The following is a 238979-nucleotide window of genomic DNA, read 5'->3' on the forward strand; positions in this document are numbered from 1 at the left end:
AGAGCATTTCTCATTTTGAATGCTGGCAACATTCCTCCCACCTTCAACAAGGAACTAACATCACCAGAATCAGCTGGCATGCAGGCTGTGGGAATAGAGGCAAGTAGGGGATCAGAGTGGTGCAGGGGAGGAGATGGAAGTGTGAAGAAGGTTAAAATGTCCATAATTACACTGGGTCAAAAACAGGAAATGAGAGAGAAGGGCTCAAAACAGAGAGAAAGAAGGCAAAGAGGGATGATCTGTAAAGATTAAAACAAGTTAATCTGTAAAGGGATAAAAGTCTCTCTTTATCACCCTCTGAAAGAGAGAGAGAAACCCGAAAACGATTAAAACATTCACACAAAGGTTTGATATTCAGCGTTTGTCCCAGTTTTTGAGTATCTCTGCTCACTTTGTGTCTGGACTCTGGGGTGCTTGTTGGTCTGTCATTTAACACGCCATTTCCCCTGCCACGTTGTCATTGCAGCATTGTGATTAGACCCAAAGATACAATGTTGTATAGCAGCGTTTCCCAAACATTTTCCCTGCATGACCCCATTTTCAGATGTGGTGTTTCCCACTACCCCAGACAGCATGGAAGTTGTCATTTAAAATTGGTGTCTTCCATGCAGTGTGACCTCACACGCATTGTACATGCAACGTCATGCAGCAAGGAGGCAGCCATTTTGCTTTACAAAATGGTGTCCTCTGGACTGCACGACCTCACACCCATACAGTGCGTGTGACATCATGCTGCCCGGAGGGTGCCTTTTTGTAGAGCAAAATAGCATCCTCCGTGCAACGTGACCTCATGCATACGGTGCATGTGAGGTCACGCTGTGTGGAGGAGGCCATTTTGTAAAATGGCATCCCACACACTCGGGACTGCTGTGACCCCATCTGCTGATGAAGTGACCCCACTTAGGGTCACAACCCACAGTTTGGGAACTGCTGTTGTGTAACCAGGAGCCACAAGTGGCTCAAAAGCTATGGATTGAGTCTGATCATGCTAGGTAAATATAGATTACACTAGTATGATCATTATAAATGTAGGGTTGATTTTACCCCAAGTTTTGCTAGTATTTTTTAAAAATGGATTTAATCCTGTCAGTCAGTAGGCTCAAGAGGAAAGGCTTTGGATTTAGTGCTGTGAAGATGCTTGATCAAGCCTTAAACCTTCATTGATTTTGACACAATGTTGAAACAAAGACTTTGATACGGGACTCCTTTAACTGTGCTTAAAAATCAATTACGTTTCTGTACAGCAAGGGTTCATTCTGACATTGATCATCTTGTACATTTAAATTCCTTCATATTAAATTAATCCTCTATGTTCAGCAGACTTTTTAGTGATGTTGATGTCCTGTGTAACTTGGAATTCTTAGGAATTGACAGCTTGTGGTAAAAGTAGTGAAGGGGTATACGCCATAAAGAAATGAGACGAGAGGCTTTCATTGATTTTTATTAGCTCTAATAGCCCAGTTTGCGGATTGAGGATCTCTGGCCCTGAGGAAGACAGACAAAGAGAAAGAGAGATGATTACAGAGGAAGCCTGAAAAAAGAGTTCATTCATCTCTTGGGAAGGGGAAAGGATGATTTGGAGCCTTAGGTAAGGAAGAGACAGGTGTGAGAAGGAGAAGGGGAACAGACTGAATTTGGGATGGGAATCTGAGGAAAGCAGCTGTGGGGAGGTCAGATGTTTGCTGGCTTTTTAGAGAAAGAGATGGGTGCTGTTGTGGATCCAGCAGAAGGATAACAAGCCTCAGTCTGCCACCTGAACACATGGCAGTAAAATACAATACTGCATATTTCTGTAGGCTGCGAGTATGAACCTAGGCCAACATGTTCCTAAGCTTTACATTGGCCTTCACTAGGGTAGTCTGAGCCCTGGTCTACACTTACCTGGAGATTCGGCGGCAGTCGACGGGAGTTACTCAAACTACGCAGAGTAGCCTGCATAACTCACTGCTTCCCTTCTGCGCGCTGTTTACAGTGCACTGTGCCGTCGACCCAGCGCTACGCCACTTGAGGGGGTGGTTTACCAGTGTCGACTTCCTGATCGATTGAGCAGGTCTACACTGTCCATTCAATTGATCCAGAAAGATCGATCTGGCAGTGGCGAATTTGCCGCCGTCAGTATAGACATGACCTGAGAGTGCCCCGTGAAGCAAACTGTATTTCAGTATTTGCAAAAGGGATTCCATGCCTAACGCCTTCTAGCATAGAATTATTTTCACACACACACACAGTGCGTGTGCGTGTGGATGTGTGTGCATGTGTTTAAGAGAGTACAATAAAATGGTAATGCCAACTTGTTTTTGATGGATGCAGTCAGGTCACTTGTGGGAATAGGATTCCAGATCCTAGCCCACTGTCCATTTCTGAGCTGCTTCTGTCCAAAAACTAAACCCAACTCTTTCCTCCTCACCTGCCTCCCTTGCCTAGCTTTGTAGATGACCCACAAGTATTTGGAAATATAGTGAAGCTTTTGTATTATGTCAAAATGTGGTGGATGTCCATCAGCAGCCTAAAGCAAGTAGAAAGTTGCCTTCTCTTTCCTGTAGCAAGTTACTGTTTTTTTCGATTGGCATCCCTGATTCCACCTACATTTTCTTGGACCTCACCCCTGTTTGTGGGTGTTTGTAATTTTGTGGATTTTCTTCAAGAAGATCTTTTTAGTGTTGTAATTAGGAATGACTGAATACCAGGTAAGAGACTTTGGCTTGCATGTGCTCCTTTTAGGCTTTTGTTAAGGGCATGCCAGAGAATGGGAATCATATGGCCTTACATTAATTCCTGTGGTTTATATTTAACGAGGAAATGTTATCTTATGGTTAGATCAGCATACCAGGAATCTCAATTCCTGGGTTGTAGTCCCAGCTTCCTATTGACTCTCTGGTAACCAAAAGTTACTTCCCCTCTGTAAAATGGATATAATAATTCTTACCTACTGCACAGGTGTATTACGATTTAGTTCTTAGGTTTCGTCTGTACTACAGAACGATGTTGGTATAACTATGTTGAACAAGGGTGTGGAAAATCCATACCTCTGAGCGATGCAGTTATACCAACCAAACTCCTGATATAGACAGCACTATATTAACAAGAGGGCATCTCCTGTGGACATAGTTACCGCCTCTTGGGAGGTGGAAGAAGCTCTCCCGTTGGCCTAGCTAGTGTCTTCACTAAGTGCTGCAGTGGTACAGCTGTGCTGCTGCAGTGCTGTAGGTGTAGACAAGTCCTTAATGTTTGCAAATTACTTTTAGGTCTCTGAATAAAATAAGACACTCTAGAAATGCAAAATGTTTCTTTGTAGTTAATTCTTAGGGAATAACAGACAATACAGATGGTCGTTGTTATACAAAAACCTTCTAGACATCTTCCAAACACAGAAGAACTAGTCTCCTATCAGAAGACCTTTCAGTCTAAAACTACCAAGACAGAAAAAGGGTGAGAAAAGGGGATACAATACACAACCAAGTAATGAGAGGTTTTAGGCAATAGTTTTTTTTAAAAAAGCATTTTATAATAGGGCAACTCCATAGTATATGAAGCAGATCCACAGAATTGCAGTTATATCTCTACCATAGAGCCTTAAATAATCTCTTTGCTGTCCGGTCGTGTGGCAAATCTACTGCCCTCAGTTTTATCCTGAAGGAACGAAAGGGAGGAATTGTATGATCCATGTAAATCCTTCTTTTCTTCTCTTGAGCTAACAGTTTCATGATATCATTTTCCCTTTGAAATCTCAGCCAAAGCATATAGTTTTGATAAAAGCAATTAATAATAGCTAACTTTTTGGTAGATATCACTGTTAGATATAACTGTTTGCTGCTTCTAAGCTTAATACTAATATTGACCCTCATCTGTAACTCATCATGGATTGCTGGTCCCTGCCTGAATGGCAGGTGATGAACTCTGTGAAATAGCTGTCAATGTGTTGTACAAAGCAAAAATAGACCTCAGAAGAAGAGAGGAGGAAATTGTCAAGTTACTGACTGGATTGATGCCATTTGTATTTCTGATGCAAGGAAAAAATGCTGAAGTCTGATGCACAGGAAAGTAAAATATGATTCTAATTCAGTAATAAACATTTGCTTGTCTCTTACTGTTTTATCTGATGTTGGCTGTAATCTTCTCATCATGTTCATCATTTATGTTCTTAGTTACTAATCACTTGCTCAGGCGAATTTGTTGTGGTCTCGTGGACAAAGCACTGGATTGGGATTCAGGAGACCTGTATTCTCTTCCTGGCTCTGTCAGTGGCTTTCTAGGTGACCTTGGACAAGAACATAAGAACAGCTGTACTGGGTCAGATCAATGGTCTATCTATCCCAGTATCCTGTCTTCTGACAGTGGTCAGTGTCAGATACCTCAAAGGGATTGAAGAAAACAGGGCAATTTCAAGTGATCTGTCCCCTGTTTTCCAGTCCCAGCTTTTGATAGCTGGAAGTTTAGGGACAGCTGGAGTATGGAGTTGCATCCCATATCGTCTTGGCTAATAGCCCATGATGGACCTATCCTCCATGAAGTTATCTAATTCTTTTTGGAACCCACTTATACTTTTGACCTTCACTTCATCTCCTGGCAATGAATTCCATAGGTTGATTGTGTGTTGTATGAAGAAGTACTTGCAATATATACTTCTTCATACAACACACAATGCAATATATATATATATATATATTTTGCAATGGGGCAACCAGAACAGCATGCAATATTCAAGCTATGGGTGCACCATGGATTTATATATTAGCATATTTGCCAGGCCCTTCACATCACAGTGGCTTTGTTTCCCCATCTGTAAAATGGGGATAATTATAATTATCTCCTTTGTAAAGCACTACAGAAAAGCTAGGTATTCTTCACACCAAGTTCTCTCATTTAAGTCATGTCAATTGGACTAATGAAGTCAGTCAAACTGTTTGGGTAAGCAAAGGCAAGCTGGGTTTGGTCCTAATGCTATAAGATCTAGCTATGACTTTTTAAATTGTATCTGTTCATGGCATAACCAGTGGTAATGTAAAAACTATTGCCCACAATAGCTCTGTCTGAAAGAGGTGTTTTTCAAAGATGTAGGCTGCAAATTTGACCCTCTCGGCCTTAAAACGGCCATGTTTTGACAGAGAAAGTGTTACCAATAGTAGCATGTTATACATTGTTCTAAACTTAAACATAATATAGTAGAAGATGCTAAAATGTTTCATGCTATCTGTGGCAGATTCATTTAATTAACAAACTGAATTCCCAAAGCTGAGCTATCATCTTTGCTGTTGCAGGCGCGTGGTAAAAGATGAATAAGAAACCCCTATGAAACTTTTAGTTGTTATTGTATACAAAAACAGCTGTGGCAATTTCATCTACAGTGCCTTCAAAATCCCCAGGGGAAAAAAAATCAGTGTTTGACAGACCGTAAAAATACAAAATTGATCATGAAAGAGAGACTATTTTCCCGACTTGAAGAAGGAGTTATAAATAATGAAAAGTAAAAAAATAAAGTTACCAAAAAAAAAAAAAATAATTGACAGGTGAGTTATTTATTAGAACAATCTGACACAATCTTTTACTTTGCAATTCCTGGGGATGAAAAAGCAATTTTAATTTCCTAAGGAAGTCTCACAATTGCTGAGAATGTTTGTTTGCTGCTGTTCTTTTCTGGTAAATAATGTGTAAAGAATAAATGTTTGTTCCAAAGGCCTGTTGTTTTTGGAGTATCTTTAGATCCTTTTATATACCCCAGGAAAGTATCTGTAGATTATGATTTGTGTTAGTTTAGAATAGTGAAATTTAGAATCCTGGCACTGGTCAGATTTATCAATGTAGGCACCTGTTAGTGACTACAATAGTTAAGGGTGAAAACAGGTTTTTGGTTTTTTTTTATCTTTTGTTATATAGGTGGGTGGAAAACGGAGTTGTAGAGGTAGCACCCCACAGACAAGGGGTAGATCTGTGGGAGTTGTGGGGACAAACGTGATATATTAATAAAGAACAACTTTACAGCAACATTTTAGCATATGCTGCTCCTTATATTGCACATAAACTAAGATAGATCAGGTTCAGGAATGAGTAGGAATTAAGCTGTGTGTTTGGGGCAACAAAGGGGGAAATTAATCTGGTGTGGCTTTTGTGGATGCTCGCTATATCTGATAGTCAGCCCAAAGGCATTAAAAATTATACAACACCCAGGTTCAGCCAATCATATCATTTGATTGTCATATTTCGTGGTTCAAGAAAGTCAGTTGTCTGATGCAGTGGAAAATAAAATGGCAGTTCCATTTCTGACAGCAGGGGAAGTTGTCTGTTTCTTTTCCGTTTCTTGGCTTTTGTGGTACAGCAAATGCATTTCAAACTGATTTGCTACTTCTGTTTTTATTCCAAGCCTTTATACCTTTATTGACCACCTGTGATCTAACCTGGTTTCACACATACTTACAATATTTAAAATAACTTCTGTTAAATTTGCCCACTGATTCTAGGAACACTCTCTCCATTCTGCTTTCCTGACTGCTTAGTTCAGGCAAAAACATGATCATTTGAGAGGGAGGAGACATCTTTATGATTTTATACCTTTCTTTATTTAAAAAGATAAGTGCAGTTTGTGTTACCCTTTTGGTAGATATTGGGAACAATTATATTTTATTATCTTTTAATAAAGCATTTATTAGTTTATTTTAATTGTATTAATAACTGCTCCAAACAATATTTCTTTTCACACAAAAGCAACTTTGCATTCTCAGTGTTGGCAGGATGAGAACCTGGGGCTCTCAGTTCATTCTTCTCAGCCTAACTGCTTACATGGCTTCTTTCTAATATAAAATGAGATGTGTTCTACTGTGCTGATGCATATAGACAAGTAAGCGAAGCAAAATTAAAATGTTGTAAATGTGATGAGCCTAATTCGTCATCTATGACTAATGATTTTCAGCATCTCAGTTTCTCGGTGTTGAACTTAAGATCCATTAAAAGTGCCTGATGTTCAGAGGATAAGTTCACATCATCTCTAAAAATCAGGCCCCACCATTATGACTCACATTAGATATTTAAAAACTGAGACACACAAAATCCCTTGTCACACTGGAAAATTTATTCCAATGTTATTTTGGATTCCTGAAATCATGGAACGTTCCAAATGTAGAAGGAGGGAAAGTTTTTGTTTCCACATGTTGGAGATTGCAAGTGTAGTATTGTTGAATACTTTCTGATTTCATCAGAGCAAATGGTGAACACTGACTTTTCAATAAAAGAAATTATGAAGTACTAGCATTCAGAATGGTGTATTTTCCCCTCCACTGGACGAAAAGAATCTTCAGATTTTTCTTTTTGATTTTGAATCGTCTGAACGCTGTTTCTTGGATTGTTGAAAGAACACAAGACAGAATATTAACAATGGTTTATCTTAGGCTCACATTTCTTGAGGAAATGCCTTTTTATTACCATTTTTATCCCCAACTGTCAAAGTAAATGACATATATCTTGGCATTTGGCCTCTGATATTTTGTTTAAAAGGTAATGTTTATAAAAGAAACCAACCAGTTAAGCTTATTCTTTTCTGTCTTTGGAGGAAAAAGTCAGATTCTTAGATATTCAATTTTTAATAGCTTCTTGCTGTAGATAAAAGTTCCTTGTGTGACATTAACTCAGACCTGGACAGCTTCTGCTGATAGTCCCTTTCTACGCTGGGTGGTAATGAGGCAGGAAAAGCCCTTTAAAGGGATTGTTTGCCCCATTATTAATAAGGAAACTTGATTTTTTTTCTGGCTTCCAAAGCAACCTCTTATTAGGACTGTTTGTGCAAAATTAATTGAAGCATGAATACTGTAATTTCTCATTCAGTTAGTCATGTTGGAAGACTCCTACTACAAAGTTATTGTATTCATTTTCCAATCATAAATGTGAGAACTCTTTTTTTTTCTAAAGACGGTGTTAGCAACTTTTTCTGAGAACTACTAATAACTTCTTGGATAATTCACACACATGGGGGCTGAGTGGGAAAGCTTATCAAGCCCCTCAGAAAGTAACTCTTGGAATATTTGACATACATTCTACTTTTCCTAAGATTTTTCAAGCATGTGTGTGTTTTGGTTTTTTTTAACTGGCTTCAGCTACTAACTGCCACCAGTCCTGCCAGTTCTGTACTCTGCTCAATCAGACTTTCCAAACATCAGACTTCTCATCAGTGACTGACATGCTGCTGCTGCTTCCTGTAGTGGTATTTCAGCTTAGTGGGGGAACAGGCAAACTAGCAACAGCAGCAATATCAAGACCTCTTAAAGTATTTTGCAGAAGACACTAAATATATCTTTTACATTATGGTGTTAAAAGAATTAATATGCATGAGGGTACTTGGTAAGCAAAAAGATCAGACAGTGGCAATGGCTTGATTTCATACTTGAATGTTGCCACTAGAGCGGGGGTTCTCAAACTGGGGATCCAGAGGTTATTATGTGGGGGTTGTGAGTACATGCATGAAACAGAGAACAAAGCTATAAAATATATAATTTAAATCTAGAGTTTAAGATAATTACACACAATTCCCTCGCAAAGTAGTGTATTTACTTCAAAAAGTATTGTAAACATAATGCGGCAATCATTGTTCCTAAACAAAATATATATTTGTATTATCACCAGTTTAAGGAAATCGGATTCTGGAGATTGTAGTATCATGCACGCAGGTTTGTCGTCTTGAGGTTAAAAAGGTAGGACTGAGACATTAGAGTCTTGATTGTTCAGCAGCTGAAGAGCTGGATTAAACCGCAGACCAGTCAGAGCACTGAGATCGGCCAAAAAAAAAAGAGTATACATATATGTATAAAATACTCTTTTTTTGGCCGATCTCAGTGCTCTAATTGGTGTGTATATATATTTATACACAGGCAGGGGCGGTGCTGGGGGAAGGGGGCTTGTGGGGGCTATAGGCACCCCAAAATTTGCCTTAGCCCACCGATAGCCACCCCTCACAGTGCAAGGTCCAACATTACACAGAAGTAAGGGTGACATAGTATTGCATTGCCACACTTACTTCTGCAGTTCTGCACTGCTGGCGGCGCTGCCTTCAGAGCTGGGTGTCTGGTCAGCAGCCACCACTCTCCTACTGCCCAGCTCTGAAGGCAGCAGTAGTGCAGAAGTAAGGGTGGCAATAGAGTGCTAAGTCTGCTGTGAACAGTGATATTGACCAAGTTTCTTCACACTCCCCCCATCCCCAGTATTAAACAGTAACTATTTAAAAAAAATCTTTTCTGCTTATTAACAATAATTCGATAAAAATGTGCTTTAGTCTTAATTTAAAAGCAGTGAGAAAAGGTCAATTCATTTTAAAGAATAGGGTTATACATTTAGCACTTAAAATAGTGTTAAGTATAAAAAATATGTTTTTAATTTATCGGGCAGGGGTCATATTCAGAGGCTTGCTGTCTGAAAGGGGTCGCCAAGACAAAAACATTTGAGAACCACTGCACTGGAGTTTGCTCCTATTTAATAATAGCCACTTTAAAAGGATCTGCCTTTCTAACCACTCTCTTCTTTTTTTTTTTAACATTTTTAAAAATTCAATTTTGAATTAGTTTGTGTTAAGATTTTATAATTGCTCAGATATTTTGAATCTTTAAGATTTGGACATAAAAGATACAACTTGATTGCCTATCCCTACTTTAAATGGTATGGGCCAAATTTTGCTTACTTTTACACATGTGTAACCTCATTGTCTTGAATGTGTTGTGTAATTAAAACCTAGGATAGATTTTTGGATCAGTGTATTCCACCTGATTATCTCCTATTAATCAAAGCTACTAAGACTAGTGCAGTTCACCTTTATTTTTTGCCGATGGCAGGCACTCAACGTGAAATATACACTGAGTTGTTTGTGTTCTGTTTTAGCACACAATTGTTGTTCTCTCTCACTCGGTTAAATTCAGAGTCCTACTTTTCTCTTGATTCATTTGTGGAATGTCCATTGATGTCCATGCAGGTTTTGCATGGGAAAAGAGGGAGCAAAATACTCCTGATTTGTAACTGAGAAATACAGTTACCTTAAAAGCTTGAAACAATGGATGCATCATTGACAAAAACAAACAAAAAGCAACAAGCTGAAACTTTCAAAGTTGACTAGAGGATTTAAAAGCTGAACTCCCATTGATTCCAATGGGAAGTGTGCATCAAATCTTTGATCTCATCCATGGTGTTTTATGATAAGAACACCAAACACTCCAGTATCACCACTGTAAAAGAAAGTGCTTTGGACCGTTACTATAGAACACTAACTCACTATTCATTAAGGGATGGCTAAACAGAATTATAGAATATAAAACAATGAAAAAACGAACTTTTACTCTTGTAACCAGATTAATTTAAGAAAACAAATTAAATAAATCCCCCAAGATACTGCTTCTTTGAGGGTGCCAGGAATTGTGTTGCCTGTATATTCATTCTATTCCTTCCTTCCCCCCCCCCCCCCATCCATCCATCCACTGTGTTTTTTTGATACACCTCCAAAATGATTTCGGTGGGGAGTTGTTTAGAACTTGAAATACTTTTTGCTTAGGTTCTTTTGTACTGGGGGTAGGAGGGGAGGAGGAAATGTTTTCTTTTTTTCCCCTTCTGTACTGTTTCTATTTCAGGTACAACTTCAGTTTACAGATGCACAGCCCAGCATTCAACAAATATTTTCCTTGGAAAGTTTACTGTTTGAAGAAATGTTAGAAGTAGATTTTCTCCCACACACATTGATTGATTCTTTCATAGAGACTTCACATAGTTTGTGAAAGTTAACCTTCAGTGCATGCTATTGTTGGGATTTGGCTCTTAGAACTGAACAGTTGCAAGTCTTAAAAAATAACAGATTGAGATAAGATTTCACTATTGCGGTTACTAGGTGTGTTTTCTGTGTCGTACTAGAGTGCCCTCCTGAGGTGTCAAACCAAATTTAGGCTTGCTGAAAGAAATTTTTGTTGTGTGTGTGGAGGGGGGAGAGTGAATCTCGGTTTGCTTAAAGTAATGCTATAGAATTGCCTCCAGCGTGAGTTGTTCCAGACATTAAGCACATTTTGTCTGTGAGATTCTTACCTATTCCTTTGTATAAACCTGGTTTGCATTAGCTCTAGCTATTAGAATATCTGGAAAAACTAATGGCTGGATCCTCAACTAGGGTACATTGGAAAAGCTCCTTTAAAGTCAGGTGCACTAAATCAATTTACACCAGCTTAAGATCTGCCCTAAGTGTTTGAGAAAGTATTAATGGACTTAATACTACCTGTCTACTGAAAGTCTTCGCATATCTGCTTCATCCATGAGTTAATTTCTCTCTTACAGAAATACAAGCCAGGACTCAAATTGACTCTTTGCAGAGTCCTATGGAAAAGTTTGTCCCTCTGGTGCTTTTCCGTTGGCATGCCCAACAACTGAAATGACACAAAACCTCATGAGTAGGCAGTGCTCATTTTCCCGCAGATCAGATCAATGTACAGTACATTCAGTTTAAACCAGACGCTGACTGTGTATATAATCCTAAACCCAACTGGATTCGCAGACTAAATCCATTTTCTACATACACTGTGCTATTGGCATATAGAAAATAAAATTGTTCTGAATGTTTTCTAGACCCTGGTCCTTTCACTTGCCTTTGGCCACTTCCTCTTTTTTGAAATCTTATTCCTTCTCTGATCCCATTTTTCTCTCCTCTGTAAAGATGATAACCCTCTTTTTCCATTTAATTTCTATTCCTTTTATTCTTGGTTCCTACAGTAAGATTCTTCATCCTCCAGCATCCACCCCTCCCACTTGCCAGCTGCTTCCATCAATGAGTTTTTCAGGCATTCTTGAATATCATATCAACTTTAACAGCACTATGAAATTCAAAATGTGATTCAATCAACACATCTGCTGCCTCCTCAAAGGCCATTTGCCAGCTCTCTCCCTCCTGAGTTTACATTCGTTCGAGACATAAATTGCCATCAGTCACAAAAAATGGCCTAGATCCAACTAGCCCGCTTCAAGCAGTTCATACATTTAAACAATCTATCCTGAATTTCTGACAGTCTGTTGATGGATACCGTTAAGTGCTCAGGTAAACTTCAGACAATAGCATTTCTCACTGTGTGTCAGTGCTCATACAAAAGAAGGATGTACAGCAAATACATGAATTCTTTTAAAAAAGAAATGCACTTCCAAAAGCAGGAGCACGGGGAGAATCCCCAGTGTCGACATTGGGAGAAGGAAACTCGAAAGATCAAGAAAAGAGTCGAATTCTGGAATGATCCAAGATTCTGCAGTCTCTTTGCAAAGGAGTTTAAAGAATCCTATCCTCTCCATCTATCTTCCAGTTACTGTAAGATATACAGTAGTGCTAACACCAATCTTTCAAAAAGCATATTGGTCCACCAACATCATGAGGTTCTTAACAGAAACAATAAGGTGGGATTTCTTACTTATTTGCTTTTTGGTTTCTTACATTTCAGGGTGCACTCATGCTTTTATCTGCAACCATAAGGGCTAGAAACTTGCTTGTTTATGTGCAAACTTCAGTTTCTTTAACTAATTATATAGTTAAGCAAAACACCACATGTTGCAAGACTTGTCAAATCGCACAATTTTATCGCAACAGTGGATGCATCTTTTTGCCTGTGTTTCACAGTTGTAGGCCAGTGACCCTAAAAAACAAAACAGGAAAAAATTCGATAGCACACTCAAAAAGTAGCAACTAGATTAGAAACTAGAACGGAACAGAGAACTGACATTGCACTCACGACAGGGCTCCATATCAGATCTACAGAAGGATGGGGAACAGACTGTGCAGGCTGATCTTACTGAGGTTTTTAATCCTTGCACTGTCCCTAGATGCTGAGGTGATAAGTGCTATATATGAAAATGCCCTGAGATAGAACATAGAGATCGAACATTTCCTTATTTGGACTTTGTATTGGTATTTCTTAATTTTGACCTATTTGGAGGGGCAAGGAGACCCTTGTTTAAAGCCTGCTCTTTAACCTATTCCAACTGCAATGACAACCTGCCAACACTTCATCATTCTGTATCATCCACATTGTGCCCATAGCATGTAAGTCCTTCAGGGACCGGAACATGTTTGTTTAGCACAGCTCTCTGCCGTACAATGCAAGTGTATCTAGGCCCTGATTCAATAACACATTTAAGCATGTGCTTAGCTTTAAGTATTTGAGTAGTCCGATTTATTTCATTGGGACTACTCATATTTTTAATCACATGCTTAAGTGCTTTGATAAACTGGGGCCTTAGAGCACTAAGCTAGTAATAAATAATAATTAGTACTTCCTGATTTACATCTATCATTGTTCTCTAAGTGCTGTTATTAATAAATTGTACATTTAAATGCTGAGAGGGATAAATAAGCAATGGATTGTTCTTTAGTAGGACCACTTGCATTAGCCAGGAGACTAGGATTTGGTTGAGGGAGTTTACCTGAGTAGGTTAAATTTCCCTTGTGGTTTGGAAAAAGGTGGAGGAATGACAGCACAATACTGTATATTCAGGGTCTGATAGGACAGGTTTGAGGAATTCTGAAGTTAGTGAGCAAATTAGCAGCAGTTATGGAGACAAATGGCTCATTTATTATTTTTAGTACTAAACCCCATCTCTCAGGGCAAAATGCTCTTCTCCTTACTTGCATGACCAGTCCCAGTGACATCAATAGGGTTGTTCATGTGGGGATGAAGGTGAGTGGGATTTGGCTCCTATTTTTCAAAACCCCAAAGTCAATTACCTTGAGCCTGGAAAATATTTTACTTTGGTTAAAACTTTTTAAAAGTTCAAAATAAGAATAGCTGAAATTGTAATAAAACATCTGTCTGTGAAATAGGAAAGGTGCCATTGTGACTTTACAATATTACCCGTGGGCCCATTGAGAGAAATGTGAGCCCTGGTGCATCAGGTTTGCTAGAACCCCACCCTCTCCTGTTTCATCCCCATTTCACCCCCAGTTGCAGACATTTTGGGGAGCTCCTGGGCTCAGGGCCCTGGTAAGATTGTCCTCTTTCCTCCTCACTCTCATCAGCGCCGATTATCCTCTAAATCCTTTGTGCTGAACTCATTGGGAGTTCTTGGTGCAGAGAATGCCGGATTGGGCCCTTCTAATTTAATAAGACGGCTACTCCCATTAAAAGACCAATGATAAAAATATTAATAAATAATAATTAGAGTGATAAAATGGAGCACATCATGCAATGTGGTCTTAAGTTCACAGTTATTATGGGCCACAGTTTGATGCTCTTTTTTTTTTTTTTTTTTTATTATATTGAGTAGTCACACAAGGGAATCAGAATCTAGTCCAGTATTTACCACCTGGAGCGACAAGTGTCAGATCTCTGCAGAAGGACAGATAGGCTATTTCTAATTTGTCCATTAATCATCCTGTTCTAAAATGTTATTTATGATCAGTTAGATAAATGTATCGTGATTCAAGTTAACATATTTCTCTCTTTCTTTACTGTTTATAACTGGAATCCCTCTGAAAGCCCATTGGGCATCTATAGTAAATATTATATTAAAGTTTTTTTAATGACATCTGCTTTCATTATTAAAATAATTACTAGATGTCCTATGGAACTGGAAAATCAGAGCTGTTAGGAAACAGATAAAAAACTGAATACTTTGTATGGCAGAGGGCAGTTTCTAGGACTATAGAGAGCTGCAGAGCTCTTCTTCTGAGTCACCTTGGCTACAAGGCCAGGTAGGGCCATATTAGCTCCATCCCAGGGTCATAAAAGGGGTTGAAAGTCCATCTGATGATGAGGGAACTAGGGGCAAGGACAGAGAGGACCTTCAGGAAAGCCCTCTAGGAACAACGAAGTTCAAGGGTAGACCTGGTTGGAAAATTTCTGTCAACATTTTCAACAACTAGTCAGAAAAATTAGTTGAAAAATTTCTTTCCCAGTTTTTTCTCACCTTTGTTCCAGTCTGTCTGTCTGTGGCTAAGTTTACAATGGTGAGAAACCTCAGAATGGGGTAGGGTTGGGCCATATGCAGCGTGAGCATATTGATCAGAGCAGAGTGAGAGCTCTAAGTGCTTACAGTGTGAAGCTTGAAGATACATCATACTTACCATTCAAAATTAACACGTTTAACATAGGACTGAGCTGCATTGGAAACAAGGGGATTTCAAAGGGCTTCCCCACAAAGGACCTGTATGCCCTGTATGAAATATGTGTGCCAAGAATGTTTGTTCCTTAACTTGTCAAGGGCGTATATTAAATATTAAGGCACTGACTTTTGGTTTTTGTATAGAAGTTTCAGTCCAATTGGAAATTCTGTATATGCATCCTTAAGAGGCACCCAGTTCAACGGAGGAGAATCGTTGATATTGGAAAAGTGACTGTTTTGACCTGGAAATGGAGGGTGAGATTCTGTGCCACACCTCGTAGGGTATGTCTACAGATGGGCGCGAGCCTCCCAGCCTGGGTAGAAGGGATTGAGCTAGTGTGCTAGTAATAGCAGTGTGGATGTTGCAGGTCAGGCTGCAGCTTGAGCTCAAGTATAAGTGGTTGGGTGGGCTTGTGAGCTCACACTGCAGCCTCCACGCTACTATTTTTTTTTTTATGTTAGCTCGAGCTTACTCTTGCAACTCCGTCTACCCGAGCCTTAGGGTGGGACCACCTTTTCAAAATGCAAAAACAGGATACATGCAGGAACCCTGCCCCCTCTGTAGCCCTGCCCCCTGCTCCTCCTCTGCCTCCTGAGACCCCACCTCTGGACAGGCTGGAAGCCGAAGTCGGGCAGTGGTAAGAACTGCCCAGAAAGCCCAGGCCACTGTGGGGTGCCCTGGACCGCCCATCTGCACTGGGTGGGTGCTAGGGTGCCTAAGAGCAACCCCATGGCCCATGTCCCTGTCCCTTGGGGCACGCTGCCCAGGGCAGGTGGAGGATCTGGGGCTCCCTACAGCGGCCTGAGCTCCCTGGGCAGCTTTTACTACTTCCTGGCTCCAACGTTTGGCCTGGACAGGGGGCAGGGCCTCAGGAGGGAGAGGAGGAGCAAGGGGAAGGTCTCGAGGTGATTGGAAGCTAAGGCCCACACCAGCCCATCCCACCGGGAAGAGGCTGACCCCACCTCTGAGCCTCGGGGTGTCATGAAGTGGCACTGCAGGGAATCTGGGACAAATCCTGTCCCGGAGTCATTCAGCCTGGGACCGGGACTTGAACTCTGCGTTTCAGGACTGTCACACCCATTTAAGGATCAGGTGGTCACCCTATCGGGTGCAATTTAGACATACCCAGACAGAAAATTCGTAGTCTATGAGGGAAGAGAGTCTTGGTAATTTTAAGTCAGTCACAGTTCTGGGCTGTTCTATGTCTCCTCCTGGCGTAACATAGATGACCCTGGGAGCCTGTCTGAGTTATAGAAGCCTGTCCTTAGCTTCCTATGGTCTACAGTGCTTCCTGTAATCTCCACAGTGCTCTGTGTCTCCCTGACGTGTGCCTCCCAGCCTTCATGCAGTCCCTGGAACACCCCTTATGCCCAGTCTTGCTCAGGGGTCCTTGGAAGGCTGCTCTAAGGCTGTCTTCTGTGCTGGGGCAATCCTCCCTCGGCAAGAACTTGGACTTTTCAGGGCTCCTTTTTGCAGTCCCCATACCCACTATAAAGGGGCCAGAGCAGCGGTGAGGATCTCACCTGAAGAGCATACTTCATGTGCAATTCCTAGGAAACTGTATGCTGTATGTAAGAGGAAATAAAAATTTGTCAAACAAAATCCATATCAGAGTACAAGGATTCCATCCATGCAAGGCTTCCATCAGCAATGCTATGTGCAGCACTGGCATCAATCTGCAAACTATACCTGAGCTTTCCTTATCCAGCAACAGCTTGCACTTAAAACAGCACTCTCAGGTATCTGGTTTAGTTGTCATTCAGAGGAAACCATGCCTCCTTCTGAATCACTGACACCACTTTCCACACCTCCTGTTGGAAAAGGGTCAGTGTTTCCCTTCCAAGTACTGACAGCCTTGCTCTGCTTACTCTCTGATCCTGGAATACGATGTTCAGAGAAAGACATGCATATGCTTTCAGCACAATTGAAGTCAATGGGACTCTGCACTGGTTTCAGGTATCCACCTGCAGGCATCTCTTTGTAGGGTTGGGGCTTTAGTTTGTTAGACCTGATGTGGACCCAGCTCTGTGTAGTATGGTTACAGATATGAAGAACTGCATTTTTCCACTATGCTGCCTAAAGCTTTACATTACTTTTCCTCCCTTGGAAACCTGTTGGGCCAAAATGTGACACACTTACATACACATGCTATTCCTTTAGCAGACTCATTCAGTTCAGTAGAGTTAAGGTGCCACTCATCATGAGTCAGAGTATTAGAATCTTGCTCATTGCATGGTCTGTATGAAGCACATACAAATACCATGCAAGCTTTTCTCTGACTTCAAGTGCACATTTAGTGATACAAAGACCTGTTGTCTGCAGTGATTTATTTGATGTCACTGAGCCTTTAGTGATAATACAGAGAGTTTGAAATGATCACAGTATATTATTGACTTTTCTTCTCCCCCCTGTTTCTGTGAAATTGACTCTTTTCATACTGAAAATACCTATTCTAAATTTCTGTCTTGAGGGAAAAGGTCTTGAAAGCTGAAATATTATCTAAAAGCCCTGAGATGTGAAATGGATTTTTCAGAAAGCCTGTTATTTAAGTATAAATTTCCTATAGCATTTCTAGCAACATTAGAACATTGCAACATAGCAACAGTAGAATCTTTGTGATCATTCTATGACAAAGTCTTTATTAAAGAGACATCATTAACTTAAAAATCACACTTCTGCCTGGAAATGTTTTAACTGCTATTGCTATAAGTAATGCTTACAATTATTAATTATACTATTAATAATCTTGCACAAGTCATTCCACCTGTCGCCTCATTTTTTCCCTCATCTGTAAAGGATGATAGCAATATGTGCCTACGTAAGCAAGGTGTTATAAGGTTCATTTAATTAATGTTTCAAAGTGCTTTGATATCCTGAAACTCAGGGTGCTTCCTTAGTGCAAATTATTATTATTAGATTAATATGTGTATATTGGTCAAAATCTGCAGTATTTAAATAGAGCTGTAACTGAAGCCCTGAATTTTACACTTCAATGACATAAAATCCTGAAGTTCTCTTGCTCTTAGGTTTAATAATTTAATGTTCATTGAGATTATGCTCTGTTCATCGGTTTTTGGGATTGGCTTTGTAGCAACTGGTTGTTCCAGATTGCTGGTTGTAGTTGTAGATGACTATTAATACTAGGACACTGAACAGCTACACAAAATTAAATACCCTGAGGGACTATGATGTTACACATGTGCTGGGGAAATGATAACAAATCGTCATAGCAGCCACTTTAATATTATCCTGCTGTTCCATTGCTTTCACTTAAAATGGTATTACAATTTCTTTCCCAGTTCCAAAAGCAGATAGGAGTAGTATTGGATACAGTATGTATTCCCGTTACCACAAGCAATAAACCAAATTCAATAAAGTCTATGCCACTCTTATCAGATTTTATAGTTAATTTTTTTGAGATGGTTGGTGCAAGATCAGAACTCAAACCAAAAAATTGCAATTTTAATACCTTTTATAGTTCACTTTGAAATAGATCACCTATCTTAATTTTGTCAATTGATGATTTATAGTATGATTATTTCATAAAGTGTTTTGTGTCATTTAGTAAATCAGTTTTTGTTTAAAGAGAGTGAAATGGTTATAAAAGACTGGAAGCCTGGAGAAACTGGTAAAAGGAATGTGCCTGCATGATGTATTTATTTCTGTATACAGGATATGTGCTGTGCGATGTTCAGGCAGGAGTGAGTGTGGTCCAGTTCAGCTACTTTTACTGTGTGTATTTTTAGACTAGTGGTTTTCAACCTGTGGTAGATACTATGTCCAAGATTTTCAAAGGGGTCTGCACCTCCATTTGAAATTTTTTAAGGTTGAAAAAGGCTGTTTTAGCCTAGGCATCTTTGCCTTACTCACATGAATAGTCCCTTCATGATGTCATTGGGACTATTTGCGTAAGGAAGAATAATTTGTTGGAGTAAGTGCTGCAGGTTCTATCCCTGGGCCTCTAAACTGTATCATTAAAATAGAACTTACATAAGAATGGCCATACTATGTCAGACCAATGGTCCATCTAGCCCAGTATCCTGTCTTCTGCAGTGGCCAGTGCCAGATGCTTCAAAAGGAATGGACAAAAATTAGCAATTTCAAGTGATCTATCTCCTGTCACCCAGTCCCAACTTCTAGTAGTTGGAGTTTTAGAGACACCTGAAGCACGGGGTGGCATCCCTGACCATCTTGGCTAATAGCCATTGATGGATCTATCCCCCATGGACTTATTTAGTTCTTTTTTGAACACAGTTATATTTTTGTCCTTCACAGTATCCCATGGCAACAATTTGCTTGTTTTCTGAGGCTGGAAGAATGTCTCACTATGATAAAATGCAATGGTCACCCTTTCTATTAAGGTGCCAGTTATAAAAAGTCTAAAAAGGGTTAATAAATAATTAATAGGTATTTTAATTAAATGCTTATTCAATTGTTAGAGTACAGGAGATCAATAGTTTGCTTACTGCCATAACCTATATCCATATATCCATCAGCAGATATGTGTGTATAACTAACTATATCACATACTGTTCATGTTTGTATTATATTTAAAACATATTTTTATAAACCCTTTCTAAATGAACCCTTAATATAAAGTGTGACCAATGTAACACAATGGGGATCTGTGTAGTTTTTGCTTTAATGGTGTAGTTACAGTTTAAGGAAACTTGTGTATGAACTTTTTGCAGGTCCCAGTCACCAGCAGTATTCTATGTAACCGAACCTCTGGGTGCGGGGAGGAAATCAGTGGGCTCTCTTTGAGAACTCTGCATTTGAATATATTTCATTATAATTGAGACGTAACATGTTTTAATTTTTGTAATTTAGCGAGCAGGGGGGGGGGGTAGCTGGAGCACGTGTCTTGTTTTACTTAAACTGAAGAGGGAATTTTGTGTTCATGGAAATGAGGGACACACAAATCTGGGCACGAGCCAGCATGTGCCCCAGGTGCCTTCCAAACATCGCTCTGTCAACAAACCTGCTTGTCCAGTCCTGAGCCAGTTAATAAAGCTACTACAAGCCCAAAACATCATATTACAATAGTAACACAGCAGAGTTGTGGGTGAGTACTGTAGAATACTAGAGTTTTGGTAGTGGCTTGTTATTATTTTAATAGGGTTCTTTTGAGAAGTGGCTATCAGTCCAGTGATATGACCTGGTGAGTGTAAGGGTGGACAACTGTTCACTAGTGACTAGGATGTGACTGACTAACTACTGAATTCAGTTTTCACTTGTGAGTTGATCAGAACTGTAATCTTGGCCTGTGGTAACAAAATGCTAGTATCTAATCTGTTGCATGACAAAGCGAATGTTACCAGAAAACCTCCCAAAAAATCCACACAATCTAATGCTACCATTGCTAAAGTATGTGCTCTGTTTTACAAGAAAAACAGTTTTGTTATTTTTTATTGTTTTTGACCATCCTGTGGCTATCATAAGTGAAACATGTGATTCTAGTCGACTCTTTTTGTAAGAGGCCTGAAAGTTGTAATTTGTTAGACTACAGTTTTAACAGTTTTTTACTTGGAAATATTTTCCTCGTCTTTCTGTTAGTGACCAAAATATAAAAACTGCAGGTGACATTAAACCTTGTAAAGTGATTGTGGCCTTAACAACAAGAAGATATTAAGTTGAAGACATCAAGGGGCAGGGAAGGCAACACTGTACTATAGATCAAATGCCATATTGTGAATGTACTACCAGAGTATCTAGTTTCTTACTTGCAAGTAGATAATTTTTTGTGAAACATTGAAATGTTAATGCTGTTGTAAAATTACCTTGCCTTCTCCCAGTCCTCAGAGCAGGTTAGTGTGCAGGTATGACCAAGGAACCAATGGCAGCATGACTCTTGAAGAGTACAACTGCATTACATATGGCAATGTTTGATATTCAAAAAGTTTGTTTCCAGCCATTTTGCCAAGGCAGTGAGTAGTACAGAGGGACTGTTGCACAAATTGCCCGAATCCTGGAATTTCTGAGTGATTGATCCAACCCCTTTTCCTCCACATAAAGGGTGCTAATTAGCCGAGACTGAAGGGGTGGTTTTGGGGAAGGAGATTGCTTGTCTGTTGGGAACAGGAAGAGACCACTAAAATAATTTCGTATAGGCCAGCCAACAGATGTATGTGTCTCGTTAAAGTGAATTCTCCTTTCTGAACATGAAATGTTTGCAGGATGTTAGTATGTAATCAAGAGAAGGCTTCTTTGGTATTTAAAACACAATTAAAATTGCTGTATTATGGATGTATCTTTTAGCAAGTCCTGTAACCAGATGGATAGTCTGTAGCCTTTAAAAAGTACCTTTATGGGAACTAATTAATGCCTCCCCACCCACACACACACATACTGGAACTACTCAGTGCTACACACACTCTCTCTTTTATTTGTTTTCAAGTTTCTAAACCTCTTTTTTTTTTTTTTTTTTTCAAAAACAAACTGATAAAGGGCTAGTAATGTGTGAAAACAGTTTCATAGTGACTCCTAAGTAAGGAGTTTTCATGTTTACAGCTTTCAGTAGTAATGATGAATTCTGAGCATTTGTTTAAAAGTTTAAGATTAAAACAGACCTGGTTTGTTCTGATTTTTTTCCCCATTCCTTTTATATAGTTGTTTTCATAACATACCCTGGAGCAGAACCCATGTCAGACAAAAAGTTGACAGAGATATATGTGCTCAGGCTCCCTATACAATGACTAGGGAGAGTAGGGTATGCCTAGATTCACGGTGGCACGGTCGGCACTGCCGATTCGATTCAGTGGGATTGATTGAGCAGCAGCGGAGACCCACTCAATTGATAAGGAAGTCATCCGCGTTAATCCACCCCCATAAAAAGAGTAATGCTCCGTTGACTGGAGGGCATTTCCATTTGGTGCAGTGTAGTGGGGACGGTGCAGTATTCCGAAGTTAGGAAGTCAACGAGAGATACAAAAGCTACTCTACGGAGCTTGCATATCTTCCGTCCACTGCCGCTGAATTTCGCCAGCAGTGTGGACCAAGCCTCAGGCACTTAAGAATGGGATTCATAGAAGCCAGCAAGCGGAGGGGGGCAGGGTGAGCTGCCTAAGCTGTGAGGAGTGAAATGCAGAAGAGGGGCCCCACTCCTAAAAGCAATTTAGGCACTTGACTCTGGGCTGGAGAGAGGCATCTATCTCTACTTGGGATTCACAGTGATGAACCATCTCCTGGAGTCAGGGACCTAAATCAGGTCATCCCTTTATCATGAACGAGACCCACATACACCTCATTATAGCCAGTGGCTCAGGGCACTCACTGGGCTGTGGGAGACCGGTGGTTTTCAAAGCCTTGCTCTGTCTGACTTGGAGCAGAGACTTGAAGTTGGGTCTTCCATATCCCAGGTGAGTACTCTGACCATCAAATGATTGGGAGACTGCCCAACCCATCATACCCCATCTCACCTGTTGATGCTGTTCCACTCCACTATTCATTGGAGCAGGGATTTGAACCTGACTCTTCCCTGTCCTGGGTGAGTGTCCTGACCACTGGGCTGTAGAGTCTATTTTGCTCTGGCCCAATGAATATTTAATTATTTATGCAGAGTGGAAAATTTTCAACGAGAGAGACTGAGAGAGTCCCTCCTCAGGATACTCAATAGCTTACAGGTTCAGGCACTCTCCTCAGAGGTGGGAGTCCAGGGTTGAAGTCCCTGCTCCAAATCAGGCATGGTGAGGGTCCCAAACCTGGCTCTTGTACATGCCAGGTGAGTGCCTTAACCACTGGGCTATTGGATAATCAGAATGCACCTGCCAGCCACAAAAATTCTCAGCCTGCTCATCCTGGACACCACTTTTGTGTGGGTTGGGAGTGCTCAGAGCATGCCTACTGGATCAGGCCCCACAGGCAAGATAGGTAAGGGAATGCCTAGTTCGAGAATCCAGCAGTGAATTAGGTATGAACTAGGACACTGAGCGACTTTAGATGGTTTTGTGCATGCCCAGTGGTGGAAGTTTAGGTGCCTAGGGAATTTAGGCACCTTCAGGATTAGACAGCAACTCAGCAAGGGTTGAGGATAAAGTGGCAGTAAGGCACCTAAATCCTTTTTTTCATATACCTTCTTCTGTCTGTCTGGGCATCTGAAAGAGCTTAGTGGTAACCAGTTTTGTAGAATGTGGAAGTGCCATTGGTTACATTTAGCTAAAGGCTTTTTAGATCTCAGTCCAGTAAAGAAGTCCCTCTTGAGAATTCATCACCACTGAAAGAAGAAATAAAAATGGTTTATGTTGTGTGTTGAAACAAAGGTATTGTCTTGCAGATACCAAGGTGAAGAGTGCTTTACAAGTGCCATAGTTCAAGTCAATGAGCATAGATAGAAAGAGATTGCTAGTCCTTGGGTTCTCTGCTGAGTGTGTCAATAAAGATGCTAATTAGCATGGATTGAGGGAGTAGTTTGAGGGGACATGGATATTTATCTAGTGGAAAATGAAATAGTTTTTTCTACTGTTACTGGAAGTTTCTCTCTGCTGAGTCCTCTGCCTGCAACAGAAATGATAGAGGGTGGATCAAGTAATGGTCAGAAACCCTGTGAATTCCACAGCAAAGTGTCGCTTGGCAGATGCACCTCTGAATGTTGGGCTTGTTTGTTGCAGGGGAAGGTATAAATGGGCACATATCCATTTAGACTAATGTGATATGATTTATATAAGTCATCTACTGTATCCTAATTTTTACAATAAACAATGAGACACCACGACACTGGTATTCTTTGCTACTAATTCATCCAGAACAATTGGCTGACAGATATGGAATGCTCTGGAGGAGACACCAGGCTACGTTTTCTAAACAGTGGATAGAAGGATTATTTATTTGTTCATGGGATTTGTGCATAAACCTGCAACCCAACCCTCTGAAAAACAGCCCTTTGTGTCCTGGAGGGTCTTTCCAAAGGTTTTGATTCTGAAGCCATAGCTTAAACTTTCATATACGCCTTTTTCAGAAGCTCCCATTTGCTCACAATTGTACCAACATCAGTTAATGAGACTACCTCCCTTTCTTCAAGCACATATATAATTAATAAGAAGGGGGTTTTTAGGAGAGAGCAAGAGCCACAAAGTTCAGGTCCTAATCAGAACTACCCCAAAGTTCTGGGTGTTTGATGTGGAGTTTTTGTCCTGCCCGTTTCATTGATAAAGACCAGCTGGGACAATTTTGTTCTGCATTTAAGCTCTCCCAAAGTTTAGGGTATTCAGCAGCGCTCTCTATTCTTACTGAAGGCAGTGGGAGTTCAGAGCTCTGAGGACTTTGGAGAATTACATTGTTTATTATTTAAGTACTGGCAGTGTGCTTGAAGCTGTACAAAATTCAGAAGAAGACTTCATCCCAGTTTACAATAAAATGGTCAGATTATCAGAGATGCTTAGAACCTGCACCTCCCACTGACTTCAATAAAAGGAGTGTTTCATTAATGTTAGGCCGTAAATGAGAAAAATGAACATAACTCCCTGCTTTGCTTGTTTTAGAGTCTGGATCAAGTTTTGTGGAAGCGAGTTTCCTTGCACTGCTAGATACAGAGGGTTTTTTAAGACTTTGATTTTGATTTTTCCCTTTCATTTTTGGTTCTCGGAATTTATGTCTGGGATGATTCTGTACTTACCATTTTTTCCCCTGTGCTTTTTCTTTTCAGCACCCAAAGACAATGAAGAACGTGTATTCAGAGAGCGGATGCGTCCCAGAAAGCGACAGGGTGCTGTGCGACGCAGAGTTCATCAAGTCAACGGACACAAATTTATGGCCACCTACCTTAGACAACCAACGTATTGTTCACACTGCCGAGACTTTATATGGTATAATCAACGTTTGGCTTTTTTTGATTGCAAATGTCATGCTATTTTAGATTGAACTGTTGAGGTTCCATTGTGTCTTGCAGGAGTCCGAGAGGAGTAAAGCATGTCACAGGTCAGGACAACTGAGCCAGTCTGACTCTTCCATGGTCCAGAAAGGGCATCCACTCTAGGCTTCTGGCTCCTTAGCTGTCACCTCTCTTTTGTGGAGACCCGTGTCTCTTTCCCTTTACCAGGGTTTTTCCAGGTTGCATAGTTCCCTGCCTACACTGTGTTATTCACAGCAAGCCAGACTGCTGAACCAGGCCAACATTTGCAGTTTGCTTGCTCTTTGAAAGACATAAATGTTGCGATTGCCCATAGTTATAAGTTACCACACAGTTCTCTCTAAGCAAACACATCTATTCTTAAGGTGAAAGCCTTACAGAGAAAATGTATTAAAAACAATAAAAGAACCTACGCACATGCTAAAAAGCTTACCAGAGGTCATCTTAACTCCAGAATCTTCCAACCCTCCTCTTGGAAGATTCTCTCCATTTGCTGGATCAGAAAGCAGGCCCTCAATCAGTTTAAACTCAAGCTGTTTATCCCAAAGTCCTTTCTTTGTCTGCTGGTTTCTGGAGAATCCAGTTTGAACCAGTATATGTGAGCCTCCCCAGGTGGTGATACTTCCCTGGTAGTATTACAACCTGAGTGAATTTGCCTAATAACCCTGCTACCCTCCCCCCTCCACACAAACACAGTCACCCTCCCCCATGGAATTACATACAATTCCTGCCCGACAGTGACACATGGACTTATTGTAGTAAGATCGCCCAAAGGTATTGCAGGATATTGCCATCTCTGTCACAGAAAGGCACAGCAGTTTAGTTATTTTCCTTTTTAATATTCATTCATCATCAGTTTTTGCAAACAATAACAGAAAGCTGTCAAAAAGCTTCCATTATGAATAACAAAATTTGGGTTTTTTTCTAGGCCACAGAGTTCAATCCTGTCTGGCCTAACATATACATCCATATAAAATTGATCCCATTCCTGTAACTCAATACTGCGCTGGCTAGCCTAAAAACTCGTATTACAACTATAAGTGTCACTGCAGAGCTAGGCTTCACAAGAGCAAAGAGAGCATAAAGCTGTGGTATGACTTGTTTAAAAATTAAAAAAAAGAAAATGTTCAGTTAATAATCATCGTTGAAGGCAGGGTGAGCTAGATTCTGATCTTAATTACATGGGCAGAAATCCAGAGTAATTTCAGTAAAGTCAATGGAATCATTGTGAAACTGAATTTGGCTCTGTGACTTCCTAACCCCTCACTCTTTTGGTGGCCATCCTGAATGACTTCCGTATAAGGAGGGAAGTACTCATGGCCTTTTTTTTTTTTTTTTTCTGAAGCTTTCAAAAGCTTCAGTTTTGATGAAGAAAACTCTTTTAAAATAAAAAAATATTTTGGGTGTGAGCACTGGGTGTTTCAGGAACTATAATGTCAGCTGGCATGCAGAAACCATTTAGAATCAGGCGTCTAGAAAGGGGGATTTTATTACCTCCTCCAAGAGCAAAATCCTACCTCCATTTAAGTCATTGGGAGTTTTGTCATTAACTTCAGTGCTGCCAGAATTTCACCCAAGATATCCTATCAGACCAGCAAAGGTCTTTACTCTTCTTCTTTATTTTGAACTACTTCCTTCCAGCAGTGAATATAAAAAACAACCTTTGAGAGGAAAAACCTAGGCACTTTCACCAGCTTTGTCTGAGCATATTGTGAGTATCCTTTAGTAGATCAGCAAGGATTTTCCCAACTCCATTAGAGTGAAGAAGTTGGCCAAAATTGTCAAACCTGGGCCTAACTTTGTTTTAAAATGAGTGCCTAATATTAGGCTCCTAAATACATATTTAGACACCTAAATCAAAGGGGCTTGATATTCAAAGATGCTGAGCAATGTAGCTCCCATTGACTTCAATTACATTTGTTAGGGGCTCGGCACCTTTTGAAAATCAGACCACTTCTATGTAGGTGCCCGAAAGTAGACTTATGAGCATGGGCGTAGTTTGGGGAGGTGTGTGTGGGAGGTATTGCCTCTGCAAACAGGCAAGGCATTGGGCGGGGGTCATCTGCTACTTTCCTCCTCTCCCCCCTGCCCGATTTCTGCGAGCGCCAAGCTACCCTGTAGGTCTTGCTCTATTTGGCCTGCCCAGGGGGAGGAGGGCTCTGTCCTTCCCATGGTACACCTTCCCGCACGTTTGACTTGCGGGTAGCGGAGGGATGAAGCAGGATGAAGCAGCTGTTCTCCTGTCCTCTGGGTCACTGCCTTGGCAGCTGAACATTGCCTCCTGGGTCTTACAGGCAAGGGGGATGGAGTGGGATAGGGCAGGGGGGAGAGGAGGAGGAGGGGGATAGGGCAGGGGACAATGGAGAGAGGAAGAGGGATGGGATGGGGAAGTGAAGGGGATACAGGAAAGGGTGGGAGGACGTGGGAGCCCGACACATGGTGTCCCCTCAGTAGCAGCCCCAGCAGGAAAGTGACTGCAGCAGCCAGTTACGGAGTAGCCACTTGTAATAGGCTGAGCCATTAAGCGGGCCCGTACCTCCTCCCCTCAGGTAACCCAGGTAACACTCCAGATGGGTGGGGAGAGAGCCAGTGAGCCAAGAGAAATGGCTTCAGTGTGTACATGTGTGTTCTTATGTGGGCACGTGCTTTACACCCCCCCCCCCCCCCCCCCCCCCCCCCGATATAGCAATCAAACTACACCTATGCTTATGAGCCTAATATTAGACATATAAATTTTGGCTAGGATATCTGAAGTTAAGCTCCTAAATTCATATTTAAGCAAAAATGGCCCTATTTTCAGAAGCACTGAATGCCCACACATCCCAGTGAAGTTGGTGCCGGTGCACAGCACGTTTGGCAGTCATTTTTACTTAGGTTATTTTAGGCGTCCATATTTGTAAATGTCCTTTTCAGTCTAAAATGCACGGCTGAATTAACAAAGATCATAACATAACAGTAAGTCAAGAGCTCCACTTCAAAAATGATTTATTTTATGAGTTTCAGGTATGCACAGGTGTGTGTTACTTTACAAAGTAAAGGCATGGGGACAGATTTGGCTTTCAGCTACCGCAGTGTAAATTTTGAGTAACTCCATTGACTTTGGTAGAGCTATGCCAGTTTTATTTTAGTAATCCCTAGAAGCAGAATCTGGTTCAAAATCCCTATTCTCTGATGTAGAGGCCAGATCCTGCAGTGCAATGCAGTGCAGTCAACATACATTCAAATTATCTGGACTCATGTAAGAAAGGACAGCAGGGATGAGTGCTGGGCTAGAGAATATTTGACATGGTTCGGGGAGAAATTACAAAAGGCAAAAGGTGCACAAAGGGCCTTGCACATTCTGACATCGTGAGGTTTCTTGTTTTCACACTGTGCAAATCCTGGGTTTAGGTTTAATTAAGTCTAGTTATGCCAAAAATATGTAGCTTCACAAATCATGCTAAACACCAAAGATGGTGGCTTGGCTCATGGTATACTTGCTTACAGTATATCTGTCTTGTATACTACTTGTACTTGTAAACAAATAATTGCAGGATAAATACAACATTATAAAAGAGGCTCCAGGGACAACATATACATTGTGTATACACTGTCGATTTTGGGCATGGAAAGAGAAATTCTAATTGAGGAACATTTCAGAAACTTAAGAGAAATAGCAGCAAAAGCAAGTGTCAGCTTATTAGGACTCCATCTGTTTAGTAGACAGATAACTGTCCATGAGTAAGTAGAATGCACAAAGTACATGATCCAAATGGTGCATTCACCCCAGTCGTATGACATATCTTTCTCCCATATTAAGAGGATGATCTGGAAATGAGTCCAATGATGCAGCATGCAGGCTGTGGGTTGGAGGAAAATGTTTGACTGAATCATGAACCTGGCCAATAGAAGAAGAAGAGTATAGTGTGATATTTTTTTTAATCTATGTATTTTTACATTTTCTAAAATACTTTATGTATGTTCTTATCTACAGGGGTGTAATAGGAAAACAGGGATACCAATGTCAAGGTAAGAAAGAATCTACATAGAGAAAGTAGAATAGATACAAATATATTATTGCGGTTGTTATGTATAAATAAGAAGGGTTATGCACTTCTCATCAGACATAGAGTATATAAAAGAGCAAGGGTGGAGCACAAGACTATGAATCAGAATATGTGGGTTTTAGCACAGAATCAGTTACTGACTTGTGACTAAGAGCAAGTCATATAGTCAGAGTTTCAAAAGTGTCCATTAACTAGGGGTGGTTCAGTTGAAGTGAGTAGGAGCAGTGCACACTTAGCATCTCTGAAAATCAGACCTCTCAGGCTGGGGATCCAAAATTAGTGGCTGTCACAGCCCTGGTAAAGCTCCCCTTGCTGGACACTGACCAGGATGTATTTGGGTCCCACACGCTGGGCCTATGTGTTTTTAAGCTGCCCTGATTCTGGGTAGGCTTTAGCCACCATCTCTTTCTTTGGCCTCCTTGGCACACTTCCTTGATATTGACCAAGTGGAACCTCGTGGCCCAGCTGTCCTAGGCTCTGAGGACCAGTGCTGACCAGTCTTTAAGCATACTCTTTCCCAGAGCTCCAACCTTTTGAGCACTCTGATTTGCCATTTACCCCTCCAGGGATACACGATAGTTGAAATACATAAAACACAGGCTTTTTAAAAGGTTTTTAATATAATTACTCTGGACTTTACATAGCACAAGAAATATACAGTTAGACCAAACAATAAAACACCTGTACACATTTCCCTGCCTCTGTTTCCTCACCACTCTTGAGCATTCTATGGGCTTAGGTAAGAATCTTTTAAGGAGTCTAGGATCCTTCCTCTTCCCTTGCATGTGTCTTTTCCTCTGGAATATGGAGTTTCTCTGTCTCTAAAATAGCTCGTGAGAGACCCTTTCTTTTATAACTTCCAGTCCATTTTGTCATGTGATCCCCGATCAGCCTTATTAGGTAATCCATTCCTTAACTACCTCGTCCTTGGAGTTCAGACTTAAAAAATTGGTTTGCCCTCTCTTTCTCCAGAGGTGCTTCATTTGAATGGACGATCATCAAGGTTTTAATGACCTTCCATTACTAGCTCTGTGCCAGGTGCATGAATTTCTCCTGTCACCTCCCCGTGGGTTTTAGCTCAGTGTGGAGGCAAAGACATTAGAAAAGAAAAACCACCCCAAATTCAAAATGGAGATTGCGGTCTGACACAGATACGCAGAGAGAGTTCCCAATAGCAAGCAGAATTCAAAATCTGTACATGAACAGATTTCCCATATTGTGGACACTTCTGAAAATGTCCTCTGAAAATGAAAATGTTGGCCTCTCTGTTTTTCACTTTTCTGATCTTGAAAAATTGGAAGCTTTATTTTACTAAGCATTTTGTGAACCTTGGATGAGATGTGCTAATGACAAAATACTGTAATTAATTAGATTAGATAATTATAGAGGTCACCAGTAGCAAATGTTGTAGTTAAGATTGAATAAGTGTTTCTATTTTTACCTCTAATTTCCCATGCTTATAACTTTTCAAAACAGTCACTTTGGGGGATGAAATTTTTCCTCTTTTGTCTCTTTGTCAAGATTATATTTTTGGAAAGTTTGAGCAAGATGCATTGTTATTTTTCAGTTATGAAAGAGTTGAAAAAATTAGTTTTTCTCATAACGAAAGTTTTAACCACACTTTTACATAAGAAAATAAAAATTGCTATAATGGAATATACCAGTAGTCCATCTAGTTCAATGTCTTGTTTCCAAAGGTAGCCAGTGCCAGAGTAGCCACTCTTTCATCACAGAAGGCAATTTTTTCATTTCCTTGAATCCAATGGATTGATAGCCTTGTAATGGTTATCCCATCCTTATATCTGCAGATATCTGTATGCTGTGTCTATTTCTTTTTTTTCAAATGTAACTTACACCTGATACTGACAAAGCACTTTGTCTGCTGAAAGAGTGGGAAATCTTCACTACTATTATTATTATCATCAGTAATAATAATAATAATTAATAAATAACTTCACTTATTCCTTTCTCTGATTTTACAGTGAATCCCATGTGCCTTTGTGTTTGTTAGCCTGCAAGCTCTTCAGGCACGGGCTGACTTTATCGTCATGCCTTGATCAGTGTCGATCCCATTGATTGTGCTAAACAAATAACAAGTGTTATATAAGCTGCTCTCCAGTGACAGAAATAAGCTATGGCTGAGAGTTTTAAAGATGGTTTGTAATTTTGGGTGCCTTAGATTTTGGTTGCCCATCTTGAGGTCCCTTAAAGGGGTCTGATCGTCACAAAGTGCTGAGAGTATGTCTTCTAAAAGTGAGGACCCTTTGAGGTGTTTTAAATTGTACACCCAAAATCACAAGTCATTTTGGCCCAGATCCTCAAAGATATATTGGCTCCTAACTTACACTGATGGAAGTCTGAATATCTTTCAGTATCTGGAGAGACAAGGCCAGTGAGGTAATATCTTTTATTGGACCAACTGCTGTTGATGAAAGAGACAAGCTTTCAACCTATGTAGAGCACTTTTTCAGGTCAGCCCAAATCTAGAGAAGAGCTCTGTGTAGCTCAAAAGCTTGTCTCTTTCACAAGTTGGTCCAGTTACCTCATCCACCTTGTGTCTCTCAAATACTGGGACCAGCATGGCTACAACAGTGCAGCCAACAACAATCTGAGGATCTGGGCCTTTTGGCATATGTCTTTCTTACACCAGGGAAAGGGATCCACTGTTTTAGCCTTTTGACTTCAAGCTTTTACTTTAAAAACTGTCTTCATGAAAACTCATCCTTTCATCCCCTTTTTTGTTTACAGTTTGCACTTGTGTAGTCCACAAGAGATGCCATGAGCTTATAATAACTAAGTGTGCTGGTTTAAAGAAACAGGAAACTCATGACGAGGTAAATATTTATAAAATAAATGTTCTAGATAAAAAAGAAATCTTTTTATCTATTCATGTCACTACCTGCCTCCTCAATTTCATCAACAAAACGTTAAGGAGTTTGTTTGCACTCTTCCGGTTTCCATGTAGTAGAACATTTACTCTTGAATGACAAATCACCAGAGCAGCTCCATTTACTTAGGAGTTCGTAGTAAAGCAGTCTCTTCCTGGCTAGCAAATGTTAGTCAAAATCAAAATGCCCTGTTGACATCTCAAAGCTCCCTTTTGTTTCCATCCTGCTCCCACTGCAGTTAATGGAAGTTTTGCCATTGAATGCAGTGGGAGCAGGTTCAGACCCTTTTCCCTCTCAAATGCATTTAAAGCGGGTGATTCGTTAGCTACCGGTAGTATGAAGACTCTGCTTGTGTATCATATGTTAACATAAAAGACTGGCCAGAGGTGACATAAATTGTTTCCAGGGGCCTTGCTCTAACAAAGACTGCTTGCACAACTTCCAAGTGTGGAACAAAAGCAAAACGTGTAATATTATGCATTGAATGAATTTATAGTTATAAAACAACTCAGTAGAGCTTATACCAGTTACTGTGTAGTTAACAGCTTTTCTAACAGTTACTTCACAGCTGTGGAGAAATGTTGGACATTATATAAAAGGGGCTATCTATATATCTTGTATATGTTACCGGAGGTCTAAGCAAATGATGTCTGCCGATAACGAAATAAACTGTTTTGCTAAGCTTGGAGATGTTTATATTATTATTTATATCTACCGACAGTACTCACCACTGCTCTAAATATAAAAGAACACAAGACTCCCATCTCAAAGGATGTACATTTTTAAAGAAGACAAAAAGAGCACTCCAAACATGGACCCTGATCCTCAGCTATGGCCAATAAATGCACAGTATGATTTTGTCTGCCCTGACACACAGGTGTGTGTGTACAGTGAAAGAACTGACCTGTGCTAGTTCTCTTGCTGTACAAACCTCAGTGGAGCCAAGGACCCTGTAACGTTAACGTGAGGTAGTTAGGTGAGATCAGCGCTGTAAAACCTGCCTAAGGTTGACCTTGCCTGGCTTATCTCACAGTAAAACTGCAGAGCCTTGTCTCCGTTCTGTTTTTAATGAGGACAGCTAATGTGCATGGGTTATTCCATGGTAAGGCAAACCATTTTTGTCAATGAAGACATAGCCTGTAATTTGGGGAACAGAAAGGGTGTGTAGAGGTGGTTTTAAGCCACCTTTGTGCTTCTGCAATTATGGGCCAGCCCAGACAGATTTGCCCCCTCCCTGCACATAAATTGGAGCAGCATAAAAGATGCTTTAAAGTACAATGTCTGCCAATGGCTGATTTTGCAGGCCTGGCACTTAGGGGTGGGGAAAATGCCCCTTCCTCCCAGCCTATTTTATTTTTTACTTGTACACTAAGTGAATTGGGTATGGATGTCACTGAGACACTAACATTGGCATTCCCCTGTGCCATTTTTACTGTGATGTTTCAGATTAGAACTGCACTTTAACCTTTGTAGTGCATCTTGGCCCCTTGATCTGGGGAGCAGATGTGCTTTCACTCCAAAACATGATCTCTCTCATGGGATTATGATGCAGCCTTGCTGCACCAGTGTTTTGGCTAACAATGGTTTTGAGCAGTACCACAAGGAGATATGAATTCCTGCATAGATTTACATTCCCAGGCTCCAGACTAGTGGAAGCTTTGATGCACTGCTGATGTAATGCCCTCCTTGTTTAGAGGGGTGCTAAACCACTGGAGAGACACCAGCAGTAATAGGAAGGGGAGGAAGAAAGCATAGAAATAAATCTTTCGTTATGCAGTGGGCACCCTTAACTTTTCAGTGATGTTCTTCAATCAGTAGCTAATGGTACTGTGGTTTCCCTCTTCACAGTACCTTGTTTTCTCTTTTTACCAATCTAAAGACCAGTGGGGATATAAAAAAGCAAAAGGATTGTGACTTCTTTCGTTTTCTCCGGCATTAGCACCTCCCCCTCCTGCTCTCAAAACAATTGGGAGTGACTTCCTTGCCTTCCACACTGAGAGATCTCTGCTGATAGCTGTGTAGTTGTTATTTCCAGGAATGCTAGGGAGCAGACTGCAGTCTTTGCACCATCAATTATCTGTGATCTTTTGAACAACAAGAACAAAAAAAGAGGCGGAACACTCTGGGAGGAAATAAACTCATTTAAAAGGATGATTACACCAACATGTAGCTACTTCATCTTGTTTCACCTCCATACTTTTCACATCATAGCAGGGCCCTAATTCACATTAACTATAGAAGTGAATAATTAGAAACAAAGAGGATTTCAATATGCTGTGCTTTGCTTTTTTCAGCAAGTGGGCTCCCAGCGCTTCAGTGTCAACATGCCTCACAAGTTCAGCATTCATAATTACAAAGTGCCCACCTTCTGTGACCACTGTGGTTCATTACTCTGGGGTCTTTTGAGACAAGGTTTACAATGCAAAGGTAAGGAGCACCACCCACTTCGGAGACTTTCTATGTTTCTCAGCCGCTGCAGTGGTTTGGGAATTGCTAGCCTGTCATAACAGCAAAATATGTTACATTTGCCGTCATTCTGTTTTTTCCAGAAGGTACAGTGAATAGTAAAAAGTAAGGGGCAGGATAGGATAATAGGAATTGCCATCATGGATCAGAATCTAGTCCTTTGTCTTGCCTCTGACAGCAACTGGCACCAGATGTTTCAGAGGAAGGTGCAAGAAACCCCAGCAGTAGATAGCTATGGAATATACTTCCCCCAGGGAATGTTTCTTCTTAATCCCACTAGTTGGAGTTTGACATATGCCCAGAAGCATGAAGGTTTGTATCCCTTCCACTTTTCTTGGGTATGTTTATTCCTGTAGGCTGGAAATTGTGCACTAATGTTTTTTTGCTTTTATATCTTCATGAAGGGTGAGTCTTTCTCATCCTTGTAAATTCCATGCAGGACCAAACTTGAGTCTCAAGCCAAGAAAAAAGAAAGAAAAATGGTTTTGTATGTCTGGCGGCACCATGTTATGTGGAGGCCTGCCTGCTTTCTCCCATGGTAACTCTGAAAGGATGGATGAGATTGATTGTGTCCATATCCAACACTTGGACCACAGGCACTGGACTGCACATCAACTTCTCATCCCAAATCCAAGCCAGATCATGCACCTGAAATTAATTGGCTGCTCATCCTTAATCTCCTTGACACAGGCTGTTTTTGATTTAGCAGACCATCAGGGAAGAGGTGGCCTCAAATCTCCTTGTGATTGCTAGATTGGATAACAAGGGGCTTCTCTTTTCTGCTGAAGGGTGTACATTTCCAGTTAGTAATGAGGCAGCCTTAAGGACTAGACTTCTCTGAGGCAGATGGCTTTTCTGAAAGGGGAAGTAAAGTTCATCCAAATACTTCTGGGGTAATAACATTTTTGGATCAATAGAGCGTCAGACACCATCTGTACTGGGTTTTTAATGGACCGTGGCTTGAAGCTCATACCAAACTCGTAGGAATTCATATCTAATGAAATGCAAAACTTTTTTTTCACATTCTATCGTTCCCATAATCGCATTGGTCATTGGGGCACCATCACTGATGAACGATCAACCAATTGTCTCCACCCCTGACGATTGTGTGTCAATGCCTGAGTCTCCACGAAGTCCATTGCTGTCCACTCTTTTATGCTGTCAATCCATCTCTTCTTCTGCCTGCCTCGTCTTCTCTTCCCCGGTACTGTCCCTTGGAGGATGATTTTGGATAGGCCAGATGATCTTGTTACATGGCCATAACACTTCAGCTTGTGCTTCTCCACAGTCTCCAGGAGCACATTTCAGAGACCTTATCTTTCATAAGTTCATGTACTCAGTTTAGTGAATTTAAAAACAGGATTAAGTTTACTGTCTGATTTTCCAAAGAGAAGCAGCTAGAAAACACATATAGAAGGCAGTGTAATCTATGAATAACAATACCTTCTGCAGTTACACTGTGTAAAAATGAAATTATTAGGGAGCTGCCAATCCTTATGCTTCAAGGCATGAAGTGATCACCAGCTGCAGTCATGAAGAAATTTCTCCCGTGGCAGAGTGTTTCACTATAAAGGTCACTGTGAGGCTGTGAGCAATGGGTAGTGACAGGATACCAGACTAAGATCATTATTTTTCCATTATTGCCATCCCTATGTGTCTATGTCACCTTAATTCCAGTGGCAGGACATTCAAACCATCCTTTTCAGTTCATCTGGGTCTTGTTGGTATTTGCCATTTCCTACAAGAACTATAGATTCAATCCACCATCTTCTTTCCATTCTGTAACAAGCTTCAATTCCTTAGATTCTTGGTTCTTCTTCATCATCATAATCACTCCCCTGACATATTGTGGCTTTGTTTTTCTTTCTTATGTAATGAACAGTAAATATGCACATGTATCTGTTGCTTATGTACAAATAATTGTTCAGCATACAGCATCTTCGTTCCTCTCTTCATGCTTTTCTTATAAAACTGTTTCCTTGTAGAAATTCACCATGAGCTGCATGAAATCCAAAATTCACAAATAACCAGAAACGGTTGCTTTTCAGCAGGAGTATAGTGCTTCCTGTTTTTCTTTTAACTAGTGCCCATCAGTGCTCACCTTTCCAGAAACTTGCCTGCTTAAACATGCTACACTGGCCTTCTACATGGAAAAACTTATTCCTAAGAATTGCTCTTCTTATATCTTGGTTTGTGCTGCTTATTACCCTTTCTCTCTCTATTTAAATAACCTTGCATATTGAGAACACATGGAATTTTCTGCTTTGTTTTATTTCGGCTAGTTTGGCTCTTAAAGGCACATTGTTAGGTCAAACATTTGGCCTAAGAGCCTTATCAGCTGTATTTTGTGTCACAGGCATACAAGTACTTAAGGATTTCTTCCTAGACCTTTCTGCCCCATTATTGTGAGCAAGCAGTTTTACTGGAACTTCAAAGCTACCCTCTTTTTGACTAATTGCTAACTACACAAGGCACATAACTGTTTGTAACTGCAGAGAGAACCTGAATTTGTTTCTGCAGGATTGCTGTGTGATGTAATTTGTATTTCATTAGATGTTGGTTAAAATCTTAATAGGAAAATAGTGTGGGAAACTGCGCTTAATTCGTAACTTGTATAATTCTGTTGACCCAGGGAGGAATTTGACTGACTGAATTTTAAAGTGAGAGAACATTTTCCATCAACACTTGTAATTTTGCATGCTCTGTATCTTGTTCCACTAGAGGGTGCTGAAGGCTAAATTATTCAGTCATGTTAGGGGGCTCCCAACAAATCTGGTCCATCTTACTTTTAATTAAATCCACATACTTTACTTTTTATTTTTCTTTCTGAGTAACAAAGAAACTACATGACTTCCCTGGTTACAGAGACAGTACTGGGGGGTGAGGAGGTGGGGAATCAGGGCATCTTGTTTAGAGGATAATTAAGCAGAGGCAGAGATAATTTTATTATGTGGCTGGCCTCATATAAAAATTAAAGCGAGGTACATTTAAACATGGCTTGTTAGTGTGATGCTGGATTACAGCAGTCTTGAGTAAAGCATATGAAGAGACAGTTCTGTAAGCAGTTTATTAGAAAAAAAACTAGATTAAGGCCAAATCCTGCTCTCACTGAAATCAATGGGAACAGGATTAGGCTGAGTTCAAATTGCTAAATGGTTTTCTAGTTGGAAGATGAGTCTAAGATTTTCAAGGTTATTCGTTTTCTCTGTTGTTGTTGTTGTAAAGGCTGCCTTGTCACTCTCCTGGGGCCTGACGCAGCTCCCGTTGACTTCAATGGGAGCAGGAGAAGTGCCCTGTGGAGTAGCACTGCTCATGGACCCATGATGAGTTCAGCATATTCCATAAGGTTTTTATCACAGTCTTTATAATAATAATATAACGTTCATTATTTGTATTACTGTAATGCTTAGGAGCCCTAGTCCTAGGACCCCATTGTGCCTAGAACCTCATTGTGCTAGGCACTGAGACAGTGCGTAACATGTTCAAAAGCACCTCTCAGGCTGAGATGATGGTAAAAACCCTGTTGGATATGCTGAAGTGATAATAGGCAGTGAATAAAACTCCATCTATAACTAGGAGAGATAAATGGGCCAAACTACTTTGTCACACCAGTGTAAATCCAGAGTAACTCTACTGAAAGTAAAAGGAATTACTCTGAGTTAACATGCATGTAACTGAAAGTAGAGATTAGCCCAGGAACTTCAACACTGGTCCCATATCTATCTGCATGCTCAAGCCTATGCATGCCACTACCAGAGTAATTGACTGGTGTGTGTCCAAATGTGTGGACCTTGAGGTTGCCTGTCTAAAACCTATTATCAATTTTCTGTTAAATTTCATATTTTTATTGTTATATTCTTAAGAATAATACTCATAATTTTATGTTAGTGTGTTAAGTGCCATTGCAAATTCAGATGTAATCTTTTCTGCTTAAATAGAACTATATTTGAAAAGAAATGTTAGATCCTGGAAGATCTGATTGAAATAAAATAAATTAGATATTTATTAATAAATGTTTATTTAATTTACTGCAAAACTTTTTTTTCCACCATACATTTCATTTCAGTTTGCAAGATGAATGTACATAGACGCTGTGAAACAAACGTGGCACCAAATTGTGGAGTGGATGCTAGAGGAATAGCTAAAGTACTTGCAGATCTTGGAGTCACTCCAGATAAGATCACTAATAGTGGGCAACGAAGGAAAAAGGTAACCAAAGATATATTCTCACATAAAAGTAGCAATAAATTAATGAATGTGCATCAGTATTAACAGCTGGGGCTGAATCCTACTCACCTGACTCACTCAAGAAACCATTGGAGTCAACATGCCTATTCATGTGAGTAAGGCTAAAAGGATTTGGCTCTGGATTTTCAGTCTATATTATTCCTAGTAAAATTCTTTTGAGAATGTGTTCTGATACGGTACAATTTTGCAAACCTGAAGACAACTTAAAAAGTCAAGATGGATTTTATTTTTGATTGGCACAAAGAACTGGACTTGTCAGAAGCGAGGTGACTACTTTGAAGTTCCCTTGCTGAAACACATGACTATATAAATATGCTTATCTGGTTGAAAACTAGCATGAGATCATTTGATTGCCAGAGGCTAGACTCTACCCTATGATATTGTTGTAATGATGATAAATGAACTAAAACAACAACATTCTCTTATAAAAAGAAATTGGCTGCGAGCAGATATTTCCAAAACAATTTGGCGGAAACTAATCTGCTTCTCCTTGAGACAAAAATAATGGGTCATCTAATGAGCACCCTGAAGTCAATTGAATTCATTTGGATTTACACATGTGGCCCTAATCAGAATGTGGTCCCATATCTATCTGTATTTGCATGGTGGTGGTGGTGGTGGCAGTCTCTCACCTGTTGAAATTAATGACTTTTATAATCAGTTCTTATGACATATGTTAATCCCTTGGCTTTAGACATAATTTTGTTTTCTTGGCTGACTACACACTTGTCCTAAAATATTAAGAAAACTGTTTAAAAGCAAAACAAACAAAAAGTTATGGGAACATTGGAAGGTAATTAATTGAACTATAAATCTTAGAAAAATAAAGAAAAATTGCTGTACTGTAATTGCACAAAATTAATGTGCAATGCTTGCTAATATTTGATAGCATTGCCATTGATAAAACTATACAGCAGCTCTGTGCTTGATTTACAAAATTGGTATTGAAAGAGTCTTAGGGTATGATTTTCAAAAGTGCGTAGCATTTTCAGTGGGACTTCTGCTTCTGAGTCTCCTTAGGCTCTTTTGAAAATTCCATCCTTAATGGTCATTTTGTTGAAATAACTTAAAGAACTTTACAAAGGTACTTAGTTACTACATGCAGCATTTCAGTGAATGCCATGATTTATTTACACTTTGACATTGCTCCCCTATAGAGTATAGTATCAGTTTCCTAAATGCTGGCATTCAAGTAGCAGCACAGCTTTACCTAAAAAGATAGTTATTCACACCATATATGTTTAAGGAGGTTTCCACTGATTGCGATGGCACTCAGAATCTTGCAAGATTGGGTCTCTTGTGAACTCTGCTAGCAACAGTGAGAGTGTGTGTTATGCCCTGTGATTGTCCCTCTGACTTGATGCATTTTGGAAGTGGTGGTGTGTGCCATGCAACTTCAGTGCTCTCTGCAATGAGCACGTGTAATGTTCCACTGAGGAGATAGCTCACCATTTGAAAAATTGCCCTACTCTTGGCCCCAGTCGTGCAACCCATCCTCACATAAGCACTCTTTATGAGTAGCCCCATTAAGGTCAACGTATCCCCTGATGCACTTCAGAGGGTCTATTACATTAGTAATTGCTTCTTGTGAGAGCAAGATTTTCAGGAGCAGGCCCTTCCTGCTTGTAAAAGGGGAACAGTTCAGTTTCTAACAAGATGTGGTCTGTGTACTCAAGGTGCACCTCAATGGAAACTCTGTCTTGTATCTCACTGCAGGGTCCAATAGTAAACTGCAACTTTTTGAGCACCTGAGGAAAAAATTGAAATGGGGACTGAAGAGATCATATCCTTGTGCATATCAGATTTTACCCAGGTCATTTGTTTTAGTACTTACAGTAACACTAACACTACTGTTTGAAAAGAAAACCTTCTGCCCATCAAGTGGCTCTTTTTTTCAATAATAAAGCAGCTTTTCAGAGAAAACACCTAATTGTGTCAGTAGTAACTTGTAAATAAGACAGTCCAGCAACAAACATACCAGTGAGAGGACAAAGGCTTTAAAGATTTACTTCTGTGCTTTTGTAAGAAATAAATTTTAAAGCTGGTTGAGATTCCCACATCATGAACAGAAAACTCAGGCTTATAAAAGCTACAAATTATTATGTTTTAATGGTGAACTGGAAGACCTTTTATGGGCCAAATCCAGTATTAAGAATGACAAATATTTGAGGGCATCACTAAGATAACAGAGCAGATCTCTGGAATCTAATTGCTATTCAGGGGGCATGCACAGGAATAAAAATTAGGCCGCTCTTGGACGGGCACTTTGGGTGCCCCCTGCCGCGGAAGGAGCTAGCTCTCCCCCCTCCCGCCCCGCTCCACTCCCACACGGCCTTGGGGCTGTTGGAGCTTGCTCTCTCCCAACGGCCAGAGGAGCTGGCTCTCCCCCTGTGGCCCTGGAGCAGTTCTGTGCCCCTGCCAATTGGATGGTTCCATGCTTCTGCTTGGCCCCCATCCTTCCCCCAGTGCATGCCCCTATTGCTATTACAGGGAAAAGGCAGCACCGAGAACTCTGGTCTTGGGGTAAGTAAAGACCTGATCATGTAAAATACTGAGCAGCCTAAACTCCTATTGACATTAATGACATCTGCCTCTGAAGACACTTAGCATCTGCAGGATTGGATCCTAATGGAAGCACTAATCTTTGTTGACTAATTTGTTTAAAAATATATTTGCTTGCATTTGTTACGTTCGTGTTACTGAACTGGAATCTTACATAGGCTTCTTTCTGTGCATTTGATGAGCTTTGCAGTTCACTTTAACCTGAAAGCCTGTACTGAATGTGTTGGGATCTAGCTTTTGACACAGCCAGTGAGAAGATAATTTAGCGAGGATGCAGTGTGCTCAGTTCCCTTTGTTTCTTCCCTTTGTGAAGTTACTTTGTTCTTGAACTTGCTTCTTTTGCTCTCTTTGTGTTAGAGGAGCTCACCACTGAATATCCCTTTGTGGGAATGTTCTTAGCTAATTGCAGGTGCAGAATCTCAGCAGCCAGTTCCTGGAACCACACCATCGGAAGAAGATAGGTCAAAGTCAGCACCAACCTCTCCATGTGATCAGGGTTAGATACCTATTTTGCTTCCATACCCATAAATATTGCTTGAATGTCAGTCTCTGTGAGGAATAATAGTACAGTTACAATGGACATAGGCATTGATAGACATCTGATTCAAATTAAACAAGGAATGTGAGCCACAAAATGTCACCTTCGGGGATCTGGGAATCGGATTTGTGAATTGTAGTTTTTCACACTCAAAAAAACCTTTGAAAGGACCTGATTCTCTTGTCCTTTACACCAGTATATTCCATTGACTTCAAAGTGAGACTCAGGAAACTGTGAAGCCACAAGAGAAAGTTCACATGAACTCTGAAACTTCAGGGGAGTTGGTGTGCATTCTTTATTAAGCAGAATGGGGACTGTAGCACTTGTAAGTGGATGTGTCAGCATTATCTATTTATTTAGATTGTATGCCCTCCATCATATTATTTCTGTGGTACTAAAATATAGTGGTCACCCTTAAAAACTTGTGAATTTCATTAGCTAAGCCATTAGATAACTAAATAACTTTACCTGAGAGATTCAGCAGCATGGGACTGGGCTGGGTTTATAGAGAAGTCAGTCTACTGTTCCCACCTTTTCACAGAAATCAAAGAGCTTGAAAACAACATTAGGAAAGCTTTGTCATTTGACAATCGAGGAGAAGAACACAGGGCGGCAGCAACAACGTCAACAGACAACCAGCTTAATAAACCTGGGGAGAACGGTGAAAACGGGGAAGTCAAACAAGTCCAGACCAAGCGAATGGGCCTTGAAGAGTTCAACTTCATTAAAGTATTAGGGAAAGGCAGCTTTGGCAAGGTAGGTGGCTTTCTCTGATTTGATGGATTATTTTTGACTCTGCTGTTTGAACGTACCCAGTACTAATGTTAATATTGCCTAAAGTGCTCCCACTGCAGGGGTTTCTTTCTTGTCTCACTTTGTTGGGATAGTCAGCTTTCAAAATAGTCATTTTCATGAATATGTATCCTGCTGATTAGCTAGAGTTACTCTATTATTTAAATCATTATAAAAACAAGGGTAAAGAGCTTTGAACTAGATTTCAATATTTCACTATTGAAATCGCATTAATTAAATGTAGAATATATACTGCTTGACTGGGCAAATAACTTCAGTGGGTGTATTCTGGTAGGAAACAGGAGAATAGAAATGAGGTTCCATATTTGTTCTCTCTCCAGATGAGTTCCACTTTAAATTTGCTCATTTTGCAAGTCAAATGATGGGTGGTTGTCTTTATCCAACTGCCAGTCCTGCAAATTCCACATGCCATGTGAAAATTAAGTTGTGTTTGGTCCGCATCCCTCCTCTAGTTCAGCAGCAGCAGTCTGATGGTTTTACTGATGATGAAGGAGACCAAGCCCTGGTCTACACTTACCTGGAGATTCGGCGGCAGTCGACAGGAGTTACGCAAGCTACACAGAATAGCTGTGCGCTGTCTTTACTGCACTGAACAGATGGGAACTGCACTGCGTTCCCGTCGATGCAGCGCTACGCTACTTGAGGGGGTGGTTTACTAACGTTGACTCCCTGATCGATTGAGCGGGTCTACACTGACTGCTCAATTGATCCAGAAAGATAGATCTGATGGCGGCGACTTAGCCGCCGTCAGGATAGACATACCCCAAGATATAATCCAGTTCACTCTGCGATAGTTGCATTATAGTCCCTTAACACCAGCAATAGTAAAATCATGCTTTTCTCAATGAAGGAAGCAGAAACTGTTTGAAGGCTGGAATTGTGCTAAGATTATATAACAACCACCCAAAGCCAGGCAAATCTTACATGATTTTGGGTTTCATTATTGATCTTAAACCCAGACAAGATTCACTCAGTGTTTTGAATCTTTCAGTGAGCCTGGACTATATTTTGAGCAAACGAACCAGTTAATGGCTTGATGAAAACCTTGCAAAGCTCTGTGGTTTTGACTGAGTTTGGCTGTGATTTGTCCAAATGAGTTTGGCATGTGTGATTAGCTTGTATAAATTCCATCACATGCCTACACAGGTGTTAGTGCTTTAAAAATGAGAATGCAGGTATTTGTCCATGCAGATTTGCATGCACGCTAATTAAGCCCTTTATATTTTAGCATACTTTTTGGGAGGGAGAAAAGGGAAAATAATTAATGGAATAAAAATAATGATGATTAATAATGTACTAGCTGTATGGTCTGATCTTCCTCACGGTGAATATCTTGCAAGAATTTATCTGGAAATCAGAGGTAGCACAAAGAAGATAATGATGGTATGTGAGAACAAGAAGTAATTATTTCCAGATTGGCAAATCTTTTTCCTTAGGCAGCAGAACCGGTGCAGTTCCACTCTGAGGCAGTATGTGGAGGAAGCAGGGAGCCTGTGGAAGGACTGAAAACACCATGCATGCTTCAGAGCTGTAATTCTCAGGGGGGTTTACCCTGTACCACTGCAGAGGGTATGCCTACACTGTGATAAAAACCCACAGCACCAAGTCTCAGAGCCCAGGTCAGCTGACTCAGGCTCTCCTCAGACCGCAGGGCTATAGGGGCTAGAGCCCAGGCTTTGAGATCCTGTGAGGGGGAATTTTGTAGCCTCGCAATCTGAACTCTGCAAGCCCAAGTGAGCTGACTCAGGCTAGCTGCAACTGTGCTGCGAGTCTTTTGTCACAGTGTAGACATCCTATTGACAGTGAGCGAGGGTGGGAGGGGAATGTGTGGGGTTGGAGCTATGCAGATCTACAGTAATTTTCTTTCCACTGTGCTATGCTCTATGGTGATTAAGAGGTAGAAAGTGGAACATGGTAATCTGCTGCTACACAGATCCGCTCTTGATTCCTCCATAATAAAGGGGTCTCTGCATATACAGAGGTCCCCGCAATACCAGTTCTGGAGCATCTGTTTATCTCTTTATTCCTCAGTTCCCCAGTCAGTCTCCATAGAGTACCTCTGTACCAAACCCACAAGCCAAACTCAGGCTTGCATGAGACAGGACTTTTCCCTCAAATAATAAGAGTAGCCAAAATCAACACCTTTCAGGCTGTCGCAGTGTTGTGCATCATTATATATAATGACAAAATTGTTGCAGGGATTTCCAAAAAGGGAACTAAACCCCTGCTGTTCTCCAGCTTTGCCCCCCTTCCCTGGTTTTGAGATCTCAGCAGTAGGGCATAGAAGGCAAGTGGTAAGGTGCTGGATAACAACAGTTTAACTGCCTGCATTCTTAATTAAACTGAATGATATTCAAAGCTCTACTAAAAATGTCCTTTTAAAATTTTTTAAATTTCTTCTTCGCTATGTAAAACAGACAACTTGAGAGTGATATGAGTATAGTTATCCATTCAATTGTTGTATAATTTTCAAATCTGCACACGTTTTCTACTGTATTTTAACTTTCCATGTATAATAGATTTGTGTAATTATATGCACTGTACATAAGTAAAGATTTCTATTTGTTCTAGGTCATGCTAGCTGAACTAAAAGGTAAAGATGAAGTATATGCAGTGAAAGTCTTAAAGAAAGATGTTATCCTTCAAGATGATGATGTGGACTGTACAATGACAGAAAAGAGAATTCTGGCATTAGCCCGGAAACACCCCTACTTAACACAACTTTACTGCTGCTTCCAGACCAAGGTATGCTAAATAAGCCAGTTGGTTAACTTACATCAAGAGAGCTGTACAACAATATTGTTAAGTATTTGCAGTTCAAAATAAAGCTGCATAAAAGGTGCCGATACACAGTGTTTCTGAAATATTTCTTAGAGGATTTCATTGACACTTCAGTAGCATGAAATTTGAATGGGCTCTGTTTTTAACTTGCATGTTGTCAAGAAATCAAAGGAAAATGGTATTTAGCTCATTGCTTGCCCAAACAGAATCTTCATGGCAATTGCAGTGCCATTATTGAACAGCATAAATTCTGTGTTGTCTTGTACATGCCAGAAGATGGCAGTAGAGGAGCAAAAATAGGTTACTGAGTTATTCTTTCCTAGGTTTTCTGTATACAGTAATGGGTTATGTATCAGCCGCATACATAACTGAGATAAAAATGTTGTTAGTGTCTAGCATGCAGAGAAAAAAATGCCCAAATTGTTCATTAAACCTCTGTTTTTGTTAACTATGACAGAAATAAGATTACAGGCGAACCCTCCTGCTGCTCATATTTTCAGTTTCTTATGCTGTAAAATAAAGCTGAAGTTCTTAAAGTTCAAAAAGAAGAGGAGGCAGTTATGTTGCCTTTCAAATCAACTCCTATAAAACTAATGCTGTCCATGAGGTAGGAGGACAGCAAGAGCTGATAATGGAATCTTTACTCCCCAAACTATTCCCTTCTCCATTGCATGTTCACTGTTAGGGATTTCTGTTACGGAATCCCTCTGAAGACCGGGGATTGCTACCAAAATGTAAAGACTGTAATCTTAGGCATTCTGTTTGGATGGTGAGGCTGAATTGTCTATAGTATACTCTCTGAAACTGTTAATCAGGATGTTTGAGACTCATTTCCATACTTCATCCCTATAGGTCTTTATTTCTCTCTGTCATCCAGCAGAGCAGACAATGATGTCTGTTTTTCACCTGGTAGATACAGGTTCTCTCTCTTATTTTGTGTCACCTAGTTGATTTCAGTGGGAGTTTTGCCTAAGGATAAAGCCTAGTTTGTGAATAAGCAGTTTTGTTGATAGAATATTAATTATTGTATCTGGTTAAATCCTTAAAAATATCCGTGACTTTAAAAAGTGCTATTACAATATTTAATAATCCAAATCATTAGCCCTATTGAAGTCTACATAAATTGTGCTGCTAACTTTAATGGGACCAGGATTTGGTCCTTAGAGAATACACAATATTTAGACTTAAATGTGTAAATAAATAAATGTATATATTTAAAATAAAATACTTGAAAATCAGTTATATTACTTACCAGCCAAGTCCTGAGTTCAAGGTTCTGTTTCTTTTTCAGCAAAGGATGACATTCGAATTGTTGGGGCAGAATCATCTTTGGTGTAACTCTGTTAAAATAGGTGGAGTTATACCAGAGAGAAATTAGCCCATTGTACCTAATTCAAAGTCATTAAACCAACAGTGGGCATAACGAAAGTCTTATTTCCAGTTGCACAGTAGAATCAATAATGTACATGCACAAATGAGTAATTAGATGTTTACATGACTTATGTGTGAATTTGCTATGGCTGTATATGCGATTGCAGTAATTAGATGCATGCATTTATGGAATATCTGTGCCTAAGAGGTTTTTGAACGAAATTGTCAGGAAAAATCATTTAGCTAAACAATTTATTCAGAAGACAGGAAATGTGGTTAGTGTGTTGTAGGAAAATTGTCAGTAGTATCTAGAACACAGTTTCCAAATTTTCCATTAGCAGATTGTTGGTATAAATTCATCGTATTTAAAGAAGTGGGTTTTTCACATCTTCTGACACTAACACAAAGACTGTGTTAGGAATATATATAAAAAATCCAAATAAAGTTTATTTTTGTCAGTGATACTTCAAAGAATCTGAGGACCATTCTAATTCGAATTTCAGTTGAGTGTCAGAATGTTTGAACATACGACTCTTAAAATAATAGATGAGGTATTTGGAGGAAATATATTTCATCAACAGAGAGGGATTTTCAAGACTAAGGGAGACCAGACCTCCTGAAATGTAAATAAATATACCATCCTGTTGATACAAGTCATGTGACTGGGGAACATTAACATCAGTAAAGGCCAGCTTTGCATAAGGTGAATTATGCCACCAGGATCTGTAGTTCCCTCCCTGCTTGTACTGGTAATTTCCCTTCCTTTGCATTCCTCGCCCATACCATCTTTCCTGAGACACTTCTGAATCATATCCTTCCCGTTTTCCAAGCCATCTCCCACTTTAAGAGATTCACAAATTTGTCTATAGCTCCCCACTGACATCCTCTCTGTCCTCTGCTCTCCTCCCTCTTTGCTTCTGCTCAGGGCACCTCTCCACCAAAGAGACTATTCAAGCCTTCCCCTTTCTCAAGAAGAATAACTAGACTAGAGGTCTGTAGTACTATTTTTAACTCGAGTGAACTGATCACTACGTAACTTGAGTTAACTAACTGGATTGTAAATACTAGTTTAGACACCTAACGAGTGTTTGTTTCAAGAGACAGTGAGGTGTATTTGACTGTGATACAGTCTCCTGTGGGAAATGGTGGGACCCTTACCATTGGTTTATGTTGAACTTCAGTCATGCATATACCTTATGCTGGCATTCTGTACAGGGGTTGATTTCACTCAACTGTTATATTAGCAGAGAGCAAAATTTGATCTTGTAATTCTCACAGGAAACCTGAGTCTTTAAGAATTAAGCTCATCCTGTCAAGCAACAGAAAAAGAATACCATGGGACTTGGTACCAAGCAACACAGCTCAATAATGAAATATTTTCAAAGACCTGCTTGTGAACAATATACAAAGGACTCTTTGTAGAAATTGTATATAAACATAATTAATACATCTGCAAAAATTGTAAACTGTTTGTGCATTGGGATGCGCAGCCAAATACGTTATTCACTGAATTATTTGCTCAGTTCCAATTTATTTAAAAAAAAAAAAAAAACAGATAGGAAAATAGTTCTTAAACAAGCACAACAGTGTACAGTAAAAATAGCTGTGCTGAGACAAAGGATATGGCAAAGTAGAGCCAAAAATGTTTTAAATGTATGTGTCAGATTAGTTATTTAGACTAAAATTGTGTGCAGTGGGAGATCGTGGTACTGAGCATCTCAGAGAATGGGGCCCTACAATGATCCTGAAGGAATTAAATTTTATAGTTTAGCTATATCTTATTGCTCATACTGGGGAAGACTGGCACTGTATTTATTGCCAAAGTACTTGATGTTTTTTTCTGTGTATAACTTCATTTTATCTTTTATTCCCTTCTCCTTCCCCCAAAATTAATACTTCAAAAATGTTTTCCTTTACATGCTGTAAAGTGTGATTAAAACGGTGAGGACAGTGCAGAGACATTGCTCAGAACAGATTACATGGCAAGATGCACTGTAGTGCTATTTGCCTTCATAATATAGTGCTGTAGCCACGTTGGTCCCATGATAGTAGAGAGACAAGGTGGGTTTGGTAATATCTTTGATTACACCATCTTTGATTGGCGAAAGAGACAAGCTTTTGGGTTTACACAAAGCAGACCTGAAGAAGAGCTCTGTGTAAACTCAAAAGCTTGCTTTCACCAATAAAAGTTGATCCAATCAAAGATATTACCAAATCCACCTTGTCTCTTCATAAGGTGGACATTTCATTCTTTTCAGATATCCTTTTCCTTAAGATGGTTTTCTAAATTATCTTATAGTCATCAATGATACATTATGGAAAATATTTTGAATTATTTTGGAAAGCTATGGGCCCAATTCAGGAACTATGTCAAGTGGATGTTAATATGAGTATACACTTACATGTTAATATTGCTTTAACAATGCTTCTCGGTTTTGAGCGGCAGCAGTGTCGTACAACCTCCCCACACAGATTAGAAGCCAGCCCGGAGCAAACATAGAGTCCATAGCCTGCAGACATTTACACACATTTACACATGCTTAACTTTAATCACATGAATGGTCCCATTGACTTCAGGATTGGAGCCATAATCTTGTACAAGGGTCTCAACTGAGCAAATCATGTAAGCATATGTTTTGCCAATGCTTAAATCCCATTGACATCAAAGCCAAGCATGTGTTGAAGTGCTTGCTGAATGGGGATAGATTTAAGCATGTATTTTGCTGAACTGTGAGATGAGCAGAAAATTAAAATATTTTATTTGAAAACTTTTGTGAAACTCCCATCTGTTGTTCACCCAGCTTTATAAACTGAACAAATAACGCAGGGGGAGATGCTGAATAATTTAATTCAAAGAATATCATGAAAGGAATTGCTCCTAACTTCCTAAAACAAATCCTTTTGGTGCTGAGTTTTTTCATGTTTTGTCTCAAACCAAAGGTAAACTTTTATGAAAGATTGATCAAAACCAGCTCAGTGTTTTTAAGTCACTTGAACATGGAATATGCTTCCAATGTATTTTAATTAGAGAAGTTGTAATTGAATAATTTGAAAAATGAAGGATGGTAGATGCTTCCAATGTGGTTTGTTTTATAGACAGGTGGTCAGAGTAGATGGTCCCTCTTGGCCTTATAATCTATGAATTGTACTGAATGTTAACATCCAGACAATTCTGAAGAGAATTAACTTTAACAAATGGAGTTATGAATCTTTAAAGTCAGCTTTCTGATGCATTTGTATTGGAAATTTTTCTTTCTCATGAATACGTGTATTTATTCTCCCAACCCCCAATGAGGTTAGTAAACATTGTCCCAATTTTATAAATGGGGAACTGAGGCACAGAGAGATGTTATTCAGGAAGTCTGTGGCACAGCTAAGAACTGAGCACAGGTCTCCTGAGTCCCAGTTCAATGCCTTAACCACAAAATCATCTTTCCTCTCTTCTATGCTGCGGTACTTTTCCAAGGAGAGAGTGTGTGTGTTGTTGCGAAAGAAAAATTCAGCCATTTAATACAATTCTGACACTTTTAGAAAATAGTCACAAATTTTAATATGAATATGTAATGTGTGTGTCTTCATGCATGTGTGTACATGTGTATCATGTTTGTGGTTAAGGAAATCTAGATTTGATAGATTTTATTTTAAAAGTAATTAGCTTGTACTTTGGTCATATAGCAGTAATAAAAAGGAATAAAGAGCTGCTAGAAAGCCAGGGGAGCATAGAATACTGTGTACTTATTACAGATGGCATTAACTATCATAAAAATTTCATTAAAATGATGTAGGATGTTAAGTGGAAAGATAAATAAACTGGCCAGTTTGAACTTTCATGATATCTGCTATTTAAAACCATTTGTAGATCATGATGTGACTCACTTACTACAGATTTATCCTATTCATTGGTCTTCTGTATTTATTTTTATAAACCAGATTTCGGGAAGAGAAATTTTAGTAATTTAAACAATGTATTTATTTAATCTTCTAAGTGCTTAATGAACATACTTTAATCTCCAGAACAGCCCTGCCATGGAGTTATAACAAGTAGGCATTGTTTTCCCCATTGTATAATGGCAAAGGTTAAGGTCAAAAGTAACTGCTAATTTTGGCTTTCTCAAGTATTAAATACCCAACTTGGTACTTTGAGTCTGGTTTTCAGAGGTGGCTGAAGTTGGGCACTCAAAATGAATGGCCACTTTGGGAGCTTTTGGCCTCAGTGACTTCACCTAATGTGAAAAAAATGAGTCACTACCAGAATGAGTCTGAATAAGAACTCAGAAGTTTCTGGCTTCCAGTCCTTTCTTCAGACTATTAGACTATGCCTCTCCAGCTAATGGAGTGTGGAGAGAAAAACTTACTGGTTAATATAGTTTTGCCCATGTTTAGTGGTATGATTGGCAGGAAAGATCCAAGATTGTACAATTGAAACATGAGTCACCAGATGGCGCATTTATACAGTCTTACAAGTGTTTATTTTTTCTTAGCATGCAAGTAAGATTTTAGTCTTTGAAGAAGTGCTATCTTGTCGGTAGTTTTGTTATGCAGTTGTGCTTTGAAAGACTTTCTGGCAGATAGCAGGGAGATCATTTTCTGCTTTATTCTCTATGCTCTGAAGACAGTTCTTGGGGCAGAGTAGCTTCCTGGGTCCCATGTAGAGGTGTGTGGGGTGAGATTTCTAGAAAAGGAGATTTCCTGCATGCTGTTTTTGACTGCCTCTGTTCCAGGACAAGTGTGTCTATATGTGTAAATGAGACAAGCTAAACTTAGAGTATTCTCAGACTCTGCATCACTGATTTCTCCTCCACTGGGAAGCCAGCCTGCAAGACCCCAGAATTCTGCTACCATTTGATGGGGAAAAACTGATGTCAGAAGCAAGACATTGGTGTCAGAAGAAAGGGAAGCTCTGTTACCAGAAGAAGGGCATTAGTGTCAGAAGAAAGGTAATTAATTAAATATAAAAAAATAAAAACAAAACCCTGACCCTAGCAGAGCTTTTACCCTGAAAAAGGGAGAAGAGCCCGAGACAACATGAACTAGGAACTTTGCTATCGCTGTCAATTGTTATGTGGCAGGTATTCAGATCCTGGGATGAAGGGCAACAGTATAAAACACTTAAGACAAACAGGTAATATCATTTAACGCTCAAATATTGTAGAAGCAATTCCATTTTTCACCCTATCAGAGTATGCTCAATAGGAATGTCAACTCATGCTGTGCAGAAGGCCAAATTCTATTTTTAGCTATTGTGGGGGGGGGGGGGGGGCCGTTTACAAAATTGAGGACAACATACTACCTTCCATGTACAGCTATAGGCAATAGGAAGCTCACACAAAGATCTAGGATAGGGTACAGCCTTTATGAAGTAACTAACCTTTTTGTTGATGACATCATTATGATCTGTTCAGTATCTTCTTGTTGCATTCAGTATCCCTCAGTGGGAACACAAGTTTTTTTGGGGGACCATTGCTATTTCTCACCTTTGTTTCTTTTTTCTATTTGTGGATTTTGTTTTTCTATTTTCTATTTCTATTTTCTATTTTCTTTTTTCTATTTGTGGGTTTTGTTTTTCTATTTGTGGGTTCCCTCTGTCCTTTCATCAGCATTTCTTACCCTGCAACTGCTCTTGTGTCTCACTCATGCTATCTGATAAAATGATCAGCACTGTAATAGTTAATGCTTACATTAATGTGTCATCATTTGGCATTAGCGTTAATACCATAATGAGGTTAATGGTGAGATAGGGGTGTTTGTTCCTCTCACATCTATGGTTTCAGTCATTCTGCAGACTCAGGAAGTCAACACTACATTAGTTATCTTGGTTCACAATTGGAAGCTTAGGAACCAAGAGAGTAGGAGAGTTAGAAGCTCTTTTTTTTTTTTAAATGAAAGCTTAGATTTTGTAGGCTGTGACTATACCATGCAGGCATATAAATACATCTAGAGGGCTAGATCTATCAGAAACTCTGGTTCAAAAATTAACTCAGGGGGCTTAAACTTGAAATACAGAGTAAACATGTTTTAAAATAATTTTCTCACACAACAGTCTATTTAGATAGCTTATTATCAGATTTTGAAAAAAGAACTTCCTTATTTGCTCTTTGATCAACTTTGTGCTCGTTGTTAAATCTTGCAGGCTGTTACTGTAATGTAGCTTTCAAAATATCAACAGCCTTATCACAGAAATATTTCCCTTTGATCAAATTGCATTATACATAGAGACCCCCCAGTTGGCATTTTTAAGACATTCTTTTTAGCAGAACAATCTCCCTATTGATTAATACTCAGAATTCCTCCACAATTCACATCTTATGGAAGAGTCATAATCAGCACTACAGTAATTTCTCTTAGGACTGGTTCACACTTACCGCGCGATTTGGCGGCAGTCGACGGGAGTTACACAATCTACGCAAAGTAGTTTGTGTAACTCACGTCGATTGCTCTGCTTCCCTTCTGCGTGCTGTTTACATTGCGCTGAGTCCGGCTCAGCGCTACGCTACTTGAGGGGGTGGACTTTCTCAGTCAGCTTCCTGATCGATTGAGCGGGTCTGACTGACCGCTCAATCGATCCAGAAAGATCGATATGGCAGCAGCGAATTTGCCACCGTCAGTATAAACGTAGCCTTAGAATAGTAATTAAATGCATAAACAAATTAAGATCAGAGAAAACCAGGAAGGTTATTAAGATGGACACTAAAAATTTTCCATCCCAAAATGAGAATATGCTTTCTATAGTGGTTAAGTGCTAAAAGTAATCTATCCTATGCATGATTCACAGTTCGTGAGCTAGTCTGTAAAGGCTTTCATCTTTCACATTCAAATCCCTCTCGAAGACCCACTCTGCTGTGCCACGTACTACAAATTAGCCAACCAGTAGGGGGTGAATATGATAGACTGCAGCTTTGCTTTTTTTTTTTAAATGACTTCACCTACACCATGTTACCAAGATTACCTTGACCAGTTCACTTGCATGTTATACCATTCCCATACTTCTTTGTCTGAGGTCTGGTCTACACCTAAAATTTAGGTTGACTTAGCTATGTTGCTCGGGACTATGAAAAATATTATGACCTGTGCAACATAGTTAGGTCACCTAATCCCCATTGTAGGTGCAGCTAGGTAGATGGAAGAATTCTTCCGTCAACATCTTGGAGAGGTGAATTATGTACATTGATGCAAGAACCCCTTCCGTTGATGTAGGGTGTGTCTACATTACAGCGCTTCAATGGTACAGTTGTAGCACCACAGCCTTGCCATTGAAGCATAGACATACCCTTAGATTGTGAGTTCTTTGGTAATGGAACCATTCCTTCTCTTGTGTTGGTACAGGTCCTAGCAAGTTGTTGTTGCTGGAAGGAAGTTCTTGTATTTAACGCACTGAATGCAATTTAGGAGATTCAGTTTCAATTCCCAGCTCTGTCACAAATTTCCTGTGACCTGGGCAAGCCACCTAATCCTCTGCCTCAGTTCCCCATCTGTAAAATAGGAATGATAATGTTCTTTGTGACAGGGGTGGTCTCTTACTACACGTATGTACACCTAGAACAATGAAGCCCTGTTACCAGAAACAAATCAGTAATTAGAATCTATGCCTTAGTTCCCTGACTACTGACTAAAAACATGTCAATATTATCAGTAAATTTGCATCCAAAAATTAGGTTTTGCTCAAAATAAATGTACAGAACCTAATATTAATGGAAATTGTATGTATGGTTTTTTAAATGAAAACAGGTTTTTGTTTGTTTTTCAATATACACATGCAGTTTTCACAACTCACACATTGCAGCATAAAGATAGCATGAGAACCAGGAAGTAAATTGAATTAGTCTATTTATATTCTCAAAAATGAAGTACTCGAAGCTGAACAAACAATGTAAATGGTGAAAAATAAATGAGATTTCAAAAGCTCTTTTTTTAGTGTAAGGTGGTAAAAGTAACAAAGATAAGGGTGTCATATTTTTTGTTTTAATATATGATTTTTTAGCCTGATAGTGTTCCTTTAAGAAGTAAGATGTTTGTAAGTGAAAAAAAATTGGTTCTTGATCATGTTAAAGCAGGTTTTTCCCCCCAATGTTTATTTAGCAGGCTAGTAAATATCTTTGTGTTAATAGTTCAGGGTGATGTCATTTGAGATCTACAGTGCAAATTAACCTCAGTGGCTGGTCAGTTACATTTATCTGGGACAAATCAGAGGTTTCTAATCCATTTTACCTGGTATTCTTGTGCTTTGGTTGCTAAGCAGCTAAACTTATTATGCAGTTGTTGCTATATGGATGTAATCTGTTTAGGACAAGTTTTCACTGCCCTATATTACTGGTTAGTGTCAGATTAGAAATTTTTTATAGTTCAATTCTGTTATGCCTGTGGCTTCAGTGGGATTGTGCATGTGTAACAGAGCACTGGATTAGCCCCAGTAATTTTTAGATTAGTCAGAACTAAAATATTTTAACACAAGGTATGTTAATACATTTGACCAGAGGTAACTTTTCCAATAGTAAGTGTTAACTGTGTGAAAGGGTTGAATATAATAATAAACATACAATATACAACAGATGTTACTAATACTTGTATTGTTTTATTATTAATTGGTTCCAGCAGACATATTCAAATCGCAAGATGTGCAAACAAAATCAGATTCAGCTGTTCTGCAGAATATTTCATGAAGCACAAAGATTGATGTCTAGTGATGACTCAGTAGAGAAAAGCCTTGTCAATCTGATGTAATAATGTTGTGCTGAGTACAACACTTCAGGAATTGCTTTGGGCTGTGTGTTTAATTTAGATATCCCAGAGACTGTAACACATTATGATGGTTTAGTAATCAGTGCATTGTTTAAAAGTAGATATTGTGGTTGATAATAGTTGGGATGGTAAGGTGATGAGTAAATACTGTAATTATTGTCTCTCATGCACACCAGCTCCTGTGTCCAGCTTTGTGACCTGATTTTGGGAAACTTGCTTTTTATTCTGCTTAGTCGTTGCTAGCTGTTTTTGAAAGATTATTAAAGCCTGGTGAGCTCACTGAAGATCCATTGTTCCCATTAGCCTTGTTAGTTTTACACTTCAAGTCCAGGATATCAGAGCAGTCAAACTCACCCACAGCCCATATCAGTACTTACTCTTGTAACTTAGACAAGGCATCAGTCAAAAGTATATAAAAGCTTCTCTTTTTGAGACAGTAAAGATTTTTATTTTGTGAGTTTTGATGCAGCAGCCAAACTGAACGGGACTATTTCAAATCTAAATACATGGCTCGCTTCTAGTGTGCGTATGTAAAAGTGAGTTTTGCAGCTGCAGCTCCTCAGATTGCTCTAGTGTAACCTATTGGGGGCTTGTCTACACTCAGGAATAGCCCTGATTCAGCAAATGATGGCCACCTTTCACTGTAGCTGCACTGGTATAGAAAAGGGGAGTCTAGGCTCTATATTTGATTTGTGCTAATTAGGGTTCACCCTGAATCCTGGTTTACCCTTGTCTACATTTAGGAGTCAGCACTGGTGTAACCATACCAATTGACGATACAGGCCTAAGATTCACCATCCTGCTTCTCTAATAGATTTTGTACCAAAAATAGATTGAGTGCAGACAGCAGCTTATTTGCATAACAGGAGGAGCTAAAGTGTGAGCACCTACCTCCTTTCACTATGCAGATTGTAGAACTTTACACACTTTCCCTGTTGAGAAACATTACCAATACTGTTGAGGCATGTCTGAGTAGAGATGCAGTTTCAGAATACCAACCACAAGCTTTCCCAACATTTTTCCTGGCAAAGTGTCTGTCTTGTACACCCTGCTTTGGCAGGGCTCAAAGGAGACACGGGTGCTATCTTCCAAAAATGGGCAACTGTGGTAGTGAGGTTTGTAGAGAGAGCAGAACTTGAATATACATGTCTGTTGCCGAATCCATATCCCATTACAAACTCTGTGGTGTGTTGCCTTCACCTCAGCAGTGTAACAGTTTTAATAGTCGTTTTTGTTTATTCCTCACGAGGTGTTTTTCAATTGACTTGTTTGTATGAGTGGTGCATTGGTTCTTAAGCGGGAGGAATAATTGAACAATGCCGGTTTAAATAAATCCAGTGCTCAGGGCCAGATTGTGGCTTTTAAGCTATTTGATACATTTTGAGGTGGGGCTCAGAAGGATGAAGATGGTTCATGTTGTAGCAGGAGCCTCTGCAAGAGTTCTGGTTGACTGTGTTTTGTCCCAAGTCTGGATGGCCGGGGTGTGGAGTTACTGGGGACAAAGAAACTCTCAACTAATACATCCATAGTGGGAGGTCATAGGAGCAGGGAGTATTGCTGCCAAAACAGCAGCCAAGGACTCTGATATTCCACTCCCTCCCCCCCGCCTCTCACGTGTAGAGACACCTTAGCTTCCAAGCTCCATTCCGTGGGAGGGCTCCTGGAAGCACGATGGGAAGCGTGAGGATGCCCCTCCTCTCTGACCCCAACCTCTCTCACTTTTAACAGTGAGTTTTCTCATCACAAAAGTATGTTTTGGGCATGGTGGAGACTTTGCAAGGCACGCTCAGGGCTACAGGATACTGTTGCCTATTGTACTAGTGCCCGTCATTGCATGCCTTCTGCCAGGAAAGCATATAATTAAGTAAAAGGCCCCTGTGGGTGCTGTGGGAATTTGCACAGAAGCAAATATTTCCAGCAGCTGGTGATGGGACACTAGATGGGGAGGGCTTTGAATTACTGCAGAGAATTCTTTCCCAGGTGTCTGACTGGTGGGTCTTGCCAAAGTGCTCAGGGTCTAACTGAGTGCCATATTGGGGTTTGAGAAGGAATTTTCTCCTGGCTCAGATTGGCAGAGACTCTGGTGGCTTTTTGCCTTCCTTTGCAGAATGGGGCATGGGTCACTTGCAGGTTTAAACTAGTGTAAATGGTGGATTCTCTGTAACTTGAAGTCCTTAAATGATTATTTGAGGATTTCAGTAACTCAGCCAGAGATTAGGGGTCCATCACAGGAATGGGTGGGTGAGCTTCTGCGCCCTGTAATGTGCAGGAGTTCAGACTAGATGATCATGATGGTCCCTTTTGCTCTTAAAGTCTGAGTGTATGAGATGTAGCATGCACTTCCCCACCATGGAAGATGTGCGGCACTCCTATGGGCTAGCATCATCTAGCACCACTAGCAGCAGTAACACTCCCTCAATCCTCCCACTCAGCACGTGCAAAATCCAGCTTGTGGCTGGAGGTCTCCTTGTGCCCTTTGCTTGCCCGTGTGTACCCACATAGGACCATTCCCTATTTGGCTCTAATGTTGGCTGAATGAAATCTGTCTGTAACAGCAAAGTCCATTAAAATATCTGATGCACAGAAAGCTGATGCTGACCTAGGTATCTGTCAGGCTACCATTTACGCCTTACTAATTGTTTTAACACAGCTGAAAGAGCCACTGTTTTCCTCAAGTGATTGCAGGAGAATGTTTTACACCATATTTGTTAGCTGCTGCTCTTACAAGTAAACAACTACATCCCCCTGAAGGAAATCTCAGGAAAAAGGAAACAACATAAAGATCTGAGTCTTCTGCAGCTTCTTTCCGAATGCAGGAAATGATACTCTTTGGGATTAGTTTGGGCACTTTGTTACTTTTTTTTTTTTTAGCAGCAGCAAGCTCAGTAAATGATTAATTATACACCAGAGTATTTCATCATGGGAAAAAGAGTTGAATCTTCTAAACATTCATTTTCACATTTTCATCAAAACCTTCAGGGCACTGGTTTCTTTTTTTTTTTAGATCTCTCACCAACTGATAATTCCAGTTTTAGGTTTATCACACACTTCACATGTTTCCATGGGTCAGAATGAATAATTTTGGTTTGAGACTGAGAGTTTTCTGTACTCTGCATGCTACATACTATGGCCAAATTCAGTTGGGGATACTTAACCACACTCTTTCTTTCTGTTCCTCAACATGTAATTTACGCCAGCATAGACTCATTTATACATCAGTGGAGTGGGTGTTAGCTGGTGGAAGGGAGTCCAATTGATATCGCTTTCTATGTCACTTCTGAATTTGGCTTGTGTATTGTTCCCATCATATGAGATGCAGTGACTGGGGCAGAATGACTGACTTTTAAATGTGCTACCTGTGCATGTTCTGTATTCTTGATGGATGCAGGGTTGGTTCTTACCAAATATTTTATTCCAATATATCAAGAGTCAAATTGTGCATCACCTCTGTGCTGGAGGCTGTGTGTGGTGGGGTTAAAAGGGTGTAAGATATACCTTTGTACATCCTTGGTGTAGCGAGGCACAGGCACAGTCTTTAAACCCAGAGCAATGGTTACTTCCTCAAAGGTATGGCAAGGGAGCAGATCCATAACCCCACCTCACCAACCAAGAGTGGAAGGAAAAGAGATGCTTCTATTCTATTCTATTCTATTCTATTCAGGTTCTTATACTATGCTTATCATCGTGCTAGCTGAGCGCCTTCCAGTACTGCAGTAAGCACTTTGACTACATGCCTGTCACACGTTTCTTCTCTCATCCTCTTCCCAGGAGGAGAAGGATTTATAATGGAGTGTCTTGCTACACTATGAAAGGCAGATATGCCAGTTGTGTTGTCTTTTTGTTCCCTGGAACTCCAGGAGCCTTCACGCTGCCTCTAATGGGCTGGGCCTTAGAGGCACAATCAGTCCCTTAGGCTACACCTACATTGCAACCAAAGGTGTAATCTGCAGCTCGTGTACATGTACGTGTGCTAGCTTTAATCTAGTTAGCTTGTTAAAAATATCAGTGAGGATGTAGTGGCACAGGCTTCAGCATGGGCTATACAGCCTGCCTGGCCCCTCTGGTAATGTACTCGCATTACTAGCCCATCGTCACTACTAATGAGTTAACTAGATTACAGTTAGCTTGGGTACATCTACTCAAGATGCAAATCACACTCCCTGCTGCAGTGTGGATATAGCCTTAGAATGCAACCCTAAGATGACAGAGATGCTGTATGTACAGTCAATATAGTTTCTACTAATAGTGTGACAGGGTAAATGTTAATGTTCACAGGGTTGCAGGGATACCACATCTTCCTCCTATAAAATATGGGAACACGTTGTCATTCACATTTCCTGGGCTGTACTCCTGGAAAACTGCAAAATAAGTAAATAAAAAAGAATCATTAGGAGCTGAATAAACCAGTTCCATAATGTGATGCCTCCCTTATGAGCTCCTTCCACAGCCTGATCCTGGACCCCACTGGGCTGTTCTTATGAACACGAGGAGTGTTGTGTCATGGCTAGAGCTCAAGGTTGAGAGTCAGGGGTTCTGGATTCTATTCTTGGATCCTGAACTCACTCGCTGTGTGACCTTGGTTGAGCCATTTAACTTCTCAAAATGGTGAATTATAACATCTCATTGGGGCGGGGCTGGAAAAGGGAAGCTTGTAAGGCTTAATTAACATTCTGTGGGGTCCTAAGAAGCACACAATGTTGTTATTTAAACATGGAGAGAACTTTATTATTGCCTCAGAAAATATCCCAGGAGTTTTGCTAGTCCGTTATAGTTTACAAAACTAATTATTTCCCAGAGAAAGAGAAATTCTCTATTTAATTTGCTTGCCGTCTTTCTCCTCCTACACACAGTAGTATAAATATTTCATTTCTCCTGCGTCATGTGTACTAATCCATTTCTTCCTGCATCACACAGTGTATTCAGTACTCGTGTCCTTTTTCCCAGGCACAGTAAACTTACTTTCTTGTGTGTAATGTTTAACTTTACAATTTATCAGGTCAGTAGAGTCCTTTGGGGTATGTGATTATTGAGCAAAATCCTACCACACTGTTTTATATTACTGCAATAATAACATCAGCAATTGTAAGAAAATGACTCCACATTTTTAAAAGATATATTTAAGTGAACTCCGTGCTTGTGGAAGGCACTGCTATGATAACCCTGCAAACTTAAGCCCTCTTTTATACACAGAACAGGTACAGCCCAAGCAGTGGCTGTGCAAATTTTCCTACACTAATTTTTCAGCATATCCAAACTTGACCTGGAGAATGAGAAAATATATCATGCTCCATACTCATTTTGTCCTTTAATCCTTCTGAGACCAAAAAACAAGAGTACCTAGAGTAGTGTTGATTTTTGGGGATGTAGACACCTTTCTATTAGGAACCAGACTAACACGTCCTAGTATCTTCACACAGGCATCCAGATAGATATCATATAACTACCAACAGGTAAAAAAGGCTGAAGAGGTCCAGGCTGTAAGTTTCCATGAAACAGTTCTGCTGATGAAATTTCTTCAAAGTGATGCAAACTGTTGAATTCAAATATTTCAATAGATCAGTATTTTGATCGAAGATCTTGAAGCACTTTTGTCTTGTTTTCTTTCCTCAGTAATAACTAAATTAAATTAGCTACAGACAAAATTCTCCCCTTTAATTATGCCCTGCAATACTGAGTACAAAAAAGGACCAGCTTATTCCCTCAGTTGTACCCATGTTACTTAGCTGATTTAAGTGGGTTTGCATGGTTCTCACTAATGGCAGGATTTTACCCAGTGTCTCCTGTTGTCTGACTAATTCACAGTAGTCCATTGCCAGTATTTTCAGCTGTGAGACCCATATGCTTTGCCAAGAATTAATCATGTACTGGAAACAGGAAAGTATGGAAAATAAAGTAGATATAATTAATGCTTTTAAAGGTCACAGTTGCATTTTATAGAACTAGAAATATCCAGTTGGTAAAGAGAGGGATGGATAATCTCTTTGAATAGGCATAGAAAAAACATGGCTCAGTGTAACTCATGTTTACTGTATGAGTAAAATAAATCAGCATATGGTATTTACCAGTTTACTGGATATTCACGAATATCTGCACTTATGGGAAGGATTATGAAAAAGTACTGAACTGGAAACATTATTTGTGGACTATGGTTTTCACATTCATTTATCAGTTTTCATTAATTCTTTACGTCTGTGTCATTTCTTTGTTGTGCGTACATTTATTAAACCTTTTGCTTGACTTCATTTTGCCAAAAGAGGTTGGTGCAAAATACAGGAGAAAAGGTAATACCAGGTTGATTACATGAAAGAGAGAATGAGATGTATTCTACAGGGGAAATGTATAGGGTAGAATCTGAATAGAAGCAAAAATGTGTAGAAGTCCTGATCATAGTGGGTTTGGACACTCCATAGCTTGAAGGGAAGAAAACCTCTTAAAATCACATCTGCAAACAAAAAATCCCGTAGTACAGTATATATACTAATGCACTGTTCCTAGTTGATTCCTTGCACATTATTTCTTCAGATGTTCCAGAATCTTCCAATGACTGTGCCTGCATTCCCTCTTTTCCCACACTCTAAAGAGTTAATGTAGAATATATCTGAGCAACTGGAAAAAACATTATCTAAAGTACAGTCATGCTCTGCAAAAAGGCCAGGATTCCCAATGGATAATTTGACATACAATTCCATGATGGATCATCAAAGAAAACATGTACCAAAAATTTTACATATTGTAATAAGGGCAAATGACACTTACCTTCTGTGCTAGAACATCCCTCAGATTATGGTTAGTGTCACTCAGAGATTAGGTTCCAAAAGAAAGATGTCAGACTTGCAGCATTTTGTGCTTTTCCCATCAGGGATGTAAATAGTGAGCCACAGCTGGCAATGTCATGCCACAGCCAAAAGGGCATCATGCATAATGCATTAGACTGCATTGAGAAGCATGCCACAAAGCGATGTCAGTCCCCTTTCAGATTTTGTCTAAGCAATTTTCAATCTGCAGCGTTCTCCTATTGAAATTCTGAAGCAGAGATAAATTAGAGAATATTTTAAAATGTATTTCAGCAACTTCTTTTTTAATTATACTGGGATTACTTATTAAATGAATTGTCTGCATCTTCTCCTTTGTGGTTGAAAATAAGTACCTGCAACATATGAGGAGTGTAATCCATTTATTGGTTTATGACCCACAATCCTTCAGTAAGGAGCACAAGTCCTGAAAGATCAATAAAATGACATTGCCTAGGTATGTGAAGAGACCCAAATATGCTGTTTTTCAAAGGGGTATAAAGTAAAAAGGGGAAGGATGCGGACAGAAATTGTGCATTTCTGAGGAAATATAGGCTTCAGAGTGATTCTTATGATGCATTTAGCTCCAGTACCTCTCTTAGGCCTCACTCAGGCATGAGTAACTTGGAGGTTCAGAGGGGTAGCCATGTTAGTCTGTTTCCAGCAAAACAATGAGAGTTCTGTGGCACCTTACAGACTAACCAATTTATTTGGGCATAAGCTTTCATGGGCAGAAACCCACTTCGTCAGATGCATGAAGTGGAAACTACAGTTAGGTAGGTATATATACACATGCAATGATAGGCGAGTTACATCACAGTGAGGAGGGCAAGTGTTAACGAGGTAATTCAATCAGGGTGGATGAGTCCCAAAGCGCTTTCATTAATGCAGGATGGGGTTTCCTCTCTGCTCCATCATAGAAATGTAGGGCTGGAAGAGACTGGATAGGTCACCAATTCTAGCCCCCTGACCTCTGGCAGGACCATGTAAACCTAGATCATCCCTGACAGGTGTTTGTCCATCCTGTTTTTAAAAACCTCCAATGACAGGGATTCCACAACCTCCTTTGGAAGCCTATTCCAGATTTTAACAAGCCTTACAGCTAGAAAGTTTTTTCTCATATCTAACAGAAATCTCCCTTGCTGCAGATTAAACCCAGATTAAACTTCTTATCCTACCTTCTGTGGAAGTGGAGAACATTTGGTCTCCAACCTCTTTATAACAGCCCTTAACATAGCCACTGTTTACTCCATGCCTGTGCAGTGCAAGAACAAGTCCTTTAATTGCGACTGCTGTACTCCAAGACCATAGGAAAGGCATCTTGTGCAGTATTTCTGACATAACCAGAGACAGGGAGATGATGATATGGTAAAAATTCTGGATCAAAAAGGTAGAAGAGGGATTTAAATTAGAATCTGAACTTTGAGGAGCTTCTGAACTTTTGGAGGTTTGCCTACCATGAATTATCGATCTGTAGGAAAAGTTAAGAAAGCATTGTTGCTGGATGACATGCCCATATAGATTATCTGCTTTCCACAGTTGAGTTTAATGTTGTATTTTTACATAAAACATTCTGGTTAGTTCAGGTATCCCTTAGGTTAATGTGAACTCAGCCACATGTGTAACACGATATCTGAGTATTGTTTTACTCTCCTTTTAAACTTCATTTAGGCTGGTAATTCAGGTTTAAGATGCAGAGAAGAGCTCCAAATCATAACATGTCCTTGTTACTTCTGTAAGATGCTGTTCCAGAAGGGGCATGCACTGAATATACAATGCAGACGTTGCTGAGACTCAGTCCCTTTTTCACCAACCTTTGTAAAGTGTGGAGAATTTCAATCATTGCATGATTACGCAGTTGACAGCAGCCTGCAAAACAAAATTGAGAGCAATTAGGTGTAGTTACTGATCTGGTCCATGGAAAGCTGATGTTTTATCCATTAGTAGTATGCTGTTTTTAAAGTTGTTTACATTCTTTTGGCAAATGTGGACGCGATTGCTTGAAGAGGCAGAAGGATACATAAGTTTACCGTTTTGTTTTTTTTAAATAGTCTTGAAGTGAATGGTACATCGTATTAGTCAAGCTGTTTCCCAGACAGAAGAGAGAACATTGTGTCTTGGCAGACTGGCTGGATTATTTTCTCTATGTTATATTAGAATAAAGAAATCTAAACTATGAAGGGAAAAAAAATTTCCCCAGATCTTATCATGGTACAATGAAGGGCTGTATAAAAACTATTTGTCCCAGCCACATGTTTGCTTACAAATGGGTCCCATATCTCCTATGCTAAAAGTTCAACTACTGTTGGTTACAGGGAGATGTATGAACTATAAATGAACTGAAGTTTGAGGATTTAAGTAGAGTATTTAGTGGGACAGCAAGATGATGTAAATGATCTATGAGAATTTAAACTCTTTTCCTGTGAGTGTAGATATTTGTTCTTCTTTACCAGGAGCAGTTGTTGGGTTTGGGGCAGAGACTTATAATCCTGTGCAAAACTTTGCTCACAAACTTGAAACTGGACCAAGATCATGAACCTCCTGGGTGAATTTTGGATGAATTTCAAGTAAAACCTCTCTCTCTCCTCATCCCCCCGCCTTCCTGGAATCTAACCCATGGGAAACTCGGGAGTTTCAGCTAAGTTTTGCTCTGGGATTCTCAGTTCATTTGCACATACAGCTCCAAGTGGGAAACTCCAAGTCAGTTGGTAGAAACATCTCACCTTCCTCATAGACTCATAGACTATAAGGTTAGAAGAGACCACTTTGATCATCTAGTCTGACCTCCTGCACAATGCAGGTTCCAGAACTTCACCCACCCAACTCCTGTAATATACCTCCATACTAAGACTGAGTTACTGAAGTCCTCAAATAATTATTTAAAGACTTCAAGGTACAGAGAATCCACCAGCAAGTGATCCATGCCCAATGCTACAGAGGAAGGTGAACCCCCCCTCCCCCATGCCCCGGGGCCTATGCCAATCTGCCCTCGGGGAAAATTCCTTCCCGACCTCAAATATGACGATCAGTTAAACTCTGAACATGCGGGCAAGACACACCAGCCAGACACCCAGAAAGAATTCTCTGTAGTAACTCAGAACCCACCCATCTAACATCTGTTCACAGGCCATTGAGCATATTTACCGCTATTAGTCAATTGCCAAATTAGGCTATCCCAGCATACCATTCCCTCCAGAAACTCATCAAACTCATTCTTGAAGCCAACTAGGTTTCTTACCCCAACTGCTCCCTTTGGAAAGCTGTTCCAAAACTTCACTCCTCTGATGGTTAGAAACCTTTGTCTAATTTCAAGTCTAAACTTCCTGATGGCCAGTTTATATCCATTGGTTCTTGTGTCCACATTGGTGCTGAACGTAAATAACTCCTCTCCCTCCGTGGTATTTATCCCTCTGATGTATTTCTATAGCGCAATCATATCTCCCCTCAGCCTTCTTTTGGTTAGGCTAAACAAGCCAAGCTCTTTGAGTCTCCTCTCATAAGGCAGGTTTTCCATTCCACGGATCATCCTAGTAGCCCTTCTCTGCCCCTGTTCTAATTTGAATTCATCTTTCTTAAACATGGGAGACCAGAACTGCACACATTATTCCAGATGCGGTCTGACCAACGCCTTGTATAATGGTACTTACACCTCCCTATCTCTACTGGAAATACCTCGCCTGATGATTCCTAGGACTGCATTAGCTTTTTTCACACACATCACACTAGCGGCTCATAGTCATCCTGTGATCAACCAATATGCCCAGGCCCTTCTCTTCCTCTGTCACTTCCAACGGATGCATCCCCAACTTACAGCAAATGTTCTTGTTATTAGTCCCTAGATTCATGACCTTGCACTTTCCACTATTAAATTTCATCCTGTTTCTATTACTCCAGTTTACAAGGTCATCCAGATCTTGTTGTATGACATCCCGGTCTTTCTCTGTATTAGCAATACCTCCCAACTTTGTGTCATTCGCAAACTTTTTTAGCACATTCCCACTTTTTGTGCCAAGGTCAGTAATAAAAAGGTTAAATAAGAAGCATTTTTCCTCCATAAGAAGCAAATTTAAATACACCTCGCAGCTTGAGAAAAGAGATGGATCTTGTAGCATGCTGCATGGCAGTCAATTCTGTGTATTTTAAACCAGATAGAGGACGGCATTACGAGTCAAGGGTCTGCTGGCAACTCCCACTCATTTAAACAAACTCGATCGCCACCATTTGTCTCAGATACAACTCGTCACCAAAAAACTGAAATTCAACAAAATATTTTGTCTATTTGTTTTGGTCTTCAACCAGTGTGGTTACAGCCACAACCTAAGAGAGTCATTTTAAACATATTTCTATGAGAAAATGTCTTATCTTTTCAAAATATACTAAAAATATGCAGAGTTAGGCAATTTTTAAAGGAACTTAATGCATCCTCCAGTACTGTTGTAATTTTCTGTATCACAATGCCCTTGCCAAATATCTCTGGCACATTCTCATCTGTTATTTGTGCCGTCATCAAAGTTAGGGACTGATTGTTCCTGTTTGTTCACCTAATCAATAGTAGGTTAGTTTAAATTGAAATTACATTGAAAATCTGGTTTAATTATTCTATGGGATTTTTGATCTGTAAGAAATAGCCCTAAAAGTGTCTAAACATATTTCATTTCACTTATTGCTAATCAACATCTGTTGCTAACAATGTATATTTTTAACCATTTAGATGACAGTCTTTTTAGTCAAGTCTGATAACCATATTGAAGAAGAAAAAAAGGTAATGGAAGATCTGGCTTGAAATCTGTATCTGATAACATAAGCTTCATGTTCTTACCCTTGCTATTTGTGTGGCATAATTAATTAAACATGGATAAATAGTTACGAAATTTGGGGCTTAATCCAAAACCCATTGAGGTCAGTAAGGATCAAATCATAATGATCAAAACAAGACTTCATGTGCTAGTATTGTACATTTACACATTTTTAGCAATGATACATAATATTTTACTGTAATAATCTGTCATCAAAAGAGATAGTAACAGAAAGAGTACGAAAAATATTTGCAACTCATCTTTGATAGTCCAGTGAAACAAATAAAAATATAATAAAGCATTATTCAAAAATACTGCATAATCTGTAGGCTTTCTGAGTGAATGTAGTGAGTGAGAATATATTTAATTTGAAATTAACTCTTCTGGAGAAGAAAGTTGCAAAATAAATAATAATAGGGTCTGTTTGAGCAGTTTGTTCTTTCAGACAGTGGGAACATTTACCAAATAACTCTGATTCCCTAGCCAATACTTCTTCTCAAAAACAAACAAAAAGCTACCACAGAAACAAAAACCGACCACACAAACAAGCATGTGTGCACGCATGGGCACGCACACACCCACACCCCACTTGTGCTGCCAGGGCCCCCACATGGGGGGGGAAAGGGTACATTTTACCAGGGCCCAGAGGCCCTGGGGGGGCCGGCCCAGGCTGCAACCCCATTGCCATGAGGAAAACATTTTTCATGGCTCATGAGATTGTATGTCTGGGACAAAGGATTGTGATATGTGTGTGGGAGGGGGCCTGTGTTACAAGTTTGTACTGGGTGCGAAAAAATTATTCTTGGGTCCTGTGTGCTGCAGACTTTCATTTGACTATGAGCCTAATGGCTGTGATTTTTGCCTGCTTTGGCCTGATCCTATATCCTTACATGAGTAACTTTATTTACCTCCAGTGGGCCTTCTCATGAGTAAGTGAAGTAGGATTCCTGGGCCAGTCCTGATCCCATTGAAGATGATGGCAAAACTTCCATTGGTTTCGGAAGGAGCTGTACCAGTCCCTTAGCATTTAGTCTTTTACTATCACTACTGCATAAATACATATTTTATAAAACATACTGAGATGTCTATTCTGTAAACTGACCCTTTTGGTAAACAAACTTACAAACAAAATATTGCAGTCAATATTTTTTGTAAATGTTGCAAATTACAAAGGTTTATTTTTTAATTCCTGTATTATAAACAATGAAACCGCAATTATAAGAATTACAGATACACTAATTACATTTGTTTAAGTATATAAGTTCTACAGCATGGCAGTTTTTCATAGTGTGGATAAGAACTTCATTATATTTAACTGGGATCCCAACTAGAGTTTGAAATTTCCTATGGTAAAAGCCAGACGATTTCACACCTTTGCTACTGTTCTATAGCAAGATGTGAGTTAATTGGGCTGCAGTGCATTGATTTACATGTTGGTTAATGACTATGCAGAGCATCTTTGCAGTTTTGCAGACCAGTGTTAGCTCCCAGTTGAACTTTCAGAGATAGGCACGAAAAACATTGGGGCCTATTACATAGCATTCCATGCTTCCCTTTTTGTGGTGGTTTCTTTCTGGCTATGCTGTTCAGAAACATCATGAAACATCCCACTCAAAGGGTATTGCTTTCGACATTCTTCACTCAGGCCAAACTGAAAATTCTCTGGACATGATGAGACTGCGCCCCCAAAGACTGCTCTGTTTAATGTCGCTAAGTGCATTGCTGTTTGTTTGAGGACTGAAATCTTGACATTCTGCATTCAAACAAGACATGGATCAGTTAGTCAGATACAGCGAGTTTTGACCTGCTGCCTACATGTATTTAAGTGTTACTCACGGTGACATATCAGTTTATGATCTGGAATGGGAAAAATGTAAAAGCTATGGGAGAAATGAGATAAAAGGGGTGCACAGATGATTTTTCCATTTCTGTTTATATTGGGTTTGGTGGCCCACTTAGTGGGGATGATTCTATAGTGGACTCTCTGTTAAAGTCACTATGCTTGCTTAAAGTATTCCTTGAGGGTTTGCCTGTTTGCCAAGTTCTGTACTAGTACTCTGAGGAAGACTTTTTCTTCCTGTCCTTTGTCAGAGAAGAGAGAGACGGTAACTTATTTCAGGGAATAGCAAAAGTTAACCCCCCGTATTTCTCTGACCAGTGCATCCATGCTTGCGCATGCGCACATACATATATATGTATATGTACATGTATATGTATGTATGTGCGCTTTTCTTATGCCACATTACTGTTCATTCAGTTTTTGTCCTGTTTCTTTTGAACATAAACTACTTATTTTCATAACCTTTTCTTTAGTACCAATCTGCTACACTTACAAACATTAGTAGTGTTACAAAATTTTGCCTTTTTAATTTAGTATTCATTCTCCAGAAAGTTTTGGCTTCTTTCTTTGTGTGACATGAGTTTTCCATTACATGATCTTTATATAAGGTCCCATCCACATGGGAGATCAAAACCATGTTTGCCAAAGTGATTTTAAACATGGGTTCTGCCTAAATTGATGTATTTGAACTAAAAACAATTTTTTATTGTTTGGGAAGTCTCTAAAGGACCAAATACTGAAAGATGGTTCAGAGCCCAAATAAAAGGATTTTGCTCTGTGGGAAATACTTCATCTTAGTCCCTTTGGATGTCAGTGTATCCTTAGCTCCCAGGTATCAGAGGGCCCCCTAGCATGCATGGGGGGAGGGTCACAGATGGCTACTGGGAAAATAGCCTGCTGCTCCCCCTTTATTAAAGGGTTTGGCACTGAACATAAACCAATGGATTGGCCCCCAACCATCAGATTGTTCAGATGCTCTGCTTTCCATAAGAGCCACATCTCTAACACAGGGAAGCTGTCGATGGAGAGAGAACACATTAATGTGTTAAACTGGTGAACTAGTCACATCTTGCTTTCCAGAGTAAGAGTGGAAAGACTATCACTAGGTTTTGTTCTAAAACAATCCTATCCGTACTGCAGGTACCATACTGTGGTAAATGTATGGTTCATTTCAATTCACAAGCACAAATTTTTAGCTTTTTGTTTTCTAACACTTCAAGATGCTCCTCCACCTCCAGCTGCAGGCATACCCTCTGCCCTATGAAAACCATTTGCCTTCATTCAATGCAATGGATTATTTCAGAGTCATGAGATGTGATTATTTTAAAGTTAATGTTCTTACGTAATTGCACATGAGAGCTATGATCTGATTCCAGTAGGCTATTGACCCTTCTGTCCATCCAAATTACTTCTGTCCGCCAGCAGTCTTTTGATACATCTTGTCCTACATGCGTAAGGAAAAGTATCCCTTTATTTAACTGCTGTCAGTCCAGATGCAGCACACACTTTTTGAGCACGGCTTGGGAGTAGCAAATTGTCTTGTTTTGTGTTTTTTAACTTACACACCAGTACTCTTAACAAGTTTCATTAAAGGTGAATGTTAATATAAGATTTTATTGTCCTGGGTGTTTAACTGTGTGTTCTTTTTAAAAAACAAACAAACAAACAAAAAAAAAAAAACCCCAACGTTTTAGGTCTGCACTTCTAATGACCCAAACTTTCATTCATCATAGAATTCTATCCTTAATCTGTTCTAGGATCTCTGCCATAATCTTATAGCTCTAATTATAGTCCCCAAAAATGCAAAAAATGTTATATAACTCTTTCTGAACTTGTTTGGGCTTCTTATAGTCCTGCTTATGTGGCAAGAAAAACATCTTGCAATCTAACAGTAGCACAGGGGTAAAGTCATAATGCAATCATTAGGCTCTGTTTTGAAAAAGAAATTTCTAGAGATGCACAGCTGATAAAAATACAGTTTGAATTTTTTAACCCTAAAGGACTGTTCCGTACTACAACCCTGAGAAACATAGGCTGAAGAATTCAGGGCCTAGATTTGTTTAAATTTGGCTAAATAACAAGATTTGCAATCTTTCTGTTCTCCCTCTATAAAAACTAAATTCTGTAAGAGCAACAGCAACAAAATAAAACCATATTCTATGTATAATTTAGAAGAATGAAGGCTGTTATTTCTATATGCAAACAAAATCAGTTAGGAAATAAGCATAGGCTGTACGAAAATAAGTTGTCTGTGTGAAGTGCAGAACTAAAATCCTGACAGTCTTCTGCTTACTGCTATGGTGAGGTTTGTCTACATTTCCCTGTGAAAAGTCTGTTTAAAATATTTCCTTGTTTGTCATTTTTGCTAAAAGAAGAAAGGAATTATATCATCATCCACATCATTGCTTGTTTTAGGGTTGCAGGTACACGTTGTTATAAGATTTACTGTCACTATTGTAATGTCAAAGGCAAAAGAACAAGCAGCAAAATGTGGTGGGTGGGTGTAATGATGGCTGTTGTCCGTTTATAAAGCACTTTGGGTTCTTTGCGTATGAAATGTGCTTATGAGCATGGTCCTAAGAGTTGCAGAGCACCCACCATTCTTATTGATGACCATTCTCCACATCAGTTGCTCACAATTTTCTTTAATTACTTTTGGGCTCAAAGTTTCCATGCTCAGTCTCTGTTGAAAGGATTTTTTAAAAAAAATCATTCAGCCATGTTTGATTTATTAGCGTTTTAAAAACAAAATCCCCTGAAAATATCCAATATGCTACTACTACTCTTGTGCTTGCAAACAAAACCACTGCATGTATCATTCTAGATGCAGACTTCCTTACACAATGGAGCATGCATGAGAATCTGCCTGATCCTACATTACTTGAGAACCCAAAACATTCATTAAGTTCAGTGGGAGCATAGTGTATGCTGTGGCTGCAGGATCCTGCCCTGTTTGTGTAATGTACTATGGGGTGTTAGAATTCATATCACAATCACTTTAGCACACTGAGGCTATACAAATAATAAATATTATATATATATGTTTATTTAAAAATATGTCCTCATTTTATTATTATGTATCCCAAGACATAAGCACAAAGGGATAGAGTCAAGCTGAACATTCTGTTTTAACTTTTAAAATGTCCTGGGGGTTTTTTAGGGTTTGATTTTTTTTTCTCCTTCTTAATACTGAATTGATGCAAACGCTTATGATTTAATAAATATGTGATCACCATTAACTTACAGTCAATCTTTCATTATTTGGAAACCTCATTTATCAAAACTGAGGTCATCTCCCCCAAGTGTATTGGAACCAAAATTGCTCTGATCATACGACCCTTGGTATATCCAAACAAATCCTTGCTTACAGACAGCCTCCAAACCTGAAGCAAATACTCACCAGCAACCGTACACCATACAAGAAGAACACTAACCCAGGAACCTATCCCTGCAACAAACCCTGTTGCCAGCTCTGCCCGCACATCGACTCTAGTGACACCATCACAGGTCCTAAACACATCAGCCACACCATAAGGAGCTTTACTGCACATCTACTAACGTAATATATATCATCATGTGCCAACAATGCCCCTCTGCCATGTACATTGGCCAAACCGGACTGTCACTACGCAAAAGAATAAATGGACACAAATCAGACATAAAAATTAGAAACATCCATAAACCAGTCGGAGAGCACTTCAATGTCCCAGGACACTCTGTAGCGGACTTGAAAGTTGCCATACTTCTACAAAAAAACTTCAAAAACAGACTTCAAAGAGAAACAGCTGAGCTTGAACTGATCTGCAAACTTGACACAATCAAACTGGGTCTGAATAGGGACCTGAAATGGTTATCTCATTACAAGAAGTAATCGTCACTGCTCACACATTCTCACCTTCTAATCAATGGTTGTGAATAGGCCTCAACTACTTCCCCATTGTTGTTCCTTAAACTTGGATATGTATATATATACCTGCTATCTGATTTCTATTCCTTACATCTGATGAAGTGGGTTACACCCCACGAAAGCTTATGCCTGAAGAAACTAAATTTGTTAGTCTTTAAAGTGCTATAGGACTCTCGTTATTACCCCCACATGCCTTTAACTAAACATGTGTTGACACCATGCCTTTGTTTTACTTGAAAAAGTGATGTTCACACTGGTTTCTTGTCAAGCTTATTCAGGGGCATGCACAAGGGGGGTGGGGCACTCCCCCTCCTCCAATATTTGGGCAGGGGCACAGAACTCCTCCAGGGCTGGGGCGGGGAGAGCAAATTCCTCCAGCCCTGGGGTAGAAGCTGACAGCTCCTCCAGCTGCCAAGGGCCATAGTGGGGAGAGCAAACTCCGAGGGGGGCGGAAGAGTCAGCCACCTCCTCTGGCCCCTGCAGGGTCAGAGCCAGCTTCTCCAGTGCCGTGGGGGGCACATAATGTGCCCCTCCAAAAGCGGCCACATTTTTATTCCTCTGCACACCCCTGAGCTTATTTCTTCCCCCACCCTCCTCTCAATAAGGCTGCCCTATCCCTTCCAATTTTTTCTTCCCTATAAATATTGGTCTCAGTCCTGAAGTCCTTACTTGGGCAGAAATACTGACATCGACAGAAGCGTTGCCTGGGTAAGGGTTACAGGACTGGTACCAACATGTAATTAACAAACTTTGTATTGTTGCCTAGTAATATGCACTGGTGCTTACTGGACAGTAGTTCAAAGTAAATATCCCAATATTTAGCCAGAGCCCTTAAAAGTATCTTGTTCTATTTAAAAGCTGTACGTTTTGTTTTGCGCTTGTACCAAATTTTCTAAGAAACTCAGCTCATTTTCTTACACTTGTGTCAGTAGGGTGGCTGATTTTCAGTGTAATTGCCAAGTACTTGATCTTCCTTTTTATTAATCTCCTACTGTTGTCTCTCCACCCTTCTGTAAATGCTGTGTTTCCTGAGCTGAGGGTCTGGATACAATTTGGTGGAATATAGGTTAGGACGTTATGAGTAACCTGCCTTTCTTGATCTCCCTTATTTAAATGGTCTTACATTGTTGGAAAAAACTAGAAGCTTTTCATACAAGATAACACAATTTCCCTCCAAGTATGTATTTATTTATTTGTTTATTTAAGTGCTGACATTGTCCTCACCACTGTATAAGACATTAAAAAGGATACATCTGGCTGAAGCAGTGTAAGGATAGATAAGAAAGCACGGCAATCTCCAGATGATAATAACAATTTACAAGGTTTTTGTTTGCTTGTTTAAAAAAATGGGAATGGATATAGCTGTGTATTCTCTTGGATGTGAGTGTGAAGGCTTCAAGAGTGAACTGGGTTTTTCAGAATTCTTTAAAGGAAGGGAAAGTGGAAGCCTGCTGCCCTGGGGTAGAGAGAGAGTTGTTGGCCTTGAAGAAGGCAAGAAGACAGGAGGGAAGAAGGAAATGAAAGGAATGATGAAGCTGACATCACTGGCAGAAAAAAGAGGGGAGGTGGGGCATAATAAGAAGCAAGAGGTATAGACAAGGGTGGAAATCATGGACTCCAACTGTTCAGAAAGTATAGGGAAAGGAAAAGGAAATGGAAGGCAGCGTTTTTTGTGAACTAACCCCTGCACAGGCGCTTACCAAAATCTGGCCCTTCGATTCCCCCCACTTCCCCCCCACCTCCCCATTTAAGGCCTCCTTGAGACCTACTGTATCATGCCCATCATGGAACAGAAGCTAAGCAGTAGGCATTTATGTTCAATTTTTGCCTTTAGGAAAGCTCAGAATCCGATGGAGGCAGCCTATAGTCTTTCTCCTTACAGAAAACAGAAAGAGAAAACACAGAATAGTAGCCCAATATGAAAAAGAGATTTTTGCTCCAAGCATTTTGATTGGTGTCTGGGGTGTCAGCGTGGTTTGAAGATGTGGCAAATATGTCAGAGGAGAACTGTGAGCCAGACCTTAAGAATAATATAAACTGTTTAAACAACGAGAGTCCTGTAGCACTTTAAAGACTAACAAATTTAATTTCTGCAGGCATAAGCTTTCTTGGGCTGCAACCCACTTCATCATATGCAAGAAATAGAAATCCGATAGGGGGTATATATATATACATCCAAGGATAAGGAACAACAATGGGACGGGTAGGTGTTAGCAAAGTCTATTCAGTTAGAGTACATGAGGCCTATTCACAACCATTGGTTAGAAGGTGAGAATGTGTGAACAGTGACAATTACTTCTTGTAATGACATAACCATTCCAAGTTCCTATTCAGACCCAGTTTGATTGTGTCAAGTTTGCAGATGAGTTCCAGCTCTGCAGTTTCTGAAGTTTTTTTGTAGAAGTATGGCAACTTTCAAGTCAGCTACAGAGCGTCCTGGGAGATTGAAGTGCTCTCCGACTGGTTTATGGATGTTACTATTTTTTATGTCTGATTTGTGTCCATTTATTCTTTTGCGTAGTGAGAGTCCGGTTTGGCCAATGACTTGAAAGTTGCCATAATTCTACAAAAAAAACTTCAAAAACAGACCTCAGCGAGAAACTGCAGAGCTGGAACTCGTCTGCAAACTTGACACAATAAAACCTTGGCTCCTAGCACTTTTGAATCCCATTTATATGAATTCCGCATCTATTACATACTCCACAGAAAACTCTAGGACATATAAGAACAGCTTGACAGAAAAGGTACATTGGTTTTTTGGTTTTGGTTTTGGGCTTTTTTTTTTTTTTTACCAGATATCCTGACTTCCAGTTGTTGTTTGTTTTTGTCTTTGAAGTTGCTGAATTATAGACAAGAGTATTCTGGGCATGTTAAGGGGTACTGTGCATTTTCATCTTGATATGTGGGAACCTGCTTGTGTAACTCCTTGGCTTTGGTGGTTTCCACGTCAGAGTTTATTTGAAGATCAGAGTGGTACAGCAGCTCATTGTTTTATTTCCCCTTTCTTAGAGCTATAAAAATGTGAATGGTGATTGTGGGCTTCTGTAGCACTAGTTACACCCCTATAACATGGCTCTTCTGACAAGAATAGGGGTTTATCCTAGGCCTCGTTGGCCAAAAATGTCTCCTCTTTTCTGTTGTGCAGCATGCTGTACACCTTTTCCTCTGGCAGCCGCCATCTACCCGCACAGTGGCTGAATTCCAAGAGTAAAACCTGTGTGTACAGTCTGTGAACTCCTTTGGGATGGATTTGTAAAGATTTCACTGAGTACTTGGGCTCGGACACAGTTGGGAACCTGGCTACTAGTTCCATGATCCACCCAGATTGTCTTTATTAGATGTTACAAATTGAGGGAATGATACCTGCTGAGGCTGGTTTTGTTCCCTTTCATCAGAGCTTTCTCTGAGTGGTCCAGGGCAATCTCTAACCTGATGGGTTTTCACTTGTATCACACTGGAGCAGGCACGAGTGACACTTGAAATTGCAAAATTTGGGGGAGCTGATTCAGGAGAGCTTGAGTCTCCTGTTAGGACCCCAGCTTTGAAACCTCATCTGCAACAATCTCTAAGATTGTTCAATCCCTACACTTCTCCTTATGTTCAGCTGAGCAGAGAAGATTTCAGCCCCCCAAGTCTTTGGGCCCAGTTAACTACACTGGCTTACAAAGTTTCTTATTTTAGAAGATGTCAGTCTTCTCCTCCTCCCCTTCTTGCCCAACCTCTCTTCTATACTCGGCCGAGCCTTTGTTATAGCTGTTGCCCAGCTGGATGTTACTTCCTCTGCTTAAGTGAAGTTCAAGAAGCCAGCTGCTTTCAAAAAGAAAAACGCTTATTGTTAAGCTCCTCTCCTTCCCTCCTGCCAAGGTTAAACATGTCTCTCCTCCGTCAGCACCCCCCCGTAATGTTTCCCTAGATACTGTGGGCCATGCCTTTGAGGATATAAGCTCAGAGTCATACCACAGATATACAAGTCACTTGCTGACAAGGCAAAAAAATATAGAAAACTGCTTCTAAAGTTGACTTAATGTTACTCAGCAGCTCTGACAAATTTTCCCTTTCTTTCCAGTATCTTCTCTATTCACAAGTGTATTCATAGGGTGAAATCCTGGCCCCACTGAAGTCAATGGGAGCCTTGCCATTGACTTCACTAGAGCCAAGATTTTATCCACAGATTTTTTAAAGAGGATCAGTTCCGTTTTCTTACACTCACCTGACTCTTTTCAGCCACTTAGTCTTACTCTCTTTTGCTATAACCTTAAGGAAATGAACGTTTGAACTCTCACTCTCCTCCCCTCCCCCCACCTCTTCTTAAGGTTCCCTGAAGAATTTCTTACTTTGTTGGACATGGCATGTAAGAATTTACATGATACCTACCCAAATTCCATTCACCACACAGTGCACACTGGTTTAGGTCTCATGGGAATTTGTCTGTAAAGTTTAATTGTCCTCTCTCTGGTAAACCTTTAAATTACTTAGCTAAAAATAAGAACTCTGGGCCTTCTATATAAAATTACATCACAAAAAAGTTAAAAGAACATTAAGGTTGAAAAGCCACGCAATCAAAATTTAGGAAATGTCAGACTTATGGTTGCCCAGGCAACCTTGCTGTCATCCCCATGTGTGCACATCATGATACATTCTTTAGTTACATAAGCACACGCTGTTTTTCCCTAGGGGACCTCACACTCATTCAGCATGTAGCCTCAGATCTTATTTAACACACACCATTCAAATTCTGCCTGAATACAAAGTTATTAATTTCCTCATGGGTATTTTTGTGGCATTTCGTAACTTTTGAGTGCTTGACTTTGCAACCATCACATTTTTTTAATGTGATTTTTTTTTTAAATGTGTGTATACACCCTCCCCTTTGCCCAATGATTTAGGACAATGTGTCTGATTCTGATCTCACTTCAGTTTATGTAACTCCACTAAGGTCAATGGAAGTACATTAATATAAAACTGAGATCATACTCTGGTCCCATGTGCCTAATCTCAGTTTTGTCCTTCATGTTGCTGGTAAACATTCCATGTTCTTTAGGGAGAGTTATCCTTTCCCTTAAATTGACTACATTTGCTAGACCAGTTTACACATCATTGCATCAATTCAGACTCAAGAGAACCTTAAGGATAAAATTAAGGGATTTCTCCTGACTTGCTTTTTCCAGCCTTCTGGCTTTTTCCTCAGTGTGGGAATGGATACATTAGGTGTATTTTGTTAGTGTGCATATCTCAATGAGCTCTAGTGTAAATGCCATTTTTGAGATCAGCTAATTTTACCATCGAGCGTGGGAAACTTGTTTTGAGAAATGATTGCTATAATCATCCTGCACCTATCTTTGAGAGCATTGCTTTACAGCCCTGATCTTACTTTTGCAGCTTATCTGCATCTGATGACATAATTTCTGCAGTAGAATCTCTTTTAAGGACCACTTTTTCCCCATCGGTAGTATCTCAAGGTTTTATCCAAGATCTTAGAACAGCTTGCATCCTTAACAAGCAGGCAAGGGGAAGGTGATTACATTGCAGTGGCACTCTTTGTACTCTCTGATATTGCCTCTGGCTCTTTCCATGGAAACACTGAAGATACCATGTGCTTCTGCTAGGCTTCTATTTAATTTTGTTTGTCCCCATGCTTGGATGCCATGGCTGTCAGTTACACTGTGTAGCGTACTTCACCGACCCTTCCAGCCCTAATCTTCTATGATTCTATGACACATCCACAGAAGTGAAGGCGATTGAAGATGGCTTTATAAATATCTCTGGCTTTTCTCATGAAGTAGGAACCAGAGTTGAACTGCATGGGGATTAGGCATCACATGACTCATAATGATCCTAAGCAGACAAGGAGCAGCAGAGGGAGGAGTACTAGGAACATGAGGAAATGGAATTGTTACCATACTTCTTTTCGAATAGTTAGAGATTTTACTGCTAATTTGTAGTTATTGGTTTTAGAATAGAGTTCTAGCATAATTACACTGTAGTTGCAGTGTAACTACATTGTAATTAGTCACTGTACTGTGAAGCGTAATTCACTATTCATTTTAATTTCTTCTCCTTTAGAACCTATTTTTCAGTATTGATATTTCATGAACAGCAAGTTACTTCAGGGCATCCATGGAATGGTAGGTTTTGTTTTCAGTGTTCAGTTCATTTCAAGGTCTAAAATCCAGAAATTTGATGTAAACTTTGACCTAGATGTTCAAAAACGAATGCCGAAAGTTAGGCTCTTATGAAGTATCTAATAAATGGTCTGATTTTCAAAAGATCTGAGTGCCCCAGCCATATCCGTTGAAGTCATTGTGTCTCAGAAACAGGGTTGCATGCTGGTTCTCACAGTTTTAAAATAACTAGGAGCTCCTTTTCTTTATCTGTGGAAGAATGTCTTAGCAGACTAACGTTGTAAAGTAGCCTTGTGTGTTCCACATAGGGACTGCACATTCTGAGCAATAGTAGTATGCTTCCTCTTGCAGATCCAACAACACTGACTAGTACTTACAGGCTCACTGTTATGCCAAATTATGAAAACTATCAGTACTGTGAGAGGTTGATAGACAGAGTTTTCCTACTGTTTCCCACAGAGCGTTCCAGTAGAAAAGAAAAGGGATGCATTCAGGAAATCCAAAGTCACCGTGTTAACCAGTGAAAGTACTTGTTTTTTGTTTTTTAAAGGCTGAATAAAAATAACATCACTGTCCGTTGTAAACTCTTATGCTAAATATGCAATACACAAGCTTTCCTTTTGAACTCACATCAAAACCGAGCAACATGTAATGTAACCCCAGAAACCTGTGTAATCAAAACCTTCCAGGGAAGGAAGAGAGATGGCACTATAAGTAAATCTTTAAGAAAACTCAGATTTCATATCTGCATACATGGAATTCCGCAGTTCATCACTGAGCAATAAACATGGGAGCTTCTTTAATAGATGAAACAGTGCATTGACTATGCTTAGGGACCAGAATTTTGCAAATTCCTTGTGGCTTAGTAGTCACATATAAAAAAAAATATATATATATATATATATATATATATATATATATATATATATATATATATGCCCAGATAAATTGTATTTAGTGTGTTGTTATTATAAAAACAGACAATCATAGGAAGGAAATGGAGAAATCAAAAATGCATCCTTTTCCCCAACCTACATCCAAAACAACCCATGGAAAATATTGTAAATGCCACAAAGTGATTGATGGCTCTTTGTAAATACAAAAGTATGATTACTTTAATATTGTTTGGCTGCTGAAGAAAACTACCAATTTCAGTATGAACCAGAAATGCCAGAACATAGGACCAGATATTCCTCTTTACTTCCATGAATGAAGGGGAACTTTAAACCCTGTGGAAACCAGCTGAGAAGCACCTCTATCTTGAGTCAGTGTGGTTTGGGATCTTCAAATTTGAATACGGGACGGGGACAAAGTAGGTAGCCTCTAATCATGGTATCCTCTATCCCCTGTCTGACACTCATACAGACATACACCTTGGGTGACATTCCCTGCAGACAATAATACTGACTCATCTCCTCAAGGCAGTCTAGAGCAACTGATGGCTCAGAGAGAGGTGGATGGGTGTGTGTGGAGGGTAGAACTGCATCTACAGCTACTAACCTGCTGCAGTGAGAGTCTGCTTAAAAACAGAGTTCATGACAAGACATGAATTATTGCACTCAGTCATATGACCCTTTGTGCATTTGCTATTGGCATTCATGGGGATTGCGCAGTCAGATCAAGTAAGGAGAGTGTTTGTATTCAGGTTAGTTGTTATCGTCCTTCTGCTGAACAGCAGTAGCTGTCCAGGCATTGTGGATTATTTTCATAGGCTACCAAAAGTACTTATTTTCAGTTTGCTGCTTTTTGGTCTCCTTAGATTCTAAATCTTCTGATTAATTTGAGGATTTTTAATCATGCATGTGTGTACGTGTAGCGTAAGTTTTCTTACTCCGTTGAATTCAGTGGGAGGTGAGGGCTCTCAGAGCCTTGCAAGGTTTTAAATGGGGAATATTTTGTTGTTTAAACTTATACTAAAAAACTCTTTGCTCTGCAATACTGAGCTGTGAATCTTGTCAAAATCAGTACCTCCCATCCCTAGCGGGGCTAGAAAAGAAGTACAAGAATAACTTCTCATATGTTATCGAGTGAATCTCTTTCTAATCCCAGTCAGAACTAATAAGGGCAGATGTTCATAAAAACAGAAAAACCAAATAGGTAATGGAACCTTCTTGAGCTTCAGAAGAGGGTTGATTTATGGAATTGGTAAAGATCTGGTTTTGGTTCTTATTTTTTCCTATCAATTTGTGAGCTCCAGAGGGAATGCATTGTTCTTAAGTGGCTCATGTACACAAAGTACCACCAAGTAGTAATACTGCAATGATTCATTTGGGTGTTGCCAAAGTAAATTAAACAATATGGGCCAAATTAATAGCTGGCATAAACAGGCACAACTCCACTGACGTCAAATAGGTTGTGCCCTGCTTACACCATTGGTGAATTAGGCCCCATTTCAAAAATTAACTTATCATTAAAAGCTTCACAAGGTTTTTGATACTGTGTGGAAATTATATGTTTATAGTGGTTTAATGGGCCAGACAGTCTCATATTATTTAAACATATGTCTTCTATACCAATATGATATAAATATACCAATATTAAACATAGCACAGGCCACAAAAAGGATACAGTGCAACTAAGGACACTCCAGTGGCCCGTCTTCTGGAGGATAAGCATCTTGTCCCTTCATAAACTGGGATAAGCCTGGCAGAGATCCATTGATTCATTGTGTCAGGATGGAAAGAAACATTTGGAAGGAACAAGTTCACTGTCCAGGATGTTAAATATTTATTCATTCAAAGAAAACTACATTTAAATAATGTCAAAGGTCTAACTTTTAAACCACACACCAAAAAAAAAAAAAATTAGTCAGAGGTAAGGCTCCAAATTTGGACTGATACACCAGTCAGTGAATATATCGTCCACAGATTGCAAAAGGCGCAGAATGCTGCAGCCGGAATTTTAACTAGATCCAAACTACCTTATTACATGCAGGGTTGTAGCTGTGTTGGTCCCAGGACATTAGAGCGACAAGGTGGGTGAGGTAATATCTTTTATTGGACCTACTTCTGTTGGTCAGAGAGAGAAACTTTTGAGCTTACACAGAGATCTTCTTAAGGTAGTCTTCAGGTCAGACCTGAAGAAGAGTTCTGTGTAAACTTGAAAGTTTCTCTCTCTCACCAGCAAAAATTGGTTTAATAAAAGATATGACCTTACTCACCTTGTGTCTCTGACACTATTACAGTGATTTTAAAATCTCTTCCTTAATGCCCAGTATAATTTTAAATTGATCATAAGGTGGCATTTAGAGCTGATGTTTAATAACATTGGGTCTGAATAGTACCTTTTTAAAATTGTTTTATTTTTACAGTATATTGGAATTCCTCCTAAAAATCACAGGGGCAGATTTAATCCTCAGTTGGCTCCCTTTGTGCCATTCGGGGAGCACACAGACAGTTGAGACTCCGTAACTCCTCTGGTGCGGGATTCCCCCAATGCTGAGCAATCCCCTGCTGGCCCTTCCTGCTGGCCCTCCATGTGGAAGTGTCTCAGGGGTAGGGAGGAATGGCTGGAATGTAATGCATTCCTGCCATCGCCAACTGGTGGTTGGGCCCTTTGTGATTATTGCCAGATTGCCTTCAGGGCACATTGGAAAACCAATGTATTTTACCTAGGCTTTTTTTCTGAGGGGGGTGGATTTAACTAAAGCTGAGGGGGAAGGGCACCTATTTTTTTCTTGGCTGTGGAGCATTATAGTATTAACACTGGGTGAACCGGAATTATTTTGCAAAAAGTGTTTTTACAGAATTAACTGTTGATGTGGAACTTAAATATTTGCACCTTAAATAAATCAAAATAAATTAATTAAACACAAGTCGTGCTTTGGGACACCGTTATCCTTTCCCATGGTACAAGTGCCTAGGTATGGTCATGGTGCAGTAGGAATGTGAGGTGACCAAAGGAATGTGGTGATTATGCTGCCAACGTCCCTCCGGAACTTGTGCTAAAGTGGGTGTTGGAGCACATCCAAGTACTACATGGGTTTCAGCTGGTTCTCCGAACATCAAAACCAAAAAGATATCACAGGTATGGTGAGCTTCAGGGGAGGGAGAGAGGATTGAAATAATCCCATAGAAATAACGTTTTGCTTGTGGTGGCAGAAAATTAGCTTGGCTTTAAATAGAAAATGTACTCTAAATAAGACACAGTAGCCCAATTGACTCCTGGCATGTGTGGAGCCAACTCCTTTGATCTGAAGGCGACCCCTGGTGCAGAATACCACTGTGTGTACACCCAAGAGCAGAATTTGACTTGGCGTTTTTCCCTGCTACTGTGCTCTTAAGTACTCTGAGACCTTATTTGTATTCTGCAAGATCTCAGCAACAGGATTTCAACTTGCAGCCACTGCACGTACCCTCAGTAAATGCACAATACCATACGCTGTCTGTGTGCTTTTTCACAGGTTGACTTCCCACCGTTACTACAAAATATTTCACTTTGGCTTTTTTGCTGTTACTTTTTCCCAAGGAGGCGATCAAAAAGCACTTTGTGGGATTTAAAAAACATCATCCAAAAACAAACCTCTGTATTAAAACGGTGGTGAAGCTTTCTTTCCAGTGGAGCTACTTATTTTAGCAGCAGGACAATAAGGGTAGAGAGAGAACAAGGAGACTGAAAGCCAGGAATTTTTTTTCTTCCTTGCTCCTACTTAGTGTTTTTGTTTTACTTCCTGAACTGCAGCAGCTGAAATAATTTTTATTGTTTTATTCCCGTTCAGTATAGACATAGAAACATGTTTTCATTGGCTTCACTGTAAAAAGTCCACCTGATGGGGGAATGGGAGGCATGCTTGAGGTTGTGTGAATCAGTTCAAGTTTATTTTTTTCCTGTGTGTGACAATTGAAACAAAATATGCTCCCATGACACAAATATGAACTACATTTATTTTGAAAGCGATTTCGGACACAGGAGAATTGTAGGTATTTTGAAGCTACTTTTGATTGTTTTTCTTGTTTTAACTGGGTTTTCAAGTGCTCTCTTAACAGTGCTGTCTCAGTCCAACTGAAATGCTCAAGGAATTGCATTATCTTATATGGGATCTAAATAAAATAAATTGCCTGATTGTAACCAATACTTAGGTTTATATACTGACCTGAGTCTGCATAGAATTCTCATTGATGCCGGTGTCAGTTCTATACAAAGACTGGGGGCAAAATATGGCACTTAATCTTTATATTGATTGAAATCAGTTACTTTAAATCAGTCTGAATTCTTGGCTTTATTTCTGATACTCTAAACTGATTGGAACATACCAACATGTGAAAGATCCAGTAACAAATTAGGTTCCGATCCTGCCATCAGATCTGCTCCGATGGACCGTTCCCTCTAGACAAAATAGCTAATGAACTACAGGGCCACTGCAAGGTTCTGCATGTGTAGATCTGATGGTAGAATCGGGGCCCTATGAGCATCATTTAGTTTACTGAATGTGATTTCATATTCTTAGCTGCATTGTAGAAAGTTCAGGGTTTTAATGAATCTTTACTGTGGTTGGTGAATGGAACTTGGACTAGAGTTCCAGAGGGGTAGTAGTGTTAGTCTGTATACAGCAAAAATAACGAGAATTCTGTAGCACTTTAAAGACTAACAAATTTAATTTCAGCAGGCATAAGCTTTCGTGAGCTTCAGCTCACTTCCTCAGATGCAGTTGGTAGAAATGATACAGCAAATAGGTAGTAGATACAGCAAATAGTAGGCAACATTTACATATTCAAGGGGATAGACAACAATCGAGTAGGTGGATAAAAGCTGGGTACTTGAGTCCTAATGACAACCATTGAGTAGGAGGTGAGAATGGGTGATCAGAGCAAATTACTTCTTGTAGTGAGATGGCCATTCCAAATCCCTGTTTAAACCCAGTTTGAATGTGTCAAGTTTGCAGATAATTTCTAACTCAGCAGTTTCTCTTTCAAGTCTGTTTTTGAAGTTTTTTTGGAGAAGTACAGCAACTTTCAGGTCAGCGACAGAGTGCCCTGGGAGATTGAAGTGTTCTCCGACTGGTTTATGGATATTATTTTTTATGTCTGATTTGCGTCCATTTATCCTTTTGCATAGTGATAGTCCAGTTTGGCCAATGTACATGGCAGAGGGGCATTGCTGGCACAGGATGGCATATATAACATTTTTTTAAGATTTCATCTGCACTACTGCATTGTATGCAGATGTCACAATTCATTGACATATGCAGTGGAAAAAAACTTTGAAATGCTCCTTCAGAGTTGAAGGTCTTTAAACACCCAAGTTATTTGACCCCTGTGCATTCTTGTTCTTTCCTAACAAGTTTATTTTAAATACTTTCACTCCCTAATGTTGGTTCATGAATTTTAAGTGAATTATTCTCATAGTGTTAAGTATGATTCATCTTTTATGCACTTGAAATAAAATGAATCAAAATCTCTTCTCCAAAATAGCATGGAAATAAACAAGAGTATTATATTTTGTACTTCCACCCTCCATTAATATTAAGACAACCGTGATTTCATTCCTTAACCTAGCACCACTACACACCCCGTAGTTTTTCAAAGAACTACTATACCAGTGCCAGTCTTCAAAATATATTTCCTCCTGGATTAGTTCTCCTGCTCCTTAGGACAAAAATACCTCTCCTCCTCCTCTGCAATTATGCTCACCCTGCACCACCTCCTTCCCTCTCCCCCTCCCACTCCCCTTCCCCAGGTCTCTTTTTGATATGTTGTTAGACAGTTCTCCCAGACTTCCCTCTCCACCAATGGTTCCCCCAACGTCTTCTTGCAGTGGTACTCGGAATATATTGCTTGGATGCCCATGGCCACAGACATCAAATTAAAGCTCCAAATGCTCCTACAGTTTGTACATCCCAGAGACTGGCCCTTTCTCATACAGAAATTTCACTGAGTTGATTTGGTTTTCTGCAGTGTTCATCAGACTGTCATCTGAGCCACCTCCCAAACGCACCCCATGGAGGATTATTATCCCTATTTTACAGATGGGGAAATGAGGCTGAGAAAAATGAAGTGATTTGCCTACGGTCACCCCCCTTAACCTCTCTGCACCACTAGGGGGCCCCTGCTTCCCAGTGGGAATTCAGCCCTGGGTTAGGACAGTCGACCCTTCATGATTCACTGCTCATTCCTCTCAGGGGTTCTCCTGCATGGGGAGTAGCTTTAAGTTATTGTTGGGGCACAAAGAGGAGCTTCACCAGCAGAAACTTCTCAGGAGTCGTGCTGAATCAGTCCATCCACCAGCCATGCCCCTTTGATAGCACATATTGCCCAGTTTTAGGCCTCCACTGGTTAACTATAGGCACCCATTCTGCAGCAAGGAGGCCCAGGTGCCTTACACCACCACAGTCCTTTTCTGAGTGGATTTCCCATTGCAGGAGCCCTATGGCCCAAGCCTGAAATTAGCCTGATATTTCTTTAAGGTTAAAAAAAAAGAATGAAAATTAGTTCTTTTCTTTTTAATGCAAGCTTTTATGGAAATTATGATGTAAGGCCCATTTACCAAAACTCCCAGCCACAGACTTCACTTCTGAAGTTAATTTGCCCATCTGTTTGGTAGCTCTATCTTGTTGTGATGTCATCAAATGGCTGAAAATTTCATTGTAAAAGCAATACCAAAATCCTATGCTAACCTGACTATTTCCACCTTCCAAATTGTCTTTTGAGCTTTGAGTCATATTGCGCTTTCTAGAACAATATTCACAATACCTTTGAATTTTTCTGAACTGGCTCATTCTATTGTCTCCTAAATATTTATGAAAACATCTCCCTTCCTAGGGTTTGAAAACACTACACCATTTAAGCGATGTCTATATGTGTCAAAATCTTACCGTATCCATGCACGAGTGCATTCCTTTTTCAGTTTATCTTAAAGTGAACACATTCTGCAAATTCCTGTTGCATACAACTTTCTTTTTTATGGGCATTCGCCAGTGGATAAGTAAACTACCAGACTATTCTGTAGTCATCTTTGATGTTGCAATAGATGCTGTGTGTTGTAAAGTTTTATCCTTTAACTAGCAACAGTACAAATCAAAGAGGCAAACTTTGTGAAGGCTTTGAAGAGAATATGGACTGCTATAGATAAGTTGAAGCTGGCGTTTGCTGCTTATTAAAGCCCTCTTTCCTTGTCCAGAATGATGGAATGTTACTGACAGACTGGTGGCCAAACTAAACTGCTGCTGAGACTCTACAGTATAGGCACATTCTGGCTATGAAGAAAACATGTCTATTCAAAGCATTTGCACATCTACACGTGCATACACAAGACCAGCGTTTCAAAATTGTGCACAGTTTTGGGGTATGATTGAGGTTCCAACCTGAAGAAGTGCTCGAAAGCTTGTCTCTCTCTCACCAACAGAAGTTGGTCCTCACCAACGTGGTCGCTTTGCAGTTCCAATGTGTATGTTCAAGAAGAGGATCTGGGCACGCCAAACTTCAGCCAGTGTATACCATTCTGGCATTAGACTCGTACCAAGTCAGGGGTGCCAAAAGTGTGCATTCCTTCTGCTTGTGCACTTTTGCACTTTTGGGCCTAATTGTTCTGTTCATCAAGTGGAAATGAGAAATGAGCCATGTGCCCCTACCCAATGACAAGCTACTGCTAACGTTAGGGTAATGGGTAAACTTTATCTTAGTAGTCAAGGATAAAGTATTCATTACAGTACACTTATCTAGCATGTTTCATCTTTGAAGCCAATTACAGATACTGGGTTTGATTCACCCAGCGTGAGTGCATCCCAACTCAATCCAGGGCTGAGGTGCAACACTGGTGGATAGTCCACAAAGCACTTGCCACCTCCGTTGTACTGGGAGGTGGGCACTGCTGTCTGGGGAAAGGGCATGGCTGTGGGTACACATTAGCACGTCCCCAGGGCAGCCTCTAGTGCCTTCCCGACCCAAAGCTCCTGGGGACAGCATCAGTGCAGCCACTGATCACCTTCTTCTGAGGGGGAAATTTACATCAGCAGTCATGGATGAAACCCGTTGATTTATTCTGTGTGTGGTAGATAAGTATTATTATTATGATTATTTCAGTCCCAATTTTGCAAAACCAGATAAGTTAAGTGACTAGGCCATGGCTGCAGAGGAAGTCTGTGTCCAAGGTGGGATTAGAATTCCAGTCCTGTGAGACCCTTAGGGACAACACCTCCCTCTCTCAGTATCACTATACATTGGGTAAATGCGTTGGCCTAGCATATACTGAATGTGAGGTTTCATGCCAATTTCACGTGGTTTAAAATGAGTGTGGGATTTATTGAAAGTGAACTTTTAATAATTGCGGGCTTTAATAAAAGTGGAGTTTTAGTAATTCATTTAAAATGTATTGATTTTTTTGTAATGCTGTTTAGCTCTTCGTAGCTTGGGCTGCTTTCTTAATCATGTCTGTTGTTTTGTTACATGGGCATTTGTGAAAGCTGGAAATAATATTTTATGGGTAAATTAGCGCTGGGTGCTAGCAACAGGGCATGTCAAAAACAGCCCCCATTGGCTACTGCTCAGGTAAGACAACAAAACAGAAACTTCTGGTAGGTTACAGACAAAAGCTCTGAGCAAATCCAGTAGCAGCCTTGAGAGGAGGGTTGGCATGCTGTCAAAACCCCACCCACAAACTGCTGGTCATATTAACCTTCATTTCACTGTGATGAGACATTGTGATGTTGTCAGACTCCCACTGAGACTGCCAGTAAAAAGCAGCAGCGTTCTTGGGAAATCTTCTGGTTTTAATTATCATCTCTGTCCTATTAAATGGCTTACCTTGAACGTGGGTTGTCTCAGAGTAAGAAAAGGCAGTGTAAAGCGTATTATGAGACTAGCTGCTGTTTCGCATTGCCTGGGGCCTCAGGGAGATGGGTTTGTAAAGAGCTATTCCTGATCCCCCTCCCCAGAAAACCTGGCACAGTTGTGTCCTTCGCCGTCTCTTCCCTGAACACAAGGAATGCACAAGGCTGTTGGCCATGCTGGTGCAAGGGCCCATTCCCCTCTCCTTGCCATGTACTGATCAGCTAAGCTGGCTCCCCTTGGAGGGGAACTGACTGTATGCTTTGAAAAGGAGGCACAGTAGCTGTTAGGGGAGGCATATGTTTCCTGAAGTAGGCTCCTCCACCTTCACACCAACCCTTGTGAAAGGCTGTGGCTTCAATTGACGATGACTGGGCAGCTGACATGCAGTGAACACTACTTTACCTGCTGACCAGTATCTTGTCACCATTTCCTGGTACTTCCCCAACTGTTCGTTGTATCCATCTGTTGTCTCTTGTATTAGTCTTAGGTTGTAAGCTTCTCAGGGCACAGACTGTCTATTTCTGTGTTTTGTACAGTGCCTAGTGAAGTGGGGTCCCAGGCAATGATTGGGGGGTATGTGTCTCTGTGCTACCACAAGATAACTAATAAGTAACTGATAAAATCCAGTGTTGTTTGCAGTGTTGGAGAAGAACTCTGTGGACCCAAAGCTTGTCTCTTTCACCAGCAAAAGTTGGTCCAATAATAGATATTACTTCACCCATTTTGTCTCTCTAATGATAAAATCCACACTTGAAACCTAAACACATTTCTTTTCATTCAGTTGTTGTATTTTATGGGGGGCTGAACTTGCATTTGTGGAAATTAAATTCAGTGGACATTCAAGAAAAAGATGTTTCTTCATTGGTGTGCCTATCATTGTTAACTTTGCTGCTTCCCCTGAGAGCTGCTGTGAATCAATATCCTACATTAGGGGAAGCAAACAATAATTGTGTGAGGGTTTGGGTGGATGTGGAAGGATGAGATATTCCCAAACAATATAGGATGGGATGGGGGAGGAGAGACTTTCTAAACTTCCTCTGTAGCAATGTCGTATCTTTTTTCTTTGCTGTCATATTTATTTTGTTTTGTTTCAGCTGCGATCCCACAGAAGAGAGCTTGGTCAGTAAAGACTGTAAAGTAATCCTTTTATTCTAACGTTGGAGAGAGGGTGTTTGTTTGTATGTTAACTAAAACACAGAGAGATTCAGTTACCTAAAAATTGACTGCATGTTAATTTCCCATCTCAAGGGAATTCATCTGGTCTAGTACAGAATTCGGATTGTACAGAAATGTAATAATTTTATATTACTCCGAACATTGAGTTCAAATAAATGGTTGAATATAAGTTATTTCTGGCACCCAGGGCATAGTTTGTGAACTGATAGGACAGTATCTTTTGTAAATTTTCCATTCTGATGATCACAGTGCAGTACAAAGTGTCTTGCTGTATTGTCAAGCTAGAACCAACTGTTGTTACTGACTGACCTTTGTCTATAAGTACGTGGGAACATTATTGAAACACTTCACATAGTAGAGAAGAGCTATTTCTCTGCTAGTGAATATCTTTACTTTGGCAAAGAGCTCATTCAGTTAGCTCTTTTGAATGCAGCATAGGATTTCCCTTCTACCCCCAAAATCTCTTAAAGTACAAATGAAGAGCCAGCTCCTTTGCCACTTAGTCATGCAAGTAGATCTCACTCACGTGAGTGGTCCTGTTGGAATCAGTGATCTACACTAGAGAATAAGATCTGAAGAATCAGATCCTAAATTAAGAGCAGAGATTGAATGTACTACTTCTCTGTCCGCTCCACCCCCATCCCCTGTTATACAAAATTGCCGAAATGCCATACATTATGTGCCATTATGATGGCATGGTCAGATGATAATCCTACAGTCTCCTGTTTGGTGAAGAGTGATGTTGGAATTTCCCTTATCAAGGCATTAAGAATCAGATAGCCCAGATTAGGGCTTCTGGGTTCTACAGTAGTACAAATAATAATAATAGAAAGTAGGAAAGAGCAAATAACATATGCATAGGTATTGTACCCTGGAGTAGAGGGCTATACATGCATGGTTGATTAATGGATGGGGAGATAATTCCCCCATAAAAGATTGATAGCTTCAAAGAATAGCAGCCCCGTAATGATGAGTTGGTGAACGCCTGAATGCTTCATTGAATGTTCACCAAGCTTCCTTTCATGACTACTCTTGAGAAGGAAGGTAGGTGAAGGGAACAACTGCCCTGATTCCCTCTCTCCTTCCGAGGCACAGAGAACATAAAAAGCAACAAAGAATATGTGGTGAAAAGTGTTTCTGGAGCAGACCGCACAAGAACTTAAGTTTACACAGTATGTGCGCACACTGGTGCTAATGGGATTAATTCGCCCATGTACATATACAGCCTGTATGTGTGGGTTTTTTTATATTTTTAAGCACAGTTTAAAAAGTTTTTGTGAGTTGTTAATCATTGTTTTCTTGGCAGTAAACTAGCATTAGTGTCAGTCTCATGTTAATCAGGTGAATAACTTATTTACAAAACATTAAATTAACTGTATGAACCAATTTTGAAATGTTGGTTTATGCACACTTTTTCTCCTTCACATCGCCTCTGTGATTTATAGAATCATAGAAGATTAGGGTTGGAAGGGACCTCATCATCTAGTCCAACCCCTTGCTCAAAGCAGGACCAACCCCAACTAAAGCATCCCAGCCAGGGTTTGTCAAGCTGGGCCCTCAAAACCTCTAAGGATGGAGATTCCACCGCCTCTCTAGGTAACCCATTCCAGTGCTTCACCACCTTCCTAGTGAAAAAGATTTTCCTAATATCCAACCGAGACTTCCCCCACTGCAGCTTGAGACCATTGCTCCTTGTTCTGTTATCTGCCACCACTGAGAATAGCCTAGTTCCATCCTCCCTGGAACCCCCTTCAGGTAGTTGAAGGCTGCTCTCAAATCCATCCTCACTCTTCTCTTCCGCAGACTATACAAGCCCAGTTCCCTCAATCTCTTCTCATAAGTCATGTGCTCAAGCGCCCTAATCATTTTTGTTGCCCTCCGCTGGACTCTCTGTAATTTGTCCACATCCTTCTTGTAATGGGGGGCCCAAAACTGGACATAATACTCCAAATGTAGCCTCACCAGTGCCGAATAGAGGGGAATCATCACCTCCCACAATCTGTTGTCAATGCTCCTGCTAATGCAGCCCCATATGCCATTAGCCTTCTTGGCAATAAGGGCACACTGTTGATTCATATCCAGCTTCTTGTCCATTGTAACCCCCAGGTCCTTTTCTGCAGAACTGCTGCCTATGCAGTCAGTCCCTAGTCTGTAGCAGTGCTTGGGATTCTTCTGTCCTAAGTGCAGGACTCTCTACTTGTCCTTGTTGAATCTCATCAGAGTTCTTTTGGCCCAATCCTCCAATTTGTCTAGGTCACTCTGTATCCTATCCCTATCCTCCAGCATATCTACCACTCTCCCCAGCTTAGTGTCATCTGCAAACTTGCTAAGGGCACAATCCACTCCATCCTCCAGATCATTAATGAAGATGTTGAACACAACTGGCCCCAGGACCAACCCCTGGGGAACTCCGCTTGTTACCATCTGCCAATTAGACATCGAGCCATTGATCACTACCTGTTGAGCCCAATGATCTAGCTAGCTTTCTATCTATCTTATAGTCCATTCATCCAACCCATACTTCTGTAACTTGCTGGCAAGAATACTGTGGGAGACCATAATAAAAGCTTTGCTGAAGTCAAGATGTATCCTGTCCACCACTTTCCCCACATCCACAAAGCCAGTCATCTCATCACAGAAAGCAATCAGGTTGGTCAGGCATGACTTGCCCTTGGTGAATCCAGGCTGATTATTCCTGATCACTTTCCTCTTTTCCAAGTGCTTCAAAATGTCGCATCAGAAGCTGCTTGTCCTTCCACCTAAGGCACGAACCCTTTCCAAGAAGTGAGTTGGTGGAAAAGGAACAAACAGAATAGATATTAGTGATTCCGCCCTCTTCATTATCTTCTCTAAATGGTTCTGTTTTAGCTTCTTTCCCTTCTTCCCCCAGTAACACCAGGATCTTTCAGAATCTGATGGACAGAATGACTATGTATCTTTGAACAGACCCTTAGCATAAATTATTCAAAATGCTGAAATTATGGGTAGGGAGAAGATTGCAATACCTGACAACGGAAGGCTTCTAGATCCAGTTCAGGAGCTGTGGAACCCTCTGGAATCTGTTCCATGTGTGTCTAGAAAAGCTAGAATCCCTGTGAGATGGCCTAGTCTAGTGGAGCAGGGCACTGGACAGGGAGCCAGATAGGAGTTCTCTTCCAGTTCTGCCACTGACCTGCTGGGTGACTTTAGACAGGTCACTTCCTCCCTCTGTGCAGTTTCCCAAGTGTACAATCAATATAATGTTACTTGACCTCCTTTCTGTAAAGCATTTTGAGACCCATGGGGAAAAGGGCTCTATATATAAGCTAAGTGTTACTCTTTTTATAAAGACCCCAAGGCAGGTGCAGCATTAAATATGTGTGAATATATAGTGGACTAAGTCAAATGTTCAAAAGCTGGTGAGTTACTTGTACTTGCAGAAAATATCTGCACATGAAAAATGTCCGCATATCTGCATATAATTGTATGCTGAAAAGGCTGATTGCATGGGCCCATAGCCATGGTGCTATATCAGACTTCCACACGCAAAGTAGCTTTTTCACATATAAATGCAGATACACGTTTGTGAGTGTTTAGACTGGGTTTACCTTATAAAAATTATGTTTATATGCATAAATACTATATATGCAGTGGTGTTGTAGCCATGTTACTCCCATGATATTAGACAAGGTGGGTGATGTAATATCTTTTACTGGACCAACTCGAAAGTTTGTCTCTCTCACCAACATAAGTTGTTCCAATAAAAGATATTACTTCACCCACCATATCTTTCTAAATACTATATAGTCAGGTACAGTAATTTAATTATGGTAAAAAGTCGAGTAGCTTTATTTGGAAGCTTGGCTTTCCTTTGGGAACCTTGCAGATCACAGTGCAAGAGGAACAATGTTGTCTTCATGTCTGAAAGCTGACACATTTCAAGGGATCTGACCCTGCATGTAATTTGCACGTGAAAAGCCCAAGTGGTCATCTTTCCAGGTAGCTAACAACAAAGGGCTTTAGGTGAACAGATTAAATGTTGTTAGTTTTGTTCTGTCTTTGTTTGATTGTAAGATGCTTTAGAAACAGTTATGCTGTTCTAACTGGGGCTCAGTGTTCATATTTTCCCTATAGAAATCAAAATAAATAAATATTAGTTGCTGCCAAAACACCATAACATTGTCTTCATGATGACACTGTATTGGCTTGGTATAAGGAGAGCTTGGGGGTTGGTGTATTTTTCTGCCATGTTCATCAGGCCACTGAACAAGAGGCCTTTAAATTTATCTCACCAGAACTATTCTGCTTTCCAAATAGCTCTGAAAGAAAATAAGATCAAAGAATTTCATAAAAAGCCCTTCTAACGGCTTATCTGTCTTGACATGAAGTATTAGAGAGATGGCCTGAAAAGCTTATCCTACTTGCCTTGCCTTCCGAAGTGACTGGAAATATAACATGGGATATTTCTGCACAGCATCCAAGTTGTGACTGGCCCTGGTATAAATGGGAAGAAGGGCACAAAGAGATCTGACAGAAACCTGCCCCTGTGGGACTCACATTACTTTAGGGGGGGCAAGCAGGAGGTGCTGTCTGAGAGACCGTCCTTCTGTGAGCTACCCTAGGCCATGCGGCTCTGCACCATGGGCCTAAAAAGATTTAAAACATTGGGCAGAATGTTCAACTGCCACAGATGGTATTTATCGGCAGGTTAGTGTATTATTTTGTAGTGGTGGATTTTCCGAAGCTTTTTATTTCCATTTGCTGCAAAAGTTAAAAAGAGAACGTGCAGAGGGAGTTAAACTGATGAACATGGCAATTAGCTTGCTGCTGTTCTGAACCTGCATTACATGTCCAGACCTAACTAATTCAGTTTGTTGCAGTATTAAGCACTTAATCCTTATCTAAAACCTAATAATTCTGTGGGATGGGAGCCTCTCTATTAAACTCCATGGTCTTTTTGGGCCTAAGGTAGGTAGATAGTCTAATCCCCAACAATGATCAGGAAGAACTGTAACAATATATTTATTAAAAATCAGAATAACTATCTTACAATCAAAATGATGGCCACAATATTTTGCACACTTGTGAAATCCTGGCCCTTCTGAAGTCAACATGAGTTTTGCCATGGACTGCAACGGGGTTAGGATGTTACCTTCTGTCTTTATTAACTAATGTAAAAAAATAAATACCTGGAAAATTTCTCCATCCAGGCTGACACAGGGGTGTGTATTTATAATTCCCTGTGCTACCTTGAATTACTCCAAACCAGCATCACTGACTATAAATTCTTTAAATATACTAATTTATTGTGAAACACATTTCCTTTTTACTTGCCATATTACAAACCTGATGTGCCCTCTAATCCAATGTATGCAGTTAAGTACAAAGTAGTCATTTTACTTACAGTCCTTACATGCAAAAGCACTTTGAAGGCAGTATACAAATGCAAAAGTATCTGTAACTTACACAGGCTGCAGGAAAAGCTCTGGGAAAGAGCTGTTTTAATTTATTATACAGATGTTAATTCCAGATTCATGGTGCACAGCAATTTAAAATGCATATTTCATGAGGGCCCAATCCTAGAGACAGCAGGATTGGAATCAGTGAGTGTTTCATCAGTCAAAGAACTACAGGTGTTATCACTCTTGTCCATGCTTTGTAAGGGGCTCATGCCCAGCCCTGGCAGGTGACCTAGGAGGTGTTACATTATTATTGGTGTCATCTTCGGTGGAATAATTAAATGAAGTTACCTTCTTGCTGCCTTAGGTAGCTGTCCAGGTAGAACTTAACCTTCCATAACACTCCTGAGTTATGATAGGCTGTAATTTTGAAAAGTCTGTGACCTAGTGCTGAGCATATAACGGGTCCTCCATTAGCTTACAGAGTCACTTATACACCAGCAGCATCTGGCTCATTGGAAAACACTTTGGGTTACTTTAGGGACATGAAAGGCTACATAAAACAAATTCTGTTGTAATTCTAAAAACAACATGATATATAACAGGAAGTCAATGGTAAAACCCCCAGGGCAAAAATAATATAGGGAGCCTGCTTTGTGCACATTAAAATTGGAGCACAGGCATCCTGCTCAAGTTAGAACCCTAGTCAGAGGCTTCATTTGTTATTTAAGTCTAGGCCACAAACACAAGACATTAGGCTAATCTAATGTAGAAGTTATAAGATGCTCTGTACAGGCTCCAAAAGCATGAATTTGAAAACCTAAAACTTGCATCCATGATACAGCCTTCCTTGACCAGATCAGAGCTTGTTGTTTCCCGTTACTTGGGTCGAGTGGGAATGTGAAGTTAGGTAACTGCTTTGGCAACACCCTTAGCCCTCAACACTCCACAATCCACCTAAGCGCATAGTGGGATCCTACAGGTATCACACAGCACTACCAGTTGCTATTCCTGCCACAACCTTCCTGGACCATTGCCGACTGAGTTCATAGTATGGGCTGAATATGGGACAGGGCCAGTAATATAAAGTGGGTGGATTGTGGGGGAGGCGAGGCCCAGCCTTAATGCTGCTTTTTCCCTTCTGTTCCTAGGTAAAAGTTTGTATCCAATCAGACTGGCCCACCACAAGCTATTTTTATTTCTGGGTTTTTTTTTTCCAGCCAGTGAATTTTAATAGTGGTTTTCCTGGAACAGCCTGGAAACTAACATGCTCTATTTAGACATACACCAAGTACAGCATGAACAATGTCAGTTCTGCCTATTCCCCTCAGACATCCTTCAATACACTTTGGAGGGGTCATCGCTAGGAATGAGGGGCCATCTTGGTCTCCATGTCTGTTGAATCCTTGAATTTATTATTGAGGCTGTCAGCAAAGATGATGCTTATCCACTAGGCCTTGAGACCTTTCAATAATAAGTAGATCACCAAGCTGCTTTCAAATTGTGATAATCATTGTAGTAATAATTTATTAATAACACCCTGCACTAATATATGGTAATAATTTTCACCTCAGGCTCCCAAATGTTTTCACAAACTATAGAATCCTTTATTATAAACAGGAATCACTACATCCTCCGCTGAAATGCAGCCAATTCTGGGAAGGAAAGTGGCAGCTGGTTAACAGCACACATTGATATTATACAGCAGTTTATGATAGTAAGTGAAGAAAAATACTCTATCTTCTTCAAATGTCAGCTACAGCTGACCTGTTTGGGTTTCATATTTGGAAAGTCTCTCGCTACCAACTGGGTCAGCCAGCCCCCAAACCATTTGTAAAGTGTTAGATAAAAATGCAATTGAGCTGTATTTTTATTTAGGTTCTCATGTGGCCTCAATCATTATAGTGTCTGACTACCTCAGAAATATAATGGATATTTCCTTGCAATAGCCCTGTGATGTCAGGAAGGATTATTATCCCCACTTTACAAATGGGGAATTGAGGCACAGAGAGATTAAGTGACTCTCCCAAAGTCACAGAAAGAGCTTGTCATCTCCTGACCTTCAGGCCAATGTCTAGCTACAAGACCAACCTTCCTCTAAAGGGCAAAGGCTGAAGGCTCTTAAAAACTGATCAGCAGGGAGAGAGGAATGAAACTGAGTATAAGGTGCATGACAATGGTAGTTCCAACCAACCTGAAGGAAATTAAAGCAGCTGGATTGTCAGAAATATTTTTGTTATATTTGTTACCTCTTGTTTATATAGATTTCCAGTTGTATATTATAACTGAGTCAGAGGTGTTTTATCAGTAAACACTGTGAGAAGAGATTTTATAAAATACACACTGAAAATACCCCAGACTTACAGTTCTTGAAATGTTTAAAATTGGTTGTAAGCTCTAGCCATCTCCTATCATTTCTGGAAGTTCATCCCAATGAACAGGAGGCTACAATGGAAGCCATTTCTTCTAATCATTCACAGAAGCAATTTTTTAAGCACCATGGAAAAATTATTCTTATGCCTTAATTTTTTTTTAAAAGCCATAATTGGCCTGAAAATAGACATTGAAAAATATAAAACAATAATCAGTATAAACATAACCCCCCTTTTACATATCATAACCTTTTCTCAAAGGATTTGTGTTTGAGTAAACTTCAAAAGGAATAAAAGTTTTATAAAGTATATGAAGTTTTATTTCTCTGTATTTCTCTATATCTCTTGTCTTACATATACTTGTACATTTTGCAGATGGCCCTTCCCAAGATTGGGGTTGGGAGAGATGTTTGAATGTAGGATTCTGGTTCATTCCCATCTCTGGTTCTTTAAGACTCTCATTTAGTTTTGTGTACTAAGTACAGTGTATCTGTGCAATTTCAATCAGAAGCAGGAAATGTTTATTCAAGTTCTAATGGGTGGGACAGTTGCTGCAGTTTTAGGTAATTTTAAACAAACCGTTTGAGCATCCTGTTTAAATAGAGTTAAGTAATCACAGTTTTGTGCTAGTTGGGAAAGAATTTCATATACTCATGATTTGAATAAAATATCATCTTACACAGCATACCAAAGGCATGATATATTTATCTGGCTTCTTGTGAAACAAAGATTTATGTTGACTTTTGTATTGATAACAGGTTTAGTATTTTTATAGTAAAACACACTCCATCATTTAACAGAAGATTTAACTCATGTATAAGCTATATTTATGTTTTAAATTTAATCTTAGTCAGCACACATTCTTAATTTTTCTAGTGTGATTTTATTTCCTTAATTTAAATATTTTTCGGTAGTCTCTGCAAAAATCTGATTCAGATACAACTTTCTGATACTGTTTCTTAGAAAAGTCTACTGAGACAGTGAACTTAGTGTAAGGGCTTAGTGAAAATCAGGAAGAATTTATTCACACCCATTTGCATGAGAAACATAAAAGAAGGAAAAAATGGTACTTGGAGTATGCTGATAAGTCTTATCAACTTTGAATTCTAGTTCAGAAGTATATCTTTGGTGCCTTTCCTGATTTCTGTGCTTTGAACAGTTGCACGGATAGATCCTAGAGTCTAGGCCTGGTAATGAAAAGATTGCTTGCCTGGCATATAGCACGGATACACGTCTTGGGTATGAAACTGGGAAACAGATTGGATGATTTACTTCTGCTTTGTAATATTTCACTTAATAGGGCTGGGTTCAACTCCATGTCGGGTCACATGAGGTTCATTTGGGGAAAGGTTTGTCCTCTTGAAGTTGCCAGCAATAATTGCACTTATTTTTCTCTACCAGTACATTTTTTTAAAAATTGCGATCTAATGAACCATTAAGTGAAAAACAAACAAAGAATAGGGTGGATTAAGGGATGATATAATAATAATAAATTCTTAAAAGGGGTAGGCAGTGATCATTTCTCAGGGGTAAACAATACTTCAAAAGCTATCGTTCCCAGTCTCAATTCTTATTTGGGATTTACCTGGAAGTTTGTTCCCCAGTGATGGTATCTTTTCACATATAAACAACTAAAAGGTTGTAGAAAGTCATGTATCAACGCAAAATTGATTGGCAAGAATATCTAACTCTGCTAGGAGGAGGTTCTTGGTCATCAGTCACACCTCCACAAAGATGAACTGGGATGGGCTGATTAGGTCCTCAAAGATTATTACTATTGTTTATTTCTGGAGGCATCCCCACTTTTCCCAACAGAAAAGAAGCAATGGTCTGTGCCCCCAAAGAATTTACAATCTAAAGACAGACAGACAGACAGTGAGGACAGGAACAATGAGCATTGCATATATACTGCTAGGTTAACAAAAATGTTAAAATCTAACTTGTGTGTTTATAAAATCTGTAGAGAGGAGGAGGTGATGGTAATCAGGACAGGAGATAATGAAGACTTGGATGCGAGCTTTTGCTGTGGAGATAGAAAATAAAGGATGGATCTTAGAAATGTTGAGGAGGGTGAAGAGGCAGGATTTGGGCACAGCTTGAATGAGTGGAATAAGAGAGAGGATGAATCAAATACAGCTTCAGTGTATAAATAAATAAATAAGTAAATAAATGAAGCGCAGGCTTTCGTGGCTGGGAGGAAGGTTGTGGTGCTGAGGGTTACAAAGAAAGAGGGTAATTGAGAGGGAAGTTAAGGAGTTTGGTTTTGCCCACATTAAGTTTAAGGGGACAGTGAAGCAGCCAGGAGGCTATATTAGTGAGGCAGGCCAAGATGAAAACTTGAAGACAAGTCAGGACAGGCAGATTTGCAAGTTATCAGAAGAGATGTAGTTGAAACCAGAGACAGGAAAGGTACCATGGAAATGCAGATTAAAGTTGAAAGCTTTTTTGTTGTTGTTTTCCAGACTGTTTAACCCAAATCCTTTTTGCCCTGAGACACTCTTACCCCCAGTCTCTGTTTAGATTGTTTTAATTTATTATTTTAAGTGTTTTCATTCAACCATAAAGTCTTAGAATTCAAGGAAGAGAGGGTTAGACTAAGGGAGAAAACAAAAACCTTTAAAAAAATATTTAATTACTTCAGAATACATACTTGCTTATTTTATGGTCCTTTGCTTGTTTTTGTTTTGCATAACACATGCCAAGAGGGGATTAACCTATAATGGCTTTGTTTGTAATCTTTCCTTTTATTTCAGTTTATGTCATTAAGGAGTTCCCAGGACTGCTTCACGTTTATTTTGTTTATCAAAACATACTTCTCAAATGTTATAGATAGGGAATCTAAGAAATAATCCAAACCAGTTTTGGAACAAAATTAATTAATAAGACCTTATATAATATTTAACTGCTCGAGGCACTTGTTTGTCAGTACTGTACAATATTGTGTTCTGTCCACTTTGTACCTTCCCCATGTTAATGTTTTTAATAAATCTAAACAAATCTAGATAAATAAATAAATAAATATAGACACACATCTAATGAATGATATGTTGTTCTCTGATGTGCCTCAGTTTCTGTACAATGATGGTGAAATCCTGGTCGTATTGAAGTCAATGGGAATTTTTCCATTGACTTCAATAGGTCCAGGATCGCCTCATGAATTTGTGTGTGTATAATGCATATAATGAGAGAAGAAATAGGAGATAAGAAAAGAATACATATGTTCTTAGCATTAGGAACCCAAATTCTGAGTGCTAAAGAGTTAGTGGAAGAATATAGCAATACATTTTTTTCTCAGCTGATACAGTAGTGATGGAAGCCAGAAAAATACCTACGGAAATAGATTTCTCAAACACAGTTTGATATAGATGCCTACACATGTGCTCCTATTTTAGTATAGATTTATGCCCGTTTCAAATTGGGCAGATCCTTTCTCTACAGCAGTGGTTTTCAACTTATTTACCATTGTGGACCTCATCTGCAGCTCTCTATGTGTTATGTGGGGCACATACACACAATATGTACTACCTGTCTGTCCCGAGGATGTCACGTGGGCCACAACTGTGTGCTGATTGTGCTGTAAGTGGGCTGTGGGTTGAGTAACACTGCTCTAGAGTGTAGGTAACAAAAAGCCAAACAATGAGCTTAGAAAAGCAGGGGGTCATAAAAATACAAGAGTCCTGTTTTCTCCAGAGAGATGCTGTCTGTGCCAGTGTTGCAGTATTGACACGATCCATCTTATTACAGTTGATTATACAAATTGACATTATACTAAAAAAAACCCAGCATCCCCTCACTTGAACCCTTGACATAAGGAAACCATGGTTTTCAAAGACATTTCTGGCTGCCAATTCTAATAAAACTGGCTGTAATACACACCTGGGAAAACTAGGAAGGCTGTTTGAAGTGTATGTAGTTGGAGAGTGTAACCTAAAGGCATGTTTTGTAGGCACTTAATGCCTTGTCGAACAAATGCCACAGTAGGATAAATTTATCCATAGTACTGTTAAACCAGCTAAACCAAGACCCAATTTGTACACTTGCCTAGAGAGATGAGCAATTGGTTTGTAGAGCATAACCTTGATTGGTCAATAGGTGCCTTCTATTTGAAAGTATGAAGGGAGATGTGTGTCGGTACCTTGCCATTGCTGGGACAAGAAGTTATGTTGCTGAATCCCCTGTGCTGCTGTAGCTGCTGTAGTGTAGACATATCCTCAGAAACAGGATGCTGGATTGGATGGCTCTCGGGTCTGATCTATTCCAATAGGGGAAGAGCTTGCTTGCATTTTCTTCTTCTGCATCCTCCAACTGCGATTTTTACAGGGCTAGCCATATGTTTCAAGCCCCCTTCAGGAAAGCATTCCCATTCAGGACAGCACGTAAGCACATACTTAATTTAAGTCGGTGGTATTTACGTACATGTTTAAGTGCTTTACTAATCTGGGCCTCAGTTAGGGCAAATCATTAAAGACGTCAGTTAACATGAGTTTTGATACCAACTACATTAGATAATATCAGTCCATTAAAAAGTACTAATCTATAAAATGTGTGATATGTTTTTAGATCTTGTGCATAGGAAGACCTATTTTAATAATAACAAAGAATCTGAAAATAGGCATGGGTTACAAGCAAAAGGTGAAAGTGCAAGAGGTGGGAGATTTAGGGCTAATGATATAGAGAGAGGCAAAATTCTAAGGATGAGCAAAAAACCTTGAGAGAAAATCGGACATAGATGATAAAAATGAATGTGTGTACCATATTCTTTGCCTATGCTTGATCTGCATGTCTGTTTACGTTTTAAGCTCTTCGAGACAGGGACCTTTAAAATGCCTCATGCACATAGTGTTGCCAACTCTTGCTATTTTATTAAGGCTCTTACAATATTTGGTGTGTTTCTGAAAGTCCCAGCTCCCAGAGTCAGGTGATGGTGTGAAAATGGCAGCTGCCATTGAAAAATGAAGCAGGTTTCTATCTCTTATTGCTATGGAGAAAAGTATGAAAAAATGAGCCCTGAAGATTCAAAAGCCAGCAGACAACTAAAAAGAACCCCAAATAGATTATTTAAAAAAATCTGATTATATTTAAGCCAATCGTATGATTTTTGAGAAGGCCTGATTTATGATTTTTGAATGCTTGCTATTGGCAAAACTGGTTTCTATATAAGTAATTATTAATAATAATATGTATTGTGAAGTTATAATTTGGAAGAAAAGGTATTTTATAGAGTAAATGATAATATGTAGGGATAGGGAGCCAGGTGGGCAGGCAACCTTCAAAATTGTCCTGCCCTTCAGCAGCTGACAGAATCAACAGTGTCTTGTTGTATTTATTTTTAAATGTTTTTAACAGTATGTAAATATTTCCTTAAAATTACAAAGCTGACTGTAGTATTTTAAAAGCCTTATTGCTTTTTAATAGCATTTTAATTCTCTTCCCTTTCACTTTCATTCACTCTTTCTTGAATGAGTCTTCACTGTGGTTTTTTGCTTTTATAATTTTTGGCTGGCGGCTTTCCCTAGTTCAGAATTGTAGCATTTGTTTCTTTGGTTTCTTGACGCAAATCCTGCTGTCGCCTAATGTGTAGTTTAAAGCAGCCTTTTGTGTGGCTGAAAGAAATTAGCTAAATAGCACTGTTTTAATTAATTTCAGGACCGCCTCTTTTTCGTCATGGAATATGTAAATGGAGGAGATCTAATGTTTCAAATTCAGCGCTCACGTAAATTTGACGAGCCTCGATCCCGCTTCTATGCTGCAGAGGTCACATCAGCACTCATGTTTCTTCACCAACATGGCGTCATCTACAGGTACTTTTTTGATTAAGAATGAAGTATTCTTGAGGCTTAGGGCTGATTTTGGCTGAAATCCTCTGTCTCTTAGCAACCAGATTTAGATTAGTTGTTTGTTCCAATTTGCTTACATAGAACTTTTTTTGGCTGTTTATCATTCAGAATGTTAACATTTGAATAGTCTCTGCAGCAATCGCCAGCTGTGTGTGCCAGTTTTGTATTATAGTACAAATAAAGCTTTTTTTGAAAAGCTTGGCACATTCTGACCTGGAGGTGACCTTTTTGCAGATCAGCGCAATCTCTTCACTTTCCTCTCTGTGCCATAGATTTCCTCTCGTTTTCGAACTCCCTGCCACTTCCTGAGTTTGTTTGTCCTAGTTGTCTCCAGTCTGATAGAATTGGGATAGTAGTTTGCAATGCTTCACTTTATGCCCTTTCTTCTTAACTGTTAGAGTGAAGTCTCAATCCTTAACAGGAAGTGGCTCTTTGCAGACAATTTGGATTTGCTTGTTACTGCCCCAAGTCCCCATCTGAACAAAAACAACTAAATCACTAATCTTCCAGTTTAAAAAAACAAAACAAAACAATTTATGAATATTTTTGTTGTGCTGTGAAGAATGCAGATAGGAATAAATATTTATTATTAGAAACGAGCAACCACTTGAGAAATTTTCACCCTACTATCCATATGTTTATTAAGTCCTTTATCTTGTCGTTTCACCCTTCCTCTCTTTTTGAATTATTTTTGGCAGCCTGTCACCACTTGCGATAAATCTTGCCTGCCTGTAGCAAGCAGAATAGCTGTAGGTTTTGAGATTGGGTCTTTTGTGTCTTACTGTTTCTGGTGTTCTTACTCCTCCTCTCAAATTTTCAATCTGACTTATTTTAGGGGAGTGATGGGGGAAAACCGAGTTGTCTAATGTGAAAACAGTCTAGCTGAGGACATGGAATTTAAAAAATTGATGGACTCATTTTAAAAGGTGCTGCGTTAGAGCTGCTTAGAAAATGGAGTCAGTGAGAGCTAGAGATGGCCAACCCTAGTGCCGAGAAGCAGTTTTCTGTCCAAAATCTGTTTTTCGATGGAAAAATGGGCTTTTGACTTAATGAAAATTTTTCACAGAAAGTTTTCCATGGATAATTTCAACTTTTCATTAAAAAATGGAATGGTTTCATTTTTTTTAATGAAAATAAAAAGTTTTCAGTGGAAAGCAGACACTTAATTAAAATTTTCATTGCGGCAAAACCCCATTTTTCCATCGAAAAACAGTTTTCTGACAGAAAAATGTTGACCAGTGCCTAGGGTTGGCCATCTCTAGCTGCTGCTGGCTGCAGTTGGATGTCTTGCTGATCCACAACACTAACAATCAGGTTGTAAATCTCATAAAAGTAAAATCAGTTCAACAGATCCAATTTGGACTCTTTCTGAACCCTCTTATTCTAGGGTTTAAATGGTTCCATGTGCTCAAACCCCAAATACATACCTTATCTTTGCTGCCTGTGAAAGGACTCTTCCCCCGTCCTTTTTGTTCATTTCCAAAACAAGCACATCAGTAGGATTTAGGTAACTACTCTCTGAATGTTTTAGAATTTCATAAATTGCCTTTGTGGAGAGGAAGGGAGAAGGAGTTTGATGGCTTAATATGTGAAGGATTTTGAGGATTAATTCTTCTAAAGAGGCTAATGTTCATTTCCCAGCACTGGTAGCTGGAATTTACACCCTGAGTAATTAGCAGTTAATTTACTGATTTCATTGAACCAACAAAAAGGTTACTTCTCAGACAAATTATCCCTACTGTGAAGAAAATCCAAATTGATAAAATTACATTCCACCTTCCTTATATGGGTATGTGTTATAATTTCCCCCCTCCTCCTCCTCTCTCTCTCTCTCTCTCTCTCTCTCATATGCAGAGCTATTGTGCTTTGGCTTTGCACTACACTGGATCACTGTGTACACATTCATTCTAACTATGCCTTTTTATCATACTCTAAATGCATGCCTCCCAAGAATGTTGTGATGAGGGAGCAATGCTCTGTGATTTAAAGCTTGCTGAGATAGTCTCAGCTGCTGACTCAGTAACCTATATTGACATAGCTCTGGCATATTGTAGTAAAACATAGTATGGTATTAAAAGAATTGGTGGTGTATTTGTACTAGGGCTAGTTTTTGAGAAGAGACAAGTCAGAAGAAAAAACATGAGTTGTGATATGAAAGCAAGGAAAGTCCACTAAGAATACATCTCTTCCTGTTGCTCTATTTTATTACAATTTTTCTGACCTGGACATAGTTTTATTCACAGTAAATATTAATTTCTCAGCTGAAGGTCACTAAGAACCTTAACAACATATCAAATGTAAATCTCAGTTACTTTAAATAAACAATTGAAGGTATCTCATCCATAATCATAGATTTATAGAAATGTAAGGCTGGAAGGGACCTCCAGAGGTCATCTTGCCCACTCCCCACCAACAATTCCCTGCACTGAGACAGGACCAAGTATGCATAGACCATTCCTGACAGGTGTTTGTCTAATCTGTTCCCCAAAACCTCCCATGACTGGGATTCCACAACCTCCCTAGGTAACAGTGCTTAACTGTCCTTACAATTAGAAAGATTTTCCTAAAATCCAACCTAGATCTCCCTTGTAGCAAACTGAGCCAGACATCTTGTCCTACCCTTGCTAGGCATGGAGCACAATTGATCACCATCCTTTTTATAACAATCTTTTACATATTTGAAGACTGTTATCATGTCCCTTGCAGCCGTCTCTTCTCTAAACTAAACATGCAAAATTCTTTCAGCCTTTCCTAATAGGTAAGGGTATGATTCTGTCATGGAGATCACAGATTCCATGGCTTTCCAGGACCTCTGGGACTTTTTCTGGGGCACGGCTGGAGCAGCTGTCAGCCCTGGAGCTGCAGAGTACTGTCTACTGAAACAGCTGGTTGGCCATCAGTCCCAGGCCCGCTGGAGCAGCCGTCGGGATTGGGTCAGCTCCCCTGAGACTGGAGCAGCAGAGAAGCGGGAGCATCCGGAAGCCCCAGCAGCTCTCTGTTTGTCCTCCCGCCAGGATATTTTTAGTAAAAGTCAGGGACAGGTTGTGGGTTTCTGTGAATTTTTGTTTACTGCCTGTGACCTGTCCCTGACAGGTAGAGTAATAAAATACAGAAGAGTGATGAAAATTATAACAGGTTTAGAAAGCAAGACCTATTAGTAAAAGTCAGGAACAGGTCATGGGCAATAAACAAAAATTCACAGAAACTCACAACCTGTCCCTGACTTTTACTAAAAAATACCTATGACAGAACCTTAATCTTACTAATAGGTCTTGCTTTCTAAACCTGTTATCATTTTCATTACTCTTCTCTGGACCTATATGTTCAAATCTTTCTTAAAGTGTGGTGCTCAAAACTGGACACAGTACTGCAGCAGACCTCACTAGTGCTGAGCAGAGTAGAACAATTACCTTACAAGTCTGAAATATGACACTCCTATTAATAATCCCAGAGTGACGCTTGCCTTTTTTTGTAACAGCAACATACTGTTGACTTATACTATAAGAAAAGGTTATGATTCATACACAGGGTGATAAACCCTTCAGAAATGCTAAAATACACCAGAATGCAATCATCTTTCAGGGAAAAGATCCATAATTATTGTTTGAAACATTGCACTCAGTCACTGGGACATCCTCAGGGCCATACAGTAGTATATATGTTGTGTCGATGCAGCCCACGTAACACAGAGAGAGCTGCACATGCGGCCCACAGGTTGAGAACCACTGCTCTAGCTAGTGGTCTGGCTTGTTGGTCAGATTTTTAGAGCATTACAATGTTAGTTAGTGATCATCTTCTTTAATGGTCAGTATTATCCTCATTTCCTCCAGAGTTCAAAGGGAAAGCTAGTTCCCCATTTGAAAAAAGAAATTCACTTCTAAGTTCATGCCTTTGCAATTGGCTCAGCAGCAGTTTCCTGTTTTATTTAAATTATCTGTGTAATAGTTAGTTATGTATCTCTGTGCTGTTGCCTTATCTGATTCTGCTGCTTGTGGTGAAAACAAAGGTCGCATTCTCAATTTATATAAATATTTTTATATAGCAATATATTGCTGTTTTTTTAAAAAAGCCCAACCATATGATTGAACTTTTGTATGCTTTGTGATGTCCATCTAATGAGGTTATGGAAAGCTCCTCTGTGCAGGGAGTGTATCTTCCATGTCCTTCACCATGCTAAACACATTCTCAGAGCTTAACAAGTAATAAGTAAACTTGAATGATTTTCCCCCCAGTCTAGAGTTCAGGCATCTCTGGGGCTGAGTTGGTCAGGCACTGCACTGCCTTACCCACAAAGTTGGTAATGAAAACTCTTTCAGCTCAGTCCAGACCAGCAACACTCTTGTTATTTGTGCTGTGCCATTCAGACAGACAGACAGACCAGTTATGAAAAATTGTACCATGACTTCATGATTTGAAGCTGAGACTACAAAACTGATTTTGTCTGTGAACCCACTGATGAAAGACCATGGACCACATCCATTGTACCATTCGATTCTTAAAGTCAGTCACCAGTAGTTTGATGTACTCTGCTGTGTAGGGAAGTGTGCACTGAGCTAGCAGTGAAGAAACCATCAGTTCAGTCTCACCTCTTCCACTGGCTGCTACTTTTATATTTCTGTGCACTTCACAATCTTTATTATTATGTGCTCTAGTTTAACCAAAAATTATTGTACTCACGCAGGAACTCCTGGGTGAAATTCTGAGGCCTACTTTGTGCAGGAAGCCAGATTGGGTCATTAAAATGGTTCCTTTTGCCTTAAAAATCTATGAAAGGACACTTAATGAATTCTTGTTATTCCCAGCTGAGGCCCCTGGAATTAGATTGAGGTACCACTTCTTTAAGGCAAATGCCAACATTCATGTTTATCCTTCTAAGCCAACTTTTAGGTGTACAACCTCGTGATCTGTATGTCTTGTTTCCATGAGGATTTTAGGGAACAATAGTCATACCATGCAGTATTTCTGCAGCACACATCAGCACCAATTAAATAATTCAGCAGGACATTCAGTCTAAAACAGGAGATAAGAAGGTTGAACAGTCACAATTTCAGTTCACTTTAAATTGGTAAGGGATGAAAAATATCTTAAACAATAGTTGTCTTTTGTTGTGGGCTAGTTTATTCCTTTATTTAGGTTGTAAGCTCTTTGGGGTAGTGACTGTCTTTTCATTCTGTGTTTGTACAGCGCCAAGCACAATGGGAGCCTGATCCATGATTACAGCTCCTCGGTGCTATGGTAATACAGATAAATAATAACAATATTCCAGTGTGCCAAAGTAGCTTATTTCAGCTTTTGTGGGTTCCTGCCCCAAATGCTCGCCTCCTAAAGGTATAGCTGTGGGTACTTTCTAAGGAATAGACTGATTTTGATGAAGGACACCTTAGCAGACTGTATTAGGAAGAATTTGAATATAAATATGCTTGTGCCAGTCTCTGTGTACATCTGGGTTTTGTTTTGTTTTTCTTACAGAAACTCTGTGTTCTTTAATGCTCAGAAAGTACAGTAGTTAGGATGTTGATTGATTATTTCCTTTGAAGATCAGCACTTTCTCTATCAGTGCAACAGTGTGTAATGACGCACATCCAAGTTTCTCAGAGAACAAGCATCTAGAATTAAAAGTACCTTCACTGGTGTTTTCTTTGTACAAAGTGCAATATTTAGAAAGTCTGACTGCAATTGTGGTTGCTGTACAATTCAGTGCAACCTAGACAATGTAATGCAGTTATATTTTAACACCTATGTAAACCCCGCATATTCAGTGGCCACCATTTTAAAAGTTAGCATTTTCCAGGTTAACTCAGTCTGGTATTTTGAATGGTAGCAACCAAATAAATTGATTGAAAAGTATTCCCCCTGATTTCTTTGCATGTTAACATGTTGAACTAAAACTAGAGATATAGTAGTTTAGATCTACTTTTTACTATATAAAGAGCATTTAATACATACACAAGCTTTTTAATATAATCAGACACCTGAAAAACAGTGAGGCATTCAGCATGTTATCTCATGGAGGGCTAGATTGTCTCTTGGTCTATATGGCCATAGGGAGGAGTAATAGGGATCTTACACTGCACAGGATTCCCAGACCTTTTGTCTGGGCACATAGGAATAAGGTGGCACTGTGCACCTCCTACATAGTGCTGCTGGCCTATCCCCCTCCCCCAACACATTGGCCATCACAGCTGATCTGGTTTGAGGGTGTCTTTGCTTCTGGCTTAGGCCAGTGTAACCAGCGGCTTGCCTCTTGGGCTGGAGAGCATGGTGTCACGCTGGCTGAATTAGCGGGCGGGGGAGGGGGGGCATTTATTATGTTATTTAACATCAATATGTCAGAATTATAATAATTCATGTGAGATATGCCATGTCAGGTACCGTTAGAAAGACTATAATGTGCTAAGTAAGATGATAATGTTTATGTTAATGCATTATATGTGAAATGAAAGTTATGGATATGGTTGATGTATCTGTATTTCATATTGCGCTGTGTCTGGGCGACACCCCAGACAGGATGGCTGCAGCACTTGCCTGCTTAATGACCCATTAAGAAATTCACAGGTACAAGGGGCCCAGGGGGAGAAGCCAGGGATATACCTGATGAGTCACCAGTCACTCATGTGACCCTAGACTCCATCTTATTCCTGTAAATTTCCACAAGCAGCATGGCAAAGGCCAAAGAACATAAAAGGCAGCTGCACCCCATCCATTTTGTCTTTAGTCTGTCTTTAGTCTCCAGCCTACCTCTGGATCAACTCATCTACAACTGAACTGAACTGAAGCTGTGAAACTAAGGACTGAGACCCATCCAGGTACTGGATGTATGCCAGAGGGACTATACAAGCCTGCAAATTCCACAATTCTACTAGAAACCTGATATATATACAAATCAATTGTATGTGTCTGATTGCTTTAATCCTTTAACATTTCTCTTATAGTTTGTTTCTTTCTTTTTATAATAAACCTTTAGTTTTAGTTACTACAGGATTGGCTGGCAGCGTGGTATTTTGGGTAAGATCCAAATTTATATTGATCAGGTACTGTGGCTGACCCTTTGGGGTCAGGAGAAACCTTTTTGGTAAAGAGCATAGAGTTTTAAATAACTGATCTCTTTACTGGACCTAGTGGCTGATTGGGAATCAGAGACTGGAATGCAGTAAAGGGGGCTGTGTATATTTTTATTTTGGCTTCTTGATAACCAGTGTGGGGAATCAGAAGCCCTGTTTGTGGCTGGTTGGGAAGTCTGACTTGAGTGTCACCCACCAGTGCTGGGAAATCTGCTCTCCTTTTGCAGCCTGCCCTGACCTTGGGATTTTCAGGTGGCTACCCTAGGCATGGACGGGTCACACATGGGACCAAACCAACCCTGATTAGAGAAAGAGCCCACCTGAGGGGAATCAGGCTATTTCCTATGAAGAGCAGAAGGAGGAAGTCCAGAGGGCTAAACTGACTGATTTGCTCCCCCCCACCTCCTGTTCAGGGAAGACTGAGAGACCAGGGAATTGCTCCAGTTAAGAAAAGCTAGAAGCAGAGTGCTGAGGCAGGCCTAGGCCAGGGGAGTATGGGCTTTACCCAGTGGAAGTTTGGAGGGAAAACTTTTGTGTTTAGTTTTGAACTTTAAGTTAATAAATCAGACGCTAAGGAGGGTTGTTGTGATTGGACTGGAAAAATCCCATGTGGAGTTTATATGGGAATCCAGAAGGGAAACTGAGGTGAGGGGCTGCATGCAAGGCTGCCCTGAGGCTATCAAGCGGTGCTGTTTGACAGCCACTCCTCTACAGCTGCCAAGAAATTGTTCCTACCATCCCCCTGTACAAGGGGGAAGCAGGGAGGAACGGAGCTTCCTGTGGACGTGTCTGAGTCACAGTGTCTTCTGGTGCTCCTGCTAGGATGGTGCATTTTAGGCACCACACTCAGTTCACATCTGTGCCTTGCACCATATTCTAGCCCTAAGTTTAAGGGCCTTAGTCTCCGAAACTGGGGAATGGTGGCTGACGGGGTTTAATATGCTGGACTCCAGGCCTCTTCACTCTCCTTTATTGGATCCAGGGCGGTCGGCAATCCCTAAATGAATTTATTGATGTTTCCTTGCAGGAAAAGGCAATGGACTGGGGTGGAGAGAGGCAGGGCTGAAGAAGATGTGAAATGGGAAGAAGTGTTGGTTCTCATGGTTCTGGCATTCAGTCTGAAAGAGTCCACCCTGGCAGCTGCCTCGCTTATGTTTTGTGCTGAAGGCTGCTGTTATATAGGAGAGCCCTTTAACAAAATTTCCAGCTGTGGGCTGGAGGAGAAAAGACTGTGGGAATAGGATGTGAACCATGTGATCCTTCCAACTGTAGAATGTTCTAAAAATTTCTCCTCTTTTTGGAACTTAAGAAATTCTTCAGTTTAGATGGGGAGCATCGGGCTTGCAGAAGAATTGGGTATATAAGGAAAGATTAATGGGCATATAATATTAAGAAAAAGGTAGGTTAGCAACATTGCCTTAACTTAGGGAAAGGTATGCTATTTTCAGGGGGAGTTCCTAATGGGAAGGGCAGCATCATAATTTTTTACTCACGTTTATTTGGTGCAAGCTTTTCCTTGTGTAATGCCTGTTTTTATAACGTTACATTATGAAAATAAAGCCGTGACCCCTACCTTGTGATAATAATATGAGAGTGAGTTAATGTTAAATGAGAGAGGGTGGGAGAGAGTGGGAGTCTGCCAGGGCTAACGCCAAGTTTACATTCCTGGAAGGGCAACCATGTTCCTGCAGACTGTGTAGGAAGGGGAACAGCACTTCATGACAGATAACGACAGCAAAATCTTACTGCTCACAGGAAGTATGAGAAAAATATTTATTTTCTGTTTTGAATGTCAATTATTTTAGGATGTTAGATATTTCTGTTTTTACTTTCATAACAGGAAAAATGTGTATTATCTTTCTGCATTGGATAAGTAGACTTTAACTAAGGTATGAGCGTGTGAAATAAAAATTGACTATACCACAGCACATGTTAATGCTATGGTTTCTTGAAATCATTCAGTCCCTGCCGTTTTCTCTACAACACTGAGAAACATCTTTGTTGTTTCTATGGAAATAAATACACAAGTCCCTATCCATTATAGGTTTTTTTTAGTCTTTTTTTTTCTAAACAATGGAATGAGAATACATTTGATTTTATTTTTCATTGAGTTAAAATTTTGAAGATACAATCCTAAATTTAAAACCTTGACATTCAAAGGCTGAGACACAAACTGACAAAAGGAAGGGAAATCAAAGTTAAGGCTGAGTCTCCATTGTGCCCTACACGTTCATATGTCTCTAAAACAATTAATGATATTTCTATAATTGCTGCAATCTTTGCACTGTATTGGGAATGAGGCTTTGATCACTTGCATGCCATTGAATGCACCTTCCAATGTTCCATAGTAATATATGCCACCGCACCCTGGGCAAACTGTTCTTGGATGCTGTTCCATTTATTACCTTGGAACATTGGCACTTCAAAAGGTTTCCACCACACTTTTTAACAGAAGAGTGCAGTGGAGAAGGGGATAACTCAGTGTCACTGTTGGTCCAACATGTTTAAGCAACCCTAAGTTGTTTAACAGAGCAAGTCAAAAAATCTGATCACATTTTTTTTTTTTTTTGAGGAAACATAGGGGAAGGAGGTGTAAAATGTGACCGTTTAAAACATGGTTATTTTCGTGAAACTATTCCAATAGTCCCAATATTTTCATGGTTTGACAAAAATCTTTTATAATTTTAACATTTTTAGTTCTCATTTTGCATTTACTGTCTTTTGTTTTCTTTTTTTGGTCTAGGGTTTTTTCATTGTCAGTTTTGATTGGTTGAGAGGAGGCCCACTCCAGGAAGCTTTAAGCATGGGTCTCACTCTGTGCATGTGAAAGTCTTTTTAACTCAATGAGACTACTCATATGCATAAAGTTAAGAGTGTGCACAAATGCTTGCGGGATTGGGGTCTTGGTGGGAGTTTTCAGAATTTAATGTTGTTAATTTCAAAACAGAAAAATGTCATTTTTGAACTTTACAATTTTTTAAATAAAAAAATCCACAGCAAGTCTTGGAAAATGAAAAATCTGTCCAGTTTTGCAAATCAGCCAAACAAAAAAATCACTGAAACTTGCAGCATTTTAATTCCCAGTTTAGTTGCTTCTCAGTGTTTAAGTAGAACAGAGAAAATGAAAATTAATGTGGCTCACTAGGAGGTGGACTAAAATGACCTGATGTCACAGGACTTAGTTTTTCATCATCTCTTTATAAACCTGACAGGTCTGAATCTGTTAGTACTTTCTGCTCTTTCTAGCTTGAGTTATACCTACCTGGTATTGAACAGTAGCCAACAGTACCTGATTCTATGAGCTGTTTCAGAAGAGGTGCATTAAGCCAATTCCCTTGAAGGCAAAGTACCAACCATGCTTAGGATTGCCAACTTTCTAATTTGTGAAAACCCAACAGTCTGGCTCCACCTCTTCCCTCGAGGCTCCGCCTCCACTTGTCCCTCTTCCCCTTCTCCCCCTGTCGCTCACTGCTCTACCCCCTCAACTCTGTGAGCAGCCCCAAGGGACCTGCAGCCCCAAGCTCCAGCAGGCTGCCTGGGAGTGCAGGTCAGAAGAGCGCTGCAGCTGCACCAGTGGGGCGGAGGAGGGAGGCAGTCCCTGGAGGGAAGCGCTGGGAACAGTCAGGGCACAGTGGGCTGGAGGGGGCGGTGAACAGGTCTCCCTCCTCCCCGGTGGTAACACCTACCTCTCTGCTGGAGCTGGGATGGGAGCCGGTTCTCTCCTCTGCTGAGCTCCACTGGCTCCAGCAGTAGCTCCTCTTTTTCCTGCCCTTCCGGTGGTGGAGCAGTGGAGCAGAGGCTGATTGCAGTTACTCTGGTAACCGGAAACAGGACTTTTGGTGTCTGATCAGCAGTATTGACTGGATACTGCCAGGTTCCCTTTTTGACTAGACTTTCTCATTGAAAACCGGACATCTGGCAACCCTAAAAAAGGAAAAGATGTAGTAACAATAAACTAAAAAAAGAGGAGAAATTGCATTCCTCTGTAAAAGGAGAGTTAGAAGCCAGACAAGATGGCACCTACTTTGGAACCAGCAAGGCCAATGCCAGAGGGAAGGTAAAACTTTAGAGTAACCAGAAGGATTACAAAAGAGGCAACCAGCTAATAAGAAACCCAACATTTTCAGCAAAGCATGAAAGCCAACACCATAGTCAGAATAGCCAGTGCCAGGACTGCACCAGGAAGACTTCAGATAAGCCATAACCAATCTAGCAGGGAGAAACAGGGCCTGAAACAAAACGGACCAGCTGCCAAGATTGTGCTGAAAAGTGATAAGGCCAGAATATCTAGGGATCACTTAATACACTAATTCTGTTCAAAATTAATGTTGACAGAAAAAAGATCATTTGGATTTATTTTGAATTCAATAATTATTTTTCAGTAAGAGAAAAATAAATAAAACAAAGTGGTAAAATGTACTGATATCAACAAAAAAATGAGAATGGACCAAAACAAGGCACCAGTGAAATAAAGTTAATTTTTCATGTACGTTTTTAGATTAAATTACTAAAGAGGCCATTTAAAGAAAAATAAGATCTTGTCAATTAGCTAAATTTACTTACAAGTTTAATACGAGGTCAGGGTCTACAGTTCAGGGCCTACAGTAAATGAAAGGGAAATAGAATTGAAGCAGGACTGTATGTATAGCAGGTAACTTGTTTGGGATTTAAAGACATTCACATGAGTATGATTTGCCACATGGTGAGCTGTCTGCATGACCATTTTTCCTTCAGTCTTTTCACTGGACACGTTGGCCTCTCCTTGACCATAAACTAGTAGAATTTAGTTACAGTATTTCCATAGGAAAAAGTTTCATAGTCTCAGAGGAGCAAGAGCGAGCATGGAGATAATATTAATACACACATACAGATACACTTTTTTCCATCAAAGATCGATTTAATCCAATGCTAACTTCTGCATGGAACTGAAAGAAAAATTGCCCCTGCCATTCTCTAGGTCTCCTCTCCAGAATATGCATGCTTAACTGATGGATTTTAGAGATGGAGGATTGTATTTATGGGGCTGCTACTCCTATCATCATCACAGCATGTCAACTACAGACAGTACATACAAAATAAACTCACAAAATATATTTATTCACATGACCAGCCTGAAGTACCAGGAAAGCAAATCTGTCATCAAAAGTACGTTTATGGTGCCCAATGCGATAGTATTGGAGTGCCTCTCAATCTTTTAATGTATTTATCCTCACAACATCCTGGTGAGGTAGGGAAATATTATCCATATTCTACAGATGGGAGACTGAAGTACAGGGAAACTAAGTGACTCGCCCAAAATCACATTGGAAGTCTGTGACAGCCGAGAATTGAACCTGGGTCTCACTTGAATGACAGTCTATTTAGCCATATGCAAGCTGGGCAGCTCATCTCATGTATACCTGACAGTAAAAGGCTAGCTGTAGTATGTTAACAAGTCAGGCTTTTTCACCATTATGTCCACGCAATGGACAATGGGAATGGTGGAGCACAGAGTGACCACAAATAATTCCTCTCGTAAGAATAGGAAGAACTACAGTAAGGCTCAGTTATCACTGTGTGGCACAAGACTCCAGTTGCTTTTATACATTTCCCTCATCTACTTACTAAGTCCTGCTTATTCTCCAACAATAACAGAGAGGACGACAGATCAGCACAACCCTACATTAAAACCCAGGTAGAGTCATGTTTTGAGGACTCTGTGCCAGGAGGTGAACTCAGGGATAACAGCAACAATAGAATAGATTATCATCAGGAGCATTTAGTGGTGCAACAGCACCTGTCAGCAGTTTGTTTGATAGAGACACCTGGTCAGAGCTGGCGCCAGGCATAAGCAGACTAAGCAATTGCTTAGGGCCCCGAGCAGCTCAAGGGGCCCCCCATTAATTATTTTTACGTGTTAGGGGGCACAAATATACCTGTTTAAGGCCCCAGTGGGCTAGCACCTGGCGTCCAAATGTAACTGGGAGCCTAGAATGGTAGTGGAGGTGACTACAGGCACCTTGAGCCAAGAAGCCAGTTATAAGCTCTTACTAAAGATGGTCTGAGGGTGGGAGAGTGGAGTACCAGCTGCCGCAGGCCACCCAACTGATTTTCACTTTTGTAACTGGTTTACATGATCCCTGGGTTATACACTTGAGGACGTAATTCAGTAATTCTTACAGAGAGCCAAACTTTGGTTCATTTCAATGTGAGTTTGGTCTCAGTGGGGCTGAATTGTGGCCCATCAGAATTAAAGTGTGTAAAGGAACAGAAAGGACATTGAAATAAAGGGCTGCATCTCAAATATCTATTATTTTAGCTATTCCAGCTAGCTCTTCTCAACTTATTATTATGAATAATACATCATCATGACATAGGCCCCTTCTCTCATCTAAGCACTTGCAGAACCATGCAGCAAAATAAAACCAAATACAATATAATAAAATACCGCCTTCTCAAAATATGAACACATACAAATAATTTAAGAAAAGGGCTGAAAGAAAGGATAATAAAAAGGTCTGACAGTGGTAGTTCTACAGGTACCTTTGGCAAAAAATGCTTTTGGGATGAAAAAATGTATGCAGTGTTGTTGTAGCTGTATTGGTCCCAGGATATTAGAGAGACAAGGTGGGTGAGGCAAGCTTTCGAGCTTACATGGCTCTTTTTCAGATCTGTCTGGCTTGTCTCTCTCACCAACAGAAGTTGGTCAAAAAAAGATATTACCTCACCCACCTTGTCTCTTTTGGGAGGAAAAAGACTGATTCAGGATGAGTGGAGGGAGAAGCAAAGTATTCCACATCATAGGGCATATAACAGCAAGAGCAAAATCTAGGTTGCAGCTGATGTATGAGTGCAGATACCCATCAGTACAAGTGTGCCAGTGTGGTATGTATCCAGGGCCAAGATCATGTAGGAGCAAATGTCCTGAAAAAACCTTGGTCATATGTAACCTGAACTAACTACAATATCTGGTTTCTCCAAATGGGTGGTGGTGAAATGAAGTATTAACGGGTAAACACTATGGCATCCAAGAATGTATTTACTTGAAACAGCATAAGGTTTCCAAGGGAGATTTTATGGTCTATTAGATAAATAAAACCCATTTTTTAAAAAGTGCCTAAATATATCCTGACAAACATAATGACACAAATGGAATTGCTATGGTCAATTAGGTGAATAATGGACATTTAAAAGGTTCCAAACACATATTGAAACAATAAATCTGAAACATTTCTGAAAGAGTCCTTGCAGTAAGGAAATCATATGCACTTAAGAAACTGCCTAAGTACATATTTACCTCAGCTAACCCAGAGAATCAGGTCATAAACCTCTGTGGTGTTGAATATTGGGGACAGAAAAAAGATATTACCAAAAAATGCTTAAATACAGAATATATTTAGAGGATAAATTGTAATAACTCCAGCTGTACATGCCCTATAAATACTATACAGAGGTCTTGATTCTCATTTACACAAAGGCCTTTTACACCTTTCTCGCAGTATAAAGGGGCCTTAGAATGACAGCAGCCAGGAAATGATCTCTGCAGAATGTTCTGTTTTCCCACAATCCTATGGAAGCCTCTCCAACCAAGCTTTGTGGAGTCAGGACTCTGCAGGTAGGCGGAGAGGTGTGTTGAATGGTATAGGTGAGGCGATAACCACTCAACAGCAGCTTCTCCCCTCAGCATTAGCTTACACAAATTGCAGTTCCACTCATTGCTATTTCCTTGAGGAAGAGCTGGAGGAAGTTTGTGCCAGCCACTTGCAGTAAGGCTACAAGAGTAGGACTCGAAAGGGCAAATGTTAATGCCTCCTTTGGGTACCGTGAGAGATGTGGGATTTGTGTAAGGTTCTTAGAACATCAGCAGGTTTGGTGTATATTGTTCCCTACCTATTCCATAAAGGATGGAGAATCCTTGCCTTAGCAGAATAATTTGAAGGAACCTCGAAATGTTTTGTGGCCCTTGCATGTGCACAGGGTGCTCTGACTCTAAATTAGGACTCAGGCCTGGTCTGGACCTAACATTTAGATTGAACTAGCTATATGGTTTAGGGATCTGAAAAATCCCTGCACCTGTGAAGCTTAAGCCAGCCTAACCCCAGTGGAGACACCACTAGGTTGATAGAAGAATTCTGGTGACCTAGCTACCGCCTCCCAGGGGGGTGGATTAACTACAGCACTAGAAAAACCCCTTCTGTCACCGTAAGGAGTGCCATAGCTGTGCTGCTGTAATGTCTGTAGTGTAGCCAAATCTCTGACTGGAATGAGCTACAGTTTATAAAAGGGTCTGAACAAGTGGCTGAATTCAACATCATTTATCTTGACTGGTGTTGAGACCCATATTATAGTGTACCCTGTGAATTAACATGTAAATAAAGTAGTAATAAGATCAGCTTTCAACTAATAATGTAACAATTGGCTTCAAAGACTGTAAACTGATACCCACAATTCTTTGAGTCCTATACAATTTAGGTGTCATTCAAACTTTGATACTCTGCTTTGCTCTGTTTTGGATAAAGCAAAACTTTTGGGGCTTTTCTTCTCTCGCTAATTTTCTTAAAACAAAGTCTTTTCTTTACTAAAATGTCTGTTTCTCAAAGTTCCCTGTTTCATTGGATTATGCCTTTTCCATTTGGAACCTGGAATTTCACAAGACGTAGTAGAAATATATACTAAATATGATTATGGATAGACATGGCAGCACATGCACAGAAAGCTGCATACTGAATTTAATATCCTGGCCATTTATATCAAAGAACCTGTTTCTCATTTACTTTAAGTCCCCTTTCTATTGCTTTGGCAGTGTAAAAAGGCCTTAAAGTAGGAGTAAATTACAGTAACACTCACTTTAAAGTGACTTTACAGTGTCAAAATGATGTAAAGGGACCGTAGTGTAAATGAAAATGTTATAAAACGTTATTAAAAAACAATTCTCTGGGAATCTGTATCATTAAGTTTTCTGCAGGTGTTAAAACTGGTTGCTAGTGTGAATTTCAGGAAGTTTTATAGGATAATTACTGGCCTTGCCAATGTTTAGATGCTAGTTAGCAGGCGGTTTGTGAAATATTACATTAATACCTAACCACTTGAGTAGACTAGCTAATCCTCCCCCCACCAACACTCCCACCCCCAAAGAGATTTTTGCTGAGTACTGAAGATTATACCACCTTAAAGTTTTAAACATAATCCCTCAGGCTCAAACTACATGGTTTGCATACAGAAGAAATTGTTCAGGAACAGTTCATCTTTGTGCAAAGTTTGCCTTTAATCCTGCTGAGGTCAGTGTCTGCATGGATTAGCTGCCATGTAAGTATCAAAAGTTAAAGCTGTCCACATTTTTTCACATACAATTCTTCCAAGTTTTGCATTTATGAATCAGCCTTAGGATCATTTTCTTTTCTTTCCATTCTCTGTTGAACTTTCCTAACTGTCCAACAAATACCAGGTGAATGTAGATCTGAGAATGAATTCTCATGTGGGATTGTAAATACCCTGTAAATTAAACAAGTCATGATGTGTTCTTTTTCACGAGTGACAAGCTTTCAAATCAATTTTCCATAATATTCATGTCAGTTAAGAATAGTGCCTTTTATTATGTATGTAGGTTGTTAAACATAATAGCTGAACTTTACTTAGTGTTTTCTTATATTAATGATAGCATCCCATTGATGGTGCTAGATTTAAGGTTGTATTAGCTGTTCAGTTTAAACCCTTTATTTTTCATGGGTTATAACTGTGCACATAAAATTATGTTGAAACTAAAACTTACTCACAGGCCCTCAGTCTAGAAAGATTTTATTTGTAAATGTTGATAAAACAAATTGAAGCCTTTATCTGTGAACACAGCGAACCATAATGTTGATCTCTTTATGCACCTCTAGCTAAAAATGGCCAACTTCTGAAATACAAATATTTGTATTCCATATGTAATGATCCTTCACCACAGCCTGTAGTCAGGCTTTGAAACCAGGACCTCAGTGCCAAAGCAAAGACCTCTACCACTTGAACTACAGAACTAACTCCATTAACTGGTAGCAATAGCAGGCTTTTATCTTCTATAAAGACCAGTCACGAGCGGGGGATGTCACCCACATTTTTCAAGTGGATTACATGTAGAATTTTGTCTTTTGTTCTTGAGACCACTACCAAATCATTGTCATCTTTAAGTCTCGATAGTGCATTTCTTGTGCACCCACAACTCCATTTGACTTGTTTAGTAGTTTGGGGACCCCAAGAAATGCAAAAGAATCTCCTTTTTTCATGTAATAATTGTTCAATTTTTTTTCCAGTGACTAGTTTCTAAAACAAACAAAATATCAGTTTTCTGTCTGGTTAGGTGCTACCAACAGAGTCTGAAACATTTTTTGTTATGTTATAGATCAATGACAAGGTTCTTCTTAATTTTCCTCCCTTATGGAAGTATCCTATGGAATTTAATATAAACAAAACAAACAACCTCTCTCTCTCTCTCTCTCCCCACAGCTCTAGAAAAGATCTCATTCTCTATTAAATTCTATAGGTTTTTGGAGTAATTTCTTCAGAACCCTATCTCTATTGAGTACTGCTGCTTATTAAATGATATAGAGCTATTTGAAGGCTAGAAAAGATTTTCAGTTTAAGAGCATAGATATCCTTCCCAAGTTTATATCACATGGTTATGAAAAAACAAGCATAGGCATGTGAACTATGTTGTTGAAATCAGAATGGAAGGAGAAATATTAAAACCTTTCCTCCCCTGATTCCATATAAGTAAACATTTTGTTAGAAAATAACATTCTTGTGGGTCAACCTAAATATGAGTTAATCCATTTGTATGTAATACCATGTACATTATCCTGGGGAAAGGCTTTCCATAAAAAGACCAAAAGGTTTGACTGAGAGCAGTGGGAGCTTGCAAAAATCTGTGTCTATATCAACGTTCCCTACAAAGTTGTTATTTCTGACTTAGAAAGCATTCTTCTCAATGGAAACTTAACATGGAGCTATAATAAGAACTTGCTTGAAATGACAACTCATGTTTGTTCCCTACTGAAGACACCCTTGGGAGCACAGTGGGGAGAATTTTGAGGCATTTGTTTGTTTTATAAAAAGGAGCACTGTATATAGCAACCTGCAACAACACTCCTCCATTGCACAGTCTACACGCCATGAACTTGCAGAGTTGTTGCCTTGTACAAAATGGCACAAAAATGCAGGATCATGCTAGCACATTAATGATTTTAAATGCATTCATCCACCTCGTGGTTACCTGTGCCAGGGGATTTTACTCTATATTATGTTGTGGTTGCCAAACATGAATTATTATTTTTCTTGGAAACGTTCTTTAAAAGGCTATATAAGGTTAGGGTAGTTAAGGAAATGATAGAATCTAAAGGTGTAGGCTCAAATCAAATTCCCAGCTCTAAACACTGCCAAACTTTTGAGAAATCTATATCTGAATGTGGTGGCTCAATCTATCTCTAACACAAGCATAAAGTGGGGACTGTGTTAGGAAGTTCAAAGATGGTCTGTGTGCATAAACAGGTACAGATTGGGAGTCTTTACTAACTATGATGAACACTTATTCTGGTGAGTAGTCCTATGGAAACCAATGGCACTATTTGGCAACGTGAGTAGGGATTCACAATATATCCTTTCATGGATATTCCATTCTGCCCACATTGTTGACAACAGGCCCTGAATGCAGAAAACTGACTGACTTAATAATTAGCCTCTCCTAATATTTTGGGTTACTTCTTATGTAGGCATGTAAAACAATTAGCTGTGTTGCTCTTTCACCCACTAGCCCTATTAAGCTTGAATTTCTTCCTGAGCTCACGTATCAAGTGACTCTATAAGACAGACTCTAAAAAAAGAGGTGTCGTTTGGGTTGCCAGTCATGTTTGTTCTCTACGTTTCTCTTTTTGTCTTTTGTCTGTGTTGTGTGGCTTATTTTCCATTGCTTTCATTGTGATCTGTAATCTTCAGAGAATGAAAGGCTGTGAAAGCTTGTTTATGAATTGTGAATCCATAAAGGTAAATTAGTAACCAGAAGAGGATGAAGAAGTTTGAGGCTTCAGTCCTAACAGTGTTTTGTGCGCAGAACACCCGTGGACTTTGAACATTTTAAGGATCTGTCCCTACAAGCAGAACATAAGCTTATGGCAACATCTTATATATAGGGATTGTAGTGCTGCTAATATGAAAGACCCTTAGTGTCTCACTAGGATTTTTGCCAATTGGCCTTTGCTCAAATGGATTAGGAGTCCAAAAAAAAAATTTTTTTTTTTTTTAAAGAAAAATCTGGAGAAAATATTTAATTCTAATAAGAGCATTGGTGGCCTATCAACTGGGTTGGCTTTAGGCATTGGTGACCTAAGCAGCTGCACTAAGTGCAGCCAAATTCAAGGGGCACCATGTCAGACCATGGATACTTCATGGCTGGATTCATAGGTTCCAAGGCCAGAAGTGACCATTGTAATCATCTAGTCTGAACTCCTGTATAACACAAGCCATAAAATTTTCCCCAAATAATTCCTGTTTTAACTAGAGCACATCTTTTAGAAAAACATCCAATTTTGATTTAAAAATTATTAGTGATGGAGAATCCACTGCCACCCTTGGTAAATTGTCCCAGTGATTAATTAGCCTTACTGTTAAAAATTACACCTTATTTCTAGTCTGAATTTGTCTAGCTTCAGCTTCCAGTCTTTAGATCGTGTTATACCTTTGTATACTAGATTTTAAGAGTTCATTATCAAATATTTATTCCCCGTGTAGATATTAGTCATTCCTTAACGTTGCCTTCATTAAACTAAATAGATTGAGCTCCTTGAGTATATTACTATAAGTAGGCTTGGAAGGATTACATTTTTATCAGTAAATGTCGATTTCATCATACACTCACAAACCAAGGAGGAAATATTTCCATTAATAATAATCATAGAAATGTACATATACGGTGAAGTAAGAAAAATGCTGCTTGAGGACTTGTTAGAGTTTAAGGAGATTTACTTTGTCTGTTTTGACATGTGATGTTGACAGTGTGTGTTTTAACAGTTATAAAACCTTATCTTTTGGAATATCAACATCTATTATCATTAAATAATTATTGTCTGAACCCTCCCACCCCCTCATAGTTTCCCAAAACTGTGAAATTTTAAATTGATAAAAATTAGAAAAAATGCTTAAAAATAAACATTGCTATTATCATTTGAAATTATTTTTAAAAATCTAATTCTGCCAAGCATAATTATAAGGCGTATTTTCCAACCCTTTAATTATTCCTTGGCTGTCGCTCTTTACTATGGCTCTTTTCTTAACCGTCTCCAGTTTATCAGCATCCTTCTTGAATTGTGGACACCAGAACTGGAGAGGTTGTATTCCACAGCCATTGCATGGATAATGGGCTGGCTCTTGGTCTTCTCCTCTTCATGCTTGGGCAAGTTTACATTCTCCCTCCAACTGCAGGATTAGGGACTCAAAGCATAGGATTTTCAGATTTTCCAGCCCCCAGACCCGTGATATGCTTGGAAATAGACCCTGTTTATTTAGGTGGCAACATTTTAACCCACTGTCAACAAAACTATTGTTTGAAGCCTGTGAAGAAACCAGACTTTCCCACTACAAAAAAAAAAAAAAAGTTTAGTATGGCACCTGGATGCTATACTAAAGAACTGAAGAAAATGAGAAACAGGAGGAAAGGCATATAATGAAGTGTGTGCAGTTGTGGATGCAGAGGGGAACCCTAATTTTAATGCAAAGGGGAACCTTTAATTTTAATTTTAATTCTCCCTCCTTGTTTGATTAAAACAAGAAACCTGAAGAAGACTCAAAAGAGCTAACAGGGAGAAAAAAAAGGGTGGGTGCATTTTAAAGCAGCAGTGATGTTGACTACATTACTAATTCAACTCCTATTCAACTGGAACAATGACTGCTTACCACTGTTCAGGATCAGGCTCCAAATGCAAAGAGTGAAAGATTTTAAAAGATATAATTTCAATAACATTATTGGTTAGGCATAAATAAATATTATTCCATGTTTTCCTAACTATCCTTGTTCTAGCTGGTTATGAGAGCACATGAGGCCCTTTATGAAGAGGGTGGCTATGAGTGAACTACGTTACTATGGACTATATTGCTTATTCTTCTCTCAACATACATGCACAAGTTCCATGATTGTAAATTGAAGCTATTTATAAGTATATAGAGAATATACCTCCGTATATTCTACATTAGGCACAACAAAATGACTTTAACATACAACAATTGATCAGTTCATCCCTAGTGTAACTGCATTGACTTCCATAGTCTACCCTGATTGACAACAGGGCAACATAATTGAAATCAACAGAGTTACAATTGAGCGCAGAGTTTGGCCCAGCATCGCGGGCATAACTGAAAACCTCCTCTGTCCTGTGGTGCTTATCTCATGCTCAAATCATATTGGAACAGGGTTTGTATTTTCTACTTAATATAATTAAAGTACTGAGCTTAGGCTAGCGATAGCTTTTAGGTGGGGGGCGGGAAAGCCTGACAAGCTAAATAGTATTAAAGGAAGTCATCTAAATTGTAAATGTGGAAGGATTTTCTTTTCTTCATATGTGACTTAGGATATAAGATTAGGAGACCTGAAATGAAATCTAGATCCCTGCTTCTGAAAAGAAGAGCAAAGTAGTTGAGTTCATTTGACTACAGACATTATTGGTCATGTTTTTCTCTGGTGTCTTGACCTTACTTGAGTTCACTTGGTATGTAATGGAAAAAAAAACAAAACAGTTTGATAGCAAAATACAGGAAATGCCTTCAATTATGGCTGATTACAGTAGCAGCTTTTCTTCTGTTATTTTTGTTAGAACAGGGGTTTTTTTTAGGGTTATTTTTTTTCTGTATGCCTGAAACAACATAGAACAATGTTGCTTTAGAGCACACTTTTCTGTGTCTAAACAATGGAATAAAATCTGTGGATCTTCTATGAAAATATATGTATTAATGGTGGTGAGTGTTTATCCATATATATAGTTGAGCTCTGTAAAGATTATAATGCTTAACTTCAAAAGCTAGATAATTTGTCTGAGGCTTATCTTGTGATAATCCACTCATGTTAATCAAGGCAAATGAAGCCTTTTTTTCTTTTTAAATTTCATTTTGTTTAGGGCTTTATCCTTGCAATTCTTCCGTAGACTTGAATGGGAGCAGGATCAAGCCCTTGGTGATGGAAAATCAATACAAAGAGGGAGCACTGAAATTGACTATCAACACAATGCTGTGAAATACATACAATAAACATAATGTGAAAATAAAGGAAAATATTTTTCCTTATCTTTTCAGTTACAGTAATCTTTGGTGTCACTTATAACGGTAGATAAAAAACATTTTGGATGGAAGTGTGATTGATTGGATGTTGTCCTCTTAATCTATCTATCTCAGTTTTCCTATCTGCAATACAGGTACTACAGAAGTACAAAGTACTAAGTGGAATGGATATTTATGTTTGTGGGGTTTTTTTTTTTCTTTTGTCCTCTGCTCCATGAGGACAGCAAAAACACTAAGTAAAGAATGTTGGTGCTTCTGTTATCTAGAAAAACTTGCTTATGAAATCCAGTTACTGCTTTCCTTTCTGTTACAATTTTTCATCACTACTATTCCCTTGGTTTGCAAAATAACGGTGGTTTTGGTATTTTCCTCATATATATTAAAAGCACCACAGAGCAAACGTGAGTTGTTTCGTAAGTCAAAGTGACCTTTTGGACTGATCTGAATGTAATACTTAAAGACAATATGTCCATAAATTTCATCTCTGGGGACATGTCATTTTTAGGCATTCCACTATCAACACATGATCTACCTGGAATTTTCTAGCTTTATACCCTTCTTTCAGTATCTTTCATCAGGTGGTTTTATCAAGTAATTGTGTAGTGTCATGTTGCTTAAAAAGATTAAGAGTGCACACACAGTAGGTAGTTTTAATTTGTACTTTGTTGCACCTATTATAATCATATACAAGCTTGTTGTATTTCTTTTAGATAGTAAATAAATAAGAATATGCAGCATTGTACCTTAGAGTAAGGTACATTGGGCCAAAGTCTATCCTCAATTAAAGCCATACAACTCTGTTGTCTTCAGTGAGGTCACTGAGAAGTCACTAAGAGCAGGATTTGGCAAAGTGTGTTTATGGACAATACAAGGCTTAAAACTATGAGTTGTAGTAGAGGTGTAGCTAGCAACTGGAAATCTGTACTTACACTGACCAGTCTGTGGCTCTCTAACCTGGCTGTAGCTATAATCTTCTGAGGCAGACATTATTTATACACAATGGGCCTAACTCACAGGCAATTCCGTTGGTGACAGATCTGTATCCAGAAGTCAATATTAAGAGAAAGTTTCCAATGAGAGTCAATGAAAGTTTTGTCTGAATAAGGACTTCAGGACTGGGTCCAGCAGGCTTTGTTGTGACCCTAAGTCACAGCTCTGCTTTGGGGCCTTTGCAGGTCTCCCCAGTTGGAGGTCATGGAGGAGTTATGCCTGGAAGCCACCACAATATTCCTGGAGCTCTGTGGTGCACAAGTGGCATGTGACTCCCTTGAAGCAGGAGAAGAGACCACTCCTCTGTGTGCTGGCCAGCTTGTTGTTCCCACCGCCATATCCCTCTTTGCAGATAGTAGCACTAGCTCTAAGCAGCCCTGCATAAAATTCACCCTTGCTCAGAGGGCCAGCACGAGGCCTATGCACCACCTATTCCTTATTGTGAGGGCTTAAATAGAACTTAAGTCATGCATGGTCCTCATGCTGGCCTCTGTATGGAAGTGAATTTCACCCTCTGTCATTTTGCTTGCCTCTGTGTGGAGTCCTCTCGCACTTTGCATCCCACATAGGGGCCAGGCACTAAGGAACAAATCCAACTCTGTATAGAGGGACAGAATGAGGCCTGTGCACTACATAAGCCCTCAAAATAGCCCTTTCTAGCTCTAAATGAGCATGTGAGGTATAGGGAGGAGGAATAATATGGTAGTAAAAGGACCGATAATGACAGTATTGCCAATTCTCAATTTTATGAGGAATCTCATGAAGTTTGGTGTTTTTTCAGCCCCTGGAGTCAAGTCATTACATGAGAACTTCTGCTTTCCTTTAAAAAATAAATAAGTGTTTGGCCCATATGGTTGCACAGAAAAGCATAAAAATGTGACCCGCTTGCACTCAACTGCTCAAAAACTAGAAGGCATATAAAAAGAACCAAAACTTTATTAAAATCTCATGACTTTTAATCTAGTTGCATTATTTTGGGGAGCCTCGGGTTGGCAGTACTATAAAGTGTTAAAGGAAAGTGCAAGGAAACAGCTAGACTCTGTGAGACATCTTAAAAGGCGGGAGGATAAGCTACATGACTGAGGGAGGATCATGGTGGAATGGGAAGCCAGAGGCATAGGTGGAGAACCAAAGGTTTATGAAGAGGCCTGTGAATCCAGGAATGAAGTAGCAGGGAATTGGTAAAGTGTGGGATCATTGGGACTGGGAGCATGGTTAAGTTACTTTAACCCTCTTTAACCCACCCTGTTCTGAATTGTAAAGCTTTGATTCTGTTCAGTCCAGGACTGGATTCAAGCCAGGTTATATTTTATAAGAACTAGTTCACCTGTCTCTATTTCTTAAATAGATAATGTAGCACATTTGAAACTCACTATAATAGTATCCTTGTGATGACCTGAAGTTGCTAATTGGAACAGAATGACACTCTAGGTGTATGTAACTGCTGTTCATTTCAGATTGAAAGGATAAATTGGATTTTTTTCTACACTTTCTGAGAATGTTACATTATACATCATATTACAAACATTCACCAATAAAAATGTGGAAATAATAAGAAAGGAAAAGCATCACAAAGGAAAGCTGTTGAGCACTGTACATTATTTGTCTGCACATAATTGTAAGGAAGCACAGCATAACCAGATAAGAAAATCATGCACTTTTCTGCCCTAGGCTGTTACTGCCTATTGTAATAAAATTATATTCAAAGCCATTAGAAAAACCATATACAGAAATTATTTTCTATAACATGTTTTCATAGTAGCTGCAAAGTCACTATTCTGTGTAAGTCATGGGTAAGGAATATTAAAGTTTGCCTTTAAAATGTCAAGTCATGAGACTCACATAATAAAAAATGTGATCTTTCCCCCCATATTTAGGGCCCAGTTTAGCTAAAAGTGGATCCAATTTTGTTGCAACACAGGGTCATGGAAGGTGATTTTTCCATTGTGGGTGCCATACCCTTATCTCTCCGACTACTACAGTTGGTCAGTTAGGGGGTGATTTTCAAAGGCACATATAGTAATTATGTGCCTAACTCCAATGGACTTTCATTGAGAGTTAGGTGCTTAACTGCCATCTGTGCCTTTTGAGAAAAAATCCTCTTAGACTATAAAATAGTCTCCCAAGTGAAATGCTGGAAGCTGCTATTGCTAGATTTAATCCTAATTAGACTGAACAAAGCACTAACAAATTCTGTATAGGAAACATGGTTGCACTGGCAGAAAGTTTGATTAAATGGCTTAATGCAGTGGTAACCATTCAAAGACAGCATTTCCCATCAACCCTTATCTTGGCATCTTGGATTCCATAATATTTTCCTCTACTTGGAATATAAAAAAAAAAGGGATAAAAAGGATGACCCAGGTAATTACAGCCCTGTCTGTCTGACATCAGTCCTGGGCAAAAGAATGGAGTAGCTGCTATGGGACTTGATTAATAAAGAATTAAAGGAAGATAATATAATTAATCCCAAATAATAAGCATGGATTTATGGAAAATAGATCATGTCAAACTAACTTGATCTCTTTTTTTGATCCAATTACAAGTTTGGTTGATAATGGTAATAGTGTTAATGTAATATACTTAGGTTTCTGTGAGGCATTTGACTTGGTACCACACAACATTTTGATTAAAAAACTAGAACGATATAAAATTAACATTACACACATTAAATGGATCAAAAACTGCCTAACTGATAGAGCTCAAAATGTCATTGTAAACAGGGAATCATCATCGAGTAGGTGTGTTTCTAGTGGTTCCAGCAGGGATCAGTTTTTGTGCCTACTTTATTTAACACTTTTATCAATGGCCTGGGAGAAAACATAAAATTATCACTGATCAATTTTACGGATGACACAAAAATTGGCAGAGTGGTAAATAATGAAGAGAACAGATCACTTATACAGAGTGATCTGGATCTCTTGGTAAGCTGGGCGCAAGCAAAAAATATACATTTTTATATGGCTAAAGATAAAAGTATACATCTAGGAATATATGCCTACAGGATGGGGGAATGTATCCTGGGAAGCAGTGATTCTCACAAAGATTTGGGGATCATGGTGGATAATCATCTGAACATGAGCTCCCTGGCAACACACTCCTTGGATACATTAGGTGAGGAATATCAAGTAGGAATAGAGAGGTTATTTTACCTCTATATTTGCCACTGGTGCAACCACTGCTGAAATAGTATGTCCAGTTCTGGTGACCACAGTTTAAGAAGAATATTGGTAAATTGGAGAGAGTTCACAGAAGCACCACGAGAGTACTTAAAGGATTAAAAAACATAATGATAGACTCAAAGATCTCAAATTATTTACCTTAGCAAAGAGAAGGTTAAGAGGTGACTTGATTACAGTCTATAAGTACCAATATGGGGAACAAATTTCTGATAAGAGGCTCTTCAGTCTAGCAGAGAAAGGTCTAAAGACTGGAAGTTGAAGCTCAACAAATTCAGACTGGAAATAAGGCATACAGTTTTAACAGTCCAGGTAATTAACCATTGGAACAATTTACCAAGGGTCATGGTGGATTCATCATCACTGGTGATTTTTAAATCAAAACTGATTTTTTTTCTAAAAAGATAAGAACATAAGAACGGCCATACTGGGTCAGACCAATAATCCATCTAGTCCAGTATCCTGTCTTCCAACAGTGGCCAATACCAGGTGCTTCAGAGGGAATGAACAGAACAGGCAGTCATCGAGTGATCCTCCCGTTGCCCATTCCCAGCTTCTGGCAAACAGCAATCCCTACCTATCCTGGCTAATAGCCATTGATGGACCTATCCTCCATGAATTTATCTGTTTTTTTTTTAACCCTGTGTTGAGGGGTCTTGCTGCTCCGGGTTTCTTCCCCCACAAACCACATGCAGATGCAGCTTCTTGCTCCCACTAGTGCTCACGTCAGTGTAGACTCACATTATTTCTGAACTTGGAACAGCTAGGAAATAATATTTTGTTCTTCCATGTGTAGTGGAGTTGCAGATTGGTGCACACAGCCCTAACATCAAACGCTAGCATTTTAGAATTGTTCCGCTGCTTCTTCATGGCTTGGAAGGGATGTTTCCTTCCCTTCTGTCTCCTGTGGGTCCCTCTGTGAGCAGCCTGGCCATTCAAGCTGTGCAATGGAGGCTGGGTTTTCCCATAGACGGAAACTGGCAATGAAAATTATCTTAAATACACTGTTCAAGGGGTTTGTTATAAACAACAGTGGCAAAATGGTTTAAAATTATGAAAGATCTCAGGACTCTTTGATATAGCCCTGCTTTTCTGAGCAGTTTAGAACAATTAAACAGTAAATATATACAGTGCTGCCCCCTTTTTGTACATTATTATCTTATCAACATTTTATTCTAGTTTAGAGAGTCTTTACGCACTTACAATAAATTACAATCCTTTATTTAGCTCCCAACTTTGCATTTAATCCAAACATCAAAAAACAAACAAACAAAAAACATAACTGATCCTTGCCTCCAGTGCAATTATTAGCCTCTAAAATAAATGTAGCCCTGGGCTCTTGGAATTTTTTTAATCCAGTGCCACCCACACTGAAAATTATATGCTTTGTGGTTTTGTTCCTTATTTTGAAGTTAGAGTAGAAACAGCTGCTGTAGATATATATCCTTGTAAAATGATTGTTTGCTTAAACCTGTATGTGACTGTTTCTTAGCTACTTGATTGTGTTGTTCAAATGCAGGTTTATATACAGTAGCTTATGTTTACACTGATTCAAAGACTATAATATGTGGCATTTTGCAGATGTTCTGACTTTACTGGTAGAAACTCATTTTGGTTACTACTTTGACCAGTGGAAATATAATTATGAGTATTAGCTAAATAAATATGTGAGAGACATTTTGGTGGACATACAAATGAGGTACTTATAACATCTGCTACTGGCTAAAATCAGGTTATAATGATCCAATCCTGCAAGATAATCTCAACTCTTATTGGAACTGAAGGCACTCAGCACCTTACAGAAAGAGCATGTTGCAGAATTGGGCCCAGTATGAGTGCCCACAGTCCGTGTCTCACACTCTCTATTGGTGGCCTACAGTCTACATGGCATGTGTCCACATACCTCTATTCTGCACCAGCTTTGCTTTTATAGTCCTGTATCTCTCTCTCAGATCCTGACAATCATGCTAGCTTGCGTGGTTATTTGTGATGCTGGCAAGTGTTCGCAAATCAAAGCTGAGGCCCAAAGTATTCTATTTAACACTTTCTGAAAAAAGAAATGTTAAAAAAAGCATATTTTTGGTGGTTGATTGCTGAAGTCAACTAAACTGTCTGTACAGTAGATCTTGGCAAACAAACCAAGGAGAAGGAAAGCTTAATATATCACTACTTCATTCAGGTGATGTGGGCATTTTCCTAGTAGGCCTGGTTGGGCTGTTTGCAATCCCCTCATGTGGTGGGGACTCATTTTGCCAGACACAGATGACTTTTCTTAGTTCCTGAGAAGAGAATGCAAAAGGAAGGAAGGAGAGAAGAAATTTAATAAACTGTTGCAAGTGAGGTACCCTACACTATATCTTTTGGGAGGGTCTGATTTAAAGGAAGACAGCTGGCATTAATACTAGGAAACAAATAAAAGAATGAGTCGTTCTGTGTAGACAGTTACTCTAAATTGCAGAGATTTATGGCTATTCACTTTCCAAGTTAACAAAATAGTTGGCTGTTTCTTTGAGCAGTTCTGGGGAAATACAGGCCTTCTGTCAAAACTGCCACTCCCTTTCTATGCCAATTAAAAAAAAAAATCCAGTCACATGCAGAGCATCTCCAACTCCCACTGCAGTCGAAGGGAGTTGAGGAAACTCAGTCTTCTTAAAGACCTTCATTAATCTCTGAGCTAAGTAAAATTAAAAATATATTGTAATAAAATAGTTCTTCTCAGCATACTCTGTTACTGAGTTTGAACATGTTTAGTGAACACAGACATCAGAATAATATCACAGTAACATTTTTCATTGCTGCACAATCAGAAGTTACTGCTCTAATTGTATATTGCACAACAGAGGGTACTGAAAGTTTAAATGATGTGTTTTTTGAAGCAATGTGGTTAGAAGGAAAGAGAGAATTTGATTCTGGAAGCAGTTTATATGGTAAATCTGTACAAATTGATCCATTGTCTTGGTTGGGACCACTTTACATAATCACACAGGAGACCATGAATCAGAAGTGATGTGGGCCACATCTCCCACACCCCAAGGAGTATTTGGGTTGTCACAAAAGTGGGGGAAGCCACAGCATACATGGCTCTTTTGCAGCCATAATTGCTTGCATATCAGCTTTTCAGTTTCCAAGTAATATATACAAAGAGTACCATGTGTTCATTCATGTAATGTACAAATGTGGTGGTAGTGTGGAATGGCTATAGAGTAATAAGAGGGAAGAAATTAGACCAGGGTGATGTGATGGATAACGAAGCCTTGCAGCTAACACACACACACCCCATCCACATGCAAGCACATGCATGTACATGTACATGCACATTTTTCATACACTTAAAAGCAACATTCTTAGAAATACTATCCCCAGCTAATCAAAACAAAGAAGAATATACTATACTATTTTTCTGAGGAATGAAAAAACATGGCACTTTTTCTGGTAGGTCTCTCTTCTGAATTCTGGTCCTCAGGAGATGCTTTTTACTTGCTTGCAATTTCTTCATCGACCCTAATGTGGTGCAAAGATATGCTTCTTGACCACTCTTTTCTGTTATACTTACTTTGTTTCTTCATCTTTTCTTTGTGTGATTGGGTGAAGTGCCTCAGGCTACCAGCTCTCGTACCATATGTCCATTTAGTCACTTACCTTTCTTTTTCCAGAGTTGCATAACTATTTGTTTTTTAAAATGTGATAACTGTAAATGAACCAAATACTCCTCATTGGTTTCAGATACAGAAGGTCTTGCCACCTTGATAGATTTTCATTTGACTGTTCTAGCTGTGAATTTTGGCGTTTTGTTAACCTCTCAACTTGCCTCTTTGCTTCCTACATGTTTGTCTGCAGGAATCATGGTGCTATTGTTTGAAAGTCTCTTTCAAATTTCTCCTAATTTAGTTTACCTTCAGTATATTTTTTGCCTGTTAACAATAGTTTTAAATTCCACTAACATTTGGGTTTTCAACTGGCGGTTGAAGGTTGCAACCCCATCACCTGTCTTTTGACTAGATGAAGGGTCCCAGAACTTCTTTCTCTGGGAGTCAAGTGAGAAGAAGATCTGGATGACCTTGAAAACTGGAGAATAGAAATGGGATAAAATTGAGTAGTGCAAAGTGCAAGGTCATGCACTTAGGGACTCACAAGAAGAATTTTTACTATAACCTGGGGTTTATTAGTTGGAAGTGACAGAGGAGGAGAAAGACGTGGCATATTGTTTGATCACAGGATGACTATGAACCACCATGTGATGCGGCCATGAAAAAGGCTAATGCAGTCCCAGTGTGCATCAGGCAAGGTATTTCCAATAGAGAGAGGAAAGTAGTAGTAGATTATACTGGGCACTGTTGAGATCTCATCTGGAATACGATGTGAAATTCTGGTCTGCCATGTTTAAGAAAGATTAATTCAAACTGGAGCAGGTGCAGAGAAGGGCTACTAGGATGATCAGAGGAATGGAAAACCCACCTTATGAATGGATACTCAAAGAACTTGGATAAATACCTTGGAGGGGGAGGAGTTATTTAAGTTAAGCACTAATGTGGATGCAAGAGCAAATAGAAATAAACTGACTGTCAATAAGTTTAGGCTTGAAATTAGACAAAGGTTTCTAACCATCAGAGGAGTGAATTCTGGAACAGCCTTCCCAGGTGAGTAGTGGGTCAAAAAACTTAACTGGCTTCAGATAAGTTTATGGAGGGGATGGTATGATGAGTCTGCCCACAATGCCAGGTAGCCGATCTGTGACTGCTAGTAACAAATATCTCTAAGGGATGGTGAAGGGACTCTAGATAGGGAGGGCTCAGAGTTACCACAGAGAATTCTTTCCTAGGTGTCTGGCTGCTGGGTCTTGCCCACATGCTCAGGGTCTAACTGATTGCCATATTTGGGGCCAGGAAGAAATTTTCCCCTCAGTCAGATTGGCAGAAACCCTGGGTGGTTTTCACCTTCCTTTGCAGCATGGGGCATGGGTCACTTGCAGGTTTAGGCTAGAGAAAATGGTGACTTCTTAGTCATTTGAAATCTTTAAATCATTATTTGAGGACTTCAGTAACTCAGCCATTGATTATGGGTCTATTACAGGAGTTGGTAGGCGAGGTCTTGTGGCCTGCAATGTGTAGGTTAGATTAGATGATCATGATGGCTCCTTCTGGCCTTAAAGTCTATGAGTCCATGAGAGTCACGGTTTGGGAAAGGTTCTGAATGTAGCATGCATTTCGGATGATGCTTAAAGGTGTGGCTTCTGCTGTAATGCAAGTAGTAAACCAGGAAGCATAAAGTCAGGGGCATACCACGCGGGGGCGGGGGGGGGGGGCCAGGCCCTCAGGCATCAGCCTATGCGGGGGTGCTGGGCCAGCCCTTCATGACGTGCAGGGGATGTGGGGCACGGGCCTCTCCATCGCCCCCATCCCCTGCGTTTCGTGAAGAGCTGGCGCCCCCCCCCCCCCCCAGGCCAGGGGGTGAGGCAGCCCAGTCTGAGCCAGCGCTGGGCTGGAGTAGTGGGTAAATGTGGGGCGCCGGGCCAGCCCTTCACGACTGGTGGCGGGTGCAGGAGGCTGAGGGGTGGCTGCTACCGCACCTGCGCCCCCCCTGCACGTCATGAAGGGCTGGCCCACCCCTCCTCCCTCATACCAGAGGGTAAGGCCGCCTCCATCTGAGCCGGTGCTGGGCTGGAGCGGGCGAGGCAGGCACAGCGCAGTGGGTAAATGTGGGGGGAGGAGCAGAGCCAAGCCTGCATATGCGCTCTCCCCAGGCCTCATGCCCCCCCTCCCCAGGGTAGCTGGGGGGCGGCGCTGGGACTCCTTCTGCCCTGCATGGCGGGGTGAGGGGGCGCATGAATTGGGGGGTGCAAATGCAGGCTTGGCCCCTGGGCACCGGAGACCCACGGTACGTGACTGCATAAAGTCCTGTATTGAGTGTAAGCATGAGTGAAAAGTCCTAAGTGTAGCTTGCCATAAGTAAATGACAGACAGCTGACCTCAAGCCACAAGTCTTAATGATAAATAAGTGCAGTACATCAGTTGACTTGGATGAAGTAAGAAACGACAAACATGAGTTATTTATATTTTAGGTACTTTTAATGAGTATATATAACTGACAGTCACAAATATTATCTGAAGTAATGCCTTAGTAACTATTCTTGTAAATGATAATGTAAATGGTTGATTAACATTTAGGAATTTAGGGACCCCAAGATAAGTGGGTTGTGGAGTTCAGATAAGAAGAAAAAGGGTAAACTCATTATGGATAGATATAGGATAAAATGGGTATTAGTGTAACATAGTATAAAAGAGAGGGTGGCACGTAGAACGTAATTGAGAAGATCAGAATGACTGGACAGAGGAAACTAGGATGTCACTCCCTCTCTTGTCTATAGATTTCCCCACAAGGGACCATGAGAATACAAATTAATTTTATATTTTTTAACTGTGAGCTATATGATTACAATAGATCTTGAATTCTTGGCTACCTAAAGATGTTTTTATTCCTAGTTTGTCTAGGGATTCTCCATCCATTAATGATAACTCACATACTGTAGCTTTTCTAGAGGGGAATCCTAATCAAATAAATATTAATTGTTTAAATAAAAGAGGCTACAAGAACCACTGCATTAGTATGTGACTGATCATCTGCAGGTAGATTTAAACTTGTGTGATGTAAATGACATCATCCACTTTTGATGTTTTCAGGAAATCATAATCAGATATTCAGAACCTTCCCTTCTGTTAGTAATCTCAGAGTCACTACCAAGATAAAGTGCCTTTCCAACTTCCCCATTACAAATGTCTGTGTACCCATAAGCAAATAAAATCAATGATCACACCACTATATCTCTCCACCATAGGATGGCCTGGTGCTATTGTGTTTTATTGCTCTGTAGGATTACTTTAGATTGGAAGGCCCTGGGGGTGGTGACTATGTCTTCATCTATTTTCTATTCATTCTCAAGCACCCTGCTGGCCTTTACGAAATGTTAAACAATAGGTGCTAGCAACTGCCAGCGTGTCCTTTGCCAGCACTGGGAAATCCCCACTTCCAGGATCAGAGAGTTAAGCTAAAAGTTAAGAGGAATAGTTGGCTTCAGGGATCAGTCTTATCACTACATATTCTAGAGTTTCCAGTTTTCTGAGCTGTCCCTTGCATTTCATCAGTCCTCTATCATAATTAACCACATTATGACCTTCTTTCTGTTCTAAACTTTTCTTTTGATACTAGCTGGAATTGGTTCCCAGTTTGTGTCAAAAGTAATCATGCTATGATTGCTTGATCCTAACATCTCAATTTTCTAATTCAGCTTTTATTATTCCATAGGTCTTGGGGATTTCCAAATGAATGCTGTAGTTGGAAGGGTAAAAACATGCCTACAATTACAAGTTTGTTTCTGTACCTCCTCCTGGAAGACTACCTTTCCTGGTAGTACCGCTTTGGTGGTCTAGCTGACCCTTTTATTAGCTCAGCTAGCTCAGCCTTGAATGTAAATGGTTTCACAACTCTTGTCAGTGTGTTTGCACACAGTAGAAATTACCCCATCTTCAAGAGTCCAGTCTTCACTTTGTTAGATCTACTAAATGATGTCACAGTCTTCTCTGAACATGCACCCTTTTCTGTGTAGCACTTGTGACTCATATGTCTCTTGGAGGGTGGCATGTGTGGTTTTCAGAGGTAGCTCTTTTGTTTTATTTATCCCATCCCATGGGCAGGGGTTGGATTGAGCTGGTTGGTATCTGTCTCCTATCTATGACAGTGAAAGATTCTGTAATTGGGGCTTGCCAAGGACAGTGAGTGGAAATGGTTGACCCACAAGGTTGAAAGGATTGACGGGGAGGGGGCTTTTTGTTTTGTTGCTGTTGTTTGCTCTTAGAGGTGAGGCTTTTTTTCCCAGAATGGTCCTGGGATGTGTTTGGGAGATTGCTTACACTGGTATTGGGGTGGTAGACTTTTTGGCTTGCTCTGGAAGACCTTATGGGGGTGCTCAGCTGGGGCCCCTTTACAGCAGCCAACAGAGTGGAGCAACACTGCCTGAAGTGGCAAGAGTTAGTAGCAAGGATTTAGATCATGTGATCCCTGTAGTTGTGGGTGGAGGAACACAAGGTGGGGCAGACTGTTTCATAAAGTGTAGACCAGATTCCTGAAGTTAAGATCTTGATTCTTGTGACTTTGCCTTTAATTATCAATTAGAAGGCTGGGTTGTCAGTGAATGAGGATCCTTGGTTCATGCTGAAGGAAGGTTGGGGGTGATTTGACTAGGAATAAGGCCCTGAGTTCTGCAAGTATTGCTGAAATGTGGTTGAATGATATACCTAAGCCCTGATTTAGCATAGATAAACTAAGTCGGTTTTAACATAGCTGGCTCCAGCTGAGTATTTGGTACCGCTGCGATTTTGTTCCCTTCCTTGCCTTAGAAAGGCTGCTGGGTTTTTTTCCGTCTGTATTTGTTGGCTTGTATTTTTAATATATGGTGGAGATATTCAGAGCCCAGACAGACACTTCTTTAAGTTTTGTATACATCTAAATGAATAAATAACAATAAAACAGATTGTATAATGTTCTTCTAAGCAGAAACACTTTCTACTTACCTTTCTCTTGTTTTTATCAATTTTGTTTCTTTCCTGGTTTGCTTTTTCATTCAAGTGTTTTTTTACTCTTCTTAGTCCAGCCTAAGGCAAGTGACAGGTAAATTAATGGTACACAGAATCCACTGTATTAAATCATGAGATAATCATCAATGGTATTTTTAGAAAATGTATAAATACTGTGCAAGACAGGAAAGGTGGATATCCCTTTCTCAACATGTTTTCAACCCCTCCCAATCTAGTAACTGAGGGTTGGGTATTTTTGACATAAACACATTCATGCTAAGAATGATTAGAAACCAGCTGCTAGGATGTACTGTGCTGCTCTTTAACAATGAATGTGTTATATTCCTGTGAGATTATTTCTGCACAGCTTTTTTACAAAATAATAATAATAATAATAATAATAATGAAGTATTGCAAGGCTGGTAGCACTGCCTCCTGAGTCTTAACTCTCATTGGAATCAGAACTTTGAACTAAAATTCTAGTGTAGGAACCCAATCCAATATTTGTAAGTGACTGTTCATGCAAATTAAATAATAGGATGTCTTCTTTCCTGGATGTATTTGACAGCTCTTACTTTTAACTCCAGCACTGAGGATTCTGTTGTTGGCAATAGTTGCCCCCTCTTAAAATTACAGATTGCAGGATTGAAAAATATGCCAATTTTAGAAACTGCTAAGTGTTATAGTTAGCACAATGAACAGAGTGGCTTTAAGAGATGCTATTTGAATGCTGGAACAATAAAACTCCTTATTTGATTCAGAAATGCTTCAAAATGTTCTGTGTGCACATTCAGCCTACAAGGATATATAAATATTGCCTTAATGTTTGGGAGATGGACTGTTGACAGGATCTCAGAACATTGGTAGCCTTTGGCAATGGTATCTTCCTGCCAGTATTTGAGGCCAGACCCCCAACCTTCTACGACCTTTTGCACCACTCCGGCAGCACAAAGGAAAAGTAAAGTCCCTCTAGCCTGCCTGTGGAAGAATCCTCCAACATAGATAGAATTTCTGAATGGGGTCGAGCTGGAGTAATACCTTACTGTCTTTCTTCTCCCATGTCAAAGGGCTATGTCTGGAGCAACACAGTGATCCCTGTTTGCTAGAATGGCTACTTCTACTTTTCTTAGCCCCTGTTTACATTAAGGAATTTGTGCTGATATAATTACATCAGTTTGGTTACACACCATTGCATACTCCTAATATAGACAGGCTGCACTGGTGCAAAGCGGGGCTTATTGTAACTCAGTAAAATACCCAAGTAAGCATCATTGGGGTAAGCCTTGTTTTGCACTGATACAACATATCTTCATTTAGAGATTGGCCCCACTATAGCTTCATTGTTAGACTTAGTCCACTGTGAATCTCCCTCATGCAGACAGGGTCTTAGGTGTGATGGAATCTAAGGTGGCCCCTGGGCAGGCCCAGATTTCGGAATTGTAAAGGGGCCAGTGTTCCCCCACACACATCCCTGATGCTGTGCTAAGTACAGCTGGGTTGGGCTTGGGATCCAGCCCTTGTGTTTTTATGCAGCTGATGAAAGTTTAAGGGCCTGATCCTACAAAGTGCTTGGTGCTTTCAGTTTTCTCGTAGGCTTCAAACATGCACACCAAAGTGGCTCCTGGAAACTCTACATGCACACAACTATCAGCTCCAGAGGGGTAGCCATGTTAGTCTGTATACAGCAAAAACAACGAGAGTCCTGTAGCACTTTAAAGACTAACACATTTAATTTCTGCAGGCATAAGCTTTTGTGGGCTGCAACCCACTTCATCATATGCAAGAAATAGAAATCAGATAGGAGGTATATATATATATACATATATATATATATATATCCAAGGGTAAGGAACAACAATGGGGAGGGTAGGTGTTAGCAAAGTCCATTCAGCTAGAGTAGATAAGGCCTATTCACAAACATTGATTAGAAGGTGAGAATGTGTGAACAGTGACAATTACTTCTTGTAATGAGATAACCATTCCAAGTCCCTATTCAGACCCAGTCTGATTGTGTCAAGTTTGCATCTGAGATCCAGCTCTGCACTTTCTCGCTGAAGTCTGTTTTTGAAGTTTTTTTGTAGAAGTATGGCAACTTGTGGGTCAAACAGGCATATACTAAAAAAATTGGCAGTATGTGGTGTGTTTGGGCAAAAGGGTTAAATATTGACTCTCATTCCTTTTTATTATCCCAGGGACCTGAAACTGGACAATATTCTTCTGGATGCAGAAGGTCATTGCAAGCTGGCTGACTTTGGAATGTGTAAAGAAGGGATTCTGAATGGAGTAACAACCACCACCTTTTGTGGAACGCCAGACTACATAGCTCCCGAGGTATTTTTGTATACCAGACTTCACATACAAATATTACCAGTAATCATAATTAACTGTGGCACACATGGATAACTGCATCTATTGTATGTGTAAGGTGGAAAATGTGGGCCAGATTTTGCCATCTGCACTACCTGAATAATCCTGTTGAAATCTTTGAAATTCCACAAGGAATAAGCACCTGCTCCAAATCAGTAGTTGGCAAAAGCTAGCCCTTTGTGTGTAAGGCTTGGTCTACACTTACCCCAGCGATCTGGCAGCAGTCGACAGGAGTTACACAAACTACACAGAAAACTTGCGTAACTCCCGTCGACTGCTGTGCTCCTCTTCTGCGCATCACCTTCACTGCACTGCACCGCACCACTTGCGGGGATGGATTAATAGCGTTGACTTCTGGATCGACTGAGCGGGTCTTCACTGACTGCTCAGTCGATCCAGATAAGTCGATCTGACGGCGGCGATTTTGCCGCCGTCATTGTAGACATAGCCTAAGGGAAGGGCAATGTCTGTGATCCTGTACTTGATAGCTTTTTTTATGCAGTTTGAGAAAGCACTACAGTAAGAAAAGGAAAGCAAAACAGGTGGTTGTGAACATTAGTTCTTTCTGATTCTTTTTCCTAATGGAGTATTTTGTGAATTCTTTTATACATTTTTTACTAAATAAAAAGACAATAATAAACTCCTTGAAATTTTCCGTTGAAAATTTGGGCCCTTTGAAAGTGGCAAAACTCCCATTTTACCTTTTTGTTTGTTTTTCACCATTCCTTTTCCCCAAGCCTTCCTACTGCTTTTGTCCTCTTAAGTCACCATTGCGTCTTTCATTTTACTTTTGATTGGCAGGAGGCTGAAGCCAAAATATGAAATCCAAAGCTGATTCTCACACCAGACTATGGAGTCCAGTTCTGAGGACCATTTTGCAGCTGACATTTCTATAATATATTTCTATAATATTCCAAACCAAAACCACAGATTTTGGGGAAATTCAGATCTGTATCCAAGCACTATGACTCAAATTTTAGACCCATACCTGTGCTTATATTAATATTGGATGGGTTTTAAATTAGCTATTACCACTCAAGAAAGAGATCTTGCAGTCATGGGGGATAGTTCTCTGAAAAGTTCAGCTCAACACACAGCAGTGGTCCAAAAGGCTAACAGAATGTTAGGAACTATTAGGAAAGAGATAGAAATTAAGATAGAAAATATCAGAATAGCACTATATAAATCCATAGAACACCCACACTTGAATATTGTGTCCAGTTCTAGTCACCTCATCTCAAAAAGGATATAGTGGTACTGGAAGAAGTTCAAAGAAGGGCAACAAAGATGTTCAAGGGCCTGGAATGGATTCCATGTGAGGAGAGACTAAAAAGATTAGTGCTATTCAGCTTAGAAAAGAGATGACTAAGGTGGATATCATAGAGGTTTATAAAATCATGAATGGGTGGAAAAAGTGAATAGAGAAGTGTTATTTACCCCTTCCCATAATACAGAAACCAGGGGTAACCTGATGAAATTAACAGGCGGCAGGTTTAATACAAACAAGAAGAAGTACTTTTCACACAACACACAATTAACTATGGAACTCATTGCCATTGGATGTTGTGATGGCGAAAAGCATAACTGGATTAAAAAAAAGACCTTGGTAAGTTCAGGAAGGACAGGTCCATCAATGACTATTAGACAACATGGACAGGGATGTAACCCCATGCTTATGGTGATGCCGCTGACTGCCAGAAGCTGGGAAGGGAAGATGGGGTGGATCACTCCACGTGTCCTGTTCTGTATACCCATCCTGAAGCCCTTGTATTGACCACTGTCGGAGACAGGCTACTGGGATAAATGGACCATTGGTTTGATCCAGGATGGCAGTTTTGATGGTCTGATTTCACATTTGCCACCAATTTTTTGTATATGCATTAGACTTTTCCCTGTCACAACTTGGTTTAAACAATATGGAAGGCTATATAACTCTTTTACTCATGAACATGCGAGGGTAGACCAATAAACTTGGTTAATGGTAGTGCGGGTTGGTTTTCAGTGCAACATACTGAAACTTAGCCATCTGACTCCTATTAATGGGAGCTGCACAGGTAAAAGCCCAAGCCTGCTGTCATTGAAGTCAACAGGATTTGGTCTCCTTGAAATGCTGTAGCAGGATAAACATGTCATGTCTAATCAGTAAACATGCGTCCAAAGGTATCACACAAGTTGCCTATTAAATATGACCTCTCTGTTTCCCTAACAGATCCTCCAAGAGTTAGAATATGGGCCCTCGGTAGACTGGTGGGCTTTGGGTGTTCTGATGTATGAAATGATGGCTGGGCAGCCTCCTTTTGAAGCTGACAATGAGGATGATCTCTTTGAATCCATCCTTCATGACGATGTGCTCTACCCAGTCTGGCTCAGCAAAGAAGCTGTCAGCATTTTAAAAGCAGTGAGTCTTCCATTTCTTTTTCTCTCGTTCTTCCTTTGGTTCTTTTTATTCCCTTGCTAAAAGTTGCATTTACCTTCACTAGTTCTGAACAGTCACCACTGGGAGTTCAACTACAATTCAGAGTGCCAATGTTAGGATAATGGGGCCTGAGATAAATTACACTTCTTGTGGGAAAGGAATAGAATGTTTGTGTTCCTTGCAATGTATGCTGTATAAATCTGTGCACTGCAGAATCATGTTTCAGGGAAAATCACAACCGACTAGAGCTGTGTTATCACTTCGACACTTTACACACTGCATGCTCACTAGGAGTGGGGGGAGCATTATGTGATTAAAGAAAGAGTGTCAATGTTTTTATTTTAATCCACATATAAAATTGGCCACCCTGCTGCCTTTTTTTCACATGTGATCAAAACATATTTTAAACTTGCATGTTGTTTTCCTTACTTGACATAATGGCATTTTCAAAGGAATGCTCCCACTATAATGCAAGTGACTCTGCTTTGGTCCTTCACTCCAGGTGAGCTGAGTGATTGACAGAAGCTTATCAAATACAGGTGGGTTTTTTGACTCATAGGAGCTCTTAGCTTGCCATGTGGCCAAAACATGTCAGTAGGCAACTATGGTGATTGTGACACATTTCTGAGCCAACTGCACTTTACTCCACTAACAATTCCTCTGACATCATTTGTTTCTGGTGTTGTAGCAAACAATTAGAATAAAAACCAAAAGAGAGGTAGTATGTAACTTTCTCTGTTTGAAAATATGCAGGGTGGGTTTGGCATGAAGAATATCCTGTGTGGAATGCCAATTTTTCATTCATTTTGATGACTGTTTTTCTTGCACTGCATACTTAATCATCAGCCCCATGCTGCAGCCCAGGGGTAAATTGGGGGCTTTCTGTTTGAGAAGAACTTTAAAGGTCTGGCCTTACATAATAAGGTCAGTATAATAATAATAAGGTCTTCATTCTGCAGGTGGCACAGAAAGCTGGAGTGAATGCTGACTTGGAAAGCACTGGGACAAGGAGCATCATTCAATGACTCTTTTTATGCACCTTTTCCTTGTCCTTAGTTGAAATGACTCTTTCATGTGTCCTGCCTTGTTCACAGTAAGGCATGTTAATTATTTTCTTTGAGCAATTAGGATTTATGGACCTGAGCTGTAACACTGGAATCAATATTCAAACCTTCTTGAAGACCAGGGGTGTTAGGCCCCTGCTTTTTGTTTGGCTCATGATAGAGACTGGGGCCACTGTCAACTGTCATATCTGCATTTCAGCCTCTCTAAAGTTCAGGGCTCTTGGAATTAGAGGTTTTGGTTCATGCCCACATGAGATATCTATTCCTGTGACTCCATACAAGGACTTGCCCTGCAAATCCACATTTTACTGGGCTATATATTCTCCCCTGTCATGTAAACACTTATGGTAGGGAGAAAGTGCCGAGATAATTCTTGATAATGAAATGTGCTGTTTCAGAGCCATTCTGCACTCTGTGAGGAGTCATATGATTTACATTTTTCTATCTCATTTGTGGTGCAAACAGGCAGTTAGACAGCAATCTGTTAATGTTTGTGCCCAGAGTTGGTTGCAGACTTAAAAATTCAGATGCACAATGAGGCCTTTTGTGTGAGCTACACATTTTTGTGAAAAATATATTCAATGACACATAATAGGCTGGTTTTCTGTAATGCTGTCTTGACATCAAGGTATAATTCCAGTTAGTCTGTTCTTCTGCCAATATCTTTTGATAGTAGGCATGAGTATTTTTACCTTACTGTGATCCCTTGTTAATGTCTTTTTGTTTGTAGTTTGTTATCATTAATGCCCTTTTTAAACCATGTTTTACATTGTAAAAAGATATTATTCCCGGTTGGGTCAGCTCCTTAGCTGTTGTAAATCAGTAAAAGTCAATGGAGCTGTGCCAGTGTACACCAGCCTCTGAGGATCTGGCCCCTTACATTTAGCAATCTGGTTGTGCCTATTTAGTACTTGTCTGAATGTTAGAAACTTGTGATCTTCATCTCATACTTCAGCTACATTATGTCAGATGAAGAACAGGAAAAACAGAGGAAATAAAGAGGCGTCTATGTATTTCACTGCTGAATACTAACAAGGGATTAGCTCTGGAAAACGTTATTTCCTCACATTGTACTCCCAGACATGGGTCTTGTTCTTGAGACACTGCACATTTTCATGGTCCTTCAAATAAGATTTAAGGAAAGTTTAACAAAATTACATTGTTACATCAAATGTAATTTTCAGTTCAATGTTTTACATTTTTATTTTTGCAAGAATCAATTTTCCATTTTTAATTCCCACAAAAAGCATCCAAGCACAATTTTTCCAGCTAAACATTATCAGCCATGTTTTACTTATCCTATGAGAACACAACTTTTTAGGCCTGTTTCTGTGAATTTGCAGGAGATGCTATTTAAAATTCCATTCTGTCATGTGAGAGAGACAATTATTCATTTGAAATGAGAATATTTACTGCTGATAGTGCTGGAATGTATGATAGTCAGATTGTGTAGACAACCAGATTGAGCCCAGGGCTGTGTTTGTCTGCAAGAGACGGAGAGAAAGGCTGTGTCTATCTAGCTAGTGTATGTTTTGCATTCCCCTCTGTACCTGATCCACAGAGGACTAAGGTCTGTTACAGCTCTAGGCCTTAGAGCCTGGTGGTTTAGCTTAGGCTGAAGAGGTCTGGAGGTCATTGGTAAATCCTCAGTATGGCAGCCATCACATTAGCGGACACTTATTTGAGATTTGAGCTGCTGTAGGCGTCAGATGCTTGGGATGAGTTTCCACTGTCTGTGGGTCAGTGTGTTACATATACCATTCTATGCCTGACCCATACAGGATGTCAGTCAGTTTCTGCCCCCTGCTACTGAGTCTGGCTGTTTGGTTTAAGTTGCAGAGACTTGTGTTTAGCTGTGGATGTCTTTAATTTGAGTCCTGGGTGATCTCCCACTTGTGTGACAGCCTGGCATCTTGGCCAAACCCAGAGACTGAACTAGGGAACTCCAGAGCTAAAATTACGGCTTGGGGCTGTAACAGACTCGTATAATTTGTGACTTGGGCATAGAGGGGGATGTGTCACCTGCACTGACTGATGGGTTATAATTTCATGAGCCTTTTGGGGAAAATCTCTGTTCCGAGCTGGACAGGTTCTTATGTCATGCTCATCACCAAAGTATTTGAGCTTCTTCCTTGATACATTAAGCAATGTGACTGACATCTGTCATGTGTTGTTTGTTCTCTCATCCTCTCCTGAGGGGGAGAAGTACATGCAGGGGAGTATCATGTTTGTGTCATTTTTTTTTAAAATATACATGTTGCTCTGTGTTTGTTAGAGAAGGCCAGGTCAAAGGAATGCGCCTTGCTCTTGGAGCAGAACATGGTGAGGTTTTGATGGTCCTTAGTTCCTGAGGGAGTTCATTCCACAGTCTCAGATTGTCTCCCACACTGATGAGCTTTACCCTTATTGTAATGAACTCCCTTGTGCCAGAGGAGCAGTTGCCAACCACCATTTTCATCCTGGAGCTTTAAGCAGGCTTTTAGATATGCTGGGCCTAGACCATTGAGTGCCTTGAGAATAAGGACCAAGACTTTGAACTTGATTCAGAATTCTATGGGAGGCCAGTGTAGAGAATGAATGAGAGGTTTGATGTGTTTGTGGTAGGAGAACATGTGCTGTAGTGTTCTGATTCTGTAGCACGGGGAGTTTCTGAAGTCTTCACACCCAGGTATATTGTATTGCTGTAGTCCAGCCGAGAGGTAATGAAGGTGTAAATATATGAGGCCAGATCATCATCCACCACAATGGGATGGAGACTGCTAACAAACCAGAGTTGATATAGAAAGCATTACTCATGGATGCAGCTATGTGAGAGCTCAGCACCAGCCAGGAATCCAAGAGTACTCCTGCACAATGGCCTGAATTGGCCAATTATGGGTGTATTCCTTTAACCAAAGAAGACTGTAAAGGTGGCTGTGAACTCTTCAAAGTAAGTGCTTCCCTCTGCCCATCAGCGTCAACTCTCTCTAGTTCCTGTTCAGCTTTAGCCAGCCATTCTTCAGCCATGAGCTGGTCTTGTCCAAGCCCTAGGCCATCTTGGCACTAGGTCATAGCAGTGTGGTCAGGTGTGGTGAAGGATAGGTAGAACTGTGTGTCCTCTGCATATTGCTAGCACTTGAGTCAATGTCATCAAACCAGTTCACTTAGCAGCTGCATGTTGACGTTGAAAAAGAACAGAGAGAATTGACCATGGTGGCACTACACAAGTTAGGGGTCTAGTGGTGCAGGTGCAGTTTCCCAGTACTATTCATTGGGTGCATGCCTCCAGGAAAGATTCAAACCATTTTAATGCATTGCCCTGTACCCCTGCCTGGTGAGACAGCAGTATATCATGGTCAGCAGTGTCAAATACTGCAGAGAGGTCCAGGAGGATGAGAATGGATGTCTGACTTCTAGCCTTTTGATAGGAGGAGATCGTCCATCAGTGTCGCTAAGGTGGTTTCAGTTCCATGTGCTACCCTGGATCCAGATTGTGCCAGGTCCAGAATGTTAGCTTCAGTGAGCTTGTAGATGGCCTTTGACTAGCTTCTCTATGAGCTTGTTCAGAAATGGGAGGTTTCACACTGGACGGTAGTTGGCTAGAACCAATATATCCATGGTAGGTTTCTTCAGTGTTGGTCAGAATATTCTGTGTTTGAAGGAGGAGGGGAAGGTTTTTTGCTTGAATGACACTTTGGCTATTTCAGTCAGGAGTTGCACCAGTTGGTCAGGACTCTCTTTCACAAGCCCAAAATGGCATGGGTCAGGTTCACAAGTCTTGAATCGCGATTCTGTTGGTGGCACAGGAGCATAGCTGCAACGGCACAGGAGCCAGCAAATAGAGCTGAAAACACAGAAGTTTAAATGAGTCTTACAGGCAGGGGGTGAGTATTGTGGAGTTGTGTGTCTGTTTGTATTTTGTTTGGGTTTTTTTTCCCCCTTTAGTTTGCAGGAACTGATACTGGGTGGTGTAGTGAGATCAGCTGACTCTAATTAGGGGACGGGGCTTCCCTAATTAGGAGGCCTATAAAGGCAGCCGCTCAGTCAGACAGCGGCACAAGAGCCAGCAAACAGAGATGAAAACAGAGGAGTTTGAGTGGGAGTTTGCGGAGGGAGAGTGTAGTGTTCTGGTATTGTTGGGGGGCTCGTTGGGGGTTGTTTTTGTTTTTGTGTCTCTCACGGACAGGAAGTAGGGGGAAAGGTTATGACAGAAACAGAGGCAGTAGTGGTAGTGGTAGTCATTCAAGAAGTGGAAGAGACAATGAAGATGACTTGTTGTGGAAGCTGCGGGATGTACATGATCCTGGAAGTGGTACCTCAAAAGAGCTTCGTTTATATGAAGTGCCACCTCATAGAGCTGATGGAAGCGAAGATTCGAGTGTTGGAGATGCAGGTGGAAACTGGTTGAGTTTAGAAGGGGGTTCAAGCAGATGATGGAGCAAAGGAATGAGGAGGCTGAAGGGAAAAACCCAGACCTGCAGATGGAAGAAAACCCAGACCTGCAGATGCAGAATGAACTCTGAGGGGAGAATGCTGGGTGAGGAAAGTGGCCAGTGGAAGCATGTGACTGCGAGAACCCAGCAAAGGAAAAGACGGGCTAGTGAAGGAGAAATAGAGCTCAGAAACAGGCTTGCAGAGTTGGAAAATGAAGAAGGGGCACAGCAGGTGGTTACTGAAGGTGGGAGAGCAAGGAAGAAGAGAAGAGCAGCTAGTCCTATACAAAGAGTGGATAAGCCAATGGAGATTCCACCAAATAAGAGCCCCAGGAGCATACAGGAAAGGTTGCAGAGGAGTGCAAAGGAGAATAGTAGACAAGATGACTTGTAGCCAGAAAGAACAGGGGATAGGCCGGAGAATCGCATAGTCACCAGTAAAAGGCAGGTCTGCGTGATTGGGGACTCCCTCCTGAGAAGAACAGACAGGCCTGTAACCAGAACTGATCCGGAGAACAGAAGGGTGTGCTGGCTGCTGGGTGCTAAGATATGGGATATGGACCTGAGGCTGAAGAGGATCCTAATGGGAGCAGGAAAGAATCCACTGATTGTCTTCATGTGGGTACAAATGATATAACTAGATTCTCACTGGAACGTATCAAAGGAGACTATGCCAGGCTGGGGAAGACTCTTAAGGAAATCGAGGCTTAGGCGATCTTCAGTGGGATTCTGCCTGTCCCTAGAGGTGGGCAACAAAGGCGTGACAAGATTCTGATGATCAACAGATGGCTCAGGCAGTGGTGCTATAAGGAGGGCTTTGGGATGTATGGTCACTGGAAAGCATTCATGGACAGAGTACCCTATGACTGGAGAATTGCTAACATAGTTCCAATTTTTAAGAAAGGGAAAAAAGTGATCCGGGTAACTACAGACCTGTTAGTTTGACCTCAGTAGTATGCAAGGTCTTGGAAAAAATTTTGAAAGCGAAAGTAATTAAGGACATCGAAGTTAATGGTAATTGGGATAAAATACAACATGGCTTTACAAAAGCTAGATCGTGCCAGACTATCCTGATCTTTTTTGAGAAGATAACAGATTTTTTAGACAAAGGGAATGCAGTGGATCTAATTTACCTAGATTTCAGTAAGTAATTTGATATGGTTCCACAAGGGGAATTATTAGTTAAATTGGAAAAGATGGGGATTAATATGAAAATTGAAAGGTGGATAAAGAACTGGTTAAATGGGGACTACAACGGGTCATACTGAAAGGTGAACTGTCAGGCTAGAGAGAGGTTACTAGTGGAGTTCCTCAGGGATCCGTCTTGAGACCAATCTTATTTAACCTTTTTGTTATTGACCTGGGCACAAAAAGTGGGAATGTGCTAATAAAGCTTGTGGATGATACCAAGTTGGGAAGTATTGCCAACAGAGAAGGATAGGCATTTCATACAGGAGGGTCTGGATGACGTGGTAAATTGGAGTAATAGAAATAGGATGAAATTTAATAGTGGAAAGTGTAAGGTGAGACCTCATCTGGAATATTGTGTGCAGTTCTGGTTCCCCATGTTTAAGAAAGATGAATTCAAACTGCAACAGGTGCAGAGAAGGGCTACTAGGATGATCCATGGAATGGAAAACCTGCCTTATGAGAGGCGACTCAAAGAGCTTGGCTTGTTTAGCCTAACCAAAAGAAGGTTGAGGGGAGATATGATTGCTCTCTATAAATACATCAGAAGGATAAATACCAGGGAGGGAGAGGAATTATTTAAATTTAGCGCCAATGTGGACACAAGAATTAATGGATATAAACTGGCCATCAGGAAGTTAAGACTTGAAATTAGATGCAGGTTTCTAACCATCAGAGGAGTGAAGTTCAGGAATAGCTTTCCAAGGGGAGCAGTGAGGACAAAAAACCTAGCTGGCTTCAAAACTGAGCTTGATAAATTTATGGTATGATGGGACAGCCTAGTTTGGCAATTGGCTGACCTTTGACTACTGGTAGAGATGCCAAATGGCCTGTGAAGGGATGTTAGATGAGGTGGGTTCTGAGTTATTACAGCAAATTCTTTCTTGGGTGTCTGGCTGGTGAGTCTTGCCCACATGCTCAGGGTTTAACTGATCACCATATTTGGGGTTGTGAAGGAATTTTTCCCCAGAGCAGATTGGCAAAGGTTCTGGGGGGTTTTCACCTTTCTCTGTAGCATGAGGCATGGCTCACTTACTGGTGGATTCTCTGAACCTTAAAGTCTTTAAACCATGATTTGAGGACTTTACTAACTCAGTCATAGGTTAGAGGTTTATTACAGGAGTAGGTGGGTGAGGTTCTGTGGCCTGCATTGTGCAGGAGGTCAGACTAGATGATCATATTGGTCCCTTCTGACCTTAGAGTCTATGAGACTATGAGTCCAGAACTTGTTAATGAATGAATATACTCAATTGTGAAAATACATGTGGGCTATTGTTTGGTGGGTATAGGCAGAACAGAGCCATACTGCTTGAAAAGGCTTCTTGGATGTGTGTGATCTTTTCGGCAAAGTAGGATGACAGTTCTTTGCAGCACTTAGTACTCAGTTCAGATGCAGGTTGTAGGCCCTCAGGACTGGTGAAGTGGTTTACCAACCTGAATAGCTCTTTGAGGCAGGATTTGACAGCTTCAGTGACATGGGTAGGAAGGTTCTTTTAGTCTGTAATACAGCCTCATTGTAGGATTTGAAAAGATCATTATGTTTCATGATATCTGAATCAGCCTTTTTATCCCCCCCACCATCAGCACACAAACTTCCAGTCCTCTCTCTTCATCTGGTGCAGGGTGTCAGAAATCCACAAAGATCTGTATGAGCAATGGGGAGGAAGGGGCCATTTAGGAGCCAGTGTGTTAGTAGCTAAGGCTAGTGTACAAGGAAAATTAATCATTTGACTCCTTGTCCTATGGGTGGAATGATGCTGTCCTTTAGCAGTCTTTGAAATGTGTTGGGAGTGCTGCATGAGTCTTTATCGTTGAATCAGGATCATTGGTCTTTCTTGTTGCCTCTGATACTTGCACTACCACCAGTACCCAGTAGTAAGAAGAGTGGGACACGGGCATTTTTACTGCTGTGTCACCTAGACCAACTCACAGGCCTGTGTCTGTACCCTCGCTCAGAGCACGTCTGTGATTACATAGTGGTAGACATACCAGTGCTCTCTCTACACTAGTACTCCCATCACTGTTACACCTGAGAGCTGCACCAGCTGTAGTGCAGCTGTGGGAGCCGTGGCCCCGTGAACTCGTTTGCAGGAGCTGGGCACAATCACAAAGACTACACAGGTCTGGCACCAAAGTGGGAGGATCCCCCTTCCCCTTACAGTCACCAGCAGAGTGGCCCCACATAGAAAGGAGAGGTGCACCCCGTGGGAAGATGGCACAATGACCACCCTTTCCCTGTGTTCCAAGAGACCTGGTGCCAGTCTATGTGCAGCACCTCCAGGACACTAAGTTTCCACTAGAACAGTGCATCTCTGCACTACACCCTACAGTTGGCTGTGCCTCAGTAGACCAGCTGAGTCCTAAATGTTTTCCACCATCCATAGTATTCCAGCAAAGGTAGATGTGACTATATATGAAGCGTTCTTGTTCTCCTTGAATAACAAAGTATGGGATTCATTCCTTCTGGCATTCAGTACTGGTCTTGCGAAATTCAGGATTCCCAAGAAGCTGTTCAGGTTCCTATGCCCCCTTCTCGGTGCCTGGTATCAGAAGTGGGAAGCAGTCTCTGCTTCTGCAAAGGAAGGGGATGGCTGAATGGGAAGCTGCATTGTGTGCCTTATCTCTTGGTCACCAAAGTTGGAGGAATAGGACCAGGAATGGCTGAGTCGCTCCAGAACTGTGGAGGCCTATTAATTTGTCTTGCTTGTGTTTAAAGGCGTTTGTAGACATTAAAAGGACATGATCAAGTAGTTTCAGCTCCATATTTGACCCTACTTTAAAACAGACCTGATAGAAAATGCTCTTCACATTCTAATAGTAAAATTTGGAAAGGACACATTTTCCAAAATGACACAGGACCAGCTTTTCAAAGGGATTTAGACACCTAAAGATGCAGATAGGTGCCTATAGTAGGATCTTGAAAAGCACCTAAATAGATTAGGCGTCTAACTCATGTTGATTTCAATGGGAGCTAGGCACCTAACTGGCTGAAGTGCTTTTGAAAATCCCACTGGGTGCCTCTCTGCTTCTTTAGGAGCCTAAATACCTTGGACAATTTGGCTGTTAGACACTTAGGAGCCTAAGTTTCATGACCTACAGCATCAGATTCTCATTTACACGAAGGCCCCTTGACACTGCCAGAGTGGTGTAAATGTCCTTTAATGTAACTGAGAGTTGGGCCCATGGCATTAATTTTAATCTACAGCTATGTCAGCAAGAGTCCACTCCTGCTCCCATTGAAATCATTGCAAGTTTTGACATCAGCTTCACTGGAAGCAGGATCTAGCCTGAAGAACTTAAAATAAAAAGGCAGTAACTATGGCTATCACATGATCCTGCAACTTTTATGACGTTTTATGTGGTTATTCCGCTGTGGGGGCAACCATCCCACCAGTGAAGCACAAGTTAACCAACCCTAGTCCAAGAACCAGGGCAAACTGAGAGATAAATAATCCGCACTGACTTGTGCTCCATGGAAAATAGAGGGGAAATTAATTGATATTTATTACATGGAAAAAGGACAAAATAGGTAGTGGGATAATGTCCATGTCAGCCTTTTAAGAGAGCAGAGACAATGGCAAATACTAAAACTACTTTAAAAATATTTTCATCGGTATCACTTCATAGGGTCTCTTCACCCTCGGTATCCACATATGAGTCCCATTAAGGTTGCATGTAGAACACTAAAGTACACGAAATATTAGCATCTTAATTCCCTACACTTTTTAAAAAGATATTAGTGCTAATGTTTTGGTTGCCTGCTGCCTGATATGAGGATAGGTCCAGATATAGACAGAGACCAGCTTCTATTCCTTTGATATCTGGATTACACAGTACAAAAAGCATATCAATTGTTTCCATGTTCTGCTTCTCCAAGGCACACTGCTGCTGGTTCCTGGCCTGCTGTCTCTCCCAGTCACTTAACTGCTCTTGTGTATGAAATAAAGCAGAGGAAGATAGGAATGCATTTTGTGCTTTTCTCCAGATATCATCATCCTTTGGCAAAGTCTCATTCAAAAACTGTTTTTATTTCCCCCAGCAGAAAATACAGGCAGTTACTTACATGAGAATTACCATCTTATGAGGGATCTTGGAGGAACAGTGAAAACAGCTTGCTTAAACTCAAGACCAAACTGGAAATGCTGTCCTTGGACTGGCTGATGTGTTTTTTGGAACCACAATGGACTGCATGGAAGAAGTGCACTGTACCTTTAAGATGATAGTAGGTCAGGCTCCTCTCAATTGCTGACCCAGCTATGGGTCACATGTTCAAGAGAGCCATTTTAAGGGCTGCAGTAACTACTTCTGTAGTAGCTGAATAACAAATTTTAGAGGCATAAGTCGGTGTCCTTGCCAATATTTCCCCATTACTCAGGATTTTGGAATATGTTGTGGAGTGGTCAAACTGTCTTCCTCCGTTGTCGAGGCTGCTGAATGTTAGTCATATTGCCCAGTTTGTGAAGCACTTTGGATGAAAGGCATGATAGGGTTGTAAAATATTACTATTCTTTCAAGAGAAAGGAAGGTGGAAATTCCCAATCAGCAATCTAGTCCTATCTGCTGTTTCTGACAGTGGCATATACCAATGCTTAAAAGGAAGATGAAATAAAAATGCACCAGGCCAGCTGTGTAATGTGGCTGTCCTGCTTGAAGTGTGTGTATATGCACTCATATGCAAACATCCAGCCCACATCTTGGGGGCATGAAATGGGGCTGCATGGTCTCCCTTCTGCAGCTGCTAAGCATCTCCTACCTATAGGCTAGAACAGCAGCCACTTCATTTTCTTTGTACCTTGCAACTGGATCTGCGTAAGCAGAGATCCAGAGGCCCTTCTTTGTAGATTCCCCCAAGAGTCTTTTCCATACTAGCCTACTTCCAGTGTAAAGCGGAACTTCCCAGCATAAAGATGGAGTGCTTCTGGGCAACCTCTTGACTACTGTGCCCTTCCCTCTGCCTGTAGGCCCCCCATGTGTCCTCTCCACTTCCCCAATTCCTCTCGCTGGCATAGGGCTCTACCAGGGCCGTTCAGCACAGAGGGATTTTTCACCCCAAAGTACTTTCATCAGCCCTTGCTAAGCTTTTTGCTTCAGTAATAAGTGAAAGGCTGGGACATCTCAACATGCTCATTGCAAAGAGTTATTTAAAATCACTGCTTTATCTGCGGTGACCATTTTCTCTATTTAACTGGATCGCTCAAGGTAAAATTACACTGTGTTTATGGGAGAAACCGTCGGTGCCAATAGCTGTAACTTTGCCCTGGTCAGCATACTGGAGCTATGGGAAAATGTATATGTACATCTTTCCACTCAACAGAACCACATTTGTCCTTGGCTGCCCAGCATAATCTTGTGTGTATAGACCACCGTATAAAGAAACAATATTTTATAGCTATATATAAAACCATATTGTTGTGAAAATGTGTTTGTCGGAGGAGAAAGGTAAGGTATTGAAAGACTTATATGAAATAAAATCTGTTGCTGTCTCTGGGATCTGTTATGGCTAAGGTTGTTGTTGGGGCAGAAGAATGAGCAAAGGTCATGGCTTTGTGCTGGCAAAAAATGCAAAGGTTGCAATCTTTGTTTTAAAATAGAATGAAAAGTCGTGGCATACGATATTTTAATCCTCATTAAGTTTATTTTCCATCAGAATACTGTTAAAAAGCTGCCAGTACTAGCTTAAGAATATGTAAAGATAACAAAACACCAAAATAGACATGAGGCTAGTTGTTTGTCATTGGAAATGATGAGGACGGATACCCTGGTAATTAGAAAAAATGGAAAACTCACAAATTTGGATTTAATAATATTTAACTATTAGAGTTAAACTATTTTAAAACCCTGATCATTCTCCCATACTCAATTATACTGCATATAGAGAGAGCCAAATATGTCCAAACTTCATGGAAGTGTCAAGCTCGCTCACAGCTGGTCCGTGGGGCCTTATTCTCCAGCATAATTTAGAGCCACGCAGAAATTGCTTTGTTGGTGCTTTATACCCACTTTACATAAGTGTGACTACAGGCAGTGGATGACTTTTTATGAGAATACCCTGACTCACATTTTTTTCATAGAAGTCATGGTCCTGAAAAATTTACTATCTTAATTATAACTCTTAGAATCTGATCCATATTGGAAGCTAGGAAAGGAAGGGTAGCACCTGTGCAGAGGCTTCTGGTAGCATTATCCTTGCAGAAGCCAAGAACAGGTATAATGTGACTCTAGAGGCGCTGAGTAGAACACACTTATTGGCAGCCTTTGGTACACAAGTACAGAATAGGCAAAATCTATGTTCTCAGCAGCGGCGTCCCAGAATCACTGGCTGTTGTGTAAGGATGGGGCAGAGCCATGGCCCAACCCATTCCACATGAAGACACACTCCCTCAGATAGCTCGTGGTGTGTGATGCAGTCTCTTCCTAGCACACCCACTGCAAACAAATAAATTATGCCTACTTCCTTTGTGGGAGCAGTGGGAACTAAGGAGGAGGTCCCTGTGCCTTTCCCCCCATCTCCAGCACGTGTGCTAGAACAGGGTTACTCAACCTTTTAAGTAGCAAGTACCCCCTAACTTCTGAACATTTTAATAAGTTCCCCAACACTCAATTTTCCACTCTGAGAAATACAAACTTTTTCCCCTTTACCGCTGGACGACTGTATTTCTCATAAAGCAGGAGAGTTCTGAGTTCTGCAGTGCTGTGTGGCTGTGACAGATCACAAAACCCCCTGATGTTTCTTCCCTTCTTCCTCCTCCCCTTCCTTCATATAGGAGCAAAGATCAATGCCAGCCAGTCACTATGGCCTGATGGCAGGGTCACGTGCTGTTCTCCTCACACAGGCGGGAACCTGTGAGGTATGAGCAGGCACTAACAGCCCACTAGAGTGGATAGCAGCATTCCCCATGGCCGTCCCTAAGGGGGTGCAGGCCTGGGGCAAATCACACTATGTGGGCCCCTCTTAACATTTTTATACTGGTAAAATCTGGGGCTGTCATAGTTGTCACTTTCACTGTTCAACTAGAGCAGTGAAATTGACACGTAAGCCTGCTGGTAGAGCCCGGCTCCAGGACTGGGCAAGCCGCTGGGCTCTTCACCTGGCTTTCTGGGCACCGGACTTTGAGCTGAGGAGGGGAACTGCAACCTGGGCGCATTGCAGTCAGCTGCCATCTGGCTGCCAGCCCAGCAGGTGGGTGACTGCCACCTGCTCCAAGCTGGGGCAGAGGAGACTTCCGTGCAGGCTGGGACCCAGGGATATGGGCAGGCGGCAGGCAGTTGCTGCCCATCTTCAAACTAGGGCACGGGAGGCTGTCTCTCGGCTCAGAACTGGGGTGCGGGTGGCAGCCAGCCAGCTGCGAGCCCAGCTCGCAAGGCACAGGAGGCTGCCACTGGGCCCCCACCTGGGAGCTAGGATCTGGCAGGACGGGTCGACTGCCGCCCGGCTTCTCAAAAAGCAAGTGGCTGCTTCCCAAGCCTCTGGCTGCCGCCTGGCGTCCAAAAAAGCTGGCAGCTGCCACTCAGCTTCCCAGGACTGGGGCAGCTGCCATCTACTTCCCAGCTGGGAGTTGGGACGGGGCGGGAAGCAGGTGGCTGCAACCTGGCTTCCCCAGAAGACAGCGACTGCCACTCACCTCCCTTCAATGGATTTTTCACTGCGTACCTCCTGCCTGTGTCTCGCGTACCCCCCACAGATTGAGAAACTATGTGCTGGAACACCTGTATTGTGCTCCTATGCATTCCAGAAAAAGCAACTAATTATAATGAACAGTTAAAAATCTAAAATTATAGTTATGGTAGAACAGACTAAATCGGCTAAAATAAGAGCCTCCCCAAACTTCTATCCTTAAGTTGACTGGAGTATTTAATAGTTTGATGCTGCATTTACCAGTTTTGTCTGAAACTGGAAGTAGAAGAAGAAATACTGAAAGGAAATCTGTTCCCAGCCAGGTGAAATTAGGAAATTCCTGAAATTTTTGAAGAAGCCTTTTTCCCATGAGATTTACAGGTAGGAGTCTCAGATGAATTTGCCTGGAACCCCTGAACTGTAGAGAGAGAGACCCATCTCCCATGCCGGGAGTACAGCCCTTACAAGGAACTGCACTGAGAATGTGTGGTTGGGTTGCAAATAATTTGTCACTAATATTTTGTAACTTTTTCTTTTCCCCAGTTCATGACGAAAAACCCAAATAAGCGACTAGGCTGTGTGGCATCGCAAAATGGGGAGGACGCGATTAAACAGCATCCATTCTTTAAGGAAATTGACTGGGTTCTTTTAGAACAAAGGAAAATCAAGCCACCCTTCAAACCTCGGATTGTAAGTAGCAATTTGAGTAACATCCAGGGATAACTTGGTTAAAAATTTGTATTTGTTGGTTTCTTTGCTATATTAAGAAACGATGTGCATGGTGCAGAAATTAGAAGTTGAAATAACAGAGTAAGTGCTTTTCTGAAGAGATTGCCCTGTTATTGGTTCCTCTGAAGGTAAGTGTCAGATTAGAATATGCTGTAAAATGTTTATATTCTGTCTCATTGCAAATGGAAGACAGCCCAAGATCCTGTTTTAAAGCGTTTCCTCAGTTTCTAAAGATATCTCAATCTGAAGAATGTGCTTCAGGACATATACTTTCTCTGTAGGAACTATGCAATAGTCCCACTTCGGTAAGCCTCTGTGGCTGTGGTGTTTAGGAATATGTTCTTGATTACTTCAATTATAAAAATATAATAAAACAACATTAAGGACTAAAACTAATAGAGGAATGAAAAATGCTTAATGGTCTTGTTATGTCCATATAACTTACATTACTAAGCAATAATAAAGCATCATACTTTAAAATAAGGAATGTAAATAAACATCTGTCTCTCTTGCTAAAGCAACAAAAGCCAGGCAAAATTGTTTTCATTATTCTTGTCTTCTTTTCAGTCAAAATTACCAAACGAATTAAATGTATTTATATTTTACAAAAATGTCAGCTTTTGGGCTGAGAATATGTATGGCATATTTTATGACGAGGTATTTGAAAACACTGGCTAAGAGTCTAATGTAAGAATGGACCCTTGACTATAGCAGTGTTTCCCAACTGGTGTGGCACGGCACACTGGAGTGCCGTCAGGCCTGAGCAGAAGTGCCATGGAATTTTTTGAAAAACTACTTGAAGAGTTCTGGATTGGCTTATGAATATTCATGAGTTCATTTGGTGGCTATATGGCAGAGAAAAGGTTGGGAATCACTGGACTATAGCACTGCAAACATGGTACTTTTATACCTAATCAGAAAATATCATTTTCCACTGAGTGCCAAAGCTTTGGAAACCCTCATGCTTCTTTTAATTTTGTTCCCTGTTTATTGTACTGTTAGGGCTTGTCTTCAAGTATGGTCAATGTGCTGTTTGTGTCTTTCTTCAGAGAGTTTATGAAGATATTAAAAAACATTGGGCCCAATGAATCCTAGTGTTATAAAAATTAGATGTAGAAAGGACCTATTAAGTCGTCTAGTCTATCCCATGTGTTTATGCAGAATTTTCCTCTGTGGTATAACAGTGTAGGTTTGTATATCCCAAATGACTGGTCTTTCACCACTTCACTGGGAGAATACGCCACTGCCTAATAGATTTCACTCACAGGAAGATTTTATCCTAAATCGTCCCTTTCCTAATTTTATCCCATTAGTTCAAGTTTTACCCCCTTGTACTCTCCAAACAAATTCCTTCCCATTCATTGTTTACACCTATTATATATTTGTAAACAGTCAAGTCTTAGTCCAGGTTTAACTGACCTATATGTATCTAGCTCTTTTAACATTTCCACATAGACCTGTCCTTTCATCCCATAATTATTATTGTTGTTCTTCTCTACACCGTCCTGTTTGTCAACATCTTTCTGGTAATGGACTGACCAGAACTGAAGGTAAAGTTCTAAAGGAATCCATACTTGGTTTGCCCCAGTTCACAAATATCTCCCTAGTTCTCTAGAACTTTCTAAAACTAATGATCCAGTGTCTCTGTCAGCTATTTTCCCTTAATACCTGAGGATTCGTGTTATCTACTTGTAGTTTTACATTCATTCACATTTTCCAAATATTCCCTTATCTCTACTTTATTAATAGCCATTTTGCAAGATCTTCATTTAATTGTCCAGCTATATTTTCGTTTCTGTTCTTGTTAAAAAACAAAAGGAATTCAGTATCACATCCATTTTTGTCTCATCATTGCCTCCTAATATGTTAATGGGCCTTCTTTTTTTCTGCTAATTCTTTCTCTTCTGATATATTGCAAAAGCCATTTTTATTTCCTTTTACACTCTTTCGATAGCATTAACTTATTTTGCATATTTGCTCCTTTTTCCTTAATCCACTGTTAATATTTTTGTTCGGTTACCTCTCCATTTTCCATTGAGTCTGGTTGGTGATCTCTAAGCAGTTCCTTGTAAAGCTACAGTGGCAGCTGGTGGCTTCTTGAATATTTACTTGTAGGGGTAATAGTAGTATGCTGCACCTTAATTATGCTGGGTTTTTTTGATCCTTAAGGCTGCTTCCACAGTGTTGGATTTTCATACTTCTCATCACACCTTATTCACCAGCTTTCTTAGTTCTTCAGACTTTGCCTTCCTGAAATCTAGTAGCCTTGTACAGCTACTTTCTGTGAAACCTTTCCTTTTGATGGTGAATTCAGAAAATTTTTAGTCTCTGGTCTGTTATTTTCTCATTCTGAATCTGTTCCTCCCTCTCAGTACAAAGTAGATCAAGGATAGCTTCTCTTTTGACATGATTCTATCAATTCTTTCTGTTAGCATTTCCCAACTCTGAAAGTGCATCATGTATAATTACTCTAGGTGATTGTTTTGCATCAACTCCATAGTTCTGCACCTGTTCGGTTTTCCCTATTTTATTAGAATCTCCAGACAAGATCATACTGAAAGTTTTACTGCACCTCTTGATCAGAAAAGTGATATTATTTGGAAAAGAAAATTGTAATATGTATCAAGTGTTGACAAAATATACATAATAATTGTAAATGGTGCAACATCAAATTGGGAAGTACATTCAGTAAGATCCAGATAGATTAGTATTAGGCCAATAAAGTTTAATATCTTCATAAATAATCCCGAAGAAGATTTTATGTGGACACCAAGCTAGGAAAGATTGCACATACATTAAAAAAAAGATGGGAGAAAGTACAGAATGCAAAAACAAATGGAATGGAGAACATAAAGAATTCTTCTTTAAATTTGATTCAACTTAATAACAATTTTTTTTCAAAGGCACATTTGAAGTGCTCCTTAATTTTTATCCGCTTGCTAGTCTGTGAAAGAAATGTTGACCAACTAAGAATGTCATTTAAATGTAAAATGATAAAAGGGCTTGATACACAGCTGTGAGGTTAGGAAGACTTAATTTAGTGAGAACAGCTTTGAGGCCTGTTTTGTAGTCAGAAAGTAGGCACACATTTATATGCACTGTGAATGTACATAGCTGCGAATGCACGCAATGACTGTCTAGTCATGTGTGCATCCAAATTCCAGATTTGCATGTACATATATAGTTGTGCCTGCGCACAGGAAGCACATATTTACAAAGCGTGCAACTGTTTTCTGATCAAGACCTAAAATGACTAAGGGGGATTTTGCTATCTATCTACATCATAGATACTTGAGAAAATAAGGAAAGAGGAAACATATTTATTTAAGTGAACTATGGGTAATAAAATTAAAATAGCATGGCTGTTACCCAAGGGCTGATTTGATTGGGTCATTCCCCTCTCCCAAAGGAAGGGTCCCACACTTTGAATGAGAAGATTGATGCAAAGCATCCATTTGCCCACAAAAGTCCCATGAGTTTGCAGTGTGGTTGCAGTGCAGGCCCACTGCTGCCTGCACATCAATCCATTGAATAGTGAAGCATCCACAGAGGGGCTTTTGTGTGTATGGGGGAAGGAAAGAATGGTACTATGATCCAAGATCCACTCTATCCCAGTCCTACTTGCCCTCTGATGGTGGGAGAAAGTTCTAGCCCTAAATGCATAGCTCACCTGGGTGAAGTCAGTTGGAGTGTCACACAGCCAGCATCTCTGAAAATCCACCCTATGTTCTTCCTTCTAGTTCCTGTGTAATTAATATGGATGCTGTAAAATTACTACTTAAGTTAGATTGGTGTTTCTTAATCACTGGTTCACAGCCCCTGGGGGAAGGGTCACAAAAGGCAATCAAGGTTGGGTGCAGGTTATTAAAAGTTTTGTTGCAATCTAACTAAGAAAATCTCTCCCTCCCAGATCATGTATTCTCTGTCATTCTCTCTAAACACATCCACAAATAAATTGCATAGGCTTAGCATGATTACCCCTTAAACTTTTTTATCCCTTCTTTTATAATAAATTTAAGGGGGTTGAGAAAATGTTTAACTTCATACAAGGGATCGCCACCCTGAAAGGTTGAGAAATGCTGAGCTGGAGGCTAATACAATAGCTAGTAAAACAGATGTTTAGCATAAGTGGTATCTGTTTGGCAATGAAACTAAAGTGTGGTACTATGATGATTTTATCAGTGCCTGTAGCAACCCATTTCTATTGTGGCTGTATGAAAACGGAGCTAAAAAAATAATGGTATTATGGTGATTTACTGTGAACACCCAACTTTCATAGAGCAACACATTGTTTTTAACCTCCAAACCATTATGGCTTCCAACTTTCCCAATTTAAAATGGTGCTGTCATCAACTCTGTTAAGCTTAAAAAATGATCTGCAATCTTGGAATCATAAAAATTAGAGATCGGAAAGACCAGTTGGAATATCTTGCCCACATGCTGTGGTAGGATTGTAAACTGCAATATGGAATCAAAGCAAGTGCTGCCCAGTGAGAGTCTGGTTCATCTGATCTGAACTCCCAGCATTTTACAGGCTCACCCATTAGCACCATTCTTGTGTTGTCAAGAATGTATTTCCCAATGCCTATATATTCAGTCTGTGATTCTAAAGGCTGTGGGAGGCAGCACTGTGTCTAGAGGTTGGAAAAAGAGGACTGAGAGAAGATCTAGGTTCTTTTACCAGCTTTTCTACTGGCTAACTGTGTAACTGTGGGCACTTAGAGTTTCTGTGCCTCAGTTTCCATATCTGTAAAATGGGGATAGTAATACTACTCACCTTTGTAAAGTACTTTGAGATCCCCCAATGGAGGGGCCATAGAGTTGAGAAATATTGTTATTAAACTATTTACACTCAAGTTCAACCTAGCTTTACATTTTCTTAATGACAAAATTTGCATCACTTCCCTTGGAAGACTGTTCTACAGTATAATAGACCTCAGCGTTAAGAGATTTCTCTAGATAGCTTAAATTTTCCTGTGTTCATTTGTACACCCACCCTAAAGAGTTGCTGTCTCTTCTTAGCATCTGCAATCTTGAGATAATCATAAGCAGTTATCATAGCCCGGTCCCCCTTCATTATCATTCTCCAAGCCAGTGTATATATTTAGTTCTTTTAACTCTTTCTTCCTAAGTTTATTCCTCCTCGTAAGTCTTGCCTTAAGGATGCCAGCAATGTGTTTTATTTTAATTTTACGCTGCAGCAAAGATTCAAAATAAAATTATCCCACAAATGCCAAATTATGGAACTAGCCAATGCACATACTGTGACTGGAGAAAATGTGCATGAGTGATTTATTTTTTTTCTACAAGTGAAAAGTCGCTAAAATCTTCAGCAGAGCTTCATTAATGCATCTGCAAATGTCCAAATACTTCTCTGCATGCCCAAAAATGTGTGAAAATGGGTAATAAATATTGAATGCAAATAAGCCCATTTGAGTGTGCAATTACCTTATTTACACATGCAAACATGCAAAGGATGCACCTGATTATTTTGCAGATGCCTCAATGGAGAGCCGCTGAAAATTTGTTCAGTAAGACAGGTGTGTGTTTAGTTTTAAATTGCTGCCGCAAATGTCAGGTTACAATGAAATGTGGCTGGAATCCTTAAAGAGGGACTTTCTTTTTGGAGAAAACTTGCAAATGTATTAGACTGAAATATAAATCATTTTAATCTGCCCATGATTTTAAATTTATTTTCTTACACTGATTGCTAATGAGCAAAAATATTTGTGCTTTTTAATGAGGGCTTTTTGTCATCCTGCTGTGAAGTCACAATGCTGCATTTCTGGTGCCACTGTATAGCAGTGGGGTGTGACGTCATAAATGCAGGATTACAACTTCACCATTGTGCTGTGGGGAAGAAAACCCTTCTTAAAATATCATATCCTTGAATAACAGCAAAGGGAACACAGAAAATTACTGGCCAAGTAAATTTCTTTTTGTGTAAATGTTCTCTCTTTTCAAGTTTGCTTCTGTGTGAATATCCCTCTTTAAGGTAAGGCCTTCAGTATGGGGAAAATGTCAAGGTAGGTCCATTTTTAGGCCTAATAACCTGGAGATATTCTTTCAGTCTCATAATATATTTCCATTCAGTCATCCTGGTGCATGGGAATCAGCATTTAGCAGAGGGGGATGGAAGGGGCTATACTGCATGCTTTTGCATGAAGTGTTACTGCTAAGATCAAATATTGGGTAGTGTGGGCTTGAGACCTCAGACACTCATGTACCATTGGTAAAACACCGTTGCATTATGTTCTCCTCACCCCCATGCTGTCCTTTCAGGATTCTTTAACCAATGAGCTCTTTTCTCAGAGTGATGCTGTTGTTATGGCTAATACTGGTGTACAAATAAAGAATTGGGGACATTAAAGATTTTATACCTATCAACATTGGTTGGTTGGTTTGTTTGTATATTTTATTCTGATAAATGTATCTCTGTTAGAGAGACAGAAGTGAAAATGGAGGGAAAACCAACTTTGGGCTTTATCTACAGGTGGCTAATATTTGTTAGCATCTAACTATTTCTCATTTCTGGTGAGACCCAAGATGTACAAGACCCTACCAATGAGTGTTAAAGGTGGGAGTTAAATTTTAAGGGCAGTGGGGTAGCTGCAAGATACAGCACTTCCCCTCCTCTTAAATCACTGGTTCAAATCCCACACAGGTTTATAGTTATTAAAAACAATTACCTGCTGATGGTTAGGTGGTGAAATGACTTGTTAATAATCTCAGCTCCCAGGGCACAGCTGCCATCATCACAAAAACGTTGTTGTAATTGGCAACATCAACAGATTTGGTCTGGGTACCGAATGACCTTGGAGATCAGACATCTCACTGTGGTCTCTTTGGGATAGAGTTGAGACATGCTGAAGGACAGCGTGGAGATCTTTGTGCCGCTTTTACATGTTCCCTTGATAGAAAGAGGGCTTCAGTCTCCAAGACCAAGTAATCTGGAACCTGGTTTTTAACCACTACATCCTTTCAGGATTGAGGGATAAACCTTTTTAGCGAGTGTTATCCAAATAATTTTGGTGCCATTCCATACAGTGTAAGAAGCAGATCATAAAGTAAAAGCAAAATGACATTTTAAAGGACTCCACTATTCCTTGGTTAGATGAACAAAGGTCCATTTTCCCAGCAGTTGCCTGTTTATTGGTCTTCATGTATTTATTTATTTGATCTCTTATTCTTTTGAGTGTCAGTGCCTGGGACAGCTGTTTTTGGCTTTGATTGCCACAACACTGTAGAATAACAGAAGTATTAAAGCTAGTTCCCAGCACTGCAGTTTCCCAAATATTTATAAGTTAAACAATTATTATTATCCTTCTTTTGATTCTGTACAGGGGGCAGAGTAGTGTTTGTTTCTTTGCTTTTGCATATTCCTCATAGTCTTGTAATATTAAAATATTCTCATTCTGAATTATTAAATTCAGTTTATTTCTGCGTTTCACTGTCTCTTCACTTTACATTTGCTATTGTGCCTCTTGGGATGGGCAGCAGGAAGCGTCTAGTTTTGCTTTTGGGCTTCTTCAGAATAACATTGATTCCATTTCACTTTTTAGCTGCTTACAGCCCTAGTGCTATTTTTAGAAAATTATGTGAACCATGGATTCTTATTATTGTGGCCATTTCCAGTGCATTCTGAGGCACTCACACAGATGTGTCTTATTTATATGTTAATACAGATGATAAATTAAGTGCCTAATTTGGGCTTGCTCCTGTTCCTATTGAAGTTAATAGTAAAACTCCAACTGATTTCAAGAAGAGCCCTAATTCATGTGGCTGGACCCATTACATTATCAATACCCCAGTCCAAGAGTCAGAAATTTAAAATCTCTGAGGAAAAGCTACAGCCTCCACTATTTCCCTAAACATTTTAACCAGAGCCATTGTAGGCTGACGTATGCACAGAGCTCTCACTTGAGGAGGAACTTGTAGAAGGACAATATGATTCACCTTGCAAAAGTATGGGAGGGCTGAATGTTAGAGGTGATATTTGAGAAGGACAGGAGAAGAGAGGCTTATTAAATGCTGCCCACCTTGCAGGATTTTAGAGCCTGAGCTCCAGCCCAAGACTGAAAATCTACGCTACAAATAAAGAGCCCCTTAGCCTGAGCCCCTTAGCCTGAGTCAGCTGGCATGGGCCAGCTGTGGGCTTTTAATTGCTGTATATGCATACCCATAGAGTACCGAAGCTGCAAGATGTCGCAAGGATTGGAAGCAACGTGCAGTGATGCATGACTGTGCTGTGATGTTTTTAAAATATCCATTAACTTTGGGGGCAAATGTGCTCGCTGGTAAAAGCTGAGTGGTCTACCAAATCTGTATTTAAAACAAAACAAAACAAAACAAAAAAGAAATCACACTTTATATAGATATCTCCTTAATACTGTGTGACTTTTATTAAAAAATATATAATTTCCAAGGGGTTAGTAAATGATTAGCAGAAGTTATAAACATGGTACAGACATGAGAAATGTTACAGAGGTTGTTATAAGCACATCTGTGGAAAGTGCTATTGATGGCTATAGTCAACCTGTTGATCTATAAGAACCTATAATAATGCATTAACTATATATTAAAATACCTATAATTAAAAATGCATCATTAACATAAAGTTAATATAAAGACCTGCAAGTTGCCAGTGCTGCTGGCTGGAATTAGTGATGAGCAAATGAACTGGAATTTCAGTGCATTTTCATGTCCAAAAAAAGCTCAGGTGTTCATTTGAACCTCCTTGGACTTAATAGTGGACTGGAAATCTCACAAAAACAAGCTGTCTTGTGAGATCTTCAGCAGAAGAGCTGCTGTACTGGTATTTTGCCATTTCTGCTACCAGTTTCAGTTATAACCTAGAAGCATGTGGAAATACTTAGATATTATGTAATGCTTCATTAACTGAACTATTTCAAACCTTAACATTTTGTATTCATTTGGTTTGTGATCTGGTTTGAGTTGATTCATATTTTATCTCTACTAGCAATAAGCCATTCTAGCATTGTATTTTGTGTTCTGCTCTGTGTCTTTTAAAAGGAGTTATTAGTCCCTGAGATATAGGAAAACTGTATCAATTGTATTAACATATTATCATTTTCAATACATTTGTTAAAGTGCTTTCAATTCCCATTTCATAGCAGATGGGACACTAATGGAAGATGAGCAAAAACCGGTTCCGATTCTAGAACATTTTATAATGCATAGAAGATTATTTTTAGAATCACTGCATATTATATAAACCACTGACAACAATTGATAAAGAAAGTCCTGATTCAGCAAATAACTTCATAGATTCATAGATTCCAAGGTCAGAAAGGACCATTGTGATCATGTCATACCTCCTATATAACACAGGCCCCAGAACTTCCCCAAAATAATTCCTGGAGCAGAGCTTTCAGAAAAACATCCGATCTTGATTTTAAAATTGTCAGTGATGGAGAATCCACTACCACCTTTGGTAAATTGTTCCAATGATTTATTATTCTCACTGTTAAAAAACTTATGCCTTATTTACAGTCTGAATTTGTCTATTCATCTTCCAGCCTTTGCATCATGTTATAACTTTGATAGATTGAAGAACCCATTATTAAATATTTGTTCTCCATGTAGATACTTATAGTCTGTAATCAACCTTCTCTTTGTTAAGCTAAATAAATTGATCTTCTTAAGTCTCATCACTTTTTATAATCCAGTAATCATTCTTGTGGATCTTCTCTGAACCCTCCTCAATTTATCAACATCCTTCTAATTGTGGGCACAAGAACTGAACATAGTATCTCAGCTGTGAAACACTGTAGTAAATATAGAGCTAATATAACCTCTATACTCCTACTCCAGATTCCCCTGTTTATGCATCCCAGGATCATATCAGCTTTCTTAGCCACAGCATTGCAACTTGGGAGCTCATGGTCAGCTGATTATCCATTACGACCCCCACATCTTTTTCAGAGTCTCTGGCCTGGTCTATGCTTGGAGAACCTCTTAGTAATTAACATTTTCTGCTGGAGAATGGTAAGCTACCAGCTGCTCTCAAATGTCTAGGGTTTCAAATAACAAAGTGAGTGAAAGTCTTCATCCTCATGACCTATCCCAGAATAAAACCTTTATTATATATGAGCAAGATCTCCAACACAAATCCTGAATAACTAGGCCATGTGCTGAGAAGGTTGGGGGGGGGGACAGGATCCTCCCCTGCCACTATGTTGCATTGCTGCTCCATGGCCACTATTGCAGGCCCAAAAGAATGGCCGATTGATATGTGTAGTCGTCATTCTCCTAGCATATGGCAGTGCTGCCCCCACTGCATATCCTGCCTGCACAATGGAACAGCACCAGTTTCATTGCATTAGGGCCATCTGTTCATGGAAGAGGGGCACAGAAACAAGAGATTGTTTATATGTGGTTACACTTTATGTATTCAGAAATGTTCATGTAGTGAAAAGCCTACTGCAGGTGGAGTAGAAGACAGGAAGTGTCCACTCGCAGTGTTCTAGTCGTGGAGACGCTTCAGATAAGAGAGAGATGAAGCATTTACTAGCAGCATTTGCTTCAGGGTTGTGTTTCATGATATTTTTGCCTTCGTGGTAGGTTAAACCACAGAAGGCAGAATAACTCTTTAAAGTTCAATTTTTCCCTTCAAGTTAAAAACAAGATAGCTCATGTTAATAATGGCCCAGCAGACCCACTGACAGGAATTCCAGGCTCCAGGGCAAAACAGTCAATGGCCTCCCTAGAAAGAGATGGCTGAGGTCTGAGTGGTCTTCCGCTGGAAATTTTTACTTATTTATTATGTGCCCTACAGGTTCCTGGGCAGCTGATGTTGTTATTTTTCTGATGGTAGTGCTTGAGACTTGTGTTGTGTTTAGAAATCACAGGGGTATATGGGAAGGCTAACTGAAGATTATTCTGGAACGAGGAACATTCTAGGCCTTAAGGACACTCAATTGCAATACCATAGATGCAGCTGCATTAGTGGTAGCAGCCACAGGACATGGGCGCTCCAGTGTAGACAGGGTTTGGATGGCAGCCAGAGATTTTACCACTGTGCTGGTAAGATCTGCTCTGAGCAGGGTTAGATAAGATAAAGTTCTGGTGCCCTGTTTACATTGTGGTGGGAGATGTGAAGGGCAAGGGGTGGGGGAGATATAACCCAAAATAAACACAGCCTATGAGGATGAAATAGTGTTTTGAAGTTCACAGTGTTTTTCTTATGTATCAAAGCTCTCTGCTTACAAAATAAATGAAGTTGTTCTGGTGTCAGATGCTTTTTTGGTGGCTTGTGTCATTCACATTGTATTATAAAATCTAGACTTCGCCAAGTGATTCTAGAATATAAATCTAAATTTTCGGGTGATCTTAAAAATTAATTATGTCAACTTTGCATAATAGCTAATATCTGTGCAAGGCAACTACTTTTGCCATGTTTTTTAATATGCTGTTTTAGCACTGCTTGCACCCATGTGGCTCTGTTCTTTGATCTTGCCAGCTCTCACAAGTTAAGCAGGATCAGACTGGTTGGTATTTGGGTGGGCAAAATGTAAAGGAAAACCCAGCACAGTGGAAGAAGTAGTGACTCTCAGTACGTGGCTCTCTCTCCTTTGAGGCCTTGTTCAGGTCTCCACTATAAACGTATGGTCCACAACCCTGAGCAACGCAGTTCAGGTACTGATCTAACCCATTGGGTAGACAGCGCTATATTAACGGGAGAGCGTGTCCCATCGACATAGATACTGCCTCTTGCGGAGGTGAATTAACTCCACCAACGGGAGAAGCTCTCCCATCAGCATAGTAGCGTCTTCCCAGCGCTACAGCGGCACAGCTGCATCGTTTTAAGTGTAGAAAGTGTCTTTCTTGCCAAAAATGGTGTGTTTTATCATGGGATAAATAATACACATTAGCTCTTCTGTAAAGTCCTAGTGGAGACAAGGCACTGTAGTTTTAATGTGAAGTAAACTAAACTAAGTCAGCCACATGTGTTGTATCTCACCTTACCAGCTCATGGAGTATGGTGTTGATCTCACCTTACCAGCTCATGGCAAAAACTACAGGGCCTTGCCTGTCATCCATTTTGATTTTACAACACATTAACTATATGTGTTAGTTATCTCCTGAAAAAAACCAAAACAAAAACAAAACCCTCTTTTGCAGTAATGGCATAGCCTTAGTCAGCACTAAACCAATGTGGTGACAGGGAATAGTGAGTCTGGAGGGTGCTCACAGTTAATGAGTGAGATGTATAACTGACCATGAAGGGTCCAGTGGCATTTTTGTGTCTGTGCACATGCAAGTGTTTGAGCTGCTAAGCTTGGTGTCCTGGCCATATTCCAGCATGAGTCATTTTCATACATTCTTCTGAGTAATTAGTAAATTCTTGGGTCCCTTCAGTTGGATAGGGTATTTCCCTCCACTTTCTGTTGTGTAATGTTCCATTCCAGAGGTGGTTACAGTTTACTAGTGGGCAACGTTATCCTTCTTAAATACAAACATCTGTAAACTTGTGTGATGCTAAAGAGAGGTGGCTGAGCATCAGTAACTAAGATCTGAGTTGGATATAAGTACTTGTTTCATTCCTGGCTGGCTATTAAAACTTTTAATAAAAGCAGTTTTCTTTTCACTTTTCATTTGTTCCCAGTGAAATCTGAAGTGATTATTTTTTCACATTATATGCAAAAAACAACATAGGATCAGAACACACTGTTCTCAGATTAAAAGATAAGGATGTTAGTATATTCATAAAAACTGGGTACTTTGGTTCAAAACCCTTCACTGGTAATAACCTTTAGATGAAGTCATTGAGCTAATGATTGTTTAAGGAGTATGTGCCTGATTCTTGCAGCTCTCCTACATGAAAAGATCAGTTGCCAGACTGAAAACTCTTAATTTGTAAAGCTATTCTGTTAGTTTAGCCAAAGACTATATAGTTCATATTTTGTACTTCCCAAAAAGAAGGGATTTAACAAATATTTTGCTTTATAATACCAAATTGGATTCTCTGTACATGCAAATACTTTTTAAAAGCATCACAATAGTCAACACAAAGCTGAGCTTGTTTTTTTCAGCCTATTTTTCTCAGCATTAATACTGAATCTTCTGTAAATGTAGAATGAGTGGAGTGTGAAAATAACTGCTGCTTTACAGTTATTGCCAGCCCTTTAGAAACTGTTTTGCATTGGTGAAAGGAGGTTCACTGATTGGTATGAAGTGATCCTCTGCCTGCGCTGCGGTTTTTGTTGTCACACAAAAGAAAGGTGAATGAGAGGGCAGTGATGCCTGAGGTTAGCCACAGTACCTTGTGCTTAGCACCGATATGTTTGATGTCTGCAGTTTCCATTACTCTTGAACAAAATCATCTGAAAATGTTATTGGTGAGATGATAAGCCGAAAATACTGAGAACACTGACTCAGTAGGTCTTGGTTACTCTTCTCTTAGGGTTGCTGGCTCAACCCTGGAGTCCATACTCATTCTCACTCAGACAAAATTCTCACTGGAACCATTGGGACTTCAAGACATGGGGCACTGACATTAAGGAAGGTGTAGATCTTTGATAGTTCAGTATTCGCTGGTTCTTAATTGAAAGAGGCTGAGAATAGAAAGGAAATCCTCTCTGTCTGGTACATATTATGTCTTTGGTATGACTTTAATGAGATTCTTATCTGAAAAAGAAGTAATGAGCTATGGATTTGGTCCATTTTTAGCTTATCAAGGGCTCAATCATATAAAGTGGCTGAGACCACTCAATTCCCACCAAAGTCAGTATAACCATACCCAACATTTGCATCAAAAATTCTAAGCCAGTCATTCCATGTTACTGTATCTCTGTTAATACCAAGAAGTTGGATAGGAGCCTTTTAAATTACACAAGTGTTTAATATACATTGAATGGTGCAGCCATTCCTGCCACACCTATTCCTGCTGCAGTGATGCCTTGTGCTCCTGTGGCTGCAGGCGGAAAAGGGAAGGAAGTAGCTCCAAATTCAGTACATACATCAGTATTCTGCTTGGGATGCTGCTGCCATACCCACATACAGCACTAAAATGGTTTCATGCTTTAGATCCTCAAAAGAGCTGCAAACTTCAGGAATGTATTATGGGCTGAGAAAACTTGGGAGGAGTCAAATATTGCTGTTGACAGGGATAGGGCAAAATACAATACGTGTTTCATTGGATGTCTATGCTTATAGCAGCTGTCTGCATGTGGTGGGCAATGATGGTGACATCTCAGTCTACTGTGGGCGTGGAAAAGCTTACTGCATATTTCTGTACGCCAGAATGTCCCCATTCTAGAGGATTGTAGGGTAGTGTCACTCTTCCTCTTAAGCGTGATCTGCATTTATTTGTTTCAATGTGTGTTTCTGGCCACACTTACTTCCACTTACTACACACACTGGGCCAGATTCTGCTGCCATTGCAATTCTGAACAATCTTGCCATTGATATCACTGGAATAGGATTAGGCCTATTTTTTCTCATCATGTATGGACTGCAATGAGTTTTCCTATGCAGCATGATTTTATAGTACATTTTTTTCAAATCCTAGCCATTTCTGTATCTTTTCATTTCAAAGTGAAACATGGGGCGTTTACAGTTCAGGTTTGCCTCAAATGGATTTTGGAAGAAAATTGAATGCAAAGAGTTCTAATCTTCTTACTATATTCTCACGCCCCAGAACTTCAAATTAGATGGAGTTTGTATTGTAGTTTAGAAAGAGAGTTTTATATTTTATTGACTCTGAGTTCACGATCATCAACAATTGTATGTGCTGACACGTGATCTTTATCCTTGTCACTTGAAAGCTTGTTACATGTTTGCATTTCTTTTGGTTTTCTACCCTTGTTGCTGTGACTGTAAATAGAAAATTCACTGTTCACCTAAATGACTGTACAGTACAGAAAGTGAAAATACAACCAGTGTGGAAGAAAAATCACTGTGCAAATAATCCATGTTCAGTGCATGCTCATTAACTTGTGTGAAGTTCATCTTAATCACTTACTAACTGCATAAACACAGTGTTTAAAATGGTCTGAAAAAAAGTGTGTTGGCGAAGTCTTTCAGAATCCCAGCCAAAATAAATTGTCATGCACTTGGTAAAACGCTGCTTAAAGTGTGCCCCTCAGTGACCCCGCTCAATTAAAAACAAATTTTTTTTTGCCAGGTCTGCAACCCTTTGTGACCCCATCCACTTTCCGCATTGCCTCTAGAGATTCAAGACAAAAAATAGCATTTTTAAACATGAAGACGGGCTCCCTTGCATAAACCAACATATGTCATTGGAGACATCTGACTAACAACAGTGTTCCTTGAGTGAGGCAGTCTTTTACCAATTTGTTGTGTCTGTAGCCTTTTGAGCAGCACTGGTAACTTTAGGTGAAATTAAAAATGGCCCTCACTCTTGCAAAATGTGATAGTCTATAAATGTCATTTGATCCTTATTAAGATTACATTCAGTTGTCTTACTTAGTTTAATTTTTAGTGTTATATACCTGATCAGGTAGTCACACCACTGTGAGCCCACCAAAGGATAAACAGGGTCACATTAGGTCAGTGCTTGGAAGTAAGTTCTCAAGAGCATATGTGCTACAAGAAGTGATAATGGTGATTAAGCAGGTGGCACTCTTCCTTTGGATCTTTTCTAGGTAGAAGGGGCACTGTGCTGCTGGGGATGGACATCTTCCAGATGAGTTATAAAACCAAGGTCCTGATCGCCTGTGGTGATTAAAAGTCACAAGGCACTTTTCATAAGAATAGAAGTGTTAATGCTGGGCATTCAGTCAAAATCAAAATGGTTGGTATTTTCTGCCTTCCTGCAGTTTCAGCAGGGCATACTATCCTTCACTTTCTGGCAGAAACTGTTATGTAGTTGCTCTATCTCTGATTCATTGGTACAGTTGACTTGGGTTGGACACACATTGTCCACACAGACAACTGAGATAAAAATGCAATTTCTGAAACCAAGCGGACTTTCTTGTGGCGTATGCTGGATGAGAGGTCAGTTCGCATGGACAGATGTGTTCCCCTTGGGCTTCTGCGCAGAAGCCTGACTCCCATCCCATGCCACCTGCCAATTCCTCTGTGACTTCTAGTACCCTCCTGGTTTTGCTGCCTTGGTAGGTCCCCTGAGGGAATCCCACTGTTGCCAACTCTCACTATATTGTCAGAATCCTGCGATATTTGATGTTTTTCTGAAAGCTCCTGGAGTCATGTGATTATATGATTTTTAAGCCAATCTCAAGGTTTTTTTGGAGCCTTACTCATGATGTTTGAATGCCTAGGATTGGCTCTACTGGAGTCCAATTCCCTTTGTATACTTCTTACTCTACAGCTTGCCCACGGGTGATTGGCTGTGAGTACCCAATGCTCAAAGTGTGAACATAGGACAATATGCATCAATAAGGTTTTTTTTCATTTAACATTTTAAAGGCAGTGCATGTGGTCTTATATAGTATCTTCAGAAGTCCCATTAGCAGGTAGGAGGATTTATGCATGTTATTTACTGCCCATCATTTAGAAAATCCTGTAGCGTACAAATGGTAAAGAGACAACACTTAATTTTAAATAAGGGAGTTATTTTGCTATCACAGATAAATTATATAAAATCCTTGCAGCCAAAATAGAGTATACTAGTTACTATGTCCATTTTACAGATATGAGAAAAGTCAGTTACATGAAATAAAGAAAAATATTTTTCTACTGCATCGGAGTTCATCAGCTAAACAATACTTTGATGGATATATTCTCCCATTAGCATTAGCAAGAGTTACTATATATATATATGTATGTATGTATGTATTGAAAGGAGATACATATACTATTTTTGGTATGTAATCTATTTCAAATATGATTTGACACAGTACATTGTAAGTCAAATTGCTACTATATTTCTGGTATCATCTTAATCTCAAAAACATCTATCTGATTTTAGGATTGATACAAAACCAGTTTTAAAATGTCAGCTTTGCCTCTATTGAATAGTTTGGTTCAGTTGTAACTATTCTGAAATGTTTCATGAAACATAGCAAAAGAATAGACAACCATAAAAGGACTAAACAAATAAAAATGCCTATTCCTTTCAACGATACTGTGCACACTTGAAATATGACTGTATTAATATGGAATGCAAGCACACTGCAGAGCTCAGGAAACTGGTAATGAAGGATGGAGCTTTTTACCTCTCAATCACCTCTTCAAGCCATGTCTCTGTGGGTAGTGACTGACCGTAGTCGCTATCATGTGGTTCAATGACCTAAGTGAAACTAGTTGGTGTTCTTAGTCCAGCTCCTTGTCGGAAGATGTCCAAATCACAACAACTATTGCCAAGGAAAGACCAAGAACTAAATGGCCATCGGGTCTTAGAGTGAAATCCTGGCCCATTGAAGTCAATGGGAGCTTTGCCACTGTTTTCAGTGGGGCCAGGATTTCAGCCCTAGACCTGATTCATCCAGATCATATTGGCAAGGCAGCATGGGGAATTGAATTGAATTGAATTGAATTGCCTGTGCTGAGCCTCCAAGGTGCTCAGTTTAGGACCTGTCATGAGCTCTACATTTAAATTTTAAAGACAAATGTAACCAGATAAGTTAGGGCTGAAGAAGTTTGTCTTGTGGGGAAGACAACTCACTTTAAACCTGTCAAGGGTGATGCCATGAAGACCATACAAAAATGTAAGAGTAGGCCATACTGCTTACCATACCGTTCCTTTTATAATGAATCTTAATCTCAGCTTCCTGCTTTCTCCTCATATCACTACCCCATCGCTCTCCAGAGACCAGTGGAGTTCACTGAATTTATTATAATATTTGCTTCTGTGGCCTCCCTTGGTAGCTTATCCCATATGTTTGTTATTCTTTGTGTGAAGTAGCTTTTCTTTATCATTTCAGAAAATTCTGCTTATTTCAGTCCCACAAAAAAGCAGTTTTTATGTTGACTAGTTTTTGTTTATTTCATCACTCACTCACCTTTTTATACTTTCCTCCTCAGAAAACCAAAAGGGATGTAAATAACTTTGATCAAGACTTTACACGAGAAGAGCCAGTATTAACGCTAGTGGATGAGACAATTATAAAGCAAATCAATCAAGAAGAATTTAAAGGGTTCTCTTATTTTGGAGAAGAGCTACTGCCATAGTCAGCAGTAGGCTGCCAGATGAATGATGCTGCAAGAAGTGGTCCTAAGAAGATCATCCAATTACTGAGACTCAGTAGATCAAGAACTACTTCTTTTACTATGAACCCGTATCCCCATTTAAACTATATATTTATTATTTTCCTTTAATCTTCTGATCTGAAGGCACTCTTAATTTCTATCTCACAAACAATGCAAAACAATTTTGTATCAGAAATTGTAGATGTAACACACTGCCGTGCTTTTGCAATTTGCAACCTCATAAAGTCTCCCAGAAAGGGCACAATTTGGATCTTTTCATGAAACAAAAAGAGCCATGCTGTTTTAAAATAGAAATTTAGCAGGTTTTAGGTCTCATCCCACAACAGTACATAATTGCTATACATCCTTAATTAAGAATGAGAGAGAGCCATTTCTTCTGCACTGGTGATTACAATGAAGCTTGTACTCAAATGTGGAGAAGACGATTAGACACAGTTTTGTGATAATTGAAAAAGTTTCTTAGATGTGCAATTATTGATCTCATTTACTTTAACTTACTGGGCTGCAAGCATAATGTAAAACTATCCACCAAAAGAAGGCTTAGCTAATTTTTCATGAAAATTAGTTATGAATAAAAAGAATCATGAAGATAACTTAAAAAGTTGCTTAAAATAGGATCAGATACTTTATAGACAGATATTAAAGGGCTAAAGTATAAGAGTTGATCAGTTCTCCGAAAGCCTATAATAGCTTTAAAGAAGCTACATAGGTTTACTGCAAATTTGACAGGTAATTGGGTAAACATTACTTTTCTTTCTTAGTAAAGGTTTGTACCCAAAGCAAACATGCCATTGATGTAATGGCAGGCATGGAGGTGTTTTAAATTACATTTTTCTTAAAAAAATAATAATAGAATTTGTTTTAGTCCATTGTATTCAATTTAAATGATAACGACCCTGCTTAATTATGTGTATTTATTTTTCACAGCAGTGTGTTACTTTTGCACACTTTTACAAAACCATAATACTTCTGTTTTTTAATGTTGAAAATCTAATATGAAATCTGTGCTCTCAGAATAACACAAAACAATTTTTAACATGGATTATGTGAAAGTGTGTTGAAAGACTGAAGATCAAACGTTCAAAAACTGACATTACTGAAAGATGTAAATTGATTTTCTTGTGTATTAATTGAAATGGTAACTCATGTGGACAATATTACTAATGTGAAGTTACCTCTTGTAGATATGCTAACAGTGTTATGTACTTATATTTCCAGGAGTACCCTGTGTTTTTTGTGTACATGTATTGCTGAGGTCATTTTATTATATATTTTACTGGACTGAGTGAGCAGATAATGGAATCCATTTTAATTGTTGCACATGGATTTCCAGCTGCACAAAAAATATATATACTTGTGACTGGCAAAGTGGCACTTAAGAAGCTTTTTTGCCTTTTGTACAGGTGAGATTTTGTATATAGTGTTTGCTGCAAGGCCTGTGGAATTCATTGAATATAGAGGTATCAACTGCTGCATGTTCAGGCATATTATAAAACCTTTAGTCTATGAAAGAATAATTATAATAATGTCCATGTGCAATACTCTGTATGTGTATTGGTTCAAGTTACTGTCAGAGAGATGAGGTTTTTTTGTTACAAAAGATGTAGACATATATTAAGCTATACTAAATCTCTTGTATAGTTCTCTTCAACTCTATTATGATGTGATAGAGCTAGGAAAGAGAAAGGAATGTTACAAATTGTGGTGGACAAAGTGTGAGTCATTGGCTTTAAGAGAGAAATCTTGGTCTCAAGCAAATGAGTGTGTGTCAATTATGCGTCTGGCTGCTCATAGCCTTTGTTACTGATGACAACATTCAGTTCCATTTTGTTTTTTTAAAAACTCAGGTGTAATTATTATATATATTCTTATGATGATTTCAAAATATTAAATATTATGCTATATCAATTCATGTGTTGTCTGGCCTACAGGTGTAATAATGGATCAAGCCTTTAGATTAATTTAATTTATCTTCAGTAAATTTATGTACTGGGAAAAGACTAGCTTCTGGAGTTGAGTACAAGCACAGAAACATCTTAAAGATTACATCATCTCATTTTTTTAAGGAAACTGTTGTAACATTGCCCATACGTTTTCATGTGTCACTACTGGCTCAGTATAGTTTTCACCACAGTTAGCTTTGGACATCCAGGCAAGAACTGATCACAGTGCTAAGTGTTCTTTTACATAGGTGAAGAGACTGGCTATTAAGAAAAAATATTGCCTAGCGCACTACTGTTTGAATAAAATTAGAGGCATTTATACAAAATTATTAGCATTTCTTTTTGGGGAATAAATACATTCCACAAAGCTGTTGTGAGCAAACTGTTTAGAACACTCCTGTTTCTAGCGTGAAAATCATTAACAAACATTTCTATTACAAGAGGCCTTGGCACCTGCACTGTTTTGTAAGGATGCTAAGTGAAAAGTCAAGGAGGTAAAACTTTTGCTTGGGCAGATGTTTCTTCAGTACAAATAAATAGATCTTCTGTCTGGGGTTTACATTAGGAGATTTGTCTGTTACCTTGAACATTTTTTAAAGATAACTCTTAAAAATGGACATGCTGTTACATTTCTGTAAAATCTTTCCTGCTCTTTTTTTGTAAAATGAGTGCAAAATGCCAAAAAAAAAAAAAAAAAAAAAAAGAAGCAGCAGAGAAGAATCCACTGTTACTTGTTTTTCTCCCATATAGATTTTATAAAAAGTGGAAATGTCTTTTCCATAGAGTGAAAAATAATTAATTCTCTCCAAAAAAAGCAAAAAAATTACCTCTTTTTAAATTATGTGCAGAATAGCTCTGGTTAAATATAAAATGTATACAGTTTTGTTTTTGTTTTTTTTTTTGAGGGGAGTGGGGGGGTTGGTGTGGCTTTATTTGTACAGGATTTCTTTTTCTTATGGAAGTAATTTGAATCTCTTGCCATTCATTAGTGTTATTTCACCGTAAACATTATTACTGTGCCAAATGTACTGTATTCAAAAGGATGTGAATGTGTATTGTTTCAGAACCTAATAAATACAATGATGTTACATCTTATTTTTTCTACGTCTTCATGAGCATTTCCAATGGAAGAAGAAAACATTCTTGACAGGGGTGAAAAAAGAATACTTTTTATTATGTGCAATATAAAATGCTGGGATTTTTTGGTTGGTTGGTTTTTATGGGGGTGGGACATTTTGTAAAGGGGGACTGGATAAATAAGGACCTAATCATAAGAGGCACTGAGCACCCTCAATTCCCACTGATCTCACCTACATGTGAGGTTGGGCAGTAAGGCCCCACTCCAGCAGAGCACTCAAACATGAGCGGGTGAGGAGTTGTTGAAACATGAGCGGGTGAGGAGTTGTTGGCTTTAATAAGATTACTTATGTGTTTAACATGACACAGATTGAAATTATATTCTGGATTGGGACCTAAGAGCCTGTTTGAAATCTTTTTTAGCTATTTAATTTATTCCTTTAATATTTCACAGCCTGCCAAGTGCAAAAAATGAAGAAAAAGGGGATTGTATTGTTATACATAAATGTGAAAAGGTTTTAATTTGTATTAAATATAGTTGAATGGTTTGCCAGCCCAGAAAATACGCATGAAGGACAAACGATAAATTCTAAGCTATTACTCATTTCCACCATGTATGTAAATGTTCAGCCTCAGCATGTCGGCTACCAGCTTGTTGTCTTTGGCAGAGAGTTTTCAAATCCGCTTCGAACGCAGGCAAATATTAACTAGCTTAAAAACAGCATGTTCTGTAAGTTTCTCTTTTCTCTTCCCCTTCATTTTGTCCCTCACACTCAGCCTCCTCAATTCCACTCACCCTCAGCGACCTCGATGAACACACCAGAACTGCCCTGTTGATGGCTTTAAAGGGGCATTAATTAACAAAGACCATGCCAGAACATATTTTGCCAGCTAAACAATTATCAAGCAACTTGATATTTTGGATGTACAGTTGGAAGCTTGATAATTGTTTAGCTGGCTAGTGAGCTTGCACAGTACAAGCCAAGCAGCAAATCTGGGGAGGGGAGGGAGGGTGGTACATGACCCAGCATGTCCCCCCCATGTGTCACTTCTGTCCCCTAATACGTTGATCCCTGTCATGCTTTCTGTCTGTTTGTAGTTCTCCAGCTAATTTTTCACAGGCCTCTAAATAAAAAAAAAAAAAAAGATTTCTATGTTGGTGAATTGTAAAGCACGTGGATAGATATGCAACTCAGTCTGATTCACTGTACACACTGGGAGTGTTGTACTAAGCATGCATATATTTCAGAAGGATAGAATCTTTGTCAAATAGAATCTCTGAATGCATCTACCTACTTTTGTACCTCATCACCATAGTATCTGAACACCTCATGATTTTATTCTCAGAACACCACAGTGATTATCCTTGTTTTCACATATAGAAAACTGAAGCACAGAGCATATTAAATGACTTGCCTGAAGTCACATAAGAAGTTTGTGGATGATCTAGGAATTGAACCCACGTGTTCTTAATCCCCATCTGGGGCCTTATCCCACCCCCAGGCCCTTCTGAGTTTGTCACTTTTTTCTCATTAAACATTAAATGGAAATCTTTAAATATGCAGGTGCATGCAGCTAATTTTCTATTAATATTTACTTGGGTAGAAATAACAACAAGCAGGCTAGAAGGACCAAGTTTTGCCATGAGTTAAATGGATGCAACCCCACCAATATTCGTTTGGCTGTAATAGAAAATAATATATTTTTACTGTTTTCTCTGTGATGGAAACAATGTGCTAGTTAACAATGAAAGGGTGGAAAGTTATATCTCATTACCCAACCAGTTAGTTCAAATTATAGGATATTGGCCAATCATTCTGCTTCCAGGCAGTCGTCTGTCACAAGAGGCAGATGGAGAAGGGATATGAGATTGGGAAAATTTTGGAAAATATTTTCACTTTGAAGTTTTTGAGAAGAGCTGGTTTTGAAAATTCTCATGGCATTTTTTGCAGGCATTTTCCCTTTTTTCCTTTAAGAATCTTTTTTCTTCCTACTATTTTTCCCACTTAAAAGAAAAGAGAGAGAGGGCTGGATTTCTGTTTTCAACAAGCCCAGAAATTTAAAAAAAAACAACCAAAATTCTTCATGAAATTTGGGACGCATTTCCCAGAAACTGAAACCCTGGATGACTCCTCTGCTAACATGGGAGTGAAGAAAAGCAGTCAGGAGGCAGCGTGCAAGCACAGGTTCTTTGTGGAGGTGGGCTTGACTGCTAAAGGAACTCCTGAGATCTGCAGTTCTGGAAGACAGATGTATTATTTTTAATATGCCTAAAAGCAAACTATTGTGTGATATTTGAGTATTTTGATATTATGTCATTTGAAAGGCAAAGGCATCCAGAGCTTGGAACAAAAGTTTGTCACTGTTTAATGACTCAGTTAAATAGAATAAAGCATGCTTATAAATTGTGGATGCCACCAAGCCGGGAGGGATAGCCTGTACTTTGGAGGATGGGATTAGAATTGAAAGTGACCTTGACAAATTGGAGAATTGGTCTGAAATCAAGAAGAGGAATAATAAAATAATAAAAATAAAGACAGCGAGAGTCTTTGCTGTATACAGACTAACATGGCTACCCCTCTGGAAATAAAAATAAAGAGGAAAGTACTTAAAAAAAAATTAAATGCACAATTACAAAATGGAAAATAATTAACTAGGCAATAGTATTGCTGAAAGGGATGGGGGGGGGGGAGTTATAGTGGATCACAAATTAAATACAAGTCAAGGAATGTGAGACAGTTGTGAAAAAGGCTACTATCATTCTAAGGTATATTAACAGATGTGTCATATGGAAGACATGCACTATTTGGCTGATGAGGCCTTAGGTAGAGTCCTGTGTCCAGTTTTGGGCGCCATACTTTAAGAACGATGTGGCCAAATTAGAGTGAATCCAGCCGAGGGCAACAAAAACAATAAAGGGTTTACAAAAAATCTGACCTATAAGAAAAGGTTAAAAAAATTGGGCATGTATAGTCTTGAGCAAAGAAGTCCTGATAACAGTCTTCAATTATCTGTTACGGGCTATTACAGAGACAACAATCTCCATATCCACTTAAGGTAGGACAAGAAGTAATGGGAGCAAGGGAGACTTAAGTTAGATATTAGGAAAAACTTTCTAACTATAAAGATACTAAAGCATTTGACTAGGCTTCCAAGGGAGGTTGTGGAATCCCTGTCACTGGAGGTTTTTAACAACAGGTTAGACAAACAACCATCAGGAATGATCTAGGGTTATTTGGTCCTGCCTCAACGCAGGAAATTAGACTAAATGACCGCTTAAGGTGCCTTTTAATCCTATATTTCTGAGTCTCTCTAGAGCTTTATCCTGAAAATTTGCACAGAGATTGATGGTCTCTCCCATCCTGTTCAACATTTATGTAAGACTACTAGGATAAATGGTGAAACACAAAGGATTTCAACACCAGCAATGCATGGAAGATCCCCAATTATACATCTCTTTCACATTGGGTGGGAAACAGCACCATCAGGTTGGAAAGAACACCATTCTAGTGCTTAAGGAATAATGGCATATTGTTAAGAGCCGCTGGTTGAATGTAAACCCAGCCAATGTAGGAATTATATTGGTGGGTAGTAGGAAGCGTTAGGAAGAACTAGTTACAGCTGCACTGTGTTCACTCCATATGTCAGATCATCCTCATCCCCTACCCTTAAACTTGTCTAACCTCAATCTTTTGCCCAGCGATTCCAGCTTTCTGGTTCACCAATCGGATCTCTGACTCCTTGGTCAGCTACCAATATTGGCAAGGATTGGTGAAAAAAGGTCCTTCTCCTTCTTCCAGCCACTGCCTGCTGTTTGCTCTCACCCACCTCAGCCTGAGAGAGACAGAGGGAAAGGAGCACTGAGCAGCCTCCATGGGATTGGCCCAGCAGCATAACTACCTGCAAACTGCTCAGCACTCTGCTGAAGATGAGAGGAGCAGAACTGGAGTGGAGAGGCCTGGCTGTGGAGGGGGACAGAGCTAATGCTGGAAACTTTACAGAGCTGACAGCCAGATCGCAGTGAGCTTTTATCAGAAGCAAGAGCCAAAACATAGGCGCTGTATACCAGCAGCAACCGTAAATATACAGTAGGACATTGCTCCTCATGCCTTCTTCTGCCAGCAACAATGAAGTAGCGAGGGGTTTAAAGATTGCAGGCACTTCTTTTTTTCCAGCACATTAGGAAAACGAATCTAGCTGTCAAAGCAGTCCCTATGCTATCCCTCCTTTTAATACACCATCCTTGGGGGCGTAGGAGCTGAAGTGCCCGACACGAGGTGGAATACAAGCAACTGCTAAAAATATTGTGATATAATTACATCAGGTCTTGTCTGACGTTTGGAAACGCATTAAAGCACATTCAGTTTTGTACACAGCTATTTAATCCTTGAAAAAGACCAGCCCCAAAGATAGCCAGTGACCCTGAGTCTATTGCTGAATTGGGCACTGCCTGAACTTGGCATCGGAAACTGCATGTTTTTGGTATCAGGAGCTTGTAGCTATCAAGTAGAGCCAGTGTTTGCCCACTGTGTTGTCTCTCATGCTAGAAGAGGTTAGATGAAGCTGAGAATGACCATGATGTACACAGCTAGGAACAAGCGTCAGTACCAGACTGAGACCTCTGTGTGTGTGTGTGTGTGTGTGTGTGTGTGCCAATGAATTTTGTCACTGGAATAAGACAATCTATGTATGCTCGTGAGTGAGACTTGTTAGGGTTTTCGGAGATGTTGCCTTGGAGAGAATAGGGGCACCACTGAGGTGCCCCCTAAGAAGATTGTTGTATCCATAACCTCCACACAAATGTTTAGTGCTACTGAGTTTAATTTTAAAAAGTCTCAACGAAATTCATCCCTGATGTACATCCAGTGTTGTCAGTGATTAAGTTGACGCAATCTGCTGATTCCATATGGTCATGGTTTAGTTCATATAGTATGTGATATATGGCACATGGGGCCTGAACTGGTGTAAATCAGCATACCACCATTGACTTGTGGCCCAGGGTTTTCATAGAAGTTCATAAGGTAATCTTGAGGAACCATGATTTGCATGAAAGACAAAGTCATCTAGGACAATAAGCCCAAAAACCACATGGAACAAAAATGTGAGCAGCTTGAGTCAGAGATTCACAGTATAAGAGGGTGAACTTAGCCTACCATTAGAGAAACTCTGAAAATAATGTGATTTCTTGAGGGGACAAGAGATTCCATTGAAATCAGCCTTGGAGAATAAACCACATCTCCTTCTATGTCCTGCACAGTATTGAGCATAGTGACAATGTTCAATAAACAAAACATAGTTTAAATACTAGGGTAGGGAGATGCCAATACCAGAAGTCTGGTATGGTTAGAATCTTAAGCTTCTTTGGCTGAATATCAGAAATGGAACTGAACCCTTGTTTGCTTATTTCTCATTTTTTCTTTTTAAAAATAAGCCTATTTGCATCAATGAATTGCTGTTTTCTTAATACTGTGTAATCGTTATATTTTATCCTTTGGCACATTGCAAGCTGTACTGTACTGAATGCTTTTTAGCTGTAGCGCTCAAAACACTTTACAGAGGAAAGTTGGTATCATTATCCCCATTATCTGGATGGGCAAATTGAGGTATAGAGAAGTAATGCATTTTGCCCAACTTCATGCTCCCGGGCAATGGTAAAGCTGGGAATAGACCCCACGTCTCCTAGCCCAGTGCCCTATCCACTGCCAAGGATGCCTTTCTGAGAGCAAAGCAATTCTCACACTGCTTCACAGAGCACTTGCTGCTTGGTCGGTGGTGAACAGGTTGGTCATGTGCTGATGGCTATATCCCTTGCTTCCAATTGCACAATCACATTAAAAGGCAGCTAAAAATACATCACATACTTTTGTGCTATTAACCTTTGTTGTGCAAGGACTGGCTGTAGTTGCCACAAGGATTTATTTGATTGCAAATGGGAAGGGGAGGTGTTTCATGATTTTGTAAATGGAGAGGGGCAGTATCTATTATATGAGCTCTCTATTAAGATGTGGTCCACACTCTGAAGAAGCTTAAGGACCTCGGATTCCTGCATGCACTATGAAATGTATTTTTGCCTGTGTTGGTGTAATCGCTGGAACGGTTTTGTGTTGATTTTTGGTTAATGAGAAGTGAGGAGTGGGCGAAGGTCTCTCATCCCTCGACCTCGAACAGTGTGTTCTAATAAGAATGTGATTGATCGTTAGATGTTGTGAGGTGAAACAGATAAAGGCTAAATGGATTATGCAAATGCAAATCCTCTCACAGGGGTGTCCTATTTAGGGACACTTTTCAGAACGTTAAACTTTAGCTGTCAATCTGATGTGGAGTCATGTGCTAACTCCTTGCACGTGTCTGCCTTCTATCTGCACAGAGCAGTAGCCCCTGTCTTTCACAAACTCTAACTTCATTCTCAACTACAGTATACCTCAAATGTGTATCCTTGCTCACAGTAAACTGTGCTGTGGACAAGGATCCTTATCTGTAAACTCCCTACCAAAACCTTTCTCAGGTCAAGCCCTCTCTGAGCTGCTACACCCTTCTGCAAGCCTCCAGGAGCCTCAAAGCAAATCCTCCCAGTGTGCACGTGTCATCATGTGGAAATCAGTGCTGCAGGGGTTAATGATCCCTAACTACTCGGAGCTGAATTTTTAGTTACTCGCAACATAGAACTCCACGGTGATGCTATATAGTCAAGCCTTTTCTAGACCATGTGGATCCTTCCATACAATGCTGAGTATCCAAACAGGACGCAGTAAACCCTTCAGTGTCGGCAGTCATTTCTCACGCAAAAATCATCAGCACGGTCAATCAACAAACCCCAAGTTATAAGTGCTGATAGAAATTCCACGCTGCAGGGAATGTGCTGCAGAAGGCCATTGGGAGAAAGGCCAGGAGGATAGACAGCTTGAGTCATTAGTTAATAATCTCAGACTACAGAGGTGAAATGTTACTTTGCATTTACTCAGGCTGTCCAGTAGTAATTTAAATTGCAACTTTCAGCTGAACAACTTAATTTTAGAGCAACAGAGCATAGCAACATTGAGAACAATGGTAGTAATCAAACTTAGATGCTATGCCTGAGCAAAACTCCTGTTACATCCCTCAAATGCAACCAGAAAGTGGTTCTACAGCCTCTGACCCCTGTTTGTAAACAGTAGATTCCAGGAATTCTACTGGGAACTATACAATTCCAAAGCAAAATCAAACTTCAGCAATAAACATTCTTTCCTAAGTGACTATTCACTTAAGAAACTGGAAGTGGAAGAATGTGAGACCTTGGGATGTGACATTAGCATTGAGGAAACTGCTGAGGCCATCTCCTCCTTAATCGCTGGGAAAAGACCTGGCCCTGATGAGCTCTCTGCAGATATACATAAAGTACATATGGATATAGTGTGCGAGCACCTCGTTAACATGTTATCAGACATTCACAGATGGCAGCTGTGCAGTGCTTTGAACGTATGGACAAGGAGTTTAAGCTTGATATGGCAGGAGGCAGAAAGCCAGTAAAGAGAGACAGAAAAACTAAGATATCATGGAGAAAGTGGAGGGAAAGGAGGATTATTTTAGTGGTAGCATGTTGGATTGATTGAAGGACAAGTTAGAACTGGGGTGGTGGAGAAGGAGGAAGAGGAGACAGTAGCCTAGATGAGAAAGAACCATGGAATGAACCAGGGTTTTAGAAATCATAAAGAAAAGCAAGAGAATTGTTGAAAGCTAATTGAGACAAGAAGGATGAGGCTGAGGTAGGGCCTGGATGTAGGGAACTAAGGATAGGAAGGTTTGGGGAAGGTGCTGTTGGTTTTCATGCACATCCTAGTCTTGGATGAACCAGCGGCTACTTCAGTGGAGAGCTTCTCTGACACAACATAAAGCTTAAAAAAACCCATTCCCTATGCTCCCAATTTTGGATGCAGAGAGCATTACCGAGGCTATATATTGAAAGGCAGTTTTGTATTCCTTTTCTAATCTGTTCCAGAAGGCTCCTGGAATTTGGAATTTTTTTCTGTTCCAATATGGACCAAAACCTAAACACGTCTAAATGTCCTACAAACAAAATTCTGAAAATTTAATCTTAGATCGATAACATTGAAATGTTTTGTTCCAATTTAAATTTGTACTTATATAACACAACATTTTTTAAAAATGAAATGAAAAGTCATTTAAAAAGGGAAAATCAAAAGACTTCTTTCGATGTTTCTTTCTGCATGAAATTTAATCAAAAAATGACACTCGTCTCTGAAATGTTTCACTTTCGATGAACCTGCACTTTTCAATGGAAAACAATTGTCAAGGGTTGTGATCTATGTGCCTCTCCATCTTAATACCTGAAGGGACTGATGGATCCATCCTACATTGCTGACAACTCTAACCAGGCTTGCGGATTCTGGTCCATACAGCCTGTACAGCCTCCTCATCTGTCATTCAGCTGGGGAAATTCTGCCCCCTCCCACCCACATATCAGGAGAATTACTATTTCCTTGGCCATCACTCACCAGCACCCTCACGGCCAGGTCTGACTGCCATTGGGTGAAGTGTGGACTCTTTCTCCTGGGGGAGGGGGTATCTGAGCTATGCAAATACTGAGGAGGGTTCTTTTTTCCCCCTCCTCAGTTATTATTTGCTTGTAACATGGTAGCACCTAGGAGTCCCAGTTATGGACCAGAGCGTCAATGTGCTAGGTGCTGTACAAACACAGGACAAAAGATACCATTCCTTCTCTACAGTTCTGGCTTTCATGCATAGTGCACACGTCCTGAATGTTGGATAGTGCAGAGGTAGATTAGGATCTGGTCTTTTATGTGAAGTGGGTGAGGGGGAAGGCACTACATTCTGTGGATGACAAAGTATTGTATTTGAATACACTTGTTACAAGCAGACATTTTGAGACATTTTTTTCCCCCAAAGAGCAAATTCCAGATATAACAGATTGACATCTACAGATCATCAATGTCTCTCCCTGCAACAATATTCAAAGCCATTTATTAGCAAAATGAACCAAATCTGAGCACTGCACTCTGATAGCTGATGAAAATGATAGCTATTTAACCACAGGGATTGTTTTCTGTTACTCTGCTCTGGGACGGTTGATTCCATAATACTTATTGTCGAGAGCTGAGAATGACCAGTGGCCTATGGGAACTGCCAGCACTTTCCAAAATACCAGCCTACAGCTCCACCGAATGCCTTACCTAGTGGCGGAGGCACAATTGTGAGGGGATGATTTAATCAACTCAGTTGGAGGCCTGTCGTGTGTGGTGCTGAACATCTTTCAATACCCGTTGCCTTGAAAAAGAAATAAAGAAATAGAGCTCGATGGGCATTAGGGTACTCAGCACCTGCAACTCAGCATTTCCAAGAATTAGGACCTTACTGAACCACACAGAGCAACTAGTATCATCTGCTGCTAAACATCCTGGAAGTCTGAAAGTTACCAGTCAGAGTACTTTTGTTCTTCAGTGATGTCTGTGTATCTTCAATGCCTGTCTAGCTGGCTATGTCCCTCTCTTTGCTCTATTTCTGGCTATTTTCTCACTGATACCAATCATTTTCTTTTCTTTTCATTCTGATTGTCTCTCTTTTCGATTCACTTTTAGTCAGTAGCTGGAATATACGTAGAGCCAGGTTCCTTCCTGCACTGAACAGTTACTGAACAGTTTTATACACTGATGCGGTACCTGCTGTGATTCTGACTAGCATAATACAATTCACTCAGTCATTCTCAGTAGGAGAAAGAGCTTTGTTGCTGGAGCACAACCCTAGCACTCCCCCGCTGGGCACTGATTACGCTGCAGCCAAAATGTAGTGGTGGGGCGGTAGGTGAATGTACGCTGCCATTTCTATCTGTCAAGGTGTTTCTGGGAGTGCAGGAGGTCAGGGGAGGGCAGCATCCAAAGTGGTGCGTGGATAGTCGCAGGCAGCAATGTGTGATCCAATAGTTCCTCCTGACCCAGCAGAGATCCACATCCTCCCGGTTGTGAATCACAGCTCTAATCACTTGTGAAGTGATGCTAGCTTAATTCCCGCCTCTGCGTTAGTGAGAAGAGTGCATCAGATGCCAAAGACAGCAAAGTAATTCATCCAATTACTTTTGCAAAAATGTTTCAATAGGTACAAACGTTGGCTGGAAAAAAAAAAAAAAAAGGCTGGCACGCTGATCTTTTACCCCTCCCCCCAAGAAAGAAAAAGGGTTGATGACATCCAGGGAAGCAGATTTACCAAAACAACAATCCTGCATGTGACCCAGCAACTTATTACAGAGCTGCAGTTTATAGCATGTAGTCTTGGAACGTACCACTTTGGATATAAAAGAGAGATTTGATCAGGATGCTAATGGGTGCTCTAAGCTTTAACATTCGTCCCTCAGTTTGCTTTGAAAGCTAGTTTCCATGTACAATACAAGTAGCCATACACTTTTGTGTAACTGCTATCCAGCATCCACAATGCGTGACTCAGAGTGAAAGGAAGCACTGATTCAGCCAGTCCTCTTCTGTCACAGGTGCCCAATGGCCAAACACTAACTGAATCTTTGAAATCTTGTTCAAAGGGGATCTATCCAAACAGAAAAAAAAAAGAAAAGAAAAAGAAACCAACCATGACTTCAAATACTTGGGGCTTTGCCTGTAGCTGTCGTGACTACTGATCAGTCCCTCGCTATTCTCTGGAGACTGGGTGTGTCTCTGGGTTACACAAGGAACAAGGACAGATGAATTGGCCTTGCAAACCTAACCCGAAATGAAGAAATCCATATTGATCTTGAGCTTACCAATGAAAAGCCACATTGCTGGGATTTGGACCTGTAATGCTACTGTTCATCATGTGACTGGTAAAGAAAGAACAGGCCAGAGTAAGCTTTCTAGTGGGTTGTTTATGACAGTGGTGTCCAGCAATCTGGAGTGGCTCATGATACAAGGATGCCGACTTCAGGGCAGACTATTACAAACCAGGGCACAAACACCACACTGCCTGTGCGTTCTATAATTAGATTTCACCAACCATCAAGTGTGAACGCTGCAGCAGCCTTAAAACAGAGTCACAGACAATCCCCTGGGGCACTCCAGTCTCTCTTGCCTCTCAGGCAAGTCTGCCTTTGTGATAGATAGTCTCTTACACCACAAATCACAACAATATTGAGGTTGCTCCCTGTCCCAAAGCACCAGTCACTTACCCCAGGTCACTTGTACCTTAGATTTCTCACCAGACAACGCTTGTAGCCAGTCCTATATTATATTAACTAAAGGTTTATTAACTAGGAGATAGAAATAAGAGTTATTTATAAAGTAAAAGGAGATAAACATACACACACCAAGGAGTTACGGTCTTAGGTGCCAAAAAGTAATAGAAGCTGCTGTAACGTGTAAGTTCTTTATGTCCGTTAGGGCTAACCCAAGCTAAGCTGTTTAGGGATCCCTTGCTTATGCTTAGCAATATTGCCCTCTCCAAATTCCAAGCAGTTTCTGGTCAGGGATTTTTCTTCCTTTGCCCCAGAGTTCAAACGGTGATGGGATAAGGATTTGTGCACGCCTCCTCTTCATTGGTGTGGGGGCAGTAATCAACAAAGTCTTTAATCCACTGATGTTCCACAATGGTTTGTCTGGTGTCTTTAGCCTTCTTTTGTTGGGCAGGAAATGACATGTCTTATGGTAAACTAGTATGTCACACTTGGTAATGCTTCTCTCCTGATTGTGAGGCTTTCCAGTTTCATAGCGAACACTTTCTAGTTACAAAGCAAACGCTTAAGTATTACCATATAGCATGGGATACAGATATTATAAATGACATTAAAGCATGCAGCAATTTACAAGCATTTCATAAAGTCCAAACATTAAACACCTCTCTATAAATCTAATACCTATGTCAACAATACTAACATGCAGGTGAACCAGGCTGGTTTCCTGCTATGCATTTGTCAGTGTTCAGTGAGGCCTAGGGGCCTTGGCAAGAGCTGGCACCTGATCTGCCAGCATCACAAGTGGATCAACAAGATCCACTGTGTGATTACCCCAGATTCCTGTCTTAGACAAGGGACTCTCAATTACAATTGCCGTGAGTCTTAGTATATGGGAGAGGGGATGGTCTAGAATCCTTCTAAGTCATTCACAGAAGCAGATTACACCCAGCTTTACTCTCCTCCTGGTTTATTGGAGGAGGGGCATTTTATCCTCTTTCCCCTACAACTGCTGGAATAAGGAGGGTAGTCTGCTATCTCTTCTCTCTCCTTTTCCTGATGGCCATTGGGAGTGGAGAGGGCTAACCTCCCTTTCTTGGCTCATGGAAGGGAGTCAGAAGCCCTCAGCTCTCACTTGCTCACTCCTGGCTCTTTGCCAGGCCAGTGGCTAGTTCCCACATTGGGGTGGTTTGTGTGCTCAGTTGAGCAGCTAGTCCCTTCCTGGGGTATCAGCAGCTGCTTCGGCTGCCCTCTCTTTGCGTTGAGTGACCTGGGTTTCTCCTGTGTTCGTCCCACACCACACATTCAACAAACCCTTGTCTCCTGCCATATGTCGGGGGGAGGGGAAGGAAGAGAACCTGATTACTTCACCGAAGTCAGATCTTCAAGCAGAGTGGAGCATCACTGCCATCACACTGTGTTTGATAAACCTGCACCAGGCATCACAGGAGCGCAGTGCTTTGATCAGTACTCTATTAGCCTATGCGGCTGAGCGAGTGAAGCACATAGCAATGCCATGGATCAGATCAAGCTCTACAGTCTGGGGCAGGAGTAGTGTAGCCAAGAAGCCAAAAATCTATTCTCATCTCTGCCACTGACCTGCCGTGTGACTCTGGGCAAGTTACTTCTTTCCTCTGTACCTCTGTTTCCCCTCCCATGTTTTTCTGTCTCTCCTATTCATATTGGAAGCACTTCGGTGCAGGGACTGTCTCATATTGTGTGTGAAGACAGTCTGTGGCACTATGGGGGCCTTGATCTTGGTTTGATTCTCCAGGCACTACTGTAACACAATAATAAACAATGATAACACGACCATTCTTGCTTGGTGCATGGCTCACCGTTGGTGGAGGCCTGGCTTTGCCGCCAACAGTGGAGAAATGCTGTTCTGCATTCTAGAATGAATGGCCAGCGACTGACACCTATGAATTGTTTGTGGCCCAACTCTCTCCTGTGCTTTCTTCAGCTTTCTGGAAAATATGTCTCATGGAAAAAAGGGAACCTTACATGTACATGGCTTTCCCCTTTGACTTACTATTTGCCATTTTTAATATTTCCCACATCTGTCAAGTTTCCTTGTTGCTTGGTGAATGTGCGCGACTCCCTTTCCTGAGGGTAACTACAATGACAGATGGTTGCATTGTTAGGTGCACAACAGACACAATTACACTGAAAAAAGGTGACTGACATCTGCTATGACGATAAGTTTAAAGAAAGCATTTGTTGTCGTTTCCTTCTCTAGTCGCCACTCGTCTCAAGTGCTAGATAATAATTAGGAGTTGCAAAGTGAGCATCAGTTTGTGGGTTGATTCAGAAAGCTGCTTAGTATAAGAGCACCTAGAATAAGATACTATATTAAGTATTATTCAGATACCGCTACAATGCATCTTCTTATTGTCTCTGAAATAGCTGGCTAGGAATGCCATGGCAGCAAAGGAACCTTTATTCACATGTGCCAAATCCTGTAGTCCTTACTCAGGCAAAACTCCCATTGCCTGCGATAGGAGTTTTACCTAGGTACTGGCCCCTCACTCTGGAAATATCTCAAGTTAGTTGCTTTTCATGCTTCACTCCTTCTTTCCACCCCTTCCATTCCATCCCTTAGTGCAAAGTTTCGTTCGTTTTTCATACCACGGAATGCCACGCTAGTGAAAATTTAATCCCTATTTAAGGGCTAACTTGCATCTGATGTGTAATGTCTGCCACAGGTTACATCACTGCTGAATGTGACTCATAGTTCCCATTTGGAAAACTGCAACAAACCCAGACAAGGTGTATAATGCACTAATGCACTGCCGACTTTGAATATTATTATTATAATTAATAATAATGATGATTCTTTATTAAACAATTACACTAGGTCAGGACCCCTTTGTGCTAGGTGCTGTACAAACATATGGTAAATGGCAGACCCTGTCCCAAAGAGGTCAGTGTCTAAAAGAGTAGACAGAATAGATGGATAAGACACACAGACAGGTCGGAGTGGAAGATGGAGGATAAGGCTTCAACAATACTAGGAAATGGCAGTGATCACAGCTCAACACTGCCAAGCTGTCATTGGATCACAGTTTTCCATGTGCATTGTGGAAGAGGTGAGCTTTGAGGAGGAACTCAAAGGAGGATAAGGAGGTTGTTTTATGATTCTGACTGGGAGCTGTTACTACTTGTAAGGGGCATCCTAGGTGAGAGCGTGAAAGTGCTTGTAGAAGAGAAGCAGTGAGTCAGGTGATAGAAAATGGCATCATTGGCAGAGCAAAGGCCAGGCTGATGTTGCTACAAGATGAAGATTATATAAGCAGGCGCAGGTGCAGATTGTGAAAGGCTTCGACACTAAGGACAAACAGTTTGATGTTTGATGGCGGCCTTTTATCCTCTTTTCCAGCATTCTCCCACCCTGGCTGTTAGGAATGAAAAGCTCTGTCTATTTTAGGTATTACTATGGCTTCCATCACCAGATTATCTGAGTGCCTCACAATCTTTAGTGTATTTATCCTCACAATTCCCCAGGGAGGCAGGGAAATGCCATTATCCCCAAATGGGACACAGAGGCACTGATTGACTTGCCCAAAGTCACACAAGAAGTTTGAGCAGAATTGAACCCAGACCTTCTACTCCCCCAGCTGCTGTGCTAACCACCAGAGTCTCTCACATAAAGGCATAATCACTCTCCCCTGGCTTGGGGAAGGGAGCAGGAGGCATTCTGTACTCCGGGCTCTTTGGAGGGTTGGTGGGATGTGTGATCTAGTCCCCCTCCCAATTTTTGTTGGTGATGGGGAGTCAGTAGCTGTTGCTTCTGCTGCCTTTTTGTGTTAGGTGCCTTGGCTTTCCCCTGTGTTATTTCCCCACCGTGTATTCAATAACCCTACTCTCCTCACACAAGTCAGGGGGAGAAGAGGACTTGCTTCATGGTGCCAGGTTTGGAGTGGGAGAGACATGCACACCAGGCATCGTAAGAGAGCAAGAGCAGTCCTTTGATCTGTACTCGATCAGCCATTCTGTCTGAGCTAGTGGAGCACCTAGTAATGCCATGGGTCAGACCAAGTTCCACAATCCGGGGACATGGGTGGAGAGCAGTGCTGTAGTGTGATGTGTTTGAAGGGGTGCCAGTACAGGCGCTCAAGATGGTGACACAGCCACAGTGATGAGCTGGGCAGATGAGCTTAGCAGCACATGCCCTGGATATAGCAGGTGTTTATTTCACCTATATTGGTTATCTAGTCTCCACATACATCCAGGGATTCCACTATTATAGTGAGTTTTACCGTCCAATTAATTATCATTATTATTTGTGTTGCCATAGCAGCTGAGAGCTCCAGTCATTGACCAAGACCCTACTGTGCTAGGTGGTGTGCAAACACAGAATCCTCCCCTTTTGTTTTTGTGATCCTTTTTCTTGTCCTACAAGTCTTCCTTTTTGTATTGACTTTGTGTTTTGCATACTGTGTTCTTTCTGCGTGCGGGAGGGAGGAGGTGGTGGGGGCAAGCTGGCTTAGTCCCTTTATCAGTAATGTAATGTAATACACCCATTATGTGACAGAAAGAAAACTGAAGGTGAGTCCACTGTTTGGAAATTATACTAGACGTAAGCATAAATTGGATGTATAGGGCCAAGTTCTGATCTCAGTTATACAAGAGGCTGGCCCACAGTCATTCTTGACTATGTATTCTGGTTTGTATGCCTATTTTTAATCAAACATGTAATTATACTTTATGTACCAATGAAAGGAAGAAAACTGTTTAGCAGTAGCTAGAGGAGAGATTATTGTCTGATTGCCAGGTCATAAAACTACAAGTGCGGATGCATGAACTCTATTTGCAGCTCTGCCTCTGATTCATTGTGTGACTTTAGTAAAATCCCTTATCCCCTTCAGGCCAGATCTTGGTCCCCTACTCTGCCTGTTCTGCACAGTTTCAGCAGTGTAAAGAGGGCAAAATCTGCCCTAAGGAGTCAGATGGGGATTCCCCCACTGCTGTGAGGCAAGCTTAGCATTACAATACCCAGCTCTGGTGGAGGGGATGAGTTGGGGTGTGGCTGGCACACTGCTGAGCTCCAGTGACTCCTTGAGGCTGTTAGCAGCCTGCTCAATTTAGCAGCGCAGACCTGATGAAAAGCCTGTTTGGACATATAGCTATGTCTCAGTTTGCCTTAGCACTACCTCCCAGTCTCATGTTGGAATTATGAGACTTAGTAAATCAATCTTTATAAAGTCCTTTGGGATCAATAGAGGAAAATTGCTATAGAAGTTAAAAAAAAAAAAAAGATCAGTTATCACTATTCTTGTAGTATAGCTATGTGTAACAAACAGCTTTAATTAAAACCTAAATTAAACCATGAGTAGGAGAGCTGGAACTCAACCCTGTCCTAGAAAATCTCCACCTGCAAAAGTGTTAAAATAGGATGCCAATTTACAGATGTAAAACAGAGGATTTAGAAGGATGGAACTCTTTGCTTTCCTCTACTGTGGAGAAGGGGAAACCAAGAAGCTCTGGCCCACTTCATTTGCATATTATTTACCCATAATTCCCCTAGCTAAGTATTGTTCAGGTTAGAATTGGTTAAATTTTGATGTGAATGTGTGATGATAATTATCCTTACTATTTAATGAAAGGACATAGGAATTGTGCTAAATGTGCCCTGTGTGAGGGGCCACCAGGAGGTAATAAGATTTAAACTATGGTTGGTTAATGAAGTTCGTGCCCAGCAAGATGAGAAGGGAAGGGCTCTCTTCTAGTGATAAGGAGCAGGAATGCTATCCAAAAAGTCTTATGTTGCTCTTGGTTTCCCATCCTGAAGCCTGTAGAAGGAATATGTGGGACTGGACTAGTGGTGAAGTTGGGCAGACTCCACAGCTGGACTAGCAGAGTAGAACAGATGCCATGGTGAGCAGATCAGCAGAGGAGAGACTCAGTTGGTGAGTGGGGTTTGTTGTGGACAGTGTTCTGGATCTCCATCTGTACTTTTATTGAGCCGCTGGGGAGGGGACCAAAATCCTAGTTTGCTGACTTTAGTTCCTTAGTTTTTTACATGAGATTTCCATGGTCTTTGACTATGATTCCTTTGTCTCCAATAAAGATTCCTCTTCCATATTCAAGAAATGCTTGCAAATGGGGGGAAAATGGTGTGCAAAGGTGACCCAGGGAAGATTTAATTTATTTTCCAGAGCAGACATATGCATGGCTCTGAAGGGGGCTCAAACATTATTTTAGTTATTTTCCAAGAACCAAACAACTTGAATCCACTGTTTGTTATTGCACCTGGCAGAAAGGTTACACAAGCATTGGCTCATGAGAATAGTCTCTCATCAGTAGGCTGGACAGAGTGAAACAAAATTTCAATTGCAATTAAAATTTGTCTCTTCCTCTCTTTCTGTAAGGTCTGGTCTATACACATTTTTTGGCTGATTTAACTATTTCAGTTAGGGGAGTGATTTTATACTAGTATAGTTTAATCATTACAACCTTTTGTGTGGATACAGTTATATTGGAATAAAGGTTCTTATATCGGTATTTATTATTCCCATAAATTTACTGAAATAAACAATACCAATATAAGCGTCTTTAGGCCGATATAGCTGCTGCCACTCTAGGGTTATTTTTCCTCTTTAACTCTATCAGTTTCTAAACCTATATAGTTAATGCATTACAAAAACTGTGTGTAGATAAAGCTTAAAAGGTAAAGTCCCTCTCTAAGTTTCCTTCCCTGATGTGCATGCACACACGCAGGAGCCTACCTCAGTCACGCTATCCATTCCTCTTTCCTCCCATCCAACAGCAGCATCAATTCCTTTCCATTCTGCTCACATGACAAAAATAACATGAAGAAACCAGATGGGCACAGCTGAGTCCCAAACAGCCCCATTTACTAAATATACAGAAACAGGCCAGACTTATCTATGTGCATACTACTACTCTGACTGGTTTCTGGCAGCATCTAAAACAGAACATGGTGAGCATCACAAATTATTTAAAGGAACACTACCCTATTTCTCGTTCCTTTTTTGGCTTTTGCTTTGCTTTTGGGTTTTTTTTTTTTTTTCCAATTTCCATTTCGTTTTTGGTTTTTTTCCAATTTCCATTTTTTTCTCTGAACCTGCTGTTAAAAATATCTCATATTTATTTATAACCCCCCTGTGCCCTAAATCCTTTCTTTCCCCCCAAGTTCTTGCCTGTCTTCATTTCTTTCCTGACACTTTTATCTTTCTGCTTTAGTTAATCAATTTTCTCTCCTCTCTTTCTGTAACTTATTATGAGAATTGGCGACACTGGAAATATTTTGTGGGTTTCTTCAAGCTCCGGGAATCATGTGATTATGCAAGACCCTCAACTTTGATTAAAAAATAGGGGTGTTTATTGCCTCATGGTTTATGAAAAGTGACCTCCTAAATGCTCATAAATCGGAAGGCAAAAAATACCCAAACATTTATAATTTTTCAAAAATCCTGATTTGGTTTTAGGGGTCATGGCTCATAATTTTTGAACTGGGATTGACAGTCCTGAATTTCTCCTCTCCCCCCCCCCCCCCTTTTCTTTTAGGAGCATACATTGCATGTACTAAAGTGCTTTCCTGAACTGGGGGTGGGGAGGCCCTTAAGCCCTGGTTGCTTCCTCCTTCTCCTTGCTGCTCTGCTCCTTCACCTTTCCACAACCTCCTCCCCCACAAGCCAAACAGTAGCACAGAGTAATGGGTGGAGTGCAGAGAGGGAAGAGCAGAGTAGTGTATATGGGAACTGAAGTGTGGTTCAGAGCTTAGCTTCTTAATTAAACATTCATTTCTCTTTGTGGCTCCTTATGGAGTTGCATGGGTGCAGGGAGTACAGAGCAGCGCAGGCTGATCAGTGCTCTGAACTAGTTCCCCTGGTTCTCTCCATGTGGCTCCACAGGGAGCAGCAGAGGGCAATTGATGAGTAATTAACAAGCTCAGATCTTAAAGAGCTTAATAACTCTGTGCTCACCACCTACTCTGCTCCTCCCCTCTCTGCTGTTTGCCTTGCAGCAGTGGAGCAGAAGTCAGGGCTCAAGGAGAAGCAAATGGAACTAGGTCAAAACACTTTGATAAAACTTTTTGCCATCCAAAAATGCTAATTAATTGAACCAAAATATTTCAGTTTTGATGAAAATTTTGGCAGGAAGGTTTCTCTAGATCAGGATGGAATTTCTGGTCAAAACTGGAGAGAGACCCCAGTGTAGCCAATCGCCTGGTGATTAGGGTGCTCACCCAGGACGGGAGAGACCCTGCTTCAGACTCCTGCTTTGTCAAATTCAGAGCTGGGACCTGAACCCAGGGCTCCCACATCTAAGGGGAGTGTCCAGGTCACTGGGCTAATGGCTACACTGGGGAGGGTGTTTCATATTTTTCAAAATTTCAAAAGGTCTTTTTGATCCACTGTGGAACAAAAACAAATTTTGAAACCTCAATGTTTTTTATGAAACAGAAGTGTTAGTTTTTGCCAGCCTTAAAATTAAGGTGGGAAGGAGGCAAGTTGAAATTAACAAGTTCTCTGAAGTGGGCAGATTCCTGGAGGAAGTATAAATCCATTCATCATCACATGCCGCCCCAATGCATCTCCAGCACAGAGAGGAAGAAAGGAATCAGTGGTTCCTTCTTGATACCCACTGGCAATCCATTCGTGACCAGGAGCATGATGTTTGATCAGTGGCATACCGAGGGGCGGGCCATGCCCCCGGGCGCCGGCCTGCGGTGGGAGCACCAGGCCAGCCCTTCATGACGCGCAGGGGACGCAGGGGCCCCTTGCCCTCCGCCCATCATGAAGGGCTGACCTGGTGCTCCATCTGAGCCAGTGACGGGCTGCAGGCCTGGAATGGCGGGTAAGTGCGGGGGGTCACTGGCCCTTTGCGTTGGGTGGGGGGGACAGGAGGCTGAGGGGCAGCTGCTCCAGCTTCTGCTCCTGCGGCTTCCCCCCCACACTTCGTGAAGGGCCGGCCCAGCCCCTTTCCCTAGGTCCGGGGGTGAGGCCACCCCCATCCAAGTGAGTGCCAGGCTGCAGGGCTGCAGTGGGAGAGGCAGGTACCGGGTAAGTGCAAGGAGTGGGGGGGCGAAGGAGCCAAGCCTACTTTTGCGCCCCTCCAGCACCTTATACACCATCCCCTCACAGGTACAGACTTCCCTCCCCGTGGCAGCTGGGAGGCAGCACCAGGACCCCTCCTGCCCTATGAGGGGGGAGGGGGGCATGAGGCATGGGGGTGCAAATATAGGCTTGGCCCCCGGGCGCTGGAGACCCTCTGTACACCACTGTGTTTGATCACCTTTACCTGAGTACAGTTACCTACAAATGTTATTAATGGTCATAAAAATTATCCAGCACTCTTGAAAATCTGGCCACACTGAATAAAATATCATTTCCTTTGGTCTTTAATATACTGGCCATTAATCTAACCGAGCATCGCCTTGTACTCATACTATGAGGTAAGATAAAAGAGAGGACTGATAGTTTTTTCAGTATATCCTTCTTGTTATCTGAACATCTCACCTCAGTACACTCTAAATCTCCTTTCCAGGCTAAATGCTCTTTTGTTAATGTTATGGAGGCAACTCCACCTTCACTGCGTGCAACCCCACTCAGCTCAGTGGGGCAGCACACGGTGCATGGCCAATGCAAAAATGTGATGCATTGTTTGCAAAAAGACTAATGGAGCGGCAGAAGAACTGATCATTCTCACACCAGACAAAGCCTTTTCTTTTGACAGTAAGATCACAAATGCTTATGGCAGGGATGTTCAAAGAAGCCTGAGACCAAATCCCATTGACTTTCATGGACGTTGGGAACTATCTTAGGCACCTTTTCAAATCCCAGGTGACCTTATTTGAAACCTTGAAACAGGGTGGGATTTTCCAAAGCACCTAGGTGACTTGGAGTCACATGTCCCATTGAAACTAATACTGTACGTCCAGGGACTTTCAATATTATTTGTGCTCCTCAAGCACATAGGTGCTTTTCAAAAATCACAATCGGAGTTTTCATGAAACCACAGTATAATTTCAATATTTAAAGGGATGCACCATTACAATGAAATGGAATAGAATAGAAGTATTTAAATGTCTCCATTAAGGATTATTTATGTTTACACAGGCCAGATTCCACAATCCTTACTCAAATAGAGCTACTATTGATTTACAGCATGTAAAGTCTGTGTTGCAGAAGTATGCAGCATTTTACAGTATTAAGTAACTGATAAAGAAGAAAACAAGGCCCCTGGTCAGATGGGAATGGATTTGTTTTCCTACACATGGTGTAAAGTAAACAGAGATAGATCACCTAATGCTATGTTGTGGTCCCAGCTGCCAACTTCCAGCTTTGAATCAGGAGATAAAGTAGGATTACTCCACCCTGACTACATCTGAATGAAGTTTATCGGATTATGGGACAAAGTTCCTTTTGTAGTAAACAATGTGGCACTTCCAGTGTGAGATACAATATGCAGTGCATCACTGGTGCAGAAGATCTTCATCAGACTGAAAGGCTACTAGGCTAGTTTTACAAGTGTAAAGGCTGGTTTAGAAAGCTATTAAAATAGCTCCAGTCTCAGCAAGTTGGCATATTTCAGTATCTCCCTGAGACACCACCATAGCCTTGCACAAATCATGGCCAGCAAAAATGGTTCAGGAGAATCACAGACATGTAGGGCTAGCAGGCACCTGTAGAACAGGGATTCTCAACCTGTGGGTCAGGACCTAAAATTGGGTTGCCAGAATGTTTCAAAGGGTTGCGTGGCAACTTCTGTGGCGCCTGTCCCATGGGGCTGGCTGGGCTCACCTCCCTGCCCCAGGTATTGCAACCTCTAGGGTACCAGCCCCACTCAGGTTTGGCCCAGCCGTCATGATGACGGGAGACCAGGTAGGCCAAATATGAATGAGTGGCACTGCACCCTCATGAGCCAGGTCACAACTCCACTCACACGAAGTTGGCCTAGTCAATGGGGCAGGGCCAAACCTGAGCGGAGCTGTAATTTCCGAGATTGTAAAACCTGGAGTGGAGAGCCAAGCCCAGCCAGCCCCACATCACAGGAGCTGCAGGAGTTACTACTGGGGTTTGTTATACAAGGTGTTTGTGCCGGGCAGGACCCAACTCCCCAGGGATCTGGACCTAACCGAAACCACCCCAAGGCCTGACACCCCCCCCCCCCCCCCCCGGGCACTATTTACTGGGTCGTGACAGGCCATAAGCATTTACAAATGGGTTCTGATCCCAAAAAGGTTGAGAACACTTCTCTAGAGGTCATCAAGTCCAACCCCCCTGAGCTGAGGCAGGACCAGATAAACTAGACTAGCCCTGATAGGTGTTTGTCCAGCCCCTTGGAAGCCTATTCTAGAACTTAACTACCCTTATGGTTAGAAAGCTTTTCATAGTATCTAAGCTAAATGGCCCTTGCTGCAGATTAAGCCCATTACTTCTTGTCTTACCTTCAGTGGACATGAAGAACAATTGATCACAATCCTTTTTATGACAGCCCTTAGCATATTTGAAGACTGTTATTAGGTTCCCCCCGCAATCTTCTTCTCTCAAGACTAAACAGGCCTGGGTTTTTTCAACCTTTTCTTACAGGTCATGGTTCTCTAAGCTTTTTTGTTTTGTTTTGTTTTGTTTTGTTTTGTTGCTCTCTTCTAGGCACTCTCCAGTTTATCCACCTCTTTCCTAAAGTGTGGTGCCCAGAATTGGACACAGGGACTCCTGCTGAGGCCACATCACTGCCAAGTAGAGCAGGACTATTACCTCTTGTGTCTTACATACGACACCCCTTTTAATTCACCCCAGAATATTAGCCTTTTTCACAACTGCGTCATGTTGTTAGCTCCTGTTCAATTTGTGATCTACTATAACCCCAGATGCTTTTCAGCTGTACTGCCCCACTTAGCCAGTTAGTCCCCATTTTGTAGTTGTGCATTTGATTTTTCCTTCCTAAGTGATGTACGTTGCACTTGTCTTTATTGAATTTCATCTTGTTGATTTCAGACCAATTCTCCAATTTGTCAAGGTCCTTTTGAATTCTAATCCTGTACTCCAAGGAACTAGCAACCCCTTCCAGGTTGGTGTTATCCACAAGTTTTATAAGCATGCTCTCCAAGTCATTAATGAAAATATTGACTAGTATCGGACCCAGGAGTATGTGCTATCCTGGTGAATGAGGAAGATCTTTTATGACTAGACATAGGTCTTACATAACGGAAACGGTCCACTGTTCTCAGCTAATCATAACAACAGGATACTGTAGAGTTAACAAGCTATAAGTCTATTCATCGTGACATATATTATGTAGAGATATGACAAATCCACTTTTTGGAATTTGTTGCACAGCAAGCCTTGTATTCCATTGTATGCCAACTACAAATCCAGGGAGTAAAATGATTCATATATTTGGTTAAAAATAAATATCTCCTTTAGTCTTTCAGTGCTTCACAAGCAAAATATATAAAATCACACAGCATGTCAAATATAGTATATAGTCAGCAATGTTTCCTAGTGATAGGCAAGCCTCTCAGTATATATATGCTGATATTAACTTAGCCACTGGCAGCTGGGGGACCAAAGCTTTGCTTTATCTGCTAGTAATTTGTACCACTTTGTAACATTTGCTGGAATGGTGAATATGCCTTTGGAGCCTGCTGAGGTATCAACTGAAGTATTCCCAGAGCGTTGGAAGGGAACGGCATCATTAGTTGCCTTTCCTTCTGCTTTCAGTGGTAGAACTTTGCTGCCTTTAGCAAATGGATGAGTAACTTAGCGTTAACCATGTAGTCTTATTTCAGCACAAAACAGATCAATATTCTGTATCAAAACACAGAGTTCTTGTGGGGAGAGGAAGCGCTTCCTGAAGACAGCTGCTGCCCAAATGCCCAGGACTTTTGTCTGGCGGTGTAGCAAGTCACGCAACTTATTTCGACTATGACCCTTTAAAGTTAATGAAAAATAGTGAGAGGTGTTGGCCATGGGAACAGAGGGGATTGGAATCTCCCTAGCTTCAGCAGACCACGGTGGAAGTGGCTTAATAACAGAGAGAGCTGACAATCTGTTCGTAGAAGAGACTCTCGGTCTCATTCTCCATTGCTGTACACCTTGCTTTGTCATTTACAACTGGACAAAGTGGGTATAAAACTACTGCTCCAATGTGGTAAACTGTTAAATTCACTTTGGATAGGTGTAACTGTGCAAGGCGGAGAAAAATCAGGCCCTCCATATGAGCTTGATCTCCATTAAGGCTTTAGTCATGAGAGAAGACTGGTATCATAAAAGAGATAGATGCAAAGGAAAACCTCTGGTGATGAAACAGTTGACAGAAAACCTTTGCCCTAATTCCCTGAAGGCTTTTGAGCCACAGAAACATTTTCTTCACCCCCAGGGGAGTATGGGATGGAATGCTGTGAGCAGGAGGCATCTCTCAGGCTGCCTTCAACTATGCCGGGGGCAAGTCTACTTGAAAACACTTGGAGAAGTTAAGATGAATTAATTGAAGGTGTGCAGTTAAAGCACATTAGTTAAAGTTAAACCTTCTATGTGGATGCTCTTTTCAGAAGTAAAGTGGCCTGAGTACTTCACAAACATTAATTCATCTTCACTTCACTGCTGTGAAGTGAAATTATCCCCATTCTACAGATGGGATAATTGTCAGAGGCCCAGTTCTTCAAAGGTATTTAGGCACCAAACACCCATTGAAATCAATAGGAATTAGGTGCCTAAATGCCTTTAAGGTTCTGGGCCAGATAAATGTGGACCAGATTCTAGAGGGAGATGAAATGCACAATTTGTCAGTGAGTTTCACAGCTATTTGCTGACAGCAGGGGATGTTGAGACTAAAGAATCCTGACTTAAGTCCCAGATTCTGGAGGGGAGTTTTCTCTAGTGGTTTTAAACCGTTCTGCCCCTTTCTCCTCCTTTCCCTGTTCCCCACCTGAGCTCCTGTCCCTGTCCTTTCATGTGCTTCTATCTCCTCACATCCCAGCTGCTGCCATGGTCCCATCTTCTGCTCCTATCCCCCAAGATCTCTCTGTCCTGCCTACTGTCACTACCCCTGTGTCTCCAGCTACTGTCCACACAGCCCCCACTGCTCTTCACCCTTTGCCCTCAAATCAGAGAGTTTCCTCCTTCCCTTCTGCTGCCTGGGCACCAGCAGGGGTGCATGTATCAAGAGGACAAGCATGACTATTCCCCAGCTCTGCATTCTGATGCCTTCTGCTACATCTAACAACTGGGACAATTGCAGGGAAAGTCTTGCTCAGCCCTGGGATGGAGCATGCTCAGGTACTTTGTGGGGATGGCACCTGTGCAGTCTGATCATACATAGGAGCTTTGAGGGGTGGAGTTTGCTCAGGGCAGACAGAATTTTCAGGGAATTTTAAGTCCCAAACTTTAACAAACCTCTACTGAGCATGTGCGTACCAAAATGTTCAGAGTTATAACATGGCCAAATTCGGGTGGATTTTCACAGGCATGAAAAGAGGCACATCCCTGACATCAGGGTCAAATTTCAATTCCCTAATCCAAAGCATGGAAGCATTAGAGCTTCTCAGTGAAACAGCTGTAAGAATTTAAATGGACAAAACAATGGATTTTCCTCTACTCTCATTCTCAGAAACAGTTGAACAATTTTAGCTTAAACTTTCTTTTAAAAATCATCTTGAGACAGACACTCAGCATGGGAAATTTCACCCTAAACAGTTAGTTTGGCAAAGTTATAAGCAATTGAAAACAGGGTCTTATAAGGGAAAGCACTTAGCAATCTTAACTAGTAATTAAAACTGAACATTCAATTCAAAAATTTTCAGTGAAAACAACTTGTTTTGTTTTTTAAATATTCTTCTTTAGCTAGATAAGGTCTAGGATGGGTGGCTATGATCAAATTCTGAGAAGCTAAATGATCAGATCAGAACAAACATTGAGGTAAAAAACAAAAACATAATTAATCTCAATTATTTGTCTGTTTTATTGAGACACTATGGCCTGCAGCAATCTATGACGAAGGCTGGCTCCAAAGAAGCTTGCAAATCCAGTTTGTAATGCCTAGTAGGACTTACAAATCCTTTCATAGAGCTAGTGCTTCATAGAGGCTGACGCTGCTGTTTTTGAATCAGCTGAACTTCCTTTTATTCTGCTGGCTTCTGATATGCATGCTCTGAGCTGCATAGGTGTGGAGGATTTAGACACCTTTTTGTCCTTATCTCAGTCGTATAATAGTATGAATATGGTTGGTGGTTTTCTGCAGGAGTTTGGCCTTTTCAACTATATCGTTTGACCTAAAGCTGGTTGAGTGGAGTAAGAGTGTGTTCTCAAATAGCTTGATGAATTAAACCCCATACTGTATTTCAGTTCTGTTTCTTAGGACACCCTTTTCATTCACTAGGAAAAAATTAACTTAACCAATGTTTTTTTTTGTTCCAAGGTTTGTGAAAAGAGAATTGCGGGCCAGTAGCTGAGGGTTACTTAATCAAATTTAAACAAATTCATTCCTTGACCAAAATAAATTTGTTTTGGGTGGAAGCAAAAGTAACTGGTTCGTCTAGCCAAGGAACAGAAATGATACTATGTCACTTAGGTGATCAGTCGCACCACTCAAATCATGAATTTCTGAAGAGTGGACTGAACACTCACTATGCTCAGCTTGCAAACATTCCAGAACTCAAATACGTTTATACAAACTATTTGAAAAATTTCAACTAATGAGAAAACTCCCCCGAAACCCTGATTTTCTCATAGAGAATTTGCAAAGAGAAAAAGGGGTAAATTAATCAAATAAATCATTAACAATGAATAGGTCGATCAAATCTCCTTCATTAGCTATTGTTTTCTATGCTGTTGCTTTACTTTAGAATAATTAGGATTTGAGTAGAAAGAAGGGTTTATTATTTCCCAGACCTTATTAGCCTTTGGAAATAACTCTGATTCTGTTGCCCTCTGATTCACCTTGTGGTTGTGAAAAGTACAGGACTATTCCTTGATTAACCAGGCTTGGAGATCTGACGTGATTCATGCTGAAGCTAAGGCCAAGAGAAATGGCATTTTTACAGTTAAACACTTAGAGAGACTGGAAGCTTTCAAAGGGAGGGAATCCTGTAAAACAATATTCAGTCTCCAGGATGCTCACTTGTGCATGTGAAATTGGGGTTAATCGGTGATGCTGCTTTGGGAAATCTTATACTATAAGATGGCAGCAACCATATTGGGTATAATCCCCTAGACCCTTTGCTGCTGTTGCTTATACTTGGAGGACTTTTCCAGAGTGCTCAGATGATGCAATCGTTCACAGATCTGTGGTAATTGTGTGGGGATCCTATGCGGACAGTTTTGCTCATACACAATTATATCATTCTAGCCTGAGAATGCCTTTTTAAGTGCTCATGTCAGTGATTCCAAAACCCGTCCTCTGGGCTCAGTCGTGCTATTAGAATTATGAGGGCTAGTCTTTTGAGAGTATGCCTTCCCCTGGAATCATTGGCACACCCTTGCTCTCTAGTGCAGTATCACTGAATTTGCTACTAGATCCTTCCATCTTCAGAAATATACAGTAATAGCTGGATACGTCCTAGTTCAAGCTCAATACAGAAACATGACTCTCAAGTGTCCATGGTTTGCCATCGTTAGCCAGCAAAGCTGTTTGTGAAGGCTCCATTGCCCATACCGGATTGTTTCCTGCTAAGCTGAGCCAGCCTTTGAAATGTAGGTTTTCAAGTCATGGAATATTTGACTACTGAACATTTTTATTGCTTCCCTGTGTAGTTCTGTTGTTTTCTTCTGTCCCCTTGTTTGTTTAGATAAGCTAGTTGCCCTGTCTGACATTATCATATTATCAGCTAGTGCTTCCCTTTGTATCATATACAGTGTTGGGATAGTTTCACTGCTGTCATTTCCATAAGAAAGAGGCTCTTTGATCTCTTCTGTTTGTGAGTGGGTTTCTTGAATCCCTTGGTCTCCCCACCGTCTCATGGCAGCTGTTAGCAACATCCTCTTTGCTTAACATATTCTAACCCCATTATGGGCCAACCTGTAATCACTTTACTCCTTGTGCAATCAAACTGATTTTAAATAGGACTACTCCAGGAGTAAGTTACTAATCCATGTGCTACAGTCTGGCCCTTATGATTTCCTGGGTGTCTTCACCATTTTATTGATCTTTAGAGAGACTTCAGATTGAAAACTACAGAGTACAGGTGGTATGAGGGAAGCAGAATCCCATAGTGGGCTTTAACACAGCCTTGCTCATGATGGGCCACATCCTCGGCTGGTGTAAATCGGCAGAGCTTCATTGAAGTCTGTGGAGCTATGCTGATTTACATTAACTGAGGATTCGGCCCAGTATGACCATGCCGAGCACAAACTTGCCTAATAAATGCATTATTTATTGGCGTAGCTTGGGAAGGAGAAAGCAGGTTCCGGAGCCTGAACTGCACCAAGTTTACATTCAGCCTGACTGAGGAGAGCAGAGGGAAGGAAAAGATCTGTGTGACGAACATAACATTAAACATAGATTGTATTTTTCAGTTTTCCCCACACCTAGCTTTTTAATTGTTCTAGATAATACTTATTCCTGCCATGAGTGCAGAACATGGGACTAGATAACCTCTCAAGGTCCCTTCCAGTACTATGATTCTATACTGGTGTCTTATATACACCTGATATGGGGGATGGGATGGGGACAGTCAGGCCCTGCAGTTTCTGTATTGAAACTTGTATGTTGGTCTAAGGGAAGGTATCCCATTATCTCTTTTCCACTTATCTAGAAGCAGTCTGTCTTCTTTACTAATGCTGACACTGTAAGTATTTATTAAAGCAATCATTATAATTATGCCATTCTTTCACCACTAGACTGTTGTTGGAACTCCTCACCTGTCGCCTCAAGGGGAGTTCCTACTTGATTTCTCAGATTTTCCAAGTGACTTAGCTCAGGGTGGGGTGAATTGTTCATAGAAATGTGGGTATGTTGCAGATAAAAGGGCCAAAGTTATGCCCTCAGATGTGCATTGTACCTCTCTCTGTACTAAGTGAAACATTTGAGGGTTGATAGCAGACCCTACAGACATGCTACAGGCTGAAGAATTCTGCCAACCTCCACAAAAAAAAGAGTATCTTCTGGTGCACAGATGTATTTATGGAAAGGAACAGTATTGCAAAAAAGCTAACATATACCAGGCCCTTTACTGAGAGGCAAGCAATGTGCCATACATACAACAGCTCCCTCACACATTTTGTCTAATCGATTTCCACTCTATTATGCCATCTGGTTGGTGTTCATAGGCTTTCAAGAGCATCACACATCGGCACCTGATTTTCAGAAATGCAGGCAATCATTTGCCAGTGATCGTCATTTCTGGCAATCAAACCCCTGAGGTCCAAGAGCCTCATTCTCCTGCCAGATGATGTGAACAACTGGGCATGACTCATATCCTGAAATGGGCCCCTGATATGCTCTGGTTTAGCTGAAATACATGTAGAACCACCTGAAGCAAGAGAATTGGCTACACAAACAAGGAAGCCTACTAGGCTCAAGTTAGGAGCTCTGCCATTTGAGTCTTGTCTACATGGGAAAGGGACACCAATTTACGTTAAATTGAATTGAAAACCTATTCATTTAAGCTACTTTAAACCCTGCCTGAACACTCTTATCTCGGTTTAATCGGGACTTATTTCAGTTTAGCTAAGACCTGTTCCCAACTGACTTAAGCTAAATCCAAACAAGCCATTATTTATTGAAAAAATATTCCACATAAATTTGCCCTGCTTTAACTAATTCAGTTTCAAACACCCAAGGTTAAACAGGCACAGCTTTCTCCTGTAGATGAAGCCTTGCTCCCAAATGCTGGCCTGGGTTAAAAGAAGAAGGGGGTATCACACATTCTACCCAGCACTAGGGTACCTCCTCCTAGATGTCTGGGGATTAACTCCTTCCACATCCAGTGCCACTTCTGCCACTTGTTCATATGTCCTGCTACCTGTCTCTCTGCGCTACCCAGGGTGCTCTCTCTTTATAGGTTGGTCTTCTGGCCAAGTCATTATACGCCTTTGATACCCTGGAAAAAAAGATCTCCATCTAAACTGCCACTCATCCCTTCACTACCCAAACTGTCCACATCTCCAGTAGCTTATAGGGAACTCTGGATCCACCCTCCACTGTGGATTCCTGTCCAGAGACCCTCTGTCTAACAACTGTGGTCTCCTTTCTCCCAGACCCTGTTGCTCATTCCCTGGACTTCTGCCTACATCTTTGGGCTCTCCCCCGCTCTAGATTTACCAGCCCAAACACCCTTCTCCCAAAATATAACTGTAGACTACTTAACTCCATACCCCCAAAACACACCTCCCTTCTCCCAGGAAGTGGTTGCAGACTACTTCTCTTGCAGCCCCTTTCTGCTGCCAAATTCCTGGCTTTATACCAGCCCCACCTGTTCCTTCTCAGCTAGGCTTCATCCTCAATCAGTCTTTCAAGCCCTGGCTTTACCCCAGGTAAATTAACCTATCAGGTAAATTAACCTAATTTAACCTACTATGCCTTGTGTGAACATCCTAACACAAGGGGATTGGAGGTGGAATAATAAATAAAATAAAATAAACCCCTAGCAAGATCAAATCCTGCAATAATTAAGACCAGAATGTGCCTGCCCCAGCATGGGTATGCATGGGGGATTAAACGATTCTTCCCCACCATTCAGCCCTGCACAGGGACCAGCCAGTATCTCTTTGGGGAATGGGGACCCTGGTTGAGATTATTGCCACCAGTTGGGGTAGCCTCTCAAAAAGGGGAGGGCTAGAGTGAGAATGGGTATGTTCACACTGCAATAAAGTGCCCACAGCTTGCTGTATCAGCTGATTTGGGCTTGTGGGCCTCAGGCTGCAGGGCTATGAAGTTGCAGTATAGACATTCAGGCTCACGCTGGAGTGCAGGATTGGGGACCCTTCCATCCCCCTCCGTTGGAGTCCCAGAGCCCAGCCCAAACCCAAATGTCTACACTGCAATGTTATAATCCCACCAGCCAAGCCCTGAGCCTGAGTCAGCTGACATGGGCCAGCTTGCAGGTGTTTTATTGCAGTGTGGGCATACCCAGTGAAGGCCTGGTCCTGACCTGAGTCTTGATGGGCAGTGGAGCCAGCAGACACTATCATTTCAGAATACACTCACATGGTGCTCTGTTTGCAGTTCTGGATGCGTGCTCTAGAGTGCTGCTGAGTGTTACCCTCTCTAGAAACCCTCCCATTCCTCTGCAAAGGGAAGCTGCAGCTTTAAAGCCACTACGGTGGCCCTCAGTTTTTACTCAAACTCCCAGTGAAACCAGTGGGAATTTGCCTGAGTAAAGAATGACTAAAATTAAAATAAGAACCTAAGGATTTGGTCCAATGTGAATAGAAATGTTTTTATTTTCTTCAAACCTTTTAAAACATTATCCTGCAGTGTAGTGTGTCCAAGCACAACAGCTAGTTAGTTCATGGGAAATGGAAACTGAAATGGATGAGAAAACAACATCCTGGGAAAAAAAAAAGCAGGATTCAGTTTTGGTAATGGAAACAAGTGACCTAGTGCAGCCAAGTGGGTCTGGGGTTACAATGAAAGGGCCTTAACAAGGCAACCAAAGTACACAGATCAAGATGCTGCTTTCCATATAAGTGGGTGTATGATCGTATAATATATTCCCTCATCAATATATACCACTTCATTTTCAATGAAGCGACAAACAGAACTAGCTAAGTCTATGTTTATACCCATGATTTGTAACTACTACCTGTTTCTGAAGGAAAAGGAATAAGAAAAAAATATAGTAAAAAAAAGGAAAAACAGATGAGGACATAAAACTTTTGTGCAAATGAGTGCCAGTAAAAAGAGCTGGAGGCAAGTTTGATGAAGAACTATTCCCACAGACATCATAAATGGCAGGATATAATATGCAGAAAATGAGAGTTACTATATCTACGTATCTATGTGCATAAACTTGATAGATGCCAAGTTTTAGACAAGTCTGCAATTACAGCTTATTTTAAACTGGAGTAAAAGTGCAGGAAAGATTGCCAAGTTTCATAGAGACAGAGAAATAAGATGGAAATGACGTATTAGATCACTTAGTCCATCCCTCCTGTCAATGCTCCTTACAGGACATTTGCCAGTAACTTGTCCAGTTTATTTACAAAACATTTAGTACCTTTTTAAAAAAAAAAAATAGAAAAAAACAGAAAAAAATAAAAATATAATAAAGATATTAAATTAATACAGCAATCATTATTGATGACAGGACATAAGAATGCAAACATACAGATATATTGTTTCATTAATTTTTAGTTTATTTTTTTTCTTTAATTTAGTCCCAGGAAAAGCCCAGTTTATGATCATGATGCTCATTGTATACTAGTTACAACTGTAATCTAAAAACTGTTTTAGGTATAATGTCTTGCACTTGTTATGTCACAACTGCATTAATGCTTCTATGTGACACCAAAGTATATTGCATATTCCCTCATTTTGTCACTTATGTTAAGTTATTTTCTCCATTACAGCTTTGTTTGACAATTCTTTCAACCATTCTGTGTAAAGTGGTGGCATTGTTGTCTAGTAAAGTGATAGGATCATGATATAATTAATTGGGTTACATAGCGTATTATGGGAGGGAGCCATGTTTCATCCTCTCTCCTTACTTACCATTTTGTAAGTGAGAATCCCCCCAACACACACACTCTGTTGTGATGCAGTTGAATGAAGCAGCCAATTTCCAGCTTGCAGTCCCGGGCGTAGAGAACTTGTTTTTGTTGAATTGAGCAGTTGCTTTACAAAAGTTAGATTTCCATTTTCTGAGTATTACACGTTTTGCTCTAATAGACACAGCTGTATCCATTTCTTGATGTTTGCTGGAAGCCAACCAGAGATTTTTGTTTACATCTGTGCATGTATAACCATTCTCTGTTTAATGCATGACCATTCTAAGTGCTCTAAAATTCATACAGTTAATCAGATTGCCTTGAAATCTGGTTTGTCTCATGGAGGTGTGGTGTATGGTCGGTTGTGCAAATTTGGGGCCATTTGACTAAGGGGTTCCTCAGATACAGCCCCAGGAAAAAACAGCTTTTCTTAAAGTTGACACATTCTGGCAATGATTTTTGCTCACAGAGATCAAACCAGGGCTCAGATCATCACACCAGGGTCTCAAATGCTTGAGGGTTACCCTAGCAGAGTGCATGGCATCTGCCAACCCCTGGGGGGAAATCAAATCAAAATGTTCTGGAAAAAAGGTTTCTCCAGTTAGGCATGCTATGGCTCAGATGCCTTCATTTATCTCCCATAGTCCTTCATGGGTAGTTAGACAAGCTGGACATATTTAGCTCTTGTAGTCTGCCCTCAGAATTCATTTCCTCCCAGCCATGTCAATTATTCTTGTTTCTCTTTTCTAAACTCTCTCACATTTGTCTATGGCTTTCTGAAGTTGAGTTGCAGAGAACTGTTGCTTCTATACCCTCACCAAAGCCTTGCAGAGAGGGACTATTCCCTCTCTGCTCCATGCCTTTGAAGTCTAAAATTGCATTGGTCATTTTGTCCATCACATCACATTGTCAACCCATAAATCATTGCCCTATCACCTTAGAGCCCAGATTTGTCCCTGTTGAAACTTCATTGATTTCAGCAGAGTTACAGAAGGGATCAATCTAGGGTTGCCGCCTGGCCAGTTTTTAACCAGCCTGGCTAGTTTTTGTACTGCCTTCTCAGTTAAAAGATTTAATTTGCCATTGTTGGTTTTCTTCAGTCGGGACAGGTTAGAGCATTCTGCACTCAGATGCTCAGTAGTCCAGCCTGCAATGGCACGTTAGGATAATGTCAGACAAATGATAAAACAACATCAAATATTCAGATTGTGTCAGGGGATGTGTGTCTCTAAAACAGCTGTCTAAAAGATTTCAATAATAGTTAGCTATAGTTTGACTAGGACCCTTTTTGTTGGTGGTGGGATGGCCAGTGGTTGGTTTTTGTTGGTGAAGGGGGTGGGAATGGTGAGTGGCTTTTTTTTCTGCAACTCAGAAGGGGGAACCCTAGATGAATCTGGCCCTAATTTAGCCATTACTGCTTTCCACCTTTCAGTGAATATTTGTAGGTCAGATTATTTCCCCCCAGATGTGCCACATTAGTCTGTGTTTTCTAAATTATACCTCCATTCAATTTTCTGCCCATATTTCTAATCCTATCGATCTTGCATCATTTCTCTGTCCTCCCCTTCCAGTTTATCATCTGTTATTTTTATTAGTGTATGGTTTACCCCCACTTTCAGGTAATTAGACAAGAAACTAAATAGGATTGGACCTAACACCAAGCCCTGTTATAGTCCTATGGATCAGATTACAAGGTGGGGAAGGTGGTGGCACTCTTCCGAACTCTGCCCACAAGGTAAACTCCACCCACATGAGACATCTCCACTCACAGTAAATTGTGTAGATGTTCAGACATGATCACTCATGCTCTCTGGGTTTGACTCTGTCTCCATGAAGACTGAATATGCTCAGAGGTTCTGCTGGGATCCTTGGGGTTGCCTTGCCTTCTCTCGCTGAGGTTCAGATGCACCACTGGGCTTTCTGAGCTTGGCTCCAGAGACGAGGAGGCCTCAGATGTCCCCCTGTGCAATTCTAGGCTTCTTGGACTTGGATGAGCTCCTTCTTGGCTGCGAGATGGAAAAATGTGGTAACAGTGGTGAACAATGACATTTTCACTGGATTGCTGAGTTAGCATCCATTGAGATGAATGGAGCATGTCACACCTCTCAGAGCTGCTGTTCTGAAGATGCAGGCAGATTTCACTGCATGTTACACTCTGGTTGTGTTCAGTTGTTGGAACCTGTTAGCATGTAGGCACTTCTGTTCCCGAATTTCGTCTGGGAACTCCACTATCTGCTACTCTTTCTGTTAACTGTTCACAGAGTTCACCACGTCATGAGCCTTTAATTGCCTCTGATCCATCTTCTCATTATTAGTAATGGCTCTCAGTCTTCCACACGGACCATTGCCACAGAGCATTCAGACAAACAAAAACAAAACACAACTGGCTCCCTTGTTGTGTTCTGTCATTCTAAGTACAAGGAAATGTGGCTGTTTCTGTACCTATCCTCTGAAACATCATTATTTGCATCTTTCCCAAATCAAAGCCTTTCTATCTGCCTGAGCTCCACCCCTCTTTGCCAACAATGGATCATAAATACATAGCGCCCCCAAACAGAGCTTTTAGTTAAAAAAACAAACAGAACTCTTCAAACACTTCTTATGTTCAGTCACTCACTACTTTAAGTATAGTTGGACAGATCCTCAGCTGGTGTAACTTGGCACTGAACTCAACCCAACTTTCCAGATTTACACCAGCTGAGGATTTGCAGTATCTATAATTGCTCCTGTAATGCCTCCGAAGCACCAGACTTTGCTTCTTTCTTTCTGCTAAAGACTCAGATTTCATCCTAGTCATCCAATTTGTCATTATGTTGGAACAGAAAATGAAACAGGCAATGAAATTGCTTTTGTCCAAGATGAGAACTGATTCAGCAAGGTACTTAAGCACATACCTGATTTTAAGCATGTGGTATCAGTGGGACCCTTCACATGCCTAAAGTTAGGCATGTGCTTAATTATCTTGCTGAATCCGGGCCCAAAAGAAATGCAAACGGTAAATAAACAGCAAGCAGTACATGGTTAAATGTACTTAAATTATTCCAGCTTCAATAATCAAAGATGCTATTAACAAAGTGGGCAAGAACCTTTCTGAATATGATTTTTGTCATGACTGAATCCCTCAAACCTTCCTAGGTTGAATTTTAATGCACTGAACACTCTCATGGCCATGTATTCCCCCTTTCTAGTAAAAGCGTGATAAGGGCAAAGATCCACAAGAATCTACCAAAAAAATGTCTGACAGTGTTACATAGTAAGCCATCTGGTCAGGGGGAAAAACACTATAGGAACCAGCCCGGGCATGACTAGAACTAACACCGAAAAGAGCCAAAAACAACAGATACTTGTGGGAAGATGCAGAGCACTGCACTATTGCATATATGGCATCATCTAGAGTATCATCAAGGTATCTGTAATTTTGCAACAAGCTTCCTCAAGCCCTTTCTAGTTTGAGGCAGCCCACACACCAGTCATTAGCAGATGGCCACAGTATGCTTAGGAATCCACTGACACACTTATACCATCCCACCCGGAGGTGCCAATTTCTGCCAATAGCAAGTTATTTCTGCCCAGAATATTGAAAGCTTATTATGAGCCATATACTCACATGCCAAACTGCATAGTTACTCATTAGAAACCTGTCACGAGATACACAAGTAAAAACCTCTGCTTGGTGCTAAGATACCTTAAAACACAGAGACAGTCCCATAAAGATCTGAAAAAAGATCTACACACCCCATATTTTGCCAGGCTATTTCTTGAAAGAGTCAAGGCAAAATCCAAAGAATGTACCTTGTTTTTCCACATAAGTTACTACAGAAAACTAATAACACAGTACTGCTAAGTTGAGCATTGTTAACTTGCTATCAGCAGAAGTCTGTACCTAGTATGACAACATAAATGTTTCAGTGGCTATATAAGCATCAAAAAGGCCATCTGCAAATGGTGGGGGCATTTGGCTTTCACCTTGGGCTACAACAAGCTTCAGAAAAGCTTGGTGCACATTTCTACACTTAGCCACCTACTATAGATGCTGCCATACTAGTTTGTCTAATGCCTTGCTCTTCATTATCTCCAATACAATGAGGAAGATTCTTTGATATGACTTTTTTTCTCTTAGCACAGCTCCTGTGGCTCAAAGAGAACAAAAAGAACCTTTATCTCCCAATTTGGGGGTTCATCCAGTTTGCCAGTCTCCCCTCCCCCAGCAATGGGGGGTCAAATGGGGTAGAGCCAGCATGCAATATTTTCCAAGGATCCTCTGATGACCTATGGCCTCTTGAACCAATAGGCTGTTCTAACCTATATTTGGATTAGGGCTGTGGCAGACTGGCTCAAGGTGTGAGGGAGTCATCATGAGTTCCCTGATGCCCTGTCCCATACCTCAAGCAGATCTCAGCACTCGAATCTGGTGTCGTATCTGCAGCTGTTTAATCTCTCCAGAGGATGTATGAGCTCGCCTCAAACCAACTGGTTTCTACAATACAAATTTTACATGGCTGGATGGTTTGAACCAGCAAACCCTTACTTACACAAGTCGTCCCATTGACGTCAAGAGCCAAGACATTTTAAATTAACTAGTAATGTTGAGTGCTCAGTTTGAGACACCTAAAAGGGACCTGATTTTCTTAGGAGGGTGCTCAGCACTTTCTGAAAATTGGGCCCCTCTAACGTGTCTCAGATTAGGCACTCAGTATCATGAGTCACTTTTGAAAATCTTGGCCAGTAAAAACACCTGCAGGAGGAAGGGTTTGCAGGATAGGCCCATTCTGTGGCAACACATGCAGCTTATTTTCAGAGTACATTTTTTGCAGACCTTAGATTTGTCTCTCTATGTATATGTATGCATAATATTTTTTACTACAAGCGGCGCATGTATCCCTACCTCATAAAGGTAATTGCTGTTCCTGGGAATAGTTTTACTGTTCGCTGACTCAAGCTACATCTCAGTGGTTGGCTGCAAACCAATAAGTGGCTTTTGAGAATCAGTACTGCTCTTTTTTTCCCAGTTTTGTCTGGTTGGTTGATAAGGCATCATACCGTGCAGGAGACTTTGGCTTGCACTTAGGTTTTGGAGCTTGCTTTTCTAATAATAATAACAATAATTCAGCATATGTGTAGCACTTTATGTCTTCAAAGCATTGTACAAATATTAACAAACTTTATCAGTAAGTATGCCCTTCTTCATTGTATTCTATTCTATATGTCAGGTTCAACACCGTGGTATCTGTATTGACCTAATTTCTCTCAGGATCCTGCTGGCTCATTTTTAAAGATTTGCCATTTTAAATACTGAGGACATCTGAATCTTCAAATCATATTACTTTGAGAATGGCATGATACTATTGAATGTTGTCAGTCCTTCCAACACCTAGCTTACCATACCTTATACAAAAATCTACTGCACACTTCTGAGAGCAGAAAACAGTGTTCCACTTTAATTCTGCAAATACTTATGCATGTACTTAGCTCGACATCATATGTCTAGCTCCATAAGGGTTGGCAGGATTGGGGCCTGCGTGTCATAGTCAACTTTGCTAGGATACATTGTGGTCCATGGGCCACAGCACCGAACTGGGAATGAGTGGGACCTGGCTTGTATTTCTGGCTCTGTCGCTGCAAGGCGTATGATCGGGGTAGGTCACTTTACCTCTCTGTGGTTCTCTTTCCTATCTATCAAATGGGGATGTTGATACTTTCCTTTGCTACAGAAGAACTAAGTATTATTATGAAAATTCTTTTGGAAAAATAGCTACTGTGAATACTTGTTAAAGTGTTTTTTAAAGTCCTGGTACATTTAAAAGTCTGGTTTTCATAACACCCATAGCCATTATGGTATGGTTAATTTCTAGATCAATTGTGTCAATTTTGAGCCATACCACTGCAAAAGCCAGGTTATCTTTTTTACTCTGAGTTTAAAAATGGATACAGCTATTTTAAAAATTTATTTTAAAAAAATTGCTCTAGTCTATAATTTCCTCTGCCAGCTTTTAGCCTATAATGAACTATTAATATAAATTCCTGAAAAAAAGAGGGTTATAATGGAAGTGCTGACATAACTGTAACAAAATCATTTCTACCATCAACTATGTAAGATATTGAGCTAACTATGTTCCAAAATATAGGACTTTGATTGCCCCCCTTGTAATGACATCATAATAATCATAATCAGTTACATTTATATCGCACCTTTCATCCTGAAGGGAAAATAAAAAGTGCTGTACAAATTATGGACCAAGCTGTGTCCTCAGTTAAACCCATGCAACCTATTGCCAAGTATGTATATAGAAAGCACAAACCTAGGTTAATGCACTGTGAAGGTGACATAGATAAAAAAATCACGAAACATCAGACAATGCAAAATTTAAGGTTCTAAAAAGCAATTTTAATTTTGTTTTATGGCATACACTTCACAAGAAACATGATCATATTGCTCTGAATTTTAATCCTGCATAGTCAGTGGGAGTCATTGTTATGACTGTTTAAACACCCAGAAGTGTGGTAGACAAAACGGGAGGAGGTGATCTCTGCCTTGAAGAGTTTACAAACTAGTATTAGATGACTAGATGATGACTGAAGGCAATAAACATTAGAGAAGGTAGTAAAAGAAAGGACAAGGGTTATACTAAGACCCTTGCATGGCCATGCAGTTTGGGCATGCGAACAGCTTGATGGTTCTGTTATAGGCCCTGATCGTGCAACATGTGGTATGTGGGTGGAATGTCCAAGTGGGCTGCTAGGCCTGGGCAGATCCTCATAGTCTTCAGTAGGTTTCCACATGGGCTCAATAGTCCTTCTGTATAATACATTTTGCAGGGACAGGCTTTCAGAAATAAAAGTAATACTACATACTTATGGGCTGAATGATTGTTGCCGCTAGAACTTTAACTCTTGCATTTCCTAACTTTGTGATTTTTATTAGGCCACCCTAAAATTATCTTAATGCAGGTGTTTTTCCAAATTAATTTCCTTGTTCTTCTTAAATTGAAAAACAGCCTGTGCTTAATATTTTTAGTAGTTAAGTGGTCACATATAGTCCCCTTAAGTCTTTGAGGTGAGTGCAATGTGAGAAGGGTGGAGTCTTATCTTTGCTACTATTACTAGTTAGCTAGAAATGTTTTCTGCAAGGCTGTGTTAACAAAGCAATAACACTTAAGTTTACACTTTGATGGCTTATCTTTGCCATGGAGACAGAGAAACTTATTTTTAAACCATGAAAATCTAGGATTTGCAGAATAGTGTTAAAATGGTGGTGGCACCCTAAAAACTAAGGATGCGTGTTTTTTTCTCATTTGCAATTTTATCCTGTATTTGATGTTACTAAATATTTGCTTGTTTTGATGGACTATTTTGTAAAGGCTCCAGTGCATTTTCAGTTTCCCATTTGCAAACTGTCCCAGCAGCAGCCTAAAAGCAGCAGCTTCTTGGGCATGGCTTCCTTTGTGGAAGCAATGGCGTACCATGGGTCTCTAGCGCCCAGGGGCTAATGCTTGCATTTGTACACCCCTTGCCCATCCAGAGCTGGCAGTCCAGTGCTGAGTTGGTGTGCTGAGGAAACCACCCTCCGTGAGGTGCCTCCCTTCCCCCGTGGGTGGAGCGACTTGGGTGGCTGGAGTTTGCATGAAGGAGGCTGTGAGTGCCCCCCATAGAACTCTGAAGGGCCAGCTCGGTGGGCCCCCACCCCTGTCGGTTTGCCACGGCTTTGTGGAAACTTCCTCACCCCAGATTAATTTCCCATGTGCTTTTCCTGTGGTAAGGGAATGTTCTGAGCCCAGAAGAGGCTTTGACACACAGTCATGAAACATTCATAGCACTAGTAGTTTCAGCCATGTGTCTGGAGTAATGATAGCTACCCAGATTCTTTCTCATGAACCTGCTACCTGAAATGGAATCTATTTATGAGAACTCAGAATATTATTAATTTCATAGTTAAAATTCTGTGAATACCTAACACACCCAAATTTCTGAATCAGGCTCTGTTTAAAGGAGAAATATTTGTACAATTTCCTATCAATCAAGCATCTAATTCATTTTGTCTGAATGTGTATATGAAGCACACCTGCTTTTCTTTTTTTGGCAATAATGTTACATGGGCTAAGATCACAAAAGAACCCCCTACATTTCAATTTAAATAAAAAATAATATGTTATACTTAGCACAACGTAAATTTTTTAAAGATTTTGCAATGCAGTAATAGAATGGGAAAATACCCTCTGTCTCTTTGCTACACAAGAGAGCCATCTGGCACTTCTTTAAATAAAATAAATTTTGTATTTACATAGTGCCCTTGATCTGGGGATCTCAAAGTGCTTTACACAAGTAGATAAGAAATTAAGTCTCCCGATGTGCAAAACACTTAAGCACATGTTTATTTTTAAGTAGGTTAGTAGCCACTGGACTACTCACATGGCTAAAAGTAAGCATGTGCTTAAATGCTTTGCTGGATCTGGGCCTAAGTGACTTGCCTGAGCTCACAAACAGGCCTTGTCTTGGTTAGCATTTTTGGTCCTGTTGTAATGAGTTAATTACCAATTAACTTGAGTTAACTAACAGGACTGTACATGCTGATGCATACTCCAAAAACATTTGTTTCTGGTCATGGCTCATCTGGGGATCAGCCCCAATCAGTCTTTCAATCTCTAAAAAGAAGACATAGTATACCCCAAAATGAAATGCCCCTAATTTGCTTTTTCCTTGCTCTCCCTGCATAAGGATAAAGAGAAGGGATTACCTGCTCATGTCTCTGGCTAATGATCTGGTCAAAAACAAATACAGACTGGGTCAAAGGAATTCCAGGGAAATAACTGCTTTCCAATAGCTCAGCCAGTGGAGACATTCCCCTTATATTTGCCTCATCAGCAATCTCACCCCCCAAAGTGCAGGACAATGATTCATAATGATCCATACTTTACTGAGGCTCATTTATGTTCATCAAAGAGAAACAAACAAAAACACTGCACTCTGGGTGACTGATAAGGGGTGCCTCCCATGTTGATAATGATGCAGAGGGAAAAATTATTCTTCTTCTTCCTCATTTGAACTACAGACCACAGAATTTGTTGTTCTGCCTCATTCTCAGTACAGAGGATAGAATGGAAAATCCCCATCTTTTCTGAGAACATAGGTATTTTCGGTGTAAGCAGAAATGACATAAAGCTCCAGCTTTTCTTTCTTGTGTATGAATGTGTATGTGTTCCCAGTTCCCTTCTTCCATTAGCTATGCATTTATTTTCAAAGGAATAACAAAGTTTGCCTATTTACAAAGATGCCTGGACAGCTAGATACCCCCAGACTCAAGAAACATCCATGTGAAATGGCACACAGTGAATCATTGACAGCAGCTATGTATCTTTATCTAGCCACAAGCATATCAGTGGTTACACATAAGAAGCTATCAAACCTATTCTCTTGACAGCTTCAAATCAGAATTCCCATTTTGGTGCCTGATAACCAGTCAGTCTCCATAAATGTTGATGAATAACTAAAGGCTGAGAGTGCATTTGGTTTGCATTTAAAAAAAAAGAAGAAATCCCCATGACTCTTTTATTTGGTCACTGAATATGCACTTATCCACAGTAGATTCTATATACATTCTAACATACTCGCAAAACTTTGATATTACTTTTTGTACCAGAAGTACATCCCTTTGCTTATTGTACTACTGTAAAAATTGTGCACACACTGCAACTGAGCTGAAATTGTCAGTACTCTCCCCAAGAGTTGGAGCCTATGTTTTCTTTTCTTCACTTCATTTTCGGTTGGTTGTGGAGGAAAAGGGGTTGCAACAGAGAAAATAACAAGAACAAGGGACCATCTTTTTGTTGTGTTTGGACAATGCCCAGTGATTGGGGCCTCTATGTGCTATTGTAAAGTAAATAATAAAAATTAAGGCTCTATACATCCTCTGTTTCATAATTGCTTGCTTGTAAGAACTTTTTAGGTGAAAATATCTCTAACACATTTTGATGCTGTCCATGGTTATTTTCCTCCTGTGCAGTTATTAGTTATTGTACATACTTCTTAGTAATGGAAGGGTTTAAATATTTGATGAAAGGCTGTGGCATACATTTCTAAGATTCTGCATGCCTGGATTGTACATGCAAAATATGATGAGTGCATTAAAGTTAGGGATTTGCATGCACATATAGGCCCTGATCCAGAAAAGGATCAAGACAGATGGCTATCCAACCTCTTTTTGAAAACTTCCCGTGTAGGAGCTTCCACAGCCTCCCTAGGCAGTTTGTTCCATTGTCCTACTGTTCTTATAGTTAGGAAGTTTTTCCTGAGATTTACTCTAAATCTGCTATGCTGTAGTTTGAACCCATTGTTTCTTGTCCTGTTTCTGTTGCAAGAGAGAACGACTTCTCTCCATCTTTTTTTATGGCAGTCATTCAAGTATTTGAAGACTGCTATCACATCCCTCCTTAATCTCCTCTTTTCCAAACGAAATATAGCCAGTTCCTTCAGCCTTTGCTCATATGGCTTGCATTCCATCCCTTTGATCATCTGTGTGATGCCTGTGAATCCTTTCCAGCTTCTCTACATCCTTTCTACACACTGGTGACCAAAATTGGACATAGTATTCCAGCTGAGGCCTACCATGAAATATTACAAAACAAATTACTGTTTTAATTTTCATTTTTCATGACAATTCAGTGTTTGTGTTAGGTGCCAGACTGATCTATAAAAGAACAGGTACATCATGGCAGGGCAAGCTTCACACTGTTGCCTCCATGTGGCCTCAGTGTCTGCATAAACTTGCTCACACAAATAATCCCACTCGCTAGTAGGATTAAATAGGACTAAGGTGGCATAAAGTATTTGCTCGTAAATTCTGGAGGCTCGCAGGATCAGGACCTTACTCAGGAAAATCCCCAGGGGTTTCTGCTAAAAAGCTGGTACGGAGAGCAGTCTGTTTTAGCTCTACTCTCTTTTTTGCTCAACCACAGTCCTCTAAAGCCCACAGAAACCCAAATAAATTTACACAAAGGAACTTCCATGGAGTCCGTAGGTGGGAGGGAAGATGATGCTACAGCGCCTCAACACCACCTGAAAGAGGTTAGTGCAAGAGGTTTCTACTCCTTTTGCATCCTCCTTGGGAATTATTGGAGAGGATGATATGGCATAACTTGCAAACAACCCTAGGGGCCCTTGGGTATGAAATGCACCATATTAACCAGTTGAGCCCTCAGAGAAAATAGTGCAAGGGACCTCTCTGGTGCAAAGAGTTCGAATATATATCTCCCTGCATTAGCGAGGGTAAATCAGGCCATATAAACATATGCATCACTACAAATAAACAGAGTTTAAATAAAATGAGTCTGTATTCTGATCTCGTGTGTACATGTAGGGTTTCCATTGAATTCATTGGTGCCTCTTTGTATCCAAAACCTGAATATAGTTCTTTTTAATTTTAAAAAGTAAAAAAAAAAAAAAAAAAAAAATTTTATTTAACTACATGTTAGTTCAGAAGAAGGGGAGGAGAACAAGGGGTATTTTATTTGGGGTGCTGAGCACTGCTATTTTACTTATTGATCTATGACTATTTATACAAAACAAGTTGGTTTTTTTTTTTCAAGGTACAAACAGTGCACTGGGCTAAGTTCCATTGACTTCAAGGGAGGTACATCAACTCTGAGCAGCTGAGGATCTGATCAAGTGTGTATATCCAGTGATATGTTATAGAATATTCGTTTAAAGGGCTGGGCTCAGTCTTCCTTTTAGAAGGCACAAATGAATAATGCCCACAGAAAAAGGAGGCTACATTCTTGAAAATTTGGCAATGTATCTCCGACACCATACACCTCACCTAATTATTACCCATCACACTGGCACTTTACAGGCCCAAAGGTTTAAGTCACTATGCTGTTGCTCTCAGATGGAGCCTCTGAATTTACAACATTGCTTAAAAGATTTAAGGGAAAGGTATTACAAGTTAATGCATCTAAGTCTCTGTCAATATTACTTGGGGAGATCAAGAACCATTGTGTAAGGGTCTACATGCTGATAAGGGATACAAGGTTCAAACACTGCCCGAGCAATGGAATTAATACCTCCACCATACAGTATATAAGTCTCATTCAACTTCCACTGAAGGTAATGGGAGTTTTCCACTGATTTCAGTGGGAGTTGCGTCAGGCCTGATAAGACCACTTAAAGTTGCAGTCCTGCAAACTGTTATTTATGTCAGTACTACTTAGATGCATATTTAGGGATTTACAAGATTGGCCTGATTATAATAAGTTAGAACAAGTCTAAATAAAACTTAAAGATACTCATAGTGCAGCAGTTCCGTAGGATTTATAATTTTGACAGTATTTAACATAAAAGTTCTCTCTATACAGGAAAACATGTAAGGTTAAAGGGAACCATGAAGAAAAGCTACTTTAGAACATAAGGATTTGGGGCTATTAAATACCATAGATTCAGATTCAGCTGGTACAAAATAGTGTAGTTCCACTGAGGATCTGACCCTCAGTTTCTTGTTGTCAGAACTATTAATTGGTTAAAACCAAATATAGGCACAAGCATTTCAATATAAATATAATTTTAATCTGACATCCTAGATAGGCCACACTTGATGGAGGCAATTATTGTTTGTATAGAAAACTTTATTAATACAGAATATAGGAAGGGGAAATGCTTAATAATCTATCATCTCAGCAAACTCTGAGGAACACATATTCAGATGTCTGTTGCTTTCTGTTTCAGTGCTAAGACAACAGAATCAGAATGTACTGTAAACAAGAGATAACACAGCTATTTCACAGAAGGACATTTAAACTCCTACTTCTGAAAACTTCTTTACTAACCGGAGAGAGCATTTAAAAATTTTTTATGGCCAGAAATATCCTTTTAGGAAAATGCCAAGTAGTGGACAATTTACTCATCTTATTTCTAATAATCACATTCCCTTTCTTTTACTGACCAAGAGTCCTCTCATACCATCCAGTTGGACACCTTGGCAAGCAGTCTAGATTTAAATGTAGCAATGCTAAGATTTTCCCCTCCATTGGAATCTCTCAGCACAACTGTAGCAGCTTCCTCCTTGTCTGGCTCAGATCCTTCAGTATGAAGTTCCAGGTGGAGTGTGGCTCTTCAGTTATTTATGTAGCCTATTTTTGTTCTTTTGCAAAGTTTGCTGAACTTTTACTTCTGAGCATTTACATGTAAATATTTAAATGTGTTTAAAAAAAAAAAAAGATTATTCAAGAGCCACTGTCAGTGTACCTTAGGCTGCAAATTTAGGTTTTGTTAAAAAAATTCCTTTGTAGTTGTACTGGTGTGATTGAAAACAGAATTTGGCACATTTTATTTATCTCCCTGGCTGTTGCCCAATGCAATTGCTAATGACAGAGGCATCAATTGCAACAATGACACCATCATCCAGTGGGGCTTTGTGATTAAGGAAATGTCAGAATAGATTTGAGGTCTCAATAACTGGAATAGTCTCCCTTTGAGACAATATGATAACTTCAGCAGCATTCATATCAAGTTTAGGTGTCTTATTCCATCAGCAAACAATGCTTTCCCTGAAAACTTTGGTTTTTCAACATTATATCCTAAGCAAGAGGGAACAAGAAGTTAGGTTACAGTGCTGGAACCCATCTGAGGAGTTCTTCCCAAATATCTGACCAAGTGGAAAAAATTATTCCAACTTTATTAATCCATAGACAGTCACAATTCCACAAATCAATCAAAATTCAGGGGTCTATCCTTTTTACCAATTTTATGCAAATTTCCTTTTCGTGGTAATGATGATAAATAATTATAACAATGTATTATCCATTACCATTATTGAATTGTACATACCTTTTTCCCACTTGCATTTGGCCTGTAATCTGAGAAGCTCCAATATTAATTAATCAGTCATCCATGTGAGAAATTAATGACTTCTCAGAGTTCCACATATGGAAAGATGACAATATATGGGCCTTTAATATTCAAAACAGAATATAAAAAATTGCACACTCTAAAATTTGCAAAAAAAGCCAACCCTCCCCATAGTCATTCCACATTCATTGTGTACATATAAATAACCACTTGAATTCTCAGAACATCAACAGATCTTATGACTATGGCATTTACTTCTTAAGCAGTTTGCCATGCGATTCATTGTACTAATTTTGTTATTTGCATGATTTAATCAAAATATTAGGCTCACCCTTTGAAATGTTCAAGACTACACAAAACTGAATGTAACCAGTGATGACCTATTTTAGCATACATTTGGAAATCTGAGGCAATATGGCAGTTCTGTCTTCTAGTGCTTGTTGAGCACTGAGTTCAGAGAATAAATCATTCACCTAAAATGGGGAAATTCATTAAGTTACAGATTTGCCAAATAATAATCAAGCTGTTCTGCATTGTACGATGTACCTTGAGGAGCGATAGCCCCAGCAATTCCCTAGATCCTGTCCTTAATCACTGCTAAATCCATCTGTTCTTATGAAAGGGTTATGGACAAGACTGTGGCCCAAATCCACAAAGGGACTTAGGCTTTCTTAGAAAATCACTTGAACAACTCTGGGATCCCCAAAGTGTGAGTTATACACCCAAGGTCTATACAATGAATGGAGGGAGATAGGTATCTTAGAATGTGGTCAGCAAAAGCCAGTGCATTAGGTGATTTCTTGCCTAAGCTAGCCAATGGGAGATGCTGAAGACAGGGGTATATTTTAAGACTTGCCTCTCTCTTGGAGACAGGGACCTATCTCTGCTTACAAAGAACAGCTGGGAACCCCTCTCCTGGAGTTAGAGGGCTTAGGCTCCTAAATCTTTTCTTGTGAGAATGAGTTAGGCATCCACCTCAGTCCACACATAATGGCTGGAGGAGGAGGTAGTGGTTGTGACTCTAGGAATCCCTCAGTGCCAGATGGCAGAGGCCCACCATACTGTAATTCATATCAGGCCTGACACACTCATTACATATTATGCCAGCAGTATGTTGTGAGTGTCTAAAAAGGTGTCATGTAAGGTATTATATGTAAACTGGTGAGATGCTGAAAATCATTGTGTGGTGTACGTACAGCTCATGTACAAAGAGTTATATGTGTGTTCTAGAAATAAGTTCTTAAAATGCGTTTGGAAGGCAGAGCATAAACCCAGCCTGTCCTAGACAAAGGAATGTGTATTTATTTGTCTGACTGGCTTGATTACAAACAGAGGACCATGAAAGTACATTTATATACAAGGTAAACAAAGCCATCAAACTAACAAGCAGCAAAGGAGACAACTAAACAGGCACAGCTGGGAACAAAGTCTGCACCCCAGGATGCATTCCTGGCTCTTGAGGCAGAGACAATGGACTTTGGGTAATATAGGGGGAGCAAAATGACATTTTAGCTATCCATCACTTCCGGAAAAGTTGGATACCCTGGCCAGGAGAGCTAGAGATGCTGGTAACTTGGTGTAATTGAGAAAACTGCTTAGGCAAAGATTGTAACGTGCTAAAATTATGTTCTAAGCATGTTTTCTTATATTTGTAACCAGCCCTTCTCTTTTCTCTTGCTAAATCTCTGTTCTTTGTTAATAAATTTATTCTTATTTTATAGTAAAACTATCTCAGTTGTTATATTGAAGTAAAGTGTGAGTCGTCAGCTAAGCTAACAAGGTGGTGTGTGCTCTGTCTTTCTGGGGGTTACACTGGCAGAGTCTAGAGGAGTTTGCTGGCTAGGTGGACACACTGGAATGTCAGGGAGCTGACACATAATTTATCAGCAGCAAAGCTCTGACTTGCTGAGGCAGAGGGATAATACAGTGGCCTCCAGTTCTGGGTGCCCTGAACTTATAACTTTTAGCTTAGTGATTAGAACACTCACCTGGGATGTGGGAGACCTAGTTTCAATTCCCCACACTTCTTGATAAAGAGAAAAGATTTGAATGGTGACCTGCCACCCTTCAGGCGAGTGCTCTAAGTGCTGAACTATGGGATAGCCTGATTTTTTGGGGGGTGGTTAAACCTTTCCTGTTGAAGCTGTGCAATTTTGGCTAAATAATTAAATAGCCACTGGCAAAACCTAGATGCCTAGGGAATTTTCACCCTAAAAATGTAGGTGCCAAATGAGTTCAGGTGCCTACAGGATTAAGTAGTAGCTGATTGGGATTTTTGTGGATCACAGCCTAAAACTGGGATTTAGACACCTAGACCCCAGATTTAGACACCTAAGTACATTTGTGGATCTCAGCCTCTGTTTAATTGTGTACCATATATAGCTATGATAGGATGTCTACCGCACACAGGTGAGGAAAAGCTTAATGTGGGCCTGAGAGGTTAATTAAGATACCTGGTTGCATCTAGAGGGTGAAGCAGGTCTAATTAAAGATGAAGTCCAGTTGGGCAGGTGCTGATTATAAAAAGAAGCCTGGTGCAGTAAGGGGCTAGCAGGGAAAAGTTAAGGGATAAACCTGGGGAATAGGTAGCTTTGGGATTGTCTTCTGAGGTGAGCAGTTTGGTAGGAGGCCAGAAGAGAGACAAAGCAGCTAGTGGAGTGGAGCAAATGCTAGTGGTGAGACCTGATAAAAGCTCAGGCTGTAGGTTTCCAGGGAGAGAGCCCTGGGAGGTGTTAAATTGAGGAACAGAACAAAGGGAACATAAGTGTCATGAAAGGTCAAGCCTGAGAGGGGTAGAAATTTGGTTTAAGTTTGTACTTGTGCTTTGGAATTTGTTCTGAGATTCCAAGGGGGAGCCCTGGGCTGGAATTGCAACCAACTGTAAAGGGTGGGCCTGAGTTCCCTTGCCAGCCAATGGGGAGATGGTGAGAAGCTCCCTGACAGAAGGATAATTTAAAACCCTGAGAGAAGGGTGTAATGGCCAGAGGCCTGAGGATCAGAAGTAATAACACAGCTTTTGTGCTGGACTTTGTTACCCTAGAAGAAGTAGAACTAAAACATGACCTCAGCCAGAGGCCTGACTTGTGAGAAGAGGCAGACTACCAGAGGACCAAAGCAACGTCTGGCAGGGGGTAATAAAGATGAAAGAGCAGCTATGCTATGCCTGATGGTGAGTCACTTTCCCACACTTGTGTATAGCTTTTCAAGGAGAAACCTGAGCTGATTCTGATCTGGTATTGCCAACTTCAAGCATTCAAAAAGATGCAATTTTTAATGAGGAAAAGAAAAGCCCCCAATGTATATGTGCCTGATGGTGTCTGAGTCCTTAAGGAGCACACAGGTCACACTTTCAAGCTTTTCTTCACAACCATGAGGGCTAGAAATTTACTTTCATTTTTATAAATGAAAGCTGGAATTCTCCTGTAATCTTCTTGTTTCAGCAACAGGGATTTAAAGAAATAAACCCAAAATCATGACTGTCTCAATAAAATAGCAAGAGTTGGTGATAACTAGAGTAACTCTATTGATTTAACGTGGTTACCCCTGCTTCTCACGTGTGTAAGTGAGAACAGATTCAGGCCCCGCGTCTTTCCTTTTAAAAAGTGTACTGATGAGAGGAAACTGCTAGTGAATGTACTCAGAATGTCGTATCTGTTTGACATCAAACAACTTGAACAGAAATTGATGTCCAAGTTGTATCTGTTGATTTATACTAGAAACTACTTTTATGGAGTACTTAGAAAGGGGGTATTTCTACCTGCATAATATCCCAGCCTTGTAAATTAAAGAAACAAGAAAACAAGGCCAGTTTCACAAACTGGATTATCCATTTTTAAATATGCAAGCAGGTTTCCATTTCTTGTCTAGTACCATGTGACATATTACAGGCTCATGTGATAGGCTGAAGTTAATGGTACTAGGCATCAGGTCCTACCTGACGTATCTTTATGGAAAAACTTATGTATTGCACTGGAGCGAATTTTGGGCTCAGTTCTACAGGGTTGCTTGGCACCTGCAGTTCCCATTCAATTCTATGGGAGTTGAGGGGATTACATTCATTGTTGACTTAGACCCTTATTTTGTGACTCCCCTCCTACCGCCCCCCCAACCCACTGAGGGGACATGGATGCCCATCTTCTGTTAATTTAAATGGAAACTGGGCATCAAAATCCTTTTAAGTGATTTGGAAATCTCAGCTGCAAAGTAAGGGTCCAAGTCAACAAATTTAAGAGAACTTTCATTCTGCAAGACAGCAGGGGAGCAAACAAAACCAAACATCCTTCCTGGTGATGGGCTTGCTCGGAGTCATGTATAAGTATCTACATTCTCCTGTATTACTAGGCATCCTAGTACAGGAGATGAATTGGATTCACCTAGTACCTTGAATGACTGATTTGCTAAAATCATCATCAAGAACAGGCAAGTTCCACATTTAGGAGAAGCAATAACCATCTGCTGGAGTAATCTGATCCCAGGGATGAATGTAAGAATCAGATTTATTTTTCCTTGAAAGCTAGGGTTGGCAGAGATACTCCCCTACAGCCCTGAGAACACAATTCTTTCACTACAACCTCGGTAAGGTCTTTTCTCCCCATTCCTCTTTAATCACCTCCAGCACCTACTTTGGCCACTTCCCACCCCTCTTCTTATGGAAGAGTCTTTGACTGGCAGCTCTCTTGTGCTGCAGCAGCCTTCAGAAGGCATGCTGACTTTCCACTAAAGCCTCAATCTCTCCTCCAGCTCTGCTCCAGCCACTGCAGCTTCCCCATGTCTGGGCCAGGCTCCTCCTCCCCCACTTCTCCCTTGCCCCCGCTCTGCAGACCTCAGGCATGGCACAGGAAGTGCCACAGCAGGCAGAAGCTGATCCACTGTTGTCTGATGTCATAGCTAGAAGCTCCTGCTTGCCCAGCAGGTGCCCTTGCTGGCAAGAGGCTGCAAATGAAGCTTCCTACTGCCCAATGAACTGGTAAAGAAGCTTATTGGCACCCAGCCAGGGAAAGTAAGGGATGCTGCTTAGCACTGCTGCATCAAATAGCTTGAGACTTCCCTTCAGCACCAAGATTTGAGGGGAGATGGATATGGTGGGGGAGGGGTGGAAGAGAGGCATTGTTTTCTTCCATTGAATCCATTATTGCCGACTTTCATCACAAGTCTCGCGCGAGCTGCTGTTTTTTCTTAAAACCCCAGCTCCTGAAGCCATGTGATTGTTGAGAATCTTATTTTCTTTGAAAATAGGGTGACCAGCCGTCCCGATAAAATTGACACTGTCCCGGTATTTAATCCTTTGTCCCATGTCCCGAATTTGTCCTGATAGTCAGTAAAATTTAAAATTTGGTGGTGAAATAGGACAGCCCAGATTGACTCATTTGCTATTTGTTAAATCCTTACCCGATTGCGCTCTGTTATCTGCTAGGAGTTTTGGTTTTTCTGGTTGCTTTCCAGTGCAACACAATAGAGAGATGTAGTTTACATTTCAGTTCTGAACCACAGCATGTAGCATAGCACAAACTACAGTGGGTGCGTAATGACACATGTATGCATACAGAGACTAAGCCGTTCTTTTCAGCTGCTAGCTAACCATTTTCAGCTGAAAACCCTGAAATGGCAATGGCAAGGGAGGAGGAGCCAACTACCAAAACACAAAAAAAGACAGCACAGATACAGGACATTTACACCTGGGTTTGGAAATCCTACGAGTATGATTCAAGAGCCTTTTGTAAAGCATGCAGGAAGGAAGTTGGTATTTCCCATGGTGGTGAGTCTGATGTTAAGCATCATGCCGATTCAAAAAATCGTGAACAGAACACCAAGACTTCCAGGAGCAATACTTTGGTCTCGAATTTTTTCAGCAGGCTAAATTAATCCTTCAGTAACCAGGTTATCATTGCTGAGCTAACTCAAGTGTACCACACGGTAGTCCATCAACACTCCTATCGCTTGTATGACTGTGAATTTAAACTGGCACCTACTTTGTGCTTCACAATCATTGAATCTGAATACATCAGCTCTGGCCGGATTAAAGTGGAGGCATTGATCAAAATGTGCTGTCGCCGCTCTTGATAGAATTTTTAATAGACCTTAGCAAGCCCAACGGTCCCTATTTCTCAGTTGCCATAGACACTTCTAACAAGGGCAATGTGAAAACTTACCCCTTATCACTGAGATACTGGACACCTGAACATGGGGTCCAAGATAAATTGTTAAACTTCTATGAGCAAAGCGAAGAGATTGCAGAGGCAATAAGCAACACATTACTTGCAACACACAAACTAGACCTGAACAAAGTGTCTTTATACTGTGCTGATAATACAGACATGAATTACGGAGAGCAACAATCAGTGTACCATAATTTTAAAAAAACAAAATGAAAATATCTTGTCTACAAACTGCCCGGCCCATGTTGTGCACAATGCCGTGAAACATGCTAGCAATATCCTGCAAGTTGACATCAAGACTCTGGTGACTGATGTTAAATCATTTCAGCAGCTCTACTAAGAGAGTAGCAACACTGAAGGATATGTTTGACTTTGTGGATACGGAATATGCCATTTTACTGTGCCACGTTCCAACACACTGAGTCTAAACAGGCTTGTAAATATGTAACAGGCTGTTAAGAATTACTTTGTTTTTCTAGGCAGCGACAAATGTCCAAAATCTCTAAGGATGCTGTTTTCCGATATGGAAAATGGTGAAGGTGAAGGGCTTAGCAAAGTTGAGGTTCATCTGTTTTTCCTCCAGATATCCTGAAAATCTTCAACAACCCTGTACTGTGTTTGGAAAATGAGGGTAACAGCATGTGATGTGTACGCCATAACGAATAATCTGAGAATTAAACTTTAGCAACGGAAGAATGACACATTCTTTGGCTCCAAAGATGAAAATGCATTAACTGAGATGCTGCCTGTGTCTGCTGAATGTTTCCAGAAAGATTTAATGAAATTTTACGATGTTTTGATCCAATATCTGGAGATTTTTTATTTATTTATTTTTTTTTTTGACAACTGACTACTTGTTCAATACCCAGTGCTTGAACATCAAAGTTAATAGGGAATTTGAATACAGGGATCTGACTGCTGCCATGACAGCTGTAAACCTACAGAAAACGGTGGATCTTGATCAGGTCTATGATGAGTACTGTATCATCAAAGACATCAACTCCAAGTTGGAGCCTGGCAAATACTCAGTTGGGGCGCTCTGGTCTCAAGTGCTGAGAAATGGAGACGGTAGCACTGTATTCCTGAACGTGACAAAGCTGGAATCATACGTGCTCAGTATACTAGTAAGCAATGCATACACGGAGCGTGTATTTTCTATCACGAAAAATGCATGGACCAATGTCCAGAATCAAAGCAGCATAGATTTGGTGTGGTGTGAAACCCTTGTCAAAATGAATTTCTGGATGAGTTGCAAGGACTTCTACAGCTTTGTGATTGCCCAGAAGCAAGTCATGACTATGGCAAAGTCGTCAAAGAAGTATGAGACTGATGACTGGCACATCTGACAGGTATGCAAATTGTGAAGTTGATTTACTGACTGAATTAAAAAACCACACTCTTTACCCATGTTATTTCTTTAGTGCACAAACAAATCTGTATGTTTAAATATAAATTATAACTACCCAGCATCAATTATCATTTTAGCAGAGTTTTAATGTTTAATTATGCCTTAGTCTTAGTGAGTTATCAAATGAAAACAAGATAAGATCAAACTGTTTTTTTGATACAATGGGTTAATTATCAATTTACATCTACAGTGTATTGTGTTAGCAATGTTATATTGTAATTGAGGTTATGCAGATACCATTTCTATTAATACCAATTTGTTTACACATTTATGTATGATATGGTATATCACCCCATCTCTGCCCCAATGAGTCCTGATATTTTACTGTTGCGATCTGGTCACCCTATTCGTAAAATTTAAATTTGTAAAATTTCTAGTTATAATGCTTGCAAAGACAAGCTTGAAAAAAGGAATCTTAAAGGCTCAAAAAAAAAAAAAAAAAACCCTAGGCAAATAAAAAAGGAATTCAGGGTATTTTAAGCCAATCTCATGATTTCTGAGTGTGTGGGTTAGCAATAGTGTATACCTTAAAGGATACACTTTTAGTAGGTAGAGATATAGAACATAAAGAGGGGAATGAAAATTAACACAATAAGCAAACAAATCTTTCATGTGAATAGTGAGAATTCAACTTATCAATATCATCCATTAAAGTCATATATGTGCTTGTAACCATGGAAATATGGCATAACCAATAAGCTAAATCATATGAGCACCTAATCAGTTAAGCAATTCAAAATTAGCATGCTTGATTGTTCAAGTGGAGCCATTGAAGAGATATTGGTTTAAGTAAAACATACCTTTGCCCTTACTGCTTACATGCTGGTACTGCTGAAACAAAGAACACTTTTAGCCTGGTCATCAATTTACAACCTTACAATTTTTCCAATGCTGTTTTGGGGAGCCAGCCATGTTGTATGACATTATCTTTAGAAGATGTTGAGTAGAACTCAACATAGCTGGATAACCAGATGAAGTGCAGATAGTTTTTGAGAATAGAGTCTTCCCTTCCCCCCCTCCCAGGAGAAGCAGTAGTTTTATATCAGTGTTGCCTTTGGGCGGAAGGTACATTGAGGGTGACATTTTTCCAAAAGCATTGACCTAACTCTGCTCCCTTTCAAGTCAATTTAAGAGTTAGGCCCTCAATGAGCACTTGTAGAAACCCCACTCTTGGTTTTTTTGCTTCGTATAGAAAATGTTGTACCATCAATTCTTAAGCTGAATTTCCCACTGGATTCGATGGAGAATTCTGCTAAAGAATGCTGGCACAGTGCAGCTCTGCTAAGTTACTCTTACACTTTCAAAGCAGCACATAGGGTTTTAGCCACACAACTTCTGTTGACCCTTATAGAACTCACGTGGTTAAATCCAAATCTATGGCTTTGAAAACTTGATTGTGGGTATACTTATTTGCTCTTTGTTGTTGAGTTCTGAAGCTGGGCAAGTCTGGGATTCTATTTGCCTTAGGCTCTGTGGCACAATTAAAGAGGAAAAAACCTGCCAAGCCTGTCAGGCTTGCCAAGGTTTTTGGGCCATACAGGCCTAACTAGCTCCACTATTTGAAAAATGTAATTGGAGGTTTTAAGTAGGTGCCTGAAGCCTCCCTGTCTACCCAAAAAAAAAAAAAAAAAAAAAGGAGAAAACACAAACAAACTTTCCCTCACCCCTTCCTTTTCGCACTGTGTCTTTGTAAAACACAGAACATAAATCCATTTCCCTGTTGTAAATCAACTGCCTTCATAGTTCTGCAAAGCATCACTATCAAAATAACACTATCCTGCAGCTTAACAGTAGGATTGTCCTTGCTGGATAACTAACACTGATATCCAAATGTGCAACGCATTTAGGGCCTGATCCAAAGACCATTAAAAGTCAATGGGAGTCTTTTAATTGTCTTAGCTGGATTTCGGATCAGACCCTTACCTAACTGTACTTTCAATTTTATTGGCCCTAACACGGAGGAATAGTAACCACACAATATTCTTGATATTACACAATAGCTCTTAAATGACACTTCAAAACATTTGGAGGCTGATTCTGATTGCACTTAGGTTGGTGGCAATTACAAGTAATGCTAAAGTCAATAGTGTTAAAACTGGAGTGAGATCAAAATGGGAGTGTTCAGTGTCCTTTTAACACCTATGAATAATTCCTAATAAGATCAATGAACATTATGAATGTGCAACAGTGAGACAAAGGACTCACTTGGAATGGATTCTCTCCTGGTTTAAACTAGCATAGCTCCATTAAAGTCCATTTACAGTAACAGATTAGGTCCTTTAATTTTTTAGGGTGATGAAACTCAAGACTTAAAAGTCATCATACAGGTTAAAGCATCGCCTTTTCCTTAACCAAAGCAACCCTATAATGTAAATGAATCTAAAATAATTTTAGATAAATGGTGCTCTGTTTTTTTTTTTTCCCCCCCCCCCCCCCCCAATGGAATATCTTTCTTCATTCTTATCCCAAAAGAGTGGATGACTTGTGGTATGTTGGTTCTAGCTTTCTCTCTTCTTTTTTTACGGAGTCTCCCATTTTGCAATGTAATTTCACATCGTATTGTAAACTACACAATATAACTGAATTTAATGAAGACAAATGTTACCTGGTGCAGGAAACCAGTTTCAATTTAAATAGAGGAGTCATTCTAAATAACGCAGCACACCTAAGCAGAGGAAAAAAATATATCATTGTTAAAGGATCACAGTTACTTTTAGGATCATCCTTATCCCATCTCCATGCAAGTAACTCAAAATCAATGTTTTAAACATCACCACTTCTTTCTATGCTTAAGAGCCTGCAAGTCTTTCTATGAGAAGAGCTCATAGGAGGCAAGCAGGGGCCCTCTTTAATGGGATATTCAGGTGCGCTCTAAAATATATGGATGGAGTCTGAACACCACCACCGCATGTAGTTTAAAGGTTTAGATTTTCCTAGATTCAGTTGCAGTAGTATATTGGCATCTTTGGGCCTGATCCGATGACTCCTATGTTTCTTGGCAAAACTCCCAATGATTTCAACAGAAGCAGGATCAGCCTTCCTTCTTTTTAGATGTTGTAATGAAATAAATGGGTTGGGTACTCGAGCTCCAGTAGCACTGCAGAACCATTTCAAAGGCAACAATTATAATGCATTGACAATGACTCTGTCATATTCTTAGGAGGGTTCCTTGACCACAAAAGCTTGTATCAGGCTCCGCATCTGAGTCCCTGAAGCCTTTGTTCTTTTCAGATTTAAAATAATTTGTCACTTCTATATTCACAAAAGAAAAGCATGGGGGAGTTAATAGTTTTATAGGCTGTGTTAAACTTCTGTAATTTAAACACTATTTAAAAACTAAAATTTGTTAAGCTTTTAATTATGCTAAATTAGCATCTCTGTAGAATAAAAACCACCTGAATCTATTTACACTGATTACCAGGGACCTCCCTTTCAGCACTAGAATTATGGTGATAGAGTTCTTTGCTCCTGTCCTCATTCGTCCCTACAATCTAAGTCAATGGGTCCACTTAATGGTGAAATTCAATCTTATGCAAAGGGTCTGTGCAGGCCTATACATCATTAAAACCTTCAGGAAGAGATTTTCAAAAGCACTGAAAGGATTTAGGAGCACACATCCCATTGAAAATCAATAGCAAGTGTGATCCTAATCCCTTGTTGCAGAACACTAGATTTTTCAGCTGCATGGGGGTGAACTTTACCTTCTGTGAGTAAAAATTGCACATATGAGTAAAGGCTGCAGGGTTAGGCATCAGCATTGTTACTGGAAGAATCTTTCATTGCCACCTGACATTGCTTGTGTCACCCCTACAGCTTGCACTGCTTTTGCAGTGGTGGTGGAATCCGCGCACTAATGTTGTTCTGCTTCCTCTAGGAAGAACACTGTTCTTTGGGATGGGTGGGGATTGGCTATCTCCAAATGCTGCTAAAATATAGAGACTCAAGTTTGAACAGCAATTTGAAGTTTTTTTTGTTTTTTTTTTAATTAAATTTTACCCCTGAAGGGAATTGGCCTACCCACTTGTTAAATTTCATTGTTTTTGCCTCATGAAAAACCCTGCAGTGCTATAGAAGTTCTTGCATTTAGGCTGCCTCCAGTGGAGCAGATCAAGGGGAGGAAGGAGGCTACCAGCTGCACCAACATCAAGCTGGTGCAGTGAGAGCTAGGATAATATTTACAGTGATGACTGGTTTCAAAGTGCAATATGAAGTAAGTAATGTTACACTTATATGGTACCTTTCCTCCAGAAGGATCACAGGGCATTTCAGCAAATAAAGGTTATATTATGAAAGAAATAGCTTCCATCATTATAGCTATTTAACTGTATTAAATATGAATAATCATAGTAGGGTACAATAACATTTTATGCAAAGCAATTATGTAACTGGCTCCTTTTCAGTGGTGCTTTAAACTTGCTGAATCAACATGTCCTTTAAGCATGTAAATAGTCCCACTGATTATAATGGAACTACTTGATGCTTAAAGTTAGGCATGTGCTTAAATGGGTTGATGGATTGGGGTCCTTGTCTCCAAAAGCATTTATCCTATAACTTTCAAAAAGTTCAATCTTTTAAGATGATGCTAACAGTGAAGCAGTTTCCTGATAAACTGCAGGAAAAAAGGAGAATAAACCCTTCTTCATTCAACAAGTTGGGTAAACCTCAGACGTGCTGCTCCAATTTCTGGGCTTTTACCGGGTGAGCTTTGCCAGTACCATGTGGGGATGTTTTCATGTTCATTAGTCACCACTTTTCTTTTCAGATAGATCCTAATGCAACAAGCTTGTAAAAGACACATCAGTGATTAGCATAGAAGAAATTTTCATGTGATACTGTTAGTGGCAAGCTTAAATAGTTCACCTTTCTTGTAGCACAGTACTAAGATATCCTCAGTATACATTATTGCGGTGATCCACTGCAATATTGTGAATTTTTCAACCTAGACTAAGCACACACCTTCCAAAAAAGGTGAAGAGATAAGTTCAGTAATTTTAAGGCTTTTAATATTTACAGGTACATTCTCAGCATTTTGGCCATCATGTCTTTCTCAAGGGCGTGTGATGGCTGAAACGTCAGGAATGTGCCTGTAAGTAATCAATGCCTTAAAATGACTGAGCTTATCTGTTTAGTAATTTCTTGAAGGTGTATGTTCAGTATCTTGAAGTTTCTAAAAAACTCCAAACCACTCCCCTGAAATACTATTTTCATGCTTGATTGTGGAGTCCTTTCAACAGGGGCTCTGTTCTGTGAAGGCTCCAGGACTTGGGCTATTTAAAAGGTTTTCAAAAGGTGATTTATAGAATGTGCAGTGTACTCAGTGGAGCTATTCGGATCGATGCCAGCTGAAGATCTTGCCCATAGTCTGTAAAATGACTGTCAAAATGGCATCCCATGTCTGTCTCAT

At 40.3% G+C, this 238979-nt stretch overlaps 1 protein-coding gene and 1 long non-coding RNA gene across 2 annotated transcripts; both read left to right on the plus strand.

Annotated features, from left to right (window-relative positions):
* Positions 1-24796: 24796 nt before the first annotated feature.
* PRKCE (protein kinase C epsilon) lies at positions 24797-179416 on the plus strand. The gene is made up of 13 exons (XM_067565081.1): positions 24797-24885; positions 28903-28937; positions 31724-31809; positions 34158-34290; positions 38396-38538; positions 41539-41635; positions 42219-42433; positions 45062-45235; positions 103171-103325; positions 140624-140762; positions 143008-143196; positions 158037-158183; positions 176193-179416. Exons 1-13 carry the CDS (start codon positions 24830-24832, stop codon positions 176337-176339), a joined length of 1716 nt encoding a protein of 571 aa, XP_067421182.1. The 5' UTR covers positions 24797-24829; the 3' UTR covers positions 176340-179416.
* Positions 179417-228578: 49162 nt separating this feature from the next.
* On the plus strand, positions 228579-232931 carry LOC137164188 (uncharacterized). The gene is made up of 3 exons (XR_010922965.1): positions 228579-228621; positions 229053-229181; positions 232751-232931. It is a non-coding gene; the product is annotated as an uncharacterized lncRNA (long non-coding RNA).
* Positions 232932-238979: the final 6048 nt, after the last annotated feature.

The sequence above is a fragment of the Emydura macquarii genome, unplaced genomic scaffold, assembly GCF_026122565.2.
Source record: "Emydura macquarii macquarii isolate MOO-44397 ecotype Brisbane River unplaced genomic scaffold, CSIRO-AGI_Emac_v2 contig_2676, whole genome shotgun sequence".
In the NCBI taxonomy this organism is placed as follows: Eukaryota; Metazoa; Chordata; order Testudines; family Chelidae; genus Emydura; species Emydura macquarii.

Coding starts and splice junctions, on each gene's coding strand:
- PRKCE (XM_067565081.1), top strand. CDS start 24,830: ATGGCCACCTACCTTAGACAACCAACGTATTGTTCACACTGCCGAGAC. Junction 42,434..45,061: donor GGAAAGGCAGCTTTGGCAAG/GTAGGTGGCTTT, acceptor TATTTGTTCTAG/GTCATGCTAGCTGAACTAAA. Junction 103,326..140,623: donor CAACATGGCGTCATCTACAG/GTACTTTTTTGA, acceptor TTATTATCCCAG/GGACCTGAAACTGGACAATA.